Source organism: Passer montanus, unplaced genomic scaffold, assembly GCF_014805655.1.
Source record: "Passer montanus isolate IOZ18808 unplaced genomic scaffold, ASM1480565v1 scaffold10, whole genome shotgun sequence".
NCBI lineage: Eukaryota > Metazoa > Chordata > Aves > Passeriformes > Passeridae > Passer > Passer montanus.
The window spans coordinates 22,510,161-22,798,518 of NW_024356505.1; the positions used below are offsets into that span (position 1 = coordinate 22,510,161).

The window sequence follows — 288,358 nt, forward strand, 5'->3', positions numbered from 1 at the left end:
AGCCAGAAAAAAGTGCACGTTTAAAATGTCTATCTTAGCTGAGAATGGACACTAGGTAGCTGACAAGTACTAACCTAAACATAAGTTTGTCTAGTCTGCAATTTCTTTTGTGGTTTTACACATAATCATTGAAGATAATATCAAATACTAATTAGCCATTGATCAGATTTGGGGTTAATTTTATTCACCTTGCAAGTATTTAAAGAGCTCAACTGACTAAAATAGTACATTAATTCATATGAGTTGATTGTCTGGCAGTTTCTCTTTGTATTTGCTGTTACTGCCAATAATGTGTTTTGGAGTCTTAAAAAAGTGAGGGAGGAACTGAGATAAAGCAATCAGTAAAGAGGAAAGAAAATCTCAAAAGCATGATGGCAACCTGTCACCTCAACCTCAGTCAAAGATCTGGCAGTTGCAGGAACCTGATTAGCACTGCTACAAGACAAATGCAGCTGTCCATTCCTGGTCTGCAGGTGTTGCAGCAGGTATTCCATTGTCTGACAGCCAGTGTTTTCAATCAAAGTAATTATCTCCTATAGGAAAAATAAAGTGTTAGCCATGTTGTTCTAACAGCAATTACCCATCTGTAACAAGATGGGCACTTGGAGAATACCATTAAATCACTGAGTTTCTGACCCTGTGGTCATTAGATTTTCCTTTTTCATTTCCACTTGATGTCAGGCGTCTTCCTCACTATCTGGCTAATTCTGGCTTCCAGTGCTGTGTGCTTTTGAGAGTCCTGGAGATAATGCCTGAGCCTTGAAAGGCTGTTTTGTGCAGAAGTGGGAGAGCTGGCTCTGTTGCTCTGGTGCCAATGACCACTGAAAGGACAGTGCCCAGAACTGAGCATCAGTGCAGTAGGAAAGTGAAAGTATTCACAGAAACCAAACTGATCTAAAAGTGCATGGATGAGGTTTAGTCATACATTAAACATGTTCTACCTAACAACTTCAGAAACAACAGTTTGCAAATCTAGAAGGCAGCAGCATGTAGCAAATATGCACTTGTGTTCATTTCCAGGTAAAGGATTGTATGTATAATTTGTTTAATATCAACCTTGCAGGCAGCCAACCTCTAACCTTTTACTGCAGAAGGGCTTACTGGACCCTTATTTTCTCACCCACTCTTGCAGTTCTCAGTCAAATTAACTAGAGGTGGGAGCAGCCACTGTCCCTAGAAAATCATGTGTATCTTGTATTTGTCATAGCTATAAAAAAATCCACATACTGCATCAAACTGCACACAAAGAGAGCACTTATAATCTTCCCAAAATGCAGCAGGAGTGGGTCCTCAAGGACCTCCCATACACAGTTTGAAGTCCAGAGGAGGTTGGCAAAAAATGTGGGAGCAGGGGATTGCATAGAAATGTGCCTGAGTTCTCAGCCTCTGTGGGGATCATTAAGACACAGAAATTCTGTCAGAGGAAAATTATTTCATATGATGACAGAATTTGCCAGATTTATATTAGATATCAGGAAGAAATTCTTGACTGTGAGGATGGTGATACACTGGAACAGATTTCCCAGAGAAGCCCTATCCCTGGAAGTGTTCAGGATGGATGGGTCTCTGAGTAACCTGGTTTAGTGGAAGGTATCCCTGCCAATGGCAGAGGGGTTTGGAACTAGATGATATTTAAGGTCCATTCCAACCCAAACCATTCTATGGTTTTATCAGGATAGTATCCACCTGTGCTCCTTGGCTGCCTACTTTTCAGGTGTGTGCCAGGGGTCAATGGTTCATGGTGTTCACACACTGAAACCACAGCAGTGCTTAATGGCAGGTGGGACACTTTGCAGAAATATACATTATTTTCTTTTTACGTCATGGAATTCTGCTCTTTTTTCCTAAGCCAAATTCTGGTCCCATTGTATTTTCCACAGTTTTTCTTGTGTTAGATAGGTTTGCACAAAATGTTAATTAAGAAGTAGTACTGACTTTCATTTTGTGTGTTAGAGCTGTGAAATAGTCTTTGTTGTTGTTGCTTCAGTTCTTAGATTTGATTGCTGTAGGAGATGGCTGCTCATATACATAACAAATGGAAAACTCTTAGACAAATTAATTGACTGGCAAGCCAGATTCAGTGTATGCATCCAATTTGTAATGAGTTATAATTTAAAAAAAAGTTACAAGGAAAGTAACTATGATTTGGTCATTGAAGTTTAGACAGACAAGGTGACCTATGTGTGAACAGAAGAGTAATTATTTGAAAACTGTGACATCACCTATGCAAATCCCTCACATATTCTATTAAATTAACCTTTGCCATCACAGACAGGCTGTTGTTTGGTCTATTCAAGCTCAAATAATCATATCTAAACTCTTTACTAGGAGCAGCAATATGGGCTGGCCCAAAGATGTTAGAGGTTTCAGCTAACCTAAGGCAAAAGGGTTCCACCAAGCACCTTGATTCTTCAGAACTATTTAAAAACACTTGTTTCCCTCCTGCCAGGCCTCTCCTGTTAGCATATTTGGTGTAAATGCAGTGAACAGAGAGATCTGTTCTTGATCCAAGGTGGTGCCTCTGCCTTGTGCTGCACTGCAGCAATAAAATTGTTTACTCTCAGAATATGAATGTGACTAGGTGTCCCATTATATTTGCACAGTCCAGAAGCAGCAGAACATTATGGATTATTCACCCCAGGAAGGCCTCTAACCCTGGTTTCCTAAGAGTAAAGTTCAATGATGGACTGATTTATGACCTCAGTTTATAATGTTTAATATTTTAATATAGCAAGTTGTGAGTTTGAAAATAAATAAATATTTGCTCTAATGTACATAGTGGAAATATACTTCTTTCAGCTGGTGTCTCTGGCTTCATGAGTAGCAGTGGGTTTATTCTGTACTGAAATAAAATACATCCCATCTAAAAACATGGTAATACTTTGCTTACCTGCTACTTTCTTTCCTGCTTACACTTCTCCTTCTCTTTTTTTTTTCCCTTAAAGATACATGACCTCGCTCTCAGAGTGTCATAGAAGCCAAAACTGACGACTTTACCTGATGCACTCATTTCCCTGCAAGAAGAATAATAGAGAGAAAAAAGCCAGACTGTGTTTTAAGTTGAACAAAGAATAGTAGCAAGTATAACCTTTTTGATAAAACTGAGAAAAAAGAGCCACAGTTCTGGCCTGTGTATCAGGGCATTATCTCAAAAATTGCATCTTCAGCAAGAATTATGTGGATTCAGTCTATGGTATCTTGTTCTTAATAGGCTACTTTCTAGGAAACTGAAAAACTGTATGCATAACGTAGAAAGCTGTCAAACTGACCATCCAAATTCAAAGAAAACAGATGGTCTTATTGTCTCAATGAAAGTAGTATTTCTCACTTCTTTCTCACTATTTCTCACTAGTTTTAAGGCTGCATTTCGTGTGCATAAAGTTTAAATATTCTGTGATTAGTGCATGCTTGTCTGAGACACTGGCAGTGAGCCTAGGGAAAAATGCCACCTTGAATCATGTTATGTGGTGCCATCCTACAGGTACAGCACATTCCAGTGTGACACAGAGCAGCTCAATGCACTCCTGTTCTAGCTAAATAAGGGAACAGAGATAGTCCATAATTTCATACAAAGTGCCATTTTAAGAAAGAGACTGCAGAACAAAAAAATTATTTTCCATTTTTCAAGAAATAAGGTCTTTGATTCTCTTTGTCTTGTAATCCTTTTATTTAAAGGTGATTTTTAGCCACTCCATTTAGTGATTTTTTTTTTTCCAGGAGAAAGACTGGTGGACAGGATCAGAGTAAACTGAATGCAGAAAGATTATCCTCTCATCTATCATGTCAAGAGTCCAGATACGAGTAAACCAGAAGTCCCAGTTTAGGCTTGGGTTGGCTGCTGATGCAAGAAATGAAAAGGGACTCTTGAGTATCCAAGCACCCCTGCTTGAGGTGTGTTCCTGTGACCTTTTTAATGCCATGCCAGGGATCTTCTTGCTTCTACACATCACTGTTTTTGCAATACCTGGTCACTTGCTCAGTTGCTACAGCCTTCTCTCTAGAGAAGACAAGTAGTCCAGTTCTTGAGAGGCCTTGTGTCTGGAGTCATACTATTTTGGTGGAGATGTAAAGGGAATGAAAATATATAGCAAGATGTCACAGAGTAATAGAATCAGAAATAACAAGGGACAGAAGGTTCAGATCCTAACAGAGGTACTGTTAGGATAGTTAGAAGAGATGGGCACAGATAAAGAAAATGGAATAAAATTAGATTTAAGAGCTGAAATAGTGGAAGGGAAGATATAGTACCTATTCAAGTGAGGAACCTTTTCTGTAAGAGAAACTCTTCACTGCCATGAGGTTTCAGTGCTCTTTCTGACCTGCAGAGTTATTTTCCAGCCTCCTCCTTGTATTTGAGTGGTTAATTTCCATGTTTCAGGAATCCATGTTTCAGCTAGAAGCTTTCAGGTATATTGTTCATCATGTCATCATCATTGGAGCAGGAAGGTTCCTGCTGAAGCAATATATCTTCTGGAAATTAAATAAAAAGACCAAGTTTAGTCATGTCCTTGAGGGAAGAAAATGAAAATTTTTTGATATAATAGTGCACTGTATTTGAAAAAATACCCAAAGAAGAATATGATTTTTGAGCAGCTCATGAAATAACTTGTGTTAAGTAGCCTCTTCTTAAACAGGATTGTTTGCACAACATGCCCCCACCCCATGTTTTCTTAATTTTAACTTCCAGTGTATTCATATGTGTTAGGTTTTAAAAAATGTTTAAAATGCCTTGGGTGAAATTTTGGTTCACATGTGACATCTGGAACAATGAAAAATATCAGAAGTGCCATAAAGACATTACCATTGTGAGGTATTTATTTATATTTCTATCTTTTTCTGCTCCTTGGGAATCATCCTCAGTAGTTCACAGCACGTAGCAAAAATCTTTCTCTGCTGACTAGTTGTGAAAGGAAGCAGGTTTTCATAAGCAATAAAATAATGAGATACCTTTGGAAAATAAGACCTTAGAATTGTTTCATCTGCCCATAAGATATAAGCATTCATAAAGCATTTCAGTAAAACAATAGAAAATTATTTTAGTGCTATTTTTAATTCCTTCTGCTGTGCTGATTTACTTCTGTGAACAAAGCGACCAGAAATCTTAATAAGTTTGGGCCATCAATAATCTGCATGCCAGCAAAACCCAGATGCTCATTGTAAGACTTTGCAGAAGATGATAAAATCTATAATTTCCTTTAAATAAATTACAGTTTTGTTTATTGAGCAGAAATGTTCCACTTAATTATTCATTCTTCTCCAGAAACTAAGGAAGATCCTTTGCCCTGTTTTAGGTAGTAGGTTCTGAGCTCACTTAAAGTGCCTCAACATAGGCAACCTCTTCCAATAATTACCTAGAGTAAAAAGAAAATTAAGATTCCTATGAGAACAAGTTAAGCTTGTTTTTCTACTTTTAAATAAGAATTCTTAATTCAATTGTTTCTTGTATTTATTGTTTAATGTCACTGAACAGCAGATTCATTATAATGCATTAGTACTAGGTCAGTGAGTTTTTCCTGCCAATCTATACTGCTGTCTCTAACACAAATACCTTCAAACACCAGTCTAAAACAACACTTCTACTCCCTGACACAACACAGATGAACTTGATTACTCTGTATTTAATTGAGATCGAAAATGGTATAAAAAAAAAGCAATGGAAAATATTCTTTTCCTCTGACAACTAATATAAAGCAGCATAATTTTAGCTGTCACACATAGTTGATTTATTGTTGATGACATAGAAAAGTGTATATTTGTACTTACCCACAGATATATGATGTGTGCATCACTCTGATCCACGATGTGAACTGATGCAGAAATTCAATAAGATATGTGGAGCTTAGCAGAAGGAAAGGAACTCATCAAAGCCTGCATGTGATCCGTTACCATAATGCAAATTTTATTTTAGCTGTATGCATACATTAGATGTCATCAAATGTACATGTAAATATGCCCAACTTGGAAGCCTGATATAGTGTAGAATATAAAAACAGATTCAATTGCAGCATCTTATTTCTGGCAGTAGCAGTCTGATCCTAAAAACCCTTAGGGCCTCAATGTGACAGAAGCTGGCAATTTATATTTTAAGTATAGATTTAAAATACTGTATATTTTTGCATTATGACAATTTACACTAGAAAGTGAGAGATAGAATCAGTGGATGTCTGTGTTAAAGGATTATTCAGGTGGAAAACATGATCTCCTGAGGGACTCAGCAGGGCGGACAGGGATTTAAAGTGGTCACAGTGAATTAAGATGGTAAAAATAGAACTGCAGCAGAGCTGCAAAATTTGGATCTGCTCTTGGATTTCAAACATCCCTAAATTCTGAGTAAGTCTGTTCTGCACACCTACAGTGGCAGCAACAGCAGGCCCAGCTGCCACCATGCAAGTGGCACAGTGTGGGAGCCTGGAGCATTGCAGGAGTTGCAGAGCACTCATATACCAGAGTTCATGAGTAGTCCCCATCATGTTTGAACAACGACATCCCTAAGATGGCTAAAAGGTCAATTCTCCCTCAGTGTGTGACAAGTTTAGATTTAGTTAGATGACTGAGGATGCACTCTAGGGATTGAGTCATTCAAATTATGAGATCAGGGTGAGGAAATCAGGGTGAAGAAATCTATTTCTTCAGCTGATGCAGAAATATGTCTGTAAAGAGATACAGACATACATGGACATTGACATTTATGATTGTTGAAATTTTCCACCTGGTTTCTGTTGCACACTTGTTGCTTGAACCTTATTTTAGAAATTATCAAGTTTACGTGTTTTTGCATTAGCAGCCTGGAAATTATCCTGCTTACTTATTTAAAAACATATGACTTCATGTGGTGTAATACATGCTCTGAGCACATTCCAATGAATTGTTGGGTTCTAATGGGAACTACCTGAGAAATTTTAATCTTCAGGCACTAACTGTAATGTCTTGGCAGTTTAAGCTTTGAAGATATCTATAGCTAATGCCATATCCAACTGCTGTTTTTATTCTTCCAAGACAGGTATAATGAGTCCCATGTAGTGTATGAAGGTCTTCTCCACCGTGGTATGAGTACCATCTGCTACAGCTGTACTCGGTTTATAAGAAGCTCTGTAGGTTGCTTAAATGGATTTTTATATACTTCAATGTCACAGTTTAAAGATAAAACCTCTAGTTATTTATCTCTGAAAGTAATATTTCCAGGTTAGAAAATGGGGTTGAATGAATTAATGCAGTAGAAATTCTGTATACAAAGAACAAGCATCTACAATAAAGCACAGACATTATGGCAATCAGCCCTGATTACATGCCTCCTCCACCATGAGATTTATGTGGATGTGAGAGCTGTCCTTCTCTTAGATTGTGTCTTCATGCTCATTTAAGCACAGCAGCTCACATTAACTAAAGGGGGTTAACATGAGCCATCTTTCTTTTGAAGGGCAATTTGCTTTTGGAAGCTGCTTGGTGATCTCCATGCTGTGTTTTTCTCAGCTGGGCCAGGCTCAGCCTTTAAAGCCTTTTTCCATGCAAGCTGAGCAGTGCAGCTGCCCCTCTAAGCACATTCCTCACATTATCTACAGCCTGAGAGCTTTCCTCAGCTTCCCCTACTGCATGGAAAACTTGGTTCCAGGATTTCTGCTCCCCTGGGGACTCCTCATGCCTTCACATTTTCTAAAAGCACCAATTCCCCAGTGAAGCTGTCCAGGCATTGCAGCAGGTCTGTCTTTCCCTTTATTTTCTGTGGTCTGAACTACATCAGGAAGAGTACAGGGCTGACCAGTGTGGATTGAGAAATATCCTTTGCAGTGTTGCTTGGGCCCCAGATTTGTGCAATAAAGATTCCTGGAAGAAGACCATGATACATCATCATCTTATGCCTATTTATGACCATCATGCTCTGGCATGTCCTTTGCCCAGGATTTGTAGAAGATGCTTTAATGATTTGTTAGGGAATAAAAGACCATGATCTGAATATTATTTGCTGTAGTAATTGCATGTTTTCAAAAGAAGAGTCTTTGAAGACTCCCGTTTTTTGGCCTGTCATTTTCTTTCTTTAGTTATCATTTTGGCTGCATTGTTACTATGGGTTTTTTTTGGACTCGCATCAAGGATAGTCCTACACATTTTTTTGAGAAAACCTTTCAAAATGTTCCATAGCTGCATCTCTCATTCATTTCCAGCAGATAAAGCTGATGAAAAAAGTATACTGTAGAGAATATTTATGTGGCATACAAAATATAAATGACTGACTTTTTACTACCAAGTAATAGCACTGAAAGCCAACCAATCTGATGATGAAGCAAGTATCTCTATCTGCATGTGAAGAAAGAAGAAAAATGCATAAATTAAAAAATTAAAAGCAAGAAATGAATATGGTATTGTGTACAAATATATATTAATTTAATTTTCATTTCACCTGAAAAAATAATATGAAGCAAATAACCTATTTAAGCTTTTTAATTTTATAATTTGGTTATGAGTTGCTTAAAAATATAATTGTTATCTTATATTTTTCACAAAATATTTTGGTGAATAATTCTAGACCATCTCTTTATAAATAGCTGAAAATAAAATTTTGATATAATTTTTATCTTGCTATCCTCTTCTACTCTTTAGGCAGGAGTAGCATCTCCATCATGATGAACTTTCTTAGCTTTAAAAATTCCAGTTTTCAGTTTCAAAAATTTTCAGATCTCCAAAAAAGGCAATATGTATCTTACACTGGTGACCCATTTTGGACTCTAAAATGTATCTCAAGTTGCCATGCAGCCACCTCTTAGACTCAGAAAGTAGCACCTGCATCATTATGAACTTAGCTTTAAAAATTTCAGTTTTCAGTTTCAAAAATTTTCAGATCTCCAAAAAAGGCAATATGTATCTTACACTGGTGACCCATTTTGGACTCTAAAATGTATCTCAAGTTGCCATGCAGCCACCTCTTAGACTCAGAGGGGAGAGATAATCACCTATCACGGGTGATTCTAGACATCCTGAGGGAAGTGGGATGAGCCCACGTTAAGGGCTTTTCACTTTTTGAGGAATACAGTGAGGAGTAGACAGCCAAATTTTATACAGTCCCATTTAGGTGGGCAGATCCTTGCATGGTAAATGTAATGAGTCAATTGTGTGCAATTTCCACAATGCAGAGAGCTTTCATTGCAGATGTGTTAACACAGAGTGTCAAGGGCGTACTGAGCTACTCCTACTACTCTATCACCTGCAGGAGGCAAGAGTGGCTTTGGCTTCTGATCTGGAAAACTCTAAGCACTGGGTTATGAAGATGGAAGGAACCAGGCACAGATACTGGGGCAGTTTGCAGGCCACTATGCATTTCAGTGCTTGCACAGTGGCCTGGGTGTCCCATAATCAGAGCTCGTATGGCTGAGCCAGTTTTTGACTCAAGTTTCTCCATAAGTACCGAGTGCTTCTATGCTTAGACCTGAAAACTGTTCAGCAGGAGTGCTACATGGTGAGTTCATTCCTGGATTTTTGAAGACCAAAGAAATTCTGAGAGAAAGCTAAAACTTTTCGAGCAAGAGTTGACAGATAGGACTGTGCTATAATTTTCTTGCAATGCTTCCAGTTTTCCAAGCTGCCAAGGAAGTTTCTCAATTTGAATCTCTCTGATGCTGCTGGTCATCATGGTTTATCTACTATTTACAAATTTCCTGAAAACCTTTTAGGGAAAAATGAAGTTCCACATTAACCCATGTATTCCAAATTAAAGGTCACAAAGTCTTTCAAATGTATTGCCTCTAATGGGAATTATGTGGTTAAATCTTTCTGTGGCACTTTGAAAATAGATCATTAGCAAAAGTCTATATCTTTCTCTGCTTCCAAATGCACGAGTGATCTCTGAAAAAAGAACTGAAGAAACACTAGTAGCTAAACAATTTTTAGTGTACATTATGAAATGCTTATAGTTATGCATCATTTTTCATCTTTATCCAATGCTGTTTGTCCTAGGACTTGACTGGGAGCAGACATGGAAAAAAATTTTTTTTTGCAAAAGTTGCAACCTACTATGAGTAAAAAAATTACTGGAAATGTTTGTCTTAATTTTATAGACTTCAGTAATTACAGCTGCTTCTCTGAGGTCTTGTCTGAGCTTGGAAGTCTCTTCAGCTTTATCTATCAGAGTCTGACCTTTCCTGGGAGTTCCCTGGAATTAATATGCCCTTTTCTCCAGGTGTCACAAATCTGACATTGCTTTTCAGACTGCACTCTTTTTTCTTTATTATTTGCAGGCAGCCCTTGTGCTCATTTCCTTCCCTCTGTTGTCCCATTTCAGCACCCTCAGTGGCCCTGAGCATCTTGGGATCTCTCTTGTGAGCAGTTAGTGGAGGCTGGAAACATTGAAATGAACGGCAAAGTTATTTTGAACTCATAAGCTCTGATCATAATCCATAATAAGATTCATTATTAAATGTCACCCTGAGCCATTTAATTTCCAGTAAAAATCATATAGCAACTGTTTATCTAACACATCATTTAGGAGAAATAAAATCAGGGAATGTAGCATTTGAAAATATGTGGTCACAGAGCAGAGCTAATAGAGGGGGACTCATGGTGGGAAAGCTCATTGCTAGGGATTAAATTTATGTCAGCAGTAGATCTCATTACTGTAATTACAAATGATATTAATAAAAGCAGTAAGTGCTTTAAGTCACAAACATCTTTCAAGAAATTACTATTAAACTAAAAAGGATCACCTCATATTATTGTCAGTGTTTTTTTCCACAGCCAGTTTCTCAAGCATCTCAGGAAGAGAGAGCAAGAGAAGTAGTCCTGAAAACACTCCTAGGTAGTTCAGGCGTTACATGCTAAGACAGGAAGAATCCACTCCTGTGAGAACTGGGAACTTTTCTCAGTGAACAACTAAACATGTAGTGTTAATTTGGTTACCAATCCCTGGATCAAATTTGGCTATCTACCCCTGGATCTACATTGTCTTTATTTCGAACCCAAATTAACAGGGTTGACATTTGAGTGGTACAGACTCTGCATCTCCACCTTCAAACCTGTAGTGGCTGCTTCACCTCTCTGAAGAAAGCAAACTCACTAGAAAATGGAGTGCATTATCAAGAATACTGTCAGAGAAATCCTGGTGCAAGCAAGAAGGAAGCATTTATAGTGTTTTGACTTTCTCTGATGCAGATAGGATTTCCAGTTCATAACATTTTAGCTGTGTACAGCTGAAAGACAAGCACTTACTCAGCAACTTATACTTTCTCAGCATGAGGGACAAAAGAAAAAACTCTCCTGTTACAAGAACTCTACCATATTTCACCTGTGAAAATATGTGGCAATTGATTAATATCATCTGCTTGTACATCTTTGATTTACATGCAAAATTCTATGCTTTTTGTAACAGGTCCATGTTCTTCTGCTGAGAACTGCAGAGCTGGGTGCCGTGTTCCAGGTGGGGTCTCTCTCACCAGAGCAGAGCAGAACAGAGCAGAGCATAGGGGCAGAGTCCGTCCCCTGCCCTGCTTCCCACTCTGCTTTGGATGCAGCTCAGGACATATTTGGCTTCCTGGGCTGCAGTGCACATTGCTGGTCATGTCCAGCCTCTCACCTACCAGCACCCCAGAGTCCTTCTCCCCACAGGTGCTCTAGATGCATTCTCCACCCAGCCTGTTGTTGTGCTTGGAGTTACCTCAACCCAGGTGCAAGACCTTCACTTGGCCTTGCTGAAGTTCTTGAGGTTTGCACAGCTCCACCTCTCAGCTGTCAGGGGTACAAGTTTGTATTACATGCAACTGTGCAGCCTTAAGGTGACACACCCACGTCCCCAAGACACACACACACACACGCAACTATTTCTAATAAATTTGGTAGGGTTTTCCACTGGGACTGGAAGAAAATAGTCCATAAGTGACTTGCAAAAAAGATGGAAGTGAATTATAATTCAACCATTTTTGTATAGAACATATTGCTTTACATAGGAATGTTTAGTTTATGGCTGTCTGAAATTAATTATCTCATTCCTTCTCAATGACTTATTTATTAATGGTGCTGATTTTATTCATACACAGCTTGGAGTACACAAAACAGTTTTATATATAAAATTGATAAATATATTTAATATATTGATTTGCAAATGACAAATTTATTTGGTCTAAAAATTTTATTGGTTCATAAGAATGAAATATTGATTTTTTTGCGTAATATAAGTTTCAGATGGGCGCTTGAGTAGAGGAAGCAGAACTGCTTATACCTTTGATGGAAGTCAAACAAGCTTTTCAATCTTATCTTTAATCTGAGGGTTTCATAGCTAGGTCATAAAAAACGAGTTTGGGCTGCATCTTCTTTTAAGACAGTTGTGTATCTAGTGCTTGCCATATTAGCCAAGAGGGTTTTTAAACACTATCACAAAACAGATTGGTCTCTGTTAAGATGTAGATGTTTAAATTAAATGCCCATTAATGTAACTGTAGATTTATTTCTGTCTATAATTTATGTAATTGGCAGTTTGGCATCTCCTGTGTTTTCTGTTAAATAAAATAACGTGTTCATTGAAGAATAATAGAAATATGTTAACATTACCACATGCTCTACAGACAAGCAATGTATGGACTTACAGCTCATCCTGGTGGTCCTGAATGAGAGTATTTTCAAAACCTGAAATATTAATGAGTTAATTCCCCTTAGCCCTGGGGGAGAGAAATATTCAAGCACATCACAACAGTATGCCCCAAACTCAGCACAGCAGCAGTGCAGTTCACTGGCTTGCAGATTCCTGTTATTTCCACACACATTTTGCCTACTGTCTAGAAAGAGAAAGGTAATGAGCTGCATTCACGGTGGTTCTTTATATTTTTGTATAAAATACACATTAAGATGCTTACTTTGCATAATAAGGTTATACACTTCCCACCAGAGTGTAGGAAGAATTTTCTTGGCATTATAGCTAGCTTTACCAGGAAGAGTGAGGTGTGGACACCATCATTTATTCACATGTTATATCCCAGTCAAAGCAAGGTAGGTGATTTCTGTTTTTGTTTCTGTTTTTGTTTTTTCCCCTGCTTGCACCAAGATTTGCTCAGCAGCAAACAGGTGGGATCTGATCTCAACTGGAAGCCTACTAGAGTTAACAATAATGTCATAGATATTAATTTGCAGGAGATTTCCTTCAGACACACGCCCTTTTTATATGTTTTTCTAATTATGAATTTTGTTTTTATTATAAAATAACTAGAAGGAAAAGTGCAGTTGAATGGAATTAGATACACTGTGTCAATTATGTCTCCTTGGATTTGCATTGGTTTCAAGACTTTACAGAATGCCTGAGCCATGACATGTCACTGCACAGTAGATTAGTTTGGTCCCAGAGATTGGCCAAGGTATTTCCAGCTATGCAGATAAGCTGGACAGAATATAACCTCTGTCACATTTCACCTCAAAAGTTAGAGCTTCATCTACTACAGACATGCAGACACTTGTTTTTACTTGTTTTTACCTTCCTTCAGTCTTTGTGCTCACCTGGAGACAGGACACTTATGAGACTATCCACTGAGGGGTATAAGTAGCCTGAAAATAGTACAGCAGCAGTTCTGGGAGCACTGAAGCTGAGTAGCTGCTTGCCAAAAGCCTTGTGTCAGAAACAATTTAAATGAAAGGTAGATGGGAAAGGATGCACTAAACTAACTGGAAAAATACAAGGTAATAGGGAAAACATGGGATAAAGTGATACTCAAGTGTTTGAAGATTTAAAGAATGACTGAAGACTGAATAAATGACACCTTTGTAGATCCCACTGATAGATTCTTTACCAAAGGACCTGCCGTACAATTATTTCAGAAACCTGACAGATGAGTTGTATGTGTAATTATAAATAAACTGATCAGTGCATAAAAACACTCAGGAGGATATTTATTCATTTAAAATCCTTGGAAAAAACACATAGATAGAATAATTTTTGTAAGGAATATTTATTTTCAGTTCCATTTAAACAACCCACTTTTGTTACACATACTAAAATCTTTAGGAAACATTCTATGAAATTTCAGGATTATAACCACAGGAATGAATTAAGTGTATTTCAGTTCTGGAGACTAAAATACAGAATATGTTTGCTTCATTCTGCATTTTATTAGGTTGCTGCCTTTTGGTATGCTTTACATTAAAAATACATGACTGACACTCTTTATACCAGTAAGCCTTTTTATTGAAAAAAAATATTATTGCATTAAACTACATTCCCAGGGATTCCTTGAATAAGCTAAAACAAAAGTCCCATTGCATGTACAATAGTGCAATTCACTTAGCTACTGTATAATATAAAACACTTTATACAGAGAATACAAAACAAAATTACTAGTTTACATATTATACTATTCAGTTTTAAATATAAACTTGACATTTTAAAATCAATCTGATCAAATGGCATTTTTATGCAAATTTGCACAATAAATATACATGTTGAATGTATTCCAGAAATGCATCAGATTAAAAAAAAAGTCCAAACAACAACAACAAAAAAGTTTATTATGGTGTGACTCTGGAAATTTCTTTTATTGGAATTTTAAGGTGTGGATGACCTCTTTCCTTAGATTATATATCAAGAATATACAATCAGGCTAAAATAGATTATTAAATTGGTGTGTATATATCACTGCCATAAGGATACTATAACTCTTTTGAAAATCTCTTTAAATAAAATCAAAATTGTAGCACGGCTCCATACATCAGGCTCAATAATATTTTAATAATTATAATGACACATATTTAAAGTACTTTACTGATGAAAAAAATATGGCAGCAATTAGAGAAAATATATAATTTCAGCTGTGCTGATAGCTTTATTACATTTCTCCAAGAAAATCCCTCCTGTGCACTAAGAATGGTATTGGACATTGCCTGTGTTTGGTAATCAGTGATTACTGTTTTTCTGTTGTGCTCTTTCATTTCTTAATCTCTCTTTTTCTCCCCATTAATACATCTCAAAATTCTAATTCCCATTGTTCCAAGAATTAAAATTAATCTTCATTGCCAATTTGCCCTACTGTGTTGGTATGTACAATGATTCATAGGAATCCTATGGTTTCATTTATTCTGGAGTCCCATTGTATGGTGCATACATTAAGGGAAACAAATACATCTGTTTTCCATAAATGATCTATGTAGTAGGATATGGTCAAGTTTGAATTAGTCAGCTTTCTTGCCACAGAAATTTCTATAGTATTAACATTGTCTGGTAGAAGTGGGAATACAAAATATGTGTACACACATTAAAGATGAGGTTAGCCCATCATTCCTTCAGTTCCATATTTTTCCTTTGATGTTACCTACCTAGGGTACAAATGAACTCTTGCACACAGTGAGAACAGCTGGGTTTACTTCAACAGAGATGAAACTGGGCCCGTAAATTTAAAAGCTTGTGGGGCTGGGAATGCACCTTCTATGCTGATATTATCCCTGGACTGTGGGTGATGGCCACACAGCCCAGTCAGCCCCTCCTGGGGCACAGCTTGCCCTGCTACTTTAGATGTCCAATTCAGAATGTTTCTACAGAGTTATGACTAATGTGTCCAAGTGGTCCATCCAAGCATGTAATAATTTTCAGAGGTGTTAAGTCAGAGTAAGTGAAATATGTTTGATTCTTAGAAAATAAAGTATCAGAAGTACAGAAATTATATGTAAATTGAGATCTTATTTTGGGAAAATTTTCAGCCAAAATTGAAAGGAAGAATTGTTAAACTCTGGAAACTTTTCATTCTACATTTTTCCCAAATAAAATTTTTTACTTACTTAATACTGAAGCAATAATTTTAATTAAAGAATTACTCTACAAATTGAATTAGAAAAATAAATATAATTTATATGCCACTTACACACAGATAAGTAACACCAAAATGACATGAATCCGTTTTGTTAATGAGACTAAAGAGTAAATTGGGAATCAAACCAAAATATGAGGGTGCTGGTGCCACCAACTTTTTTCAACATAAAAATGTTTTGCTTGTGCATAGTCTCCATAATTTTTTTCTGATTTTTTTTTCAATAGCTAGACCATCAAATGTTTAAAGCTACTTTGAAAATACAAAACTAGCAGTCACAACTTGTAAAGTAACTTGAAAAGTTTGGTGTATTACCAGTTTATGCTGAAGAAGCTCCAGAAAGACAGAAATTAAAACAATTCCATTTTATTGCAATGGATTGATGTATTTTGATTAAAACTAAGAAAATTGGTTCTGTTGTATTTTAAAGACATTACTTATTTGCAATTCAATTTTGCAGTTTCTTCAGGTAGCGGAATATAATGGAATAAAATTCCTCCCAAAGATTTTCAATGTGTTTTATATTGATTCTGAAATACACATTTTGTGCATTACCTTATTGCAAATGAATTGAAATTATTTCAAATGCTTTTAATCCAAACAAACAGGTACTGTGTGTTGGATACTTCATGGTCCAATTTTTTCGGGGAAGCATGCCTGCATTCTAGCCATAATTATGAACTAATTTCATGCTAAATATCTTGTGTTCAGTTAGAAGCATTATAAAAAATGTCAAACTATGGCATTCAAAGAGATGCTGAAGCCTTCACCTATTTCCAGATACAAGTTATTACAAACAATTTCAGCCACACATTACTCTGAAGGTTGGATACATGCATTCAAACATTGTGGATTCATAATTTCAATTTAGTTGTTGAGAGTTTGGGAAGCCATGCGAGAATCTTGACATATTTGTTTAGATTCAATAAACTTTTAAATGCTGAATACTTGAACAAGTTTTTCTCCGAGTCTCAACCAGTAGAGCCAGTTTTTGATCAGAATTTTACTTCTACATCTTTATGAATATCTGCATGATTTTATAGGACCTGCCAATTTTTTCTGTTGTTTGTGAAAGGGATGAAATATATTTACACATTCTTTGGGAAAGACTCTTCCACACATCAGAGCTCTGTTTGGTGGGAAAAAGGTGTTGCAGTTTTGGCCAAGTACCTCTGAGGTTCAGAGCCAGCACTGGCTGCTTGGCAGTTCTGGGCTGGTGCGGCTCTCTCTGACATGCCCTGTGACCCAGCAGTGCCAAAGAACTTGGCTTCTCAGTGAGCCTTCTTGGATACTTGGCTCAGGGAGAAAAGAGGCAGCCTGCTTCTGCCAGCACAGAGCTCCTGGTGCTAAGGGAATGCTTTGTTATGTACCTGTGGCCTGACTGCAGTCCCTTTACACTGTCCAAGCAACACATGCAGGGATGAAATCACTAAAGTATCTTCAAGATATTGTTGTGATCCTCATCGTCTAGTGTCAACTCATCACCCCTCCCTCTGAGCCTCCCCAGTTTACTTTGGCCAGGAGACAGCCCCGGGGTCTGCTGATCCCAGATACCTTAATTTTTCCTCAGTCTAAAATTCCTTAACCAAACCAGGCACTGTTTCATATACAAACTCAGAAAATCAAATCTTTGAGGTGTGTCAAGTTTGCTCAACCTTAAACTGTGCTACTTTGGATCCCCCATCAGTGTCAATATTGATCCCATTTTGTCTGGGTGTTGTGGTTCCTTTCCTACTGACAGTCATAGACTTCACTTTAAGCTATTCTTTTAAAACATTCTGTAGAATGACACTGGCCACCCATCCTTCTTGTGATAGCATCACGAAATGCTTGAAAACAGCTTTTCCTCAGTGATAAAAGAATGAAATCGACATTCATATGCTGTCAGCCAGATTGTGGACTTTAAAATCTTTACTGTTGTGCTCTAAGCAAAACAGTCGATTTCCCCTCAGACGTGATTGAATGCTGAATGTTTTATTTTATTTTAATTTGGGGTTGGAGCCATGATGAAATTATTTGGGCTAGTTTAAGTAGCTAGAAACACTGAAAATGTCTTTTGCTGTAGGTAACTGTTGGGTCTGGATAGAACAAGAATAGTGATGTGGCTCTTGTCCTTGGAATAAGGGATGCACTAAGTGATTTGGGTGTATAGCAGAAGGTGTGGCTGTGTTCAGGTGTGGTGTAAATAGGGCTGGGATATATGCAGCATGTGGCAGTGCAGGGAAGGTCAGGGGGGAAGGGTGGAGGGGAGTGGCAGAAACCAAGTGCAGTGGGTGTCCTGTCAGCAAGGCAGGGTGGGAGGGAATAAGGGCTGGCGCTAATGGGGAAAGTGATATGGGGGCAAAATGTGCCTGAGAGAGGGGGTGGAGGGGTGCCAGGGAGAGATGGCTGCCGTGGGGGTGCACAGATGCTGAGACAGCAAAGTGTTGCAGCAGTGTGTGGTGGATGGTGGTGACAGTAGCCTGCTGCTGAACAGGGAGGGCAGGAACTGCTGGTGTTGCAGAGAAGGCAGCTGGTCCTGGGGCAGGCAAAACTTTCAGATGTTTTGCCAGAAGTTGTTTCTGCATGTGCTGCTGGGCTTGCAGCTGCAGCAGCCTGTATTTGTCCACTTCTTCTGGTGTAAATGTGATAGGCTGCTGTGTTACAGGAGGGGAGGTGGATTTACTGTACACTTCCAGGTCATGTAGTGTATCACCATACTTCTGCATAGCATTGTCACAAAAAGAGTCTGAACTGCCTTCTGCCTGGTTAAAGTCCATGTTTACGTCATGTAGTTCTTCTTTGGTCTCTGTTGAATTAGCAACAGAATATCTATTAGAGGGAAAAGCACCAGGGAAATCATTTGGTACTGGATCACAGCTTTGTAGAAAGGGCTGCACTTCACTAATGAAGAAATTGGTTTGTTCCTTTATTGCTGTGTTCCTTTGTATGCTTGGACTCTGATAGCCTGTTTCAATTTGAATTATGTCTTTAAGAGCACAATGATCATAATCAGTTCCAGGTGAAAGAGTAACATTTGTTATCTCTGATGCTCCAGTATTGTTTTTCTTCACACTGTTTTTCAACAAACTGATTTCATTATGTCTCATATAATTTTTACCTTTGCTTAGCACTTTGTCTGGCAAAGGTAACATTGCAGTGTCATCTCCTGATGATGAAAACTGAAGAGCAAAGTGACTTTGTGAGTGATCCTTTAATTCTATCCCAGTACTGACTGAAAATCTCTCTGGATCATGCATTTGTTCCTGGGTTTTCTTAGACTGCACTCTTTCTAAAAGCAACTTGGCTGTCATTGACTTTCTTTTTCCACAGATGTATTTTGCCAGGTTTTTGGAAGAGCAGGTGGCAAAGTTTTTACGCTGACTGCTCACATTCAGAGAGTTGGAATGTGTAGTTTCAGCTTTTCCTGGTTCAGCATTAGAACCTCTCTCACCATCCTCTTTTGTTTTGTTGTCACAGTTGTCAGTCTCTTTTGAGACAGATCCTGAACTGCTGCATCTTGATATTCTGCTGCTAGATGATCTTTCACTGCTTCTTGAATCACTAGTGGAACCACTTTTGTGTTTGTGGCAGCTTCTACTCCTGCTAAACATTTTGCCAAAATGCTGATGTCTACATCTGCTGTGTTTAGACCTGTCACTGATTTGTAAAAGTTTATGTCTTGAACATCTTCGATATTTAATTGTGCCACTCTGAATACAGCTTCTAGTTCTGTGACTTCTGCTATGACAAAGATAATCCTCATCTGTATCATCTGAAGTGAAAATACACTTGTGCTTTCTGTGTTTGTGCCTTTCATCTCTCTTGCTTTTTCTTTTACAACAACAAAGCAAATTATTTCTTCTGTGATTGTTTGATGTGGGATTCATGTAGCTCATGTAGCTACTCATACTGCTAACTGAAGTGTCAGAATAGCTGGAATGTCTGCCAGATGAGGACTTTTGAGGAGATGGGAGCCTCCAACATCTTGTGTAACTTCCACATCCTTCATTATCTGAATACCTGATGTTTGAACTGGATTTACAACTAAAGAAACTTCCATTAGAATCTTTTCCACTGTCACTTATGTCACTGCTGCAGCGGACCACATCTTGAAGGGATCTGGAGTAATTTTTGTTCTCATATTTTTCTTCAGAATAAATTAAATGACATTTTTCAGAGTTAGAGTTTTTAATCCGAGACATAAAAGCAGAAAAGGAAATGCTTTCGTTTCTAATATTCTGAGTTTTTCTTTCACAGTCATGGAAATGATTCTTTAAAGGTCTCCTCAGTGATGTTGTATAAAGACTTTTTTCTGTCACATAATCCTTTTGTGAGACATCAAGGTAAGCAGGCACTTTGGGTATATTTTCATTCAAATAGTCTGCAATGCATTTCTGACCATTTTCATTCATTTCTTTCCCTATGTCTGACTCAGCTTTTTGCTTGGCCTTTCTTGGATTTAGGGAACCTTTCATCTTCTTTGGTTTCAACAACTGATTATCTTGTTCATTTGACATTTGCTTGTGTTTTATTAAACCTGAGGGTTCATATTCATCTGCAGTCTTATTTTTAGAGAGCTCTTTACAGCTTGCTTTGTTTATTTCATTCTGTTTACCCTCCCTGTGATTTAAAGAGAGTCTGAAGTCAAAATACAATGGATTACAGCCATATGAAATACAGGGCTCAGTTTTTGTAAACAAAAGTAATTCTGTGGGCCACTGCAGAGCAGTGGTGCCATCTTTGCTCACTACATGGAGGAAAGGCAATGCCTGGGGCTTAACTTCTTTAACCATGGTCTCCTTTTCAAGTGTTTCCGTATTTCCATCTGTGGTTTTGGTAATCTCCAAAGATCTTTCTCTTTTTATCACTCCAGGACTCTCATTAATGTTGCTTGAACAGGTCAGCTCAGGTGCTGGCTGTCGTGGGAGCTCAGACAACTGGGCAGGCAGGTGGGCATTACTGGGCTTGTAGGTGTTCAGCTGTGTACAAAAATTGCTAGCTTGGCATGGAGATGAGATGGGAGTTTCTGAGAATTGCTGAGATTCATTCAGTTTGCTCTCTTTCTCTGTTTCTCTCAGTGAAGCAGAAGAATTTGGAAGTGGTATTTTGACTTGAGAAAATGAAGGATTATCTCTGAATTTTTCTTCTGATTCCTTATCATTACTTTTATCATTTTCCTTTAGCATTTTAGGTTTTGTAGCTACATGACTTGATGCACTGTTATCCAAATCCATTTGGTCTTGTGTAATAGGTGACTCTTTATCCAAACTTGCTTTCAGTTGCTCCTCCAAAAGTGTGACAGAATGACAGCCCTCAATAGTTTGCTTTTTTTTATGTTTGGGGGACTCACTATAATCATTTCCTTCCTCACAGTTTTCACTGAAGACAGATGCTGAGGACTCAAGCTTCAAAGGGACCTTTTTAGAGAACGAAAATGACACTCCTGCCCTTTGAGAGGTATTGTTGCTGTATGGGAACATTTGTGAGACGTGATTTCCAAGTGCATGGTGTCTTTCAGCTGGGGGGTGGTGCCTGCTTATAATAAGTTGCTGTTTCTCTAGTATGCTTTTGGAGAAGCCTTGTCCTTCACTTGTGATGGTTCTTTGAGAATTAGCTGTGAACTTGCTGCCCTTGTACAGGAAAATACCATCTGGTGATTGCTGCTTTTCCAGGACTAATCGGGGGGCTTTAAGCAATGGTCCACTCCCAGTGATGCTTTAAGGTAAAAAAATAAAGGAAAAAAGAAATCTGCATTAAGTAACCAAGTTATGACAGAGCTTGGATTTGACAATGTCTGTCTGGTGAAGGAGGGTGTCACTCAATTTTTTACAAGGCAAAGCTAAGTTTCAACAAAGTTCAGTTTATCATCAGTTTGGAATTTTGTATGGGCAAGACAATCTTTACACATAGACAATTACATGTTTTTATGTCAGCACATGGATGTTCTTTTTTAGTTATGCCCATGTACAAGCAGAACAAATATTGGTTTTACTCCAAATTTATATTTAGGAGAACCTAGTCTGTGGTAAGTCTTGCTTTTCTGAAAGGCCTCTGCAAAGGAAATTGTGCTATGTTCAAAAAGAGATGCTTCCACCTGGAACATCTGCAAAATCAAACTCTAGAAGAAAAAGAAAAACATTCTGCTTGCTTAGGGAAGAATGTATTTGTCTGACTTTTTAAAGAGTAGATTCTTATTTTATTCCACAATAAATGATTTTGCAAAATATTCAAAGAGATATTAATACTAAAACTGTCAGCAAACATTAAGGGTGAAGAAAATCACAACTTCACTGGTTTCATTATCAACCATGATTTGACTTTGCCACATTTTCTTTGTCTTATTTCCATTGATTACATTATTTCTCTTTTCAAAATGTCTCAGATTTCAAATATTATTTAGTTTTCTTGTAATTAAAGAAAAAAATTACCTATTCTAGGGCCTTAGTAAAAATGGCAAACCACTGATTTTTGAAACAGATAACTGAGACTGAAATGACTGTAGCCATTTTCCATTAAAAATGTGACATATATGGCCACCATAAAAGTGTTTTTCCAATATATATTTTAAACACACATTTCATTAGACTAATTATCTACATTTGCTATCAGTGTCTAGTTTATTTTTGTGTTGTTAGTGTGCTGTGGTACTCTAACAAGAAAAAAATAAACTAGAACCAGATTAAATAGAGAGTTTGATAAAAATTATAAAACATTTTAATTAAATGTAAATAAATTAAAACTTTCAGATCTACATATAAGCTGTCTATAATTGGTAGTCATGTTTTATAAATGCTGTAAAAATACCTTGATCTTCAGCAACAGGAAAAACAGAAAGATTCCCTGGAGTAGGGTCAACCCATAATGTGAGAATATGCATGCATTTCAGAGAATATATTTGCCTTTGCCAGAAATTTGGCATCAGGAGATACAAATTAACCCAAATTTGTACATCAGGAATAATTATCTCTTGGAGAAGGCATATAAAGAAAACCTTTTTAAAGTCTTGGAATAGCAAAATAAAAATTTTCTGTCCCCAAGATTAACAATAATTTTCTTCTCAAATTGAATTAGCTTGTTGTAAGGAACTGTGTTGGAACCTGAGAGACAGTACTCGGGGATGGTAACAATTATATGAGTGTGGACTTCTGCTTACAAAGGCTGACATTCTGTCTTTCCTGAGCAATTGGGGGTGCTACCCCTCCACCAAAATCCCGGCACTCAGCCTCCCCTGAGCCTGTTAGTGGTTGCAGGGAGGAATAGCAAGCTCTTTCCTTCCACACTCTGTGCAAAATGTTATGGACTCCTGGCTCTTTCTAAAAGAAAACCTGCTCTTTCCCTCCCAGATTTCTTCTGGCTTTCCTATTATCACTGATGTTATTGCTCTATCTGAGGCTACATCTTCAAGTGCGTGGGCATAAAGGAAGCTTCCCACAGGCAGTTACATTTGTTTCAGCAGATTTGTATGAAAATGGAGTCGCACTCATAAAAGTGATATATTAGCACTAAACTGTTATATTTCAGCAGATTGCTCAAAAGCAATTACATAGGCCAAAATGAGTTTGTAATAAACTCTGAATGCTATTATTTCCAGGGTACAGTAGTCTTCAGATGAATTTAAAACAATGCCAGTTTATTTATCTGATTAGCTCACCTTTGGTCATACATTAATATAAACAATTGGTCTGATGGCAATCTATTCTACTGAACCATTCAGTCTCATTAAGCAAAGGAGATTTCTCAAATTTAAAGGTTTGCTACTACAATCTTTGTCCTCTGTCTTCATAATAATTAGCAGATCTGACAGTATTAGACAAACTTAATTCAGTTAATTACTTATTTTTCATTCAAATCATTCTACAGAGAAACTGAAAAGTAGTAAACCTTAAAAGTAGTAAAAATTATTCACAACGGGTTTATCCTCTCCCATTAACTTATGATAAAATGTTAAGACAGTCATACTAATCTGTTCAGATCAGTTTGGATAGGGTAAAATGGTGATATTATAAAAGCGTCTTCAAAGCGCTCCATTTAGAAGACATGAGAATAACTATCTACAGGAGAGAAAATGACAAACTTTCAAACAGCACGTAATTAAGGTAGAAGTTTTCAATGTATGGTTTGCAGAACAGGATCATTTGGAGTTGAAGACAGCTGAAAACAAGTTACAGTACACACAATCTCTGTACGTTACTTGTGTAGGAGTAAAAGCATTATAATTTCTTCTGGAAGGGAGGAAAGAGGGCATTAAAACCTCATGTATTTTTTTAAAACTTGCCATTCTGACTGCTTCCGTAACTCTGCAAGCTGGTGGAGTCGCTTGAGTGCTTTTTCCTGTTTCTTCTCATCTTTCCATGACTTTGAAGCCACATTTCGAGCAAATTCCCTTTGTTTTAAATCTTTCAATCTCTGTGTGAAAAGAATATAAACAGAAGGGATTAGAGATGTACACACCAGATACAGTGCCTCTTACTCCATTTATTAACTTTTCATGAAGTTGGTATGTAAATGGAGAATAAAAGTATACTTAAAATAGTGTAATAGTGATAAGAGATTGAAAATGTTATTTTTGCTTACCAAAACAGCATAATTTGCCCTCTGCTATTTATCAGATAGATACCTACTTATGAATGACAGCCTTTTTGGTTTCTGATTAATACAAAAATGTTCTGTTGTGTACAAATACAGACACAAAACTAGAATCCATTTAGTGAGGTCAACATTTTCCTATTTGATTCATCCTGTTGCAATGTAATCCACAGACATGTACTGGAATAGCTCTGAGCTATAAAATATATGTATAATATATTTTATAGTTCTCTACTTGGACATGTATACACAGATGTGTGGGGGCTGATCTGTTTGTTTTGTACCTTTTAATGGCTGTATTATTTTCTCAAATGAGAGAACCAGTCTCTGAAATATTTGATGAGGAAACTGTTTTATATTTATTTTCACAATTTTTTTAATCACTTCACATATCTATAAACCAGGTAATTGCTGTTGGAGAAAGAAAAATTCTTTGCCTTTATTATATTTTTTTATTGCCTGATTTTACACTAAACATAAGGAAAATGAAGGAGAAGACATAAACTAGGAAGTGTCAACAGCATCCTCTGCAAAAACAGTTGTCTCTGAGTCCACTGTGCTCTCTAGGAGCCAGCAGGTCACATCTAACCTTACAACTCCCCAGTTTAGATTGATGCTTCTGTACTCTATGGCAGAAATGCTTTCCCTCTTCCCCACTGGGGGAAAAAATGTTTGCTAGCAGGGAAGGGGCTCTGGGGTATTCAGCCAGATGCCCAAACTGGAAGCTTTGAGAACCAGAACTGAAATCAAACTGCTGCATTCATTTGCCCCTTGGTCCAGAGGTGGCTGCATCCATCTGTGCAATTTAGAACTACTGTATCAACACCATGCAACGCTAAATTTTACATGGTGCTGTTTTTGCAAAGTAGATTTGAAGAAAGGTTTTGATATCTCCATCATTTTTAAACTGCTGCTTCTCTTTCAGCATCTAAGCCTACCTGACTGTCCACCAGCACCTAAAGATCAACATCCCAATCACTGCCATCATCTCATGCTGTTGTTTCACTCACTATAGCAGGGCCAGAAGATCAATATGCATCAGTAGGATGAACTGAAGGCTGACCAAGCATTGTAAAATCAAATACTGCTTTCTGCAGCTCAGGTATGGGGAGCAGTCTAGCCACTGCACAGAGCTGTACACTGGCCAACATGCATCTGCTTCTGAGAAAACAGACCTGGAGGCAAAGAATCCTCAACTTGCAGAGGTCAAGAAAATTATAAATGCATGACAGAACTGCTTTCTGGAGAGAGGTGTAGCTTTTGCCAATAGATTATGACAAAGCAAATGGGTGAAAACTACCATCTAAAGAGATGACAGGTTCTTTTTTGTCCAATAAAATGGAAGAATCCAGTTAGTGGCAAAGATATGATAGAGAGGCATGGAAAAACACTTGGTGGAAACAGACCATACAAGGTTTGTGATTTCTTTCTGGATAAAATGAAAGAATCCAGTTAGTGGTGAAGATATGATAGAGAGGCATGGAAAAACACTTGGTGGAAACAGACCATACAAGGTTTGTGATTTCTTTCTGTGAAGAATGCTGGAAAGCTGTAGTGAGCATCTCTCACCACCGTCACATCAGCTGTTCTTCAAGTATGGGATTTTTAAAAAAAATCAGATAACACCTGTAAAAGAAAAATAAGTGCTGGAAGACTAAGAGCAGAAGTTTTGTCACACCAGCTGTTCTTCAAGTATGGGATTTTTTTAAAAAAGTCAGATAACACCTGTAAAAGAAAAATAAGTGCTGGAAGACTAAGAGCAGAAGTTTTTGTTTGCTCTCAGCCTTTTGGACCCCAAGATATATGCCTTTCAGCACTGATCTGGAGACAAGGAGAGCTGGGCTGTCCACAAATAATCTGCTCAGGGAGCTTAAGATGGGTCTCTGGCTCTCAGTCATCCTTATAATTTTGCACAGACTCTCTCAGATGGGGATTAGAATGCCAGGAAGTTGCCTGAAGAACTGGTGCACCACCAACCAGCAAGATTCATCATGCTGCCTAGTGCCTGATGAAAGCTTAACCATTTCATTGGAACTATCTATAGTCTGTCAAATCTGTATATTTCTCCATAAAGTCTGTATCAGCCCAAACATTCAGTACTTCATGGAACTAGACTCTAAAACAGGACAGCTGTAAAGTCCTCTTTAAAGCTTTTAGGCTTCACCTTCTTGAAAAGCAGTGGTTGCTCCCTATATGTTTAGCTCTTAACTCTCCCTTCATGTGCCCTCTGTCATTATTCATTTGTCCCTTGCTAGGCCAGTCACATTGCACTCCATTCCCTCAACCTCACTGTCTGCAATTTACAGTCAAATGGATGAATATGTAAGATAATGTTACTTTTGGTTCAAGAAAAAACTTTTCAAATAATATATTAAAGCCCAAAGCTGAAAAAAGATATCAAAAAATCTTCCTAGAACAAATCCAAATGTTCTGTCACCTAGGTAATATTTACACAAGTGTAGAGATATTTAAGCTGTAAAGATCCTATTCTCCACAGAAAAACATAGGTAGTCTTGAGCCTTATTAACATGTCCAATGTGAAGAAAGGGCAAAGGAACACATTTGAGAAATGCACTTTAGGGCAGCTTGCTATGTTTTAGCTGTCACCGTGAGGTGTTCAGCATCACACATAAAGCATTCATGAGGAAAAACAGAAACAGTTTCTACCTGTCAAGGAAACAAAGAACAATGTGAAACCAAGAACTATGGAGCACACTACTGCAAAGCAATGCCATTTAATTTCTTTGACAGTTAGGATGATAATCAAAAAAGCAAATGGACCAACACTAAGAATAGGAGTATTTTTTGCTCCCTAATGGCATGCAGCATGTGTCAGAGAAGTAGAGAAAAGAAAAAGTAATGTGGGTAGGCATAGCAGAGAACCCATCAACTGGAGCTGAAATCCAAGAAATCAAAAGCTCTACAGTGTGAGGAGAGAAAGGGCTCTCCCTGCACATCCCCTCAGCAAAACAAAACAAAGCTGCACTGCCAGAGCTCTGGTTAGGAGTCATAATGAAATTTGTCAGCTATGTCGGATACATCATGCGACTGCCTGCTGAACCTGCAAAGCCCTGGTTTTCTTCACTAATAACCTGTGCCAGACTTCTGACAAGCACACAGATATTTTCCACAGGTGGGGTACAAGAGCAAGCAACTGAGCAGATATCTGAATGACAACCCCAAACTCAGTAGGTGTGCTTGAAATTTAACATTGCTTTACACAGCAGTCGCATTTTTCACGTAATTAGGTACTTAATTGGGCATCCAAATACAGGCACGTATAATAAAATATGATTTATTTAATAGCTTTCTTGTGTTCTGTCCTTCACCTGCTACAAATATAGTTGTCATGCAGTTATATTTCTTTTTTAGTCTAATTTTCTATTGTTTCTAAGTTTTTGTACATGTGTGCGGACATTTCCATATCTAAAAGTAAACCATCCCTTTTTTTATAAACACCCACAGAGAGTAATAGAAGACTACAAAATAATGTTCATTGTCATGGAAAAATTTACTCATAAAACTGCTCTGAGTCCCATTGTTTCTTCTGCCTAAGACTCAGTCAAAAACTGCTGAATCTATGCTTTTCCTCCTGGAACTCTGATATGAATCACCAGGAGATTTAAATGAGTTAATGGACCTGCATCTTCATCACCTACTTTTGCTAGACATCAAATAACAGTAATTTAGGTCAAATAACCTAGATCAAATACCTGTAATTTAACAATTTCTTCCCATTCTTCTTAATGTCTGGGGGGTTGTGGTTTGTTCTTTTTTAAATTGTCACTTTATTTGGGCCAGTACTTGCTTTGCACTGACCTATGAGCACCTGAATACTCACTGCTGGCTGCATTTGCAGTATTGAGTTTACTTTCTATCCAGAATTATGATCCTGGTTTCTATTTTTCCCTGTGCAGGTAAATGTTTACCTGGATTGCTATTCTTCTGATCAACTTCAGATGCCTTTCTTCATAACCATTGAAAAGAAATAAGCACTTTAGGGACCTAATCACCTGTTTTTAAAGCAGCTGTCTCAAACAAGAGGGATAAAGTGAAATGTAAAAGTACCTCCTTCTTTTCATTGTGTACAGAGGTTATTAAAGGTGTCTATCCTAATTTCTACAGGCTGTTCCTTTATGAAGGAGGCACAGCTGACCTCCCAGCTAAGGTGCCTTTACACCAATACACACAGCGTGGGCAGCAGACAAGGGGAGCTGGTTCCCACTGCTCTGCTAGAAAGCTAGGAGCAAATTGCCATCACTGCAACATGGTGAGAGGAACCGAGGGTTTTGGGTCAACAGGCCTGAGAAACTGCCCTCTGGGACAAGGAAGCAGAACCAAGCTAGCAGATCATGGAGGAAGTTACACAAATCCTTTGGTGTAAGAGGAAAGGAGAATGGCATGGCTGAATCAAGACCTGCTGGTCAAAATAAGAGGCAGGAAGGAAATGGAAAGGTAGTGAAAGCAGGGACAGATGTCCTGGGAAGAGTATAATGATGCTGCTCAACTGTGTAAGGACTGGTCAGGAAGGCCATGGTGCAGCTGGAACTGATCTTGGCAAAGGATGGAAAGAATAATAGGGAAAACAGGAATGCCAGCCAGAAAATTAAGGTTAAAAAAAGCATACTGACAAATAAAGAAAGTAAACTAGAGTGGTGAACGTGTAACAACAAATGAGGAGGAATTTGAGCTACTCATGTTTTGCCTCATTCTTAACTGGCAAGTGTCTCAATTTGAGGACCATAGCAGTATGGTACTGGGAGACAGTATAACTTCTCTTGAGTATTCTGCCAGGGGCTATGTCATTATATAGGTTTTACAGGGGTTCTCAGTGTTAACTGCTTCAGAATCTGAGAAGAACTGTTGTTGCAACTATCCTGAGCAGCAAATCCTCTTCTTCTTCAAGCAGTTTAACTGCATAGATGTGAATAGAAGGTATCTTTGAGAAAAAAAGTAATTTTCTATGTATTAAGCTAGAAAATGTAATTTTAGTATAAATTAAATTATTTTTTCCCATTACATTTAGAATTTTTTTGTTCTGGAATATCATTCACAATGCACCCTCCCAACTACTTATTATGCATTCCAGCCCTAGGTAAAAATGTATATACCATATTAGGTATATGTCTTCTGTTATATTTAGAGAGCCTTCCTTGAACTGAAGTCCTTGAACTGATGTGTTTGAGTTCCTGATTTGCTTTAAAGATTTATTCCCACTCAGCAAAAAGGCTCCTTAATTAGGTTCTAGCCAAATTCACCATAGAAGGGTTAATTGCGGAAAAAAGGAATGTTAATTTCAGTAATTATTCTCTTGCCTGTAACCCTAACATTGGAATATTTGTAAAATTATTTCACACTGCAAACCATCAAATAAGAATGATAGTCACTAGAGAACATAATTAAACTTCATATGTAAAGCTTACAGTGTTAGCTTGCTAAGTGAAAGTGAGGAAACAGCAATGAAGGAATTTGCCTTTACTATGGTAAGTAAAATCGTAAAAATAAATTGGAAAAGCTGTTATATACAGGAATTAACAATACGAGATGGAGTTCAAAAACTAGATGATAAATTTTTATTTGTTTTACCCATAAATAGCTACAGATCTCTTTGAAGTGTGTGCAAGTAATTATTTGTTAGAGTACATTCTATTATAGCCAGCTGTAATAGATTTAATATTGGTAGTTGAAGTGAATGAGAAGACAAAAAAGAAAATATCCTTGTCTGATTGGATTAGGGAATGATTAGGGTGGGAGGAAAACTCAGTCCTCAGACATGTTCTAGAGAATCCATCTATCAGTGAATGAGATGCTGATCACGGATCTAACCTGAAAGATAAATTACAGATGGCCCTTAGGAGGGCTTGTTTTTCATGTCTTCAGAGAAACTCTTACTGTTTAACCAGACCTGCAAATATTCCTGCTAATTAAACTGATTTCATCTGTTGCTGGATGAAAGAATCCATTTGTGGATGCTTTCCATTTTCAAAGATCCAATTGTGTTTCTCGTAAGAATCCCCCAGATAAAGATGAAACAGATGCATTTGGAGGCTGTTTCCACAGGGAAGAGAACAGAACATGCACTGTGTGCCAGCAACTCACTCCTGTGGAAGCCTGAGCTATTGCCCACTCATGTTTCTATCAGCTCCAGCAAACATATTATCATAGGCTCCACCAAGCTGGCTGCACACTGTGTACTTTGGTTAGATGTATTTAGTGTCACTTTGGAATACAGAGCAATTTATCCAAAAAAAATCAACACATTACAGTGGTAAAAACCTTGGGGCAGGGTCTGTATCTTCCCTTCAAGTTCACATATTATCTCACTTGCCAGGGTGTTTGGACCCTTCTTAGATCAAAACCATCATCTTAAATATTTTATTTCTTTTTCTTTCTCCTTTAAGCAGCTAAAAACAAAGAAACTGGCATTACAGATCCTGTGTAAGACTAGTGCTTTTCAAAAATTTCAGTACTTATTGTAATCTTATTTTAAAAATATTTGAGACTTTCCACATGTTTTAAACCCTGTCTCACCACTTGTTTGTTTTTGTTTTTTTTTTTTTAACTGTAGCAGGCAGAATACAAAATCACTTATATTTTAATGAAAAGAGAGTCTAAATTATCCCAGAATTCTACAGTGAGTCAAAAACCTGGCCTCAAACTTTCTTCAATGCTGTCAGAATGCTTTCAGAGTAACAAAAATGACAGTAGAAATGTCCATACATGGATTTTAAATAACTTTTCATAGACACATCTCAGATTTCTTATGAAACTTCATCTGATACCCTGATATCATTTTACAAACAAATAAATTAAGGCATAGAGAGATGGAGTGAATTTTGGAAAGAGCAGAAAGGAGACTGAATCAACATTTACAGGTGTATATATTTAATTATCCTCTCTAACTCTTTGTACATCCATTTAAAAAAAAAATCACCTGAATTAAACCTAATTTTGATTTAGTTGTATAATAGGTTGATTCTTGGTAACTATGATAATGCTGAGGGAACAACAACAGAGCATAAAGGATAAACCTCTTCCAAATTATTGTGCTATGGTCACAGTTTACACAGAGGAAACTTTACTTAACCACTCCACATTGACTTTGAAGTACTCTGCAAGAGAACAAGGCCGTCACTAAAAATAAATATTTTAATATGTACTTGAGACAAATTTAACCTTCCTTATAGTCACCAGCCACTGAACTTTAGATGAAAAGTTACAAACTGGGCAAATATGTGGGAAGGATACTGAGGGACTTAAAGCAGAAACCTCATCAAATATATGAAGTAAAAAATTGCTTTTTTAAGAGGATGTAGTAGATAGATATAAAAATTTTTTTAGGTTATGGCTTTCTTTTTTTTTTTTTTTTTTTCCTTTCTTTCTTTTAATCAGTCTAAACCAAAATATTCTTTCTCTTATATTTCCTCAAAGTAGACTGAGCTCTTCTGGAGCAGGATATTTAAAGGTAATCAGGAATCTAGCAGCAATTCTTCAATAAAAAATGCCTGCTCCAAGTAAAGGAACTTCAATACATGACATTCCCTTGCAGTTTTGCTCAATCAGAAAAGACCACAAAGGAATTTTGTAATCTTCCAATCAAGTCTTTTCAATAACACAAGATAAGGGACATCCAGATAAATTGATGAATTTAAGTTACTTTGATGGAGCTATTTTATATAGGCTAAAATAAATTAAATGAATTATATTAAAATTTTCCAAAATTTTATAGAGAACTGGGTCAGTCATACCAGTATTCTTCCTGGCATTAGTGTCAGAATGACAGATTTTCTTATTTATTCTTTTTTAATCCTATCATGGCATCATCTAGCTTGATACTTTTTCATCTAGTACTCTGAGACTCATTAAAAATCAACATTAAATATTAGAAGAGTTTATGGCCTGAACCAGATGAGACAAAAATATTTATTTCTGACATGTTAAGGTCCTTTTTAAGTATTGATATAGTGGTACCTCACAATCATCCTAAACATCATGGATGTGGCTCAGTCATCTGGTTTTGTTCCAAGTATAGAACAGAAATCTGTATTGAATAGTCTTTTTTATATCACTGCTAACAAGTAAATATTTTCAGTTTGGACCAGAAGAAACTTTATGTTCTCAATACACAACTTTCTTGCCCCCACCTCTGATGACTACAGATTTTTCTTTTGCCCTTTTCACTTTCTCCATCACTTCTTTTCCAATTTCTACACTTGTGATTTATAGTATTTACCATCCATTTTTCCTTTCTCTCCTTTATTATAAATTTAAGACAGAGAGAATTGACTTTCCTTCTAAATGAGATTAGCTGTTTATAACCTATTTGGTCTTTTTCTGTTCTGGGATTTGGGTTCTTAAACCATCTGCCAAGTGCTCTTTGAAATTTCTTAGTTCTCTCTCACATCTTTCTGTTTGATTTTTCTCGTCCCAGCCCATTTTACAAGCTCATTCACCTCTATGAAACTAAGTTCCTAAAATAATTTATGCTATACTTTGTTGTTTATACAGATATATGCAAATATTTTATTTGCATTGGCTATATATAATTTTTTTATATCCCATATGTCTGTGTTGATCATCATAATGCTAATATAGACATACAGATTAAAGATTATAGATTAAAAATAAGATATATTAAAGATCAGCTTTAATGCATATACTATTTTTAGAGACCCATAACATGGATGAAGTGTATTTGTGCTATTCTTGTCATAAGGGAGGCCCACAGAGGCAGCACATTCAAATGGAAGATCTGTTAATTTTAATTTCTTCATGCATGGGATTGGAGTAGCAGTTTATGTTCCAGTTTCAGGTTTATTTGCAGAAAAAGATGAACATATGTTGGGGTTTTTGGGGGGTATTTGGGGGTGTTGGTTTTGTTTGGGTTTTTTTTTCAGGGAGAATAATTCAAGAGCTTGGTTTAGTCTCTGGATATCAGAGACAGTCTTCTGAGAACATATCCCCAGTACATTGTACTTCTATTTAAAAAGGTTATTTTCATTATATTTTATAGTTTATTTAATTGTTTTCCAAATTTTGCTTCACATTGTTATTGTGTGTTCTCTCCTTTGATGTTAGTCTCCTTTCTTCCATCTACTTGGTTTATCCATCTCTCTTCTTAATTAAACAGAATTTTCTTCTGAAATGACAAGAGCAATAAAGTACTTCTTAAACAAATTCAGTGTGTCATAGAAAAAGATGACCAAACGGTGAAGAGTGAATGCCCTAATTTTCCAATTTATCAAGGCAAAGATATTTTGGTCCTATCTAGCTCCCTTTTTATTACCATGTTGTTAAAATATTATTTATTTGCAGCTTGTGATTTGTATTTTGTCCCCTTGAACTTACTGGTGTGCTATATATCACTGAGATGAAACTTGACCCACTTCAATTGTGATGCCATAATTTAAAATTTTTAACAGTATTCTAGAAACTGCTCCCTGAAAAGAGAGTAGAAATGAACATGATGATAAGAGAAGAGCAATTCTGTACTACTTTTCCTACCCAGTTACATGTTCTGGAGTTGTGGGAGGTAACATTTCATGTTATCTTCTTAGCCATGCTCCAGATAATGTCTATTTACTCTTGCATCAAATGGTGCTATAAACACATCTAGTTTTTCATGTAGACATGAGCATGTTTAATAGTCAAAAGATGATCTATCACTCTCTGTTTCTGAAATACTATGTTGCTTTTCAAATTCTTTCCTATCACTTGACACAAAGAACCTTTTAAGCAAGCTTTACTACTCCCTCCCATGAAATTTCCATTCCTGTAAAATTCAAAGTTACTCTTTTATTTATCCCAGTAATCCATAGTATTCTACACCCCTGAATTTTAATTATTTATTGCAAAAAAAGATAAATACTCTGAGTATGAAATGAGAAAGTAGCCTCTTAAAATATGCACCAATGCAGATACAACATGGTGATAGTGGTTTTACATTCTTTAGACTAGGTGAGTTAAAACAATACTGGAAACTATCCTGGAGACAAGGAGAAGTAGAACATCTGGATTAAATGTTATAATTTTAATTTATAAAAAAAACCAAACTTGATTGCTTTTCCATATATTGTAGGTTTAGCTTTTAGAAAGAGCTTCTGCAATAATAAAAATAATTATGTAAGAAAAAAATATTTCCCTGAAATAACAAAATTTCTATAACAATTTCTGTATACTTGCACTCCATGTTTAGATGTGTTAGGCTATGACTTCTTGTTTGACATGTGTACTGTTCCAATTTCTTATTATTTTCAAACTGAAAGCCAGAATCTCAATTTTTTCCCCCCATTATTTTTAACCAAGAAAATCAACATTATGGTGTGCTAAATTTCAAAATGGGAAGGAAATCAGAATCTGGCACGGGTTCTTGACAGCCAAGCTTATGTCAATGAATTGAATGTTTGGTGTAAGTCAGAATCAAATTGTATAAAAGCAACACAGAACTCAGAAAAGATGGTCATTATGAGCCAATGAGAAGAATTAATGTTGCTTTGAAGGAAGAATGGGACTAGCCTGAATATTCTGGATTCCTTTTGAATGGTGACAATGACATTGCACCTTTTAGGAATTTTTTTTGTATGCAAATATTGGTACCTATCACAGAATCACAGAATATTCTGGGCCGGATGATTGGGTCCAGCTCTTGGCCCTGCACAGGACACCCCAAGACCCACTCTGTGTGCCTGAGAGCATTGTCCAAACACTTCTTGAACTCTCAGGCTTGGTGCTGTGACCACCTGCCTGGGGAGATGATGTTCCTTAATAAACTGCATTGGTTTGCCCCCAAAGATGGCATTACTTTACCCTGTAGTTGGTCAATTAATCATGATTTGCTATTCACACAATCTGGGCTGAGACGGGAGATCGGGGCAGGTCCAGAACACAAGCCATACTCTGTTTTTCTTCTGCCAGAAATTATTTAGTACCCTGTTGAATACCACAGATCCTAAATGGAAAGTGTAGACGCACATCAATGCAATGTGGATTTCAACACCAGTGTTTAGTGTTCTTTTGAAGGAAGCAGTACTTGGAATCCATCAACATGCTAAGAGCTGAAAACAAGCCAAGAAATGCTAACTATAAGCATAAAGCATGTCACAGAGTTCCAGAGGGTGTCTGTCAATTACTTACACACTTGTTAAAAGACTGGAATTTCTGCTATGCCGAAAACTTTGATATCTAGGATTTCTTTATTTTTTAGTCTTAGTGGGGGAATAAAATTTGGAAAACTCATACAAAAAATAAAATTATCAAGTGTCTTGATGTTAATGCATCTAAACAACAATGCAACATAATGTCTCAAAGTTGCAGTTTTCATAATTTCTGTATCTCAAGAGTGACAAACAAAAGGCGTGGTTATGTTATAATTAATATTATGGAAGTATTATTACATTCCTCACAAGAAATTTTGAAATGTATTTTTCTAAATTAACACTGCTGAAGCAAAGTATGTCAATCTTTATGAACCATTTCAAATTGTTTGATACTAAATGGTGCAAACCTTCTGTATGAAATATAGTTTGATCTTATCACATTTGTGAGTAACTATTCTACTCTAAAAACATTTCCTGAAAATTTAGAGTTTAGGTTTTTTCAACTTGGTTTGGTTTAGTTAGGTTTGATTTGGGTTTGGTTTATTTTCAAGAAATATATATTTTTTACTGTCACATCACCTGCATTAGTACATTTGTTTGGTATTCACATGCATGTCACCTACATTTTTCTATTTATTCTCTGAAATTTAATCTGAGAGGATGCTAAAGAGCCTTCATCTTTTAAATGACTTCTCATAAAGCCTAATTATTATAAAATTGTAAAAAATATGAAATGATAATCAGTCTGGGTTATCTCCTTTATTTTTCCCTTAGAGACACATTAAAATATGTTAATTAATGCATTTAACTAAGTAAGGATGATAAATTACCAATCTCACCCTTTTTACTGCTGTCTTGGTGATGCACAGATACATTTCTATTTTGCTTTAAAATATTTGTTTCTGCTAGGAAAGCCCCTTAAAGATGTACAAAGCACATTGTAAGGTTCCTTGAACACAAACCTAGCTGATAAGCATCACTTAGAGCTCCACAGGAATAAATTGTGCAGCTACATTCTTGCATATTAATTACTGCTTGGAAGGTACAGGCATTTAAAAATGAACAGAACTAGAATAGATACAAAGTCTAGACAGATGTTTATAGTGCCAGATATACTTTGTGCATGTCAATGGGATTAAAAGTATTATCATTTTTTCAGGTGAGGGAAAGTTATCAGCAAGTTCAAAAGTTATGCAGAAGCCAAGAGAAATGTAATTTTTCTGTGAACATTTAACATTTTGCTGTGACAGCTAATTGCTGTATTTCCAAAAAGCTGATTATGGCACAGGACTGCCTCAGGTAAGATATGAGCAGACGTGGCATATCCTGTGGAACAGGTTCCTTAATCTGTTTGAATAATACCTTATTCTAAAAGTCATTCCAAAAATATGATTTCAAGTACTTGTAAGCAGACAGTCACCAAAGACAATCATAGCATCTGGCAGTGCTTTCCCTCTCTCACCTCACTATTTGTAGATACCATAGACCCTGACCTTAAAATGACACCAGGTATTCCAGATCTACTGATTTAACACAAAAAAACCAACCAACTGTGCAAAATATGTGTCTTATGCACAGTATTATGTAATATTTGCCAGTGCTCTGAAGCTGGCACAGGAAATTGAATGTATATCTGTAGTCAGTCTTGCCCAACTCTTGCTAGCTCATCATGAACACCTTTTACATGAATGGTAACATTTTGCATAGAAGTAGATAGAAAACATTCTGCTTATTCTGCTTCTTCTGTCTTTATATCTGGTATCTAAAAAGTACAAAAATTCTGCATCCTTGAATACAGAAATGTCTAAAATGACAACACCCAACATAATTTATTTATTAAATAACACAGGAATGATTTCAGTCTGGCTGCTCTAAAGGTTAGCAGGGAATAATAATCTAAACATAAATATTTAGGTTCTACATGCCTAGCTAATTTAAATAAATCATATTCTATGTTCTGTGTGTATTAGCATTTCAGAACTCAGAACCAAAGATGACTCTGTTTATTTTGAAAACTCTGTTTATGCACTGGGATAAAGAAGTATGACTTGGTCAAAAGCATTTTAAAAAAATTGAATGGAATGTTTCAGGAAGTCCTTTGTTTCAATTTTTTGTTTTTCATTTCAGTTTCAGTGCCATGTTAAACAGTCAGAATGTTTTAATTAATTTAATTTTGAGATCTTTGTCTGTATTTTAAACAGGAGCAGAGTTTGAAGCTATGGGAAATTATTTGAACCAGAGATTCTAAGTTTCCACCAGGTTAACTGCACCTTTAGTTTGAATATAATTGAAGAAGAATATATTCCTTCATCCTCTGAATGAAGATTTATTGTACAAAATTACTATCTAAAATTATAGTTTGAGGGGTAATTTTGTATTTTTCTGTGGTTTGGCATCATCATTTTGGTTTTGTTATAAACATAATCCTTACAATTCCTTGCTTATTTTAATAAGCCATCCCTTACACTGCATCAACCATTCCTTCTGCTAGGAAAATTAGTTTTAAAACTTTAGTAATTAAAAAGTATAGCATCTGAGAAGAACAGAAAGAACAATAACAGAGGCATTAATGAAAAGCACTTCCTCTAGCTGACATTCTGGTTATTGCTATGTCTTTAATGCCAAAACCAGATAGTACACTTTTGTAATTCCTTATATAATGAAATGCTTAAGAAAAATTCTACAGTCATTGGACCATCATTAACAACTATGAAATTAGGTGTCCCATGGGTTTTTTTCCAATTTAAAGAGGGTTAAATTGCTAATTTACATGTTAATTAGCATTTATTCTAAAGAACACCAAATGTAATTCCATAGCATCTAGCATTTAACAATTTAGCTTATCAAGACATTAAATTTAAAAGAAGCTCTGCATTATTTGCAAGATTTTTTGAGGGCTAATGATGAAAAGAATCTCATTATTCTAAGTAACTTCCAATTTAAAAAGGATGAATACTGCCAATTTATTTACTTTATCACTGAGTAATAAGAAAGCAGCAGAGCATTGGCAGGGCAGCAGGTTTAACAGTTCTTTAAAGCTCACTGATCTGCACAGACTGGTAAGTTTAAAATAAAGGATTGTTTCTGGTGACATTTCTTTGGAATGTGTTGCCTCGAGTCACTCCTAATCACCAGAGTGTGCTCAGTGGTATTTGATAATGCTGCTTCTGCTGCTCTGGAGCTACTCTGGTACATGCACTTGCTCTGGTGTGCAGTTGAAGCATTTCTGTGTAGCAGACCTATAAATACAAGCCTCCCTTCATACCATTTAAGAAAATATTGCATGATATTATAAAGCAAGCATTAATTTTAAGAAAATTTCAAACTGGGAAAATAAATGTTCTCTAGTTCAGTGAAACCACAGAATTATCACGTTGTTTATGAACTGCTTTTGTGAATATGTTGTACACTATTCCTTTACTTAAATGCTGATGTCATTCTGTTTTGCTTTATGTTACCCTTATTTGCATTAGTTTCTGTTATGTGACACAACCTGATTGTCTGTTCCCCTGAACTGCTACTTCAGCATTTCAAAATTGCTGTATTGCAGGTGCTCAGAAGCACAGCAGCTGTGATGCAAACATGGTTTTAGAAAGGCAGGATTTCTCTGTGTCTAAACAACAGAAAAAAGCATTCAGGACAAGGAAATTTTGGTCTTATATTATCTAGCAGTGATAAAAGATGAAAATGTATATGAAAACAGTATTATGCATTCCATTCTTTGCTTTTTTCCCCATTTTTTATGTTGTGTAAGTACTTTGTATTATTTTCAACGCAACACTGTGTGCCAATACAATATCTATGGTACTCTCTTTAACAGAATTAGTCATGAGATGTGGCCTATTCACTCAATTCCTCATCTCTAAGTGTAATGATTCAGACATTGGTGGTGATAAGTGGCTGACACTGAGAGATTCCTGCTGTGCTTTATCCTGACATTTCTCCTCATTTACTGATTATTTCTCATGGTCCTTCTCTCTTGTGTTCTAATTTCTGAGTGACACTTGCATGTCTTGCTATTCTAGCAGTTTCTGTCCACACCTATTTCCATAATTGCTTCCCAAACCCACTTGTTCTTCTGTTTCCCTCTCATTTCACATCATCAGTTCTTTTGCAGGTAGCAGTTGCATCCCTTGCACAGAAGGGATTAAATTCTAAAGTACAAAGGTGGTAGAATCACCATCTCTGGATGTGTTTAAAAAAAGACTGAACATGGCAATTGGTGCTATAGTGTAGTTGAGGTGTTAGGGCATAGGTTGGACTCTGTGATCTTTGAGGTCTCTTCCAACCTCATTATTCTGTGATACAGACCATCTTCAGTACTGAGTCATGGATGTTTCCTCACTGAAGACAACATGAAACCTCAGATTAAAGATTTCATTAAAGGGCAGGTCCATAAAAGTATCACTTTCAGATGCCCCAACAGTATTGGTTCTGAAGCCTTCTCACTTCTTTATTCTTGACTTTGCAAATGCTATATATTTTTACTGTTAATTTGCTAGAGCTTGTGATCCATAGACAAAATTTCAGCCCAATAACCAAGATCAAGCTTGTTCTTAAAACACAAAGCTTATAATTATAAGCACACAATCAGTTCTGTATCTAACAATGCAGTACCATTGGGATAACCTAGTTTGTAAGCAAAACTAATTTGGATACAAGAATAATGGATGGAAGGGGTTAATTCACATGAAAAAAATCTGAAAGTGTGAGAAAAACTTTTAAATTTAGTTATGGAAAAGGCAGTTTGAGAAAAGCATAACCATTCAGGAAGAAACTATCAAAAACTTGTTCTTCAGGAAGACTTACAGTCAGAGTGGCAGTAATTTTTGGAAGAAGAACAAGAATATACACTGAAAAATCAGTGTATGATGAACAGCTAAGAAAGTGTGAAGCTATAACAGAAATTAGAGAATGTAATAAATGGCATAGGAAAAAGTAGCAACAAGAAAATCCCTAGTTTCACAATGAGCAAGAAAAAAGTGTGTCTTTAAGGCAAAAAGACACTGAAATGATAGGATAGACTACAGAAATTATTCTTTGCTTTTAACTTTGGTCTTTATATAAAAAGATACTAGACTAGACTAGAAACATCAAGAGTATGCTGTGTCCAAGGGAAGAGAAAGATATGCTTAAAAGGACAGAGCAGAGAAATTTGTTATTTCTATTGTGGATTAATGAATAAATAAAACAAAAGTTGAGAATTCCACAGCATCCATACCCCCAAATTCAAGAGAAAAAAAAAATGTTGCAAAGAAGCAGAAGTGTCTGGCAATTGTTATACTGGAAGAGGTGACAATTCTAAATAATTGTATAGCAGAGATAGTTAAAATATAAACTGATAATTGATTTGTCTAAAGTTAGAAATAAGCAGGCATTTTACTGAAATTAAAGAATATTTTGTAGAAAAATAATCTTTGAAACTGTTGACTGCATTGAACCATAATGTCAATATTCTGATGTAATTTCATTTCTAACACCCCTCTCTTGTAAAACATATGAGCTTCCTTCATTTTATGCACTTAAATAATTTGGTTTTGAGCGGGCTGGTTATAGGGCTACCTCTTTGTCCCGGGTTGCCAAGTAAATTTTATTCTATTTGCCATCTGTATGACAGTTGTCTTCTGTTAAGTGGACAGTTTTCCTTTTCTCTTCCACAACCACTCCTCCCTCCAGGGGGAACATCTGCTGATAAGAGGCTATTGAATGTCACTGCATGACTGATAAGAACTACAGCATCCCATTGTGAGATGCTCCGCCCAGAGGAGAGGGAAGAGCAGAGCATTCCTACCCAGATATAATCTGGAGTTTCTGGAGCACCAGCAGGGCTTCTCCACTGGATTTCCCAGAGGAACAGCAGCTGCCTCTTCTTCCACTGGATCTTCAGAGGAAGACTACACCTTTCTACAGGATCCCTGCTCCAGCAGAACCAGACCTGACACTCCAGAAGAACTACAGCCACAATTTCAATTGGACTGCTACCAACATGCTGACCAACAAGGTGTCAGGTGGTGTTCTCACTCTGACAGTGTTGTTTTGGTTTAGTGCATTGTTTATTTTCTTTCCTAATAAAGAATTGTCATTCCTGCTCCCATATTTTTGCCTGAGAGCCCCTTAATTTAAAATTTATTGCAATTCGGAGGGGAGGGTTTACATTTTCCATTTCAGAGGAGGCTCCTGCCTTCCTTAGCAGACACCTGTCTTTCAAAACCAAGACATTCTTAGAAAGTTCAAAGTTTTCAGGACAGGACCTAATTTTAAACTCCCTAAATTGCAAACATATAGCAATTTGTGTGTGTAATAATTGCTTTGGAGCATAGAAATTCATTGGTCGTTAAAGAGGACTTACTACTACACATACAGAATTCTTGCATCACTTCAAGTCTGCTTATAAACCAGCTGTTTGAGGGAATCTTACACCATATTACTGTTTCTCTTGTTTGGCTTCTTTTCTTTAATCTTACTAGGGATGTGAGGAATGTGAAAGTTTTGTTACAAGTATGCATGTATTTCTTGACAAGCATCAAACCAAGGTGATTTTTTTTGTGAGTTACAGGAGCAAAATCCTGGTGACAACACCACTTGCTAACTGAAAAAGAAATTACAAGGTCTCTTACCACTCAGGTTGTTTCCTGAGGAGGCCACAGAGTACAGAACCCCTGAGCAAAACTTGGCCCAAAAAGTCAGGGCCAGTGTCCTGCTTTTAAAGGGTCATCTCTTTAAAGGCCAGTGTCCTGATGCAGAGGTACAGGAGCAGCAAGTATCAAACCAAGGTGATTTTTTTGTGAGTTACAGGAGCAGAATCCTGGTGACAGCACCACTTGCTAACTGAAAAATAAATTACAAGGTCTCTTACCACTCAGGTTGTTTCCTGAGGAGGCCACAGAGTACAGAACCCCTGAGCAAAACTTGGCCCAAAAAGTCAGGGCCAGTGTCCTGCTTTTAAAGGGTCATCTCTTTAAAGGCCAGTGTCCTGATGCAGAGGTACAGGAGCAGGGACTACAGGGAAGGACTTTGTCCCCAAGGGAGCACCAGGGGAACAGTGGGTCCACCTATTTTCCAAGGGAAAAAAGCAGAGACTACACAAGCACACACGGTAGGGGACCTTCATGCTGGTGTAGTCCTGTCTGGGATTAGTGTGTTCTTACAGCTGAATATGCATTCCTTTGTTCACAAGAAGGTTTCTTAACATGTTTGCCTAATTTCCCAGATCCTAAGGTGAAATTCCTCAGATATTGCCAAACCATTTATTTTTCCTCCAAATGAAAATTGTTTGGATAATACAGGTTTACCTTGGCACCTAAAGATATGGCTTACTTTTCCTCCAATAAACATAGAGATGCTGGAAAAACACCCTCAAGATGAACTAACAAGATCTCAGCACTTACACTCATTCCTGGAGCTTTCTCTGTGTTAACTTATCAGTGCATTTTCTGGGTGGTAGCAGCAATGCTAGCTAAAATGTAAGCATATTTGCTGGCTTTGAAGTTTAACAGGAGCTAAATCTCTGCCTGAATTAGAGTTTAAATCCACAAGCACCATAAAGGCTTAACAGTAAGTGCCAACAGCTGTACACACTAAATCAGTCTCTCATGCCAAAAATATAACCAAATGCTAGTATGCATGGATGTAAATACTGAAATACAGGTATGTACATGTAAACAGTAGACTGAAACTTCTGTTCATTTACTTAGTACTGTCTGCTTCAAGGACACTGCATGTAAACTAGAGTAGACTGAAACTTCTGTTCATTTACTTAGTACTGTCTGCTTCAAGGACACTAAAATGTATGTTGTGGGGTGCTTTTTATAGGTTTTTGTTAATTTGTGTATTTTTTTCACAGGAGAGAATGTGACGCACTTAACTGTATGGTTAAATTTTGACAACAAAACTAAAGGCTTGCTTTGTCATCAGAAACCCCAAGATGGCAATACAGTCTTGTTTTTCTTTGCTGCTTATATCTATTATTATTATTATTATCATCACAATTATTCTATTGCAGTACACGGAACAGATTTGTGATTTTCTCATTTGCTGACATCTAAAAGCCTTGCTCATTGCGAAGGATTATTTATACAAAAAATTGAAAGCTCCAACTACTTTGATGTTAACGGAATGAATGAATACTGTGCATGACCAGGAGCTATTAAAAGATTCCATTTAATAATGTCAACCAAATAGACATCTCTGCTCAAGTTTGGCATCATTTTAAAGATGCACACAGCATGGTTAAAAAGAACTATGCCTATACATTATTTTCAGCTTAACCTACTCCCACAGATATTACCTTTTCAGGTGGCAGCCTATCTTGGTTCTCTACATCCTGATCACTTTTAAATGAACTCTCACCAAGACCCTTGTGCTTTTCAGTGTTCAGACAGCTTTGGCAGAGCTCAGGTACCACGTTTTGATGCAGTTAACTTTTGCTGCAGAGATACAGTGAGCAAGCCAGAGCGAGCATCCTTCACCTTGATGCTTGAGGAGAGAAACTGCAGATTTATCAAACAGGCTACTCCCTGTGACTGCTGCCCCTGACTTCATAAAGTCTTAGGAAAAAAAAACACAAAGGGAAAAAGCTGTGATTTCAAGTGGGTTAGCTGATGTGGTGGGACAATGAGAGATGTATGCACAGGGCTTTATGGTGATGAAAGATTAGGTTCTCCCAGGAAAGTCACTCCCACTCCTGCCCCAGCCTTGTTAAGTATCAGATTTAACAGCACAGGACTCAGGTAAAGCTGGGTGGGAGTGCAAACTTCAAATCAGACAGATTTTCTGAGCTCACTTTTTTCCATCAGTGCCCTGGAAGAAATGAATTTTCAATAGCAGGTATTATCAATGAAAAATTCTTGTAGTGTGTTAGGAAATATGTTGAGACTAATGCTGACAAGAAAACCAAAGGAATAAGAATTGCTTAATAGCGGGAAAATGTTACTAATGTTACTCAAAAATAGATAAATAATATTAGAACTCTCCAGTGTCATTATAGTGTTAGAAGATAATGAAGATATAGGCATTGATCTTTGATGGTCTGTCAAAATTTTATGCTTATATATATACATGTACACCATGTTTTTATGCCTATAAATTTGAAGGTGTGTAGCAAGCAGAGAGAGAGACAAAGTATGTCTGAGTACACTGTTTTAGAATAATCTAACACAGAAAGACAGCAGAAAGACCATTTATGCAAACAAGGCCAGAGTCCATCGTAACATTTTGCAGCCTCTGAGGACAGGGAGGGCAATGGCTGCTATAACAGCTGCTAGGTCCAGGACTCAGCACTTCCTGCTATAACAACTGGTTCAAATAATCTATAAGAAAATGGATCACAAAATTAATTTTATGAAACCATAATATTTGGAGATTAAAGCCACAATTCTCTGAATAAAATCTGTTTCCTCTGGAAGACAAACAAAAGACTTATGATTAAGCACTCAGTGCAATATCCTTTTTTCTATCTTCTCTAAACCTCATTTCCACTTTAATACAAATTGTGAAGTAGTAGTATTAAAATGGGAAATCACATGGGAGGACTGTACTGTATTGTGACTGAGATGCAAGGAGTGTTTCATTATAATTTGCTCTCCATTAGAAGAATGAATAGAACATATCCATGCAGATTACTAAAGCTACCTCAAATTACTTCTGGGAAACAGAAAACACCTTCAGAGGAAGAAGCTCATGTGGTGGATAATGTCCCTCCCAGAATAAATATTTTGAAACTAAGCTAACTAAACCCACAGGAAACCAGGAAACCATAAATTAACTTTTTTTTTCTTTTCTTTTCTTTTTCTTTTTTTCAGGATTACATGGATAAAATCATGAAGAGAGGCTTTTCTGTGACTTACTACAAAAGTCAGAGTAAACACCTACACTGTTCCTAGAGGCAAACTAATTATATTTTCCCAGAATTGGCTGACCAGGTAAGAAGTGAGAGGGGAGAAGAGACTGAATTACCCTGTCACATCAGGAGGGTAGCTAGCTAATCCTGCACTAACTGAGCTTCTGAACTACATCTGAAAGGGCAGGATGAGGTGAGTTTGCACTGCCAGTTGATATTCTCTATGTGTCGTGCATTTCTGTGCAGACTCCTGGTTTCCAGCACTATATGTCTGGCAGCCTTTAAAGCAGTAAATTTATCTGAAAATTAAGAAGAGCTTTATTGCTTAAACAAGCCCTTTTATAACCGAAACTTGCCAAAACCTCCCCTGCCCAACAATCCAGTCATAGCTGGTGCATGAAGCAGGCTGTTTGATTTAGCATAAACTGCTTTTTGCAGGGGGAGTGTGTAAAGAGGAAAGAGCACAAATGGCTCCATTTGAGTTCAGATGCATTTCTGATGGCTTAAAAAAACAGCTGAAGGGTGAAAAAATCTTCTGTGCAGCAAATGGGGATTTATAGAGATTAGAGTCACAGGTTTGGGATCCAGAAAAGCATTTGTTTTGTATTATTCTAAAAAAATGTATGGATTAATTAATGAAATGGTGAAGAGGGGAATTGCTTTTGATTTAATACATAAATGCATAACTCTGGTTGGGAGTGATGGGACAAAAGAGCCCCATTATTACCCATGGATAGCTGCCTGGGGTGCTTGAATTCAGCAGGATGGTTCAGCATTTGATGTGTGGGCAGACCTAAGGCAGTTTTTTAATGAAGTGCTGTGATAGATGCACACAGAAAATTCCTGGGTGATTTACATCCTCTGTGATACTGCAGAAGACAATAAGATTGCTTTCAGGGAGAGCGAGGAGTTTTGCCTTTAGCATTGCTCATTTTATTCAACATTATTATTTCTAATACTCTGTTCAGGAATACACGCAACTTCTAATGGTTTCACACATTTTTGAGGTTGCTCCTGACCCTCACGAACCCACAAGTGTGATCACACAGAGGACACTAATTCCCTGGCAACTTGGATGCATGCAATGTGTGCGCACTTAAATGCAAGCACTAGCAGAAATACAGGAGAAAAAGATCCATCTGAGAATCCAGTAACATGTCCTTAGCATGCCAGGTCAGCAGATGTGATCTCTAGCTTCAGAGGTTCAGAAACTTTCACTCCTGGACTTCACAAACAATTTTATTTAAATTCTGAAGTGTAAATATGAATTATTTGCATTTTCCTTTCATATTGCCAATTGAAATATGGATTTTGCTAAAACTGGAGGAAAATTGGGATGCAGGAAATAAAGTTAATAGGCACATATGGGTAAAATATACCTACTACATACAAATGTGATAAAATTGATACCAAAAAAAGTGATAAAAAAATTAGTATTTATTATCTTTATCCAGGAATCCAACATCTCATAAGGGATTATTTTATATCATTGTGTATGCAAGGCAAAATGTATTTCACCTGAGAAACACTATGAGACATAAATTTTAAATCCAGAAACAGATGCTTTTAAAAAAAAAAAAGTTGTCAAAATTCTTTTCTTCCCTTGAAAAAGCACAACCAGTTTGAAAAAACATGGTCATAGGCCTTCTGATAAAAGCATGAAGAATAGAGTCTTTTCTGTGGCTGGAAGTGTCAAAGAGGGACCTGGTCATTTGAGGAAGTCGTCTTTCCCCCTGCCTGCAGTTTTTAAGTAATACCACATTTAAATATATCAAATTAAGTCCAGACATCAGTATTTAGCATGTGTCTAAAGCTACAGTGGAAGGTCTTTCAGTCAGAGTAGCTTAAAAGAAATTGTGATATAAGTGAATATTTTCCATTTTATTTTAATGGAAAGTAGCATGTTAAAGTTGAAAACATCAAATGATGAATTGTCTTCTACTTGGGTGAATTTAGAAACCTCCCACTATCAATGAGGAGGGAAGAGAGACCGTTGTGGCATGCAAGACATTTATCAGGTTTACCTGCTTGTGAGCGTGGTCATAAGAATTGATGTGGTTGTCAAATTCCTGGTGTTTGTGGTACTGCTTGTCGCACAGTTCACAGTAGAAGTTAGCCTTCACATCCTCCAGGGCCTTGGCTGCAGCTTTCTCCTTCTCAGCGTAGTCCTGCAAAGGCAGAAGGAAAGGGAGGCTCTTCACCCGAGACCGTGAACTCCTGTTCAACAGCTCTTTTCATCACACACATTGCAAGACCTGCACAGCTGGAACGCCAGACTCCATCCCAAACATGCTAAGCAGGTTCTGATCATAAGTGGGGTTCAATAAAAGAGTTGTGTTTCTTGGGGAATTGTTCTTCCTACTCATTGTAAGTTCTGCTGTAAGGTGAGAGGAACGGGGTGCAGGGGATCCATTAGGATACTGCCTAGCCCCTGGGCAGGAAAGCTGAGCAGTGGAAAATAAGTAAGCTCCCAGTGTTAGTCTGTTAACTCAGCCCCAGATTGTCCCAATATCTGCTCTTTCAGGTACTATTGCTCACAAGAAATAAACTGGTTTAATCTGATATTATGGAAGATTTTCTTTTGTGTTCCCTTTTCTGGCTTCCATGAAATATTCACTGGGGCCAGGCAGCAGATTGCTATGGCTGGCTGAGATTTCCCTGGAGCAGAGCCACCTCTGCAAGAGGCTTTTCTGTTCTTCCTTGTCCTTCCCAACATCTGCATGAAGGGACACACCATCCAGCCTGAGCAAAGTGAAAGTAACTCTCGCTTGCCTGACAAAGGCCACAACCACTAGGAGAGCACTAGCTCATGTCCAGGCTCATGCAAACACAGCTGCAAACAGGGAAAACACAATTAGTTCCTACATAGTTGCCTTCCATATCTCCCCAGTGACACAAGTGAGTGTTTTGGAGAGTCAAATACTTCAATACATAATATTAGGTAAAAAGAGAAAATTTCAAACATAGGAGCTAAAAGTTATTGCACTCAAATTAATGCACTTAAATAAAGGCCCTGATATGCAAAATTGGCAGCAGCCTTTGTCAATCTTATTTCTTTTAAAAGTCCTTCTTTATACTGTTGTTATTATTTTTATGATACTTCCTCAAACATTTTGCATTAAAGTGCAAACTTCTGATATGGAAAACAGGAACAAAAAAAAGTTGGTAGAAGTTATTCATTTTGTATTCATATTGACAAGTTGATATTTCTTGAGTGTATGTAATATATTGCCAGGGATTGCAGTAATTCATCATTTGCTCTCCTGTTTTACTCTCCTAAAGAAATGAGCACTTTCTGCTGCCAGGCTTTCCACGCTCTGCAGTCAGTGTTGTCTGCTGTCCACATGCTTTCACCACTCTTTGCGTGACAAACTCAGAGTGCATGAACGCCAGGACATGCTGCACATCTGGGACAGCCTGCTCTTAGCACATCACACTGCCCAGCACAGCTCCAGGGAGCAGAGCAGGGTGGAGGCTGGTGTTTGGGTATGGCAGATTAATATGAATGTATATTTTGAGCCCTTCAGAGAGGGAGGGACTTTCTTAAAGAGTGACACGATTCAAATCTGAGACTTGGCCAAGCAACTGATGGTGGCTGTTAGTGTGACTCACTGAACTTTGCACAGCTCTGTGCTGTGAGCCCTTCTGTTTTGCCTCTTTTTCTCTTTACACCCCCAGATTGGTGTGAGTAGGTCTTTTTTACACCATAGTTTTAGAGGTTACCTTTGCTGGTGAGATTAACTTCATCTAAACTTGGCTGTCTAGAACTTAGGTGTATGGGTAAGACAGAATCCTAAGTTTCTTCTGTAAGAAAGAGAAAAATGCTAGACACTGCCAAACGGTTATTAATCCCATCTATTTCAAAAACCCATTTTAGGATGAGATTAAATTCTCCAGAGGTTCTATCTCTCTCCGGCCACTGCAAGGCTCTAAATTACTAACCTGGCCTACATCCTTAATTCTTGGATTGCTGAACTCAAAGATAATAAATTCTATATTGTATTTCTTTAGATTCAATTCCAAATCTCCCCATGAAAGTTACATGAACTGACCTACTTAAGACAGGAGGTCAAAGGGGAATGCTGTGCCCAGAATTTTGATTTTACATCTTATTGATGATTCCAATGGCATACCAGTTTCTCCCAGAGGGGAAACATGCAAATAAATCTCTTTCCTGCAAGCACATAGTTCAGGTGGGTCAATATACTATAGTACACTAAGAAAAAAACTAACCTGAGCTAACATTTCTCCACTTGAGAAGCTGCTCAATTATGGTAGTTAATCCTTGATTGTATCAGGGAGAAATATACTCACAATCAAATAGTTAAATAGCTTTCATTAGTTATTTAAATTTACAGAGCCCATTAAAAAGTGATACTTTTCAGCTTATTCTTCAAACCCATTGTTTTGCTAGCATTAATTATTCACCAGGCCTTTGATATAATTAAAATGCATAAATTAGAATGTGGATGCAATAGTATTAATTATGCAGAGATGTCTTCCCTGAAAATCAAGTGTTGGAGGCAACATATTTTTATTCTAAACTGGTAAAAATGTAAGTTTTGTGCTCTCTGGAAGCCAGCCAAAGCATAATTGTTTTGAGGGAGGGGTTGTGGGTTAGGGTTTTTTGGTGTTTTTTTTTTTCGTTGTTGTTCTTTTGTAGGATTTTTTGTGTTTTGTTTTTATTTTTGTTTTTTTTTTCTTGGTCTGAACTGTCAATTAAATGTTTACAGCCTGCTCCATCTTTCCTTCTGCTCAAGGAGAAGCCTAACTGTTTGGGGTGAACACACCACATCACTGTCTGTAAAGCACAGCTGAAACTGCTGCTCATGAGCATTCCAAACTGCCAACTTTATCTTTCTCAGCAGAAATTAATACAGTTCCCTGCACATAAAGATGTTTTAAAATAGCAACAAGGCAGCTCCCAGGTGCATCCTAAGATAATCACAACTACCTCCATTGCCTTATTGCTTAATTATGCTTGTCTACCATGGCAGAAGATATAACTTCCTGCTTACTTATCGATCAGACACAGGGAAATTGAATGCCACATCACATACTTTAGAAAGGTCATGGATTTTTCCTTTCTCTGCAAAGACAAAAGAACTTCTAGCACTACTGTACATTGTGCATAGTCAAATGAATTTTCACATTCAGACTTCTAATATCATCTCACTAGGATTGTACAGACTGATGGTAAGTTCTGCTTGGTAAATGTGATCACATGAAAGAAAATCTATGGAACTGCACCTGTAGAAAGCACACATGATCATGAAGGCCTGATCACACAAATGCAGACACAGGCAGGCAGCAAAGATGCACCAACATATTTTGAACTCTGAATCTTCACTGGTAAGGAATATATGTGTCACAGTCTCATAAACTTTCTTCTGGATCATATCCTCATTAATGGCACATAGCCTGGGTAGACATGTGTATACTTATAAGACAAAATAAGTTAGCAGCTCTGTCTTCGAGTCATGGACAGCAGTGGTGCAAGCTCATGTCAGGGATGATGTCATCCTTGCGGGTGAAAACTCCTAGAAACTGTGGATTAACCAGCTTCTGTGGTGCTGGATGCAGACAGTGAAGTGGATAACGACAAACAAGTGCAGAATATGTCTCTAAATGCATTTTCTCTAGAAGCCTGCAAAATGCTTCCATATTATAGATTTTAATTGCATTTACATCAATTTTACCCACAGAGGCACATAACTGTAGTAATTGTTTATATATTGCATTAATTAAAAAAAAATACTTCATTTGCATGTTAGGCTAGAAGTGCTTGCACTTAGCACCTACTTTTGCAGTATGCTTTGTATTGTGAAAACGCAATTAATGGTAGCTGACATTTCATTTTCTAATATTGGGAAAATCAATGAAAAATCCCATGTAACTGAGTTTTCTTGAATGTTGCCACTGACATCTAGTCAATTAGAAATAATTTATAAAATCTAGAGTCTGTAATAGATATTTAATAGACTGCGTGGCTGTTACAGGATGCTGATCTAGACAAAACAATACCACATTTCTTGTCTCAGTAACTGATAGTAAATATATCTGCTATGTTCAAATGGACTAAGGTGAAAAGTAGGTCACTTGATAACAATAAATCTTGAGGAGGCAATTTGCTACAAACCCATGGATTTCTATAAATATAGTGGAGTAAATGCATGGTGCTTGTAATAGAGTATGAGAAAAATATAGCATCATTAGCCCACTTTTGATTACCTATTTCTAAATTGGAATGCAAAATTAGTGACAGAGCAGCTAACTCATATTAATGCAGAGCTCAGTAAGTGACAGACTGCTTCCTCTTCGGGGATATAAGCAATCAGTTTGGTAACTTAAATATAATTTTGTGAACAAGATTAGATATGAATGCAAGTTTTAAATACTTCTGCAACTACAGAGGTGCCTCTTGGGGATTCTCAGGTTAGAGGTTAAAGGAGAAATAGGATGCATATAAGCACATGAATTAGCTACAGATTAGAGACTACATCTAAGACTTTTAAACGTATTTTCATTAGTGATTTAGATGACAAAATTAATTGTGATTATCTATGAAATCTATGAATGATACTAATTAACAGCATAGGGCATATAAATGCTTTAGGGACTAGGATTAAGATTCAAAATTACTGTAATAATCTTCAGATATGATCTTAAATCATCAAGATAAAATTCAGTAAGTTGTTTGTCAAGTGCTGCACTTTGGAGGGGGAAATCACGTTCATCAATACTAGATTAGGAATTGCTGCATAAAAAATTGCAAAGGCAAGAAAAAAGGTCCAAGAGTTAGAGTGGAAAAGAAACCAAATGAAAGTCAACAATGAAAGTCAAGGCAAATCACATTCTGACATGTTAATAGTGATGTTATAAGTAAGATGCTGAGGGTAATTATTCCACTTGACTCAGTATTGGCGAAATGCCAGCTGTAAAATACTATTTGCTACATCTACACTAGCAAATAACTTGGCTTTTAGAATCTGACCCTCTGCCATTCCCACTCCATGTGTAATAGTTAATTCCTGGACTTCTTCATTTCAGAGTTCCCTTTGAGATAAAAACTATTGCAGTTCCAGAGTAACATTTGGTGCAGGACCACACTCTAGAATCTGACCCTCTATCATTCCCACTCCATGTGTAATAGTTCATTCCTAGACTTTTTCATTTCAGAGTTCCCTTTGAGATAAAAATTATTGCAGTTCCAGAGTAACATTTGGTGCAGGGACCACACTCTACAGGCAGCAAGGATGAGAAACCACAAACCTCTCCATGCCCTATATAGCCTTATCATAACCCAAAAGATTTTGTCAAAGAAAACAACATTTTCATGCCATAAGAAAACATGCAGCATCATGTCACAAAACAACTATCCCAGCTGTGGTTTAACATAGCCCTTACACTTCATCACACAGACTGAAATAAAAACCCAATATAATAATTACACCTTACAGTACCAGACAGAGGAGACTTCAGGCAAAATGGACATAGGGTCAGTTTGTCCTGGGGTGTCTGTACTTTTTTTGGGAAGACCAAAATGTAGATGAAGCCTTTGAGACAGTTTGTTTCCCACAGTTTGAGAAAACATAGATGTACTTGAGAGATCTTCAAGCAGAAGTGTAGGGAACAGGGGTTTAAAAGTAAATTACATGCCTAAATTAGGCCAACTAGATCCAATCTGTAATTCATATTTTCATTGGATCATAAGTATGAGCAGCTGTAAATAATATTTTTGAGGGAAATATATAGAACTGCCTAGGCTGATAAAAAACATCTCTGGGTGGTCAGGACATGTGCATAGATGTGTAGAAATAGCAGTCGTAGAAGCTTCATTTTGAGTGCTCGTTCACCACATCTTACAAATTCACCAGTTTTAGGGATATCTGCACATAATTTTAATGTCCTTATATATTTTCTTCTGCAGCTAGAGTGAGATAGATTTTAAACAATCTTAAAAACTCAGCAGGCAGATGACAGAATGCAGGAAGTAATCAAAGTACTTGTGTGCAGTGGGAAACTTGAGTACCACAAAAATGCCCTGATATTAAGATATGTAACTGAACATCAGGCTGTTTGAAATTAATGAACTTTTCCCTGAAAGCTCTTTTTTTTTTTTTTTTTCTCCCTGGAGAAGACTGTTCACTGACCTAAAGACTTTCCTAGGGAAGTTTAGCTGTGGAGCTAGAATAAAAAGCAAGTGATTTGTTCAGCCATAATAGCTGGCAGTACAGAACATTTTCATTTATCTCACATATGTTCTGCCATTCTCCATCTTGAAAACTCAATGCATAGTTTCTGCCACTGTGGGATCTACAGTGAGGATTTACAGAGCTATCTATTGCAAAGGATTTTTTCTTCAAAGGCAGTAAATGCTGCCATTCTCAGCTGACTCATAGAGGGCAACACCTAACTTCTGCAAATAAATACATCTTCATATTTTTCACACTCAGCCAATTACTGTAACATTTTCAATTATGTGCACATCCATTTGCTACTAGAATGCTGAGACGTGCAATGCTTTTAGCAGGTCCTACAGGACTCCCAGAGTACAACCCTGCTGGGACTAATAGAATATGTAAACCAATTCCTAACCCATTTACTATCAAAATCATCAGTGCTGATTGGAACAAACCTTATAGGACATAAGAATTCAGAGAACGTGAACAGATCCATTAGAACTTCAGAAAATTTATTATTTTCTAAGACAAATGGTTGCTTCTGGTAACTTTATAAAGGAATTGAAGTTTGAGATTTGCTATACTCATTTTCAACATTACAAATGGAGCATACAACCACTAAAATTCTTTGGTGTGGATATAGAGGGCATTTTTCAAACATCCCAACATTTTTCTCCCCATTTTCAGAAACTGGTGGAATTGAGTTCACATTCTGAAAATGTGATCAAGAGTTGACATCTAAAGGTAATTAGGTACTTAACTGTAAGTTGCATACAAAATTGTATGTATTCTGTTTAATTTTAGAAAAAATTACAATTAATCAAATTTGAGCATTAGCATAATTTTATATTGCAAAGGGATATAACTAAAGGGAATGATGTACTGGTTTTGGCTGGGATAATGTTAACTTTCTTCATAGTAGATTAGTTTTCAGCTGGAGTTAAAACATGGCAGAATAATTATCAAAATATAATTTTTTTAACTGAGAATAAACTGCCTGGAATTGCATGCAGTGCAGAAACATGAGTTCTAAAATAAATCCAGATTAAAGAGGATATTAAAAATAGAGGGGAAATAACATAAATTGAAAGAAAGTTCAATTTGAGAAAATCTCAAGGGATAAAATGGAGATCAGTGTTGAGCAGTGTCCCCACAGTGCCATTCTGGGCCCAGTGCTGTTCAATAACCTCATGGATGACATAGTGGGATCAAGTGCACCTACAGAAAGTTTGCAGATGACAAGAAGCTGAGTGGTGAGGTTGACATGCCTGAGGGATGGGATGCCATCCAGAGAGAGCTGGACAAGCTCTGAACAGGTGGATGCATGTGAACAGCATGAGGTTCAACAATGCCAAATGTAAAGTCCTCCACCTGAGTGAGGACAACCCCCAGCTGTAAAAGAAAGTGATAAAGGATCTGCTCCCATGCATTAAGCAACTATTGAGATTCAGATTAAAAAAGAAATTAAATTGAATACAGCAAATAAACAATTTCCGTACAGACTGGGAAATACACTCAGGCATAAAGACCAAATGATAGATATAAATGCATATGTAATTCATATACAATAGAAATAGAAATTATTATATTCACTTATATTTCAATATATTCATCTATTTAGACTGGAATATATAAGGTTTCTCATCATCAGTGGAAAAGATGTAAGGACAACTTTCACATTGAAGTTGAAGGTGGCATTTTAAGACGAAGCATGATATATTTATGAGGGGGAATATATGATGTGATTTGGTTGACTAAATTTGATTTGAAAATTTGGGAAAATCTTAAGTTACTCTAAATCTGCTTAATGATTAATGTCTTGCTGCTTGATTTTTTATCTCTGGGCCTCTTTGTTAATCTATCCCCTATATTAATGCTAGCATTAGCATTTGACTTATTGCTTTGAAAGGGCTTCCAAGCATAAAGTCATTAAAGAACAATTTCAAAATACAAACACTGCCATTAAAGAACAACAAAAAATGTTGCAATTCAGTAAGTAGAGCAACAGCCCTAAGAAGATGAAGAACTATGACTCAAGGACAGCCTGTGAACACAAAGAACTGTCAAAATTAGTGGTGGTAGAGGCTGAAATGATTTCTGGGGTAAGTGGAAACAGGTGTGGGTTTCTTACAGTTAGGATTATATTCTAGGCATTTAAAAAAATTCTAACATCTTTTTGGGTAAGATTAAAAAGATAAAAAATTATAGAGAATCTCACTATATTTCCAGCTACTCTGCAGATATGGTTCACTGATCTTACATGTCAATATGACTGACTGTGAAAAAATGTAGATAGAATATAAATGGTTTTTTTAAGCTGGACAGAATAACTGTTCCTGTTATGAAGAAGAAGCAAAAAACCCATCATCCACTTCTTTTTCCTTATAGTCCTGCTTTTCTGCACAAATGTGAGTCCTTCAGTGAATCTGATTGTGACATTTTTGTCTGCCTTCCATTCAAAGTCAATTCCTTCAATTTGTTCACTGATTCATACTACTTTCTCTCTCCTCCTCTCAGGTGATCATTTCTTTTACTCCTTTTCAGATGAGTGAGGTATTATCAATTAATCTGAAGAGTTAGTCCTCCATTTGTGTCTTGCTATTCTCACTTTTCCACTTGTGATTTTTAGAGTACAATGCATGTTCTAGCACTGCATTTAATGGGCTGATGTGATGTATTTCTTTGTCTGTCACCACTTTTCAGATTAAAAGTACTTGACGTTTTTTAGGATCTTTGTACATTTTGACCTAAAGGCTTCTTCTATAAAACACACACACACACACACACACACACACATATATATATATATATCTTATATGTAGTGTCTTTCATGTCTGAGCTGGCTAAAAGCACTTTGCAACAATGATTTTGATCATTGTTTAGGAAATTTTGTAGGAAGTTTTGTAGGATTACAGCATTTGATATGAGTTAATAATAGTTATCACACAACTTATATACAGCTGTTAGAACCATTTTTATTAAGTGGCTTTTTCACAAAACACAGGCTAATCATATCAGATAGCATTTTATAATCTTTAATAACAATAGATTGAAACATTAAATCTCTCTCTTTTAATGTTGTTGGGCTCTTTCTTTGCAGATACTGCAATACTACAACCAGTTCATGTAGACTTATTCAATATCATAAATGATGCAATACTTCTAATGTCAGTGGGTTTCTTTGCTCATAGCAACTGAGAATAATTTTTAATTTTATGATAAAATATTAATAAACTATTAGTAAATCCAGATTGGTCAATTTATCTCTTATGTTATGAATATTTGTAATCTACTTCAGAAAATGTCTTACAGGGTAAGCATTAATCATACACTTGCATCATATTTATACCATTCACCTTCACTTAAAACTCATCTATTGCACTCTACTGCAACACTGTTGCATTGTGCATTTGATGACAAGTTTTTAATCAGAAATCAGGGCATTTCTGCACATTACCTTTACATGTTTGGGGTTTTTTTTTGTTTGGTTTTTTAACAGAAGGCCAGAACACTGATTTATGCAAGCTTTGTTTTTTCTCAGAACCTGAGGTTATCCAAGGGAAAAAGAAAGAATTCCAAATTGCTCTATAAAGTCCAAATGGAAAAACAGTTTATTTGCACACACATATATATCCTTCTTTCTCTGCTCCCCAAATGCATTCATGTGAGTTATAAAATTCTATATACTTTCTGTTGCTAACTCTGCAGTTTTATACGAGCTACAATTCTGTGACCCGACCTAAAGCAAAAAAAAAAAAAAATAGAGAATCTTTTTATTTAGATGAAAGTATAATATTTGCATTCTGATTGGAAAAAATGCATGGGAGGGACAGAGAGAAGGCGATATGAAAGATGTGAGTGTGGCAGGAAGGAAGGAAGGAAGGAAGGAAGGAAGGAAGGAAGGAAGGAAGGAAGGAAGGAAGGAAGAAAGGAATACTTTTTCTACCTCTATTTTATCCCAGTGCTTATGGCTTGAAACTCACCCTGCTGCACATAGGGCAATTAAAATTAGTTGATTTTTAAATACAACTGGACACTCAGCTTGTAGATTAATGGCACCTTTATGGCAATTTCCAAAGTTAAACTCTCTGTCATCCCATATTCTTCAGCCTTGAAGCAGGAAATAACTGCCTAGAAGGAATATTGGTATCCAAGTGCCAAGTGGTTTTCTTGAGTTTTCAAACTCAGTGTACAACCACTCCAAGGGTACACAACAGAATTTTTACATCCCATGGTATCCTGTTCAATTTACAGGTGATCCTGTGTGACTTCGTTTTTTTGTTCCGTGCCTTCTATTTTTTCTAGTCCTTCCTTTACTTCACATTACAACCCAAGAAAGAAACAGAATTCTGCTCCTTCCTGCCAGTTTCTTCTTCTTCTGCCAGGTTGTATAATTGGTAGTGATCTTCATTAATCAGCTGTAAGTCTGCAATATTTTTGATGATTTATTCATAGAAAAAAAAATGTAGCCAGAATATATCTTTAGAGCAAATTCCTGGCCTTCATGAGGATGTGGAGATACCCCCAAGCTCATGATAAATTGTGACACTGTATGCCAGTTACCCACTTCTCCTTCTATGCTATCACCCAGTTTAAAGAAACTGCAAAAGGGCACGAAAGGTATCAGAAAATGTTGACCTGAAATGCTCCAGCCTATCCTCATGTCTTGGTGAAGTCCATTCCCAGAAGCTGGAACAAACATGGCTGCAGCTGCCTCCATCTCCAGCCCAGGATCCAGCATGGCCCAGCAAGGCTGGACTCAATGAAAGCTTTGAAACTGATTCTAATGAGACTGTAAGATCCAGCTATAACAAGCATAATGAATGGGAAAACTAAACAAACAAACAAAATGGAAGATACCATTTAGATCCAGGGGATTTACTGAGATTATTAAGATTAATAGAAGAGAGGATGAGCACATTTTTGCAGAGACAGATTTGAAAAAAAAAAAAACAAAACCAAAACAAATCAAGATGTAGAAGAGGAAAATATCTGTTTAAAAGACTAGGGTTTTTTTTTTTCCTGCCATGGTATTTTGTGAGTAAAATACTAATATGGTACAAAATTGACAGCAAACATCTATTGTGTTCTTGAGTTCATCATGTTAGTATTAGGAACAGAGCTGTATAATGCAACACACAATTTAAAATAAAATGCCAGTGTCTGGGACACAAAAGGTCTTAAACAGATACTTTGTTGAACAAATGAAAGATGATCCATCCTCATCTTCCCTCAAAAGAATAAACTATATAACAGAGAGCTAATTGTGTCACAAGTGCTTGGCTGGGAATATGTTACCTACACATAATGAACACTTCTGGTGCCGCTGTGGAGACCTGAGGCTTCCTGAGACAACAACTCAAGCAGCTGATTGCTGTTTGATGCTGTAAAATGAGGTCTCCTGGGGTGTCCATTAATCCCATGAATTTACTGAGCACAGGGCAATGCAGAGGTGCTTGATTTCAGAAAAATGAGCCAGGCTGACATCTCTCAACTTGAAAGAATATTTCTGGCTTCACCATCACCTATTATAAATACAAATGGGGAGTTCTCAGCTCCAAGATTACCATCATTAAATTTCTTGCCTTTCTGTGTGTCGTATTTCCAAAGAATGAGTCTTAAAGAAATGATTGCATTTATATCCATTACAGACTCTCTGGATTCTTCTTTATTTTTTAACTGTAATTCTGTGCTGAATATTTAACAATTTTAATGCAACATAAGTGAATAGTAGTTCCTAACTTTGATTTTTATAACCTGTTAGTCCAACCATTTGTGTCATGAAAGAAAGCACAATCTTATTAGGTAACAGTGCATTTCCTTAATGAATATGAATACAAGTGTGTGAGCTCTCTAACTCTTGATCTAATTAAAATAGATGACTCAATGAATTAATGATGAGACATTTCCTTCCAGTATTTGAAATCTATGTAGGAAACTCTTCTTAACTAAAATGCAACAAACAAAAAAACACAAATATAATTTCAGTTACCAACACCTTGGCATAGCAATTATATTCATAAGTCTGAGGGAATTATTTTATATGGTGTTTTTATTGTAATTACTTGTCTTTTGCACAAACTTCCTATTGCCACAGTTTTTAAACCTTGTTATCTTGTATCCATCCTATTGACACTTCACTGCTTACATTTTGGTCCAAAGCAACCTGTTCTAGTGCATTTCCATGGCTGGTGGTTTGGGTCTAATGCACTTAACTTTCATCACTGAACAGCTTTTTGCTACGCTGTCAGTGCACTGTCTGGAAGACCCAGCAAAGAATTAGCTGTTATGAGATTTGATGCAGTGCTGTGCAGCTGGATTGTTCTGAGCTGGCTCATACTAATAGCAACAGCTCTCTGATGGGACAGGCTCTCACCAGTGCAAATATAAACAACCATGTCCCACACATATGGAGAATAACACAAATGCACTGTAGAAATGTACAGGAAATAATGTTTTTGTCAGGTCTCATTGGCTGTATTTAGAGGTAGTCTCCACCCTTTTTAATGTAAGTACTATGCCACAGGAAATTTCTAAAAGCAGAAGTTGTGATTTGATTTGTTAGGGCTTTTACTAGTTTATTCAGGAAGTTTCGTCTGTAGTAATTTAAAAGCAATCAGGACTTCGTTTGCATTATGACAGGTGTGATGAAATGATATTCAAACTTTATAATAGAAGTTACTGCTAGCCTAAACATTTTCTTTTTCCCCATTTGAGAGGGACACAACTCTTAAATGCTGGACACTTAGCCATATTCAGTGACCCCTCTTCTAGATATCTTTGACTTATGAATTCAGTACAAGTTATTTTCGTATATTCAAAATACTTATCCTGTTCTAGAAGAATAATTCTGACAAATTTTACCTTAACTGCTGTATATGTTTAACAGAGAGAAATAAAAAACCAACTCTACCCATATGTGAAGTATATGGTTACCTCTGGCTTCATCTTTAAGACAATTTGTCTTATGGTTGCATAAACTTATATTTATTATTCAAAACATCATTCTGAAGATTGGCTGCATTTCATGATGAGTACAGTGCCAGGACTTTGTCCTCATCATGCTCAGTTTTACAGCACTGGACTTGTCTGCTCCTCCCTGGAACCTGTAGGGCTGCATTGGCCATCACAGCTGCCTCTTGTGCGCCCAGTGTCAATCCAGCATGTTGAATGAGATATCATTTGGAAATAACAAGAAGAGAAGAAATGAGCCTTTATGTATCCTTCCTCAGGGATTGAGACACATTCCTAAAGCTAAATGTCTGAGCAGTTCCTTGCAAACTTGGCCTCCCTTTCATGTCTTGCCCACTAAAAGGTGAATTTTCTGTTCAGTTTGGGAATGTGGTACTACATTTATTCATGTCCCTTTTTTAATCACCAGGAGGACAAAGGAGTTCAGTACAACACTATATGCTTCCAGCACTGTGGAGAAAGTGAAAGCAAGCACTGAATGCCAGGAATAAGATTTGCCTGTAGGTTTGGGCTGTGCCAGAAATAGCACCCCATGTTCCAGCCTTCACCCAGTGAACTGCATGACTACATCCTCAATAATTTTAGTGAGTGAAGATACCTAGAAAGCATGGAAAAATGTGACTAAGAAGCTGATTGGAAAATAAAGGAACAAATGACAAAACACCCAAGGAAATGCACAAGGAAAAATATAGCCATGGAAGATGATGGAAAGAAAATCTTCATGCTAATTACCTAACTGAAAATAAACCTCAGCATGTTGATATACATTCTTCAACATTTTTCTGTTGAGTGTCTGTTGTATAGTATGTATAAGATAACTACAAAACTATTTTATGATTCCATCTAATTTATATAGTACATACTTCATATTATTACACTATTACAACAGTAGTAAAATAGTGATGCAAATATGTTCTATATAATATCAAATCAATGCTAATAATGTACTGGTAGATTTTTTACTATGTTATTAATATTTTAAATTTATATAATATAATTTATAAATTTATATATAATATTATTCTATATAAGAGATAAGAACTTGGCATCACTAAATCTAAATAATGCTTCAACATTATACTCTGCTATAAAGAGAAACTATGTTACTACTATCCCTGCTACCAATTTGGCTCTCCTAATAACCTGTATTTTCATAACCTGATTTAAATCACTTCAAGTAAACATATCTGCCATCGCTTCTTGTGTAGTTTCAATATCTTGAAACTTACAGCAGCCTGCAAAGCTAACAAGAATGAGTATTTGAGATTATTTAAAATATAAAAAAAATCTTCTCATCATTTTTATTTTATGGTTAATTTTTAAAAATGTCTTTTTTCAGTTTGTTTCATTTTTGCTGAAGATCCCATAAAAGAGAGGATACTTAAAATAATGAGAGTTTATGGCAAGTTATCCTTTTAATAATACATTTGTCCCTAGTTTCTCTGTTTCAGATTTTAACTAATAATGATTAACTCATAATAAATTAACTAATAATAAATGTAACAATTTTGGCTGGTACTCCAGATAAACATGCAGAGGTCCATGAACTAAAGTATTTTCTTCTGTAGATACTTCTTAAAAATTTTTATTCATAAAAGTTGTAGTTAAATCCTGGCAATCCTTATCACAACTGTTCAAGATGTACTGTTCTAAAACAAGCACTTGCTTGATTATGCATGCATAATAAACCCTCTTACTGAATTTGCTTCTCCTTACCACTTCTTCATTTGCAAATGTAATACATGCTTGCATGCAGAATAGGATAATGAAATTAATGTCATGCTTATATTTTCAATAAACAAAAAAGTAGTCAGCATACAATAAAATAATGGAAAATTAAAGTGACAAAGCAAACAAGATAGTCATACAACAGGCACAAACCCAGCCCATTTCAGGCATTATTTGATTCAGAAATTATACTCCTGCCCAGAAAATTTATCACATATCAAACAAAAAATCTGGGCTTTTTTAAACACAAATTGCCCACCAAGACATTTTCTGAAGTGATTTAATTTCTGCTCAGATCCTGTATTTCGTAATTAGTTGTATTGCCCTGAAATGTAATGATGTGACACTGGCATCTAATTTTGGAATAAATTCAACCCTGCAGAGAAAACCTATTTACTATTCTATGCCCCGCCTTGAGCAAAATTTAGGAACTTGACTAGTGCCCTGCACTGTGTTGAATTCCATTTACAATGAGTGTCAGTGTGCAGATTTAAAAAAAATTACAAAGTTACTGAAGGAAAGACAAAGGCTGGACCTTGTTTGAATTAAGCAGATTCATGTGGAGTTTAAGCTTATTTCCCCCTTTGTTTGCAAACTCATGCTAAACAACCAGAAGGAAATTCTGAAATTCTCATTCACAACAGGGCTTTCCATATTTGCATTCATTGAAATAAGGCTCCTTCTTGTCCCTTGAGTTGTTGAGGACATTTGGGGTTGGTTGGACTCTAGGATCACAAAAGCTGCTCACGTGCTCTTAACAGATTCTGGAACCTTGTGTTTAAGTACAGCCATAATCGTTGCTCTGGTATAACACCATCTGTAGTTCAGCCAGGGCACCTCATACAAGAGATTTGAGATTCTGAAGGCAAAAGGAAATGAATTGCAGTGCAGGCTTGAAAAACTTAAAATATCTATATTTGAGGATATGTGTTTTATTTACTTTTAAAATATATTTATGCTAAAAATAAAAAAACAGGTACCAGGCAGGGGTACTTCAGGGAATGTGGCCATCTCTGCCTTAGTATTTTGGAGCTGAGCAGTAGCAAGCCTCTGAAACAAACTCAAAAGCCTTCTCCTTTTGGCTCAGTTCATGAAGCAGTTTTGATGTGTGCAGCTGGCTTTCTTTCAAAGAAAACTGCAGCAAAAGAACTGCTCAGGGTACAGCCTAAATGTCCCTCAACCACAATGGAAACATACAACTTCAGACTAACTTATCCTGCAAACATCTTTGAGCCACGTGTGTAGCGGGGACCACTGCTCCTAGTGAGCAGCCTAAATCTTGTCCAAAGCAAAATGTCTGAACAGGGTTGATGTAGCTATCTCTCAAAACTAACCCTTTCAATTCACAGATCCACTCCTACTAAATGGAATTACTGTCCATGTAGACAAGGCCTGGCTCCATGGCAGTCGGAACAGCTTATGATCCCCTTTTGTAACTTCCCCTACTAGACTCTACCACATTTGGCCCTGACTCGGTCAAACTCAGTAAAGCACAAAGGTTTAGCTACAATACCAGTGGGGAATTTGTAAACATATTGTATTTTACACCTCTTCCTTGGGTGATAGCTAGCTGGGTTTTTAGACTCCTCTCTTTATGTTAAAAATAAGAACAATGGCTTGCTGAGTTATGTTAAAAAAACTCACTCCATATTCCGCCATGCATTCAGCCTGTCAGCAAGAAGATGGGGTCAATCACTAGGACTACTCTGTGTAGAGGTGAAGGACAGATTGTAGTTTTAAAATAGCAGTGGAAAGAATGTGAGCTCCCAAAGAGAATTTTGCGCTTAAGAAAAGAGTCATCTCTAACTTACACAATAAGGTCACTGTGTTTAGGGACTGATTTTTCTTTTCCATCAAGGAGACACAAGTATGGCTTAGGTTCTATAAACTGAACATTTTGATAACACTGCAGTCAGGTCAATTGAAGTGGAACTGGTACAGAAACATTATCAAGCATCATTTCAATAGTGTGTGGCTGTCTTCCAGGGGTGCAAATATCATTACAGCATAGCAAAGCAGTCTACGAACCGGATTAGCTGAGCAGCCATTATCAGCACTCAGGAAAATAATATCAGTGACTGACTTCACCTGCTTGAGTGGTTTAAATGTCCTGCCTTTCCATACTGATAACATTTGGCACTGCTTGCAGCCTGAAGAAAGCATAATTTTGTTTGATGTAATTACAGAACCATAGCAATGTTTGATAGAGAAGAAAAGACATATAGTCTAGGTCATCTTGTCCATCTCCCTGTAACTACATGAAAGTTGCCTGGCCATGTGCCTGAAGTGTATTGGAATAACACCTGATTTTTTTTCTCCTCTGTGGTTTCATTTATTGGATTTATTGGTTGGATTTTCAGATTCAGAGCAGCAGAGTACCCAATAGCAATGCTATTGGAGTCTTTCCATAGGGAAAATACTAGTAATTTGTTTTGGCAGAGAAGAACAAGAAGCGAAATGTTATTTTTAGAAATGTTCAAAATATTTTCCTTGGGGTTTAATCTCTCCAGCACAGGATGTCTGTATTCAGGAGGACACTTTGGCTTGGTATAGGCAAGTGCTTTTCTGTAGTCCAAAGCTGGCAACCTGGCTTGGAGGCTGTCAGGAAATTTGTACTGCCAGGTGAATTTTGAAGTGATTCAGGTGGATTTTGAATACAATGTGTTTCAATACAAAGAACCATTTAGAGGCAGAATCCTCATTAACCAAATTATGTTTCCTGTCCTTAATTTGCTTAACAGTGTGCAAAGTTAGTATATGCTAGATATGCTATATGAATGACTCATATCACAGAATGTTTTGGGTTGGAAATGACCTTAGAGATCATAATGTTCCAACTCCTTGCTGTGGGCAGGAACACCTTTCACTAGACCCGACCCACTAGGCCAAAGTTCCATCCAGCCTTGGTACTTTCAGGGATAAGGCATCCACAACTTCCCAAGACAACCTGTTTCAGTGTCTCAACACCCTCACTGGAAAGAATTTCTCTCTATTATCTAAATCTAATTTAAACCTATTCTCTCTCAGTTTAAAGACCTTTCCTAACATTACATGTATTTTTGTAGCCACCTTTAAGTACTGGAAGGTGCTATAAAGTGTCCCTGGAGCCTTCTCCAAGCTGAATGATCCCAACTCCTCACTGTTTTCACAGAAATGCCCAGTGCCCGGACCATCCCTGTGTCCCTCCCTTGGACTCACTCTAACAGTCCATGTCCTTCTCATATACCCTATATACAACGTCAAACTATTGTCAATGACAAAAAAATTTAAGTTTCCTATTCTTCCCTGTAATGTTTTCTTGCATGGAGCAGTGCTGTAGTAGACATTTGATTGGTAGTATAAGGATAGTATTATCCTAGTTATAGGAATGAATGTTCACTAGCTGTAGTGTTGCCTGGGGTGAATTCTGATGTAAATAATGATGTACCACACATACCATGGGTAGGTGATACAGCACAGACTTGATTTAGAGCACCAACCTATTTATAAAAAAAATCTACCAATAAAATGCCATCATCAGCTTTGATTTGTATCCTTAGATTTTTCTGAGGCCACAGAGTAGCATGCTACAGTATATTATCAGTCTGTAGTCGCCTGCTATTTGCACAGCAGTAAGCTTGCATGGTTCCATTAGCTTGCTCAGTTTAGGCACAAAAAGATCCAGCTACAGATTCAATACCAGGGCAAGAAAATCTAGAAAAACAGATGCTGACCTCTGGCCCCCATGGAACATTTCCACACTCAGTTTTCCATTATCCTGGAGGGTGTTCTCATTACCAGCTCCAAGAAAAGTTTTCCAAAGAGCAGTGACGGAGAGAGCACTGTAAGAATGATTGCTCCCATGAACTGCCAAAACATTACTTGCAGCTGAGTAACAGAAGATTACTTTAACAAGGTAGTCCTACTGAGCACAAACTTGTGTAGTCATAAGTGCAGGCCCTTAGAATGATATTAACCTCATGGCTATGACACCCAAGGAGAGGTATTGAAACGAGCACTGCCCAGACTCTCCTATTACAGAGTCGAGTGCTGGGGTTTGGTTCTGCTGCCCACAAGTGTTCACCACTACCTGATGTGTGTTTAGTCCTGGTCTGTCTTCTGTCAGAGCAGCAGTCTGCTTTAGATCTTCTCTCCCACCTGTGCAGCAGTTTTACTTTAGATGCTCTCAAGAGTGCATCTAATATCTAGTCAGCAGAGCATGGACTGTGAGAAGTCCTGCCCTCGGGATCCACTTCAGAACAACGTGAGCTGTTCTCTAGACGACATGGCCTGTGATGGCCAAAGGCTTAGTGGGAGATTTTGAGTTCCTTTTGAGATTCCTGTGATATCAGTGCATCCACACAGGGTTGTTGGATGCACTGGACTCCACCCAAGACTCAAACTGTTATAGAAGAGCTACCTGAGAAGCAGATGGAATATCCTTGGGCACTGGAAATTGTTACCAGATGAGGAAGCCCAGGCAAGTTAATCCTGTCAATAGCCCATTTCTAGGGAACAGATATTTCTAGATGTTTCAGTCTGGGGATGAATATAATTTCAGAAAGTAGATCCAGTGCTTACAGCAAAGGGAAAAACTGAAACTTTTTCATACCTTTTCCACTGGCACTTGTAGCTGACAAGGGAAAGAGGTCAACCCCGTCAGATTAGGGCATGAATTTAGAGACCTTTTCATTTTTTGACTCCCAAACTTTAATAACTTCAAACCCTTTTCTGTGTTAGGTTGCAGGTGCCTGTATTCCTAGTAAAGCATATTAGCAAAAACTTGTTCTTGCACTGTCCTTTTAACTTCTCTGACTACCCAATGAATAGAAAAAAAAATTCTTTATTTTTGTTAGTCCTAATTTTTAGGTCATTTATTACATTGAATTTTTTAACATCAGTAGAGACCAAGCATCTCTTTCTGGGTGGGATGACCCTTGACAGTCCTTTTCCCTAGGGACAATGGAATTGTCAACCAAACAATGGGTGAGGGATGACACTTATTCTGCAGCTGGTTCACCACATGTAATTCTCTTTTATATTAGATTAAAAAGAAAGTGACCAGTGTGACCTCATCAGTGTTCAAATAATGTGGAAACCTGGTTCTGCAAGTTATTTTTTCACCAAAAAGTCTAGATCTCCTCCTGTTTATACAGGGGGTAGGTGTTTGTAATGTGCTATCAATATTACAGTAAAGTAAATGATAATAAAAAGGAACTCTTCAGATTTTTTTTTTCTGTAAGGATAAATTTGTGTGTGGCTATATTCTAGCCACAGGGTATTTTGGTTAAAAGAAGATAATGGACTTTCAATGAATTACAGGCTTTGCTGATATTTCATGAAGGTCTGTTGGACTGTTTGAGGGATGCCAGAGTTCAGTGTGTGCTATATAATCACACAGCATACCTGCAATTTTTCCCTGTGAATACTTGCAAGCAGTGCAGAAATGAAGAGAGTGATTATACTTTGACAGGTAATTTTGAGTTACTATGTACAATAATCTAGATAAAATCAATTTCATATACATTACTCTGTAAGGAGTCTGCATGGACTGCTAAAGTCTTAGCCACCTCGACTGCTCAAAACTACATTGTCAAATTTCCTTTTATAACAGCAAGCAAGAAGCACGACAGTTCGAATTTTTAAAATCCTGTTCTCACTCAGTGTGTAATATTTTGTTCAAATACATTCTAAAAAGGTTTCTCTCTTTTCATGAAGACTGACATACAACAAAAATACTAGTCTACTTTTGAAAATGCAAAATGTTAAGAAAATAGATAGATAGATAGATAGATAGATAGATAGATAGATAGATAGATAGATAGATAGATTTAACACTGTAGAGATTTATAATAGACATGCTATGTCTAGTGTTCTATAACTTCATGGAACTGTGTTCTGAATGAAAAATAACCTCTCTTTCCTAGAACCTCTGCCCAAAACCAAATATTCTGTTATGTGGAGTTGAAAACAGTCTGAGAAGCTGAAGAGTTCTACATCCCCTGCTTCAATAGAGGCATACATACAGAATTCAGGCTTCCAAGCTGTTAAACAACACTGGCTTCAGCATTTTCAAAACTGGTTCTCCAAAAGGCTTTGAGCAATCACAGATCTTTTGTCTGAGCTCTTTGGTGGTCTATGGCAAATAGAGTTCCACCTAACTTTTAATAATTGATTAGTGGTGTTAATTTGCTTGGCCCTACCCATTTATCATATCTTCAGAAACACTACAAATACATATTTGTAGTACATTAGAAAGATCATGTAAACCACCACAAATTAATACCAAGAGGTAGGAACAAAATTTCACTTGCCTCACTATCTCCTTTATATCACTGGATTGATCATTACTGTGGTGGGAGTTAGAGGGAGAGAAAAAACTCACTGGTCTTGCTGGTAAAAAACTCTTTTAACTTGTAGAATATACTGCTGAAATGAAGACCATTTTAATACAAAGACTGCGATCAAAAAATCTGCATTTCAGAACATAAAAAGGTTATAGCCAAAAAAAACCAAAAACCAACCCCACTGGCAATATCTCTTGTTTTCAATGGGATTTGGTCTCAGAGTTACTATGAATGTTTCTGACACTGTCTTTATCTGCTTCATTCCTTATGAAGAAAGAGGGACTGATGAGAAAGGATAATAGAGAGACAGGCTCAATTAACTGAATGCTTCCTTTTTGCTATATTTTTCAAAATGGGACTTCCCATTCTACACACCATCTGATTTCTAATGGTTTTAATATAAAAAACATGATAACATGCAGTGATTGCTACTGTTTCTTTCCCTAGTACCTTAGAAAATACTGAAAGTGCTCAAATCAGCACATACAGAGACACAGAAGTACTTCTCCCCTCACAGAGATTAGACAGAGTTTGAGGTGATAAAGTTTACAAAACTCACAGCATTTTATAACTCCATCTTCTTTTTTTCTATGTAGAAATATTTACCTTCTAAAAAGTACATTGCCAAAGCAGATTTTTCCTGTCTGTTTCACAAAGCTCACCAAATTTACAAGGGATAGGTCTGAACTTCGATGAATGACCAAGCATGAGAGCTCTAAGAATAAAATAATTTCCAAAGCCAAAATGTGACTTACAGTGCTCTATGCAGCATTTACCAGTGTGCTAGAGGAATCAGCTCTTAATTCTCCTGGAGAAGAGCAAGGAGTGGGTGCACGCACCCATTCAGAGTGGTCCTGTCATGCTTTGTGTCCCCTGCATTTTTTGGGCTGCAAAAAGTGAGCCCTATTTTAACATTTTTCTCTAGCATCAGGAAACTATCAAGCCTACCATAATACTTCACTGCTAATATGCACATAAACAATGCAATTATAGATTGTCAGAAAGTTTTGGAGATTTAAGGAACCTCAGATGAGTCAATACTAGGAAAATGCTCATTAATAAATATCACTCCATTAGCACTTCTAGTCTGCTCTAGGTGCACATCAGACACTTCAATACAATCAAAATGGCACCATGGAAATTCCTACATGTGAAAACACTGGACAGTGCCGTGTGATGCTGCTGCTGTGTAAGTACAAAGTCAAACCATCAGCAGTCCAAAGTCTTTTTCCAGCCAGTTAACAGATACAGGGCACAAGGCTGCATTCAGAAATGGATGAAGCCTGGTAATGATATGGCCATGTAGGCTCTTTGAGCCTTTTCGTTTTTTACCAGTTCCATACTTACCCACTCAGGTGTGACTGCTGTACCCAGTACAGCAAATTATACAGATCTTGTAATTCATATACCTGTTGTTACTTCAGAGCCAAATCTTGTTCAAGTATCTACCAGCAGCAAAAAAATGCTGCCATAGAAACCATCTATTTTGCTGCTTTCGCAATCCACCACCTAGTAATTTTCCATACTAATATAACAAAGAATATGTAGAAGTATATACTTTTGCCACAGTGTGTGTTAATTTATAATCAGATGAATGTTAAGAACTGCCTATGAAGACAATTATGTCAAATCAATAAGTGATACTAAATGGCAAGTAAGACATTGATCTATATGACTATATAATCAAATTGATTGTGCCAGCATTTGTTGTTTGTGTACTTCAATAATTTTAATGAACCAAAATGTGAGATTTTAGTGTAGTATAGTCTTCTGTTATTTGGCTTACATTTCATGACTTCTTTTTACTCCTGGAGATTTAGCATCAAACCTATAAATTCAAGATAAAAGAAAAAGTAAATTTTAAATAATAATAGTTGATTTTCCATTCCACTCTTCATGCCCACTTCTTGTCTCCTCGGTACCAGAGCCATTGTTACTTCCCAGGGCCCACAGCACCACGACATCCAGATGATGGCAGGGCACCGAGGGTGGCTCCCTGTGCAGCTCTTCTGGACTCCACAGTCTCTACCAAGAGCTCAGCAGGGACAATCTGATCATGCCACTAAGTACAGTGTCCTCTTGAAATACATCCAGTCCCGAATGTGACCTTTATGTGCAGCAATTCCCTCCTGCCAGTCAGTAATTTTGGCTCTTCTAGCAGATGCAAACCACAGTGACACTTGAGATGGGCTGGAGCATGTCTGGTGCTCCATCTGTGTTGGCAGGCAGAAGTTCCTTCCCTTGACTAACACAGCTGCTTGCTATTGTGAGCATTCAGTGAACTACACCAGGTCTTCAAAAGGCATGTTTTATTCTGCTCTATGATGAACAGCAAGTCCACAGACCTCACCTGCTTTTTCTAGAACCTCAGATACAGCAAACCAAGGTCAAGCTGCGTATTCTGTTCATGCCAGAACCAAGCATGTCTTCATCACCTTTGTTGAATTCCTTATTTCACCTTCCTTTCTCACTCAGATGTGAAAAATAATTATACTGCACAAGATAATATTAATTTAATTTGCTTTTCATTTTAAAATGAGGACAAATACTACCTAAAACAAGTTCCAGTGCTTTCACTGTTTGAACTACTGTTGATAATGCCAGTGAAAGGTAAGTCACTTATTAATCTTAAATAACTTGACATTTCAGTTTTATTATTCAAAGTCTTGTAAAAAAAATCATATTTAATAATACTTTACATATTTCAGCAGCACACAGTACTCTTGAAAGACCCATGGAAGTTCAGACTGAGAGAATGGCAATCTGCAAAATGGACAGTGCTATTTTTCAGCCACTGCTGCTGCTTAATTCACGTTTGTTCAATTGTACATTGTTTGTATAATTTTATCAGAGAAGAATTTTAACAAAGAAATAAAATAAATATTTACTCTGTTTCAACATTTTGCAGACATCTAATCTTATACTTCTATTTTCCCTCTGTCATTATTAAAGGCTAAAGAATTCAGAAAAAAGTGAAAAAAAGAAAGGCAACTGAATGGCTTCTGTTTATGATTTTATTAGAGTATAATGGTCTGTCTCTGTTGTACTAAAGCCATTATTAGTAAAGCAGGTAATTCCTTATATTAAATTTGATATCAGACATTCCATGCTAATCTACTGCTTTACTTACAGAGACAAAATCAGAAGATCACCCTGCAGGAGCAATGCCTATAATTTTCTGAAGAGCCTCCATTTTATTCCCTTTTTTCAGATGTTCATGGCTTTGTGTGTCAAAATTGTCCAAAACATAGGAGAGGCGTGTTTTAAATATTCAGCCCTGAGCTTTTACTGCCCCTTATTTAACAGCTTTGAATTACCTTGTGTCATTTGTGTTGCAGGATGTTCTTGAGGGTATAACTGATTAAATGGCACAAAATCTAGCACTTTTGGAGCAGCTTCCAATTCAAGGCCATTAAATGGATTCTCATGCTGTCAGGTTTTCTATAAAGAAACTCTGAAGACCAGAACAGACATTCAGTAAGTTTTAAAAACCTTTAATGTTTTCACTCTTGGTTTATAATGAAGCTATTGGAGCTGGCCCAGTTAATCCTCCTTCAATTGTGTAACTATTTCTTTATTTCCCAAAACAAATTTCAGAGCATGATAACTAACTAGTGATTATACAAGTCACAAACAAGCTGAAAATGTTTCCAAGGTATCAGTTTGCTATATTTCCTCCTTCAGTAATTGAAAGACAATAAATAATTATAACTATGTGGCAATAAACACATTTGTTTGAATGTGTTTGAACACAGTATCTGTCCAGTTGAACAATCCTCATGAAATACCCATTGCTACTGTCAAAGCTCAGCACAGATTATGCTTGTGTTAGGTATTACCTCTCAGATCTCATTCTTCCTTGCTTTAAGCCACACTCTGAACTCATCAATGTGTATGTATTAGTTCCTTGGATTTCAAAATACCTTCACACTTCCTTTCAGGATCTCCCATATGTTGGGAGATGGTTACCTATGAGCATCCAGAGCATCCAGAATCCTTGCCTCAGGAAGCCTCTCCTTTGCTGTAATGTAAAAATAGATATTTTTGCCTACCAATGCCATAATACCTCACTGTCCTCTCCCTGCCCCCCTTTTTTTAAGTTGTTTTCCTTTTTCTGTCTGTCTGTCTCTCTCTACAAATATATATGCTGTCCTTTTTATTTTAATTTAAATTACAACAAATGCAGGGCAGACACCTTCTGGCTGTTTGCATGTTACTTGCCACAGATGGCTCCAGCTCCAAGCCTAGTAGTCCCAGATGGTACTGTAATAAAAACAATAAAGATAATCTCATAATTCCCCAGGGCATCAGCCACAAATTCTAATGTACTCTTGTACTCTCTTCCTTAGAATTGATCAGACTTTTCTGTGTGCTCTCAGGAGACCAGGAATTTTCAACATTTTTATTCCTTTTCCTGACTCTGTGCGTGATAAGTGACAGACAAAGGTGGCTATCCACAAATGTATGTATCCAGACACACACAAAGATAAACACATTTCCTGAGCCTTGGGTGTGACGAGAATTTACTGCTCCAGATGAGGTGTTCAGCTTCTGCACCACTTCAGACATTCCCCCGTATGAATCCCTACAAAGGTCTACCTGTTACCTGCATATCTGATAAGAAACTGCTGAGTGCTGAAACTACCCCTCAACAGTACATCTACAGATCCACAGTGAAAATCAATTCAAATATTGCTCTACTGGAAGTGAATTGTAATTAATGGATAGATTTACTCAGCCTGATCCAACCATCCAAAAATACATTTGGCTGTAGACTGGACTACTCACTGTAGACTGCCTTTACAGTCAATGGAGAAATACTCCCCTGAACAAGGGTCCTTGTGAAATAGGGGTCCTAAAGTAGATGAGATAAACTATTCTTAATGGTTGGGGCCTGCATTGAAAAAATTAGACACCTGATTTTAGATAACTAAAGTTAAATGAGATTGCCCATTTCTGGGATTGTTTGTCTGGATTGGTCGCTTCCCTGAAGATGTGTAAGACTTTGTGCCACTATTTCAGTATTGTTCCTGAATGTCAAGCTGTGAGGGTGGCCTGTGGGGAGACTATGACTTTTTGTTTACCATGCTCTATAGGGAAATTGTGACTTTTTGTTTACCACTGCGTGGCTAGGTTTTATAGATGGTTATCAAACCTGCCTTCCTCAGTTTATTTTATTTTTTTATCCTGGCAGAGTCTTTTAATTATATTTTATCCCTAGAGCTCAGTAAACCTTCAAATTACTAATACTCTTACAACCAGTTTTGCAATCTAACAAGTATTTAATTTTGATCCTGTGGAAGGAATTATATCTGCTTCTTCCTATGTGAGAAGATATTTCATTTTTCCCCCCAAATTTTCTACCTCTCTTTCAGGATGGTTGTGTTGTAAAACATAGGTCATCTCAGCATTTCTGTCCACACCTTGAGGTCCATAAATATTGAATATCAAGCCTGGAAAAATTTTAATAATGGACAAAAATTTAAGACTTCATGGATAACATGTTGAAACACATCATTTGGAAACTTAATGGTCTTTGTAGGTCAAGACTGAGACAAAGCACACTGAACATCTCCATTTATTCTGGTACATTGCCAGCACCTTCATAGATGTGTTCACAGGAAGGAGGACCAAATCATTCAGGAAAATATGGCTTTGTACTGGATATTAAGCTCGGTGTACAAGCACCCTCCCGAATGAGAGAATTCAACTTTCTGTGAATTAATTTGTTTTTAAATTAATCAGAAGGAAGGAGAAATTTTTTGGAAGATAGGTGTAGCAGGCCCATGGCCTGCAATGGCTCCTTGGAGGCCAGAAGCCTATGATAGGAAATGCCAAGTCATGATGACTGGACCTTAGGACCTCTTCTGCCTTCGGATCTTTGATTATCTCTCTGTAAGCCTATGGGTCACTTTCCTTTGACCCTTACTATTGCACAATTTCCAAAACCCCTGTATTCTATATAAACCGCTACTTCTGCCCAGTTTGGCGGAAGAGCTGTCACTGAGAACCTTTGTGGAAGACCCCAAAAAAAATTCTTCGGAACCTCACACGGCCTTCTCCTCTCTCTCTGCACCTAGCAAGCTAAAGAGCTGAAATCACAAAGAGTTGATAATCACTAAGGGCTGATATCACTTGAGCTTGCTAAGGTTGCCTGCAGCTGGGAGCTGCTTGGGAACTTGGACAGGCTGTGCTGAGCAGGACTGAGCTATCCAGACCACTGCACCCACAGGGTATAGCCCGGATGAAGCGGCCATTAGATAGGTATATGAGTTCTGGTCCTTCAATTAAATGGTAAACAAAACATTGATAGATGCTATTAAACCGTGGTTGTATAGCAAAGATATTTCTTTAAATGGCCTGTATGATATGAAGATTATTAATAATGAGATAAATATAGGTTTTGTTGTTGTTGTTGAAGTTGTTAAAAATAAGCATTTTATCATCCCTTTTTTTGGAGCAAACAGAAGATGGTTGCAATGACAAACTTATTTGTGACCTCTAAAATTCCAGGAATATTTATTTCTACCAATAATGAACTTGTCATCTGGATAATCTGCAGCAATTACATGTGAATGCCCTTTTTCTGTTGAAAATTCTAATCAATATTTGCATACTTAAGAAAAAGGTGTATGAAAGCTTAGAAATTACTGAGCAAGCTGGCCAGAAACATAACTCCAATATGTCAGCAAAGCATTAAGTTCTCTAGCAGAATAAATACCTTCTCTGAAATCAACTAAAACCCACTGTAACAATTTTTAATAGCACAGTATACCCAGTGGTTTTAGGAAAATTTGAAAAGAGACTAATTCCAGTATACAGATTTAAATGAATATTTAATTTGTGACAATAACTGCAGATTTTTTTCTCAGTAGAAATTCTCAAAGGAGAAAAATGCTACATTGATTCTCTTAATTATTACATAATGTAGTTTGTCAATTGCCATAGCCTAAAGTTTCAATTTCATGTTTTTGGATTTAGAAGTCTTTTGTGTTTCTGACATTATTAATTTATTAGGTTTTTGAAACTTCTCATGAAAAGTGTTTACCAAACTGGCAATACTCTAACTTTCTATTTCCTTACATAATCTGTACTGTCTGCAACTGCCAAATCAAATTAGATGTGCAAATATTTTGGTTCTAAGCCCTACATGACACATTGAAGCGCAAAACAAATAGTAAATAAAAATAGACCTTTTTCACCAGTTTGTGGTGCCAGACTTACATGACATCATAAACCTATTGCTCATCCTGCATGCAGCTGTCATATCAGAATAAAATGCAACTTTAAAAGAAATAAGTATTTTGGGAGGTTTTTTCCCCAAGTAAGGGCAGAAATTATGAAAAAAATCACACTCTTTTGTCAAAAGAATGGTATTGATTATACTTTTCATTTTAACAGTTTTTTTCCAGAAGGCATGACTGCTAATCATATTGACAGTAAATCAAATATCAGTGTTCTCGTCCCTGTACATTCCAAGCTTTACTATTAGCATAATTAAAATTATTAGTTGTTTAATTTTTTATAGTGCAGTAGTACTCAAGAGTCTTTATTAAAATCTGGTGTAAATACAGTTGAGTAGAGTGTTCTTGCCTAAGAAAGGGTAAGTTTTGTGAAGAAAGAATACTCACTATGGAAACTTGTTCCTCGAATCTGAGAAACTCAATGACTTTCCGGGTTTTTCTCTAGACTTGAACTTGTGTCCAAGTGCACCCAGCTAAAGTTCAGTCCAGCTTATCATTCTTCCTTATTTGTCTTGCAAAGACTACCTCTGGCATGTCTAGAACTAAAATGATAACAGCAAACATCGAAGTTAAACTGAAAGATCTCTAAAAATTTGGATCCCCTGGCAGATGAAAAAAATTCCGCCTTCTGTTCATTCAGGCAAATAATATTTTTCAGTATAACAAAGGGAAGATAAATTTGATCGATGCAAAGAATAAATTTCACAAATGTGACATAACAGAAATATTATATGATAATGATTACAATCTTCACTGAATAATTCTAGAAGACACTGACCACTGAAGTGCATTCTTTTGTGAGATGAATGGGATGATTTTTTCTCACATATCAAACTAAGAAATTGATTTTACTCTTAGTCAAGGAGTGATGATCTTAATTGATTATCATTTTAGTATAAGGTACAGCTTAATCTTAAAGTACTTAGCAAAGTTTTATTTTTCATTGAAATAAAACTTTTTGAGTGTATCCAATACTAAGTTTATAACTGGCTGAAAAAGCCATTCACCTGTGAAAATGGATCAGTAGACAGAATACACTAAGCAACTCAGTATTATTTATACATTTCTCTTGTCATAAAAATCTACATCATTTATAACACCCCTTGTGATTTCTTTAGCCCAAAATGTGAACCAAAGATCTCTTCATTTCTTTTCCAGCTATTGCTGAAACCAGTTCTAATCTCTTTTTCAGATTTTTAAGGTGAAAAATAAGATCACAAATAGAGCCGTCAGCCAATGGAGAGGGACTGGAAGTAAAAGGAAGAACTGCTAATATTCTCAAAATGACCTTCTGTAATAAAGCTAAAGTACCCTAGCGAGGTGGCAAGGTACTCTACCAGGGAAATTTCAGATTTGCACTACCTAATTACCATTTCTGTGTTGGGTGAGGGCATCCAGGATGGTCAAGATGGGCCTCTTTCCCTGTAAGGAGAGCTGAAGGAATTGGCTTTGTCACCCTGGAGGTACCTGACACAGTACTCTACAAAGCCTTTATCAAAAGATGGATTTGGTTGCTTACAGAAGTGTGTGGTGGGAGGCTGAAAGGCAGTGGGCACAAGCTGAAAGATGGGAAGTTCAAGCTGAAGGTAATGAAAAACTTTCTCCCAATAAAAAAAATTATATAGCAGCACAGGCTGCCCAGAGAGGTTGAATGTTCTATATCTTTGATATTTTCAATACCAGAATGGACAAGCCTTAAACAACCTGGTCTGAACTCATAGCTGACCCTGCTTGAGCAGGAGATTGCACCAGAGACCTCCTGAGGTCTCTGCCAGACTGAATTATCTTGTGGTTGTATGATTCTGTGATGTCAGCCTTCACATGCAGATATTAGAAACAATAAGATATTTATCAAGCACCTTAAAACTGTGATAAATACTTCAGTCCTACATATCATGCACAGACTTGTTTAACAACCACTTCAGGGCATCTTGGGTTAGTTTCTCTGCCTCACATGGCTGTGGCACTGTGCAGATATATTATGTAGACTTAACTATTATATGACATTTTTATACATTCAATGAGACATTGTTATAAACAGAAACGGCAATTAAACTTCAAGGAAAATTATTTATAAAAGAGAAACAAATACAGTTAGCTAGATATATGGATTAGTGAAAGAAAGTCTATATCACTTACAAGTACAGGCTGTATATAATATGGATGTTTGTGTTCTTTATGGCCTACATAAAGTTGAGTTTGTTTGGGTATCTCTGCTAAGTATTTGCATATACTGACATTTCAGATTTTTGACAGTGCTGGTTTTATACAATAATTTCTTTTTATGTATTTTAAACTACATCTCTACACCACTCTTTTTTTTAGATTTAAAATATGAATTTTGGCTGTTCCATTTAAATTATTCTAAGAGCTAAGGAAGACATTATTGCAGTATTGCTTTAAGCACTTGCTTGCTAACAGAAGGCACTAAGAGGCCAATATGCATTTGGTACAATTGTGAAATTCTTATAGAACGCATCTGTCTCAGCTATTAACCATATGAGATTGGTTCAGCAGAGATTGCTGAAAAGGAGTGTATTGATTGCTTAGTTCTGTTGTCAAAGGAGTACAAGGCACAGTATTATAATAGATGCAGATTATAGTGATTGTTGTTGAACAAGAAACTTTTGAGAGGTTCTATTTATTTCAAATGCTTTAACAAAAGCAATTTGAATGAAGCAAAACACAGGTATTTTCCCTAAATTACTTTCAGTGTTCCTGTTTTAAATAGATTTTTATTTCAGAAAGTTCTGATAAGTAGGGTGGTGATGACTTCTGTACCGAATGGTAACTATGTTTTTGTGTGATAAAGCCACAATTTATTCAACTTAATTGACAATAAAATTCAGTATTCTTTCAATAATTCTTCCTTCAACAACCCACATTCCAACAAGATTATTTTGATAGCATCGTTAAACATATGAATTTATTTAAGGTAGCACTAAACCACATATTTTTGTAATGTAATTAAACTGCAAATCTTAATGTAAAACTAGTTATAACATGCCCAACTTTTTATCAAGCAGTGGGAAAGTGACAGTTCTAAATATATCTAACATTTGGGTTTGTATTCTGAACACCTAAATTATCAGAATATAATATGTAACATGACTTTATGTATCTCAGCCTCACTACTCTGGGGATTCAGAACTGACAACTATCTCCACATGAATTTCCAAGCCTATGTAGTAGAAAAAAAGAAGGTATTTTATTGGAATTAAAATGAGGAAACTATCAAGATAAAATAATATTTTTTCCTTTGTATGTTTTCTGTGTCCACACATGCAAAAATCTGCCTTATCTAAGAAATGTTTGGTTGACTTTGATGTGTTTCCCTAAAAATCTTGATTAAAAAAATTATTAACCAAGCTACCATGTTAAATTCCTTGTCTTCTCTAATCAGAGCTGTGGAAATGAAGCAGAAACATCCTATGGATAGGAGAACCAAGAAAAAAAATGTTCCACCAGTCCCCCTTCCTTTGCACTGGCAACCACAAAGAAGGAATGCTGACATGTAGTGATAGCATAAGCCGGACAAAGTGATGTTTGCTCTTGGAAAGAAACCAAAGAAAAATAGGAGGAGATTAAATTCTTTGCACACTGGATTTTACATTATGTTCCTAAGAAGTGAAGTTGGCTTATGTTTTTTTTGGCACAATGTATCAGCTTTTTTGAATTCTGACACAGCACCAGTACTCCTCCAGCTTTCTGGAATGTCCCTCATCGCCTAATATTTACTTAAACATTTCACAGGTTCAGCAAGACTGAAGACTTTTAGCAATGGCTGGGCTAGGGGTGGTTTAAAAAATACTTTTTTTTTTTTTTTAGATTACATCTTATTGTTTATATTAATGACTGCTGTCTAAAAACCAGATAGACTTTTTTACCTCACTTCACTAGCTTCATACTCAACTTATTTGTTTTATTCAAGTACATGTTGATTATATTTGGTTTCTTAGCATCATTTTTTAATATATAAATTTAAAGTATATTAAAATGTGATTTTTGTATACTTATATGGTATAAAACATTGACAAAAGGCATTTTACTTATAATGTATTTTTTGAATCTCATAGGCCTTAGATCAACAGACTGCTTTTTATTTTGCTTCTTTTATCTTCCTTTAAATACTCTGTGATTTATACTCCCATGTTTATTTGTTAATTTTTATGTTCTCTCTTTCCCATTTTCTCCCTATTGCTTTCCATTGTAAATTGCTGTCCTTTTTACAGCCATTGGGCTGCAAAGGACTTTTAGAAAAATATAGCTCAGTAAGGAAATGAAGTTTTCTTTCTATTAGACAAACCCTTCTTCATATCACTTGTACTCAAAATTTTCCATGTATAATTTCATTGGTATTCACAATTTTTTCTTTATTTTCTTTGGGAGTTGAAAGCTTTTCTGAAGCACCAAATATACCTTTATCTGGTTGGAATTATCTTTATTTTCCTCTTCTTACCATATCATATAATTATCATCAATGTCTAGGCTGCAACTAAGTTCCATGCAGGGATCAGTTAATTTTTGCCCATTAGAATACTGAAATGAACTTAAAATTTTAACAGCAAAGTGCACTAATATAACATATCTTGTGAGGCTAGAAATAAAAAATTTTTTTCTTGCTTGTCTCCTCTAAAAAAGAAACAAATCAATTTCATTATACCTGTTATGATAAAATGCAGGCCAAGGACCAGCTCTGAATCTGCACAGAATACTGTGCATATTGCACCTATTTTCAGTAGAATATTATTCATTGAATACATTATTTAGAAAATGTTGCTGGTTTTCAATGAATAATTTATTCAGTTTTGTTGCTATCTTAGACCAGCTTTAATTATAACCCATAGTGCTGTGCTGAAGCAGTGAGAGATGAAAAAAGATAAGCCCATCTATTGCTAGGATGTCTAGAGACTTAGGGCAATAAATACCATCCATCTAAGCTCAAATCAAAATCCTGATATTTTCAACTTGCATGTATTCTCTATTGTCACTTTTAAGTATTTTTGATTTAGCCCCTCTCCTTTTTTTCCCCTTTTCCCCTGCTTTCTGTCAATTTTTGCCTCCAATTTTCCCTAAATGTCTATTCTGTCTTTCCTGTCTCTTTTGTATTTCACCACTCACCTACCCCTGTCAACAAGCCCTCATTTTAGATATAGATTAAGGGTAGTCCAGCAGTCCTCTTGAGAGTAAGTGGGTCCTCCATAAAGCACTTCTAAATTTATTAATTTTTCTCTACTGATTCAGCTCAGTGAAGTAAGTCTACAGGAAAACATTTCTGGGAGACATTTTATTTCCTTGTACATTTCTGGTAAATGAAAACAGTTCTATGACCAGTGCATTTTAATAGTTCCCTTATGAAATCATCATCTGCTCTTGTCCATCATTTAACTCCGACTAGAAAAATAGGAAATTTACTGAGTTAGTCTGGCAACATCCATGAATACAAATTCATAGCAGAGAGAAAGAAATGCAAATACATACAGATCTGTGTGCCAATCTTTAGGCAAGCTAGAAAGACAACTCTTCTGAAGCAAGTAGGTACAGAAAACAGGACAGGCTGATTCCATCCAAGTCAAGCAGTAATCTATGTAACTGATGACATATTGGCATTGGAAAATAGCTTAGGTAGTTGGTGCAATATAAAAATAATTAAAAATTAGAAGAGAATGGCTGTGAACCAGAAGAATGTCTTGATTCATCAGAGTGCTCTTATATGAACTCTTATGCAATATCCCAATGCTGATGTGAGCCATTCTACTGCAGTTACCCAATAAGCCAAAGCCGAAGAAAAGACCCAGCATGCCAAGCACAGTGTTTTGAAAATATTTATATTTTAAAAGTTTTCAAATGTGGACAGCTGGCTACTATAAAAAAGCTCTGCATATCTTGCTCTTGGACTCAATGGCACATAATTTGTAAAGTGTACTGGAAATATTTCATACTGGATTGTTCTTACGCAGGAATAATATAGGAGAACTCAAAAGCAATGCCTGCCTAGCTCAGGTTTCTGGGCAATATAAGAATGCAAATAATAATAATGATAGAAATTAGATAAAAATTAGACAGCCACAATGGTGTTTTCTGGTGGTTTCGAGAGAAAACAGATTCTTCTGGAGACTCTGTCACTGGTTAGAACAGATAAATATAGTTGCATCTGAAACTTGCAAAGTACCAGCAGCAGCACATGATTTGCCAAGCTCAGAACATCTGCATCTTAATGCATTGGAAAGCAAAAGAACAAAGGTCACAGTCCCATATCTGTTATATGTTTAAAGTCTGCAAATAATGTAGCATGTGAAAGTGTGCCTTAAAGAAAAACTCAACTGATTAAAATATAATAAATGTTTAATTCCCCCCTCTGATTAAACAGTTAATTGCAAGAGCAGTGAGCATAAAAAATATATCAGTATATAGATATGAATATATACATATTTAGAGACATAGCTCTTATACAACACTTAGAAATAGATTTGAGAAACTCAAGATATATAAGAAGCCCTCTCTAAAAAAATGCTCTTTAACACTACAGACTCTGACTACCTCAAATATAATATACTTTTTTTTTTTTTCTGGAAGGCGGTTTTTAAAAAGTCATCTGCATTTCTATCTCTTGTCCTGAAAACCTGACCTACTGATGCAGCATATTGCTAGCATATGTCTGATTCTTCATCAACCTTATTTGGACAATAAATATAGCTACTAATGTTCTTGGTGAACCTCACCCCATTTTAGAAAGTCTCTACAGAGATGGGAAAATTTAAATGGTTACATAGAAATAGACATAAAAGTATATGAGTTTAGGCAGCTATTTTCTACATATCTTCCTTATTTCCTAGCTTGTTGGCAAGGTTGTCATATAAGCAATGCTCTAGTAACTTTACAAAGATAAATCATAAAATGTTGCCTATTTTAATTATGACGTCTGTTCTGCAGCACTGTATTATATGGGTCAATAACAACAGCATGGCTTGGTGTCACAGCTGGATTTGTATCACAAATATAATCATCAATAATTTATTAATGGATTGTCTACAATAATTTGCTGATATTGCTTCTCCCAACCTAAAAACATGAAAGATACTCTTGTCCATCCAAACGTTATTCTATATGCAACCAACATACTTTTTATAGTTTATAATTAAAAAAAGTTATCATGAGCTCCCCAATCCACATTCCCCAATTATTAAATAGTATTATCTTTAAAATTATTAGCAGTTTATCAGGCTCCTCAACATCACAGAAAAAATACAGTACCTTGAACACTAGTTTTCTCTAAGAAAGTAAATTAAGCATAAAGGCCTAAATATCACACATCCTACAGCTGTACAGTTGTAGTTGAGAAGACAAGACAGTAATAAATCTATTTTAATAGATATGTTATGAGAATGCAGGTAATTTTTAAATAATATTTGAGTACCTGTATCATCTGTTAGGAAAACTGCAGTGCAGGCATGTAGCTTTTAAACAGAAAGCCAAAATCGCAGCTGAAGAGCAGGACAGAAAACGATAACAGTCCTTTTCCAGCTGCCTCACCAACTGGCTGTGGAATTTTATAGGTAGATTAAGTCATGCAAGATTAAGACAGAAGCTTTGCTCAGAGTACCTACCAGGCAAGAGAAAGCAAAATACAGCACTCCATTTACAATAATGTACTATGTAAAACCAGAAAAGCTGATTGGCAAAGCAATCATGTTTAAAATGTCCCTGAAGACTATAAATAAAACAGTATTATATTTTATACTGGAGCTCTGTGGTAGGACGACAACCCATTAACTCAATCAGAATAACGACAGGAGGGCCATCAGAATGATAAAGCCATCCTAATGAAATGCAGACTAAGATTAAAAAGAATTAAAAGTGACAAGTAAAATCCATTAAAGGACAGCCTTTAGCTACTGTAATCAAAGGATTATTACTTTTCTTGTCAATTAACAGCTGTGTGTCTATTTTTTTAGGCAAAACTAAAGACTGTGCCAAGTGTCAAAAAATCATTATTAATAGGAGGCCTTTATTTTTATTTGTTTGGCTTGTGCAAGTACATTGTAAGATTTCCAAATGAATCATGTACACAATTTTAGAATCCATAACACACAATTAACTACAGCATTCTGAGTCTGTGTTATTATTGCCCTTAAAACTGAGTCTTACTGAAGAAAGAAAGCAATTGCAAATGGAATCCACTGCAAATGTATTAATCAATGCCTTTAATTTACATAAAATACTAGAAGCATACACATGCAGAAATACCCCGTTTTTCATTCCTTCACATTTTTTTATCTACACTTTGTCACAATATTTCACATGGCAGGACATTCCACCAATGCTGGATTCTGTAAATTGCATAGGCAAATTAATTTCCTGTTCATTAACCTTGAAAATAATTAACAGTAAAAAATAAAACTTAGAAGCATTTAAGAGGAAATTAAATTCTTGAACACAAAAGACCAATTTGCACCTTTGTTTGGAAAAGGAAAATGTCATCCGCAATTCAGCACAGATTTTTATGTTTATAAACACAAAAAATTTCATTACAAAGTCTTTTACAATTAATGTAAGGCAATTAATACAATTAATAACACTAATAATTTTAGCAGATGAAGCCAAAGAAGAGGTCACAGTAAAAATGCTTTTCTTTTTTATGTATTTATAATATGTGGCCATCAGCTGTGTTGTTTCCATCATCTTCAGCAAATTGCCTTTATGCTGCTTCCAAATTGCTTAAGTACTTTCAGAATGGGAAAATTTATGTTTTAGTTCCATACTTAAACACATATGTCCTTTCCTCAGACAAATTATGGCAGTATTTTGTCATTTATCCAGATTTTTCCAGTACTAAAACTTTAAATAGATGAATGAATGGCCAAACTGATTAATCTTCTACTAATTCTGCATTTCTGAAATCAGCAAAATAGTTTGTAATATTCTGTAGGAACTAAGAGAGAAAATTGAGACACCATAATATTTCAATTACATCCACTTCAATCTACCCTAATGAAACAAGAGTAATCATGAACAAAACATCACCCCAGTCCCCATCTGCACTCTCTAAATAAATGTCAGGATACTTTGTTCTCCCAGTACTTATCAAAGAACACAAGTTTCTTGAGGGCTGATAAACTGCATTCAGAATTATGCATAATCACATCAGTTGCAAGATTGATAGTTGCTCCTGTGAGAAGCGTCTGAAAAAGCAAATATTTTCATTTGATGCAAATTGGCTTACTACAGGGAAGTTAGCAATGGCATTTACACCACTCAGGGAAATTTTTTTGGTCAAAGAGCTTTACCTAAGGGATACGACGTTTTCTGCATTAAAAATTGAGTTTCTGAGACCCAGTACAAGAATCCTAAACTTTCTTGTAAGATCCTATCAATATGTTGCTGAGTTATCACTGAGTCACAAGATTCAATTTTAGGTAAATCCACTGTTCATATGTTTTATTTGTCTTATATATTGTCAATTTTAAGAACTATTGAAAGGAACTGTGTATTGCATTGAAACAGGTGATGTATTTCTGCTTCTTTACATAGTATTTCAACCCAGGATGGCAATTTCTCAGTTCAGAATTATAGGAAAAAATATCTCCATGATACTAGAAATAATAAATTTATTTTTGCTGAAACACTTAATAAAATATGTGCTTTTACACCATATTAACAAAAAGAAAGCTTTTTTAACCCTTATCATCTCCCAGCAAAAAAAAAGAAAAAAAAAATGGCATTTCTATGAATTATTTTTTCTCCCACTTCACCTAAGAAGCAAAAGGAATGAAGGAATGATATAAATTCAAGTAAGATTTCTGAGGGAGTTCTGTCTTTTATTCTGACTTTAATCACATCATCTGTGTCTAATACTGTCAGTAGGCAATGTTATATTTTTTCCTGTTTTCCTATACATTATCTTCCAAATTCTCCTTTCCTCTGTTGTTTAAAGTGCTCTGCTTGCTCTGTTCTTGGATAGGAGCTGTTTTCTGTGGCTCACTGATTTCACCATAAAATGCCATGACCTTTGGAAAGCTTTTTTCCCTCTTTGAGTCTATTCTCACAGCTGCTTTAGAGAGGTCTGCTCATAGTCTTTTCAGACTGCCTAGAGGAGCTTGTTCATCAGCATTCAAATCTCTGGAGACAAACAGAGTCAGCACAGTTCTGGTAAGGAACACATCTCTCAGCTGTGTGACATGGTTCACAGACAAATGCTACACAGAGTTTTCCAGACTCTACACAGAGGAAATAGATAGGACAGGATCAAAGCTGTGTGTTCCAGCAGCTTCTGGAGATTCTTTTGTAGAGTGAAACACTTTGTAGCTTCTCTTTGTCCTGTCTAGGTATGTCAGCTTTCCCTAGCGTGTCACACTCCCTTTCGAAACCATGGCAAGGATAAGTGGTCTCTGACGATTATAAAAGAATGTGTAACTGTTCTAAAGTGTGGGATGTAATGTGAGAATATGAATAACATGGATATGAATAAAGTCTAGCTATGCCTAGTTGCTACAAAATATTGATATTATTTTCCACTTTGTAGGACCAGCCTTGCTACCTGGACCAGGACAGCCAAAGTTATTAATATCAGAATATTTTGCACTACTCCATCTGTAATTTCTCATTCCTAATCCTTTAAGAAATGGTTTGAATAGCATCTGGACAACAGGAATATCTAAGAACTGAGGGCAAAGAGGATTTATAGTTCCAGTTTTTCAGTGATGTCTTTTGCAGCAATTACAATGGCAGTAAGATCAGATCACAGTTGTAAATTATTTTTTATGAATCCTGAGGAATTGGAAATTATTTTGAATGACCCTAGGAAGGGTTCAGTCTCTCAAGGAGCACAATTTGGTTTGCAAATGTCTAGAAAAGTCCTGGGTGTTTTTATTTAATTTTCTCCATTATTTCATTTACAATTTTTTTCCTTTTATTTTTCTGTAATTCTCTTAATAACCATCACCTAATCTTTCATCACATCAGTTTTCATACAATAAAACATACTTTATTGTTTTAATAGCGAGTTGCTTGACTTATTTCCCCCTACCAGAAATCTGACTAATGTCGGTGACAGATCTTTTTTAGACTTACTGTGCCAGATTTTTTCTTTTTTTTTGACAGACAGTTTGCTCCCTGTATTTGTTTTACCTTAGAAGGATTAAAGTTTCTATTTATACAGGCGCTTTTATAGATTATGTTTTTTCTTACTGATTAAGTTTGTGTGCCATTTTGTAGGTCAGATGCCTACTCAGTCCTAACTGAACTCTTTGAGAAACCTGGTCTCTTAAGGGCATATTCAGGCCAATGCAACACAAAATGTCTTCAGACACTACCACATAATATTTACTGGGTGTTCTTTCTTTGTGTGCTTCAACACATTTTCCCTTTCTCTAACAGAAAAATATAAGGATATACAATAACAGAGTTTAAAATCTCAACACTTAACTGATGGTTTATAAATATAATGAAAGATTTAAATTTACACTGAAAATCTGGATCAATAATTTTTTAACTATGTATCATTGTCCACTCAAATTGCCCTTCTTAGGCACTTCCAGCATATCTTAAATACAAAGACAAAAATTCTTATTCTGCTCAGCAAGGCAATCTACGGAACAATGTACATGTAAAGTGCTGTAGGGTGTTCATCATCACTAACAGCAATAGGATTGCACCCGGTCTACATGTACACTTATGCAAGAAGTGATTTGAATTATAAAGTTGAACTTCTGTGAAAGGGACTTGCTCTTACTTGCTCCTGTTTGGAAAGAGTTGGGGACACCACTAGCAATCAGGCTTCCTCACACTAGACAAGTTTGCTGAATGCTGCAGAATCTGTGTTCTTCCAAGCAGTGAGGACCCTGCAGACAGCAGTCCCTTATGCAGATGAAATTGTTGGTTGATGACTACACTATATGGAGGTCAGAATGAGATATTTTATCTGGAGAACCTTTGCTACATCCTGCCAAATCACTTGACAATAATAATTGTCATCTGCTGCTCAGACTCTTCTGAAGTGTCATAGTTTTTCTGGAGGTCAGAAGGAGATATTTTATCTGGAGAACCTTTGCTATATCCTGCCAAATCACTTGACAATAATTGTCATCTGCTGCTCAGACTCTTCTGAAGTGTCATAGTTTTTACACAGAAGGTGAGAAATTAAACTTCCACCCATCTTTCACAAATTTTAAGTGTCCAACTTTGCTTGAGAAGATTTTTTTCCTGCTGTTTCACTGCAACTCGAAGTGAAACAGGTGTCTGAGGTTCACACACAGTTGACACAGAAGCAAATCTAAGGCCTTCAGACCCACTCAAAATCTAGCTAGGTGACTGAAGTATGCCCATAATGTTTGTAAAGGTTTTCATCTTCACTTTGAAAAAAATGTGAGTGAGAACAGTCCCAACTCTTTTTTAAGAAATTGAAGTGTGATCGGCATTTCCTTCCTCTTCTATTCTTTAATTTTTATATTCCTACCTTGCTTGTGACTTCCTGTGATGTGCCAAGAACACACTGCAAGGCAATGCTGAAATGCAGCTGCCGTATCCCAAATACAAGACAGAAACTAAGAGAGATACAGGCAAGAAGAGCTATTTTATGTTGTCCTGACAGTCAGAAATAGTCCGTCTAAAAGTCTCAATGCAGCACATATGTTTATCACACAACTTCACAGAAAAAAATAGTTCAGTCCATTCAAGTTCCTTGCTGAATGACCTTGGGCAGCAGCCTGGTGAGGCTGAGATGGCTGAGGTCCCAAACACAGTAACGTGTTCATTGTGCATGGTCCATAACACTGTAATAGATGAACCTTTTCAGGTTTGGGGTTGTGATTTGTCTCCCTTACAATGCAATTTTTTGGAAAGATGAGTCATTCTCAAGCAAATGAAGTGCTTTGCACACCATTTCACTTCTGTCATGCATTATTAAAGGCCGGCATATCTTTATCCATACATTTTGTGCAATTCAGCCATTCCTTATGTTCCTTTCCATAAAACACACTTGTGCTGTTGTCACCATCATAGTCCCATAAACCGTGATACTGATGAAAGGGTGAGCACATAATAAGCAATGAGGATAAGCTTCATGTTCAGCAAGATGCATGGTTTTTCTGACCTAACTGACTCCACAAAAGTGTAAATACTGAGCCTATTAGTGTTCCCTTTACAGTTAACCAAAAACATTCACTTGAGTGCTAAGACTGATTTTTAATGATTAGTAAGAAGACTCCCTTGAATGCTCGCTCACCATTATAGTCATGGCAGGAGAGATGCCTAAAGAAAATTTCTAGATGGCTAAATCCAGATTAAATAAATCCTCCCCTACATGCATACATGGACATCTAAGACATGTACTTTGCACTGGAAGGACTTTCACATCACATTTGAAAGTTATCAATAAAATTATGTTGCCTAACACTTTCTGATGGCTCATTAATTATTTTAGGTATACTGATCAGTTAACTTACTGGAAAGACTTGAGTTTTAAGCTGGCAGAAACCATGTTCATATTATTTCAACTCAAATTTGCTGGCCTTCCATAGGCAATTTTTCTACTTAGTTTCACCATGCTTACTGAACTGTGTTCTCTGAACTTTCTGATAATGATTTTAACAACTTTTGAAACACTGAATATTTTCTGGCTGGAATAGCCACTATAGCGTGCAAACACTCCAACACTGACTTTTACATCTTGTCTTGCATTTTTTACTTTGTGCCCATAGAATTTCTGCCCATTTCCCAAAATGCACAAACCCCAAATATTCTTGCTGGATATCTGCCATCAAATCATATTTCAGAATAAGAAGGTTAGCTTTCTCAGCTCCCATCAGTCAGTGATATAGTACAGAAGAGAAAGGTGACAGGAAATAACAAAAGGTTCAGCAATGGCCTGTCAAATGCCAATCACTTCAGCAATTTTGGACTGTGCTTCAAAAGAGGCTCAGAAGCTAAATGCATCAAGAGCATATTTTTGACTAACATAATGTTGCCTTTTTGTTTTGTTGACAGGAAAAGTTATTGGCAGCTCTTTGGCATAAAAAGCTTTACTCCTTATGTCTCTCTGAAGGTTCACTTGCAGCAGCTCCTCCTCCTCTGTGGTTCACAGCCATCCAAGGTAAAAGTGGTGACTAGGATTTATTCCCAGAGGAGAGAAATGCAGCACACTATTTTATACCAAGGTAAACTTCAAATTAAACTGCATTATAAAGCTCATAGCTTTGTAGATGGTTATAGAAATGTTTAGCCAAAACAGCCATGAGTGGGAAGGAAGCTGGTCATTATGGTTGTACTGAAAAGATTCATGTGGCTGGAGAGAGGGTGTTAGGGAAATCTCAGGGTGCACATGGGCTGGGAGTGGTGGGGATCAGCAGCCATGAGGGTTTTTCTGAAGGAGCAAAGCAGGGCCCCACATCTTGGGCCCATCACCAGGCAACAGCAGGGCAGTGGGGGCAGCCCCAGCGCCAGGCATTGGGCACTGAGCTGGGCATGGGCTGAGCTGGGATGTGGGCTCACAGACAGAGCTGTGGAGGAGCCCAGAGCTGCTGCAGGGTGTCTCTGGCAGGAACTGATGTGTCTGGGAGTGAAATGAGCCCCAGCAGAAGATGGGCAGGAACATCAGGCCTATTGATGCCCTCTAGACTGGGACAGGATGGACCAGTTGGAAACTTGATCTTGTTAGATATTTTCAGGGAAAGTTTTAGCACAACAGGTAACCAAGTGAGAAACAGGTAACCAAGATAAGAAAATTTGGAACTTTATCATTCCTATATTATAGGTAAAAAACCACATGTGCATGTAATATGAAATATATATCCAAATGGCACAGTTGAAGTATTCTGAGGATACAAAAGCTGGAAACAGGATGAAAAACAAAAGTTGCTATGCTACACAAAACATTTTAGCAGAAGAAAAAAGCCAGAATTTAATAATAACCATAAATTACATTTGTCATCAGTTTGGCTATTATAGCATAAAAGTGGAACAGGAAAAAAATTTCAAATTTCCAGCTGACCTAGTCAAGTATTATATGACTGTACAATGATTAGCCCACCTGGACCCAAAGCCAGGCTCTACTTGCCTCAAGGCACCTCACTGGAATGAAAGGTTTGCCATTTCAGTTGCCACAATGAAGAAAATGAGAGTCATTATGACTTCTTTCTGTTTTATATCCTTAAGGGAAGGTAAGAACTGAAGGGCAGTGACAGAAGACTTCAACATGTGTGGACTAATAAAGGCTTAATGCCTAATAAAATTTTTGTGGGGAAAAAAGAAGTTAGATATTGATGCTAAAATACATACTTTAGAATAAAAAATTGAGGGAAAAATTAACTAGCAGCAGTGGCAGAACAAAATTCAAATTTTTGAAGTTATAAACTCCATTCCAAACACAATGATGTCCAATAACTAAAATTTAAAGTGAGGAAATTCAAAACATACCTTTATTTAAGAGGCACTTGAAAAGATGAAGTTCAAGCTGTTAATTTGTGCAGGAGTACATTCAATTGCCAATTGTAAGACAAAAGAAAACATTTATGTGCATTTTTCAGAAAGAAGTATATTGACCTTAAGAAAAGATTAACAGACTGGTAGATCAGTCATTCAGTTCTAGTACCAATGAAACTGTAAATCATAAGATGATATATGGCATTTAAGGACCAAATCACAACAAAATAAAATTTTCATATCTTGAAGTCTTTGTCTATTTTTTTAAAGGAAACATTAGAACCTTTTCAGAATGTTATACATTTTCTACTCTTTGCCCAAAGGTTTTGAGTGGCCTAATTTAAAATTGATGTTATAGAAACCAATACCAGAACACAGTTTTTCTACATGTTTGCTTTCTGAGAAGGTTAAGTTGTTCTCAAATTGCTTTGGCATCAGTGTTAGCAGAAATACACTTTCAGACACTATCTGAAAAATAAAAAATTAGTAACATTGTTGAAGATATTGTGCCTGACATGAGAAGGTTCATTAGTATATTAAATTACCGTGGAACTTTGTCATGTATTAGATGATTTATAAAGAAGGAATAAGATATGTAAGAGAACAGAAAATAATAATTTATCTTGTCCACATCTGTTTTTCAAAGACAAGGGCAGCTATGCTTGAAATGTTTTTTTTCTATTGCAATGACAAAAACTGTCAATATCGCTCATTGCATCTCTTTCAGCAAGCTTATTCCAAATGGTTACTCATTTTAGAACACTTTTCCCTTGCATTTTATTTTGTGGTAATTTAAGCTTATCTTCTTAGATACAAACATAAACAAATAAATTTATCACTTTTCTCTCCACTGGAGAAGGAAAATGTTGTCACAGTATTAAAGAAATATATTTGTCTTCTAATGAAAAAAAAAAGAGAATAAAACCAAAGTGTTGACCCTATGTAGACTCCCACAACTCTTATTCTTACATGTGTCCTACCATATTGTTGCAAATGGTCCTACAATTTATCATAGACTGAAAACAACTTACTTGATTTTGATTTAAATATTCAGCTGAAGAGCTTGATAACAGCATTGACCAAAGTAACAAAGGAAAATATTTCCTCAGCTGTGGGCTCCAGTGTAATTTTGTCACATCTTAGTACAATACTCTGAGCTCTGTCATATCACCAGCAGGACCAGGGCAGCGATTGACCCCCTGTACTGGGCACTGGTGAGGCTGCACCTCGAGTCATGTTCGGTTTTGGGCTCCTCTCTACAAGAAAGACAATGAGGGGCTGAAGCGTGTCCAAAGAGCAATGAAGATGGGCAGCATCAGTCTGGTGAGGAGCTGCTGATGGAGCTGGGGCTGTTCAGCCTGGAGGAGTCTGTGGACAGACCTTATTGCTCTCTACAGCTACCTGAGAGGAGACAGGTGGGGATCAGTCCAGCTAACAAGGGACAAGCAAACAGGAACTGGCCTCAGGTTGCACCAGGAAAGGCTTAGATTGGATATGAGGAGAAATCTCTTCACTGAAGGGGTTGTCAAGAACTGGTGCAGTCTTCCCTGGGAAGTGGTTGAGCCGCCATCCCTGGAGATGTTTAAAAGTTGTGTAGATGCAGCACTGAGGGACAAGGTTTCGTGGTGGATATGGAAGGTTAATGGTTGGACTAGATGATCTCTAAGGACTTTTTCCAACCTAAATGATTCTGCAATTCTCTCATTCAATATTTGAATACTACCATGAGATTTCCTCTTTCAAGAAACATTTAAGAAATCTTAATTTATTGTTTCAGAGATGCTATATTGAGTTAATGAGGCATATATTTTTACTAGCTATGGTCTATGGTCCTGTGTATCATCCTCTGCATGTAATTTTGTTACTGAACTTAAAATAAAAAGCTGAAATCATTTAACATTGCTTATTATTTTACTAAGAAATTTAAATTGTTATGATTGCTTAAAAGTAAATATTTCTCTATTAAAATAGAATCACTATAGGATCTTGACATCAACTGGAAAAATAATTATTAATATTTCAATTTTCAGTAGATAATTTCCATAATTTTGATTTACATTCATTTTAGGAATACTGTAATTCTAGAGTACAATAAAAGATTTTCATTATTATAAAGAGATGATTTTTCATAATAGAATCCTAAAAAAGTGAAAGAACATCTAAAAGGCAGTCTTAAAACTCATGCTTTTATCTTGATTTATTATCTTGACATGAGCTGAGCACAAAAATGGATGGTATGATATGAGCAGGGTGAGGGTTTGATCTGACCAGGGCAGGCTGTAGTTCTACTTTTCTTCCTTTCTGAATCTTCTCCAAGACTAAATTATCCTTTATTTTGTTAAAAGTAGCCCCATCCCTCTGATTTTAGATGTCTGACAATTTCTACTTCTTGTCCTGCCTTGTGCTATTGTGGTGCTGCTGGTGTCTCTTACCATTTGAATTTCAGGAGATAGACTAGATTGCTTACAACAGTGTAACATACGTCAGTTTTGTATTTAATATAAGATGTAAACCTCAGATTTTCTTTTGTCTTGACCCTATTTAACAATATCTATCTATCTATCTACCTATCTATCTATCTATCTATCTATCTATCTATGCTTCCGTGATTCTGCTGCCCACAGAACATCTTTACTAAACTAATATACTTCTATACCTGTTCCAGTAATTTGCATATTAAGGTTCACATCTTTGGTTTTGTCTAAAATAAACTATTGAAAAATAACCGAAAAACTGCCATTCTAAAGCTTTAGTCTTTCATGCATAAATTAATTATGTCTCTTGATCATAATCAGCTCTTTCTGTTTAATTTTTGTTTATTATATTAGAGCAGAGAATAAACAATGCTCTCACCAGAAAATCTGAGATAAATATAATCAGAGTAATAGCAAGATTATGAGTTTTGACGTCTCAGGTGTATTCCTGACCATATAAATATATGTAACAATTTATATTAAACGATTTATATTAAACCAATTCTAAGATCCTAAGTCAAATTTTTCTGGGACTTTGACATTTCTCTTGTTATTTCCAATTTGGAATGGATTTTCTTCTTTTGTTACTTTTAGCAGGCTTATTTTAACCCAAGCAGTTTTGAAATACTGATAAAATATGCAATTGCAGCTTCCTTCTGCTTAAGCTGATAAGTTTTAGCAAGCAATTTGGGATAAAGTTTCTTTCTTGTTTTTCATTAGTAATGACTCATCAATTGGTCAAACATTACTATTTTAATTCATTAAAATTCACAGGAATTTCACACTTGATTAAGTAAATCTTCATAGGTGTAACAGCAGAATGAAAATACCTCAAAGTCATTAATTACCTGTTTAAAGGAATATAAATAATTTGTTGTAACGAAAAAAGAATGAGAACATATTCTCCCCAAGAATAACTGAACCACTGCCACTTCACAGGACAGTGAAGCCAAAAAAGGTTTTGGTGTAGTAAGTTGCTGATGGAGGTGGGCTCATTGTGCCTAGGCCATCTCCAGGAGATCACCTTGGCACTTTAATGGTGACTTTGCAATGTACTCCCTTCATGAAGTGCTTGCAGAGCCCCGCACTCCCCCAGACTTGCAGAACTAAAGTCTTGTTTAAATTTCTCTCTTGGGCTCATAGCAAACTGCAGAGAAGTTTGAGAATGAACAGTACTAGATTTTTTGTTGTAATATTAGGGGAAAGGAAAAGTAGACAGAGATTTTCATGCAGGAGAAGGATTTAACTTCTTCACACTCTTTCAGAGACATGTGGCTCTTCATCTTCTTATAAACTTTGAGTTACACAGGCTGCATTTATTAGCATATAAGACTCCTCTATGCATATCTTTAAAATGACCCTCATTTTACTTCAAGACATTCAATTGTTCCTTGTTTTCCCTATTAGTATGCCCTAGTGAACACTAGCATTCATCACGAGAAATGTCAGACATAACCGAGAATTTCTTCAAAAGCCATTTTTTATTACATACATACAAAGAGAAAAGAAACAAGAAAGAAATTGATATTTTATATACCTTCCGTTTTCTTCAATGTGTCCTTGATTTATGGTACAGTTGTCCTTGATTCCTTTGTTTGAGTTATAAATGAATATCTGCTATGTAAAGAGTGCACAATATTATGTACATGTAGATAGCTACATATGCTGCTTAAAAGAGAATTATAAAACGATGACAAAATGCACTGTCCTTTCACTCCAAAAATCTCACTGTATAATCAAAACTGACTTACTTCATGTATGCAGTGTGCATTTTGTTAATTAGCTTCCTTCTGGCACCTCTGAAGCAAAAATCAATTTTTCACAGAATCATTTTCCCTCCTTGTAATAAGTAACACTTAATATTTGCTGGTGCTGTGATAAAATGTATTTCAAGGTATTTTTATGGAGTACTAAATTAAATGTTTCAATTAGAGCTTCAGCGGGCTGTTCATCAATGATTTGAATGAATCTCTGTAGGCAAACCTTAAAAAAAATCCCCAGGCCTATATTTTCATGCACTCTATAAAGATGTGTCAGGCTCGCAATTAAAATAATTCATTTTTCTAAATGAGCTGAGAGAGATCACATCTCTTTTGCTCAATTACTCCTATTTCTACCACTTTTTCTTCTATGTTATTTTACTCATTTGACTGGGAAGCAAAAAAATAATGTGAAAGTTTGGAGAGCGAGATTGGAACTTAGATCTGTGAGCTCCAACTTTGGAATATGAAACAGAAAGGATAATTTTGATTGTTTTGTTGAGTTTTCCCAACAGGCAAAGCCCTTCAACATCTATCAGCTGAACATCTCTTTAGACTTTCTCGATTAGCATCCTCAGGGTCCTGCCATAAGATACTTATCCTAAGACTGTTGCTTCTTACCCTGTCTCTTTTCTTTGGTCTTTAGGCTTGTCATCACCCCCTTGAAACTGTTTTAATCTGCTGTCATTAGGAATCTTCCACATCTGTCAAATTAGAGCTTTGAACACTGCAAGTCCCATGAGAGAGTGTTTCTTAATCTTTGTTTAGCAGTGTAGACTGGGAATATTTCTGACATCTTTTTTAGTTCCTTTATTCTCTAGGTTTTTTCTTCCTGGTGGCTAAGGATTGTGATAAAACAGATGGTTCCTGCGAAAGTCCTAATCAATGTGATAGGAACACAGACACAATTTTTTTTTTATTACACAAGGTATGCAACATATATTATGCAACTCATAATAAAACTGAAAGTAGTACAAAACATTTTCACTTCTCCCAATCATGCCTTTCATGATTCAATCTCATAAGTCTTCAGAAACACAAAGCAGAAACATTTTTTTCAAGCAACTTTTCCTTTATAAAATTTGTTCCCAAATGAGAAACATTAACAATGCAAGAAGCAGAAGAAAAAAAGGGGCAGAATTTTTGTGTAAAATATTATGTAATTTTACTAATTTTATATTAGTACTTGGGCAAAATAGAGCCCTTATATGTAAGATTAATTTCTGAGATGATTCAGTACAACAAGTTCAGATCTCTTAGACAGCTATGAGCATCAAATTCATCATTCATTGGTAGTATGTGCATTTAAAGGATGCAAATATTTATAATTTATCAATAATTTTGTGGGGCATCTTTTGTAGGATCAGATTTGGGTGGGGTTTTTTAATCTGTTTTACATTAATTGTGCTTTAGACAAGCACTCAGACCCACACCGTTAATGGATTCCACAGGATCCTGGCATATATTTATGCTTAATTAGGTGCTTTATCACTGTTCTAAAAAGTAAGAATCGAAGAACAAAACAAAGGAAGCACAAGAGAGAAAGAAAAATATTACTGTATATTTCCTCTCCCCTTAAAAGAGCACTTTCTAAAGCTAGTATGAAAAAAATCAAAAGTATACACAAGTATACACATGGATAATCATGAGGTCAATAAAAATTCAGCAACTTTTAGAAGATACTCAAGAGACACTGTACAATAAGACATTTTTATGAATGTAATTATATAGAACTTAATCAGTAGCTTCCATAATGATCTGAGAAAATTCTTATCTGAACTGATTCTAAAGGAAAACAGTCATAAGGACAAAGTCTCCTAATAAACACAAAACGCAAGCTAAAGACAAACAAAACACCCAGAATAAACACCACCGTATTCTTTAGACAAATAACATTCTACCATGTAATATTTTTTTGACATTGACTAATGTTTTCTTTTTGCATGGGTAGCTCATAGGCACTCTCTAAGAAATTATTCAGTTCAGAGAGACTCAAGCAGCAAATAAACTTCAGTTGAGTGCACTTAGCTCTCAAGAACTGCACTAGAAATAAAAACAAACATTATTTAAATATCTAATCAGATAGATATCTAGTATATGTGTGCTGCACTGTTAAATTGGCTACATCATACATATAATATATATCCTGTTTACCTTGTATGCAAATGTTAATGCGTTATTTTAGTGCACTCATTTAATCTACAGAGTAGAAAATACACAGAAGAAACAATTTTCCACTTTGATGAAATATTGGGTTCAATTCAATTTTTTTTGTGGTCTAGGCAATTATACCAACACTGAGAATGTCTTAGTCGTTCTCTCTCTCAACCTTAGCATTTAATTTTGAAAAATAATTACATTTATATTATTTCAGTATCTATGCTGATAAAAGAGCTGTTGTATTTTACAATAAAACACCATTTTCATTGGATAGTTTCTAAAAAAAATTCTGCTAGCAATATGGTTGAAATCAAATTAATTATGAGTGTAACTAAAAGGGTGTCACAAGGTTAGAAACACCAGTAAACCATATGTCACAGCAAACATCACATTAAACAGGTTTTCAGGATTTAATTCTGAAGATTTATATGTCACTTGACTTATCTCCTCCATTTCAATGTCTGCATAGATCTCCCAAGACATAAGCATTATAAAACCTGACTATTGCTGCTAAAAACAATAGAGGATTTTGTTTTGCTAATAGCACGATTGGTTTCCCAAACAGGAAATTAGAAACAGCACCCTTAGGAGTATTTTTGAACTACAGTGAAATGAAATAAAACTCTCTTCATTGCTATTGACAGAACCTAATAAAATGTTTCACACTAAATTGCCTTTGATGCATCTTTACATAAAATTAATTATGCAAATAGTATAGTATCTTATCTCTATGGATAATTACAACAGAAATCATACTTATGCTGTTTTTTTTTTTTCTTGTCACAGGTGAGTCTATCTGAAAGTGGTGTGAAACAAAATTCTCTGATTTTACCTACATTGTAACTGCCTGGTGTAGCACAGAGGGGCTGAAGCCAGAGACCCCAGTTTAGTGCTCTGCTCTGGGCAGGATCAGCTGGGGCAGGACACTCTCTGATTTTACCAACATTGTAACTGCCTGGTATAGCACAGAGGGGCTGAAGCCAGGAGACCCCAGTTTAGTGCTCTGCTCTGGGCAGGATCAGCTGGGGCAGGACACTCAGGGCACTGTTCAGTCAGGTTTTTAGTATGTCCAGGGATGGACATCACTGTGCCAGTACTCAGTTACCCACACAAAAGAAAAATATTCTCCTAATGTTCAGACAGAATTTCCTGTGTTTAAGTTTGCGCCCATTGCCTTTTGTTCTGTCACTGAGCACAAGCTGAGAAGACCCTGGCTTCATCATGTTTGCTCTCTCTCTTCAGGTATTTATATACATTGACCAGATTGCCTCTGAGCCTTTTCTTCTCCAGGCTGGCCAGTTCCAGCCCTCTCAGCCTATCCTCTTGAGAGAGATGCTCCAGTCCCTTCAACATTTTTGTGTCCCTTTGTTGGACACTCCAATATGTCCACGTCTCTTTTGTACTGAGGAATCCAGAACTGGACACTGGACTTCCAGTGTGGCTTCACCAGTGCTGAGGTAAAGGAGAACAGTGAGGACCTCATCATTTTGCATGACCTCTCTCTTGAGGACCCATGCCCACTCACAGAAAGCCTCTATTTTCCTGCCTTCCTTTTCCTGCCAGTGTACCTGGATCGTGTCTGCAACAACTCTTGCCAAGATTCAGCTCCAGGTGGGCTTTGCCTTTCCTACCTCCATTCCTGCATGCTCAGACAGTGTCTCTGTCTTCCTTCTGACTGCTCTGATCCTATTGCCACCTTTGTATGATTCCTTTTTTGTGTTTCAGTTTAGTCAGGAGTTCCTTATTGAAACCTGCAGACTCTTTGCACCAATGCTAGACTTTCTTCTTGATTGTTCTTGAGTTCAGATGGTCTCTTCCTGTCCCTGAGCACCAAAGCAATTCCCAAGCATGTGACACAAAGGTGTAGGAGGTGTTGCAAACACATGATCTCAAGAAGAACACAACTCCCCACTGCACTGAGAGATCAGGTCATCCAGGGCAGAAATTGTCTGCCCTTTGTTACTGCAAAGACCATCCCTTATCTCTCCTTCCAGAATTCTTCAACTCAAACACAAATGGTTTCAATATGCTGCCATTCCAGACACTGTTCACACATTTTCCTGGGTCTTATGCACTCATTTTAAATGACAGCAAAGAAGAAATAGGAACAAACAAGATATGTATCTTATGAAATGCATGTCTCACTGTTGTGGAAGTTTTGCCTTCTGCATTCCCCCACCTGCTGTCTTTGTTTATTGCCATCCCTTACTGTGTTATGTGCAATTTAGACTGCATGCTCCTTGAGGTTAGGATCTGTCAGATTTTATTTGTCTGTACAATGCCATACACACCTATGGCACCATAGAAATAATTAATAATAACAATTTATGACAGAGTACTTTGTTACCAATCATCACATATTGTGTTCACTCTGGTAAGACACAAAAAGCTTTTCTAATGGAAGTGGAATAACATGCACTATTTCTTGATAGTTCACTTCTTAATACATCATCTGTATAAGCATGAAGGATTCCTGAAGAAGGACTCATTCTTCCTAAGCTTATCTGTATTTCCAACTTTTATACTTTAAAATGAGATTGTATTCAAAATTTTCTTTTTGCTTCATGTCCTGAGACTGACAAACCTATTCTAGCAATGCAAAGATTCTACTATTATCATTGTGGCACATAACAGGGATTTTCCACACAAAATTCTTTGCATAGCAGGACAGGAGAAATGCAGTAATTATTTGATATATGCTGACATAACCAAAACACAGGAGTCTCTTCTCTTCTCTAGATTAAATTAATTTGCTACAAAAAATTAACCAAGTGTCTGGTGTACTTCAGCAAAAGAAAAAAATCACCTCAGAGGAATTTATAGTTTATTATCTTTTTCCAATATGAACAGAAGATACGGAGTTACTCTTCCAGGTAGGAAAACTTATATCTACACATTAAAATTTTGGTTTACCTGAAGTCACTACTCCGGAAAACAGCTATATGGCACAATGTATCTGAATCTCCTTTTGCAGTCAATAATTATGTTTGTCCACTAGTCTAGAAAAAGAACTGTGTTTAGAATTTGTAATAACACATATATTAAAGAAACTACTACGCAAAGGAAGACCTGGTTTACCAATTCTTAGGGAGGAGTTTGTGGAATGGAAATTTCCAGAACAAAAACAAAGCTGAGATGTTTCTTTCAGAAACACTGTGCAACTATTTAAACAGGAAAAACTGATCTAAAGAGCTCCACATTTTTCTAGGTGTGCAATTAGCTGTTTAGAAGAAGACTGTGTTTTCCCAGAGAACCTGATCAAAAAATCAAATTGCTAAGAATGGCCTGCAAGTACACCTGGAGTTTGTTTTCCCAGAGAACCTGATCAAAAAATCAAATTGCTAAGAATGGCCTGCAAGTACACCTGGAGTTTGTTTTCCCAGAGAACCTGATCAAAAAATCAAATTGCTAAGAATGGCCTGCAAGTACACCTGGAGTTTATTTCCTGTGGACCTACATATTGTGCTTTCATGCTAAAAAAAAGAAAAGAAGTAGTATTTTCAGAATCACTACACCTGCTATTCTGTATGTATACATCTTACAATTATTTTTCATCCCTCCAGAATTAAAAATATAAAATGTATCACAGGTTTATAACACTGCAGAGGAAACTATCTTTGAGAAAAACAGGTGAAGTATAAACTGTAAACATTTTTAGAAAAAAAAAAAGTGCTTTATTTGTGGTTTTATTATTTGTTTTTACACATTTCCTATGTATGGAATTCTATAGTTCAGTTTGTACTGATATGTTTTAAGCCCTAGATTCACTGTTTACTGATAGTTTACTCTTGATAGCACAGGGTGTTGTTTCCTTGGTTGGACCTCTCAGGACAATGTCTTCATATATTTCAGCACTCTTTATAATCTTTTGTAACATAAATAAAAATGAATTATACTGACCTTTATGAAGTACTTTGACTTCTGCCAAGGCATGAAGGTTGCTGTCTGCAGAAGTCCCATGTACTGCTTGTACACCACTAACAGAGATTTATTTTAGGTCCTTTACACGGACTGAATTTCACACCAAATTAATTTTATTAACTCATTACACTAATTTTATCTTATTTAAATGATATTTAATGTCTCTCCTTTCTGTGGCATAGATTATAACTACTTAAGTCACACAAACTGCCCTCTATTATGTTTTGGTTTGGGCATGAACATATTTGCATTTCAGCTACCTCTTGCTAACTGCTAAACAACATATGTAATATAATTCATGTCAATCTTTGAGAAAACCCCATCAAAAATATGAAAGGAAACAGTCTTATTTATTCCTTGTTAAGTTGATCATTATGCGTGTCTGTAACTTCAAGTGAGGAAGGGAAATGGCAGGAGACCTTTGTGCAAGCTGCAGTCTTGACGGACAACCTTTGTAGGCACGCAGTTTGTAATTGGGAGTGGGGCTGCAGTGGAGCCTCACCCCCAGTGGGCACAGCTGTGAGCAGCAGGTGAGCAGCAGTGACAGCAATGAGCCATGGAGTGCCCAGGGGCACTGACCAACACCAAAGGGAGCAGAGGGCACACAGGTGCAATGCATGGACATGAGGGAATAAAAGGCTGGACTGAAAAACAAGAAGGGCAGATGCTTGCAGCCTTCTGAAGTGGTGTTGTTTTGTGTCGGCTGATGTTTGAAACCTTCTGATGAGGTGTGATGTTACTCTGTATGGGTGAATGCTTAAAGTCTTCTGGAATTTTATGGGGCTACTCTGTGTATCATGGCTGTCTCAGCTGCAACATGTGCTGTGACAAACCTTAGGAGAAGCAGCTATCCTGTTATGCAGGACAAAGAACTCCCTTCCTCTACCCTTTCTTTCCCTCTTCTCCCTGCTCAAAAGTCTACTCCTGCTCCCACTTTTCTCCCTGTGTGGCCTTTCAGGAACTACAATTTCTTGCCACTGCAATTTTTCAAATTATGATTTACAGCCTTCATTATCAAAATTTGGTATGCTATTTTCAAACTGATTTTTATATTAGAAGTATTTTAAAAGATGGTTTGTCTTCCCAACTAAAGTAGCAACGTGTGACATCTTTCAAATAGGGATTGCATTATTTATTGGGGACACAAGCTGGTGTTTCCTTGATGTTTTGCAAAGGCAAAACAGCTCAGAAGTGAGGGGTAATGTACAGGTATCTTTAAGACCTGAGCACAAATTGCATGAATACTGAAGATAGACAACATGCAAGCACTGTAAGAATGTCTGCTTATAAATTGAAATTTATTTATGACTCAGTTCAGAAAGAATAGGAAATCTGAGTGTCCTCAGAAGAAAAATCTGGACCAAAATAACATATGCAATATAAATATCAGATTTGACCCAGGCCAGCAAGATCTTTTTGCTGAAGGAGGTAGAAACTTAAAAAACATCTATGACATTTACATCTCTTTCCTAACTGTAATCTTTGCTGCTATTTGGAGAGAGCCACCTCAGGGCAAAAACCAGAAAGGTGTTCAATCATACACACAAGCACTCATAAATAAGAGAGGATGGGAACTGGATACTTTAGTCAAATTGGAGCAAAGTAAGATAACTACAAAAAGACTACCTGTGTTTGACTTTCAGTGTAGTAGGAACATTCTCTGTCACTGAAACTGGCTAGCTTGAATCCACTCATACCCATATTAGCAAATACTTTTTTTTCCAAGACAGAAACAATGTGATCTCTTCCTTTTAGTAACTCTCAAAATGTGCTCAGGAACTGTACAGGAAAATGCAAGCTGGCCTGGGCCCAACTGTGTTCCAGGAATAACTAAAATTTAATAGCAGAGATAATTGTGATCCAATGCCTATGGCTGTTTCCTGACACTACCTTCTGTATGTGTACAAACAGTCAAAATGTCTGGTTTGTGTTTCTCAGAGCTTCTGTGCAAATCAGCATAAGGTCTCTTAGATTTGGCAGTGCACATGGATCAAGTGACTGGCCGCTGGCCTTCCAAAAAAAATTACATACATTTCCAAGAATATTATAATAAACAAATAGGCTGCTAAATAGATAACATAAGTTTAACAATAATAGGTCTGTTTCTTATTTTCTAGATATAGTATTTAGAAATAGTCCTTAGACCTGACAATCTGCATGTCAGAAGCTGAAAAACACTTTTTCAAAATAATCTGACATTCATATACAGACTGGCATGAAGAAAATTATGTGTTTCCTTTACAGTAAATGATTAACTGGAAAACTCTTATATGTGTTTGGTCTTTAAGTTTGGTCACATGAACTAGGATTTGATATCAAAACCATAATTTGGTGCTGCTTTGCACATGTTGTGTCATACTTAGAAAATGGCTGGTGGTCAAAACAAATGAGAGGAGACATGAAAAATGAATATAGGTGCTTGGCAGAAAAAGTTTCTCATTTAAAAACTTAGGAAGACATGATTTGCTTACTGTAACCATAGCTATTATCTTCTTCTAAATAGAATATTTGCATGTAGTGGTAGAATTTATTTGCTTTTTTTGAAACCATGTTTCAGATCTTCAGCAGAAGGTAAGTTTAATCTTTTTCAAACACTGCTATCAAAATGCTTCAGAGCTCTCTGTCTGAAAGGAAAGGAGAGCTTAATCCAATTTTTTTGTGAGGGCAGAAGAAGATCCTCATTGAGCTACAGGTGGGGGGGTTTTATTGGCATTTGTGTACTTAGACCAGAATCAGTGCTAATTGCATGTTTTCCAGTAATATGAAGCCTGAACTTAATATCTTTGTTCCCTGAGCCTGTTAAAGAGTCAAAGATTCACAAAGACCTTATTTTCAAAATTCAGTACTTGGATGCAGTGTAATTAATAGCCCTAAATGAAACACACTGCTCCCTCTTTACACCCTCAGCAGAGCATCTGTGGAAAAGGGAAACATTTACACAAACCAATGAGAGGTACACAGTAGAAAGCCCAGCCTCAGACAGAGTGCAAATGTTTCCACCATTTTTGAGTTTTGCATTTGCAATGTAGAATAAGTGAGGCGTGTCCTGAAATAATGGAGGCAAAGGCAGCAGAGTGAGAGAGTGATCAAAGGAAAATGAGACATCTGGGGTGAAAGCCATTCTCTAAATCAGACTAAGCAAGGACCTGATCCTATGACTCCTCTTCAAGTAGAGGTGCTAATCAAGTTAATGGGATAAAAATCTGCTTGTTTAGGTTTGTTTTAAAAAGAAATTACTTTGGTACCTAACTCAAGTTAGAGGGCAGAACAGCGATCTTAGATGGAGGAGATTTTACCCCATGAATATCACTCAGGTACAATCTTACCACCCTAAAGAGGCTACATGGGTCACATGTGGTATGGCTCTATTCATTTCACTGGAATTTCAATAATTTTTAATCTTCCCTGGACTTTTCTCTTTAAAAAACAGGAAATATTAGGAAAAAAAAATGGATTCTATCAATAAGAGAGCAATGGAATGAATTGATTGAAAATAATGCAGGCTGTTGATTTCTAGGGAAAGAACTGTCGTATTTCTATATTTAATTTAGCTCTCCAAAGCTAAAGGGGAACGTATGAAAAGGGCAAATTCAACTACACAAGCTGATATTTATTACATGTAGTAGTGTACTGAAATTGATGTTTTTTAAACAAACTGCAGTACACCAAAAATTGTTAAATAGTTGATGAATTATGAAAAAAAAAGATGGTTGCTACTGAGAAATATCTTGAGCTTAGGTAGTCTACTGACAAACATTGCAGGAGTGGTTTGTACAGGTGGTGGCTCTCACACTGTGAGCCCAATGCTCATGAGGCTGTTTTCTGCAGAAGCCTTTTCCCCTCAAGCTTCCACCACCTTTCATGAGAGGAAAACCTGCCACAATGGCCTTGCTCTACAATTTATTGTCTGGTCACCTTGTCCCTGCTGTCCTGCCCTCACCTTGGCCATGCTCTGGTGGGAATGGCAGACTAAGACTTGTGACCTGCCAGTGTCACTAAAGCTTAGAACCTGACCCCTCCTCACAGTTTACCAAAGGGTATTTCTACCTCCTGAAAGGTTTCTGTACATCTTTGAGGTAGAGGAGCAGCCTGAACTGGGTAAATATTGTCTCCTTTTGCAGCAGTTGGTAGTCTGGACAGAACCAACGCTTAGCCTGACAGCTTAGGAAATCACTTGTTGTGTCTGGGAAGGGTGGCAGGGGAAAAGACTGAGAAGCAAATGCACTCTTAAATAAATCATAAAGACATATTTATTTATGCAGCTGGCAAGTGTCCAAATCCACCTGGGCTCTGAATGAGTTATGCTCTCCAAAGCTTTTGCACAGACCTATAGATTAGTCATGCTCTAAATGAATTGCCCATTCAGCACTGCAAGCTCTACCTGGCTACTTTCTAGTTATAAAATGTGTGTGTGGTGGCACGAATGGACAGAGTCAGACACTGAGTTGTTCAGTCCGTGGCAAGGAAGCCTTTGGCACTATCTCAGGGCCAGCAAAGGTTAACTGTGATGTGTTTCTGATTCCTGTGACTGTTTCTGCACTGGACCAGCAAGCACAGAGCCACGTTCAAAAGGCTGCTGTACCTTGAGATGGTGATCACAGCTTCAGCAGGCCTGCCTTAACACTTTTCTACCTTAGTGTCCCTGCATCTTCATAAATGGTAATTTATCATGCCATGAACTAACTTTGGCATGGTTTCTCCCAACAATTCTTCCATATATCTGGGCAGAAACATTTTGCACTTGTACTTAAAGAAACTGAGCAATTTGGTGCTTATTCATATATGTGTTTACTTTCCTATCCACTCAGAGTGGGCTCACGAAATGCATCTGCCTCAAGAGTTATATTACAATCCACCTTCTGATATCACAACATTTACTACTCTTCCCTTGGATCATACAGTCTAGTCAGCCTCAGATGGGGAAAAAAAAATAACTTTGGGAGAAAAATATTAGACAGAGTTTCTGTAGTGGAAGAGAAAGATGAAAGAAAAGTTTATGGTGGTAAAAATACTGAGAAATACCCTGGGAAGGAGGAAGTCTTGAGTGCCTGAAAAGTCAAAAATTTGTTCTGAGAAGGAGGGAGAGAAAGATATTTGGGAAAAAAAATGGAATGCAAGAAGAGCCAATTATGGGATACTCACTAAGACATAAGAAAAGGAGAGATTAGAACTGAAAGAAACACATTTAGGGATGAATTTGTATGGAAAGTGGGATTAGAACAAGGCTCCCCAACAGCATGAATAAAAAACTAGGTAAAATAGCATATCGAGTGGTACACCATTCTGGGCCTGATATTGTGCATAAAATGAAGGATTGTTCTGGAAGAGAGACACAGACCTACAGTTAAAAGATTGCTTGGCTCTATCCACACCACTGCCAAAGAGCAGTCTATAGATGAGATAAGGCACAGTGTTCCTTCACCTGCATCCCCACAGCTGCTTCACAGGCTGCCTTCAACAGCCCCTGAGGCTGTGATGTGGTGGGGTGTGTGTGTGCACAATGTGTGGGAATGTGTGTGCACAAGGGATACCAACCACACTGGGACATTGCCCATCAGGGCCAGACTACTGTGCTGCCCGAGGTACAACTGGGGAACCAAATCTCAGAGCAGGTCTCAAGGGACAGCAGAAGCAAATTCACCATGACTCTAGGGTCAGGATGTTTGAATGTTAGCTTCAACTAACTAGCAGTTTCCCTTGCACTTTTTCTGAGCATTGATTAAAATAATAATGAGGGTAGGATGAACTGTGAGAAAACAGACTGTGTGAAAAGCAAATATGACTTGAGAAGAGTGCATCAAAGCAAAAAGCTTCACTGATAACCAATCACTCAGACAGCAATACTGTCTCCATAAAGTGTGAGCTGAATAAGAAATTCTAAATGTAAAGTTAATTCTGGCTTCATGTCATATCACAAACATGCCTGTTGTCAGTAGTCATAAGTAGTGATAAGGAGAGCTTAAATGGCTCTAGCATTTTAATGTCTCACTCTTGTATTTACCCGAAGAGTGAAGTTTTATGCCAGTTACTAATCACTTCCTAGCCAGAAGCAGCAGACTTCTTATTCCCTGAAGTCTGTTCTCAGTTAATTGCACTCATGAGTATGGCAAATTTAGAATTATTATTCTTCAACAAATCCTTCCAACTCCCTGGCCAGGAAGCTGGTATGATAGCCAGGCAATAAAAGCTACATCACCTCATACTGGTCTAATATTTTAATGTTGTTTTCTTTAACTATCGGTAACTGACATCTGTCCACTCAAAAGGGGGCATCAATAAACATACATATGTATAAATAAAGTAAGAAGTAGTCCTCTATAAAAGCAGAATGAAAATTGGTGCTACAATCTATTTAGCACTTCAGTTTATAGGGTAGGCTTTATGAATCCACACTGACAGCACATTCCAGGAGAAGCTGTGCCTAAGCAGGGCACCTAATGGCAATAACTGATTAACTTCATTTCTTTTGAGGGAAATACATTAGCTCTACACTTTGGAACTGGCTATTTCCATGAGCCATTGTCATGGATTGTTCTTAACAGCCAGCCTGAAAAAAATTAGTCATCAGTTTCAAAGTGTGCCTTTGGGGCCAGATTCACAGTTGGAAGAGCTCTGCTGATTTTTTGTAGGCTTATACAGCTTTGCTCTGATGTTTACATGAAGTCTCATTCTGATTTAAATGATCTGAAGGAAACAGTGGCTTTCATTAAACCATTTTCTTTAGTGCTTTCAGTATTTTTCTGTCAGAGGTTAGATAGCTTTGCTGCTTGACTGAGTTGTAAGGACTGGTTTTGCTTAAATTCTTTATTTTTTTTTCTTTTTTCTTTTTTCTTTTTTTGTGTTTTTTTCGTGGTTTTTTTTTGGTTTTTTTTGGTTTTTTTTGTTGTTTTTTTTTTGTGAAGATAAGTGACAGTGTCTTTTACATCTAAGGCAGAAAAAACAGGTTTTAGGAGACCAATTCTAACTCTTAGCTAGGGTCTCCCAAGTGACATTCCTTCTGAATGTACTGACAGACCTCACAGCACTGCTCTGTACTCCTGTACTTCTGCATTACCACAGCTCAGATCCACCTGCTTGCTGCTTAACAGTGGGAAAGACTCACTTACTGTGGGGCTTGAACAATAACACTGAAGTAGATGAAAAGATTTCACTGATGTTGGCAGACTTTGGCTCAGGACCTGCTCCCACTGCACACTGTGATAAAAGGGGTGAAGGTGGCTTTGCTGGGCTTTATCTCGAGGAAGGATGCTTTTCCTGAAGGGTGTCACGAACAGCAGCTCTCAGTGTCAGTAGCAGATGTGAGCTTGGAGACTTGCCTAGAAGTGATCAACTGTTAAAAGGTTCAGTCGAGTTGTAAATAATTCAATTCTAACCCCTTTTCACAAAGTCAGGAAGACAGGAGTTAGTGGAAAACTCTGTATCACAGAAGACTTCCATTTCAAAGGCTCCTGTTCAGAAATGAACAACATTAAGCCAAATAATGTAACCCCAAAAGTAGACTGCAGTGATGTAAAAGAAAAAAATGGTCTGAAAAATGGAAGTAGCCATGGTTACAAACACATACACACCCCATCACAACACAATGGTCTTGTCATTCACTGTCCTGAAAAGCTGTTATATCCTCACATAATGCAAGTCTTGGAACAAAAAACAAGAAGAGGCAGAACACTGAGGCCCAGTGCCACTTGAAATCTCAAGAGTTTCAATTCTCCGCAGGAGGAGGTTGACTGTTCTGCAGGTACACCCTCAATTTTAGAAACACATCTTGGGAAACACAATGAGTTAATTGCTTACTTAAGCAACAATTTTGCAAGATATCATAGGTGAGCAAACTGAGGAAGAAACCTTGGGACTGCCTTTTTCATATCAGGTAACTCCAGTAATGAGCAGTGCTAAACATTTCTATTTGGACTGTATAATGTCTAAAAGCTTTGACACATGTCTGGTATTGCTGGCATTTTATAGCTTTATGTAATTAACCAGGGCATCTACAGAATATTTCAGAAATGCATGTTGCAACAGCTCTGAGGGCCTGTAAAGTTGCTGAGTACTTTCTAAAATAATTTTTCCTAGACTTTCAGTGAGCACAGATGGGCGTACTGCTGCCTTCCAAAGCACAAATTTTGCCAACAAAAGTTGGGCCAGATCCTCCATAGACTGCATGGGTGGTTGGGAAATCCCAGATGGGCATGCTGCTGACCCAAGGGTAGCCAGTGCAGCTTTTCTGTCCATATTTCATCCCTGAGGGCCATGGCACAGCTGCAGTCTGGCCATCAGGAAACCAAGCTTTTACCAGACACATCCTCTTCTCAGCTGGGCCCTGCTGATGGCTCCCAGCCACAGGAATGCAGCTGTACAGATTTGGGACTGTGCCTGGCTCAGGGCTTGGAGCATCTGTATATCTGCTTTTGCTGTATAGGGATTCTTTAACCTTTTCTGTATTTCAGTTAACATTGGTGAAAACATAGATAAAAGAATTTTCCTTCTCTCCCCAGGTGTTCTCAGTCAAATTACATGAAATATTGGATGTACTTTTCTCATGAAGCACAAACTGCTGATGGCATGGCTGAATCAAAAAGAATATTTTAGTGGCATCCTGAAGTAAATGTTCAAAATCCTGTGACCTACAGAGCTGTGAGGTTTTGCTTATATGAAAAAGGCGGAATGCACTGTTTTCCATGGACTGAATTGCTGTCACTACCAGGAATCTTTTATTTAATTCAGCAGAGCTCAGATCACTCAAGAGTCTTAACTGAGAAAGGAAATAATTGGCAAAACCCCCAAGTTTTGCTGTCCTAGGCTGACAATAGCACTGCATAATGCGGTCTGTATGCAGAACAGTAAAAATCACAAGTTTAGCTCTTGATGCAATTCTCTGGAGTACAATGTGGCATCAGGGGTCCCAATTACACTCAGAGAGACCAGTTTTCTGAATGGAATTAGAGAGGAAGCTGTAGAACAAGGCTAAAGGTATTTAGATTCTGCAGTTCAAGAAAAATTACATCTATCATATAGGACTCCTGGGAAAAGAGTAATTGATCAGAAAACGTGTTTTTCTAAAGCTTACTCTCCCCATGACTTTGTTTATTTTTAAATCATAATCCACTCTTAAAGAACATCCAGAAAGAGCCAACGTCCTCACCAGCTAATCAGGATTCTTAATTCTGTGTTTACTGCAGGACTGGCAATTGCTTGGATTTAGGTAATTAGTTGATTTATGTGCCTAAGACATTAGGACAAAATCAGAAGTGGTGCAAACACAGATTCAGGGGAACCAATGTTTCAGATTTTTTAAAAATATAAGTTCACAAGAGGAATGCAATGGAAGGAACATAGAAAGGAAATTTTTAAAAGAAACCCTTCTGGGGAACTCTAAAATAATGTAAATTAAAGTAATGTTCCCTTCCCACCATCTACTCAAATCTAAACAATCGCATATACAGTTTTTTTACTGTAGCTACTTAGAGTCACTTACTTGCAGTAGTAATAAATAAATAAATGAATAAATAATCCCTGAATCTGGACCCATTTTGGATGAGACTTCAGACAACTAAATGTTCTGTCAAAGTCTGAACTAATTGCTGTAACACATTTCCCAATCAGTGCAGGAGAATTATCATCTCTGGCTGATGATTTATCACAACAGTGTGAAAAACGTATTTTAGAAACATTTTCTGGAGGTGTCTGCTTCTTCTAAGTCATGGCTAGCTGCCTCCCCATAGCATCAGTCACAACAGGGTCCAATCCATAAATGGAGTTTCCTTTAGATGAAAAAATTTTGCAAATAAAAATATGGGGTTTTTTTCTAAATCAGATAGGAAGGTCAAAGTATCATCAGTTTTCACAGTGTGGGAGCTACAAGAAATATAGAATCAGAAGTACTGAGCTGTTTGTTTTGATAATGGTCTAATTGTCACACTTTGCTAATGTTAAAATATCTCAGAAAGTTAAAAGCATTTAAATTGCACCAGAAAAATAAAAATTAATATAAATTATAATGGAGATGAACAATGTAGTCTGTCAATGTGAAAGCATCTCTAAATATGTGATATAACATTCCTAATATAGCAAATAGAATAAAACTACATTAAGTTGAAGAGTCATAGCAAATTTTTTTTCTCTAATACACATTCTGAAGCACAAAGAACATTGGTTTCAACACTTGTTTGAAAATTTTATCAAAATAAGAAATAAAAAAATGCAAAACCTCTGTTTTCAAGCTCAAAGTTTCCTCATTTCCATGTAAAAGTTTTGGTTATAGCTCATAGAAGGCCCTTTGCTCTATGGATGGCAGCTGCCTGCACTGGATGATGCTGCCTCAGAAAAACTCCACTTTTGGTGCATGTTTCAGCTCTACTTCCACAAGCAGTGGCAATATTTCTGCATCTGCCATCCCTGTAAGCAGGAAATCACACCCTGTTATGAAATATTATTATTTTGAGAAGTGAATGGGACAAATCTTCCAGTGGTCTAAGTGTTTCCAACTCTAGAGGCTGTTAAGTGCCAGCCAACAGGTTCTTCCTTTACAGCTGCCTTGTAGCAGCAGTGAGAGGGGTCTGTGGAAAATCTTGACTTGTTAATGACACCACAATGCCAAGCAGAAATGCATTCTTTGCTTCCTTGGACATTGTACAAACATACATTATCTGGACTTTTGACCAATCCATGGAGTTTTAATTCTAATTTTAATGCTTACCATTAATGACATATATTTGTGTAATAAAGAGTATTGCAACAAGAAAATTGAGACGTCCAAAGCTAACTATTTTTCAAACTACTTTTAAGCCTTGATATGATTGTATTTTATGCTTTCTGTTATTATTAAAGGTCTACAGCTAGAATTTCCAGCCAAAGATTCCCTACATGACCTTATTTTTAACCAGACTTTTGTAGTAATTAACCAAGAATGTGGATTACTAATTTTGATTTTGGTCCCAATCTGTATTTTATTCCACTCACCCCATGTTTTTTTGTATAATATAACTGTTTCTGTCAATAACAGGAAAAATGGGACAGGTCAGGAAGGAATTGTATAATTCAAATATAACTCAATTTCACCAGTTAAAAGTGAGGCTAAAGTATAAAAGAATCCTAGAGAAAATCTATTTCAAAAAAATTGACAAATTCACTCTGATTTTATGAGTTGCCCAAAAATTTAAGGGCAATAGCTGTCAGTACTCAATTTTTCAAGATAAAGGAGAGTAAAATGTTAATTTTTTTAGCAATAATGACAAGGTTGTTACCAGCATATGAGGGATTGGCAGTCTGGACAACATTTCAGCTGTACTTGCAGACCTTGGGATGTTATCCTGGCTGTGGGACACTGTTTAACTGGCATTCTCCGTGCAATTCTGAAAAACAGTAAGAATGTAGCCTCCAAATTTCAGCTAATATCTCCAGAATTATTCCCTCATGGAGACCACACATGGCCTCTGACTTCACAGGAGAGCTTTTTAAATTTTCCAGTGAAAATTAATAATGTAGAAAAAAAGGAGAGATGAAGGCAACAGCTGCCACTTTGAACTGACATCAGAACAACTGAGCTGGGAGACAGGGCTGTGAGCATCACCCACTGTCCTTGCAGACACAGTGGTGGGCTCCATGTGTGCCCAGTCTGGATGCTTCCCAAGCAGAGCCCTGCAGGTGTCCACCATGGAGCTGAGTACCTGGAAAGGCAGATCCCAGAGCACCCAGCCCAGAATGGAAAACCGTTTTCAAACATCTCTGGTGAAAAACAGGTGTTTGCTGGAAGAAGCCACTTGGTGAGAGAAATTTCATGAAAGAAATTTCATGAAAGAAATTTCAGTGTTCCACATAAAATAAAGGTGAGACAATCTGAAATAACTCACTGAAACACCTTTGACAAACCTGACATATTGCCTTTGATGAGAACATCTTTCCCAAGCTACCAGGACATAAAGCTATGTGTGCTGACAGGGATGAAGAGTATTTAATAGTTGTGCTAGTAAAAAAAAAGTAATAGCTTACAGCTTCCACCTGTATGTCCTGTTTTATCCATTTTTATACAGTGAAAGGATAGAACAACAGTGGAGTTAGAGCCATCTAACTCAGCTATCTAAATGCCAAGTCCTCATCCCATGAATAAGAAATGGCTGTTAAGTACTTTTCTGAGTAGGGACAAAGTCCACATTTCCAGGTGCTATAATAATTCTCTCTTTAGCCTTATATCTTTTTCATTAAATGTATTATTTTGAAATTAAATTTCTACTGTAGATCTGAGGAATGTCTTAAATGACCCTGAGCATGTCCTTTTCTTGCAGCTACATTGGATGGTCTTATAGGAGATATTACCTTTCCCCACCAAGCTTTTCTTCCATTATTATTCTTAGAACACTTCAGCTGCAAAAGCAGTAGCACTAGTTTCAATTATTTCAGACAGCATGAAACAGCTTTCATGGGACTTAGAAAGCCTTTACACAGAATAGCCTACAGTGTGGCCATTATGATGTTCTTTTGGGACATGGGGGAGTCGGTTGAATCCTATTTAGTAGAGGAGACAATTGAATCTGCATTTTCTGAAACCTGGGTGAGTACTTTAATCATGACTTATTGGATAAAAGGTTAGGGGAGGATCACCATTGGCTCCTCCAGTTACATTTTATGAGAAATGAATAATAGCTCCCTACGCAGTAGAGTTTCAGTTTTGTGAGTCCCACTGGCACTAAAGTTGTAAGTACTGGAGGACAGCTTAAGCCCACCTTTGTTCCTAGCAGTTCCTGCTGCTGGCTAGCTTAAGTAGCTCAGCACAGTTTGCAAATCCCATTATTTGGCAGTTATGTCTCCTAAAGCACTGTACTGAAATCAGGCACCAAACTCAGGGCAGCAATCTAAAAATTTAGTCACTGAACAACTAACTAGGAAACCTGAGACGAAATTCTCCAAAAATGTTAAATTATGCATAATTTTCTGATAAGCTGGTAGCTTCAATATCCTACTTCAGTAGTATAACTGATGTTCTGAAATAAAATATGTAACACATGTCTTTGGGATCTAATGCTACTCTGCATTCTGTACATTTTTCTGAGTACTGCTAGTGGATGTGATTCAGACAATTGAAAACATAGATTTTCCATTTCCATTACAACAAAAGACAACACTTTTGTTCTCAATTCTCTTTAGCTATCAATTTTCAGGTATATCAAAATCCTCTTCTTGACACAGATTTTTACTTCAGAGATTCTGTGATAGTAACTTAGAATACAATTTAATTTAATTAACCTGATCTTCCTAACTTAAACAATTGGAGATGGATTTATGGGTCATGGGTACATAATGTATCATTACATATTGCATAACTCGTAACCAAGTAAATAAGCACAAAAATGCAAAACCAATAATACCAGACATATGTATGCTTTTTCCTACCTCACCATATATTTTCACATGCTATAGCCATGCAAATAGGCAGACATTGCATCCAATGTCACACAATTAAACATACTGTATGCTCCAGTAATAGGACCAAATGCTTACAATGGTTCAGTTATCAATAAATTATTTAAAATATTTTGCTCCCAGTTTTGCTCAGAATTGTAGAGAAAACTCTGCAGATGCCTGGGTGTAACCATGGAATTCAGCCTTCTGTTCCTTAAAAGGTAGCAAAGACACATTTCCAAAGCTGCTCTTGCTCGATGTTTCAAATGCAATTGAATACATTGAGACATACGTTTTTTAAAAATCTCATGCTTTCATCCAGCCCTAAAATGTCTTTGACATGCACTGAAGTGTCAGTAGCATTATATGAGATGACTTGATATCACAAGCCATGGTGCCATAATAGTAAACAACCTTGGGAATGGGAACTGGAGCAGCATACATATCTGAAAATGCAGAATGTCCTTTAGCTGCTCACAGCTAGTTATTTTCTTTGCTGTCATAAAGATATGCAGCCTAGATACAACCTCAGCTTTTGAATTTACCAATTCTTTTATCTCTTCTACATTTTTCTATATCAAATTTCTTTATAAATTTAAGTTGCATGCAGTTATATTTGTTCCACTGGGAGTAGAGACAAAGGAGGTTGTAGTTAGACCATTGGTGTGAAGGTAGACTCAAGTGCTCAGCTCCACTCTGTCACAGAACTCTTTGATGAGTGTGGGAAACTCAGGAGCTTTCTCTTCACAACTTATTTGCAAATGAAGATACTGTGAGGTTTGTGAGGTGTTTAGCTAGTACACTAAAAGGGCCTTCTTAATATCATAAATCAAATTTTATTTCTAAAGTGAGTCAGGATTTAATTTAGTTAACAATTTCATTGATGGATTATATGGTCCAGAGCTGTCTATACTGGAAGCTAAGAAAGTGTTTTGTAATAACCTCACTGGAGACATTGCACTGCCACTTTACATCTGTTTCCAATCCTATTGTCAATTACTCATTGTCACACTGAAACAGCTCAACTAGCAATGGTAAATTAGTGTACATCTTGTCCCATAATGTCATAGCCACACTGTGAGAATGAAAAATATGCATTGCATTTAAATGTTTTTCTTCTATGCATGTGCAGTCTTTCAATGAAAAGTATCTGAATATAATCAGCAAGGTATGACTCTTGAAAAGACTATTTTTTAACATTGAAAAAACAGTGTTGTTTTTCTGTCAAAACTGCAGGAATACTCTGAATTTCATGCTGTATTTTCCCTGAAACTCTCTTAAAATGTTACCTCATTCACATCTGTGGTTAGCAGACTTCAGATTCCAAAGCAAAATATTTGTTTTACACAGAATTCTATGAAAACTGTAACTGTCACTTGCAAGAAATTGAGATTTCAAAACTATATCCTTTAAAAAAAAGGAAAATCAATGACAAAAACCTCTTGCAAAACTTGAATTAATGTCTCTGTATATATCTTTGCATGTGCTTATATATGTATACGTACCCAACCGTAACAATAAATATATATATATATATATGTCTTCAAATGTCATTTTGAGAAGAATTCTTCTGTCCCAACTGTCACATGTAAAAGTTTTATATTGAAATATAATTTAGGCTTTCTAAAGAAGAGAAGGGCGCAGTCATTCCCAAAGGATGATCCCATTCTGCTGAGGAAAAGTACCCTAAAAAACAACTGTTTAAATCATTCTCTGATGTGCCTATTTTCTGCAAAAACTACAGACTGCTATACATAACTTTAAGTCAACTTTCTTTAGACAAGCAAAATAATCAAAAATAATCTTATTCTTTGACTTTCTCTAATTTCACCTCAGGGTCCAAATTTCAGAGCCTTATGTGCTTAAAAGTAGGGTTCTAGGCAGCATCAAAGTGGTTGAGGTTGGAACAGGGGTGCCCAGTGGTGACCAAGCTGGGCTTCCCCCAGGTGTCACATTCCATAGGAACATTTCTTCCTGATAGATCAGGGGCTTTGGAGGGCAAAACATTCCAGCAGAAAATTTCTGATCAGTTCTAGTCTTCAACAGCACTGATTCTTTTTTTTTTCATTAATTGCAACATATTCTAGATGGTGTAGATGTTTTGACTTAAAGGTGCCCTAAAGACAATAAAGCAGCAGACCACAATCCTGACATCTTCTCTTGCACCACAGTTATTCGAATTTCAGTATAAGTGAGAACCTGTTTGACCAATGTTTGCAACAAAAGTGATTCCCCAGCTTAAGATGCCTGTATGTAAACTGTTCATTGCTTTTCTAGCTGTGTTCAGACAGGTAAGAAAACACCTCACATCAGCAGGGTGGGATGGAGTGGTGATACTGACAAAGGCAAAACTAAATGCAAAGCTAAGTAGCAAATTTGGGAAGGAGCAAGTGTTACAGTTTTTTCTAGCTCTGTTCAGACAGGTAAGGAAAGACCTCACATCAGCAGGGGTGGGATGGAGGGGTGATACTGACAAAGGCAAAACTAAATGCAAAGCTAAGTAGCAAATTTGGGAAGGAGCAAGTGTTACAGTTAGACATTATATGAGCAAAGGAAGAAAGAAGGGATGATGAATGTACACAGAAATTAACCTAGATAATCTATCCAAAAGAGACATCAAGATGATTGTTTTAAGGCAAAGGAAAAATTGAGTCTCTAAAGAAAGACTGTAATGGACAGAAATTTCCTCTGAATCAGCAGTTGTTTACATGGTGATGACAGCTGCATTTATTGCTAATCACTATTTGTTCCAAGTTTAATATTTCTTAGTCTCCTTGACTACCCTCTGTTTTCCTTTATAACTGTGCAAAAAACTAGAGTTCTCAGATTTAAAAAAAAAAAAAAAAAAGTGAGCTGAAATATTGATTTTTCTGTTTCTTTTTCTTCTAGTAAAAGATAATGAGCAAAATTCATCACAGGAATAATTAGTAGAAATTATTCCTATTGTGTTGTGAAATCAAGTGGCATTTTATTGTTTATCTGGAGGCTTAATGATGATTTCTGGTGATAATTACTAAGCTTTCAAAGTTGTTAATATGCACCAGATTTCTCTGTTTATCCAAACTCAGAATATATGTGACTATATAAAAATATTTTAAATAGGTCTCAACTGTTGAGCTGTCTTGAATGGAAAAACAGTTTTCATTTTTATATATATTTTTATATATATATATATATAAAATATATATTTTTATATGATTCCATCCCTCAAACTTTTCTCTTGGAATCTGTGCATAAGAATTAAAGCTGAGAGTTTAAAAATGTGGGCCTTGATGTTTTAAATCATGAATGAACAACCACAAGAAAAGCAATAGCTAAAGAAAAAAAAAAAGAAAATATTTAAATTCTCTCCCACTTCTAAACTTTTTCTGATTTAATCATACACATCTACAGTACCAAAGCTGTAACAGGTAAATCTTGTTTCTTGAGTACCTGTAGTACAGATGGTGCAGAAATCCTTGAGACAGGACTGATGAAGCCAACTGTAAAACTCCCACAGCATCTTTAGTTCAGATGCAATGCAGCTTCCACGTGAGTCTGAATGCTGTCAGGGCAGCACTGCAAGGCGTTCTGCAGATGTACTGGGTTACAGACCACTACATATTTGAGGCACTTCTAAGGTCAAATGGTGAGAACTTTAATTATCTAAATGTTGGAATCATGCTCCTAGAGGGACAGTTATGGAGGTGAAATAGAGACCGTTAAAAATTAAATTGAAGAAAAATGTGTAAAACTGTGTAGTAATACTCTTACACATTTCCTCAATTATTTTTTAACTATTTTTTTTTTGACCTATTGGAGATTTTAAGGTCAGATAGGTTCATCATCCAATGTGATCTGCTGCTTAACTCATGCCAGAGAAACTTTCAAAGGATATTTCTTAAAGCAGTATCTTGATGCTATCATTTTCCTTTGGGAACTGAACTAAAACTTTATTGGTTTTGGAAAAATTTATCAACATCAGTAGGATTCCATTATACTTGTCAGCAACTCCAAGTCAGCTTCTATCTTTGTCCTGTGTTATTGTGATTTTCATTTTGATTTTTCTACTTAGTATGCTATTTCTGTGTGTGCTTTCTTATATTTCTTAAAGCGGTATCTTGATGCTATAGTTTTCCTTTGGGAACTGAAATAAAACTTTATTGGTTTTGGAAAAATTTAACATCAGTAGGATCCCATTATACCTGTCACCAACTCCAAGTCAGCTTCTGGCTTTGTCCTGTGTTATTGTCATTTTCATTTTGATTTTTCTACTTAGTATGCTATTTCTGTGTGTGCTTTCAAGATTGACAGGTATACTACTTTTTCCTTTTTCTCATTTGCATTCCTCCAGATTTTTTCAAGGTCTTAATTAATGGCTGAATAGTCTGGTCTTAGATTTTAAGGCTACTCTGTTTACAAATTTGGTTATCACAGTAAGAATAAAATGGTTTTCAAAATCTCAAAAAAAAATGTCAGTGGCTCATCACATCAGTTATGGAACACTTCAAATTTAAAAAAGTGATGTCCTTGTCCAGGAGTTCCATACTTTATATATGTCAAATTAAAACACAGAATCATAGTTTAGGTTAGGAGGGACCTTAAAAATTCTCTATTCCTAGCTGCCCTTCCATGATCAGGGACTTTCCACTAGACTAGGTTTCTTAAAGCCCCATCCGACCTGACACTGAACACTACAAGGGATGGGGCATCCATAACTTCTCTGGGTAACTTGTTCCAAAGAGTTTGGGTTAGGAGGGACTTCAAAAATTCTCTATTCCTAGCTGCCTTCCATGACCAGGGACACTTTCAACTAGACTAGGTTTCTTAAAGCCCCATCCAACCCAACATTGAACACTACAAGGGATGGGGCATCCATAACCTCTCTGGGTAACTTGTTCCAGGGTCTTACCACCCTCACAGTAGAACATTTCTTCCTAATAGTCAATCTAAATCTACTCTTTTTCTGCTTAAAGACATTCTCCCCTGTCCTGTTCCTAAAGGCCCTGGTAAAAAGTCCCTCTCCATCATTCTTGTGGGGACCCTTTAGGTACTGAAAAGTGGCAGTAAGATCACTCAGAGCTTTACACTCAGAGCTCTCTTCTTATCGCTCAGAGCTATCTTCTAAGCATGCTGAACATCCCTAACTCTCTCATCCTCACACCTCATACCAGAGGTGTTCCAGCCTTCCGAACATCTTTATGACTCTCCTCTGGACTTGGTCCAGCATGTTCTTATGTTGGGACACCAGAGCCAGATGCAGCACTCCAGGTGGGATCTCACCAGAGCAGAGCACAGCAGAGCAGAGCACAGCAGAGCACAGCAGAGCACAGCAGAGCAGAGCAGATCCACCTCTCTCACCTTGCTGGCCATGCTGCTTTGGATGCAGCCCAGGATACAGTTGGTTTTCTGTGTTGCAAGATCTTACATTGCTGGGTCATGCCAAGCTTCTTATCCAACACCCCAAAATCCTTCTCTGCAAGGCTGCTCTCAGTTTATTCTCCACTCAGCATGTATTTGTGTTTGGGATTGACCCGACCCAGGTGTGGCACCTTGCACTTGTACTTGTTGAACCTCATGAAATTCCCAGAAACTCACTTCTCCAGCCTGTCACATTCCCTCTGGATGCACCCCTTGCTCAAGCACGTCAACTGCACTGCATAGCTTGGTGTCATTGGCAAAAGTGGTAAGGGTGCACTTGATCCCACTGTCCAAGCTGCCAACAAATATGTTAAACAGCACTGGTTCCAGTAGTAACCCCTGAGGAAACACTTGTCACTGGTCTCCAGTTGAACATTGATCTCTTGACTGTAGCCCTTTGAATTCCTTACCCACCAAGTGGTCCTTCCATCACATACATCCTTTTCCAATTTAGAGACAAGGATATTCAGGACAGTGTCAAACACTTTGCCCAAGTCACAGAATCATAGAATGGATCATCTGGTCCATCCTGCCTGCTCAAGCAGGATCACCCTAGACCACATGGCACAGGCTTGTATTCAGGTGATTCTTGAATATCTCCAGTGAGGGAGATTGCACAACCTCTCTGGACAATCTGTTCCAGTGCTCGGTCACCTGTCTGTCTTGCTTGCCTGTCTCCTGTTGCATGGAAACACTGAGAAAAACCTGGTCCATCCTCTTGGTCCTCTTCCTTCAGATACTGACAGACATGGATGAAGTCCCCTCTCTATTGTCTCTTCTCAAGGCTGAACACTCAGTTCCCCCAGCCTTTCCTTGTAAGAGAGATGCTCCTGTCCCTTAATCAGCTTTTTCTCCTCTGCTGGACCCACCCCAGGACCTTCAGGTCTCTCTTGTACTGATGATCCCAAAACTGGACACAGCACTCCAGATGTGGCCTCACCAGGGCTGAGTAGAGGGGCAGGATCAGCTCCAGGGCTGAGTAGAGGGGCAGGATCACCTCCCTTGCCCTGCTGGCAATTCCCTTCCTAATGCACCTCAGGATACCATTGGCCTGCAAGGCCACAAGGGCACTGCTGGCTCATGGACAGCTTGTTGTCCACCAGAACCCCCAGGTCCTTCTCCTCAGAGCTACCTCCCAGCAGGTCAGCTCCTGGCCTGTACTGGTGTGTGGGGTTTTTCTTCCCCATGTAAGTACAGGACCCTGCATTTGTCTTTGTTGAATTTCAAAAGTTCTGCTCTGCCAATCCCTCCAGCCTGTCAAGGTCCCTCTGAAGGGCTGCACAGAACTCCAGGCCATCGGCCGCTCCTCTCAGCTTTGAGTCATCAGTGAACTTGCTGAGCAGGCATCTGGCCCTTCATCCAAGCAACTGATGAACAAGTTAAACAATTCTGGGCCCATTATTGAACCTTGGGGGACATCACCAGTGACAAGGCCTCCAACTAGACTCTGTACCACTTATTACAACACTCTGGGATCTGCCATTCAGCCAGTTCTCAATCCACCTCACCATCAACTCACCCAGTCCACGCTTCCTGAGCTTGCCTGTGGAAGACAATGAGTTTGCCTGTGGAGGGCAGTGAGTTTGCCTATGGAAGGATGTTGTGAGAGACAGTGCTGAAAAGCCTGAAGAAGTTGAGGTAAACAATATCCACTGCTCTTCCCTCATCCATCCAGGCAGTTGTTTCATTTTAGAGGATGATTAGGTTGGTCAGGTATGATTTATCATTAGTGGTACTGTGCTGACTTCTGATCACCTTTTTGTCACCCATGTGGATAGAGATGGTCTATCTCTATGAGGCACTCCTTCATTTTTCAGGGGTTTGAGGTGAGGCTGACTGGATGCTAGTTCCATGAGTCATCCTTTTTTGCCCCTTTTTGAAGACTGAGGTGACTTTTGCTTTCTGCCAGTCCTCAGACACTCATTGTGACTGGCCTCACCAAGCTGTCTACCAGCTCTCTCAGTACTCATGACTGTATCCCATCAGGGCCCATGGTATGGGCAAATCACATCAGTTAAATTTATTGCAAGAACATCACAGTCTTCATTAGTGCCAGTAAAAGCATATGTTCTAGGGATAGCGCTGTACAAACTATCCATCCAAATACTGGGATCAAGGACACAGCATACAAGTAGTCAACAAACTGAGGCCAGGCTTTGAACTTCAGAATAAAATTTTTGAATTATTTTACTTTGAATTTAGGAATTTAAGACAGCACAAGGACATTTTGATGCGCCTAACTTCACAGACACAGCTAGATGCTTAGCATTAGAGGGAAGGCACGCCAGTTTGGGAGATCCTGAAATAGCTCTGTTTCTGTTCCTGTTTATGCATTATTCAGATCCCAAAACCCATTTTAGCAGAAAATTAACACCAAGTTGAAAAATTATTAAAGAGAACACCTAGCACTAGGAACTTGGACTGTCACCTGTCTGTCTGAAGAGACACAAGTCCCTGGTTAAAATCAATACCTCTTACACACTCATCTGTTCATTTCTGAAATAATTAATATTCTCTGCATCCATGGATTGGTGACCATGCTCATCAGGAGGAAGCAGTGGCAAATTTCTCGATGAAGCCAAAAATGGGATATCCTTATACCTCATTTTATACAAGCTTCTTGCTTTGAGTCTCCATTTAAGAACACATGAGCTGTCAGCTATGGTTGTAGGAAAAACAGTCAAACAAGTACAAAGAAATTCTCTCACACAGAGATCCATCAGCATTCTTGCTCTAAACAATCATCTGAATTCCAATAAACTGTAATTAATAAAAAACAGTGCAATAAGGGCAGGTACTAGCTCTTACATTTTATTGACCTCTCAAGCCATTCAAGCATATTGAACTTGACTCAAATGCTTAGGAGTTTACTGTGAACTATAACATCATCTCTCTTACTTCTAATCTTCATTTGATGTGTCTTAAAATAAGACATAAAAACAAGAGCTGCTTTCAAGCCAGTAATTGTTTCTTGATGTTAGGCCGATTATCAAATTAGCCTCAAACAGAAAAAATTGATGAGATTTAGCCAACTATTAAGGTTATTAGTTGAAACATTAAATTGATTTATTTTTCTCTATTACATTAACCTTCTCCTTACATTCAGTGGTTTCTTACACAGGGCAAAGTAAAAGCAACTTGATATTTAAACATGGCAAAAATGAATATAAGACATCTTGTTATAAGCCACATGTTACTGTAAAAACAAGCTGACAATGACTTCTTAAGGATGTTCAGTGCTAGCAACAAAATGAAATATTTGTGACAGTGTCATAGTGGAAAATGAATTTGATGGCACTGAAAGAGGGAATGTAATTAGTAATAAGCAGGATTTATTTGAAAAGTTTATGAGATATATGACTTGCAATGCAAAGATATTTGAACAGAAATGTTCTTGCAAATGTAAGGGCAGAATTAAATTAATTTGTTCTGCCCATTTATCTAAGGCTTTTATAATTAGATTGATGTATTTATATTAATGAGAAAAGCTTCTATCTTGAATGTGGAAGAATTTCTGTAACTAGAGAAGGCAGCAGGTAACCCTGTCATTATTAACAGGGAATTATTTCATTAAAATAAAATGCTAATTTAAATACATACTGCTTTTGCAAAAAAAACCCAAACCAAACAACCAAAAAAAAAACCAACAAAAACCCCCAACAATGACAACTAAAAAAACCAAAAGCAAAAACACAAAAAAAACCAAAAAAAAAAAACCAACAAAAACCCACAACAAAGACAACTAAAAATACCAAAAGCAAAAACACAAAAAACCAAAAAACAACAACAAAAAAAAAAAACCCCAAACCTAAGAGCAGGATATGAACAATAATTTCATAGATACTAAAGCTGTAGGTGTTTTGACAGGATAAAGCACCTACTCTTTACCAGCAGAAACTGTATTTTGAATCCCAGCACAGGATCCATACAGCTGCTCTCCTCCTCGTATTTCTATTAGAGTGATATTTTCATAAAAATATGTAAATTCATTAATCCAAAATGATTGTACAAAAGACATCCTTGAAATGTCAGCTCCTCCACCTTCTATTTCTGTTTCCACAAACAACCTCTCAAAAACTCCACTGATCTAATAACATAAGTCAAAACATAAAAATGCAGGTTAGTTTCATTTTTCTAAGTACCTAGAGAGACCTTTTTTTCTCCTTAAGAAAAGTATTTAAGGGGAAATTCTGCTTGTGAGAAAATGTTCTATAACTTTTCCCTCTAGAGAGAGGACGCTCCAATTTTGGCTGGACTGACGCAGGGGAGATAGCTGCCCTAGTGATTCCAGGTGGACATGTGTGAACACGTGTGTCCCCTGAAAAGCTCCTCTGTCCCCTGCACCACCCACATGCACACACCCAGCCACAGAGGCACCAGCTCATGCTCTGAGCACCATCTGCAGGTGAGAAGCAGGGTCAGCTGTTAAACCAGATGAAGTGCTGGTCTCCAGGTGCCCTGGTGAGAAGGAAGACTTGCAGAGCTCAGACAGAGCCCTGAAGCTGAAAGCTGGACCACGTTGCTCCACGATGTCAGCAACACAGGAGCTAAAATACATTTACAAAGGCATCTTCTACTCCACCATCAGCCTATTCCTGCAGAAGCTGAGTACCAAGAGGGAAAAGCACTCTATTTTGTGGGAAAAGTGTTTTTTCTCATTTTCTCAAGCATCACTCAGAGACAGTGTTTCTAAGGTTTCTCAGTATGATGAAGGTTATTGGTACTCACTGTACCATTTGCAATTACCAAATGTCACTACTCAGAATTTTTCCCAGGTTCCCTTTTCCTTGCTGCAGTCTATGATTAACACATGGTGTTTTCAGAGAATACCCAGCCTACACTTACTGTTTTGCTTTCATATTTTTCTCCTTGTTTATTTTGTTGTATTCCTGAAATTGCTTTGCTATTTGGGGACTTAGAAAATTTTGGGTTTATGGAGGTATTTTAAAAACAGCTTATCTGGGCTTCCTGGGCCGCTGAGAGACAGAGTGAACTCAGTCATAATGTGTTTTCCAGTGACTCATTGCTGGTATTCCAGTGGTTATCTTAAAATACCAATAAGGTTGTGGGATCGTGTCCACTTCCAACTGGGAAGTTGACCAGCCTACAGGCTTGTGCTGGGAACGTGGGGCAGCAAGTTTGCCATCAGGGATGTCATGCCATTCCTTAAAATAAGCTCCAAGGGATCTAAACTAATGCTGTAGTGTTTTGGGTGCCCTTAGCACACACCTTACACTATCAGTGCTAATAGGTGGAGTCAACCATTTGTAAACCCATGCTAGCATTCACATATAAGAACCATACATTAAAGTGAGGAAAGACAAAAAAGATCTCTTAGAACTTAGAATTTTGTCAGAGCTCTGAAACTAAGAAAAACAGCATGAATGTTCAGTCACATTTTCAAGCAATCTGCTTTTGACCTTGTTTAACTTTGCATGAACATTTTGAAAATCCATAACACCATATTTTACTATTATCAATATTCATGTAAAGCAAGTACTAAGTTTTTATGCTCAAATATTTATAGAAAGAGGATTTTATGTTTGTTTTCTGTAAACATTAGTATCAGAGTCCTGGTTGTTAACATCAGTGCTTCACTATCAAGAATGAGAAACAGCACTATGTGTCTTACACAACCATCACAGTTAAACAATACAGACAATACTCCAAAAGAGATCTATAGAGCAAATTAATCATAGAATAACAGAACAAATCTGCAGAAATAGTCAACTTATATAGGCTTCCTGTCAATGGAGAGAAAAACAAAATGTATCTGATTCAATTTAAGTATTAATTATTCAGCCAACTCTTTTTGCAGACTTGCCTTTCAGCATTATTTTTCACATTAGACTATACTAACTCACTTTGTGCACGTTAGGAAGCAACTGATCTATTATTTTTATAAATTATTTGAACACAGTGATAGTGCTGAGGGCTTCTGTTCTTGTGCTCCTAGAAATTAGTCAAGAAAAATACTTCTCCTACTGAGGCAGTAAAGAAAACCAAATAAATATGAGGTGACAGGAACATTATTGTCTCCCTTTTACAGAAGATTAAAAAACACACCTTTTAAAAATAAACTATTACCATGTTTTTAGATAGCATGGTGGTAGATCTAAAGATCCAACCAAGCCCCCTACTCCTAATTACTCATAAGGTGCATGTAGACAGATCCCATTTCCCTATATGTTTTATAGTAATTTTTAAGATCCATTTAATCTTTTCCACAGAAGTTTCTTGAAATCACAGGCATTGAATAAAATTGCTCAAAATTATGTTGCTTCCTCTAGAGGTCACATTTTTTAAAACAATTGCCTTCATTTCTTTCCAGTATCTATGAGGAATATTCACCCTCACCTCTGCACCAGGCTGATTGCTGTATACCCTGATGGGGTTTCAGAGCTCCTTTCCAAAGCCAGGAGCGTGCACAGGCAGGATGTATTTCTGGCTGGGGCCACACAGCTTTTTGAGCCCTGCTCATTAGACTTGCACTGTCACAAGCACTCATGTAACCAGCTCCAGATGACACAGCTCCAAGAGACGCACCGGGGAACTGCAGAGGCTTCAGAAGAGCGATACAGAACAGCAGAAGCAGTACTAAACAGGGAGAAGGAAGCTGGAATTAGAGTAGCCCAATCTGTATCCTCATTCAGAATTGTCCTTCAAAAGCCAGTTTTGGAGTAACTTCCATATTGCCTCATCAGAAACTTCATTGAGATTCTTTTAAAAATTTCCTTTTGCACAGTGTTGTCATGGTTAAAAACCATCATCATATGATGTGTTGGCACAGTCACTTTATCTCAGCTAGATGGTTATGATTTTGGACAGTATCTCCCACAAGATGTTTCTTGTTCCATTTTTACACTATCCCCAAATCATGTTCAATTTCAACTTTTTTAAAAAGGTTTTTTTTTAAATCTTAACTTCATACTGATCTCCAAGCCTACACACAATGAAGGATCTTAAAATCTCACTATACAGCCTTGTAGACCCTTTATTGCTAAGACCATTCTTGTTAAGATTGAGGAAGAGGCAGTGCCTGGCCACCTGGATCTATTTGACTTTAACAGTATGGGACAGCCTTTCTAACCGGAGAGGGGAGTTATTTTGGTAGCAGAGCAGGATCCCAATTTACAGGGACCGTGCTGCACTCAAATGCCTTCTCACACAGGTGAATTCCACTGTGTTTGCATAGTGCTTATTTTTAGCTACTGTCATTGAAGTTATTGCTAGAGACAACATAGGTTCAAAATGTCCCTTGCACTTAAGCAAAAATAAAGGTTTCCTGGGATTCCCTGCACTAGGAGTTTAGCACTTAATTTTTTTCCAGGTATTAATTCATTCTCAAGCAGTCATCCCCAATTAGTCCTGCTGATATCATATGCTTCTAAAAGTCACACTTCTCATATCAAATTTCCACAGTCCCTATATCTTTCTAAATTCTGACTTTTAAAGAAAAGGTATCTTTTATGTATAAGCCAGTTCTTATTTAGGAATTAATTTTATTTTAATGACCTTCACATTTTTCAAATAAGCTTCCTAATTTTCACTCATAATTAGTATATTATCCAAGAAACAGATCACTCTGTTTAAGACTGTTATTATGCAGGCTGCTGAAATGCAGAAGGATTGCTAGCCATTGCTGAAAGCTGCCTGACAAGAACAAAAATAGGGGGTAGAGAATAATATGGAGATTCAATCAAATAGAAAGCATTAAACATTCACTGAGCAAATTGACCACTATTCAACCAATACTTTATTTATCTGCAATTAAATAAAGTGAGAATTAATCATTTTTCCATTGTGTCTGAACATATTTGGAGAGCCATAGCTGCTGCACCAGCTGCTCAGCTAACAGGGTGGGAAGGTGAAATGAAATTTCTGGGCATGGCTGGAGGCAGCCCTGACCTATAGACAAGGCTGTGCTCTCCCCCAGGTGTGCTGTACAGGGTTAGGTACATGGCATTTTCACCCAGGCTTATCAGGAAAGCATGAATTAAACTTCTCAGTATCCCTTCTCCTCCCTGGGCACGATACTGCAACTCTCATGTATGTCCCTGAGGAACAGTGGCTGCTGTGACCATCAGGGCACAGCAGCCCCTGGCCCTGCACTGTGACCTTCATGGCTGCTGCCAGCCCTGCCAGCTCAGGGGAAAGTTTGCCCTCCAATTCCAACCCCTTCATTGTGTCTTTGCTTGTGGACACATGGTGCCCTTTTTCTCCTGTTTGTTTTTCCTCTGCAATCTTTTCAGGATTTCAGTGCTAAGCAGTGGCTGCTTTTAGTCACAAAATGCATTAGTGGCTCTGTACAGATCATAGTGGAAATGATTTTGTAGCAAATGACAGTCATGAGGGAGGCATAAGGAATTATTTTGGGGAAATAACTCTTGTAAGGGAGTCACTTGTGGTATCACTCAAGTGTTTTTAGTACTCAGGAACAGGCTATGTGAGGTAAAAGCTTTTTTTGCATTGGATGCAATACTATAAGGGACAAAACAGCTACTGAATATATTAAGGCAGCTTATCTATCCTCTCACAATGTACTAACTACTGTACATGTCAATTAATGTAATCTGTTCAAAGAAAGGCTGATCTACACCACTGAAGTCTTTGAGAAGAACATGTATAACATGTAAGGTTACCTGCTGTCTACTCTAGGTAGAAGATGAAGAAAGCATTGGGTGGGCAGGGAAAGGGGCTTTGGGGCAGGGGGCTGGGTGGGTGAGGCGTGCCAGGGAGAAGCACTTCCCACTGTCAAAGAATGCTGCTGCTAAAATACTCCAAATGCAAGCCCAGTATTGAATATACCTCGTACATAGGGATTTCCCAGACCTTAGAAGTACACACATCTGCTCCCCAGTTGTTTTAAAGGAAGGCTGAGATAGGCTGTGGTGTTTGCATGGAGGAACTGCTTCACAGGAACACGGAGCTTCAGAACTCCCTGTAAAGGCAGAGCCCAGAGCCACCCATGTCTGAGTGAGGCGCATGGAGTGCTGGGGTCTGAGCTCACAGCTGGGCTGAGATGGCAAGGGGCATTTCCACCTTTCTGGCACAGGACCAGCCTTCAGATAACTCGCTGCTGTGGCACTCAAGCCCTGCAGGGAGAACCTTTTATCAAAGGGTACAGGTGTTGCTTCGAAGATAAATGGCTTTGAGAAGCAGGACTCTCCTTTGCAGTCAGCAGACATTAAGTGCTACTCTATACGATGCTACTTCTTTCCATGGGTTGCATTTTAAAACCAAATGTAAAAAACAGTTTCCTCCTGAAATGGGTACCTGTTTGGTATTCCCTAAGCGACTGTGAAGTCCTTTTCACAGGAGATATTGCTCAGAAAAGATTTATGAAATGTGGCAGGGCAACATCAAGGCCTTAGAACCATTAATTTAAAATGCCTTTTCCCTTCATCCTCCCATGTAAATTGCTGAGCAATCATGATTTCTTCTTACCTTCTGCTCTCAGTGATACAGCTCGTGTCATGCCAGGATCACAGTTCCATGACATTAATTATACACAGCCAAGATACACTTTTTATTTTGTGCCCCAAATGGAAAATAGTGCAAAGGAGAACAGAAGACCCTGGCTCTGCTTAGGGAATTTCATTTCAGCGCTGTACCTTAAAAAAAAAAGAAAGAAAAAATCTATGGCTTGAGAAATCTTTCATTGTGAAAGTAGTAAAGGGGTCACTGCTACATTCAGAGCAGCTTACAGTGGAATGGTTTGAAATATAGAATAATAATATCAGCAGAAAATTTCTTGGGCCTGCTTACTTTTGTGTAAGTGAAGGTAGATGACACGGCCAAGATAACAATCTGACCCTAACCTACCCCCCTCAGTGCAATAAAATAGAACCATGTAAGTCAGATGTAACAGAGCCAGAACATCAGGTCAGTGAGTCTGCCTCTTCCTAAGGCAGGACTGTGGCATCTGGTACATCCTGCAGAGTGAACAACTTGCAACATTTTGACTACAAATTTATATTATCAGGTTTTACCTGTACAGCTGCAAAAATTATCACAATGCATTTGTCTAAATTAAATATGTTGTATAGAAAGAGACTTTTACAGGGCCAAATTCAGACACTCACCCAGAGCAGGATGGATGCAGCATGGAGAGCAACTGACTACGCACACAGGCATAGGATTATGTACACACTTTCTCACTCCTGCAATGATCTCCTCAGCCCAAGGGCCACACCTCCTGAGAAGTCTTCACTGGATCACCACGGGAGCAGTTTTCCAGTTTTTCTGTCGTCCCTGAGACAGCTCTGCCTAGGATACAGCTTACAATGAGGTATTGGTACTCATCCAAATGCCCTGAGGATGCTAGGTGGGGGAAAGCCCCCAGCAAAGCTGAGAAAAGCAACTTTAACATCAGATATCACAAAGCATCTTCACCTCATCTGCAGCCCCATGGGCTCACAGAAAGGCCAGCACCAGCGAGGTTCCTCTGCTCTCACAGAGCCAACAAGAGCTGGCAAAAAGAAAAAGCAACCTGAAATGATCCCAGATACAGGCTAGAAGCTCACACAGCTTGGCAGATCACCAAGCACAACCTTGTCTCTGATGGTGATTTTTCAGTGCTGGGGAGTTACACAGAGCTGTGTACCAATCTGTACCTCCTTCCCTTTGCGAGTGGTACAAATAGAGAATGAAATATTTTTACTTCAGCAGTAAACTTCAGCAGGTTACTCCATGACAATCTAGATAACACCAACTACTTTCTTCCTAAACTCCTTTTTCAGCTCTGCCAACAACTATCCCAGGCTCCTCTGACAAATGAAGAGTGCTACTGCAGACAGAACTAGATGCTTTCTAGATGAGGCTTTAAAAAATAGAAAGAAATTATGGACTTCTCAGGTTTCTAAAAATCTATTTGGAGTGTTTTGAAGAAATATTGGTGACTTTTAATCACTTTTCATACAAACATTTTCCAATTTGTTTTTCATTATTCTGGATCTTAAGCTGTTGCCTTCCTTTAACGCTGTTAGATTAATGAAACTCTTTTGTGATTGATCTATGAAAGCAAGTTTATCACAGTGTTTTATGAATCTGACATTTCCACACACATGAAATCCCAGGCACTGAAAATGCAGTGATTTATTGGTAATCTACATTGTATAAAAGAATAACAGGGAGGAATATAATGGCATAGGAAGGAATCACACACAGCCAAGACCTGATCCATTGAAATACCTACTGAAATTTCTTAAAACATGTAAGTAGCCCATTCTAATAGATCACCAGAACCAGTCACAGATTTCACATTTTAGAGGGTTTTTTCTACCTTGCTATTATACGTGCCTTTAAAGTTTGCTCCTAGAAGAAAGGAATTCTTTTTTTTTCTTTCCAGAAAAAATTGAGATAATTTTCCCTATAAATACTGTTTTGAGACTCCTAGGTGTGCCAAGAAGTCACACCCACAGACTTTTGTCAAAGAGACAAAATTTTAGAAAATGAGGCTGCCCCTGGCTCTGGCTGTGACCAGCATCTCTGTAACCCCAAAGAGCCTGGACAGGAGCTGAGGGAGGGACATGAGGGACACCAGCACAGGAGCACAGGAGGAGGAGACAAAATCCTGCAGGCCTGGGCCTGGGACAAGCCAAGCAATGCGACCTTACCCCATCCTCAGGAGAGGCTGCAAATCCCAGGCACAATTCAGGCCTGGAGGCAGCAACTGCTATAGGGAAGGGCTATAATTTATGGTAGAGAAAAGATTCAACTGCAGAGTAATTAACCTTATCTTTTTAACCTGTGCCTATGTACTTTATTTCTCAATGTGGAGATTCAAAATTCTTCAACTTTCAAGAGCAATCAGTTATCCTCTGCAATAACACAAGAACAACCAAATTTGGTGCATTATAAAAACAACAAATGCTACAGTGGTGTTATGCCAGTTTAGCTATGTTCAGCTTTTACTGCATCCTTTATTTCTAAATTATATTAGGGGTTATATATTGGTGGTTCATATTATTTCTTGTTATGATGCACATGATAAAATTGTCCATGTATGGGAAAAAATTAGTATTCTGAACACTATTTATCTCACGTACAACTTTAGACCCTGAGATGTGTAATGAACAGAAGGATGTCAAACAAGATAGTAGATTTCCCAGCTGCTCAACTAGCACTTTATTTTTCTGATTTGCTTTTATTTTCCAAGCTCAAAGTAGCCATGATCAGCTCCCTTGCCTTGCTGTGTGTGCTTGGGCACCCCTAATGTAACAAGTCACAGACATTCAGACTGTCACTGATCACACTAGAGAATGGCATTTAGACTGCTTTGAAGAAAAAGTACCAACTGTTCTTCAACTTTGAGTAGACCTATTCCTGTAGAATATAAAACAGGAGCATAAAGTCATAAACCAAATAGAAGAACCACTGACTACTGAACAACAGCTGCCTTACAAAAATCCCCAGGCTGACTCTGCTGGGGATACTGTCTAGTCTACTGCATCCTGAAAATTTCAGAAAGAAATATCAACTAACAACTTTAGAGAGCTCATAGGAAAGAATAATGGAGAGCAGAACCAGCAACTACAAGGATTTTGTGGTATTTTGAGAACTCAGAATAAATTAATAGATTTGAGTGCAAAAGCAATAACCACAGTAATTTGTCATCTGCTCTCTTCACTTAACTGTAGGCAAAACACTGTGATCATAGGGAACCTATGCAGTCCTACCTACAGTCCAACACCTGGAATTACATTTCTTTGTATTGGGAGCATATTTTCAGTTAAAAATCTAGCATTTTTTTGAGGAACCAGTACTTATCTTGCTTCTTTAAAATGCTAAAAATACTTATTTAAAGTTTGAATTCCACAAGCCACAGCTTCCGGGTATTGGCTTACTCTGTGCAGCTTGCGAGATTAAAAAGCCTCCCATTTTCCTCTGGAAAGATTAATCTACCTGTGTTCTTATGTTTGTGTGGCAGAAAAGGAGTTTTATCTTCAGACCAAGATAATAGTGCTATTTAAAAAAATATAAATAGCATAGAAAACCAGAAAAGTATATTCAGAGCATTTGTCCAAGACTCCCGTCATAAAGAATTGGTAACATAGCACAAATGTTTTTCATGGACTGAGCATGATACTATCATGAAAACTTCTCTTTTTTTTTTTTTCATATATTCTCTAAGAGATTTCCCCTGAAAATGCAGAACAAAGAAAGGCACTCTTAACTCTGGTAGGACTTGTGGAAATGATCTCCACTCATCAGCTATTTAAAAAAATATAAATAGCATAGAAAACCAGAAAAGTATATTCAGAGCATTTGTCCAAGACTCCCGTCATAAAGAATTGGTAACATAGCACAAATGTTTTTCATGGACTGAGCATGACACTATCATGAAAACTTCTCTTTTTTTTTCATATATTCTCTAAGAGAGGTAAAAACCACACAGTATTTCCCCTGAAAATGCAGAACAAAGAAAGGCACTCTTAACTCTGGTAGGACTTGTGGAAATGATCTCCACTCATCATCCTAAGATAAAACACAAATTTATTGTAATTAAAAAGCATATTCGCATAAATAAACTTATTGCAATGCCAATGCTATTAACTCACAGATTTCATTACTGCAAATATGTGAAATGTTGATTAATACATAATGCTGACAATTTTTGCTTTTGTGTCAAGGTTCAGTATCAAACACAAATTTCAAAAAAGAAGCATGCAAATCACAGCCATTAGTGTATTAATCTTTTGCAGCCATGTTTTGCAAAAAAATAAATCTCATTAATGTGTTGAGGCAATAGGAAGCCATGTTATACATGCTGTCTCCAAAACATAATAGTTACTGAAAAAAGTGAGAAAATAACCAGAAGTGCATGATACCTATTGCCATCTAAAAATGTTCTATAGAGACTCAATTTCCTTTTTTTGTACACCTGTTGAATTCTTTTTTATGTTATTTATCTCTTTCAAAATCTAACTTATTGTACTGGATTTTTAACCTCCTCAGTGATTAAATGCAAGGTTGTGATTGCTAACTGTCTTTGCCAGGTCTAAGTAAAGCAAATGCCTAAATCTGCTGTCTTTTTTGTGAAACATGTCACTGTTCTCAAAATCAGCCTTAGGCCAGTGGTGGCTGCTCACACCATAGGGGACAGCAGATGAAGGCTGTGCATGTCCCCACAGCCAGTGTGGCTGAGGGCAGGTGGCACTGGGCTGCTTTGGTGGCTGGGGTCCCCAGGGTTAGCACATCACTCAGGAGAGCATGTCAGGTTTCTTCTGCCGCTGCCTGTGAGTGAGAAAAGAGCAATTTTCCCTGCTCCCTGGCTCCAAGAACACCTGCATGTTTTAGCAAGGTCTGTCTTGTCAATATTGCAAAGTCAGATGCAGCTTCCCATTTCTGAGATTCCTTACAGGTCTAGGATGAGAGTAACTTCAGCTGCAAGTCAGGGAAATCAACAAGGAAAACACAACTTCAAGGCAATGTTTTTTTCTTTGATCTTGCACATCCTCTCCTCAGACTCCGGGTAAAACAATTGAATTTGCTTTTATCCTGCGGTGAGTCTGGGAGCTCTCCCAGGTTCAGGCACAGAGGGGGTTGCTCCCTAGTACACACCAAAAGGATCTGGCTCTGCACCATGTCACCAAAGCCCACCTGGCTGAGGGTTAGCAGCAGCACAGCACGCTCTGGTGACAATACACTGCTGTCCCTGGAGCTACCTCCCAAACAGCTGCCAAGAGAGGGAGACAACCTGTCTGTGTCTGTCATTGCAGCCTCCTCCTGCAACAGCAATTTGCATTCACTTCTGTGATGCACTTAGGTTGTAATTAAAACCGTATCTCTAAATGGTTACATTTAACTATAGGCTCTGATGTTTTTGGAGTAAATAAGCTGAAACAATTTCGACAGTATATGCACTACACAGGTGACCACAGTCCTCAAAAGACAAGAAAAAAGAACAAGTAGCCCTTCTTTTAGGTATATCTGCTTCTTTTCCTTCTTCCATCTGAAACTAGAGGCCTGGTTTCATGCCACATTTGACAGCATGAAGGGAATGCTACAGGACAGGCCAAAAAAATACTTCCAATGCTTCAAATCTGCTCCATCATGAGTGATGCATGTGAGTGAGACAGAGCAACTTAGTAGTTAAAAGCAAAAAAAAGGTGCCTATCTGCTTACTCTGTACTAGGAGCTCATTAACAATTGGTTGTTGCACAGGCTGAGATTGATCTCTTAACTTTAGCATGTAAAATTTAAATGGACATGATTACAGAAGACATGGGAGATACCCATGACTGATGCTCTACTTCAGACTTCTTATTGGAAGAGTGAAAGTTTTTAATCAGAGGAGTTTCCTTCTAAGAAGAATGGCTTCATGATCAAAAAAGAAACCAGAAGTGAAAAGCTTCTGGTTTGGTTTTAGTTTTTAGTTTTGTTTGTTTGTTTGTTTGTTTTCAATAAAGCTTAGCTGTGACAATATACCTATATGGCCTAAACAAATTAATTCAATAAACTCATTTTTCTTTTTAGTAATCTAAATTACCTGTCCTTCCTGTGTATGTGAGACAAAGCCATATACTCAGAGCTTCTAGATTAAACAAAAAAGATATTTGAGAGCACAGAGGACAATATCCAGATTTTTCATTTGCTGTTTTTTCAAACTGGCCACTATACCAAAGTGGAATGTACCCAGCAGCAGCCACACTGCTGCAGAGACAGATCTCTCAGCTCCCTTTCTATGGCAGCAGCTCTGATTTGGGAGAGCCCCTGCTGACATGAGCAGGAAGTGCTGAACCATGTAGGTACTTCTGTTACACACAGTATAGATATTTTTCAAAGGGAGTTTGCAGCAGCTCCAGATATTCTGAATCATTCTCAGGCTACTGCATCAGGAGTGCTCTCTGTAGGGAAAGCACTGGGAGAAGGCTGTGAGTAAAATTATTGCAGAGAGCTAGCCAGAAAGACTGTGACCTCCTACTACAAAAATTGAATCTGGGGCAGCACATCCATTCTCCCCTTGACCCCAGCCATGTATTTTCAGGTGTCCTGTATCCCAAGAGACAGCAAAGAGGAGTAAGTGGGAAAATACCCACCAATACCTTCCACCTGTGAGATTTCCAGACTTGATAGCTCCTGTTGTTCCTTCACAACCACCTCTTCTCAATGCAGCTGCAAAGCCCTCTGAACCATAACCTGGAGGACAGCCAGGCTGTTGAAGGAAAGTCCCTCTGTGCAAGCAATGAATTATGTCTTACATAAAAAGTAGTTTTAATGCGGTTCCATCTGACTTTTTTGGGTTATTGTTCAGATAGGTATTAAGATCTAACAAATTGTCATCATTTGCATTAATTGGCATTTATATTACAGTTAAATGCAGATGGCAAGCGCCTGCAGGCTGGTTTCCTTATCTACATTTGCCATTCCACTATGACTTTGTAAATAATGGCTTTCAAACAGTTGGAGAAACAAAGCATTGAGGAAGTGTCTTCTGAAGATGGTGTACTTACTTTCCTAAAAGAGTTGACTTTTACAAGGATGAAAAAAGTACATTTTTTAAAGAATCCTGCACAATTTCACCCAAGAAGAGCCAGAGAGAGGATACTCAGCCAAAGCAAAATCTGTAAAGTGAATAAGCTGTATGTACTGGTGTAGATTCTGTTGACAATTTTCCATACAGAACAAACCCCATTAGCCCAGATGGCACAAAACTGGGAGCAGCAGAATTCCCCAAGTGAGCAGCATAAGGGAAACTGGATAACCCCGGGTGAGCCTGAAGTCTGAATCTGGAGCAATGCTCCATACCCCATGGGAAACTGTGGGCTTGCTGAAAGAACAAAATGTGAAATTCAGAAGCCTGGAGTGGGCAGAAAGGGAGAGGAGATGATCAAAATAACAACTCCTTGTTGTCTTGTCACAGAGGGAGTCTGGGCAGTCCTGAGCTGCATCTGCAGCTGAAGAGCAGCAACTGCCACACATTCCCACTCCACACATCCCCAACTTTTCACCCTTTATCTGTTTCAAATATGTGATGATACTAAATTTCAGCCAGATGAAAGTTTACCTTTACTAGTAGAACAGATGTTATATGCTCATCAATTTAAATTAATAGATACCTAAGGAAGAAATATAGTCTCCTACAGTATTTAAAAGCAGATGAGTTATTCACCATTTTGCTAGGTGAAACATGTTACTGTCCTCCCTATCTCTTTATTACCTGTGCAAAAGTATCTGATAAATTAGTTGTGGTACAATGGCAGAACATAAATATTTCAGCTAGGAACTCTTGAACAGGAAAAACCTGTCTGTAAATTCCCCCACATGTGGGAGCTACTCCCTAAAAAATTGTTAAACCTCAGCACGTAGATAGTACAGGTCAAACAGCTAGCTGGATGTAAATATTCTCAAGAGCCAGAACATTGCTGATGACCACCAAATGCTCCTAATGCTTTTAATCCCCTTTGCTACTCACAGGGGTGCTGCCTCTGTGATCCTCACCTTCCTCAGTGATTTATTACCCTGAAATCTTCTCTCAGGTTTGAGTCAAAGTCTGCAGTCTTCCAAAGCTTGGTTTGGTAATAAATTTATCACATTTTTGGAAAGGTAAGTCATATAGTAAAAAATTGTATTCTTCAGGGTTGGTTTGGGGAGCATTTTTGTTAGAAATTTTTAAAAAATTAAACACTTCTTTCAACAAGACTGAGACTGGTTCCCCATTTTTTATTTCTAAGCTCATTCTCACCTACTATTTTGGAATTACTGTTATTAGAAGAGTGCCTGCTATTGGTCTCTGAACTCAGAGCCTCATTTATTGCTATTAGCCCAGCAAAAGTGTATTGAAAAGTGTGGCATTCATCAAATGCAATTTGACCATCTTAGTTCTTTATTCTTTCCCTACAAATGCTCTGAGTAACTCTGATTTTTCCCACAATTTTCTCTGAATCACTAATTATTACATTTGATTTCTATTAATAATGCTATTTGAAACAGTCTGTCAATAGGGCAGATGATCTTAATTTATATATATCTCACATTTGTGTGTTTTCCAAATACAGGTGTGCATAATTGTAGCTAATTAGTGTTTAGTGCCTGGTACCAGCACTCCAGCTCTATAATATGTATATATATGTGTATATATTATATATATATATATTTGCACTTTGCTGCAAGGACCCAGTTCTGCAAAGCATTTAAACTCCTGCTTTGGACCTTTGGTGCTTTCCTAGCTAAAGCCTAATTCTGTGTGCTTTTCTCCAGATATGTTTTCTTTCCAGCTCTATAATATGTACATATATGTGTATATATTATACATATATATATATATATATTTGCACTTTGCTGCAAGGACCCAGTTCTGCAAAGCATTTAAACTCCTGCTTTGGACCTTTGGTGCTTTCCTAGCTAAAGCCTAATTCTGTGTGCTTTTCTCCAGATATGTTTTCTAGATGCTAAGGCAACGAGAATAATGTCAAATTGGGATGCTGAGAAACTGATAACAAACCCACTCTTTCTGAATGAAAATTTAATCTGAGCTAAGTAGAAACCCTCCTGCAAGAAGGTTTTCTCTGTTCCCAGTGCCTCAGATTCCACTGCACCAACACTTCATTCAAAGCTCTATTTTCCCATTGTACGAAACATCCATCAGGAAGTGGAATAGTGTACAAAGAAGCAACTTCCATTAATTCTTGCAGTATCAAGCCAAGATTTAGGTGACATTAAAAGTGAAAAAATGCTCTATTTTTTTTTGTACTTTTGTGAGCATAGAGGCATGCAAACAGTGTCCTTGGGAACACCAGCTTCACAATAATGGGTTCTGTAGATCAGTGCAACTTATCCTCATCATTCTGAGCTGATGAAAAATTACAGGTGTATTTCAATCAACCAAGTTTTTCATTAAACATATCAGAACAAAGCCACAAAAGTTTCAAATTGGAAATGCTTCCTAAAGTAATGAAGATGTGAAGTTTCGCTGCCTGGTGATTCCAGTTGTAGCATAGCACTGTGACTTCTGTGAAGACCAGACACAGCACCTGCACAAGTTAGAGGCAACTCACATGGGATAAGATGGGCGGGTCTGGAATCCCATCTGCAGGTAAGACTAAAAATGGGATGCAGCTGAAAAATAGCTCAGTGTTTCTCAGGATAATAATTTCTAAACTGAGCAATCTCACGTGATTATTTAGAGTTTGAGTATTAAAAGGTCAGTCATTGTATTTCTGTTACTAAATACTGATACAAATTTTGTTCTCCTTAGGCGGGTGAGGTATATCATAAAGATATTTAAATTAAAATAAGTTCTCCATTATGGACTGCATAAAAAGTGTGGAATGTAATAAATGGTACAATAAAAAAAAAACCTTACTAGAAGTGTAAAGCATAGTAAGAAAGTGTGTCATTAGAGAAAAAATATTGCAATTTAACTGGTAATTTTTTTCTTGAATTCTTCTTTTAAAGAAAGCAAGACACAATCATTGACTAAATTCAGGTTAATAAAATAATTGTTTGCTCATTCTTTACAGAAAAAGTTTGATTGATGTTCTGAGAGGCACAATTCACCATCTGAATTTTCTGCCCAGGATTATATTGCCAATAGGTCCCTCTAGCAGGAGACATAGGTTTTGTTTGTTTTCTCCCAAGCTGTTTAAAATTATAAACATATGGTGAAAACATATAACAATATTATGTCAACCGAAACTTCAATGTGAGTTTGTAACAGAATCTTCTCTAAAATAATCTAAACAATCTCTGTGACTTCAGTCTGACTTAATTAGCTTTTAGACTTGCCTTTCCCTTTTATAAATGAGATCCAGTGAATAAAGAGGTAATATATGCCAAGTTCCCCATACAGACACTGACATGCTGCCAAGTGCTGCCCAAAGCAAAGTAAGCTGCCTTCCATGGAAATTCACCCACACAAAATAGAATCATGTTTTTCTACTCTCCCTGAAACTGCCATACAATCCTTCTGTTTAATTGGAGAAGACAGGAATAATTTTGTAGCATAACCCATGTAATAAAGGAAACAACTTCTGTTGGGAGTCCTTCATATTGTAGATGTAGTTTACAGAATAGAGACAGCTGACATCCTTAAAAAAATAATAAAAATTTTAAAAAAAATTTAAAAAGCAAGTAGCAAGCTAAATCTGACTGATGTAGTGGCTTAGCAGAGGGGAGCACAGACTCCACTGAATTGAAAGTGTCACGGTTGATTTACCAAGCCACTGTCTAGATCTGGGGAGTAAAGCAGTGGCTAGCACTAGCAGAGCTGCATTATCTATTGATGCATCTGCTGTGCTCCATCAGATCTGGAGATTGAGCGCCATCCATGGCCACGAGTATCTCTGAGGAACAGTGACTTCCATGTAAGCCCTATCGGCTTCCCCCAGGATGGTAAATATTAGGCTTTTCATTTTAGATTAACAACAGGCCATTAGGGCCTTGGGGGAAAAATCCCCAACCTTAGCAGAAAAATAAACAAAACTTTAATGCAGAAACCATAGTATGTGACGTAGGAGTCTGCAGGCAATGTGTTTGTTCAAAAGGAGCAAAAAAACCAGAAATCCCCTGTTCTCTGTCCTCCAGTCAATCTACAAACAGGGGTGAAAAACAAAGGAAATTTTCTAAGATTTGGCTCTTCTAATAAATGTTTTGCAAAACAAATTGTGGAGATTCTTCTGCTGTCTTTGCAAGTGAACTTTGCAAGGCCTTTACAATTTTGCTGGGTTTTTATCATTATTCCTTTCTTCAGTTGTAGCTGCACACAAAAGCATTAGTGAAAATGATGCTGGTCTAGCAGCAGAAATGTTGCTGCTTAACCTCTGCCTGCCCTGTCTCCACACAGGGAGGCATTCTGAAGAGACTGATAACTGAACTGCCTGCCTCTTGGCCTCCCCATCCCACAGCACCATGGAGACCAGGTGCATGGAGGTTACTGAACAGTAGGAAAGATATTTTTGTCATCTAACTTGAAGCATTTTGTCACCTTCCTCTTCACACAGAAATAGCAGCAGGTAGAAGAAAAGCATTGTCAAAATGAGGGCAAAACTTGTTAAGGACTTGAGTGCCTTTTATATGGCAAAATTTGATACCCTATGACAGATATAAAACACTACAGATTAGCATTTTAAATCTAGGAGTCACTTTCTACACAACTTAGCTACACCACACAGTATCTTGAAAGCTCTCAGGCAATCTGTAGCTACTTGGTTTGTTCAAAATGTGGTGCAGAAGGGCCACATTCTGCAGAAGGGCCCAGCTGTTGTGGTTTATTAACCTGCAAATGAGCATCAAACTGTGAAAGAAAATCTTCAAGATATGCCCTCTATTAATTCAACAAGAATTTTTGCACCATTTGAATGATAGTTTGCCCAGTTTTATTTATTGTGTCGAACCTAACCTAGTGGCCATGTTTATCTTTTTTTATTATTTTACCATCATATTTTTCAAAGATGGTTTGGAATATACAAAAGATTACAGGAATAAACGTTTTTGTGTTTTAGTGCACAGATGTGAGACAATATTCTTCAAACCCACTTTCCTAAAATTTGGGTTGTGGTTTTTATGTACCTTTTATGTACCTTTTCTTTACAGGGTTTCACAACCCCTATAATGAATGGGTTTGCAAAGACTTGGAAAAGTCAAGCCAGTTTTGTTTCATTTTCTTAACAGTTAGTTCTGAATCTAACCTTAGGTATAAGCTGTAAATATAATGTCTGAGATTTTCAAAGATGTTCAGGGTTAGCCTAAATCTACACCACTGTTTTGTGAAAACTTTAAATGTAGATTGATTTCCATAATTATGGATAAACCAATAGCAAGCACTCGTGAGAATCTCATCTTCATTGCTTATAGGTTGTGACTCTGACTTTAACTCCATTATTGAAATGGGAAATAAAGCCCCTCCCAGAAATTTTAAGACTGGGCATGCACAAGTCTCTTTCAAACCAACAGACTGAGTGGCTGAATCAGAGACATAGAGAGCAGCACAAGTGGCAGCATTTGTAGTGCCTGAGGATGCAGGGTGAGTACCTAAAACTCAGTCTCCTGGGGGGCTCAGAGCACCTGGAGCCATAGGAAGGCAGGGGCTTGGGGATCATCAGGCACCCTTTGGTTTGGGGCTCAAAGCCACCCCTTTTCTGCTGCTGCTCTACTGACTGCCAGCTTGCATCCACCTTTCTGGAATAAAGTTTATCAAGTCCATCTTGTGAAGGATGCTTTGATGGTGCCCAATCCATCATTATTTCCATGATTTGTATATGGATGGCGGTGATAGGGGTAGTGTGCTATGAAAAACTCTCTTCCATGGACGGGACCTTGTCAGCGACAGCAATAGCATTCTCCTGATGATTCTTTAATTTAACCTGATTTCCCCACCATCTGCAGCCTAAATTAACCCTCGTTTCCCAAGACTGTTTACTCCACCACACCATAGCTCCTATTGGCTAGGGTATTTTGTTAGTGCAGCTGAAAATAGTAATCAAATAGGAAAAATTCTACCTGTTCAATTTTATAATTTTGCCATTTGATGCCAAACTTTCACACAGTAGAATAAGTTGCAAGAAGTAAAACAACAAAAAAATCAACACAAATTAAGATGCTCACAGTCTCCTTGCTCATTGCAGGGGGTTGTAACTTGCTCACCTCTCAAGGTCCTTCCCAACCCAAACTATTCTATGATTCTATAATATGCTAATTGAAATAAGAGATATTATCAAATTCCTCTTAGTTCATATCAAGTTTTCTTATTATAACATAAAGATTACAGGAGACCAACACACAGTGTAATTTTATTACATTAAATGATTCAACACATTAAGGTAAAAATGTTCTTCTGGATTTGATATTACTTAGCTTGGGTTGTATTTTGGCTGGAATTAAATGAAGGTTTCCTAATGTTTCTGACATAACTATTTTAAGCAATTACTTTGTAAAAAAATCCTTGATGACACAAATTAAGGGGTATCCCATGAAAGTCACAAGTTATATGGCAAAACCACACTGAAATTTATCTAAATGCATGTTTTTTATATGAAAGAGAAATATTAGTGGATTCTACATTCACAGTGAAGGAGAAAACCAAAAGCATCTCATCACAGGTTAACCAAGTTAAATTGGAAGAAGAAACAGCTTTCAAAACACAGGAAAAACTCAATTACTTCCTATTTTTTCCCCCTCAGTGCTGTTACACTATCCCTTCTAACCCATCCTGTGTTTTTTTCTTGTTTGGAATATTTTCAAGCCAGTATGCCATATAGATGGAAAATATTTAATTTGAGAAGTGAAAAATCCAGCCTTGATAGAGTTGAACCTAGCAGCAGAAGTTGATATAATTCCCAGTGAAGACAAATGGTGTAAAATCCCGGGTTTATTTTGGTGCTTTGGGTTCTACTCCTCATCATTTCCAGCAGCACACACAGCCCAGCAGGACCCGTCTCTCCCACAGCCCAGTGCCAACTTCTGCATGCAGACAGCAGTGTCATATTTGCTGACAGAATCTTCCTCCAACCTCGGTGCTGGCCAATGTAACATGAGGTTTTCTAAAATAAATAAGCTCTTCTACTATAATTTTATGTGTATTTTCACACATGAAAATATCATTGCCCTCTTGACCTCTGTAGCATATAATAAATGCATGTTTTGCCCTTTAAGCAACCTTCTACTGTTTTTCTTCTCTTCCCTTTCTGTATTCTCTTGTCAGTTTAGCAGAGACTTGATTTGCTTTCTGTTTTCCATTCAGTATTTGTCTTTCTTCCCACTTCACAAGTGTCACAGCATCTACAGTTCATTGTATTTGATCAAGTTAGATCACATATACATAGTGAAGTCCCTGAAACACACAGGCACTGCAAGATGAATTAAGGAGGTCACACAAGCTCTTAAAATCACATTTTATGAAGCCAGCAGAAAAGCCAGTGATGATAAAAGGCAGTCAAACCACAGATTCTGCAGAATGTGTCTGCTATGAGGCAGCAGGCTGACCACTGCTTATTGCCTGCCAGCTAAACAAAATGGGATGCAACTTATTATTTGCTGGCTTTTCTGCCAGTCTGATAAGATGTAATTCACATTTCAAGTGGTGAGGCTTTGATCTCCTTCAACAGTAACATTTTCATTACAATCACTGAATCTGTCCCTGTGCCTCACTCTAAACACTCATGTGCTAATGGGAAAATGTTGAGGGCCAATTCCCATATGAGTATCTAGAAACTTGCTACTGATGTTCAGAATAGCACAGTTTTCAGCAAATTACCAGATCCTTCCCCTACCCCAGGAAAAAAATGCTGAGTGTTATCCCATCTCTGACTTGTTCTACTTGATGCCTGAAAGTAAAACCTTTTTTCCTTTTCTGAGTTAAGAGAACAGGGAACCAGCAAGTGCCCCAGCTTACAAATATGTCAAAACCAAACCCACATTTCTGGCAGAAAGTGCTGCCCTGGGGGCGGAGGTTGCTTCCCACAGTGATTACAGCACCTGCTATGTCTGGAGCTTGTGAACAGTAAATGTGAACATTTCCTGAAATTTAGTTCAAGCTCCAGACATCAAAAAGTTAACACAAGTCACTGCACTTTGTGCAAGAAAGAAGGATAGGTAGAGTTTATATAGATGTTAAAGCAGATTGTTAAGAGCAATTTGTCCATGGTACAATTATTGTACAGCAGCTGGAAAGAGAGAGAGGTGGTGTCCATTTATGTGCACATGGATGTGTGTTTGCGTTTGCAAAATGAGACAAGTACAGAAAGATGGACTTGCCTCTCCTCAGCCCTTAGCAGGCAAAGGTTTGGAAGTCCAAAAGCTTCAAGTCCTCAAAGTACCAGGGGACCTCAGAGGACAAAGGACCTCTGGGACTGGAAAGCCTTGTTTCCCTGTCCCTACACCACCAAAGCTTTTCTACAGGAGTGGGGCCAGGCAGACTTAGCTTACTGAATTAGTAGTAAAACAGTCATCACAACCAAAAAGTGACAGAGCTTGAACCCAAAAGACCAACATTTCTTTCCACAAAAATGAATACTCAGCAAGAACAAACATTGCACTCACCCTTAATGGGAAGTTTACCCTATATTCAAAGATCAAACTGTATACCAAAACTCCATACACTCAGAAATAGTCGACAAAATGTAACTGTTCTCCCAAGGCACAAATCCCAAATGTAACAAAATGAGCCAAGATGGAATTGACAGCTACTAACAGAGAATGTAATCCTTCTCACAAAATTCAACACAGAGAGGAAATTTAGCTCTTAGGAATAGGTGCTATTTATCATTTGTTTGCAGTTCCCCAGCTGATCAACTCCCAGCTGTCCACCAACTAAACATCAGGGGATTAACTCAGCTTTGAAATGGAGTAATCAGTCTATTTGGTCTTGGAGCTGCTTCTCACATGCCTCTCACATAATCAAAATTCCTTAGAAACACATGGTAAAATTTCGCTATTGCACCAACAAACTCTAAAAATAGTAGTTAAGCCAAAAATTGGATAGACTGTGAAAAAAACCTCTCTTTGAATAACAAACAATATTCTATTTGGTAATGAACTGGCTTAGAACTGATCATTAGCACCCTATTAGAGACCACAAGGGTCTCTAGCATCACTAGTCATAGATATACTAGCTAATGATACCTTAATGGGCTGCTCACAACACAAATCATTTTCTTAGGTTGAATTGCCATAAACTGAAATAGTCAACTACACAATGGACTACTTGTATAATGAAGAATTAGCCTAGCCATGGGAAAATATCCTGATTTCATGGTGTTCATCTGCTTTTACTGAGATACTGGCTGGTATTACAGAAGGCCAAATGCTTCAGCTGGAGTTATACTTGATATACATTTTCTACTGTGATAATGTGATATATTCACAATGATTTAGAGGGATTGAAAACACAGAACTTCAGTTCTCTGCCATTTACAGGTGACACCAACTTGCACAGGATGACAATATCAGTTACATGTCAGCAGTCAGTGCAGGTTTACAAAATTTCAGGCCACTGTCTGTAGGTTGATTCTGGTTGTACATTTATATACATAGAGACCCCAACCAGGCCCCTAATGGTTCTGTCTTCTGACACCATGACAGACATTCAATTTTTCTTCTGACACAGCATAGTAAACCTATGGCCATCTCAGTCATAGTCTCCAATGTCAGTGAAAAAGAAAACAAAAGAGCCACAGAGGCCAAAGGAGAACAATCCCATTTGGATTTCTTCCATGTGTAAGTACTGCAGAAAAATAGCTGCTAAAATGTCTTCTGCTTCCCATTCTGGATTTGCACCTGTAAATACAGGCTTGAGTCTTATTTGTTTGTTTGGTTTTCTTACATGGGCTCCTACACTGTCATGCACTGACAGTCTTGATCAAAAAGTTAATTAAATGTTTAATATGTATTACAGCTTCCTTCCATTAATATTCATTTGTAAAAGCCTGGGTCAACTCACCCATTAAGTCCAGATACGTATAATTTGTTCTTAATGTATGCTCATTATTTGCCATGAAAATATGAAAGAGATTTCTACACAAGCCTTTTATTCAATACAATTTCATGCATAGCCAAATAGGCAGTACAAATAGCACTGGTTCTATTTTTGAATCTTTGCATCATAAGGGTTAGGGTTCCAGGCACATGCATTGCTGCAATGCAATCTGGAAACCCATGCATCAGCAGATCACTCAAAAGCATACATTTAATTGTGAGCTGTCAAATGTGTGTCAAGCTTTGGTTCAAAAATAATTCCTGAGGCAAGATGACTTGTGTCTTTGTATTTCTTACTTCCAACCCAGTAATGTTTAGTTAAACAATGATAAATACTTAATTAAATATTTTAATTAATATTTTGCTATAAAAGTATAGCCAGTTATTTAAAGATTAAAATAATTTAGTAATTATAATAATTTAATAATTTAAAGGATATATAATTGCTATTTTGAGAATCAGACAGAAACATTATTTCAGGGAAGAAAAGTATTTCTTCCCATCTGTCCTATGCTTTATCTGAATTCAATAATTCCCTAGCAGTGAACATTGGCTAACAGTCCTTTGCCAAGAATAAATCAATGAATCTCCTTAATTAACTAGTAATGCCCATGGTAAGTTAAGGCTTCTACGTCTGCATATTTCAGACAGTGACAGCCAAAGATTAATGTTCTTGTCCTTACCAGAAGCCTCATTCAGAAAAAGAGCAAGATGCATGCTAAACTGAATTTCTTCATCTCCTCATTCACTTTTCTACCACTAGGTAGCCAAGGCAGTCCTGCCATAATTTTTCAGACCAAAATTGTAGAATTCACAAGAGTTCTGCTTTCACCGAACAAACATCAACCATATAATATGAATGATGGACCTCAAAGCAGTACTCTTCTTACATGAATACCAAGTTTCCATCCTTGTCAAGCAATTTCAGGACAATCAATGTACAAAGCTTGGTGTGATTTCAGTTATTACTTTGGACAGCAAAGATACCAGAATGTAGAGTGCATTAGCCAGCTTTTTTTTTTTCCAAAAGAAAAAGGGATGTTGATCTTTAATTTTTGATAAGAGCTATTTGATGGTCTGAATATACCAATCCTTCCCTTTGCATCTGTCTTGTTAATTTAAAAATAATCACTTGGCAAATGTAAAAATAACAAGTTTCAAACTGTCAGTTAAAAGGATCATAAGAAACCCTTAGAAATTAGGCAGATAGCTACAAATACTTCTTGGAATTTATTTTTCTCTATAAGTTTCCAGTAAGTTCAGCGGTCATAAAAGTACCACAATTTTGGTACTGTTTTGAATTTTAAACTGATCCTTGTCTGGAAGACAAGAGTGACTGAATTAGGCCTATCCAGCTGAATTTCCCAACCAGAAGAAAACCCAAACAGCTTCTCTAACAGTTTTTTCTGAATTTTTGTGAATTATTTACTAACATTTTTGGGGTTTTTTTTACTCCTGAATGTATAAAAATTCACTAGGTAGGAAAAATTAATTCAGAATAAAAGGACATGTTTCAATTTAAGCAATAAGGAGGTACCACTAATATCTTCTTAGAGGGTGATGCTCCTGGGTTTTTATGGTATGGTCTAGAAGAGGGCCCACAACATGAACAAATGCCCAGAAGCTCTCCCAGAAATACTACAAACTGAGGTGGCAAATGAAAAATTAAATTGGTGAACCAAAACTACTACACGAGGCTAAACTGGGACATACTGATATGTTGACAAGGTTACTGGGAGGCCATGGCTCTTTCAAGCTACACCCAACACAGCATATAGAGTGAGAAGTGGAAGGGTGTTTGTGAGACAAACCAAAGTTGGCTGGAGGGGAGCAGGGTGTTGCACGGTTTCTCTGTGCACTGTAAAAGTCTTGCTTCCTACTGCAGGAGCTTTTTTCCAGCTGCTTTGTTTGCTCTGTGATTACATGTGTGAGCAACCAGAATTTATGAGTCCACACAGGTCAAGTGAAAGGCTAAAATTTTTCATTCTAAGAAAATGAAAGGAGAGGGAGTCAAGTGAAAGTTCAAGTCAAAGGCTATGAGGAGTTAAATACAGATGAGTCAATAGCTCACATGTGGACATATCCCAGCAACAAAATGCTTCTTTACTTCCTCACTAAATTTTTCAGTTCTCTGACTGAAACATTTTAGACCCATTAACATGATTCCTCTAATAGTGCAGACAGGCTTTTTATGCAGGGATGCCTCTGGAGATATGATAACTGGAGGAATATTCCTCTCTATCAGGAGAACTGTCAGAGGAAATTACTCTATTACATGTGCACAGGGCTCCTCCAGAAGAGGAAGGCTGCTCCCTTATGGGGAGATGAATGGAACCTCAAGGATGTTGTAGTCTTTGGTTATTCCCTTTTGTTACTTGCTTGAAGCACTTTTAGATCATGTTAGGAGATTTTAAGCACTAGAAGTAAATGAGAGCTTCCATTTACTTTTCTGGTAATTTAATGTTTGGCAAGCTGGAAAATATACAGATTAATCGATCTGCCAGGCTCATCTAGTTTAGCAAATTAATGAGTCTGTGTGAAAAAGAAGAAAAACTGCAAAAGCTTTCCTTCCCTAACAGGTTATATACACATTAGCTGAGTGTTCTGTCCTTCCTCTCCAGTGGGGGTTTAGGAGATCAGCAATGCAAGTAAGAGGATTTCTATTGACATCAGTGATTTCTGTGGTCTTTGAATAGATGCTAAGTATTGTACCCTGCTCTAGTGAACTGCTTGGGGAACTTTCCACTGCTTTAAAGGACAGTTCAGTCATTCTATAGCTATAAAGGGGGTATAAAAACATATGGAAATCAGAAGTTCTCTGAGACAAGGTGTAAGGCATGAATGAATAACTCTGGATGAATAAATTGTCCTGATGCTGCCCGAAGCAGATCAAAACAGCTTTAGAAAATTCTAATTCTTTTGAAGACAGAAACAGCCCACCAATACCTTTTATATTTCCAGTTTGCAACACATGCCTGGAAAAGGGGAGAGCAAGATCCAGAAAGGCTGTAATTGGTTTCCTGCTGAAGTGTCACAGGTGGACCAATAGGGGCTAGTTGAGAGGGAGCTGGGAGGACCCTGGAAAATACCATAAGCACTGTGAAGAACTGCAGACCTGTTGTGTCCCTTACACAATTGCACTTTCCTCATGCTGGTGGGATGCCCGTTTACATCCCACCTCTGGGTCACTAGCTCCTCAGTCTCACACGTTTTCAGGGCAGCTGGCTCTCAGTCTGCACGCAGGGCAGCAGCTACTGGTTGCACTGAGGCAGGAGCTCCAAGGAGTGCCCAGCCCAGATGTGTGTTCCCACCACAGCCCTGCTGTAGAGGGGTCTCTGCTATCACTTAATCCACTGCTACTGAGTTGTGAACAAAGAGAATAAGAGCAAAAAGTCTAGACCAAACCCAGGACCTTCCCAAGGATGTTCCAAGCACCAGTGTGACAGCTGCAGGCATCCCTAAGAAGGCTGGAAGGAAGGTGCAAGAGGAGCATCACACAGGCCTCAGACTGGCAGAGGGGGACAATTTCCAACCTGTTGCCATCCTATAAAACACTTAATAGGATGCTTTCTTGTATGATACAAACAGTTTTTGCACCACAGACAGCACATCTCTCCAACCATTCTTCAGAATTGTTGGCATGTTTAAATATTTATTATAAGCTAATATGACATTTCAATGAGATAAACACAGCATTTATCTCATCTAACAGACAAGAAGACAGTTACTCAAGCGCCTCCCAGAGCCATTAGAAGTTCAAGGTCTGAAAAGGGATCCTCTTCTCCTACTTATAAACTTCTCAGACTGGCAGAGGGGGACAATTTCCAACCTGTTGCTATCCTCTAAAACACTTCATAGGATGCTTTCTTGTATGATACAAACATTTTTTGCACCACATTTTCTGCACGACAGCACATCTCTCCAACTATTCTTCAGAGTTGTTGGCATGTTTAAATATTTATTATAAGCTAATATGACATTTCAATGAGATAAACACAACATTTATCTCATCTAACAGACAAGAAGACAGTTACTCAAGCGCCTCCCAGAGCCATTAGAAGTTCAAGGTCTGAAAAGGGATCCTCTTCTCCTACTTATAAACTTGCAGGTGGTGCAGAGTCAGCAGTTTGCCTGTCTGGGAGTGGAAGCAGGTTTGCTCTGCTCACATCCCACCACCTCCAGTTAAATTTCCAAACTACCAGAAATATTCTTCTGCTGGGAAAGATTACTCTGCTTATCACCAGTGACCAAAAATTACTTTTAGAAACAGAGAATATCATTAGTGACCTCACAGAAAAAAAAAAAAAAGAAAAATAAAAAAAAGAGAGAGATAAATCTAATGGGTGGGTTAAGCCTGCACTGTGCAGCGATAGCCTAAGGCAGTGTTTTCACTTTATCAGCTTCCACTGACTCAGTATGTTGGGGTTTTTTATCTGTTTGTTTTATAGTAGCTGAGGTCTTTGTTTATAACAGCAGCATTTTTTATCAAAATGTTAATTTCCATACGTAGGATCTGAGCTCTACATTACATAAACACAAAGAAGGGAGAAAGCATCCTGAGAAAGACAAACACAGGGGATACATGGAGGTCAGCAGATTGCAATTGTTCAATGTTTAACCATATCCAAGGTGTCCAGGCAAGCAAAGTAAAACCTCCGTGGCCATACAGGCAAGCAACTACAGGGCAAGGCAAAGGCATGATATCCACACTTTATGATCCAAATGAAAATCAAGCCAGACTGCATTTTAGAGATATAAAGGGAGATGCAGCAACATAATTTAAAACCCAAGAAAAATAAACTTTATTGGATCACATAAATATCAATGCAGATTGATTGCTGGGGAACTAGAATATTAACAAGCCAAGCAAGTTCACTGTCTGCTCTAAACAGACATAACCGCAGGTCAGCATGCAAATTACTTCTATTATTTATACAGTCCCAGACAGTTATAGGATATTGCATACTGCACAGAATATTAGCAAAGTCATGGTCCTGCAAAAAAAAATACCCTCTAGATTTTAACTGGTTGAAACATTCAGAGCAGACCTGACAAGTGACAACAGAGCATTATCAGTCCAACACAATGTCACCACACATGCTCCAGCTCCCCACCCAAGTTAGTTTTGTGTTCAGAGTCTTTACACCAGCTAATTAGCCCATTAGGAACCCCTGGAGGAGAGAATGAGGGAATGATGACTCCAAGATTTGGGCTATGCAGTGGAAGAAAGGGTAACTGAAACACAGGAACCAAAACCTCCAAAAAAATGAACAGAATTATAAGGCTTTTGTTGGGACTTTTTTTCTTTAGCTATTGGTTATTTCTGGTACTGAGCAATTTTCAAAAAACAGTGTGAAGAAAAAGAAAAATTGTAGCAACATTCCTAGAAAGCTCAAAGAGCTCAGAAGAATTAGTAGCAATTTCATGTGAGACTGTGTATCAGCCTTGGACTGAATCAATGAATGCACAACAATCCCATCTGGTTTTTTCTTGTCTCTTATGAAGATAGCTCTGTGTATCTTAATAGTCTGAGACTTCCCAGTGACTAAAAGTCATTTATAAAGGAAGAATAGCATAGGTTTTTTTTGTTGTTGTTGTTGTGGGGTTTTTTGGTTTTTGTTTTGTGGTGTTGTTGTTGTTTGTTTGTTTGTTTTGGTTTGTTTTGTTTGTTGGTTTTGGTTTGTTTTGTTTGTTGGTTTTGTGCTTATCAAATCTGCTACCAGCATTTCCATTCTGGCAGGTGATAAAATGTTGAAAGATAAATAATTAAATTAATCCATTAATTTATGTATTATGTACAGGAGTTGGAATTATAATGGTTTTCACATTTCCCACTAGGATACAGTCTCTGCAGTTTACATTGCAAGTACACATTTTTCCCTTGCAGTCATAATTTATCTCATGACTTCTGCCTTCTGACTAATGGGGACAGAATCCTTATTCCCTTCCCTGCTGTCACCACTCAGCCTTGGAAGGATGGAACTGCTCTGCTATCCTTACTGCCCAAATAATCCAGCTGTTTACCCAGACCTCATGTTCTTATGGCACACATGGGAAAGGCCCAAGACTCAAAGTGCTTTAAACCCTGTTCACTTTGCACAGTGCTGCTGTAGCTCAAGCCAGATCATGGTAACTTTGAAGCAAACCAAAAGCAAATTCCACAGAAGCCTGACAAAAATAAATAAATCCCCTCCTCTTCCCTTTAAATTATTTAGGAAATAAATCTCAAAATCATTTTTCTTTTCTTCATGGAAACTCTGAGGTCTTTTTTACATCTCTTTATTAAAGTGACCTAAAAACCTAGACAATGTGTTATAGGATGATATCACCATCATTCCTTTCAAGTACAGTGCTGCTGCCACATGCCCAGCAACCCTTCTGGACAAGACATCTCTTGTACAGTCACCTGTGATGGACAAGGAATGGACCCAACTCCTCATTTGCTATGTAACCAACTCATAAGAATTCCTCAGTGCTGAGAACTCTATGCCAATTAAAATATAGTGTGTTGAAAGTCTTATTTATATTTTTTTTTTCCAGTAGCTAAGAAAGCCTGAGAATGAAAAAGTAAAAAAGGGAGTGTTTTTCCTGAAAACAAAACCTTCATCTCAAAAATATAAATTTTTTTTATTTAATAAAAGTGGGGCAAAATGAGGGTAGTGGAGACAGAAGAACTTTAAAGATAATGCTTCTTTCAGTGGAAAAAAAACCCAAACTTGTGGGAGAAACTAAAAAAAAATCATAAATATTTTACATTAACAGAATATTTTCCAGAATAAGCTTACAGGTCTAATTAGGAAGGCTCTCCTGCCCTTGATTCCAGGAAGGGCAGTCTCTACCTGCTGGTAGAGAGCTCCTGAAGTCACAAGGACAGCAATAACACCAACAACATGAGGGTCCCACAAAGCAGCAGGAGCCAGAATTCATTGATTTTGGCAGCAATAAGGCTCATTGATTTTACTGCTTGACACAACTAGAAGCAAAAGAAAAATCCTCTTCAAGGAAGATATGCCATGTGTATTCTCTGAATACATTAACAAAACAGGCCCTTTGGAGGCATGTTAATATTCTACAGAAGCCGGAGAAAATCTGACATGTTTTGAGGATGGTGCTGAAGTATCTGAGACATAACCAAAGATGTAGTGGCAGCCTCTCACAATCTCACCACAATCACAACTTCCACTACTTTCTTTCTGAGGTGGTTTCAGTGACTCTTCTTGGTACTGAGAAAAGGACAGAAGAAATGGCAGTGCAGGGATGGCAAAGGGTGAACAGGAGTCACCAGCACACAATCTTCTGGATTATCTGTATCTCATCTAATAAAAAGTAGTTCAAGTAAGAACAATATCAGGCCATGTATTGGCTGTGAAAGAAAGCACTTGAAAATCTGCTCTAGAAGGAAAAGTGTAGGAGCACTTTTACTGACAGTAAAAGAATGTACCCATGCATTACCACCACCTTTCTTCTTTTGGCTTATCAGTCTGCAACTTCATTTCTCCTAGAGGTAATGTAATCTGACTGGAAACCAAATAAGCAAGTACATTTCATTGCTTTCCTTACCCCAATTAGACAGCATAAATTGTAGTTTGCAGAGTAAAGCATTTCTTGGGTATTATATAGTATTGCTTCATTTACTACCTAAGAATCTCAAGAATTAAGAATTTTAAAATGTTAACAGAATTAACAGATTACTGTGTTCAAGACTCTTGGCAGTTACAGATTCTTGATATTTTTCCTCTTAAAAAAGAAAAAAAAAAAGTAATGAAAATAAATTATATGTCCTGTTCAAAGGCACTCAGGTCTACTCTTTAAACAGAAATTTGAATAATAGAGGAAAATAACAAAATGTTGTTTCTGGCTGGCCAATGAATACAATTTTGATTAGCTGATAATTTTGAAACACAACCAATCCAAATGAAATCTTTTTCTCTACCCAAAACAAGCATTTTTTATGTTTCTTCTTTCTGGTGCATGTCAACATCATCCAGCAGCTACTTTTAAAGTATAAATTATTTCTTAATATAGTTCAAGCATTTAATTTAGGAAATATGTTTATTAAATACTTGGGATTTTCAAACCAAAATAATTTGCAAAAGTGTACATTTTGAAAACATTTTGCATTACTCAAATTGAAATACCTGGGAAAAAAAGGGTATAGTTATGTTCACTATACACAGTCCTATTCACTACATTGTCCTTTTCATTTATTTCTGGACTGAATCAGAAAATAATGAAAATCAAATGAGCCAGAATAGGATTGTTTTCTCCATTAAAAAGCTATATTGCAGAATGAAAGGATATAATTAAGGGCCATTAATTATCATTATTATTTCTCCAGAAGAGCGAAAAAAAGACTCTTGCCTTTTAAATACATAATGTGACCACAAAAGAGAAAATTCCAAAATCATTTTCTTAAGAGTTTTCCAAAATTATTTGGTCATATTAGAAGCTGAAAATTATTTCTGGCAGTAACATTGCAAAAGAACCTGGTGCTATCTCAGTAATCACTTTTATCACCAAAGTGGGTTACTCTGTTTTACAGATTTTAGCCTAAGAATTTAGAAGCCTGTTATATTTGTACTTATATCTTACCAAGTCTTAATCTGCTTGACATAGCTAAATAACATAAAAAATTAGTAAACATTATTCAGAGTGTACCAGAAACAAACCAAAAGTCTATTTAGCAAAGGCATGCATGAATTAGAATTATTCAGTCCAATGTCAATCATTCTACTTCTGAAGTGGCTGGAAATACTGGTCAAGACATCCAATCATGCAGAAGACTAAGACACAGGTTGGAAAATAAAATTTTAAAGCTGGAAAAACTTATCAAGCTTGTCTGTGTCTTATTCTATAACAGATCAGCACTGGAAATAAGCAGTCACAGTGGTGAGTGTAGATAAGACTTCCAAAGAGTAACCTGGCATAAGAAACTTGAAAATTAACCATCTTCAGAAAACCTCTTAACAGCAAGACAAATATTCTCAACATCCTTTCAAGCCTCGAGGTCATGGGTGGAAAAAACCCTGCAGCTTTGGAGGTTCAAGGATCTGAATATCTAAAGCAATAAAGTTAGCATTCAGCCGCATCTAAATTTGCACTCATTGGATGGAATTGTGCAACTCTAATATTTGACCGAAAACACTCACATTATTTTTTTAGCTATAAATGGAAAAAGGCAGAATCCATAGAGCAGCACTGGGTAGCAGTGTGAGGAAAGACAGGAATCCCAAGTGTAAGGTAGAAGGCATTTTCAATGATCACAAGGCTGAAATATAAAGGATCATAGCTCACCTTGCAACCCAAATGCAAATGTCCGTAATTGGATATGAAAGTGGAATAGGGTTCAATAAGCCCTCCCCAACTCAAACTTTTCATAGCAGGGCTAAAACTGCTCTGAAGTGAAAGAGCAAATACATCACAATGCTACCAATTCACTGATGAGTGGAGGGAAACATCTCCTAAACTCATCTAAAGCTGGCATTGGTCAGAAGAGAAATCTTAAAATTTACATGGGCTCAAAGACTGCTCATTAGCAAGTCTCACACATCTACCATGAAACTAGCATGTCTGCTCAAAGGATGATTCATATTCTTCATCTTCATCATCATCATGTGCAGTGCAGAACCAGACTGGATCCCTACAAACCTAGACTTACCAGCTTCCCAAAATACCACGATTCATCCCAAATGTTTTAGATGAAATGGGTCCAAGGGAGAACTGCTCTTAATACCTGACACATGTGCCCCCCAGCATTTCTTCCAGGACCCTACACAACTTGTCTTTGGCACAGGGATGCAAGCTAGTATCTGAGCGAGCACTGAACACAGGGCCACAGGAGCAAGCGCTTTCTGTGGCTACTAAATGAGACATATCCCTGTCTGTGTGCCTTACAGGTCTGAAAAACTCTATGCCCTCCCAACCTTGCTCCTGCCTTTAAATTGTGCATTTCACAGACTTTAGCATGACTGAAGTAGATGGCTAACCTTCCACCCTTCTCACTCCTTTAGTAGGAATAAAACAAAATCCAAATACTGCCTGTAAGAGTGGCTGAGGCGCAAGGAAAGAGAGGTAGTTCTCTGCCAGTTTCTTACAGACCGATTTGGAAATGAAAGCCACTTGGTATGAGCCACTGCTGAGAGATCACCTGTAAATACAGCACATTTACACTCCAAACATGACAATACTAGAGCCATAATGATGTTAGTTCCTCTGTGAGAGGAATGAGCTGTTTGCCTTCATCTATCAGAGATGAGGGGGTGAGCACACCTCTGATGTGAATATATGCACAAATGAGCAGCTTTTCAGGTAACCCTTAGTGTTGTGTTTCCTTCTTTCTTCAGTCTGAAGATGCTATATACACTCAACGCAAATTACAGAAAAAATGTATTATTAGGAGTCACAGATTTCCAAACCACTTTGGCAAAGAAAGCAGTTCTCTAAATTATAGAGATAGGCTGTGATCTGTATTTGCATAAAAACATGAAAATGTCTACTGTGTGATTCAAATACTTCTAGCACTTTAGCATAATTACTGTTCCTGCTTAAAAATCACCCATGGAGAAATGGATGAGGCCTTAAAATATAGCACAATACAAAATGCATCTTATGAACTGTACAGCTTCTAAAATGATCTTGAAACTCAAGAGGTGGCATGATTTAAGGTATACTCTCAATTTCTTCTATATTATAGACTACACCTTCCACCCCAAATAGTAGGTTGTCATTAGTCCTCAAACTTTATGAGGCTTATGATCTAGTAGAAGATTTCATACTGTGCATCTGCATTAGAGTTTTTATTCCATTCAGGAATGTGCTTTTGAAACAGATCTCCTGGTCACTGAATGAGCATTAATTCACATGGACTGAAAGAGTCATCTGAAAGCACATGGACTTGAAGGCATACTGCAGGAATGCCTGCATTGTACTCCAGTCTCCAGTGGATGAACATTCCCACTGGACCAGACTACATTTTCTTCCTTTAAAATTCCTGAAATTTTTGTAGTGTGGATATTGTCTGTAATGCCAGTAGCTTTACTCTACTAACCCACTCCCATTTGTTTCACTTCTTGCTGACACAGACATAGTGTATAGCAGTGCAGGTGTTCGATTAGACCTTAAACCTTTATTGGAAAACAGGATTCATCTTCACAGAGAGAAGGTAGCCTTAAGCAAGATCTGACCTCGTGTGTTTTGACTTGGGTCTCAAACCTTCATGGCATAATGTTCTCACTTCCTGTGCTTTTTCTCCAGTAGTGGCTGAGTCCTACCAAAAGAATAAATTGCCGAATGTGAGGTGATTTTGGAAACCAGGACTGGCTGCTCTTGTGGAATTAGAAGCTCTCAGAGATGAAATTGTAAGATTATATATTTTCATCTTCTTTCCCAATATATGGAAACTGGACCACACATTATTATACAAAATATTAAGAAATGTTTTTGCTCCCAAATCCTGATATTCATAGCTTTGACTATATTCATCATTTAAATGTTCTTCTCTTGTCTGTGCTGCAAACTGTAGTGCAGAACCCAAAAGCCGGAAGTGAAGATCACATTTCTTCAAAGCTTTAGGGAAACCCATTGGCAATTGATTTACTCCAGGCTAAGAGAATGTACAGTTAAAAAAGAAATTAATGGAAATGGTTCCAACTTTGGCTGTGGTCATAATACATGCATCTGGAATGCAATTACTGGGAAATAAAAAGTTACAATAGCACAGGCAGCAGATTTTTTCTAACTGTATGTACAGATAGCAAAGATGCTATCAAACACATACATCTGCATTCAGCAACTTTTACTTCTTCAAATAAAAGGAAGGAAGGTATTTGTTGGTTGAACAGTGACTGCAGTGTTCTGACTTGATATTAAAACAAAATCACCCACATACATCATTCTGTAAAAGAACAAGAAGTGATAAAAAAATGACAGTACAGGTACTGGGACTAAGATGGAAAAGCACCAGTCACCGAGCAAAATTGAATGTTGCAAAAAGGATGATACAGAGTGTAGTTGTTTAGTTTACAATCCTAGAAAGAGATCAGCTTCTCACTAGAGGTCAGGCAGTGTAGTTTGGCATTAAGAAGCGTGGAACTAAATCAGATGAAAATATAAGATTAATGTATTCACGGGTGAAAAGGAAAAAAAAAAAAAAGGAATGTTCCCCACAAAGTTTCTCCCATTGCTCTACTACTGAGAGAGAGAACAAGCTCAAATTATAGCCATTGATGGCCATGAACGTTTTTCAATAAGCCAGAGCAGGGAAATGTAATACAATAGAAATAAAATCATGCTTCTCAAGTGGTCCAGCAGTCCTTACTCTGTCCTGTCTACAACAAAAGAAGCAAGGAGGGAAAGTCCAGGCTGGAGCAGGGGCTCTGGAGAAGTGTATAGAGGACAAATGGGTGTTGGGACAAGGCACTGTAAGAAGGTGTTTAAACTGCTGGCTCTGGTCCCACTAGCTGTGATCTGTGGCCAGCAAACCCATGACTCTCTTGAGCAAGTCCCTCAGCCACCTTCTCCACCGCCTGTTTTCTCTCTGGCTAGGCTTCCCTTCCAGCATCCTCAAATATCCCTCTCGTCAGTTTCTGTGTGAGGTCCAGGAGACAAAGGCTGCAATCCATTTCTGCAGTTGCAGGCGGCTGCCCTGCTCCTCCTGCAGACAGTGCCACTGCAGTTTGTGGGATGAGTCAAAGGGAGCCTCCACATCCTCATCCCTCACTGCTCCCTAAGCTCTTCCAGAGGTGGCACCTGGATTAGAAGTTCTGCTCCTTTCACTTCCCATTTCAGACAAAGTGAACTAGCTCAAAGGGATGTTGACAATTGCCACTACCTGGACAAATGGATTACAGAAAAAGGCCAGATTCTGACCACCACCCCTTTTTCTGATATGAAACACATACTACTTTTTTACTCTCTTTCTTAGTGTACTTTACTTAGTTGTTATAAGCCAAAAGAAATACATAAGACTAACAGTTTAAAATAAACTATAACAATTAAAGCGAAAATTTTATGAGCCTTCTTAATAGAAGTGGTCATATATGGCCTATTTTGCAAAGAGCCTTTAATACTAATTCTTTCTCACGAGAGATTATCAAGCAGACATTATCAAACTGGTTGTATTAATCTAAGTAATAACCTCATCTAAGTTTCCATGTTCTCATTTATCCTGTTGCAACAAATTCTTTAACTTTTATCTTGTATCATTGAAATTACAGATTATTTTAATAAATATTTTAATATTTAATAGAACAACAATTTCATTTTCCTTCATAAAACCGGTATTATTCTTTCATCACAAAATAATTGTGATTGTTGTTTATTCAGTAGTTACTTGCTTGTGAACAAAAAATGTGAAGCTCAAATCCAACTACCACATGAATGACAGTTCAATCTACTTAAAAGGTCTGAGCATTCCCAGACTTTTTGATAAATGAATTTGCGTTAAGGTGAATTAAACTATCAAGAAACATTTAAAACTCAGTTCTTACTACTCATTTAAATTCCCATTCTCTATTTGCTACAAGACAGGCAGTGAGAAATTGAATAGAAATCAACAACATGATCCTAAATACAAAGTGAAAACATAAATTGATACTTTGGTATATGGCAATTTTATATGTGAGCATAGCACAATTCTGGACATGAGATGTTAAAGTGCTATTTAAATATTAGGTTTGTCAATAAAGATACTTTGACAAGTGACAAATTCTCAAAGTTGTAATCAGCCAATATCCCAGGAAGAAATTGTTTACTTTAGCACTTTACCTAGATAGTTAAATTTGGTTCAGGAAACAAAAGCTTTTCTTGAGTGATGCCAGCACAGCTGGAATATTAAGCATTTACCCTTAAAAAGATTTCTTTATTTGGGAAAGACTTCATCATCAAAAGACAAAAAATTGTGAATTGTATCAAATGCTTGTTTAAGGATACTGCTAAACAGAATGATACAGTAAATACCAGATGGAAGTTGTGTGCTTCAGGCAAGAGAATAGAGGCCTGTAAATTCTGGAAAAGTGAAGGGGAAAAATGAACACAATAATACTATATGAAATTTTAGCCCCTTTTCAATCCCAAAATTCAGTTTAAAATAGTTTAAACTAGCTAGTGCACAGACCTAGTTCTATAGTTTAAGGTAATATTACAAATCTTTTTCAGGGGGCAGAATCTCAAAGGTACTGCAGGCAGAATAATCAACATTGAAAAATAAGCATTTTTTTTGACAAAACATAATGAAATTCTATCAATCAATGAAAAGACACTTGTACAGAGTACTGAGAATAATCTTGAAATAAAAAACATTAAATAATTCATTATATAAATATCATGATGTTGTTGATTATAGGACAATATTCTAACAGAATATGGGAAGACTTTTGATTTTTAACACATCTAAAAAAGTATTCTTCTCAAATCTTATCCAAGAGAAATATTTCTTCATGTGATACCAGGAATACAAAATCCATATTTGACATATTATCAGAATATAAGTAAGTTCTGGTCCAGTACCAGAAGGATATTGTGCCTACAGGCTCATCTTCAATGTATAGATTATGTTTTAATCTCTGATGTACTCAGTTCACAGACGCATGTAAAAAATATTTGCCCCCTTCATGTCTGCAGAGCAGCTGTTTAGTGAACCTGCTGAGCATCACATCATTCCTGCAAGCATGTCTGATATCTGCATACATGTGAAGGTACACTGGGTTTTACTGAATTTGAATTCTTCAATGGCTTTCTCTAACTGAGGCTGTTAGCTATTTATCTCAGAATTCATGTGAATCAATTGTTCATTAAATGCTGTACGTTAAGCATGTAAATTGGATTTTTGGGAGGGCAATAACAGAAAAAAACTCCTTAGGGGAAAAAGCAGAAAATTATTTCTCTGTATATTCGGTAATTTTAATGAATTTACAGCCAAGGTGCAGGAAATAATAGAAGTTGAAGGAGAACACAAAAAGTAAAACAATATTGCAGTGTGGTATTATTGAGGAAAAATGTTTAACTACAACACATGACATAAAAACAAACAATAAAGAGAGGTTTATGATATCAACCTTTGGTGTTTGAACTTATTATGTGTTTTTCTAGAGAAAAGTGTCTAGAAAAAAGATGAGGATTAAAATTTACTACCCTTTAATTGACTGAGATGTTTTATGAGTGACAGTGGACTAGTAGTAAGTTTTATGAGAAAATGTCAAGTTTGCTTACAATGAAAAATACATGGGGTACCAGAGGAATAGTTGTCCTGGTCCTGAAGGCTTATCGGAGGTAACAGTGGACATCACAACCTAAACTGATCACACTGAAATGAAAAAGAAACATTGCTGGACAGTGCAAGACACTAGCCCATGCCTCAGTTGTGGAAACCAGCTCTGTGTCCCTTGACATCCTCAGCAATATAACTCAATATAGCAAACAAACACATTTTTATGTTCCTATTGCTTTAGTTGGACAAAACATTTTTCAAGCCATGGACCAGCCTCAGATGAGAGATACTGCAGCTGAACAAGCAGAACGGCACATCTGAGCATCTAGTCCTCTAATCCAAAGCATTGCAGTGTGTGGTGGTGGAGCTGAATTGGGAGGCTTGCTGGAACTTCATGGGCACTTCCTGAATCCCTGGAGGAGGCTCAGGAATACCACAGATGGTGCAGGGAAGGCAGCTGGAAGGTGTGAGCACAAGGGCACACTGACACACCGGGAGGCTCACATACCACTGATGGCATGAATTCATGGGACAGAAGAACTTTGAGGGGACCAAGTGGAAACAAAGGCCAGAAGAATATAGTACATTATTGAATGATCAGGAATGAAGTACAATAAATGGTGATACAGCAAGAAAAGAAGAACTCATGGGAACTCATGGATCTGAGATAATGGACAAGGAAGAAGAGCAGACTGAAGTGAGTTGATAGGCAAACCAGAAGACTGATTCAAAACAGCTGCTAGGAAAACTACAGTAATGTGTGCTGTAGTCTCCTGCAGGTTAGAAAAGATTGCTTAGCAATAGCATTAAAAATTAATCAGTTCTTCCTCACCAACCTGCCTGCCACTATCTCTGCTATAATCTGCCATCTCGAGTAGCATGGTGCTGGACAGATTGAAACTGGACATATTGTGTGACATAAAATCTCTGGCTGATACTAGCACATTCAACAGGCATTTTTGTGTGGATATGGTGAATATCTGTATCTGTGTAATGCTAGATAAAGCACCAACCCTTGAATGCAGTTTGCCTGAACTGCATTAATAATTACTCTTCAATTGTGGTTAGTCAGCCATCTGTCTAATTTCAAAAGCATTAGCCACATCACTTTTTTTCTGATGTGGAGTAATGTCAAATGCTCTACTGAAGTCAAGAGATATGTCCTCTTTATTCCTCTTTTCTATGAAGCTTATTATCTCATCAAAGGCAGAATTCAAGTTAGTTTGACATGATTTATTTTTATGAATCCATACTGACTTTCTGCATTAATCTATTTTAAAAACTTGAAGACCATCCACTTCATTGTTTGTTCTAGTACTTTGACTACTTCTTCTGGCCTATGCCTTACAAGATTTGATATTTTATTCATCTTTCCTAAAGATAAATGATGCTTCAACTGCATCATCACAATGGAAGCATTGGATTGTCTACTCTGACATTGGATTGTCTACTACCACTAGAGACAGGTCTGTTCTCTGCTGATTCCTGTACCATGCTGACAGAGGTTATCTTGATATCTAACTAATGATTTTTGACTGTTAAAGGACATGTTTTTCCCAGTGTTGTCACTGACACCATTTAACATTATTGAGTGAAATTCACTATGAAAAGATAAATATAATCCAAACAAGGATGTCCAGCAAAGCTCTATTCTCTGAAAAGAGTCCAGAAGCTGTGGGGCAGCTGTAGCCACACCTCAACATTTCTTTCACCGAGAACAGAACTGTCTTACTGCAATTTTCCCTCACAAAGTGCCTATCTAACCCATGGGAGATCAGGGCTTCTCTTTCCATGCCTTAGGTAAAGCCAGTGCAATTTTGCTATGAAGGTTAGGATTTATCAAAGAGTTGCCAGTAATTCTTGACTTCAGTAACTCTTGGACTTCAGGGACCGAAGCCAGCCAGCTGTGGATATTGAGGAGACAGTAAAACCTGATTTGAATACAGGATAAAATTACTGAAGAATGTTGAAAGATAAGATACAACTACATCATCCAAATCTAATGGGAACCCACATTATCTGTCATCTCTGTCATACTACTTGTCAACATGGACAGGAGCATGGAAGGCATTTCTGGCAAGATTTATTTTTACTTGAATGACAGCTAATTTGTCATATAAATTGATCTCTAGAGCTATATGATGTCCAGTGTATAAAAGTCAGTGACTCATGTTAGCTGAAAGATATGGCACTTTTAGTGAGACCAGTATATTAATACCAATATTTTTATTATTCAAGGAGCACAGGGCAGAAGAATAAACATCTAAGCTAACATTTCAGCATTACAGACATACAAATGTGGAACTGTGGCTGTTTGCCATGGCAAATAATAGCAGAATGCTAAATTTTATGTTAATTTTCTCACTGGTGGTGAATTCAGAGCTTCAAAAATGAAATAATTGTATTATAAAGATAGATAAAACTCTGTCACCGTTTCTGTGTGGCTTTAATTGTGAGATTCACTGCATCATTCTCTAGACCTCACATTAGTGAAAGCAAATGAGGTCACATTAACGAAAACAATCATAATTATTTTTCTTAATTTTTATCACCATTATATTACTGAATCTATTTAATAAATACATTAGCACTAATTACTAGTACAATTAGAGCAATATCTTTTTAACATTTATTACCCAAACCAATTCATTATGACAGATTTGTGCAATGAATTCCAGACAAAAGTTATATGTAATTTGAAGAATGGTGATGCTTTCTCTTTGTAATGCAGTCAAAACTTTAACCTAAACCACATCCTCTGTACCTTAGTTTTCTAAAAGCTGGGCATTCTTTAAGCACACATTTAGATGTATTTACATGTTGGAGAGACATAACTGTCATCAATGCAGTGTAACCAAACCTGTAAGTTTTCAAGAAGTAATAATTTTGAAAAAGCATAGTTCTCTGTATTTTGTCTGAGCCATACCTGCACATATGTAAAAGGGTCACATTAGGTGACCCATAGCTCCGCTCTAACTGCTACATGTAGGGCCATCCAATGCTCTTGAAAAGGAAAAGTTGCATTTAGGGACATGCCCTCTTAAGGTTATGTTCAAAATGCCATAAATTCAGTTTTCCTGTAGCACATGTTATCCCAGAGATTTTAAACATTTCTTGGTGTATAGATACACCACCAAGGTATCTGATGTGACTGCCTAACAAGAGAGCTACTACCTTATCCAAATTTGTTGTGAACCAAAACAATCCCATACAACCACTGTAGTGCAACTCCAAACTCAAGCCAATAAACTGAGATAAACTCTGCTGCCAATATTTATTAGATTTATCTTGGCAGTTGCACAAATTCAGGTCAGCTCAAAGAGAGCTTGCACTTGCCCAGAGTACATTTTATAAACATACCATAAAGATGCAAAATAATTAACAGATACTTTCCAGGGAAAGACATGTGCTTTTCCCCTCATTGCTCCCTGATGAAAATTGTATGATGTTTCATTTTTTCTAGACTAGCCCAATTTAACAAAAAAGCAGTTTGATAGCCCAGTTTATCTAAAAGTATATTACACTGTTAATTTTAGTGCCACAACTTGGTTCATTTCCTCATCCACTAAATATTTAACTTCAAAAATATTCAAGCAGCATCTGTGCTCCCCCATACACTGAGTCTCAGATACTTAGAAGAGATCAAAGGGAAAGCTATAGATTTAAACCTAAAGCAAATTTTCAGGGTAATCTTGTTGCTCTGAAATGGATCTTTAAAACCTATATCTTGTTGATCTGAAGTGCCTTCAGAAATCTCAACATGATGCAATTTAGATCAAGTTTTAGAAAAAAGATTCTCTGATTCCTACATACAGCTCAAAACACAGGAATTTAAGCTAAAGGTCTGTCAAGGAATGTATCTTCTCAATCTTCTACACAGATAATTGAGGATGTCTCACACTGAAGTAAAAACTTCAGTATAAGCTGCATTAATATTTTGTGAGGAGAATCAAAAGCTCACAAAGATAAATAAGTTATTGAGCATGAAAAATTAACATTCATTTATTGATTCGGGGTTACAGTCCCAAAAATGTGCAACCCAATTGAACAGAACATGTGTTTTTGTGAATAAAATAGACAGTTAGTTGAATAATTTACAGTCTGTAATTAGGAATGATGAACAATTACAGGTCTAGAACAGAAAAGGTGACCTTAAAAAATGCAAATCCCTGATCATGCTTCTTTTCCCCCAGTTTGAAACATTTGCAAATAGAGAACATGATTAGAGCATGATTATAGGCTTCCGATACAAAATTAAATTTCTACGTGAATAAAGGGAAAAAATCTGGAATTTTCTGCAGCGTTTGTAAAAGGCAATGGGTAACTGACTGCATAATATCCCACTGGCCTACAAGATACTATTTCCAAGAATATCAATCACTTTTTTATATGTGTGGCAACATACACCCTTTCTCACATCTGGCCTTTAGAATTGTATATCATGGAAAGATATACAAAAGTTCTTTAATCCATCTATCTAAATCAGCAAGGTCCTTATGAAATTTTGGGTGCTGAAAGTGTTAACTTTATATGAGACAGGTCTGTGTCTGTCAGAGATACCAGAGGGGCAGTGCCTGTCTGCCATTGCCCTCTGACTCTCTAGCTGGTAGTCAAAACTTGCAAGGGCTTCCAAGTATTCCCTCCTCGTGTATCTTCTCTCTCCACTATTGTGGGAAAATGTAAGGCTTTTCTTTTTCTTTTTTTTTCTTTTTATTAGGTTTTACATTTTATCTGTTTTCTTGGTATTCTAGATATTTTGTTAAAAAAATAGTTGCCTGTGAGAGAGCTGTATCTTATTTTCATCAGGTGTTTCTCAGATGAGTTTTGCCTGATGAAAGTTCAATAGTTTAGTTTGCCCTTTGTTATGCATGCGTGTTGTACTTCTGTTGAGGTCTTCTCCCCATGCTGCTGTTTCTCATGGTGCTCACCATCCTCTCTTGCCTCCTGGTTCTTCTCATAGATCCTCTTTGCCCCCATCTTCACACGTCAAATACTCAGGCAGGGCTTGCTCAGGGTTTCTGCTGTGCCTCAAGCTTCTGACCTATTAATAATGTTCCAAGTAAAATACCTTATAGAACATTTAAGCTAACTGATCAAAAGTGGTTTAGAATCTCATACATTCTACAAAACTTGACAGGCTGCATTTTTCGTGAGAAATCCTGAAACGTGTTAAGCCCACATGTCCTGAGAGCCATAGATCCCAGTACCATTACTAGGCACAGCCTAATAACACTCAGCTCCTTTGCAGAACTAGACACCTTCTAAGAGACTTTCTGGCTCTAACCAGTTAGCCTGGCCATTTAAGATACATAAAACTCTGGAATTCAAAAATTTGCAATGAAAATACACTGAGAATTCATTAGGAAAAGAGAAATGAATTTGACATTTCTGTCCAATGAAAAGATGTGGCAGTAGCATATCTAAAGAACAAAGGAGATCCTTAATGAACTACAAACTGAGAGCAGACGACATATTGCCTGACACACTTTGAGCTGGCTTTCATACACAAATTAAAGGCAGCAGATTAAATACAGGACTGCAATTTATTGGAATTTCAGTATTTGTGTGAGGTACATGTTAAATGAGATAATCTATCTCTGTGATACAAAGAGGGAAGGCGTGAGGTTGAATAACAAAAAATGGGATTCAGAAAAAGGATATTTAAAGATGAGAGGCCAAATATGACAGGGAAAATAAGAGGCAACACTGAAAAAAAATCCCCATTTTTTAAGAGCAGAGCTTTGAAAAAGCCTACTCTCATGATAGTAAAAATTTAAAGACTTCATAAAGACAAGACAAAAGGGGAGGTATAGGGGACCATGACAATATACAGGCGACCATGCAATACACAGATCAAACAGTATCGAATTGATTCACATTTAAATCTAAAATGTGATGTCACTCCAAGGAAAGCTTTTAAGAAAGCTTTTAAGGCAGGGAAGATGAAGAGACAAGGCAGGAATTGTATATGCCCTTCCAAGAAATTTGTTGACAGTAAGTATCTGGAAGACCTTACAGAGCCAGTAGGATTAATTTATGAAGAAAACTGAATTTTCTAACCTCATAAAGGCTAAATGACAGCACAGTGGGAGGCTGAGGGTAGACATTTTTACACGTTTAACAGAGTGTAAATGCCACAGGGTAGATCCTGTGCAACGCAACGTGAAGTTTCAACCGATGGAAGTGTGAAGAAGTTTTATTAATGGCAAATATTTTTGACTGACCTAACATTTTCACAGGAGAAAATAAAGCAATTTTCACTTATTCTAATGCTTTATTTTTCTTGACAACCCTATTGCTATTACAGAAGAACATGAAATTCTTGCAGTTTCTGTGTTATATGCAAATTTTACAAGCTAACATGCCTCAAGCAGGCCGCAGGGGTGAGCATTTTTCTATATAGCTTTACTCAGTCCTGATCTCATGGCACATTTCAGAGGAAAAGCCTAGCCTTTAGTGCAGTGGATCTTTAGAGGTAAAGCATTTTTAGAAGCATTTGCTGCTGGGAGAGTGAATAGAAAAACTGCTGGAAGTACAAGGCTCTACAGCAAATCAGTTCCTGAAAGCAGACTAGGAAGGCAGCTTGGAAAAAAATGTGAATAGTCTAAATAAAATAAACCAGCTAAGAAGATGTCGTTTGACCTTTTCCTATTCCTTCCTTTGTTTTTAATTTCAACCTCCTTTTCTGCATCATCTATTTCCCAGTTTTTCTTTTCTCATTTTCTTTTATTTTTCTTATTTTCTCCCTTCTCTTGACTTTTTTATGATCTTGTTCTCCATGTCTCTTTAACAGAACTTCAATATTCTTACCCACCTAACTCATTAGCCATATTCCTACATGCCCTGTGCTCTGACAATTTCTCCTCTTGGAGAAATGTTCTTTTATGAACAAGGCCTTACAAACTGGTTCTTTTCTTTTTAATAAGTAATATTCAAAGACTGCATCAAAGTTGTCACTAACTATTTCCAGTTTACAAATTAGCAAATGGAAGCACAAGGAGACTTGGTCTACAGCAAGTAAAACTTGTGTCTTCTAAGTAAAATTTATATGTTTTTAAGTATTAACTGTCTCTTTACCTTTATTCTGTGTTTCAAGTTCCCCTGCTTCATCAGTAGCTCTTCTTTACTCTTCATATTTTCTTTGAGCTTAAAGGTTTTTTCCCTTTCAGTCACCAGAAATATTCTGTTACACATGTACACATAAAAATATATATATAAGTACTCATATGTAATACTGCTATATTCCCACATGTAGCTGAACAACCAGAGAACTGTGATAAAAAGAAAGTATGCAATAAGGCATCAATCACATGGGATAATGATGACTAAGACACACTGGAAGTCAAGAGATATAAATATCTGAGGACTTACACTATTTTAGTTCATTATTTCTTACAGTGTTCATCACTATCTCAAGAACTGAGCATTTAGCAATACCATGACACAAGTAAAAAGTAGCTGTTCCATCTTCTTTTTATGAACCCATCTGGTCCTGGGATATGATTTTTTCCCCTAATTTTCCTTTAACCAATTATTTTCATCCTATGTGCCACAACATTGGTGTCTTGATTGGAATTTAATATGTCCTACATCTGATGCCTCCTCTTTAATTTCTAATTAGCAGAAAAAAAATTCTCATTACACTGAAAAAAGCCATTTTCCATTTGACCTAATTTTTATGGGTTTTCTTCCTACTAGAATTTTTTTCCCCAAAATACTAGGTCTCAGCTTTCTATCACATTTTGAAACATTTTTTTATACACCTTCTGAATTCTAGTTTTTCTCACAAAGAAACTGTGTTACTTAGTGCCTCATTGCACATGTCAGTCACATGTCAGCATCACATATCTTCAAGGGTTGGGATCAGGGAAGTCTGTTAAATATTAATGATTATCCATTCAAATGGGAATAACTTAAGACAATAACATGATCACTTTGTAAGTGAGGTTGGATTTGTCCAATGTTGATCCCAGTGACTGAAACCTACAAGGTTTAAAATCCCCCTCAAAACAGACAGGTGTTTTAGCCTAGCCTTGGAAAAGCAAAGTCCCTGAGATATGGGGAACTTGTACAGAAGGAAAGTACATACAGACCAGAACAGTTAGTGCATTCCTTCATGACAAGAGTAATTTTATTAAAGCAGAAAAAAAGCTGTGACAATGAGCAAGGGTTTTGAACCAAAAGAGGGTAAATTTATGTTAAACATAGAGAAGAAATTCTCTACAGTGAAGAGGATGAGACACTGGATCAGGTTGCCCAGAGAAGTCATTCCTGTAATGTTCAAGGCCAGATAGGATGGGGCTGTGACCAACCTGGTCACCTGAAAAATATCCCTGCCCATGGAAGGGATGCTTTTTAATCATAGAATCAATCACAGAATGGTTTGGGTTTCAAGGAAATTTTAAAGATTAAGTAGCTCCAATTCCTCTTATACAGTGCCTTGCCATGCTCAGTGTAAAGAATTTCTTAATATCTAAATTAAACATATTCTCTTTCAGTTTAAATGCACTCTACCTTGTCCTGTCACTCCCTCTTGCAAAGAGTCTTTCTCCATCTCACTTGTAAGCTCCCTTAGGTCCTGGAATGCCACAGTCAGACCACCCCATAGCCTTCTATTTTGCAGGGTGAGCAATCCCAACTCTCTCAGCCTTTTTTCATATGAGAGGTGCTTAATCCCTGTGACCATCTTGGTGGCCTCCTATGGACTGGCTCTAACAGGTCAATGTCCTTCCTGTGCTGGGCATCCCAGAGCTGGATGCAGTGCTCCAAGTGGGATCCCACAAGAGCACAGTGTTTTCTTGGACCACGAGAGTTGCTGTCTTGGATCATCTCCTTGTCCCATGTGACTGAGCATAGCTTCTGGGAAGATTTGTTACATGATTTTACCAGGCATAAAGGTGAGGTTGACAAGTTAGTAGTTCCCAGGGTCCTCTTTTCTACCATTTTTGAAGATGGCAACGTTTCCCTGTTTCCAGTCACCTGGGACTTCACCTGACTGCTATGACTTTTCAAGTATCATGGAGAGTGGCTTCACAACTCCATCAACCAATTCTCTCAGGACTTTGGGATCCATCTCATGGGTTCCCATAGACATGTTTGCTCAGGTTGTTCAGGTGGTCACAAACCTGATCTTTACTTTGCTCCCCCTGTCCCCATCCTGCCGTCCATCCACTCAACAGGTGTGGGAAGAGAGTTTGCCAGTGAAGACTGAGGCAGACTTCTCATCCATTTTTATCGGTTTGCTAGCATCCATTACCAGAAGGTAAACCTTCTCTGACCTTCCTTTTCTGGTTAACATATTTGTAGAAGTCTTTGCTGTTATTGTTTGTGTCCCTTGCCAGGATTAATTCCAGCTTTGCCTTGGCCTTCCTCACCCCATCCTTACACAACCAAACTTCTCTTCTGTACTTTCCCCAGACCACCTATTCTAGTTTTAACTGCCTGTGCATTTGCTCCTTTCCCTTTATTTTGACCAGCAGGTCTCTACTCAGCCTTGTCTATCGCTTGCCTTCCTTGCCTGATTTCTTATTCATGGGGGTTGCCAGCTCTTATATTCTATGGAAGACTTCCTTAAAGATCTGCCAGCTCTGTTCTGATTCCTTGCCCCTGAAGGAAGTCTCCCAGGGAATCCTATTGATCATCTCCTTGAAGAGCTGAAAGCTTGTTTCCTTGAAGTTCAGGGGTCTAATTTTGCTCCTTACCCGACCCGTATCTCCCATAATCCCCAACTCCATCAGTGCATGATCTTTGTAGGTCCAGTCATGGCAATCATTCCCTAGAAGCTGCACTCGAGAAGAAGTTTTGAGTCTGCACGGAGAAAAATATCGACAAAAACTATCTACAGGCACAATTTAAAGAACATTTATGTTCTCTGCTAAGTAACTATGAAACTATGAACCTTTTCAAGGTAAACCTGCGCCTACAGGATTTTCTTAACTAGATTGTGAGTATGGTTAATTGCAAGTAGTTGCTTATTCCCCTTCTAATGGGGAGCTGTTTAATTCTCCTTACACATGCAGGTTTGAAGGGTTGATTATATTATAAATTACCATGTACACTACCACTTATTTCCTTTTGATAATTCACTAATAGTGTATGCATTTCAGTGTTGGAAAATTTAACTTTAAACTCACAGAATTTCTGTTTATAACCAGGATAAGTGTTCTATACATTTATAGTTTTACAGTATCTTGCTTAATAATCAAGTCAACATGTCCTAAGATGATATATGGCTTAAGATCATTCTTCATTAAATAGATATATTTAAGTCAGTGAAGAAAACATTTATTTAGCAGCAATTTTCATTTCATTAAATCTACCTTCAAATGTTTTAATCATCTGCTTACATAATGTCTTCATTTTCATGGTTTTGGCCCTCATTTCCTGTGTATCACAGCTGCATTCCTGTCAAATCACTGTGTTAGAATACCTAAGATTTTATACCAAAAGTTGATGTATCAGAAAGCACAACCTGAAAGACACATGCTATTTCTACCTTTTAAAAGAGCATTTCTAATGATGGCTATGCTTTCTCATGCAAGAATATATGGCTTCACAGGGAATCTCCTATCCACTCAAGCCACATAAGAAATCCCACTGCAAACTGAAATGATACTTGCTTTTTGCTGTGGCTGGTTGACTTCACCTGTCACTCACTAGTACAATCAGCTACTTCTCAATCTCTAAAAAGAATTTCACACTATTGTTTCAGCCAGATCCTAGACCATGAGAACCACAATATGAATGGAAATTCTTATGTCAGATGTATTGTTATGAAGTATTGTGTTTGCAACAGGACTTACATGTGCTCAGAATTTCAACACACAATAAAAAGCTTTGTTATAAACAGATACTGTTGATAAAATCCCACAGATATCTAAAAACTATATGCAGTAATTCATCTTAAGAACTGTGGCTGAATAGCAAAAGATCTGGAAAAAACTTTCATATTGACTTTTTTTTTCATATCTATTGTACACTTGCATAGACAATTAGAAATGGAAGGATATAAACACAAATTGTCATAATGTTTAATTTTTTTTTTACTTTTTCATGAATAAATAATTGAAAATCTATTGTTTTAAATATATTCCATATTGTCTGCTGTTGGAGACCATACTCAGGAATCAATAACACCAATTTCCTGACAGTATAAGTTCTAATGAAAAATAGCTCATTACAATCAATGCAGTGAATCTACCTTCATTTCCACTCCAGGAAAATGCAAATGGATATTAAAATAGCAACTAATTTGATCCTTTCTCCTGGGTATTTTTCTGTAGTAATGAATCAGACTGTAGCATACCAAGTGTTGTAGAGTATCACACTGCCGCACACATAGTTTAATCCCACAGTCAGAAAATACCCAAACAAAGGAAGAATATAGTCTCACTTCTGTTCTGAGGTATTGGCATTACAATAACAATAATTTTGGTACCATTTGCTTTATCATGTTTATGTTAAATTTAAATTATTCTTGGAGATACTACACATCATAGCTTTTAGGCTGCTCTAGACACCTAGGTGATCCCCAGAGCTTCAGAGCTGGGCAGTGTGAGTTCCCTCATTTAAGGTTATAAAATAAGGTTCTGTGGGACTTCCTGTGGAAGGATGGAAAAGCATTATCCTTTTTGCGAGGAATCTGGGCACGTATATGGCCATATAGGAACAAGCCAGTCCAGTAAAGCATTTTTCCCAGGTGTTTATGGCTTGAGGTTTACATGAGAAGGATGCCTGGAGGTTCCAAGGCCTGCAACACCCCTGCAATGATCCTACATCCTCATTCACATTTCTCCCACCGTTTTGTGCTGGTACAAGCAATTATGAAGCTGTGCTGTGATCAAGGAATGAATCTTAGTAGAATTAGATACGGTCAGAAAAAAATTAGATCTGATCAGAAAAAAAAAGTTAGTTTTAACCTGAATCAAGTTGCTGATTTTTTTGGACACTAACATTAGAATGCTCAATGATCTGGACACATGATCTGAAGGAAAGATGAGGCTGGTGGATTCTCCAGATCACAGTGTCCAGGCTACAGCACTCTGACAAACTCCCAGAACTACTTATTTAAAATGCAGTCATAGGAGAATCAACACTATCCCACTAATCCAATATCTTATCTACCTATCAGAAAGAAAAAGGTAATCTTGAGTTATAACTCCACCCCAAACACACTAGGACTCTGTAAGTAGCCAGTGGATGTTGCTACCACTTAAATCAGCTGACAAGTTTTCTTGCTATTTAGGATCTTTTTTTAAAATACTGAACTTATCTGTTAGAAGAAAATCCTCACAGTAAGACTCAAAAGATTAATCTTGCCACCCAAGCCAGAACTTTACATGAATCTGAGCATTTTATGAAACTTTGTAGTACAACATTTGTTCCATATATATGTATATATATATATATGTATATGTGTGTATATATATATATATATATTCCCCATCGCTGGAAGCATTCCAAGACAGGCTAGATGGGGCATTGAGCATCCTGATCTAGTGATATCCTTACCCATGGTGAGGGGGTTGGAACCAGATGATCTTTAAGATCCTTTCCAACCAAAACCATTCTGTGCTTCTGTGTACATTTGGCAGATCATTATTCAGCACTGTGGGACCATTAGCCTCACTGCTCACTCCCTCACTCAAAGGCAGTGCTCTTCTCTACAGAATGCTTTTCCTCTAAATGGACTGCAGTCCTACAGTAAGCCTGTACTCTTGCTATTTGACTGTTGCTAGACTGCTGAAGCTTAAAGGAACCTGTCTAAATGAACCAAAACTGTGTGTGCTGGGTAGGAAACCAAACTTACAGCCCTTCTCTGCCTGCTCCAATGACTCTCCTCCAGCCACATTAGACATCTCTGCAATCCCAGTTCTCTACAGCTTCCAGCCATGAAATCTAGACACAGTAGGTGAGTAGATAGTAATTTTTTATCTTTTATCTTTTTTTTTATCCTTTTTTATCCTATCAATTTCTTTGTTGCACAGATATTCTGAATACTTATTCAAAGCACTCTTCAGTCTTCCTGATTTGCAAGTCAAATATGAAAACTTTTTACCCCCTTCTGGTTCCAAACTTGACAGTTTACTCATACCTTTAAAATCAGCTAAAGCTGAGCAAGTTTTTAAAAGGCTACAGTAGTTTTGTCCATCAAATTAGTGGGGAAAAAAATGAAAAAATGTATTAGTGTCAGAACTTCTTATTAAATCTGCTGCCCTGTTGATATAAAATGAGCTTTGCTGCAAGGGGTTAGCTTAAAAACCTAACAAGAATTGTATGATTTCTAGAATATCAATTTAACACATGCAGCTCTAAAGCATTAAACATGACAGAGACCATACACAAAGGGTGGTAATTGAATTACAATTGAGTTATAAAGCAATAAATGGGAGGTCAAATGTTGCTCTCTCAAACTACACCAGCATTGTTCACTGCAGTGGCATTAAAGAAGTATGGACCGAAACAGAATGGTTTAAGATGTGTCTAAAGTAAAGTTTTTACATTTTACTAGAGGTTAATCTCTTCTTTTATTTTAAATGCAGAAGGCATTCTTAGATAATCTAGCTTGACATTCTGATTAATAGCGGCCACTGAATGATCCTCTAGCTGCTGTCTTCCATAGTATAAGTCACAGAGTCCAGCCCTGAAATAATTTCTAAACATACCCAAGGGACAGAGTCTAAAATTAGTCTCATCATCCACTCAGTAAGACATTCCCCACTATGACTTGGAGTGATAAATTCCATTTTTTTCAAAACTAGATTTTTGGATTCTAAAAATCCCCAAATCCAAACAAAGGAGACTATAAGTTATGACCAAAGGCTGCACACCCTCATGGCAGCAAGCATGCTGGTTGTGAAGGTTTCTGGAGACCTTCAGGTTAAGTGCCATGTTTTTTAACTACAGAACATCTACCCTCTGTTTTTCTTCAGAGGAAAAAGGAGGAGATCCCTGAGCATCTGGCCTCCTACAAAGGGAGCAATTCTATGACCAGATAATCAAAGCTGGTTGCTCTTGGATGAAAGTAAGAAATCGTCTGTAAAAAGGGACAAGAAAAAAACCTGAGGTCCAACATCAGGAGAGGGATTTGGGAATGCTAAAAAGATGAAGGCATGTTAAAGAGATCAAAGAATCTTCAAAGCCTGGCTAGGACATCAAACTTTCTGACTGCTTATCCATATGAGACCCCCACAATTTAGAGGTTTGCTCACAGGGGCACTAAATTAAAAAGATTAGAACCAGACAAGCAGTTCAACCTCATATCTGAGTCCTTTTGCTTTGGTAAGTCACCAGCCTGAAAGCAGGCTTAATTGAGGAATGCCACTCAGAGGCAGAAGACAGGCAGAGCACAGATTTGGGTTAAAGCAGCCCTGCTGTTTCACCAGAAGTACAAGGTGGATCTGAATCTTTTACAGACACACACACAGAGCTGACAGCAATCCAAATGCCACTGAAGTGTTGTGTGGCCCAGTCTGGCACCAGCAGGGTAAAGTAAACTCAACAGTCTCTTGTATCTTCTGACTGCTGCAGGTGCACAGTGACAACCAAAAGGAACTGGAAGCTTGTATTAAAGGTAGACCAACAAAGGGCAGATTTCAATGTCTTCGACAACAATAAACTCAGAACAGGAACTCAATATTAATATTATTGACAATACCATGCACTGCAAATTATAACATTCACAAGTGGGTAGGACACTTGACAGCTGCTGATGAAATTATCCACCATTACCAAATCACTAGCACGTGGGCCTTGGAACACAGGCAGGAAACCTTCCTGTTTTGTCAAAAAAACTTTCTGTGGTTAGCCAGATTAAAAATTGAAGGAATCAATTAATAAAAATGGCACATTTAATGAATATATTTCAAAATCAACATAATTTTTTTATGGGTCTGAAAGCAGCAGAATCCAAAGGAAGGCATCATTCTGATAGTTCTGAAAAAATCCAATACACTCTTAGGCACCAAGACTTGAACACATGTAAATGGACAAGGGACTCAAGTCAGCTCAAAAGCAACCAATGCATCAGAATACTTTTGGGAAAAGGGTCTTGACTTCTTGTTAAGTAAAATAATAGTAGATTTTAAATTGCAGTATACGGCAATGAAGGCTTTTATGATTTTAAGTAACAAGATGATTAAAGAAAAAAATAAAAGCAGAGGAAAAATAAACCTTGGAAAACCCCAAACCCTGCAGGTGCCACCATCAAAACAGGTATCACAATATTCCAGCCCAACTAAGAGGGGGATTGCTGGACATCTTGATGATCAGTAAGATTCAGTGAGGCCACCTGAGACTCTCCATGTTCCCTCTGAAATTCAACAAATTACTTCAATATAAAAGTTATCTGAAATAAAAATGTAGGTATGGAAACAGCAACTAGGGTCACAGCAAACTAAGTGGCAAGGAAGTTCAATGTTTTGTGAAAACTAAAAAACATGCATCTTCATTGGCATCTGCCAATATGCAGCAAAAAGCAGAGCTCCCTGTCCTAGCTGATAGTTTAATTTAAATGAGCAAAACCAGGCTAAGAAGGAAATGTGTTTTGTAATTCAGAACATAGTTTTCAATTTTCAATGGTAACAAACAGAAAAAGAAGCTAAAGGCAGAGTTTAGAGTGTGAATTAGCAGCTTTTATGCTGAAATACTATGGCTGAATTTATCATATCAACAACATAAGGGTTTCAAGTATGACTAATGTGATTGTCAATCTAGATTCAGTAAAATTACAGTAATAATAATAGAAAACTCCTTTACTTTTGAAGAGAATCCAAAATTGCTATTTTCCTCAAAGACTTCCAAAATAACATCATATCTCCAGCAATGAGAATATAATGCAATCTTTTGCGGCTGAACAAAAGGCATTTCTTGGAATATGGCTACGAGTTGTCTCCAGATAACCTAATGATATCTATGTCCTTCAAACTATAAATCCTGGTATCTTCTTACCAGGATGGGATAGGTAAGCATACTTATTTCCACAGCTGGCCATTAAGATGAGGAAAGTATTTTCTAGTCATAAATTATTAAAACACAGCCAGAAATATCAAAGCTAGTGTCAGCACATCCGATAAATTTAGGATGCAGAGCATAAATAAGGTAGGCAAAGCTGTCACATATCATCAAATGTGTGTCTTTAGACATGGGAAGAAATTTGCTCCATACTTGGACTTGTGCAAGGTCCAAACTCAGCAATATCCCACTGACACATCTTGAGGCAGGGAACATCTTAGAGAAGAGGTTGCTGCAAAGAAAATAACATAAAATCCTTCAATATCCTGCAGAAGGATCACTGAAAATCCAGGTTATACACATACAGTTTCAATACTGTCAAAGTATCCCAGTGTTTCTACTTGCTTGTATTTACCCAAACTGTAAGTATCTAGAAACACTATCCATTTGTCTGTACTTCATCAGATTGTCTACAAGGATGATAAAAGTCTAGCTGAAGTCAAGATAAAAGACATCCCCTACTCCTCCCTCATCCATTACCTCATCATAGAAGAATTATCAGGTTAATCTTGATTTGCCCTTCCTAAATTCATGCTCACTACTTCTAGTCACTTCCCTGTTTTGCATATATTTGGAAATGGTTTCCAGCTTCCATCAGTTTCCCAGAGGTTAAATGAGGCTGACCATGTTGTAGGCCCCAAATCCTCCTTGCTGCCTGTCATTTACATTCTGAGTCCCCAGAAGCCTCCCCCAGTCACCATGACCTGAGATTTTTAGTTCTTTCTTTTCCTAGCAGTCCTTGATCTCCAAAGATGTTCCCATGGTCATATACCCCAAAATATCTGGTGTCAACAGCAGTTGTGCAGCCAGTTGTTAGATTTCTAGATCTCCTGAAGCCCTTGTCATTCAATAACAGGATCAAGGTGAGACCTCCTGTGCCCCCATGCCCTTGAAAATCACCCCAGAGCCCTGTAGTCATGCTTTATACACTCCAGATCTCTTCTGGCAGAGAGTGGTGCCAGAGTCCTAAGACCAGACAAGCCTTGACGCCTCTCCACATCTTGCTTGGAACATCTGAATTCCAATCAAGGAGCAAACTCTCTAAATAGGAGATCAAGCCAGACAACCTGGGCCTCCATCCTGCACAGCAGAGAATTATTCACAGCTATCCGTTGCCACCTTCTGATCCCATCCAGCTCCCAGCCCCTCATCTGCAGCCAGGGCACTGAATCTGCTCTGTAGACATAGATCCACAGGCAGCCAGGAATTGTCCTCCACTGTTGGAAGTCACAGCTCCCTCCTGCACAAACCCCTGCAGGCTTTAGCTGGGTGCTGGCAGCTGTGGCCAAGTCCTGGCTCTTGCACTGGCCACTCCCCAGGACCACTGCAGGGATTCTCCATGCCCCTCTTCAGAAGGCAGCTGAGCAAGAGCCCCAAACCCACTCTGGGGAGGGACAGCTGGCAGAGCTCCTTAGAGCTCACTGAGCTTTTCCTAGAAGTCAAAGCCTCTTGTAGCTACCTTAGGACGAAGGACTCAGTAGACAGTGTTTCATAGCATCCCCAGAAGTCCTTCAGCAATCCTAGAAGTTCTGAAAGAACATATCACATTTTTTCTTGGCCACACATTTAATTTCCCTTAAAACTTCCTCCAGGAAAATTAACTTTCAATGACAGTAAAGAAACTTGCAACAAAGACTAAACACAATATGTGTAACTTTGTACTGCAGGTGCAAAGTTGAATTCCAGTATCTTCTTTCTCTACTTTGTATTTTGCAGTCTTTGGACTCACTGAAACATTAATCAAAGGCAAAGCAAAATGAAGGGATATTTTAGAAGTAGACTATTTTTAAAAGGTAATTTAAATATAAAAGTGCAAACAATTATGCATATTTAAGTTAACACACAGGTGACCTCAAAGACAATGGGACTCCTGTGTGAAATCAGGTATCAGCCAACAGTTTGTGATGCTGGGGATCCAGTCTAATGTTGGGAGAAGTTCTTTGTCAAAATAAAATCAATTTCAGTGTAAATTACAGTTTTACAGTGAAACAGAAAAATGCGTTTTGAAGCTAACAGGTTAATTTTTAGCTGAAGTCTTTCCTAAACCTGTTATAAATGCAATTATTATTTTTTGTGCCATATGTAAAAGACAGAAGGCTGCAGTTAATAAATAGCATTTCTCATTCTATTTTCCAAGCCTCCCAGGGGAAGACTTTGGCATCTTCAAAGCGGGTGAAATCCATGCAAGGCAAAAATTGAAAAGAAAGCAGTATTTTTCCTTTTATGCTTCCCCATTTTTGCCTAACATTTAGCAAAAAATAGAACAATCTATTAAATACAGGCAACTAAATACATGGTCTCTGAATATGCAGTTTCTCGTTTGAGTTTTGCTAAAATGTGCATGGAAATTATACACCAAATAATAAAATAAATTGCCACAAACACATATATTGTTGAGCATATATATTTTTTCCCAAAATATGTGACTTTTAATTAAAATATTGATATTGAAAGGCAAAAATTTCAGGAAAACATAGCCATAATTCACAATCTTTCTACACATTTATGAATTTTAGTTATGGAAAGGTATGATACAGTAATGACAGAATTGTATTTGAAACAGCTCTTATGCTATTATTTCTTTGAAAGGCTTTTGGTAAGGCACCCAATTTTCTTCATGCTATTATTATATTAAGAGGACAGATTTGAATGACTGAAGAAAAAATCCAGCTCCTTCTGCAGATTCCCCAACAACCTTAGTACCACTGTGTCCTTGCTCTGAGGGCATCTTTTTACAGCCTGAATGTATTTTCAATATAGATTTTTACATTGGTTTACTACAGGAGAGAAACTTACACTGTCATATCTAATATCACTTTTTGTCTCTTAACAATGAATTTAAACTCATGGATCAAGCTTAACAAAAATTGGCACCATGGTAAAGGTGCCAAAACTTCCTATGAGTGTCATGAAAAGAGATGTGGAAGTAGATGTCTCAGTAATGTAACAGAGACACTATTATTGTAGCAACACAGTTATAACTGCATATTTGTATTAACTGACATCTAAGAGACACTGTATGAAGACATTAGACCCCAGGTAAATTAGATTATCAAAAATGACCGTATATAGACCTGACGCACTACAGCAGTTCAAGTCAGATGCTTTAAGTACAGCCACAGAGCTCAAGGAAAATCTCATTCATCCTCTTCTACAGACCTGTTCTTCCAGCCACTCTCCCCACTGCACTGTGTGAAGAGTTTGGCCAGGGCGTGTGTTTGCTGTGGGGTGCAAAGGGCAGGGCTTGGCAGGGCACCTCTCCCCCTGCTGCACCAGAACAGCACTGAGGGCACTCAGGGATTGCTGGGCTCAGGGACTGCACTTCTTCCACGAGCTCCCTTCTGAGAAAGTAATGATGCTCAGAGACAGTAACACAGCAATAAATCAAAAAAATATGGTCACCATATACTGGTGTTATTTTGTGGTCTTCTGATGGGGCAAAGGATATCTGAGCAGTGCAACAGGTTGTTGCAGTGTTTTTTCTTGCTGAGGTGCAGACGGGCCTAAAAATTAACATTCCATAAAAACCTCACTGAACATAGATAATTCACATCTTCCAATCACTACAACACTACAAGTATCATTTTGTTTGCAGTTTTAGTATATTACACATGTAATGCAAACATTCCAAACTCCATGTGAATATAGTTTTCTCTCAGGAAATTTTTGCCGTTCAGGGGTGGCAGTAGTACAATCCAATTATCCCAGGCTCAGGTATTTTATACACAGGAAAATCTAATATGGAAACAAAAAAGATTCATATACAGAAACAATCAAAATTCAATCTAGCCTTGAGTAGAAAGTATATGGAAAAACTGTCTTTAACAGTTTGCTTACTATAATCTGGAATTAAAATGTTGTAATTGAAAATATATGAAGAACACATAATTTTCCAATATTATTGGTGATTTTCTGGGAATTGCTGAGGCTGGTTCTCATACAAATGTTAAATGCTAAATCTCACATTCCTGAAACAGATAAGAAATTTCTTCTTATCTTGAGGATTCAGGTGAATTGATCATCCCTTGAATGGGATGTCTTTTTAAGAATGAGAAACAGACTGGTTTACTTTGGAGGCACTGACATTTTGAGCTAGTTTGACTTGGAGGAGGGAAACACAAGGTAAAAGAGTTGCTCTATCCCTTTATAGCTGGCTTTCAGACCCAAGGACTGAGAACATAATTTTTTCACATGGAAGTAAAACTTGAAAGTAAAGAAGGAAAACTGAGCCCTGACAGCTGATAGCTATTCTTTTTCATTCACACTGAAGAAAGAGCACCTAGAATTTCACAGCTTATGAACTGATAAATCTTTTTCCTTAAGTCTGAAAGTATAATTCTCCAATATTGCCTCATGAAGATGAAACAGTTCTTTCATATGTTCCATATTAATAAGAAATTTTAACAGATTTTTAATTATAATACCGGGGGGTGGGTTTACGAACTTCTTCAGAATGGTTTAATTGTTGACTACTGCTTTTTTAGATTTCTTTCCAATTAACTGAAAGATTTGATAGGTAACTTATAAACAGACACGTGGAAAAATGTTATGTACACCCAATGGTCTGTAGATAGAGAGAAAATACACTTGAGTATTTATGTTTGCAACCACTGAAACTACTGAGAATGAAGCAGGCGAGAAACACAGCACAAAAGATCCAAAAATAGCAATGAGGAATGGATAACTATATTATCTTTATTTATTAATTTAATAGACACAATATAAGTAAACAAGGATTGCATGAATGAGTAGCAAGAGGAAATATGCCTTAGAGATAAATATGCTCATGCAAACTGATTTGAAAAATCAAATCAAGGTGCAGCGAGTGGGCAGCACTAAAAGTTTCAAAAGCAAACAAAAGAGAAGAGTATCTGAACAGAGAGCAAACAACAAATTAAAGACAAAGAAGCATCCTGGGAAACTGCATCGAGATTAGATATGTAATTACAGGATTTGCAGCTTGATAAAGCAATTGATTATAGCAGTGGATTAATTTTAAGTCATGAGTGAATACCAGGATCTGAAAAAGAGCCAGTTACTTTCTTTGGCAATCTTCTACTCAGAAGTTGTAAGTTAGAGTTTCACCTACTTGATGATCAGGGTAAAACTAGAAAAGCCCTTGAGATACGTGTTTATCACATAAGAGCATACCTACATACATCAAACAATGAAGAAAATCTTTATTATTGCAATAATTTTTAGACCCAATAAACAAACACTTATAACACTTTAAATTTAAAACTTTAAAGATACCTTTAGCAGCAAAATGCCTAATATTATTTTCAGAAAGAATACTGAAAACTTGAAAATGTCACAAGCCAAAAGCTAAGAAGCTCTGAAGAAAGGAAAGCTGAAATTCTACGCCAACCTTTCATGGCGTCCAATTATATATACACATATACATATATATAACAAATATAAAATATACTCAGTGAATCATGTATTCATACAAGCACAATCATAAGTGCATCCAAAACCTGATTTCTTCACCACCTGTTTCATTTACCACAACCGTGTTCTGTCCTTTTCTTGCATGTTTACACATAAAGATTGGCATCTGTGGACTGATCACACAGTACTTCCTGAAGATCCAGTTTTCCCTCAACAAGACCATCTGCGAGGCCCAGCCCAGTGGGATTTATTGTTCAGAGTGAATCAAGACAGCTGCATACATAATTACCTTTATTACAGAAGAAAAATTTTATTTCTTTTGATCAAAGCTGCAAATACAGATAGCTCAAAGGAACTTGACTTAAATGATACAAACCTTTTCAACATCTGTTATAGAAATCTGAGAACTTCACCATTTCACTCAGGTTAAATTCCTAAGCATACTTCATAAGATTTAAGACACTTAATTGTTTCTAAATGCTTATTATTTCTTCACTTCAAATGCAAGACTCTGTGGTTTATGTGATCTGGTCAACCTCCCCAGTGATGCTCACCATATGCTCCCATCTCTTGATTTTTCAAAACAGCTTCAATTGTTCATAGCTCCACAACCAAAAAATATGAACATGAAGATGAAAGGGAAACTTCCACATTATATCAAACTATCCAAACAATTTTTATTAGTTTATGGAGGATCACCATGAGTCCTGTGTGCAGTTGTGGGCACTGCAATATAAGAAAGATATGAAGCTATTAGAGAGTGTCCAAAGGAGAGCCATGAAGATGGTGAAGGGCCTTGAGGGGAAGCCTTAAGAGGAGCAGCTAAGATCACTTGGTCTGTTCAGCCTGGAGGAGACTGAGGAGAGACCTCCCTGCAGTTACAACTTCATCACAGGGAGAAGAGGAGGGGCTGACACTGATTTCATCACTCTGAGTGACCAGTGATGGTACTTCAGGAAATGGCACCAAGCTGAGTCAGGGAAGGTTTAGCTTGGGTATCAGGAAAAGGTTTGAAAAAACAGAAGGTGCTTAAGCACTGGAACAGGCAACCCAGAGAAATGGTCACAGCACTTCTGTGTTCAAGAAGTGTTTGGAGGACACTCTCAGGCACATGGTGTGATTCTTGGGGGATCCTGTGCAGGGCCAGGATTTGGACTCAATGCTCCTAATGGTGTATTCCAACTCAGCATATTCTATGAAATCTCCCTCACACAGCTGACAAAGGAGTCTTCCTAGGTGGACTGCTAGATGTGCTGTTTATGAACAGAGAAGAGCTGGTGGAAGAGATGGAGGTGGGACGCTGTCTCGGGCATAGCCACCACAAAATGACAATTTTCAGTTCTTGGTGAAGTAAGGAAGAGGATCAACAATACCTCTACCTTGACTTTCAGGACGTTGAAAACAAGGGGACCAGGCTCAGCCATCATGGACTTTGGAAATGCAGGTGCTACTTCACCAACTGATCTCCTTTTATAACCAGGTAACCCACCTAGTGGATGAGGGAAACTGTGCATGCGTCTACCTGGACTATAGTAAAGTCTTCAATACCGCTTCCTTCACCACTTTCCTGGTGAAGATGGCAGCCCATGGATTGCACAGGTGCACTCTTCAATGGGTTACAAATGGTCAATGGTGCTACATCCAGTCAGTGGCTGGTCACTAGTGGGGTTCCCCAAGGCTCAGTATTGGGGCCCGTCCTGTTTAATATCATTATCAATGATTTTGATAAGGGGATCCAGTGTACCCTCAGTGAGATTGCAGACACTCCAAGTTGGGTGAGAATGTCAGTCTATCGGAGGGTAGATCCACCCTCCCTTGCAGAGGGATCTGGACAGGCTGGATTGAGGTACCAAGCCAGTTATATGGGATTCAACAAGGCAAAGTGCCAAGTCCTGCCCTTGGGTCAGAACAATCCCACACAGTGTTACAGGTTTTGGGAAGAGCAGCTGGAAAGTGGCCCAGTGAAGGACCTGGGGGTGCTGGTTGACAGTGGCTGAACATGAGCCAGTGTGTATGCCCAGGGGGCCAAGAAGGCCAGTGGCATCCTGGCCTGGATCAGCCATGGTGTGGCCAGCAGGACCAGGGCAGTGACTGTCCCCCTGTACTTTACACCAGTGAAGCCACACCTAAGTACCAGTTGTGGTCCGTTCACTACAAAAAAGACATATTTCATGTTGTGGACCATTGCTGCTTTCTTTTCTCATACATTTGACTTTTACATATTTATTGAGTCAAATTAGATCTGATCACTTTTGCTATATAAAAATTTTAAAAAGCTAGTAAGGATACATTCAACTATATAGAGTGACACATCTTGGCTAGGCAAAAAAGGTGAAAAAATAGACTCCAGATTATAAAACTTTTTAAAGCATTTTATGAGGGTTTTCTGGTCTGGTTTATCTGCAGTAACTGGAAGAGGAAAAGAAATGTCAAAAAATGGCAATGGTAAACAATATTCATCTCATTCACTTGTGAAAAAAATGGGTAAAATTTAGTTTGTGTTTAATCAAAACATATATCTCTCAAGCTTTTTAAATAAAATTCTCTGTATTCTGCAAAAAATATTTAGGGATAAACCATAAAAGTTTTGTTTGACATGGGTAAAGTGCCTTGCCTCACATTTAGAACAATCTAGGTAATTATGTAACTTCTGCTTGTTTGCATTTCCTCAGCAATGAAAAAATCTCTCCAGTTTTAATCACACTTTTTTTTTAATTATGACATAGGAAAAAAAATAAGGACTTTATCCTCATTTCTTTTTACTGACTTCAGTTTACACAGATGTACTGTATGAAAAATTGTGCCAGATAGCATGACCCAATGTGCTTTGATGAGATGCAAATATATTCAAATATATGTATTATGCAAATAATTCCTATACTTCAGGAAGTCTAGACATATTCCTACAGGATCACTAACTACTGGAAACAATATTTGAGCAAATATGCAAATCTGATTTGTTCTGCAAAATACACTCTGGAACATATACAATGTCTAGAGTGCAGGCCATATTATTCTACAAATTCTCTTATGATCTACATAAGATGTACATGCTATCCAAATGATAAAGAAACATGGAACAAGGAAAGTAAGAAACACTTTTAGTATAATAGAAATGCTATTTCTGAGAGATCAACTTTACTTGATCATGATATTTCATAAAAATAATCCTATTACAAGCTACAGAACATTAAACTTAGCTAATCTCTTAGAATTTGCTTTATTCACTTACCTACATTATTACAAAAGAGGAAATATAGTTCAGAGAAACCTACACACCAATATGTAGTCAGACCTTCTTTTGACAATAAAAAAAGTAAGAATCAGAACATCTTTTCCACTGTTTAAAGATGCATAACAATCTTTGTCCCTTTTTAATGAAAAATTCAAGTAATGCTGTTAATGGTGAAGTAGAAAACATAAGAAAATAGCTTTTTCAATCAATTGTTCTAATTCAATTTCATATCATTCTATTAGGAATTTTATGCTCCTTAAAGTTTTATAGCTTCCTTTATAAGTATCTTGATTTGCAAAGGAGAAACTGCTTCAAGACCAAAAATAGACATCTGAACATGAGAAAAATAGAACTGTGTGGTTTTCTTGAGGTTTGGCAGAAAATGCACAGACAGAAACTGTGTACATATTTACACATTTACTCTGCATACACAATGACCATGATTACAGTCAACCAACCATTAATTTATCAAACTGATCATTGGCACAGGAGTTCCTTAACAAAATATCATTAAGTTACAAAAGCAAATTCACACAATATTTTTGCATGCACGCTTGTGTGCCTGACCTTTTAAATATCAGCCCTATTTTTACTGTGATTTATATATCATGTAGATGATCATTAGGTACTGGGGTAGAATCTTAATGATTGAAGCTTATCCAAGACTAGTTGAAGTACATTTAGTGCTCACCTGGCAGGATTTGGCACACACACAGGTGAATGTTTTTGCTGATATACAAAATGATCAGGGACAAAGGGATTTAAAAGGCTACAAAAGTGCACACAGTCAAACAACCAGTAGGTCAGAGTATGAAAATAAGGTTGAAACATTCCAAAACATACAGCTGACTTGCTCTCTTTGTCTGGGTGGGTAAATTAATACACTGACATCTGACAATGCTGCTCAGGGCTAGGTCCAATACAATCTTAATTTCAGCTCCAGTTCTCTACAAAGGTGTGCAAACCTTCAAAAATCATTTTTCTAGGGATTGTACAACCTTGCCCAGGAAGCAGCAGCACAGAAACCGGGCAGAGTCTGTGGAAGTTAGTCGCCTGTCTTGTAGAAATATAAAAGTGGCTTCAGCAGCAGCAGCAGCAGCAGTGGCAAGAGATTAGGGAGGTCGATCAGTCTTTACAAGAGGGCCATAGCATGGAAGAACTCAATCATAAGAATGCCTGTTCTAGCAAAACAGGTACTCTTTAGAACACAAACAGCACTGCCAAGGGACAACCAGTTTCTTTACCTTTCCCAAGACCTAACCATGATGCTGGCACAAATCACTCACAGGAGTTTTGGAAGGTCAAGCGGGTAAAAGTAAAGTAAAACTTTCAGACAAGAAATATGAAGCTAGTAGCATGGACTGAGTTTAGGATGGACAAGCATCTTAAACCTACAGGGAATGGGGAGGAAAGGGACTAGCTTTTGAAATCACTCTTAAATACCCCAGATGAAATTCCACAGATCTTTCAAGAAAAATATATTTCCTTTCCAGCTTGGAGGAAGAAACATAGGAAGTCCAAATAGAGTTATCAGAATATCCTTGAATTATTTTATAGTAAGGCTACACAAAACAGGATATTGAAATGCAAGGAGGCTATACCAAGAGCTGAGCAGGACATCACCACTATCTGTTCACAGGCTGTAAAAGGGATGCATACTTAGGTATACTACAAATATGTCACATTCAGCCTTAAAAGCTAAAGGCACAGCAGACATTTTGGGAAGACTGATGTATGATGCTAGTGTTAGGCTGGTTAAAGACTCTACTGTTATAAACTGAAACATTTCATTCTAGTGCAAACCTCTACTCCACTGCATCTTTCCACAACCTTATTCCCATTTACTTCTCCTTCTTAGGGCAGTCAAAGTAAATTTAAGGTTTGTTAGCACAGCTAACAAAATAGCAATTATATAGATTATTTATACCTAATTTGCCCCTAACATTTTCATTGGAACTGGTAATTTCATCATGAAACATACTGCTGGTCAGGGTTCCATCTCTGAGGTAAAGCAAGGTAAAAGTAAGTTAACTTGAACAGCTATTTTTATTTCAGAGTATGAAAATATGATGTTTACACTTTACAATCAGCAGCCTATTATTGCAGACAGAAAAGTAGGCTCTTCTGTGACATCTGAACTGTTAAAACTAGTCAGACCATTTATTCCAGCGCATTACCTCTTTAGTGAAAAGTAGTTTTTCTTTTACTAATACATCTGGAAAACAGTATAAGAAATTTTAAGTAGTCAAAAAGAAGAATAGTGAACTTTCTTATTTTTATTTAGCCAATTGATCAACAGTCTCAGGGAAAAAATCTCATAATTAAAAGCATAAATGACAAATGTCTAGCTTTCTTGAAAAATCTTCCTATTTTAGGGAGTACTGTTACTCATTTATGGTGTATTGTTTATAGGGAACTAATAAACCCCTGAATAATATATATTGCCAAATATTCCCAGGACAACAGCATACAGTCCATTTGTGACATTTGAAGTAACTGTATTTTGTACTACACATTAGATAGGGGGAAAGTGGGCTTCACAGAATAGCTATCAATAATCTTGTACAACACAACAACATATATCACTAAACCTCAAATATCAACATGGATTATGACACAGGGCTTAAAAACCCATACAGCTTCTGCAGAAGTAATACAATATTATCTCTCTACAGACCTCAAGAGACCCTCCAAAATCAAAGGACTGCTATACTGCCAGTCCCATGTGCAATAATATTATCAAGTCTCCCCAGCCCCTAAAATACAAGCCTAAAAATCATGAGATTTAAAGATAAGAATCAACACTATCCCTTATCTTCCCATGAAAGAGTTTACAATTCTTCATTTTCCACAATAGCAAAGGTTATTTATTTTCTAGGGAAGCTTGACTTCTCAGAATATAATCTGATTTCATAGCCAGAGCTCTAGGAGAAACACTGAATATTGGTAGGTGATACTGTGAAAGCATGTAACACAAAATGTGGTACACAGCTGATTTTTTACCCATCGCCCACCTACCACAAATCCTCAGAGATGTAAGCAGATGGGCTCTTTCAAGGAAAAACACTGCATCTTCCCATGAACAAATACCACTCCTGTATAATTTCATCATGATATATGACTCAATTGTACACACCTCTACTGGAAGGACTCCTGTGGCAGCACAGCTATTAGGAAATACTCTTGTATGCACTTAGAATGCAGCTCTAGCAGGTATGAGAGATATTAGTTTAGACTGTTCTGTCCCCTACAGGGCAGAATGTTCAATGCCCCATCTGCAGTGCTACCCCCTTTCCCCATGGAATTAGGGCTGCAAGCTCAATATAGACATTACTTGGAGGCAAAGCCAGAGAGCAAAAGCAGTACTGTTCTGCCTTTTCCAGGATCTGTGCATTTCCACACTTCATGGCCAGGGGAAATATAGTTCAGGGTTTTCCATCTGTACTGTCACCTGGGATGCTGTGGGTGAAGAAATGGGTGTTGGGAAGGAGAAGGACCAGACAGAGGATAGGAAAAGAGGAGAATGGAGGGAGAGAGTTCTGTTGAGAAAGAGACCTCAGGAAAATGCACCCAGTCATTAGTCCTCTTAGACTGTCTCAGACTGGGGGACAGAGTAGAAATTTTTACACAGATCTGCTGCCTGCTGTTTTGTACACCTTGGTTTTGCAAAGTGGACACTTGCAATATTGTCTTTACATGTAAAAGACAGGGCTTTCACATAAATTATTTTAGACACAAATATTGTAAGATAGTGAACAAAATTTGTATCAATTACTACTTAAAGTACAGAGTCTTTTCAAATTACATATTTGATCAATCTTCAAATAAAAATATTCTAAATAAATGTTAGTGTTCAAATTTCGTCACTAACTTTAAACCAACCATATTTAGAAAATCAGGATTAACTTCCCCTACCTATATTGATCAAGTGTGTGCTTTCCACAAGCTAACTCATCCAGATGTATTTCACTAAGTCAAGGGGATCAGTACAATTCCCAATCCAAGGAATAATACAGCCAGTTTAACAAGTTAACAGCTCAGCTGGCAATATGCAACAGAGCTCAGTTAGATAAATTAGATGCCATTTAGTCAGTGACCTTATTTATTTTTTACATGGCTTGTTAATAATTAATCAAGTGTGCATCCTCTAGCTAAACTGATAAGAATGCACACACATTTCCATTATATTCTCTCATTTCAGCATATTACAACTTCACCATAAAATCAGGCCTTTGGCAGAAACCTGGTGCTCAAGGACTCAAAAGATGTATATAATGCAGTTTTTAAATTGGGAAATTAATAACCTTTTAAAAAAATAATAGCATATTTAACCAATTTTACACATTTGTGTGTGCAAATCCCAAAACATAAGCATACTAAAATGACAACACTAAAGCCTTTTCCTAAAATTGCAGCACAATAAATCTTCTGCTTACCCAAATTTAGTACAGAAAATGGTTAGGATATCTACAATGCTAATGTGCAACCACAGCTGCAAACAAGTGTCTACTTTTTAATACTAACCTCAGCAGTGTAGCATAAAACACAGGAAAAATACCACTAAGGAAGTTATTGATATTGTCCTTACTCAAAGCACTGGAAACAGTCCTCATATAAGTATTTTTTACTTTATTAGATGTATATTTATTTATTTATTTATTTATTTTAAATCCTATTTGATTTTACCAGTACTCAGAGAAGAAGACTAAGCAACAGATATCTGTTTCATTTGCATATAACTTTAAAAATTCTCTCTGAAATGGCCTCTCTGCTTTCTGTCATTTGTCAACTGCAGACCAAATCACAAGACACAGCACAGGTGCTTGGCTCTTTATTCACCTGTGCATGGCACCTCTGCTTCAAATGTCTGAATTTATCCTTTAGTCCTCATAGGTGCTGACATTGACCTGATGTTTTGTGGGAACAGCCTGGAATACCTCACATAGATCTTAAACAGGTCTCGAAGTATGTTTCACCTACTTTGATCTCTGCTGGTAATCAACACAGGTTGATTCAGACTTAAATGTGAGATAACAGCAACCTGGGAAAATCTGAGGGATTACTGAGGTAACTGTGAACGAGAAGCTGGAAAGTAGAACTATGGAAAAGCACCCAGCATCCTTGTCAGTGGCATGTTGGACACGAGTCAGCCCTGGCAGCCAGGAGAGAGGGACATCACACACAGTGTCACCAACCAGGCAAGGGAGGGGATTGTCCCACTCTGCTCTGCTCTGCGCCAGACTCACCTCGAATATTGTGTGCAGTTTTGGGTGCTGCAATATAAGAATGACACTAAGCTATTAGAGAGCATCCAGAGGAAGGCCACAAATGTGGTAAAGGACCTTGAGGGGAAGCCGAGTGAGGAGTGGTTGAGGTCACTTGGGCTGTTCAGCTTGGAGAAGACTGAGAGGAGACCCTGCTACAGTCTTTAACATCCTCACAAGGGAAAGTGGAGGGGCAGGTACTGATCTCTTCACTCATGACTGTGACAAGACTCAAGGCAACACCCTGAATTTGTGTCAGGGGAGGTTTAGGTTGGATTTCAGAAAAAGATTTTTCATCCAGAGAGTGGTTGGGGACTGGAACAGGCAACCCACAGAAGTGGTCACAGCACCAAGCTGGCAGAGTTCAGGAAGTGTTTGGACAAGCACTCTCAGGTGTGACTCTTGATGGGTCCTGTACAGGGACAGGAGTTGCATTCAATAATCCTGATGGTGTAATCCAACTCAGTGTATTCTCTGATTCTATTCTATGATTTTACAGCACTAGTTATCAGACATTCATATCCAACTAGCATTATTTTTCTAATACCGAGTTTCTTCTTCGCATCCCTCATTTCCCTAGTTAGAGGCCAATTAAGCTAAAGATCTGCTGTCAAGTGCAATGTTTCTCATCTTGCTCTATCTGATTATATGGAAGAAACAATTCCTGCAGGCTGGACACTCCCCACAGGCAACAATAGACTGCCAACCATACCCTGAGGGCTAGGTTGATTACATATGCCCTTTACTCACTTTTTATAAGCAGAGAGATTCAGGTAATACACTGGGTTTTTTTCCCCAGGCTAATCTTCCATGTATAAAGCTTCTGACATAGTTTATTTATTGTTCCATTAAGCTCAGGCCCATTTACAGACTGCACTCAAGAGAGCTCCTTCTTTCTCTGCCTCACTAGCAGAGCCTAACCATAGGCAAAGAACTTCCAGCATCCTCCTTCCACTGCTGCCAGCAACAGTCTGCTCCCTGCAGAGGGAGCATCCTGGACTCCAGACACAATGCTCAGGTTGCCACTGACCTGTCTTTCCTCCAAAGCCTACCCTAAGGTTAATGCTTTCAGCCTGCCACTCACCTTCATACACTTGAAATTCTCTGATTCCCTGTATTTTCCTCTCCTGGCTTGTCAGGCAGACAGCAGCTCTGTGCCAGCCAGGAGACCCCAGCATCCACTGCACCACCTGCATGCAGCACAGAATAGGCTCCCTTGTACAGCTCCAGAATGGGAAAGGGGACCCACTTGTGCATTCTCAGCAGCTCCCAGACCATCTTCTCCTATTTTTCAAAGAGTCATACAGAGAGCAGGTTAAAAACCTCAACACAAGGTTCCATGGCACTTATCTGCCCACTTCAATTCATTAGCAACTAGCAATATATTTCCACACACCTTTGTTTAACTGCAGCTGGCAACCTGAAATGAGCTCTTTTGAAATAAGCTTTTGAGAAAGACATCATCAAATGTTCTATTAAAATGCAAATATATTGTCTCTATTATACACCTTTCCTCCATTAATTTTATAATTTGATCATGGTTTGGGGTTTTTTTGTTTCTTTCTTTAAAAACCTATGCCAGTACTGGCTCAGCTATTCTCTAATTATCTACATAAATGATAGTGCCCTTAAAGATATTAGTACCTGTTTTGATAGTGTATTAGGAACTGAATTAACCATCCACTGAAAACAGCACAGAAAGTTGTATGTAGTACATACACTTGCACTTAAAAACCTGACAGTGAATTGGCCTGAGTTGATACATACTATTTTCCACACCTCTTAAAGCCTTAGTAAGTGTAATAAACATTTTTTCTTACACAACAGTCCCCCAAACTCTTAAAATTAATACGCCTCTCAAACCCTCATAATGTTGTGAAAAGTTTTACAACCAGTATTAGTGATGCCTAGTTACAGTGGTGATATACTAAAACTGCTTTTTATAAAAACAACAATCCAAGAGAAAAAACTCTTCAGCAACAACACAAAAATCTGTTCATGACTAAATTTGGATAGGTTTAAACTTCATAAGTAGATACAAAACAGTGAAACATTACAAGTGCACTTGGCAGGTTGTTTTTTTTTTAAATATTTTGCATTGTATTATTGAAAAATAATAAAAATACATAGTCTGAATTACATTCAACACTTCTCACCATGAAGCTGCAAAGGTTTTTCTATGTAAAGGAGAGGAAAAATACAGGGTTTATGGCAGAATTTTCATTTCTCATCCTTTGCCATCCCTTGAAAGAACCACAGAAACAGAAAAGCAGAAAAATATTCTGCTATACTTTCCCTGTCACTCTTCCTTTTTAGAGGTGTAATATAAAAGTTGTCTACTAGAGATCTTAGCTGAAATAACTGATCAGAGCTTTGTTCATTGCTAGTTATCAGTACATCCTTCCACAGGACTTTGCCTTACAACACACCAGATTTCACAGTCAGAAGAGAACAACAGAAGGTTTTCTCCATGGTTTAGTAAACCCTTGAATTTTAATCTAATATAAAATTGTGAGCTAACAGAGTACTTCTTGACACGGCTCTTATAAAAGCCTATGAAGCAAATATGCAAACCCCAGGCCTGACTTGCATTATCATGAGTTACAAATGTCTTCATTTCTAAATATAATATCAATATTGGCAGATAAGCAATTAAGAGTCATAAAGTTTCAACTCATTTCTTCAATTTGTGCTTTTAATTAGATCGATAATTTATTATCATCTGAAAACCAAACAGAGCTTACTAAAAGTATCTAAACAACATTCTGCCTTTATACTGCCAAACTTAAATAAAATGACAATTAGGAAATCCTGATTTTCTCTAAACATCCTATTTTAGGACAGAATGGACTCTTTAGACCAGGGAAGCCAGATTAACAATTTTGAAGAAAATATCTGCAGCAGATTTCATTAGCATCAAAACAAAAAAACCCCAACCTGTATTACTGAAACAGAAACACATTCACACCCAAAGCAAGCTACAAGGCACCCACACAGAGAGCTTAAGGGAGGACAGAACACAAAGCCTAGGCCAAAGAAAAGAAACACAGAAAACAATAGAAAATTATATATCTTAAATCCATGAAAATAGTGATACATACAGTTAGAAGAAAACATTAGGACATTTAGATGAGAACAAGAAATAAAGGAAAAAGCAAAGGCGAATTGGATTCTACAGGAAGAAACAGTGAATCAGAAAATATGGTAGTGTTACTGCATAAAGTAATAACATAGTATGTCAAGTACACTCTGTTTCTTTGATTACCTAATCAAAGCAAGATTATTACAATGTTTGAAATAATGCTGCACAAACCAGGCAGAACAATATTAGGACTCAAGGTTAAGACTCAGAAATTACAGATAGATTCTTCTTTTACTCTTGAGATAGCAGTAAACTAGATGAAGTCATGAAGTATATGCTAGAAAAAAAACCTACAAAACAAAGACAAAACAACAACCAGAAAAAAAAAAAAATCAAAAAAACCCCCCAAAACCCAAGCATAAAGCAGCGCAATCCAGATTTTTTAACAAAGGCAGGAAGTAAAATGAATAAATTTAATTTCTTAAACCAGCATTTTTCTAAAGCACGTGTTTTAAAATCAGTATATGAACTGGTGACCTCACTCCATTTTTTTTCAGGGCTTTAATAAAAGTTACCAAACTAAACCTAATCTTTTTAAGAATATTTGAAAAAGTATGTATATATATATATATATATATATATATGACTCAGTACCATATAAAGAATTCTTGCATTATTCTGATCATTTGGTCAGGATTTAGGAAAAAAGAAGTGGCACCATGTGTTTTTGAAGAAGAGAACAAAACTCTGTCACCCTTTTCATAGGCTGAAGGGGCTGGACAGGGACTGACAGAAGGGAGACAATTTACTGCAATAACCACTGGTCTAAGAGCAAGAGTAACTGGAGGGAAAAGTTGCTGAGTACATAAACAACTAGAATCCTCTAGTTGGCTGTGAGTGTGGTGTGAGAGTGAGCAGATTGCTGGGGTGTGACACCCAATGCTGGCAGGGAGGCAGGCTGCCCTCCTGATGCTTAGAGTGGTGGAGATATCCCTGGGGTGAATGCAGCCCTTGTTTTCTAAGCTGAAATGGCCCATCCTCAGCTTAAACCTGGCACTGTGGAAGTTTCCAGTGTTTGTAGAAGTCGTAGTACTAACACATTTTCATTTATACTAAAGACATCCTGTCATTAAGCAGCAGTTTGGATGGTGTGCAGGTATCATTAATACAAGAAGGAATTTCTCCAGAGTATGTGGTATCCCTCACTTCATGCTGCCATTGCTTTCCCTCTGTACTTTTCAGTCCTCTACATTCAAGTTCTCTTTATGACTGCTTCTGTTTTTCTTCATGTTTTCTGGAGATTAAAATTATCTCAAAAACAAGGCAACTTGTCACCATTGCATGAAAACACACAAATACCAGACTGTGGATATAAACTTATTAATTTCCTCAAACCTAGTGGAAATAAACAGAAATTATCCCTCCACATACTTCTCCACAGAATCACAGGATCATTTAGGCTGAAAAAACCCTTAAAATCATAGAGTTCAACCATTAACGTAAGTCATAACTGAACATTTCAGCTCTTCCTATTAAAAAGTAGTTCATGCTGATATTTACACACTACTAGTTTACATGTACTAGATTCCTACATATAAAAAGGAAAAACAGAAAAAGGAAAAAGAAGAAAGGAAGATGACTGTTTTTGCTGCCTTTCACAGTGCTTGTAAGTGCAAAACTGATATGCTTACAAAAATACATCTGGCAAAAAAAAATTAAACAACACATTAAGTGAAAATTTTATCAAGAAAATATACTGATAGAAAATTATGAAAACATGGTGTTACAATTTCAAAATAGGGTTCATTTGGGAAGTACTGTCTCAGTGGAGAAAACCCATTATCACTAGACTGTATCACAAAAGTACTCAGGCCACTCAAAAGCCTAACCATATCAGAAAATTATATGAATTACAGACAAAAGTCCCATTAGTCCATCTTGAAGCACCCAGGTATTACAGCAATACTTGCAGGTGCTTTAGAATGAAAGTAGGAGAAACAGACATTGCCTGTCAAAACAGAGTTTTTCCCTGATGTTTCCCACTATAATTTTAAATGTCTTAAAGGATGGAGATTTTAAATTTTTTTTTACTAAAGCTCTTCCACAATTGTACAGATCTCCATGTCAGGTAGTTGTCTTGTTATTGATCTAAACTGTCTCTTCACCAAATTATATCCCATTACATCAAGACACATTTCTTTCGGCACATTTTAGATGCAGTAAGTACAGAGACAATCTTATCCTAACAAATGCAAATAATTTAACCACATTTTTGCTGCCTCCCGCTACTCACATAATTCCTGTTTCTCTTGGTGCCTTTATTCACTATTCAGACAAACCATACAGAATCATAAAATCACAGAATCATCAATTTTGGTAAAAACTTTCAAGATCATCGAATCCAGCTGTCAACCCAGCGCCACCAAAATGACCCCTAAACCAAATCCCCAAGTGTCACACCTCAATGCATCTTAAACACTTCCAGAAATGGTGACTCTACAACCTCTCTGGAGAAGTCATTGAGATGTCTAACCACTCTTTCACTGGAATTTTTTTTCTAATATTTATTTTGAACGTTTCACAAACTTAAAACAAACTTCCTCCCATTCTTTAACTTTGAGACATGGCAGAAGAGACCAAGCCCCACCTCACTACAACCTCTTAAGATCTTTCCTAAGCCTCTTCCAGACTAAACAACCTCAGTTCACTCATCTGTTCCTCATAGGACATATTTCCTAGACCTCACCAGCTTAGTCACACTTCTCTGAACATGCTCCAACCCCTCAAGGTCCTGTGTGAAGTGAGTGGCCCAAAACCAAACCCAGCACTTGAAACACTGCCTCACCAGTGGCAAGCACAGAAGGACAATAATTTTATTCATCCTGCTGACCACACTATTCTTGATACAGGTGAAGATGCCATTGGCCTTGGCCACCTGGGCACACTGTTGGTTCATGTTCAGCTGCTTCCAGCCAGCACCCCCAGTCCCATTTTGCTGAGCTGCTCTCAAGCCTCTCCTCCCCAGCCAGTAGCACTGAGCAGGGTTGTTCTGATCCAGGGCAGGACACTTCACCTTACTGAACCTCTTGCAGTTGTCTTCAGCATATGCAGGTTTTGGTTTTCTCTTTCAGTTCTGTCTGACCAGCCTCTTAATAATACCTGTAGGTGATAAAGAACTGCACATGTATATTCCAGCAGTCTGCTCACCAGTATGCTATAGAATATCACAGCTTTGTTATCTGGTACCTTCTATAAGTGATGATACCACTTCTTATGGGGTGAGAACATCTTTTCAGTTGTTATAGATATTGATTTGCTGATAATGTAGAATACATAAATAAATATAAGTAAATGAGAAAGCAATCGAGTCTCTACTGTGTGTTTGCTTGGTGTTCAAGTAAAAAAAAAGCCCTGTATGTATATATAATGACATTCTTTGGCTCATTCTCCTTGCTTTTCTTATATTAAGTTAAAAACAGTCTAAGCTCAGGATCCTGACACATTTGCAGGATTATCTTAACCCCAAAATTAATTCTGAAGCATACAACAGAAAGCACAAGGCTGTCAAACTCCAGAGCAGATATGGGTGTCTTAGGGACAGTCACTAAGTCAGACACAAAATCTGAGAATCGTCACTGCAGCATGTGTCTAAGCATCACTGAAAGGAGACACAGCCTCACTGGCAGAGGCAGCCATTCCCTCTATCCCAAATGACAAACCTCCCCATGGATTACCAGTGGAGCCTGAATAGGCTAACCAAGGACTAGAAACACCCTCTATGTGACTGACTCTCCACAAGGATACAAATAAAAAAACTTAGTCCTTACTTCTCCAAGCAGGTATAACTCCCCATCTTGCACAGAATTACTTTCATCCATTGAAAATTGGATTTTTGCGCTTTCTGCCTAGTCAACCAGATAAAAATGAAAAAAAAAAAAGATTACACTTCAGAAGAACAAGCCCAAAGCAATATTCCAAGCATGAAATTCTCTGTACCTTAGAGGAATAAAGTTTTTCTGACAACTGGGAATCAGGGGACCCTACTCCTGCAGTTTGTTTCATTTAACTTGACCAGCCACTTTGAAATCTTCCTCTACAATCTCTTCATCACATTCATACTACGTTAGCTGGTTCTCCCTCTAAAGGGTCATCAATTGCTAGATTTTTCTCTAGATATGAAGTTTGAAAACTCTTCAGCCACCAATATAGTGAATAATGGCATATACTACACATGCTTCTGGGTCTTGAAATTGTTAGGTGCTGCAGCTACTTGTTCCATGCAAACACATGTAATAAGTTAAAAGAATGTAAAAAATAAAAAGTTATGGCTCCTTTTATGTCAAAACTGAAAAAACCACCAACAACTGAACAATTTTTATGCAATCATACAGTTAAACATCATCTGTACCAAAAAGCATCAGAGAGGGATGCCAATCACCGATGCTGATGCTGGAGTATAAATACAAACCTCTCTGCAGTCTGCCTCACCACAAAACAATAGTCTGTTTTAAATTTTTTGGTTGATAAAGGAAACAACTTTGGGTTTGTACTGGCTTTAAAAATATTTCACGCAACAATCTCACTTTTCCTATGAGTGTGTTTTTACCATGATCCTTACAAATATACAAGCCTCCCACTAAACCTAATATGATTTGTATGTTTGGTAAATACCAAAGTAAAGGTCTTGGCTTGCTGTAATTTAACATACTGGATTTTTAGGTACAGAAGAAGTCATGTTTACTGTTTATTCAGTTATTGAATATGCAAGAAATAAAAATAACAATAAATAAAACAATTATCTAATAAAAAAATTAAAATGTATATAAATATAAAAATATTTCTTTAACCTCAAATATCTTAATCAACCAGCTGCTACTGCAGTTGCAGTGGCATAGGAAGCTTTTCATAAAGCTGATTAAGATGAGGATTTTACACCTCTTTTAACTATTCAGTTTTTTCTTTGGAAAACAACCCATTCACTACAAACGGTTTCTGAGGCTCCTAGTAAAAACCATGACACAAACATGGCATGGGATTTCAGGAGCATATTGGGTTTGTAGAATGAATGAACTTCATAAAAATGCCTCCCCTCTTGAAGAACAACTAAGAACATTAACTTCTAAGTTTTTCCCCAACAGTTTTTATTACACAGTCCTGCACAAATCCCTGCCTCAGAAATAGGACTGGAAAGGTCAAGGTGTGTGAAAGGAGCAAGAATGAGCTCCTGAGCTCCAGGAATTTAAGAATATAGGACTGGAAAGGTCAAGGTGTGTGTATGGGAGCAAGAATGAGCTCCTGAGCTCCAGGAATTTAAGAACAGTATTATGAAAACATGAGGAGGTTGAATAAAAATATATAGTAAAAGAATCAGTTTTCTGGCTGCCTAATTTGGTTAGTGTTGCCCTTATGAGGAGGAAGAAGTGATTTTGTCATTATTACACACATGGAAGAAAGAAGGATATGTTGTCTACATAAACAAGGCCATGAGAGAAGGATGGAATCTGAAAAACACTCTCATGAGAGTCAGAAAAACCCACTGACTATCCACCATATCAGCAAAGCTGACAAAAATCATGTTAAAGAGGTTATGGTTGATGCCTCTCGTTGGGAATCCTGGGCAATTTTAATTTAAATTCTTGTGATTTTTCTCAAACAAAGGAAGAAGCACAGCAAAATAATGAAGATCAAGATTTAGTGCTGTAGAAAAATGATAGTAATAGATCAGAAAACATTAGAATGAATACTGATTGAATGGGTATCTGCTCCATGGATGTTAATCCATAGAAAAGGTTGAATCAAGATGAAATGTATGATAGTGGGGTTAATGAGATGAGTTTTAAATTAAGGAGTACAGGGGAAAATTAGAAAGAGATCTGCCTTATTTGCATTAGCTTGGTTTTTCAGTGTGGAGGGAAAAAGGAAAATATGTGAAGCTCTAAAAGCAGGTGAAGGTCTGTGTATGGTTGTAGTTTACAGAAAGAGGAAAATGAGTAAGAATATGGCAGTAGAAGAATGATTACCAGGGAAAATTTGAAAGCGCAATAAGGAGAAGGAAACTATTAATGTGGATGAGAACAGTAAATATGCAATCAACAGATAATGAAAGGAATGAGCTGGCCTAGCCTGCACAGTTGAAAAGAAGGTAGATTTGCTGGTTCCTAAAGGAAATAAGTTCAGCAGTTCCTAAAGGAACTGCTGAAAGAGAAAAGCAACAAAATGGAGGTGTTCAAATCACTGATACAGACCTCGAGGCAGCTAGTGCAAGCATAATAAAAATATTAGGGTAACCCTGTCAGGGATAAAAAACATTGTGTAAACGTGTCATTGATGAAAGATTTTTCCTATGAAAGTGAGAAATATTACGCTGTAAGATATCATTGTAGTTTATTGACATGACAGTACATTAGAAGGCATAACATCCAGTTGGCAGCCAGTCACCAGTTATGTACCCCTGGGATCAGTGTTGGGCTCAGTCCTGTTTAATGTGTCTGTTGATGACCTGCATGGGGGCATGGAGCCTGCCGTTAGCAAATTTGCAGATAACACCAAGTGGGATGGGGGTGTTGACCTGCAGGGGGGAAGGAGGGCTCTGCAGAGGGACCCGGACAGGTTGGAAAGATGGGCTGAATCCAACAATATGAGATTCAACAAGACCAAGTGCCAGGTCCTGCACTTGGCCACAACAATCCCCTGCAGCCCTACCGTCTGGGGACAGAGTGGCTGGACAGTGGCCAGGCAGAAAGGGACCAGGGGGTGCTGGCTGACAGACAGATGGCTGAACCTGAGCCACCCTGTGCTCACACGGCCAAGAAGGCCAATGGCATCCTGGCCTGTATCAGCAACAGTGTGGCCAGCAGGAGCACGGAGGTCATTCTTCTCCTGCACTCAACACTGAGGAGGCCACACCTTGAGTTCTGTGCCCAGTTCTGGGCATCTCAGCTTAGGAAGGATGTTGAGCTACTGGAGCATGTCCAGAGAAAGCCAACAAGTGAAGGGGCTGGAACACAAGTCCTACGAGGGGTGGCTGAGGGAGCTGGGAATGTTTAGCCTGGAGAAGAGAAGGCTCCTGGGAGAATTTACCACAAACTACAATAACCTTCAAGAAGGTTGTACCCCATGAGGGTAGGTCTCTTCTCCCAGGCACCTTGCAATAGGACAAGAGGACACAGCCTTAAGCTGTACCAGGGGAGGTTTAGGTTGGACAATAGGAGGAATGTCATAGGAAGGCTGGCTGGAATGGGCTGCTCAGAGAGGTGGTGGAGACACCATCCCTAGAAGAGTTTAGGAAAAGACTGGATGTGGCACTGAGTGCTATGGTCTAGCTGACAAGCTCATAGACTGACTGATGATCTCAAAGGTCTTTTCCAACCTAGCTGATTCTGTGATTCTATGAAGAAAGAATAATTCCACATCTAAATTAATACAACAATTAGATTCAGTATCAGCAATGTTAATGAGCACAGTACCCAAGGATGAGGGCTAATTGTGTAGAAGGTACAAAAAGGTTTTATCTGACCGAAACTGAAAACAAATCTAAAACAGTTTAACTCTAACATATACTTCAAGTAATTCTCAGCCTTGCCTACCATGTCACTGTGAACTTCAGAATGCAATGGAACAAATTGAGTCAGGAGTGACATCTAAGAAATAGGGAGGAAGGAGCAACAAAAGCATCATCCAGAATTTGAACAACAATTTTCAGGTTTTTCTAATGTGGAGAAGAGGTAAAAACCGTTAAAAATCTAAGAAGGTGTTATTTCAGCAGCTTTGAAGAGAACACTACTTTTATGTCTGTGCTAAAATTTGAACTGAAGTACAAATGGTCTTGGTGGCTTAATTAATAAGCTAGAAGAGGAAAATCCTTTAGTATTATGCTCTCACTATATTTTAAAAACCTTGCTTTAATTAAAGTTTTGAGTGCATGATACAGTGCTATCAGCAAGGTAATAAACTACACATGATGACACCCTGCTACCTGCTTGTGAGGAATGACAAACAAAATAAGACTGTTGCAGTTCTGCTGACTCAAGTCAGCAAGAGATCAGATTTTAGGCTGGTACTTCATCTAAAAAGAATACTATCTGCATATCATGAGTTTAATGGATAAGAGCTGATATGGGAAAAAAAAAACCCAAAAAAACAAAACAGAAACATATTAACACCTAACCAATTGAAGGAAAATATTCTGTCAGAGACTTCTTTCAGCATAAATAGACAGTATATGATACGTGTTATAAACAACTGCGGTCAGTACCCCAATATAAAATTACCTGATAATTTCATAATATGAAAAATTGAGTTCTCCTAGTTTTGGCAAAATCTGTAGCACAATTGGTATAATACACACAATATGACCACGTTTCTCGATGCAAAAAAGTTAAAAATGCACCCAGCCAATAAACAGCACCAGATGTCAAGCTTGAACATTTAACAAAATTATAAAATAGCTACACATATCTGAAATATTTATAGGTTTGGGGGGCATTTTTTTCCTTATTTAGTACTAGCTTCCAAACCTGTGAAATATGTTTTTCTTTTTGCATATTCAAAAATTGTCCAAAAAATGTACTGCCAGAAAGTGCTGAGCAAGTTAAAGAAATAAATTTAAATAAATATTTTATAATATAAAAATACAAAAAAATCATGCATAAATTTTAAATATAATTCAACATAGGTATGAGTAACAGGAAATGCTATATCAATTGTTTCTTAATAAACCAATTGAACACAAAGATATTTCACAATAAACAAAACATACTGGGTATGTCAAATACCATCCCTAAAGTAGCCCATAACAATAATCATTTGAGATTCCACTGAAAGCACTTAATTTTGACAAAATTTTGCTAGGTTAAACAGTTTCTTTAGTATCGACTTCAGTATTTTAAAATGCTTCTGCCAGTTTCTAATGTACCTTGAACTCACAGGTTTCTTGTTTTACATGAAAGATTTTGGCTAGTAGGAGGACTCTGACTCACCACTAAGGACTTAAGATTTAGCACATTTTGGCAACACCAAAAATTAGAGCCCTTGTTATGCCACAAAATTCACTAAATAACTCCACATTGCCAGAAGCTTATTTTTAGTTCATTCATTTTAGCCCTTAATATTGAGCCTCTTATATCAACTCTTCCCTTTGTGCTTCTGTAAAAATTTGGCATAAGCTCATGTTATTAAATCAGGAAAATCACTTAGTGAACTGTGTTGAATTTACACAATAGCATGGACAACCTTGCTGACAGAGCTAATAACAGGATTATCATGCATGCGCCACACACAGGGAGGGGCTTTGGGAAAGCAGTCTAGAAGCTACAAATGGAATGACCATGCTTCCAGAGATGTTCAAAAGTGCACGAAAGAGAGGTGAAATGTAAAGGTGGATGTGCCTTGAAGTGTTCTTCAACACAACATATGGAACAACACTGTCCTGAGGGGCACATTCATTTTAGTGCTCATTTTGTCACTAAAAGCCACACTGAGGACGACATAGAGCAGGTATTCCTACAGGCAGAAAATGTAAAAGCAGTAAATCAAGTTACACTAGTTCCTCTATCACACCAGAATTGTCACTTGGACTTCTTGAAATCCATACAATTCATATTTGTAAACATAGGCCCTTTAATATAAACAAATTCTTACTGAAAATTTTTGTTTCATCACTGAACTTTTCTCTTATAATTTCATTACATTACAGTGGCATCAGATAAGTAAAATCACAAACATGACATCTTTCACAGATTGAATGTTTTTACAAATTGGTTTCATGTATGCAGCAAACTTCAAGTACTTTTTACATGAACTATAGCTTCCACTGTATTTACATTTACTCATATTTTTTTAAATTAAGTTTATTCCAACTAATTCAGGTTTCCTTTTAAGCTTTACATTCTAAAAGTTTAAACAGGTCTTCTATTTCTTCTTCGCTCATGCTGGGAAAAAAACCACAACTCTCAGGCAAAATACTTAATTCTAAACACTTGAGTTCATTTCCTTTCCTGAGCTTTAGAGTTCCCTCTAGAAACAGGGTTTCATTACTTTCAATATTAAAGATCCCTATCTAAAGTACCTATGTAGTATTTAAAGAACCATGTGAGAAATCATGGAAAGCACTGAAGAGCAAGCCATCCTCTCTTCACTCTCTTGAGCTGTGGTCCTGCCAGCCAGAAAGGCAGCAGAGCTGTTAGGGGATGGTGATGATATGGTTTCCAGCCCATGGCAAGCCCAATGGGGATGAGGCCCAGATGTGAGTAGAAGGACTAAAGCAGCAATTTTGCTAGCGATTTAGAAATACTTCTGAGGCTGGACTTCTGATTTTCTGCTCCCTCTTCTAGAGGGAGGACCACAGAGAAAGTTACAATTTTGAGATTTCACTGATCCCACGCTGATCTGATTTAAAGCTCTCTCTGGTTCAAAGACGATCCTGATTCCCTCGGTTAGTGGCTCATTTTTGCAGTGAACTAAGGACATTTATCAGAACTCTCCCTGGCTTTTGAAACCTTGACCACAGGTTTTTCCTCAGACATTTTCAGATCTCAGCAGGACACAGAGAGTAGTACTATTGTACCATTTCAGTAGCTTTATCCCTGATGAAGTCGAGATGGTAGTTGAGCTGGCTTAACACAATTAGTCCCACAGTCTGCTCTTGTGGTTTAACTTGTGGCAGAAACCTTTCCAAGGGACGGAAAGGCAAGCACAGCTATGCTGTCCTCAGCTGGCACATCTCTATGACTCTGCCACCACCCAATATGTGCAGAGCTTGACACAAAAAGCATAAGACCTAGTTATGAAGGTTGGGGGAAAGATTAACAGACTAGAGAAAAAGTCATACTCTACGTTTAAATTAAAAGATTTTATGTGTTCAGAAAATTCAGAATATTTTATCCAAAAAATGTGAAAAAAAAAGAAAATAAAGAAATAAAAAATCAACAGAGACACTTCCACATCAGCTTGGTGTTGAATATATAATCTATCATTTATAACATTAAATGGTCTATTTTACTTCTGTCTATATATACATAGTTGTAACATTTCATCCAGTCAGCAAAACCTCAGAATGGAAGGGGGCCCCTAAAATAAAAAAACCAAAAGTGATCTCTCTTTCTTAAGAACATGGTGAGGATCAACACTGTGAAGAAACTTTTGAGCGTTGCTTTTCAACACATTCTCAACCCAAACTAAATTCAATCTCTGTCATTCAGCACTTAATTTTTGAGATTACTGCAGCATTTTATTTATAGGCTCTTATGAACACATTGCATGACGCTATTCAACAGTGCACTACAAAAGATCAACACTCATTTTAAGTCCATTCTACTTCACAGACTTTGAAATCAATACATAAGTAAATAAAATTATGCCACACAGAGTAATTTGCTAAGCAAGTCTGACAGTCAGTGCAAAGTTCATTAAATCCCTTTTTACTAATCCCTTTTCTAAGGTTTTGAAAAAAACAGTTAATATAGGAAAAATTTTCAATAAGTAATTCTCAAAAAACTAATATTTGTCATAATCTTACTTTTTAATTCTAATGCTAATTGCATCATGGGAAAACCTATGAACTAGAAAGTAACTTTAAAAAATGAATAAAAAGTGGATAAAAAGTGAAATCAAATAACAAAAAATTTGTTACTAGAAAAAAATTCTTTAATATTTCTTGTACTGAGAGAGCAATAAAAAGGTTTTCTGGAGACCTTTGTAAATCATATCAAAGAGAGGAGAAAGGATATCCTTGTTTATTTCTTAAGGTATTTCTTATTCATGGTCAATAGGATTTGAAATTACCCTGTGCGTGCCCTTTCGGAGATATTTTAGCTTTACAGCCTCAAATTCTAAATTTAAACCTTTCTTACCACCAATATAAAGATAAAGTCAAAATTAATTTAAAGGAAAATTATTTTGAAACCAAAAACAAGGCTCCAGACCTTTTCAAGACCTAAACAACTGCCTACTGCTGTCATTCAATTCTTTGCCAGAGAAAAAAGGAATAGCACAAATGATTTTATTGGTGCTAATAGTGTTGTATTTTTACTATTTCATCTTTTGTAATAGTTTAGATCAACCCTAAGACAAGATGGATTCAGAATAATGTTCAGACCTTGGAGCTTCTGCTGCCAAATAGTACCATCAGAAAGAATGAGACATATTTAGAAAAAGTTATTTTGTTTAAATACTTTATAAAGGGGGTGAAAAATACATTTTCTTCTTTTTTAGCACAGGCCCACAAATGTAGGTGTTAAAAAGCACCCTAAAAGCAGAAAAAGAACAAGCAAGACTAGACTTTCCATGAGAAAAGCCTTCCTTACAAAATACATCTGGCAATGGCCAAGTAGTCAGTTTAAATTTCCTGAAAAATTAATGGTTTCAACTTCAGTCTGTACTTCTAGGGACTGAAAAGCCTTTGTGTGCAAGTAATTTTTCATAGTTACAGCTGAATAGGTGTCAGACAAAGAAGCTAGGCTGGAAACTGCATAAGTTATTAATGACTCTTATGCAAACTACAAAACTATCACAAGAGTAAGGATCCCTTTAATTTTTTTAAAAAACAAAATACATTGGAAATTTTTAAGTGTACTACAGAAACAAAAAAAAAAGGAAATAAAGAAAAAAGAAACTATTTTTTTTAATGTGTTTTGCCATGTTTGTTTGGGTCTTACTGCTGATTTCAGGATTTCAAGTTCTAAATCAGATTTTGATCCACATCTTGTAAAAGATTTGCATTCACCTTTCAGGGGGCTATTTTGAGCTATTGATCCTCAAAGCTTTATCCATATGAACAGATTAAACTTTCCTTTGCTGCTGTTATTACTTTTAACACCAAGCTCACCAAGCTGTTCAAATGAGAAAAAGGTGTGTACATGTATATGAAGTGAATGTCTTGACTTCCTACAGCAGCCCTGCACCTTCCAAAATCTTTTTTCTTCTATGTTCTTCTACATTCCCACATATTCTTAACATTTTTTTCTTGTTTCTTCCTTATGCTTTGACTTTAATGACTATTTTCCAGTATTTGGCTTATACTTGAAAATACATTTTTATTCCTGTAAATGACCTCTTTGCAAACCAACCTTTTCTGAGAGCACACTACTTGCATGAAGTAGATTTTAGCCCTCTATCTACACCATATTTGTTGAAGCTGACTCATTTGTATTTGATTCCCACAGGTTCCATGGGTCTATTCTGCTGTGTATTTGCAATGGCAGTAATTGTGACTGGAAAATTTAGGGCTGAATCAGCCACCCTCAATAAAGAAAGAGAACAACAAGTCTCTAAACTGAGTTAACTCCACACCTCTGACAAATCCACACTCCTGGTTCTTAGGCTCGATTCAGTTAGGCGTCTGGAAGACACTCCACATGGCAGGGGAAGAAGTAGTTCTTCAACTGAAACATCAACTGCATGGTTTATCATACTCCATAAAGAGTAACAGAAATATGTGTCTACTGCAGATGTGTATGACTACAGGGTAGGGCATTAAGCAAGAAGAAGAATAGTGTTAATTGGAAAAAAGGTAAAGTTATCAGAAAGAAATGTATTTTGCAGGCTGATTGGACATTCACAGCACAGCAGTGAGTTAACTCCCAGCTGTCTCTGTTGCTGTGACCCTTTCATCGTGCCAGCATTAGAACAAACATTTAAATTAAATGCATTTTGTGTGTTTAATACCCTATTTAGTGCATGACAGTATATTTCAACAATCAAAGCTGTTTTCTTCAAGTACTTCCTTGACAGCTGCACCACCTATGAAGCATTAAGATATTTCCATGATCTGCCAACATCTTTTTAACAAAAATCCACCAAAATACCACTATTAATGAGTGTGAGTTATCATCCTCTGAAAGCAAGAGCTTCTTCATATTAGAAAACACTTCTACATCAGCTGCATCCTGAACTTTCAGTCGTCAAAGCTGGATTAGTTCTACTTTACTAGCACCAAGCCAGTGAACACTGAGGCAAAGACAGCAGTGAGCACCTCACTGTATCTCTGTCTGCTGTCACTAATTTTCCCACCCTTTTAGCAACAGGCCCACATTTTCCTCATTTAGTCCTAATTAGTGTTACTAATCTAGTGGTAGAAGCTCTGCTTGATACCTTGACAAGCCTCAAACACTGCTAAGTGCTGCTCTTCTTAAAATCCTTCTGCATATCCGGAGAATCTTTCTAAATTCTTCTTTGAATGCTGCCCTTTTTTCCATCTTCCCCATTCTGTCATTTTGTAGAATACGTTTCAAGTCCATTAACAGAACTTAGGGAAGGAAGAAAAAGAAAAATCGGGGAATGCTTTTGACCGTCTGGGCAGGGGAACATCATTGGTTCATCCAGACATAGTCCCACTTTACAAGACTGAATCTTCCTGTTCAGCCATTGATCCTGCAGGCATCACATTGTGCACTATCAATAACCATTACACCTCAGGAGACTTGACAGGTGGGTTTCTCAATTTTATGTCTCAATCTTCTAAGATAATATTTTTGCCTCAAATGAGGCTCTCCAGTAGTATAAGCAATGATATTTTAAAATCATAGTTTCAAAAGGTAGGATGAATATTCGTTCTTTTTTCTTTATTCAGTGTTAGGCAATCTAAAGAGAGTCCACAATTCATTACTGATAACAGAACACAATTTGCATGTGGAAAAACAGCTGCATCCACCTTATTTAACCTGCCATGTTAGACTTAGCATGAACAAATAAATGTTCTTTAAATGTGTATCTAGAGTCTTGGAGATCCCTAAATGACTCAGTACCATACACATACTCACGTATGTAACCACAGGTCATAAGAAAGGAGCACTTACCATTTGTTGGAGAACTAACACAAGAAGTAATTCCCTGGTGAGTTCACTTGACTGGCCAGATGATGGATATTTTGATTTTTCTAGTTGTCTCATTGGCTAAGCCTACTTTATGTCTTAGGTTTGTTGGCAGCAGACATTCCAGACAGATCTCCCCCCAGAAACATTATCTGTTTTTTTCCAACATAATTAACTGATTAATAGCACCTTTACCAATTTTCTTTAATTCTCCTTAATTTATGTGATCTTTCATGATATTTTTGACTGAATCTTTGTCCTTTTTGACAAGAGAAATCATAGTCTGGTATTTATCTTGCCAGAGAACCTCACAAAAGGTATGAGTTTCTTCCTCTTTTCCTAACCCTGATAGTTTTGCCCTTGCACAGACACTGATGTACCAGTAAATAATTCTCTATGTTTTATTCAGTTGCAATACAGTGGCTCCTTACTGCTGGATAGGACTTTTACCATTGTGCTGTCGTACAGTTTTTCCTTCACACAACATTTGCATTACATTCATTACACATTCTTCACCACAAGCAGAGAATCACAGCCTCATATCTTCGGGTGCACTATGCTCAGTCATATAAACAAGAGCTTCGTATTCACCTCCACTCTATTTCTCTAGAGCTCTGCCCTCTCTACCCTTAGCAAATACACAGTCTATGTTTATATACACAACAATACAGATATCACATACAAAAACATATTAATATATTTCTGGATTCAAGCCTGACAATAAGTATATTATAAACTGAAGGTGTAAAATCACAAGAGTTTTGTTATGGGCTCAAGCAACTGTATCATATAGGGAATGGAGACACTTAGCAGAAGGAGGTGACTGTTACCACTGAAATTATTATTTGAACAGCACCAAACAGTCCCTGATTCCTGGTAGTCCTTTTAGGCCTAATGCCTTGGATACCCTGAAACTCTGTATAGAAGCCATACCAGAAGCACTGTCAGTGCTCATACCAGCACTGGAAATATTCTCAAAAGGGGGTCTGGAAAGGAGCATGCAGAAGAAGAGGGAATTTGGAGAATGAGAAGTGAAAGACTTTCAGTGGCAGAAAGTGCTCGCTTAAAAGAAAGGGAGAGAAAGCAGCTATTACACTGATCATCTAATGGAGAAAGTTGTTTTCTGGACAACATTCAGCCAACAGCAGACTGGCTCTAACCTACATAATACAATATTCCTGTGGACTACTCCAGAATAGGGGCATGTTTACATCATGACATTCAAGTTTCTGTTCCAAAGGCTTTGACATACTTGGGGTGAAAGCCACACTTGGAGTAATCACTCCAAAGCCATTATTTCACATATTGTTCTGAGTAAATCAGAGCCACCAGACAGGGGACTGTAAATGCTACCCTAGAAAAGGTTTCATGTGCAGTCACTGACAATGCAGGCATAAGCAAACCCTAATCTATATCGGAACCCTAATCTATATCAGAAAAATATGCATCACACACATCTTGGGACCTCCATTACTTCTCTCCTTAACAGAAAGCAGAGAGGGCTTATACATATATCACTGCGTGGATGGCACTGACTAGAGCAGGATGCAGAAGTTGTAACTTCTCATTCTTCAGGACAGTTGGAGAACCTGACACCTCCTGGTGCATTTTACACTGTCTGATGAAACAGTTTGATCTCATGAAAATACAGTCTTAGGAAGACTTTATAGGTACAATTATTCATAAAGAATCCCTTTACTCCTTTTTCAAAACAAAAAGACCACATTCCACTAAAAAAAAACCCAACAAAACAAAAACCACCATGGCATATCAAAGGGATCAAATTATGAGAAGGAGTAACAGAAATTCTAATAGTGTAAAGTGTTCTACTAATGCCTTGCAAAAATTTATCGAATTAAGATTCACTTACCCTTTCTTGTCCATGGCCAGTGAGAGGTGAAATCATGCATGCCTACCATGAAATGCTGTTTTGCACATCAAGGTGAAAGACAGAATAGTGTTCACCTGCATGCTGTGGTGGGTTGACTGTGGCTGGACAGCTGGTACCCATCAAGCCCACTCTAGCACTCCCTCTCCTCAACTGGACAGGGGACAAAAATAAAATGAAAGGTTCCTGGGTCAAGATAAGGACAAGGTGAGTTCATCACTGACTACTGTCACAGGCAAAACAGACTTGATTTGGAGAAATTAAGTGAATTTATTAACAATGAGATCAGAGTAGGGTAATGGGAAATAAAACTAAATCTAAAAAACAGCTTTCCCCACCTCCGTTCTTCAAAGGCTCAATTTCACTCCCAGTATTCTTTATCTCCTGCACTCCAGTGGCACTGGAGGATAGGAAATGGGGGTTGTGGTCTTAGCTGCTCCTTCCTCCTCAGGAGGAGGATCCCTCACAGTCTTCCCCTTGTCCAGGGTGGGGTCCCTCCATCAGAGGCAGTCCTCCTTGAATTTCTTTGAGTTCTTCCCACAGGCTGCAGTTCTTCATTAACTGCTCCAGGGTGGGTCCCTTCCAAGGGGTCACAAGCACTGCCAGCAATCCTGCTCCAGAATGGGCTCCTCTAACCATGTGTCTAGCAGCCCCTGCTGGGAGCCTGCTCCAGCATGGGCTTCCTGTGGAGTGACAAACTCCTTCAGACTTCCACCTGCCCTGGCATGGGGTCCACAGTGGGCTGCAGGGCACAGCCTGACTCCCCATGGTCTGTACCACAGACTGCAGGAGGATCCCTGCTCTGGAGCCTGGAGCATGTCCTGCCCCTCCTTCCGCACCAACTTTGGCATCTGAAGAGTTGGGTTTTTTTCACATATTCTCACTCTCTCTCATCTGGCTGCAGTTTCTGTTGTGCAGCAATTTTCCTCCCACTTCTTACATATGTTATACAAAAGGCACCTTCAGCACCCTGATGGGTTTGGCCCTGGCCAGCAGTGGGTCTGGTCTGGAGCTGGCTGGCATTGGCTTTGTTGGACATGGGGGATGCTTCTGGCAGCATCTCACAGAAGCCACCTCAGTAGCCCCCTGGCTACCAAAACCTTGCCTCACAAATCCAGCAGACCCATTTAGGCACACCATGACTTTTCTACAGCTCAGACAGAAGCAAGGCTGGTTTCACATATTTTCTTCTGAAACTTTGGCAGCTCTGCTTAGTTTAGGATTTTATTAAGCTGTAAAGTACTTCCTCTAATCAGAGTGAGGAATACTGTTGACAGTGGACTTAGTTTTATGAGGAAACATTTAAAAAGCCATCCTGACATTCAAAGACATAAATGTTAGTACAAATTGAACTGCAGCACTCTGCTCTTCTGATTCATTTTGTGAGGTACTCTGAGATTATTTGCCTGGGGAAATGAAGCAATAATGTGTGAAGGCTTGATTTTACAGAGATTTTAAGACATACAGCTCCAGATGTTGTCATAGAAATCTATAGTACTCACTGATTCTGAAAATTGGGCTGTGGATGTATAAAGCCTTGCCTTGTGCTTGTCTGAAAGGTATGTAGTAGAGGACAAAAAGTAAATATGGCGTTTTCAAAATAAACCATTTTTTGCTTTTCCTCGGAGTGTAAAATTACAAATGAGTGTTACAGCTGAAATGAAAGCTTGTGGAACTAAATTTGTCTAAGCTTTCTTTTCATTTCTATCTGTTTACAGAACAGGCCTTCACTTATACTTCAGACATAAGGAAAAATTCTTCACTTAGTGTAAGAACTCTAAACTTTATAAGCAGTTGCCCTGGAAATGTAAGACTCTACTGTGGCCATGCAGTTCCTCCAGCCTGAGCTATGTAAGCTCCCTAGTCTGGCAGAGCCTTGTCTTGCTTTGACATACTGCAGTCTTCTACGTGCATTATGTCCTGTATGCACCAAAGAACACACAGCTATAAATCTTTCATTATATACAGTGCAAATAGACTCACAGCCAAAGATATTCTTGCTACTAAAAGGTATGTCTACATATCCACCTTTGCTTTCAAAGTAGCGTTGGTAGGCAAAACACATTCAATCTACATTTTCATCACAAAAACAAAGTTTGCTTCTAAGCACATGAAAAGCTAAGTGGTTTTCATTGTGCAAATGGATCCTTGAGCTGGATACTAAAAGTTTTTCTTCTTTGCATCACTGTAAGTAATAATGCTTTGCAGACTTCTGAGACTCTTTATGTCTTGGTAGGTCCATTCAAGGCTGCTATAGTTAAATCCATCAGCATTTCTATTCAAGTCTCTCTTTTCAAAATCTCAAGTCTGGTGAAAGGGTTCTCATTTTTGCTGTATTTTAAGTAAGTAGATCTTCATAAATAGACCTCTTGTATCTTAATCTCCCTTTAAGTGTACTTGGCCACTGCAATACTAATTTGAATACATCATAATTTTCTGCTCTGCCTCAGTCAACAGCCAATGTTCTCTGTATACACACCAGAACCAGAGCAGGCCAGCCCAGTGTGGGGTGCATTTTGATACCTTTTCTGACATCAAAACTTGCATTTTGCAAGTCTTCTACCTTTTCTGACAGTAGCCTCCAGCATAAGCAAAAGAAATACCACAATGACCAGCTACAGAATGACAGACTTTTAAAGCAGCTTTGCACATTCAGTCACAATTGACCTGCCTTGTTACCAGGATTAAAAAAATTCCATTGTAGATTCTTCCTCTTCCAAAGGGTGGTTTCCTTGGCACATTCTTCTAACAAATGAAATATGTAATCCTTTAATCCATATTCAGTTTTTTTAACAACATCCTTGTATATGTAAAAATCCAGAAGCCAAATTAAAGACACTTACCCCCCCCACTTATTTAGATTTTTCATCAAACTCTAAACAACATATTTTTTCAAATACTTTGCAGATAGAGTAGTTCCACTTATACCTCCACTTACTTCCAAACTCTGGAGAATAGAAGAATGGAATGGAATGGAATGGAATGGAATGGAATGGAATAATAGAATAGAATAGAATAGAATAGAATAGAATAGAATAGAATAGAATAGAATAGAATAGAATAGAATAGAATAGAATAGAATGTTCTTCAGCTGGAAAGGCCCTGCAACAATCATCTAGCCCTGACCACTTAAGGGCTGACCAAGTTGAAGCATGTTGCTAAGGATATTGTCAAAATGCCCCTTAAACACTGACAGGCAGGGAGTATAGACCAGATTTCTAGGATGACAGTCCCAGTGTTTGACAACCCCTCTCAGTAAAGAGATGCTTCCAAATGTCCAGTTAAATCTCCCATGGAAGGTTAAAAATCTGGGGCTGTCAAGTTCTTCAAAACTTTACAGTGTGGCATATCAAAGAGTGGTCAGGATAGGAAGAGGGTGAATACCTATGAGAGCTTCTATAGCTCAAATGCAAAATTCCCTGTAAAATGAGAATTTTTCTGCATACATACTGCATGGCACAGATAAAAAGCTGCTGAAAATATTAAAAGATAAAGCAATGTTTAAAATTTGCCATTTAGGGTTTCTAAATCCTACTATCATTTTTTCTCTAAGTAGCTTTGATTCAAAACAAGAAACAAAGAATACTTGGAAGAAGAAGATTCAAAAAAGAATTCAGCAAAAAAAAATATCTATTTGTTGATTTCAGAATCAACAAAAATAAGATTCCAGTTACAATACTTTTGTTGGCAGGCAATTGCTGTCAGATGTCATCAATACTTAAGAGAAAGAAAATGATGCTTTAAGAGAAAATGTCTGCTTAATTTCCTGCTTTTTGCTTAATGATGAGTCTCCTCTTCCCTTTAGTTTCTTCTAATTACTACATCTGCAGTAGGACACAGTAAATTATCATTTTATTTCATTTGCTCTTATGACATTTGAGGTCATATCCAACAAAACCTCAGGCTCTGTCCTAGAATGAAATTAAAATTTAAATGCTTTGGAGAAACTGTGCCTCAAAGGCAGTTCTCTCTTTAGCATTGCTATTGACTAAATTATTTTGTTCTTAAATTAAACTATATGTATCCAAACTGAAAGAGAAAAAAAAATTGTCCTCCTATTATTCAATCCAATTGGTGAATTCAAACACTAGAAATAACACTCAGATTTTTGTTTGTTGACATGTTGGAAAAAATCAAAACTAAATTTCATTGAACTAAACAGCACAAACAAAAAATATTCTACCTTGAAATGTACCCATAGCTTTTCTTCTCTATTTAAAGATCATAAAACTAATTTTTATTCTGGTGAAAACTGTTAGAAAGTACTAGAATAAAAGTATTAATACAGTTTAATTGCCAACTGAACATACAGAAGTGTTAGTGTATTTTTAAACATTTACAATCTGTGTTCTGCAATATATTTCAGCTCCTACAGTAACAGCTCTTTGGTTTAATCTGTGCTGCATGAATGTAAAAAGGATGGCACATAGCACTAGGATATCAACTGCCTACTTGGAGAATGATTAATTTAAGATAAATAGATGCCTGGCTTCAGCTACACTGATTGTATTTCCTATCCCAAGCTGCAGAATCAGTGTTTCCACTCAGATGTTGTAAAACATATGCAGGAATCATTCTTTTCCACTCACAAACCACACTGCATCACAGATTTAATCTTGCTCTTCTGCACTCTATGGCTGAATTTAATTTTACTCCTGCCATCAGCCTAATAGACAAAAAATGTTTCCTATTTATTTTAATACATAAACTAAACTCATGTTATTCTGGTTTCATCCCACTTCAATTTCTTGGTTTGATGGAAAATAACAAAAAGCTTAACTCTGCCTACAAGTACATAATAGAATCACTTGGAAGAAATACAAAAAAAAAAAAAAAAATCACAACATACCTAACTAGAAAAGTATTTCATTTCATAATGATCATGGGATTTACCAGACGTGAAAAACAGAAAGACACAGGAAAAAGATCTCACTTTTTTTTTCAGTGCTGCAAAACAAGACTATTTGTTTGTTCCATTGTAAAATGCATTTTTTTAAAAAGACTCCTACAAAAATTAATGGCTCTGTCTTATGAGATTGCACATCCCTAAAACCCCTACCCTCTGGGTTTAGAGCAAACAGCATCTCCCACTCCACTCTGTAGTGTCTGTGTCTGTTTTTCTTTTTCTGTAGACACTATCCTACTGACAATAAACAATTACTTCCCTCAGCACGCCAGGGTGGAACACAGCCTTCCTTGGGCACCACCCATTGCCTGTCTGGAGGAATTGGGTTGGATGGAGTGCAGTGACCTACAGTGGGCATAAAGGAATGGGAGTTTACGAAGGGGCAGACTGAGTGTCTGGCTTAAACTGAATTTGGGGGAGAGGAGGTGTTCACTCAGATTACTAATAACGTTCAACATGTCTTAGAGCAGGTTCTTCCAAAGCACTGATTAGTAGCCCTGTTCTCAAGCATATAACTGGAGATAGATTTTCTACAACAAGACATGAATTAAAAAAAAGACAGAATTAAAAAAAAATCAGACTGTCCTTAAATTAGAGCAGCTTTTCATATCAGTCAATATGAAATAAGTCAGATAAGCATCCCTTGAGTTGGATGAAAAGAAAAAAAGAAAAAATATCTATGTGCATTTGAGTATTAAATTTCTTCTGTATTATGCATATGGATTCTAATAACTCACTTCAACATTTTTATTTCCTCTATGTAAACATGTAAAGCACATGTAAATGATTCAAGAGAACAGCATGGAAATTTTTCTACTCCATCACAGAAAAGATAGCAATTAAATATATGAATATTAGGAACTACCTAAGAGATGAAAGATAATTTTACTCCTATTTCCCATTTATTTTCTTCCCAAAAGTATTCCTGTCAGGGGACCAATTAGTGATGCACAATGATCTAGAGTTCTAAGTATTTGTCCACAAGAATAAACCTGCAATTACTATACCATTTTATGTATGCTACCAGCATCTCACAGATGATGACGAACTTAACTGAAACTGCTTCTTTTAATTGCAAAACATATTTAATACACACAGCAGTTTTTAATTATGAGCATGACTTTATTGCTTCTAGTATTTTTTTTTGTACATAGTGGAAGCTTGCATATGGAAAACACCAAAAGGTTGTGTTGTTATCTGTTGTAAATCTAACAGTAAATGGTGTGGGGAGCAGCTCTTACCTTTACCCTGCAAAATTCTCTGTCTGAATCACTTGAAAAGATTCCTGGTATGTTACTCTCTCTTAAAAGGTTGCATATTCTTCACCTATATCACACCTTATTAAGAATCCATAAAAGGACATTGTACAGTTCCCAGTTTATGTCCTCAGGCAGAAGTAGGCTCTTTTCCCAACTCCAGAGTAATCTAAATCCCTTAGAGGATCTCCCTACTGCTCTTGTCCTGCCTGGTACTGGCTAAGAGTTGCAGATTGTACAGGAGATTCACACACATTCAGAGGAAGTTTATTCACAGTGCTGTGGTTTAACCCCAGCCAGCAGCTCAACCCCACACAGCTATTCATTCATGCCCCCATGGCAGAATAGGGGAGAGACTTGTGAGGGTAAAAGGGAAGAAACTCATTGGTAGAAATAAAATCAGGTTAGTAGGGAAAGCAAAACCCACACACACAAGCAAAGAAAAATGAGGAATTCACTCTTCCCATGGGCAGGAAGGTGCTCAGCCATCTCCAGGAAAACAAGGCTCCTTCACATGTAATGGTGACTTGGGTAGACACATGCCATAAATCCTAATTTTGTCCCCTTCTTTCTTCCTCCCCCAGCTTTATATGCTGACCATGGCACCATATGGTATGGGATATCCCTTTGGTCAGTTGGGGTCAGATGTCCTGGCTGTGTTCCCTCCCAGCTTCCCATGAACCCCTACCCCACTCACTGGTGGGTTGGGGTGAGAGACAGAAAAGGCCTTGGAACAGTGCAAGCCCCACTTAACAATAACTAAAACAGCCCCAAATGATCAACTGTTCTCAGCACAAACCCAAAATGCCTCCCCACACTAGCCACTGTAAAGAAAATAAACTTTTCCCCAGCCAAACCAGCACAGTCAGAATATTTTGAATATAGAGATTAGCTGCATGAAAATGCAAAACTGCCCACTATGATGGCACAGCAGCAGCACCCCATATTTTTTCACATGCTACACAGGTGCCAGTATGCCAGATTAAAGGACACGTAATAATACTCTGATGTAAGTTACATCAGTAGCGTACAAAACACACTCTCCAAACTTAACAGATAGTCATATTATTCTTGAAAAACAGCTGTGACTTCCACAGAGCTACAAGGTTATAAAAGTGGAGGAAGGAAGATGAGATTCTGGGCATGTATTTTTTATCTAGACATAAGTTCATTTCTAAGAACCCAATGACTACCAAATATTACAAGTTTAGGTGTCTAGACCATTTGTCACAAAGAACTTTCCATATTCATACCATTAAATATTCTGTATATTCAGCAATTATGCTTTTAAGTGATGAGTGAGTCCCTGTTTTAAGTCTTGATGGAAAGGGAAAAGATATAAAACATCACAACCACATCTGAATCACTCAGACTTCATCAATATTAAGGCAGATACACTGCTGGTTAGGCTATAGAAAAATGATGAACTGAGGAATTGTATTACAAACAAAAGACAAATTATTTTTATGATACAACAAATGAAAGGCTGCCCTAAAACCATATACAAGTTAAAACAAAAAAATGCAAAATTCAACATTCAGATGACTACTGACATATATTAAAGCATGGCCTGTATGAGATTTCCTTCATGGTGTACATTTAAAAAGTAATTATTCAGAAATATATGTGCCTTAATTTTATTTCCTTAGGTTATATGGAGGAGAAATCATATTAAAAAAAACCAAAAATATAAACCCCACAATAGAATACAGCCATAGAAATATCTCCTGGTGCAGCTCTATTTCACCTAACTTCATCATATGGGATCTAATGCACTAAATTGTCCTCAAAAGTTTAAACCTGAAAGAAGGTTGAAGATAATTAAACAAGTTTTAAAACATGTTTCATGGCATCAAGAAAGCATCAAATACAATTTTCTGCAGTTTAATGATACACCTTGACACTGTATGTCCATATACATGGGAGATTTTTAAATCCCTTACTGTACAATCTTGAAAGTGGAATTGCATTTAAGTTATAACACTTGTATGCAATTTTATAACTTGGTTAATTTTAAGCTGTATGCAAAAGAAATGTTTCAGAATTTGTTTTAAAACATATTTGTATAGATCAGATTTAAAAGTAGAAGATAATTAGTCCTTAAAAAGAAATTATGGAAAATGCTGTAAGTAGAAATGAGGATTACATCAAAACTAATGATTTTGTGCATTGACTATGTGCTTCTAAGCAATAATTTAACTTTTATTTGTGCCAGCAAAGATATTGATTCAGGTAATGTTTTCAAGGCTATTCTCATTTTCAAAAACTACAGTAAGATAGTATTGTGAAAACTAGGCATAGGGAGTATGTGACAACCACCTGTTACAGAAACACCTTTTCTGAAGCAAAAAGTCAAATCCTGTGGCAGTGGAAGTGGATGGAGCTGCTCCACTTGTGAGCAGAAGTAAGGAAGCAGGAAGATGCAGAGCCCACATGGTGGGCAGTTTTGCTGGTTTTGTCTATATTATGATTTCTATGCATAATACTTCATTAATTCTTGCACCCTTCTTTCTGATGCATGAGATAGCAGAACCCTGTACCTGCCAGTCTGCAGAAAGCAAAAAGACAGTCTCAGAGACACACAGAACCCAAGCCTGAGTATTGTGCATTTAACCTGCTCTGTGATTAGTAATTTTCCAGTTTTTCACCATCATGAGCAACACAGAGGTCTCTAAACAGCTCACCTCTCAGGCAAGCCTGAAGCATGTGCCTGCACTGAATTTCAAACTCAGTCTGTTTTTTACCCACTACTGTTTCCATGAAAAGTATTCTTGCCATATAAGCTGACTTCAGCAGCCTGCTGCTATTGATAACCTTTATTGTTTAGGACACAAAGAAGAAACATTTACTTCCAGATTTCCAAAGCTCTAATTAGAGATGACCTGGGAGTGCAATACTTAAAAAATGAGATGTTTCTGGGTATCTGCTTTTCATCACAAACTGCTGAGTCCGATTCAGCTCTCATTACAAATGTGCTACATAAATGCAGACAGTCATTGAGACTGTCTGCATATAAATAACTATTGAACTTTCGTTTTCAAAACCCATTTAGCTCTCATTTACAAATGTGCTACATAAATGATTCATTGAGACTGTCTGCATATAAATAACTATTGAACTTTCGTTTTCAAAACCAAGTTCCCCAAATCATGTACATCCCAAATACATGATCCTGAGCTGCAACTGGTCTCCTGGATCACAGCAGCCAACAAGTTCTCTTGATAAATCTGATTTCAGTTTTTGATTGCAAAAAACCCCAAAAAACCCCAAAAGCTATCTGCATTGAAAACTATTTATACCTCATTCTGTTTCAAGTAGAAACTCACTGGAGGACATCTATAGCAGGGACAGTTCAGTGCAGTCCTCAGAGGCAACCAAGGGATAAAGCCATAAGCTGTAGCCTGTGATCCCTGCAGCTCTCCTCCTGTGAAGCCTTAGGAAATGGTTTTTGAAGAGCAGATCACATATCCTGATTCTTTGCTTAAAAGAGTCTCTGCACAGACCAGACTACCTCACACCCTCTATGGTGTGTCAGTATAATCATGCTATATCCACATCAACTGAACAGTGTTTATGTTTGATTATAGTTATAGCTGAAATGCATTAAAACTGTGGCTTGCTGCCTGAGTCCACACCATGCATTCATATCATCTCTGCCTATGTGTGCAGCAACAGATACATCTCAATTCCAGTAAGTGACATTTAGACACCTGCTGAACATGGGAAGAATGCCTGAGCCTCAAAGCCCATTGCTGCTGTGATTCAAAGACCATTTGCCATCTCAGAAATTAGCTGCTTTTGAAGACAGCACGTCCAGATGCAGCGACATCTGTAGCTGTTGAGCCCACACCAAAGGCAACAATGGAACCCAGGGCAAGTACTTTTTACTGTGGTATTTGATCCAGTTTTCTAAGTTATCACAGATTAAAGAAATGTCTACATTAGGAAAAAAAAATCTAAAATCTCAGATGATTACCGAAAGGCAGATTTAGTGAAGTTAAAACAAAACAAAACAAAAATCCCAATCCTTACACAAAGTATTAGGTATCTAAAACACATTTCAGTGGATTTTAAGCCTTTCAAACAGAAGGCAATCCAAAATCTCCCAATCTATCTTAAGCCTGGAGATAGTAAAAATGTGTTTGAAGTTCAAGATTATATAAGAGCATTGCCAAGAGTCCTGAACACTCCCAGGACTCCCTGTTAGCCAGCACTGACCCTCTGGCTGAGCTCCACACATTTGCCAAACCAGGCACCATTTCTTGAAAGTGCCTGGAAACGCAGGCTTGGTGAGAACACGAAAAACACTCAGAAACATAGACTCATAGAATCAGGTCAGCCTGAGTCAGAAGTCACATTAAAGATCATCTAGTTCCAATGCCTCTGCCACAGAAAGCGTCACCTCTCAGTAGAACAGGTTGCTCAGAGTTCCATCCAGCCTGCCCTTGAAACATGACCATGCTTTGGCATTCAGAAATACAGGAAGAGAAGGAAAGCTTTTATGGACTTCAATGGTTAAAAAACTCTCCAGAAATTGTGAACAGTGTGTTTTGTGTCCTTCTAACTGAAAAAATCCCAAACCTAATCTACAGCTTCCCACAAGCTGAATTTCTTCATGTATAAAAGCACACACGTACCTAATCCATAGAGGCACTGCAGGAATGCATTACTTAAAGCATCATGAACAGACAAGAGCAGTATAAATTACAAGTACTGTTACTACTAGTAGTAGCAATAATAATAATACTTGACACTAGTATAGTGCCTTTCATCTGAGAATCCCAAAGCACTTTACAAAAATCAATTATAAAGATGCTGTGAGGTAGGTAAGTATAATCTGCTTTTTATAGATGATGAAACACAGGCTCATGTCGGTTAATTGAATTGCTAAAGTTATCCAGGAGGCAGGCATAGAACCACAATAGATAGTGCACATAAGACCTCCTTTGTCATCTCTAACTACCAGGAATTCTTCTTTCCAATGTGTCACCTATTTGCTCTCACTTATCATTTTTGTGAGCTGTCTTCAACAAGTAGTTTTCATTACCTTTCCTATCACTATAAATGACAGAATTAAGGATATAACACTAGAAAATATACCCCTGTCCTTTCATTTCCAGGATAGGTGTCATGTAGCATTATATGAACAATCCACTTACATGTTGTAATGCCTATTAATATTTACTCTCTTTTTTTTTTACTGTTTTGGTGAAGAAATAAAGTAATGCCTATCACAACAAAAAAAAAATCTGATAGATTTTACAAAACCATTCACTTATTCTTATGCAAACACTACATAATCTAACTACTTTCACTTTTGCCCACTGATTAAGAGGGAGTAGATTTTTTTTTTTTTTATAACATGAAATCATGCCTATATGGTCAGGAACAATCACATGCTCATGCCATATGATCTCACCCAGCAAGCTACTCAAAGACACTCCCTGTTAAATGCACCTTCACAAGTGAATCCCACCTACAACTGCAGCTTCTGAGTTCAGTGACAGCCCCAGGCTGAGGGACCTGTGTTGAAAGGCCCCAGCCTGGAATTGCACCTCATCTTGTAAACTCAAAACTGTTGGTTTTGACTGCTCACAATATAGTTATTCAAATAATTAATGACAGTATCAGAGACCTGCCACTTTTAGATTATCCTGAACTTAATACAGGTGACTAACACCCAAGTTCTGCCAGAATTTTCTCCTTCATTAAGGTTGATTTATCATTATTTTTTTTCAAAAGTCAAGTACCAGCTAGACACTTAGCTGCACAAGAAGTTTCACGGACTGGAAAAGGAAGAAACCTCATTAAAATTTTCCGAGCCAAGATGTGTCAAGTGAAATATAGATACACTACCACTGGACCCAGGCAAAAATTACTGACACTCTTCTCATAATATTAATGTGGTAAATTTTTAGTCTTGTTAATTTTAACATAAAATGAATGTATAGAAATGTAATATACATTTTTAATTTAAACATTAATTTCCCACACACATTTCTTCCCTCTCCAGTAACAGTATCATATTTTATCAGGAGAATATTAGATCACTTCTTCTCTAGCTTTAGTGAAAATGTACTTTACTCTATTTTTATATCTTGTAAAGACATCAGCAGTATTTAGATATTGTGGCTTAGAAACTGAATCATGTTAGGTGCTTACATGCACAGTGTCCCTTTACTTTCTGCAAGCAGCTCATTAACAGGAAGCAAAGAGCCGCCTCCATCTGCCTCTTACTTCCCTTCAAGATTAATGGAGGAGCTTCCCAACTGCTGCTGCTGCTGCATCGTGCAGTGCTGTCTGCACAGGTGCTCTTGGGAAGGAGACATGGTCATCCTTCCCTCCTTGTGCCTTCCTTTCCTGACCTTCTGCTCCTGGCCCTTCTCTGTCACTCACTGGCTGTGGATGTGCACTCTGCACTGACCCAGCACACAGCAAGCACCAAGAGCACATTGGAGCTTCCCAGGGAAACATATGGACACAATTCCTTCATACAACATTCATTGGAACCTTCCTTTTCTTCTGACTTTCCCTTTTACATGCTTGCTGAATGTATTTTTACCATATTACTGCATAAATACAGAGGGAAAGGAAGGTGGCCAAATGTCCACAAGATTTCTCATATTCTGTGAAAACACGACATGTCCTACTCCTATCCTCAGGCTGCATGAAGTAAGGAAAGCTAAAATCAAATTTCATTCAAAGCTCTTTCTGCTATAGAACATTCAGCAACTTGAACTCAAGCTGACTTAGCATGGGAAGCGCACATGTGACAAAGACATTGTTCTCTCTTCATGAGAGAACACAGCAACCCTATTTCAACAATCAGCCAAAAGAAGTTGGCCTAAATTTTGAGCTAAAACTGCCATCATTTTAAACCTTCCTTCTTTTCAGAGAACAAAAAGGGGGGGGGAAAAGTAGTTACAAAAATTTCTTTATTAAGGACAGAGAGAAATAGTCAGTTACTGGTCACAAAAACTCTCAATAAATCAATTAACCAACCTCTGCAGTATGTTAAGCTTGTTCAGTTTTCAAAAGTGACAAAACATTAGCAAAGGTACAGCAGTTTTTAAAAGCACTCATTGGATAGTGTTTGGTGTGCTAACAATACCAAGTGCCCAAACACACTCTTTAATAGCCCAACCATCCAGAGTAAAAACTCACATCACTTACAATATCCTGCATAATCCCAAATGTTCCATATTTTAAATCCAGTACCTTCCAATACCCTCACATTTACATGCATGTAAATCTTTGAAATCAACTTGTATTAAGCTTTATACATTTCTAAATTTAAAAATACACAGTTCTGCTGTTGATTCTGAACATTAGATTACAATTTCTAACCTTTCTGTAGGAGAAATCTAATTATACATCAGATCACATTCAAAACACAAGCCCCATTTAGCTTCCTTTAAAGACATTTCAGCCTTAATATCTCAGCCCAAAAGATCATTTAAAATTAACTCAGCTATACAACCACTTATGTTAACCTTGTTTGCTGTTAAGCCAAACCTGATAGAAACTCAACAATCCCCAATTACCACTTTCTAACACAGATAATATAATGACCCAAAAAAGTAATCTGACTGAATTTCTGTTTCAGAACATAATTATAGGATTGCAAATATATTTTTTTCTCCATGAAAACAAAAAATGCTCTTAAAATTTTGTATTATATTCTTCAGGGAGGAACTTAAAGCATTCCTCCTTTGCCATTGTTTTTTGCTAATATGCAATGGCTATATTTATTTAATAATATGGGGTTTTATACAACTAGAAAAAAATCAAGATCTTTATGTGCCAATCATAAAACAAAATAACACCAATAAATCTTCTCAACTTCAACATATGCAGGATCAAGCCCTGAAGTGACATTATCAATCATTCCGTGTGTATAACATAAAATTACTTTGATATTTTAAGTTTTTACTTGTGATTGTATTTACTCTTGAATCCCCTTGGGAGCACAAAACATTCACAGAATGAGTAAGATGTGCCACTGCATATGGCAGAGTAATTGCATGGGAGCCAGGATTTTCTATAAACATTTTTTTTCAAGAGATTTTGCTGAAAATTGTGAAAGTCAAACTCAGTAAAACTCTTTGACAGAACTCAGGAAAGCACACATTCATCCCTGCACTGGTTATGGGGTAAATAATGTACCTCTCTGACCCCTTGCTGTGTAAAATGCCAGCCCTTAGTGCAGGGATGAAGCAGCGACCTGCTGCTGCCTTCTTGTCCCCAGCCTGCCATCAGCACTTGAGCACCTGTGACACTTTGCCAATATTAACTAATGGCTCAGACATAAATTATTGCACATGCCTGCTTAAAAACCACACTTCCTAGGGACATACCTGCCATGAAAAGGTGTGGTCCTGCAACTAGAAAAGATATTGATTCATTCCTTCCTTTACTCAAAACCATTCTCAGCATCATACCTGAAGAGGGGAACTCTTCTTTATTTCCCTGACAAAAGCTGCATTTTTTCAACTTGTAGTTTGCGATAAACACAGTCACAGTGATAAAAATGCAACAGTTTATAGCTGACACACTAATAAAAACACTGGAATTACAATCATGCAGGGGAGGCAGTTCACCCATCTGCATACTAAAACCAGCCCTACTTCCATCACATTGCTTGTAACCTACACATACACACAATACACACATAAATTAACTAAAATCCTATGTAATCTGTATCTGTGTTTCAGTTGCTTTGGGGGTGGGAATAAACCAGTGCCAGAAGGCTAAATATCACAGTGAAAGAGCTAACTTGATTTCCAGCTGCAGTTGTGGACTAGTTCATTAACCAGCTACAGGGAGAGCAAAAATATCCTCATTCAAAATTGCCAAAATTCTGTTTTCCAAAGCTTTTACTTCTTTGTGTCAATTATTTTAGATCTTCTGTCATGTTACAGATCTTTGGCCATGGATGAATACCTTTTCTCTAGTTTGCTAGCATTATGAAAACTAAACCAATGGGGGGAAAAAATCTGTTTCCTCATATTTTGCTTCCCCCTTTTTTTAATTTCCTTTCCCTTTCACCTTCCCAAGGCAGTTCTTCACATCACCCCTTGGCTGCTGAACCATGATGAACCCCAAATGCATCTCTGGCAGGACGAGTACCCCAGCCCTTCACCATTCCATCTTCATTATTCTCATGCTGGTTTCCTCCTGAACTTTTGGGCAGAGACCACTGCCTTGTTGGTACCACAGTGCACGTGTGTAACTAGAAGATGTACCAAGAGATGGGCCAGCAGAAAGTCATCGTATAAATCCACCCCAGCTGGAGAAACTGAAGCAGTCTCACAAGCCCTCTGGCATACCCACAGATGTCATTTTCCTGGACTTAGAATTGCAATGGAAATATTTACCACCTTCAGGTAGTAGACCAAGACAACTAGCTGGCTGAATGGTGCCATCAATTACATGACAGCAGTAACACCTCCCAAAGGTGAATCTCTTTTGTCCAGCAAAGCACCAAGCTCAAAAGCTTCCTAGCACCCAGTGACTTGCAGTCACAGAGATTCCCACAGCATTCCTCCTGTGCACTTACCTGCAGGACTGAAACAGCACAGTGACTCTCTAGTCCTGCGAAGAAACACATCTTATGTGGAAATAAATGCCAGCCCTCCTGTTTTATCAGAGGACAGGATCCCACTGAAGCCATTAAAGAGCAGGATTCTTCCTCAAGCAGCCTTACAGATAATGACTGTTGGCAGGTTTCTGGTATATATTATGTTAGAGGAAATTAACAGTATTGCAACACTGTAATTAAAGGAAAATAAACAAACAGCAATCCCTAACAGGGCAGCTAAACATACAAATCCAGAAAATCCATTTTATATTAATAAAGGATAATGCATTAGATTTCAAATGAAACCTGAAAATGACACTTGTCCTTCATAAGAAACTAATCACACCACTAAGCCAACAGCTGAGGTTAACTGGTTAACTAGCCTAGTCACTCACTCAGGCACAAAAATTGTAACAGCAGAGAATTGGATATTAGTTTAATATTAAGGTATTAAGATAATATTAGATTAGGATTAATATTAGCTAATGTTGAGACATAAAGTGCGATCACAGATTCACATTTCTAGAATGCACTTCTCTGCATGTGTAATCCAGCAAAAGTTGCAACTGATTTCTGAGGAGCTTTTTTTCTTCTGGAAAGATTAAAAGTGATTTTTATATGTATTTTACTAAGATCTGGTTTATTTAAACCAAAAGTCTGGATCCTAAAATTAAGTGGCCTCAGTGTTACTATGATGACCCTCTAAAATATCTAGTATAACACCATCATCCCACAGTGAATAACTCATAATTGTCCTTCTGAATGAACACCTACCTGCTATGAGGATAAGGAATGTGGCAGCAAGTTCTGAGTCAAACTGTGTTATCTCAGGGAAGTGTACAAATATATGCTCCATAAAGAGAAAGGTGTTATATTAACTGCTTGAATACCTTTCTGTAGCATGGTTTGTATTTAACCAGCATTGTTTGTGTTTCACTAATACAGAAAAGACAGTCATTTTATAGAGTCCAGCAAAGATATACTAGGTTTTATGTTTGGAGCACAGTTGCATTTTCCTTCTAATTGAAATTCTGTGACTGAATCACAGTGATGCTTCCACCCTGGAAGTCCTAGCAACTAGTATTCACTAACTTTAGCCACATTATTTACTAAGCAAAATCCAAATAAAATCTCAGGACCAAATCCTGCTGGCATAAAACAGACTTAGGAAATGTAATCAATTTAACAGATTGATTTACACAAGCTAAAATTCTTCCCTGAATCGTCGCTATGCATGTCTGCTTCCTGTGAATTTTAAGAATTCTTGAAGAAACTACAAAAAGTTTCTTCAAGAAGCTCATTATGATTCACCAATACTCTCTCATCTGCTCTTTGTCTTTGAAGTTTGCTGCCTGAATGGTGAAGCTGAACTTTCTCTCCTCCAGTCAGCATATGCATATCACATTTATTGGGAATCCTCTTGTAAGGAGCACAACACAGATTTGTAAGGGGATTTGTGAGGAAATCCACCCGCTTCATCTGATCCAACCACCAGACTGCTGTCAGGAGATCCAGCCACTACCCTTCAATCTTCAGAAGTCCCAACACCCCAAGACGCAGAGCTTGATGGAGCTGGGGCCCAGGCTGCACTTATTCTGGTAACTGAACAGGGCAAAGACATAGGCTCAAGCACTAGTGGTGCCACCAATTCTGATTTTTTTGTTGTGCTTCCCAACACAATTTTGACTTATGACCCCCACCATTCTCTCAATGCACAGTTAGAGTTTTGGGAACAACAGTGCCTGAGAGGTTTGCCCTGCAGGTAGTTAGCAGTTCCATACATGGGTAGGATTTCAAAGCCCGTTAAAAAAAGGAGGCTTTTTCCTGTCACTGAGCAGCTCATCAGTGCTGTTATACTCTCTCGGAATAGAAACTGCAGCAATGTTAATGTTTCTGCCCTACCCTAGCTCCCAAACTCTCTCTAAGAAATGTTTGGGGCAGTGCTACTTGTTGAACAGCACAAACATACTGGAAACAACACTGACAATTTCACTGTTTAGCTGATTGAGCCCCAGTGCCTGGCACAGTCCCTGGTGCTGTTTACTAATGCACACACACTGCCTTTGAGGATCTGTGCCTCAGTGCTTTCTGTAGGAAACTCATTTACTTTGCAATTAACCTCCCTGTTCACATTTACTATCCCTCTTCCGTTCCTCTCGCCAGTCACTTCAGAGAACAGTCCTCTCCACGCCTGCCAGCTGCGATGCCCACAAGTCTTTGTTCACTGTCCTTCGGAGCAGAGGCAAGGATTCACATTTTTATTGTTTGTTCTCCTCACTGTGAAGTAGTGTGCAGTTGCAGTACTAAATCACTGTACTTGAGGGCTTGTTCTTAATATGCAGATCTTATCAAAATATATTAGTACCATCAAGTAGAAAATTGACACCTTTATGTTTCTTCAGATACCACATATCTTGTTTAACTCTGTGAGAGACTTGAACCCTACAATTTATCCTATAGTATGCTGTAATCAGAAGCATCAATCTTTTTAAGGCTGTCTAATGCCTAATGCCTGCAGTCACCATCCCTATTAGCCAGAGGTTAGAAGAATAAACACAGAGAAGTACTCTTATAATGATAAAAAGGAAAATTTTCTTTCAAATCATATAACTTGAGCAGACATGCCTTTTTCTCTATGAAGAGGCTCAGAAGTCTTTGAGTATGTAAAACACTTCAGCATAAGGTGCTACAATTACTTAATCAGTTATTACTCTTAAAAGGCCATCAGGAAGCTCATTAGGATTTCTGTAATGGTTCCCAGGCAAGCAGAAGGTCAAGATCTGAACTTTACCTGAGCAGACATAGGAAGAAAGGCTGTCAGTGATTCATCAATTCATGCTGATTATTTTGCTATGCTTGGGGGCATGGTTTGGGGTAGCTTGGGTTTGCTGAGTTTGGGACTTTTTCTCTTTTTTTTTAATTGAAATTTATTGTACTGCCTGGTACAATAATAAATCACAGGAGTTAAAATAGTTTTTTGAAATTATATATTTCAAGCACTTTTTAAATGGCAATTTTGTTCTTCAAACAGTGCTAGTCAGAACATCAGAAAAAAATATTACTACAAGATGTGTTTTGGGAAATATTTGGGATAAGGAACTGTACTTCGGTAGAGGGAAAAGGTGTTCAATGTCCTTATTACTGAAATTTACAGATGAACTTCAGATTTAAAAAAAAAGGCCTTGAAAACTGTTTATCTACTGGAATATTTCTAAGTGTACATAATCAGTAATCCTCATTTGCTATAGCTTAAACAGCAAGTGTTCGAGAATATGCAGTGGAAACAAAACATTTTTCTTGTAGATTTTAAGTACATTTTTCTGCCTTTGGTTTTTATTGACTGTGAAGATTATGCAAGCTCTGTTAAGTCATTCTGTAAACTTGTTTAAATCTCTTTCAAAGAAAGGAATTTTCTACCTTCCTCCAATTTGCTGTTTATAATGGTCTTTACCGATGAAAGCTGTCATATATGCAAATCAACATAAATATTTAAAGGCTGATTCCACAACGCACAGAAATCAAATTCAGTCACCTGCAACCTCAGTGATTCTGTAAGGTGAAGAAATAACAATATGAACAGCAGATAGCTGTCAAAAGAAAAAAAAATAACCCAATTAATTTATTTTCTCTATTATCTTTCCCCATTAAAAGCAATAACATGGCATATGGATACAACCTTCTATTTCAAGCCATCATATCTTTTTTATATAATAAAAAGCCCAGTGCACAGATTTATTAACATAGCCAAAATGAAAGGTATACCTTTATCCACCAAGTGTTATCATTTTCAAATAAGCCATGTCCTCTAGGGAATAAATTTGAAGGACATTTTTTGTTTATTTTTTGGGAAGGGTTTACTTTTGAGATAAATAATCACAATATTGAATCTATATTTTTGAAGTTTAACTTGTAAAAGATCCTTATTATAATGCTAAGCAATAAAACATATCTATTGTGCAGTATACATACACAATAAGAATCTCCTGTTGCACATGGTATAGAATACACTGGTTATAAATAAGTCTTCGGAAGAAGATCAACGAAGTATAAAATCAGCAAGTTTACATATTCAATACTTATTTCAACGTCATTTTTGGTTTATAGGATATGAATATAGATAAATAATCACAATATTGGATCTATATTTTTGAAGTTTAACTTGTAAACGATCCTATTATAATGCTAAGCAATAAAACATATCTATTGTGCAGTATACATACACAATAAGAATCTCCTGTTGCACATGGTATAGAATACACTGGTTATAAATAAGTCTTCGGAAGAAGATCAACGAAGTATAAAATCAGCAAGTTTACATATTCAATACTTATTTCAACGTCATTTTTGGTTTATAGGATATGAATACATCTGCATCAAAGAACACAAATCTGTGATTTTTCCATTATTAGTCATCACAAAAATTTATCACTCGCTCCCAGAAAAAGAACATTTTAAAAGTGATGCTTATTTGTGAATAAGCAGTGTCTCCATCATTGCTCCTTATATTGCCTCTTTTCCGTATTTAATAGCCAAGGATGCATTTATCATTCAAATGAAAATTGAAATCTTTGTATGTAGTATCAACCTTATTTTTCTTCATTTGTCTGACTAAACCATTTTTAATATAGGTTTTGCTATCTTCTCTTTAAAGTGAAATATATATTGAAACATTACAAAAGGAAAAAAAAATGCCAGTGTCCATCCTGTAGATGCATACAACAAAGCAGCCTTGGACTTCTATACAGGAAGAGCAGTAGTACAGTTTTGTAAGGACAGCAGTTAAGCATTCAGACAGCTTGGAGGAGCTGCATATGTACTCAGTGACATTTATGGGATGTTTATTTATTACTTGGTACACACAAACTACTTGCATGCACATCACCTTGTGAGTTTGTTCCCTCTGGGGACCTACACAATGATGTTTTTTAGTTTCTTTTCCTGAACCAGTCCTCAATAGCTTTGTGACAGATTCTGATCTGTGTCCATCAGACCAGGCAGCCACTCCCCGTGTTGAGACACCTCTATGCCTCAGCTGCTGTTTGGCACAGACCTGCAGCCACGTGGGTTGTGGGAATCCTGGATATTGTGTTCCTACACCGTAATTCCTCCCGGCACAGAGGAGCCATCAGTGCAGCATCTGGAAGTAAGCAGAGCCTTTCCCAGGCTGAGGAATCCTTGTTATCATCCAGTCCACCAACCACTCACCTTAGCCAGCATTTGGACCACAACATTCACCAAGCAACAATGCAAGGATCCTGCAGAGTCATTCTCTGTCAACCTGCAATGCATCACCAGAAGCTTCTTGCAATCAAAGACAAGGGCTCAAGGGCAAGCTCAATGCATCAAGATCATAACTGGGTTTTTCAGTGTCTAACAAAGGGTGGCATAAATATACACATTCTGCTTCTTCTTAGACCTCCCTATAAAATCCATTATTAGAGTTTACACACCTCACAGAAGTCACACTTAAACTGAAAATGTAATTATTAGCACATAAAAATGAAGACTGGTTTAGATGAACATTTGGTATTGGTTACTTCTGGAACCCACAAAAGCTAATAAAATTAGAGCTATAAATATCTGAATATGAAAACCTTGCTTTGAAAAAAATACTCAGAACATCTCAATAAGTATAAGAATTTGCATTTCTAGCAGACCCTCTGATCATAGTATTCATAGAGATTTAATTTATAATTTTAACTCCAAATTATAATCTAGCAAATATTTGGCTATCAAAGGGTGTTATTTTAGGGAACTCTCTTCTTACACTTTCTAATCTAGTGTCCCAAGCCTTCCTCATGTTGCAGTCTAAGTTGGAAATAAGGGCTGCAGATTTACAGCTGATTACAGCTGAGAATGTTCTCAAAGACACCAAATACAGCTCTTCAGTTTAGTCTGAGCAGAATATTGATAGAATATTTCTGTTGACACAACAGCACTAAATCTGTTTTAAAATGTGTTCCAGGGAAAACATCAATTGAAAAATTGATATTAACTAGAGTTGATTAATGTATGAATTGTTTCAGAGCTGCATGCAATCCCCCAGCAATACTTCTATTTCTTTACTTGAACCAGCTTGCCAATTATCATTGTGCATAACTATGAAACTGGGACAAAATTTTGATGATGTTTACATCTTATCTAGTATGCACATAAATTTAGTCTAGTATTAAAAAAAAAAAAAGAAAAAAGAAAAGCCTGTCATTAAAGTGTCTTATGACTGGGCACAGAACAATACAGTGTTCTGCACAGTGAAGAGCATCTTCAGGTTTGTGTACCTACTCCATGACTAATCTTGATACCTGAGCCCTGCAGTTGATTGTACAAGACAAACAGTGATGTGTGCCCACACAAAATACAGAAATCCAGGACTGAACTTCAGATATCTGGCTCTAATATTGCAGTAGCCATATCACCTCTGCAGATTATCAACACAAATCATTTTAGTACTCTTCATTCAGAGTTTGGAAGGTTCAAAGGCTAAGAGCAGAGCAGGTTGATTCTTTAAAAAACAGTGCTTACAACTGTCAGTGTGCATTGTAAAAAGTTCTTTTAAAGGGTCTTCTTATTGCTATTCAGATATGTTTATATGCATAGACTGCTGCATGCACATGTTTACAAAATTCTCCAGTGAACACTGGTTAATTTTTGGGAGGGTCAAACTGGATTTTAATGGTACTGCATATTATGTTGGAAATTCTGGTTCCTGCAAGTGCATGAATGCATGTGTTCTTCTCTTTAACATTAACTTGATGTTGTAATAAATTTAATTAGACATTTTATGTACGTTATTCCTAATCCATTCTTTTTACCATGGTAGGTGTACAAAACTTAGTGAGATCCTAACTCTTGAACTCTAATAGAGGGTCTACAGCTTCTGCTCTGTTTTGTAACAAATGTGATACACTGTTTTTCGTGGATAGATATATAAGGCAGTAAAACTAAACCTCTCACGGTGCATAGCACATTGACATTTTAAAATAAAAACACTTCAGCAGGCAGATAAAAACATTTTGAATGTCTTTTTTTCCCACAGAAAAGTCAACATATTCCCTAGGACAAGTGAGTAAAATTAAAAATTTGCAGGTAGTGATTGAGTCTTCTGAAGTGATCTGTTGTGACGTAATAAAAAGTCTTGTCAAAGGTTCTTCATGTTAAAAACAAAAGAAAAAAAAAACCCAAACAAACAACAAAAAAAAAACCCAAACAAGCAAAAGAAACCACAAAAAACCAAAAACACAAAAAAACCCAAACCAAAACAAAAAACACACACAAAAAATGCTCAAACTAAAAAGTCCCAAGCCTTGCAACCCAAGGCTATACACAACCCATCAGAAAAACTCAAGTAGAGGAAAATGCCTACACTCTGGCCACCCTTTAAAGCTTTCTTTTCCTTCTCCATTTAGGTGCTTTTTACAGAGGACTTTTGCAAAACTTTGGCAGGGAATAAGTAGATTCAGATGATGAAACTTTGTTTTTTACCACAGTTTTCTTTTCATGAAATCTAATCTCACATACAAACATTTGCATAAATGAAGTTACTCAGTTTATTTAGTTGTAAACTGGTCAAAACAAAGCATTCATTTAGACAGAGGAAGGAACTGGAGCATCCTCCCAGCAAAGCCAGGCAAGTGCACACCATGGACAGCACGCTTGGGCAAGAGTCCAGGAAACAGGGCTGAACAGGCAGAGGAACAGCCTGTAATGCTTAGAGCCTGGGTAGCTCAAACCACCATCCAAGGGAGCACCTGTTTCACAATCACTAGGTCTCTACATTCATTTTCAAATTTGTACACAGTTCAGAATTTAAAAAAGAATAAATAAAACAAGAAAACCCACTAAACTGCTCTGGATGAGTAAAATGCATATGAACTGAAAGTGAGAATGTAAATGGATGTAATGGCAATAATTCTGGAACTAATGGACAAACAAGCATTACCAAATGCAAAATAACAGAGAAATTGATCTGGGTTTACAAACTCAATTGAGGGACCAATAAAAATATTAGACTGCTGGAAAGGTGCTGTCAGACATAAAGCACCTGTTTAACATTACTGCTAATTGTGGGTGAAGGAAATGGCTCCAGCAGAAATTGGTTGAAGATGATTAAATTTAATTGCAATGCTATATACAAAGTGCTACCCACTCACTGAATTAGAATCAAAATTGCTCAAAAGTGATAGATTCCACAAAAACCAGGTTTAATACAAGGCATGACCAGCAAGGCTACCTGTGGCAAAAAGCACATTCCCATTTTCTGAAAGTTCTTTCTGCCTCTCACATGTTGCAGAATTGCACAAAAAGCACCATAATAGGAACCATGAAATCAGGAAATAAGGTCACTGTAAGGTGGAGTGTGGTCTGCAGGAATGCTCATATATTCTCCAGCACAGTGGAGGCAGGAGGATTGGTAGGAAACACACTCAGCCCACTCTGAGACACAAAGTACCAGGAATCAATGAGATCAGAAACAGTTAGCAGGAGTGCCTGCCCTTGGCTTGTGTAAGGCAGACACCTCTGTAAGCCAGCTCCAAGCCTTCAGAAGCGTGCACAGAATCCCCCCTGGCAGGCAGCCACTTTTGCTGGAGGGAGCTGCCAGAGACTTTTGGCACAGGAAAGTGAAAGCACAATTTTCCATCTTCTTTACCATTTTCCCTTTTTTCTTTCCACAAAATTTTGTTAGCACAGTTGGGGGTTTTTCCCCCTTTCCTTTTGTAGAACTATTTATTAGAGTTTCTGGTTTATTATTGGCCCCTTTAGACTCTATTTCCTAACTTAAATTTTACTTTTCATGCATTTTCCTTGTAATGCTCCAGCATACCCTTCCTCTCTGCTTTCAGTGCTGTTGAGAGTGCAGTCACAGTGCTAAAGGATGCACAAGTTATTTGGCATTCCAGTAATCACTCGGATATATGGTGGCTTCTCCTATAACCTGCTGTCACCTAAACCATATTTCACATGGTATGCATGCACCATGTCTAGCCTTTAAATTGCTTTCTGACAACTGTGCTTGGCACATGTTTGCCACTGGCTGGTGGCAAACACAATACTGTCACTCTGTGGCAGACTTGGTTATGCCCGTGTTTCTAGCATTGATCTCAGGCAGACAGAGACAGCTGCCCATGCTCTGTCCCTCCCATTCTCTATTTACAGTCATTCATCCTCAGGCTCACTTAAGTTTTCCAAGTTTTGAAGTGCCTTGTGTTGTTGTCTGCTTCAGAGAGTGCTAAGGTGCTACTAAGTCCTGGCTATATTTGCTTTAGTGCTAAAACAGCTTGCTTATGGCTCAGTATCAACTCAACTGTCATTATTTTCAAGTACCTGCAATGTACTTAATTAGACCTGCTGGAGCAGCCTCTGGACACTGGGTGGGAGCTGTGCTTTTTAAAAGGTAACTCTGTGTAACAGAAAAGCCTTTCCTGCCCCCAACAACCCAAAGAACTCAGGCAAGCACCGAGTGCAACACAGCAGCTGCTTGACAGCTTTATTTGAAAACAGCTTAGAGAAGTACATGAAAAATACTGTATTCAGCTGAAGCTGCAGGGAACAATGGAAGAAAAATAATTAGCCAAGTCAGAAATTGGCTAAGGCACTGGGTCTTCTGAGCCTTCTATTCCCTTCAAAATACAAAGGGATCTTTAAATACTGAGTAGTAAACGAGACTTTGTTTATATCTTATCTTAAAAAGCCACAGGAAGAACAGTGTACCCTAATAACATCCTTGGCTTAGAAATGATTCAGAAGCAAGGGGGCCATCTGCTGAATTCCCAGTACCATTTTCTGCTGCATCCTGGAAGTTTCTTTAAAAGTTTTGCGGGCAAGTCCTTTTCAGTGCCAGCTTTGCCACACTTGTGAAGTAAATCACAAATGGCAGTAAATCTCTGAGCAGGCTGGGCTGCAGGTGAGTATGACAGCATTGTCTATCATGACTTCAAAAAATAAAACCAGTGCACTGATCAATGTAATCTATTCAGGACTCAAAAACCTTTAGACAATATCATCACTCTGAAGTGTAAGTAATATCTCTGTATCATAATGCATTTCCTTAAACAGCAATTTTCAGAAACAGAAAATTTGCTCATAATATGCTCCTGAATATAACTTTTCACATAAAATATAAAAGCTTAAAGCACAGATTCAGCTGTGCTTTAAAATGAGCAGCTTCCTTCATTGGCTTACTGTCCATTATCCTTAGTAATGTTGGCCTCATGTTCAAACTCAGCATTTCCTTCTCCATGTAACTCCATCAGACTCCACTGATAAAGGACTCACTGGTGACTGCTCCTAATTCTGCTCTTTCTGAATTCATCACTACTAATTCCACAATATTCACAGCTAGTCCCTTCTCCAATATGTAAAAGTGAGCAAAGGCAAGGTAAAATTTTTAAAGGATTTTATGACGACAGCATGACAAAATCGTTACATACCCAAAGGGTCTTATCCTTGTAGTTCTACATATCTTGTTCTCATTGGAACTGCTACAGCTAAAGGTCTCTCTGCATACCAGGAAGAAGGACCAGAATTGTTTCTGGTAGAATAATAGCAAAGTATGCTAAATAAATACTACATAAACACCCAGACTGAAAAAATCCTTGTTCATAAAACCATGAAATTTGATAAAGGTGTTTAAAATATTCACCACTGTTCTCATTTCTTAAAGCATAGCCTTAAGTCTACTGACATTTCATGGTCTGTTAATACAGAACACTTTAAATATAGAAAGGTACATATTATCCATTAAAGGCTACGCAGACTCATGCATAAGATCACTTATAGTGTACAAACAGAAGATTGTTTAATGGTACAAATGATAAAATCAAATCTTCAAGGCTGCTTCCAATTCAACATTTTAAAAATGACTGCAAGAAATAACTTGGATCATTCAAAGTTATAATCAGGAGGGATTAAATAACAACACAGCACAGGGAATACTAATAAATGCCACTGGCCTAAGACTTCCTTAAGTATAAGGAGAGGTCCCAAGTTTAACTCAATAGTTGGACAGTTTGTTTGCATTGTGTGGGGCATTTTTTCATGTTTAAAACAATTTTACTATCTCAGTCAATACTAAATCTCAATATGCATGACTCCCACATCTATAATGCAAAATGTGTCCAGGTGGTGTTTTTTGCTGTTCACTGTTACCAACTTTATGCACACTGATAAGGAAGAAGGATATGGTCTGGAAAGTTATAAATTTGTAGGCACATGCAAATTACTCACTGCTTTCAGTATTTAATAGCAAACTATTACCCTCTGTGCCAACTGAGCATTCTTTATTTATCTCCGAAAATCTGAACTTCTGTATCAAAATATGAAAATAGCCGATATAAACCAACAGTAAATTCAAAATATCAAACACATGAAAAAGTTACAAAGCTACAATTACTCAGCATTAACAAAACTTTGTCATGCACCTTTACTCCCATGAGCTGTCCAACACTCCCTCTCCAAAGGGCTTAGCCTATGACCTCAAAAGCCTGACTAGCTTCAGAGTTGTCACTAAAAAAAAGGCAGAAGAAAACAAAGAAAATTTTTTTTAAAAAAAATATAAATATATGTAGAGAAATAATTTTTTTCCCTCAAGAATTCAGAATGAAAGCTAAAGATTGCTAAAATTCAGTCCTTTCTGTATAAATGGCCCCAAAACATATAAAGCAGCAACTCCTGGTAATACAAATTTAGGAAACAAGATGTTCTGTCTTAGTGAAAAGTAATACAAAGTGTCCTTGATACTTTTTTCAAACTCTGGAAAGCTCAGATGAAAGAGCATTTCTACACAGTGAAAGAGACTTGAGATTAATTTTCAGCTTCATAGCTTTTTCCCTTTTCCACTAAACCCTAGATGGCTGCCTTAAGACTAAGAAGGCTCAATTGAAAACAAAATCCTTTTTAAAAAATACACCTTTAAATAATAAGGAACATTAATTTTCATTGGTCTTCTCTGTTACTTACATATTAACAAAAATTGCTCCCACCCACTAGCAGGACTATGACTACTTGTTAGTGAACCTGTGTTTAAAATGATGACTTGTTAGTGGAGTCAGACAAATTTATTCCATTAAGTATTCAGATGGAGGGGAGTGGTGTGCATACTCACTAGGCAGTTAAAAAGGGAAAGAAATTGGAAAGTGAAGGATTTGGAGCACAATATTCAGAGGATAGTATCTTCCCAGGCTTCTGATACTACTCGACTTGAACATTAGTTGTTTAAGTTCTACTAAATCAGAAGTATTTACAATTAAGCTTGTTCCTATTTTAGATCTTTGAGATCTTTTTTCCTTTTGACCTAATTTCAAACAGAGACCTCAGCAAATGTTGCCTGCATTTCAGGAGTGGGAAGTGGAAAGTGGATCAGCTCCATGGGTCAAAGAAGACAAAGGCAGCTCAGCCAATGACTGATGGATGATACCTGTGGTGCAGTTGTGTTACCCTGCACACGACAGACACAGCAGTACAAGGGAAGAACTCGCAAGTGCTCTATCAGAGTGCTAGTGCACAACACAGAAGGGGTTTTGGAAGCATAGTGAGATATGTGTCATTTTTGTTCATTGGAAGTCAAGAAAGAGAAAGCAGACTTTAGCTCCCGTAAGGTATTTTAGGATGCAGGTGTGTGGCGGGGCATTGCCGAAGCTCAGGGAATCCCACCAGCGGGCTCAAGGTGTCCCTGGTACTCGTGCAAGGCAGGCTGGATGGCAGGTCCGTACCCCTCCGTACGGCACACACCGACACCCGGCACGGTGACAGGCAAAGTTCGGTGGCGACTGCGGAGTTACGATGCCACAACCAGGGCGGAGAGGCGGAGGAGAGGCAGCGGGGCATCGTCACCGCCTGGGCACCAGCGCGGTGCTCCCCGGCGCCGCTGTCCCCGGCAGCCCAGGACTGCCGCTGCCCCCACGAAACGCCTTCAGCGACTCACGGACACCGTCTAGGGCAGCTCGACGGGTCTGCAGTCCCCGCAGGACCGCCCCAAACTTCACGCGTGTTCTACCTAGACGTCGGTCTAGACAGGTAGCTCACAACGCGCCTTAGACAAACTCGCAAGTGCATTTTTTTGGCAGACGAATCCACAAGAACGATCGCTTCCCTCCTCCGCCGCGTCAAAACCTTGGACAAGGTACTAAACCGCGACACCTGGAGCCGACACGGCGCCTTCCCCTCTACCAGCCTCCAACTTCTCACCAAAGCATCACAAATTAACCTCTCCCCGGGCACGACTCCGGGACGCGGTCCACGGATGACCCCAGCTAAGCCGCAGCCCCCCCGCCCCACTGCCGAACGCCAGCACCGCCCCCAGCCCCGTCCCCGCGGCCACTCGCAGGCAGCCGCCGACGGAGAAACTTTTCCGAGCCGCCCGGCGAGGCAGCGCCCACACCGGGGCCCCGCAGAGCGGGACCGAGCAGGCGCCCACGCCCCTCGCCCCCCGCAGCCGCGCCGGCCGCCCCCAGCGTGGGCATCCGCCCGCACCGCTCCTACCGTGCGGGGGGCAAGTGAGGGAGGGGGCGAGGAGGTGGCAGTTACCGGCGAGCGAGCGCCCTTCTTGCAGAGCGGTCCCCTGAAGACGCCTTTGATGCCGCGGTAGTGCCCGTTGCTGAGGTGCCGGGAGCTGATGACCAGGTAGCACGCCATGCGGGCCCCGCGGGCCGGCGGGCGCGGGGTGGGAGCGCAGCCCGGCTCCTCCGCGGCGGCGGTGCGACCTCCGCCGGAGCAGGAGCCCGCATGAAGGAGCGGGCGGAACCGCAGCAGCGATCTCCCTGCTCCCGTCTCATCCAGCGCCCGGGTGAGCGCTGCCAGCAGCAGGATGCACTGAAGGCGGCGGCAGCCGGAGCACATCTGAGAAAGCGCGGAGGCCAGTCCGCATGCTGCTCCGCGGGTGGGAGACGGGCCGGGGAGAAGAAGGGCAGAGCGCAACTCGCACAGTCCGCCGCTGCTACGGCCCTTTCTCCTCTCCCTCCTCCCGCTCCTGCTCAGACCAGGCCACCCGCAGCCGACATCCGGAGGGGAGTTTCTCCGCGGCAGCTGGAGCGGCGGCTGCTCCCCATGGCTGTCCCCAGCGCCGGGCTGGGCGGTGGATGCAGCCGCGCACGGTGCCCGCCACCCCGCTCCTCCCGAGCGGCCGCCGCAGTCGGCGCTGCGCCTCGCCTCGCCTCACCTCGCCGGGGGGGGGAGGCGGTGCGAGGGGGGCGGAGGAGGGGTAGGGCCGGAGCGGGGGCGGCGGCGGGCGGGAGGACATTGCCCCTCGCCGCCTCGGGGAGGGGAGCGACGCCGCAGCCCCGGGCGGAGCGGCCGGCAGCATCGCGGTGCTCTGACCGCCCGCCTTCTCTTCGCCCAACTTTCCCGTCCTCGCTGTCGGCAGGTAACGTCCCTTCCCCGCCCGCCTCTGGCTGCGCTTCCACCTGTCCCTGGCATCACCTCGCCCTCCTTCCAGTCCGCTGTCCCGTGGGCTGTCCCGGGCAGGGGACGTGGACGCCGCGAACACTCGGCATCCAGGCGCGGTGCCCGGGCTGGCCCCGGACTGCGGCGGGGCTGTGTGCCGCTACCGGGCTGCCTGCACTTGTCTCCACCGTCCCCTCTGAAAGCGCGTGAGTTGAGGTGCGTGGCGTCATTTACCACCTCAACGATTTACACAGAATCGCAGGTATGAAAATCTTCCCCCAGTAAATAGCTGGAACAGGTTGTTCCTCTCCCCTTGTGCAAGACGGAGGTGCGAGGTACTTCGGACCCACTTGTGCCGACTCAGTTTCTTCTCATCAGGTCACAAGTATCGTGTCTGCTCTGCTGCTTGCTAAGTCGATAGAATAAATCAATAAATCACACAGCCTTAGTAGTCACCTGCAGATCATTCATTTCTTCGAAGTAGATTGCTTTAAACTGTAGATAAGAATTGTTTCAGTTTTTTTTCACTTAATCTCGTAAAAGCATATGCTTTCAGTTATTTAATGAATGAAACTGATAAGCCACAATCATTCTAATTTTAGATTCTCAAGAACTTTTTTCTATGAACCTAATGAAAATAAAAGGAAAATCTCACACAATCCACCAAACTGATAAAGAGACCATGACAAATCAAATGTTATTTTTTGACTGTTTATGTAACTTGGTGTTGTACACTCCTAGTATATAGCATTGTATAGTGTTTCACATATCATAAGTTTTACTACATGTATATATGTATGTATATAAAAATCGTCAAATATATTATTATGTATTTTATCAATAAATATTGATATAAAGAAAACATAATAATTCTGAATTTTACCAAAGATGGAAGTAATATATTATGAACATCCATGTGTTAACCATCACACAGTGTTTTGCAATGTAAAAAAACATTTAGATGGGGGTCAAATTAAGCTGGTAAAATTGAGGTGCAAAATAAATGAAAGGACTTGGCTCTTTGCATTATGTGTGGTTGAGCTGTGGGACTCCTTGCCAAAGGGTGTTGTGGATCACAGATTAAACAGTCTCATGAATCAGTACAGATCAGGCTTTGAAGCCTGGTAGTAATACAGTGCCTATAAAAGACCTCTGGAGGACTTTTCTCAAGGAAGAAATTGCATTGTAAAGTGGAGTTTGAGAAATTGTGATACTGTACTGATAAAAAAAAAATAGTAGTCCACTGTTAATTTGGTGGTGAAAAGAAGCTTTTATAATTTCCTCCTACAAGTCACAGAAGTCACAACTATGTAAGTGACTTGAAATTTATTCTTGTTGGCATATATATTTTCAGTTCTTCCTGAAATAATTCCTCTGCAAGCCTGTTAAAGATAAAAGTATTATCTTCACTTTGAATTTTGGTCTGCAGCTTAACTTTCTGACTCTGCACTGAATATGTATCTGGAAGTAAAGACAAGCACCTTTTCTCTTTGGCAATGAAATGAACTTCCAAAAACTTTGCTTCTCTATGATGCAGCTGTTGTTTCTCAGAATAGAAACAGAATGAGAATTTACATCTCATCTCAACAGCTTGCATAGAGATCTTTGCTCCTTTTCTGCTGTGAAGAGACATGAAAAGTCCTTTGCTCCATGAGGCTGCTGATGCTCTGTTACAAGGTGAGGGAGAGGGTGCAAAGGACCCAGGCCATGTGCATAGGGAGATGCATGATGGTGTGTTGCAGCCCTGTGGTCAGACTGGCCATGTCACCTGCAGAGGAGGTTCAGCACAAGCTGAAATGGTGCAGGGGCTTTGCTGTAGATTTAAAGGACACTACTTTCCTCCTTAAACTTACAGAGTCTTCCCCAGCTCATTTACAGTATTGTGAGAAACAGAATTTATTTTCCCCTGAGTAGAGTGCACCGTATTCATTTTATCCTGCTGAGGAGGATGATGTGCTCAATTGACCCTGCTGTGAAAAGTAGAAGTCATTTTGGGCTCCCTTCACTTTGCAAACTCAGGGGAATAGTTACTATGACCACCAATCTAATTTATAAATAATCTGTAGGACGCAAGCCTGAGAAAATGAGATTAAGTGTCATCAAATTGAACAGTTAGTTATTAATTATATCACTTCCCGAACATTCCCCAAAGTCTCTGGAGATGCAGCACCTTCTTGTCTTTCATCACAGGTCATGTAGAAATATGAGCCTTAACTATTAGTACTTTCATCTGGGTCCAATCCTTCACTACCTTAGATCTCATAAAGTAATTTTCAGCTGAGCACAGTGGATGTAAAATACTACCTTTCAGAACATTATGCTTTCTTTGCAGAAGTGTTAGTGACTTTTCAAGATGCAAGGAAGTAAGAGAAGCAGGCCAGCTGTCAGTAGGAGATGATGATTAGAATAATGAAAGGTTCTCCAGTTCATCTATCCTCTCAGTTTACAAACTTTTTTTATTATTAATAAAGATTACTTAGCATTTATTGTGCCCTCCCCAAAAAACTCCCTAAGCATTTTCTAATTATTCTTGGTAGGGATTGTTCTTATTGCACAATGTGGTGTCTAAATTAAATGTCCATCCTAGATATGAGGATGCCAGTTCTGATATAAATATTCTCTGACCATCAAAACTATATTAATGCACTCATATTCATTTTAATGGTTAATTCATATGTTTCTTTGCAGCGTTAGACAGTACTATGTAGAGATACCATAAAACCTTGTCTGCCTTGTGAATTTTATTTAAATTTTAATTCAAGTGTTGCTCCTGATCTGAGTTCCACCTGCACACATAGTCCATTAAGCTGATATTCTCTGCTGTATAGATTAAAAACTACAGTTAGCTTGATTTGCCAGCTGCTAACCTAAGCATTCCTCACTGTGGGTACAGGCTAGATCTGCTTAAGGGCCTGAGTTCTAAAAATGTTTTCCACAATCCTTTTGGTGTGCCTAGAAAGAACAAAGACAACCTTCCCCATGCCTCCAGATATGAGAAAATTCAGAGTGCATGTAAAACGTCTTCTGGCACTACACCTCTAGAAATTTTACTTTCACAAGCAAACAAGGACAGAAGGTGTGTAGACACACAGCTTGAGTACTGTTTCACAGTCTGATTATTCTCACTTAAGTTAACACGTTTTCGAATGTAGAAGAACCCAAATTAACCCTGCAGTAAAAACATACTCTAATACGGATGTGATTTTTACAGGTCTTCCCCACAGTAGAGAGGGAGGGAAGGAAGAGGGGGAAATCAAAATCTTGGCAAGGCAATTCAGGTGTGAAAACACACAATGAGGTTCCTGAGATATAACAGAAAGGTTTTAGTAGTGTTACAGTATATTCGGACATAAGGAGATTTTAAGGCTGTCAATTAAGCCCTGGAAATATATGTCCAGGTCTTTGGATTATAATGGTCTAAACTAAATTTCCCTTTACTCTGTTTCCCTAAACCATACATCCAGCCTCTCACTCCTCTCCATTCTAGTGGTCCATAGCTACAGCTAATTCCTCTGGATTCACATGAAAAATGAACTCCTGCCCCACTGAAACCAGTGACACTTTTTGAGGTTGACAGAATCAGAGTTTCTTCAGAAACTTTCAACTGTTAAGCATGTTGATATATGCTAAATAACCTTAAATGTATGATTACATTAGTTGTCCTGTTATTCTACTTTAACAAATAATTTAATATCCCAAAAGAGTCAATTGTTTGAAAGTTAGAACCATATATTAGAAATAGTCAACATTTCTGTGTATCACATTAATAAATTTTAGTCCGAATATTTCATTTGTTTTTCTTAGTGAACCATATTTTGGGAATGTTTTGTGAAGTTTCATTCTGGTGAATGTAAATAATACAAGGTAAGCTGGTCTGCATAAAGCTTTGTTTTGTTTTCAGTGAAATGGCAGCTTCAAACCTCTGTTCTTTTTTTCCCCAGAACCTTAAAATACAACAATTATATTTTTTCCTGAAATAAGTAATAAAAAATCTTCTCTGTATCTGTCTTTATTTCATCAATTCATTTAGGGTATTTTGGTCCTTTCCTATTTTATTCCATTTGAAGTAATCGTAACACTGCTTATCCAAACATCTTTAATCCCAGACTGATTATTTTAACCTAAATAGTTACATTTGTCCTTCAAATCACTTATGTGAGCAGCATTCTGTTACACAGAAGTTGAATCTGTCAAAGTTTATATGCTTAAAGCATTGATGGTTAAATTATTCTGCTCTCTAGTTTGTGCAGAATCAATGGACACCATTTTACTTTGGATGGAGCTTTTTGGAACATCTTCAGTGCAGAGCAGTCACTTTATAGTCTACAGCTTGCTATTAATTCTGCAGCCAGCAAATACAGCATGGTGGTCAAACCAAAGTGTGTGTGTCTACATCAGTGAAGAGCAGTAAATCATGCCCAACTTTCCCTATAGGCTCATGCACCACTGGTTTTAAGAAAGTCATATAGTTGAACAAGAATCTCATTCTCACTCATGATTCATCCTTACTCTGACTTTACTTAGATACACCTTTTATGTGACATTCAGCAGCCCCTCTATTACTTTCTCTATCATTAAAAAAACAATATATTGTTTCCTTTGGAGTTATTGTGATAATTACTCAATACTGTCACTACAGTCATAAAGAAGAATGTTAAGTATTCCTAGTGCTAGGCTATCAGGAAAACTGCTAATTTCATAATCAGTTAAAATATGCAATAAATCTATTATTTTCTGAAGGTTGCTGGACATGCCATTCACTTAAATCCATAGATCAGTTATGCAGATAGGACTTTACCCTGAATTAACAAAAGCTCAGTATCTCCAAAGTATGTGTCCAGTTATGTAAATATATGTTCCATTGTCTATTCAGAAATAGTATCCATTGGTTTATTCTTATTGTTAGCTATAATCTTCACCTATATTAGGATGGATATGGATGGATATAGAAAGAATAATGACAAGTAGCTACTGTTATGAAAATTATATAGCAGAACACCAATTCTGTTTTGGTAACAAATCCTTTTCTTCAGGCAGATGATATATGGAAGAGATGAAGATGTAGCAGTGTGTTCATACACTTGCCAATTTATTATATTTGTATAAATATTTAATACATCAATCTCTTTCTAAAGGAAAAATATGGTTTGCATTTCCAATCTTGTAGTTTTGTTAGATGTTTCTGCTGAATCCTATCAAAACTTTTAATTAAATGCTAGACATCTACAAGACAGGTCATTTGTGGTTTCTGTTGCTTGTTGATGGTTATCAGACTGATCTCCTGAGGTTAGCACTGTATGTGCTAGTGGCTTTAAAATCTAAAAGGCGAGTAAAGTTACTGCATTTTTGTTATTAGGGATCAGAATTTAATATTAACTGAAAAACAGGTATCTTGAATTGTTTTTCAAATAATGTAAAGTGATAGAAAGTACTGCCTAAACTCTCCATAGGTACCCATGACATCCACAGCCAGTGGGGCTGCTAGCATATGCTTCAGCCATAGACACATTAGTTAATAACTAATATAACCACAGCCATCAATCCCTTTTCCAACTCATTTAAGTCCAAGGGCAACAGTAATGAAGCAGCCTAGAAACAGGAGAGGACACTCATTGCAAAGGAATGATGAAGGCAGCTTCCATCAAGTGGTTATTTCCATTCACATCTCCTTACTCCCAGTACTGTCTGCAAAAGTATTTTTCTTACACTTCCACGAGTAACATTCTTACATGCTTGACCTGCTGTGTACAAATTCACAACACCTCAGTGATATCCACAGACAATTGCAGCTGGGCAGGTTGCTGTCACCCTTTTTGTCTGGTGCTAACATTGCCATAAGTCACCCAGAGACTGTCAACACATAGACATTACTTTTTAATCTGGCTGCATCTTCAGCCTTTGAAATCTATCAATTGGCATAAGATCATGTAGGGTTTACAAAGGACTCTTAAGTCATATTTTTCAAGAGGAAAACTCATATTGCTTTTTACGAAGTTAAAGAGAATTCCCTTTTCCTTGGGAAAAGAGAGTCAAGGAGGAATTGTGAGATGTCAGAGAAGTTGGATAAAGATCAGTGATCTGGGAGCTCTAAACATTCTGATAATAAGAAGTAAGTGGCAAGTAACTACAACTATCTTCTCCACGTAGAGGGCCACTTAATATGGTAGTTCACTAAGCCATTCCAGATACAAAAAAATAAAAGAAGGCAACACTTTTGCATAACTTCATAAAAATTAAAAATATATATAAGTTCTGCTTGCTAAGAAATAAATAGATATAAGTTCTACTGAACTACAGCAATAAAATACATTGTTTTATATATGTATATAAATACATTGGGTGTATATATATATATAAACACACATAAATACATTGGGGTTATATATATATTTATATATACATATATATAAAACTTATATAAATTTTATCTATATTACATATGGATTATTTTGTAGATATATAAATGTGTCTAGTGCCCATATATTAATGGAATAATACAGATATTTAAATGCTTTAAATGTCAACACCTATAACAACTTATTTCCCGTGCTGTTTTTCTTTTTTACCACTTCAGCAAAGTGACAATTTATTCTATTATTTTAGGGAGCTTAGTGACAGGGAAGTGTTTTAACAGTCTTCAGCAAAGCAGTACAGAACTTGAGTCTGAGCTGTTCTCACCCATTAAATCACTGTACTACCTCCTAAGGTATCTCAGATCTTCATGCTTGCATGGAAGTATTTATCATGCACTGCCACACCACTGTACTACCTAAGGTATCTCAGATCTTCATGCTTGCATGGAAGTATTTATCATGCACTGCCACAAGACAGTTAGTATATATCCTGTATATATGCTGTTGCCAGTATTTCATCATCTACCCACATTAATACTTCAGCAGGCAAACTTTAAAAAGGCTCTAAAAAATTATATGAAAGGAGAAATTTCAAACTGACAGCATTTGTCAGCTGGAATCCTCTGGAACTCAGGAGTCCCTCATGTCATTAGGTATCTATGAAGCAACAGTACTTTTTAAGACTGACGCCTACATACTTTCTCTAAAATACACAAATACTAAGAAGTTTTTGAGTGTGTTATGGCCTATTTTTGTTCCTCAATAAGTTTAAATATTTCAAGAATTCTGTAAAATCCATCCAAGTAGTAGCAAAATTTCTCTGTATCTTAAAATTGCTAATATTGATGTAATCACATTCATTTCAGTGATAATTAATAATAGAGAAAGGAAATGTGCAGTAAAATCAAAAGGTTAAGTTCACTCCTTTGTAAAAAGCTAGCAAAAGAATTGCATGTGTCCTTCTTCCCCCATGGTATCTCCTAAACTGTCTCAGGGGCTTGCTGGCACCTGCAGAGGTATGGATGTCATCTGATTTCTCCAAAGTATGGTATCTAGCAACTTGCTTATGGTCAAAAATGTCAGAGTTTTCTGTGCAGAAGTAAAATAGATGTTTGTTTCAAATATAAATTCAGTCTCTATTTTTGCAGTCATTTGGTGTTCTAATTATAACAATCTAATTTGTAAACAACACATGCTGAGGTTTGGCAGTGAATTTCTGATGAAACACAGAGAACAAATTTTAATTACATACAGTTCTAATACAGTGAGCACTGCAGCATTTCTGTCGTCTTTGAAATGGTAACAAAATGTAAAAAAAGTTTTTTGAAATATGAGCATGAAGGTAATGAGATCAATAAATGTCAGCTAGAAAAAATAATCACAACTCTAGAGACTCACTAACCTTTCTACAAATTCCAGAAATAATAGACTAGCCTGGAAGAAGAATCTTTAACAATGGGAAACAGAAACCATTATAAGGGGGAAGCAAGCCAAAGACTGCTGAATAATACCAGAAGCATTGCCTTTTAAGTAAATGAGAGAAAAACAATGAATATTTTTGCTTTTCTTCCTGTGATCCTCACCAATGCACTTTCCTTCGCACCTTCTGTTTTTGAGAGTGAAATACAAACACCTTTGTAATCCCAGAGCAGAAATGTGAAATGTGGCATAAAGTGCAGTAAGTGACCATGGTTTCCAAACTGATGGCCTGATCCTTCTCTTGGGCAGACAGGAATGTAAGAGTGGTCATTGGCATCCATATAAATTCCAGATACTTAACACCAAAGATTTGGTGGTGTATGGTTTCTAGATATAATTTATGCAAACCCAGAGCTTAAGCATGAATTAATTCAAGACAAGAAAATTTGTGTGCTACGTTTTAATGCCCCCTGGTACAATCTAACTTCTGTAAGAGAAAACATAATTCATACGTGAAAGATTAGGTAATATTTGAAAGGATAATGTTAGTATTTTAATTTTTTTTTAAATTAAAAATGCAAAAGACATTGAACCTGAGATGAAAATGGAAGAGAATAAAATACTTAGTCAAATCCATCCAGATGGGGATTTTATTTTTTTTGAATGACGCATACAATTTTCCTGAAAACATATAAACATTTTATGAAGGATATGCAAAATGTACTAAGGATTTATGCATATAAAAAAACTTCTTTTAGGTAAACTGACTTTTAAAAAAGGGACATAGATATAACATGGAAAGCAACTCTTATTTTATTGTGATTTTTTCCCCACAAGCATTGACTAAACATTTTTGGTTGTGGATATCAAAAAATGGTGGGCTGAGACTGGGATCCAGAGTCCACTCAGCAAATGTGTACCATTTTTTAAATGATGATTTTCAAATTGTAACACTGGTGTAAAAGCAGCTGGAGATATTAGCAGTTTACATTTCACCATTCAGGTGCTAATCTGAAGTAATAAATGTAAAAGGCTCCATGTAGAACATACAAAGTATTGCAAAGTCACCATTAACTTTTATGATCAAGTTTCTACTTTCTATCATTCTGTATGTCCTGTTAGAATTAAAAGAACTGAAAGACCAAAGTGCTTTGAAATTCTGTCTCATTACACCACGCACACACATTTTCTTCTTTGTTGTGTTTCAAACTGCTCTTTTGAATCTGATTGTTCATTTGTATATGTGTGCATATAAACTTTTTTACACATAACTTTTTACATATATTCACATGTATGTAGTATTTTGCATATTTAAATGTATTTATGTAACATTTTGCAGGGCTGGAGTTCTTGGAGGTAAATAGCTCTGCTGCTAATGTGTAACACAATATAAAGTAGCAGATACCTGTGATGACTGCCTGGGGTTTTTTTCCTTTCTCAGCACAGAGCTAAAGAAACGTGTATTATGAAAGCTGGTAGTTGAGGGCCACTCCAGGAGCACAAACTGGATTTCAAGTCAGTTTTGTTGAACAGAACTCCGCTTAAGTGTGCAGCAGCACTAGCAATGTAGAAATGCAGGAAGGGGAGGATGGAAGTTTCCCTGCTCCAGCCACCCTTGGCTGTGGGAGCAGCTGTGGGTGACCATCAGATGCCTCACAACTGAAGTTGATGCTAAGAGACCATGCACGTATTTAATGACAAAGGAACAGACCAAAGTCAACAGCAGGTGCTGGAAACAGGTTGAATCCAGGTAAGGAAGAAGGTTTCAGCCTTCAGAAAAACAGGAAAAACAGGCAGGTTATGTTATGTTTCAATTCCATCACCCTACAAAGCCAAAACTCACATAGGAGCTGTGTACAGGGAGGCCATGGAATGCAGCTGTGAGTAAGAAGCTATGGTTCAGGATAAAAATCTTTTCAGATTGTGATTTTAAATGAAATTACTTTCAATCAAACCAATTTTTGCCTCTAAAGGCTTTGCTGTAGCACACCCTTCCCTTGCTCAGAGCGAGCTAAAGTAAAGCAAACTGCAGAGAGATGCAGAAGTATCCTGCATGCAGCAGGGCAGAAGAATGTCAGGCAAAACTCAATGCCAGTAAACACAAAGAGGGGAAAATAAAGTACACACTTATTGGTTGATCACCTATTGTCACACCAGGAAGAAACGTTAAAGTTCCTGGATAGGGCTATACAAAAATGCCAGCTCATTGCACAGCAACAGTCAAAAATGCCAGTCTGATGTTAGAAACTGCAAGGAAAGCATTGAAGAACAAAAGAGAAAACATTTCAACACATTCTGCTCTAAAAGAAAAGGGGAACTAGGCTGGGACTGGAGAAGCACAAATGATGCATGAGCTGAAATGTGGATTAATTTTTCCAATTTCTCTGTACAAAGAAGTATAACAAAAACATTTTGAGGAAGCAAGCTTAAATTAAACAATAAGAAAATTTCTTTGCGCAATCCATCATCATCCACCATTATGAATTAATGAGGTATGTCAGCAAAAAATATAAATTGAGTCAGTTCTGTTCCTGCTATTGAGGAGAAAAGGTTTAAATGCAAGTATCAAATTAAGAGGTTCCTAAACCACTGATTTGCTAGAGACAGTATCTCACAGAAGAGCACAGAGAATTATAAATTTTCTTGGTTTATGGTAGTTTTCTTTCATGACCATGGCCAGAGATAAAATATTGGACATCGCAGCATGGAAATTTTTATGTTCTTAAATTAATATGCAGTTATAATTTTTGGTCCAAATTATGTGCTACTCCTTCTGTGAATACTGGTTAGGATTACCATTTAAGTGACTTTGACAGGCTGAAAACAGAATCTGTCAGAAATCCTATGAAGCTCACCAGTGACAAAAGCAGCCAGTACACAGTAATCCCATCCAACCACACAGAGTGGAAACCAAAAGGCTGAAAAAGACCTCTGCAAAAAAAGACCTGGAGGTCCTGGGGAAGAAAGCTGAATGGAGTCAGCAGTGTGTCCCCGTGGCAATGAAGAGTACCAGCATACTTCTCTCCAAGCAGGACTGTGGGCAACAGGTCAATGGATGTGATTAATTCCATCTACTCTTCTCTTATGAGACCACACTGAGTACTGTGCCTAGTTCTGAACTTCCCAAAATAGGCAAGAATTTAATATACTGGGGTAAATCCAAGGCAGTTATGGTACTGCAGCTCACTGGGCAGAATGAGAGGGTGAGGGCACTGGGTATGGTGACACTAATGATCTGGAGCTGTCCTGTAAAACAGGGCACTGCTGGGATAGCTCAGTACAAAGTGGGAGGAATTTAATTTCTGGCATCCAGCTGACTTGCCTGCTAAATGTCTCACTTTGTGCATTCATAGCACACAGTATCTTAGTGATAGAAAGACAAAAAAAAAACAAAACAATGGAAACAAAACAGAGAACAGACTTTCATCTGATAGCCCAGTGCAGGTATTTTAACTGTGTGCAGTGGCTTCCAAAAGTGCAGACAGGACCAGTGATAAGCTAGGTTTTGGACAGTTGTAAAGTTGTTCCTGAACTTGAAAACAATTTCTCTTTTCAGATTCGATTTTTTTCAAATTACAAAATTTATCTTTAAACCTAAAATACAGACAGTACACACACATCCTCATTCATACTCATAGTCAACTATGGCAGTGGAAAACTGCTTAGATATTATACCTTCAGGAAACAAATCTTTTACAAATGCATCGGAATTATGATAATTGGAAGTTTCCTCTGTATCAGGCATTCATAAAAATTAAATTCCTCAATGCCTAATTACAGCTACTCATTGAAAACATTAGTTCTCCCTTCACAGAGGGACAGTACCTTCCCCATTCCTTAGGGAGGACAACTTCCCCTGCAATTTCCTGTAAGAAACAGGGTTTCTGCATGGACAAGGAGGACTGTCCCACATGGCATGCCACATAGAGGTAAACAGAAATCACACTGAACTCCCTGAAGGACCTGGAGCCTTGAGCCAGTCTGGATAGATCTATATTACCCTAGTGCTGTCAGATGTACTTTCTTGCAGGTAGCATTAAAGATCTGTTTCTCCAGTTCACCACAAGATGGAGGTGCTGTCACTCAGAATCACTCATTAAGGAATTAGGAAGATGGTGGGTATTGTTCAACAGGCACTGTAAAATTTTATGGATGTATTTAAGAAAGTAATAAAAAATAATGGTATGCAACTGTGACATATTATATTATTAATTTATTTTAAACCAACTGTGTAATGACATAGCCAACTATCTTTGAACCAGTTTTATTTAAAAATGCAGCTTCACATTTGCATTTGAATTACTGAAAGCTGCAGATACTGTTTTGAATCACATTATCTGTTGAAGTGGAGATGTCTGATAATTTTCTCCAAAAGCATATGAAGTGATGGCTGTCAGAGTCAGATGGGTGCCACCTTCTTGCATATAATATCCTGATATGATCTTTCCCTATATTAAACCTTCTGGAACTTATTGTCAATAAAAATAAAGTATGTTTTCATTTATAACAAATACAGGTCTGGTTGTTCTCAGAGGCACTCACCCTGACCCCCACCAGAAAACACAGGAGGATATTTGCCACCAAAAGGCTTTAAAATTGCTTATTAAGCCATGTTTATAGTATTATTCACTTTTTTGGTGCTGAAGCAGAGACAAATAAAGGAGACAAATAAAAGCCCTCATTTCACCTTTTTGCATGAGCCTAGCAGACCATGGACATGAGCTCTTCCTCTCAGCCAAAAGCTCAAAAGCTTTATCCCTTGAGTATCCATGGACAGGTTCTTATCCTATGCTTTCTTCTTTTATTTAAAACTTCAAAGGAAAAAGGTTAATTTTTTCCTGCAGCTTCCTTTTTTTTCCCCTCACATCTTTTTTACTGATTATTTTGCTGTTTTGAGGAGAATTTGAAACATAAGTGAAACTAGTGAAATTACATAAGTAAGGTCTACCTTACTTTACAATAACATAGGCATGGAAACAGTCAGAAAGAAGAGACTATGAAGGAAGACCTTGATACTTTTGATGTTCAGTGATGCTATGTTTGCATTGAACAAGTTTGATAACATGGAGAAGTGGAAATCTCTTTAGAGGTACTGTTAAAGCCATGGACAAACCATGTCTAGGACCCACTCTGCAAATACTGACTTAATCTGCACATCACTCCTTTGCTGCTTGGAGCCACCATCTATTGGCTGCATGGTTTGTGTGACTACAGTTTACTTGAGTATATTTGTTCATTTATTTATTTATTTAAACAGATTCCAAGATTTGAGAACACATAGAAAGCTCCCTAATGTAAAAGAGAAGCCAGAGGAACAGTAAGAACCGTAAGGAGGAACTGTTGTAGGCAGTACCTCAAGACAGAGCAACTACTGCGTGTCTTCACTAGTGAGGATTAATTAAATTTGAAATTCTTAATGTACTTCTCACTGTATATGAAATAATGGATGCTGTTTTTCTGTAGAAAACAAGTATACATAGGAAATTGACATCCTATTTCATATATCGTTATAGAGCTGTTGTAGGATCCACATAATCTTTAATTTTCAATTGGTTCTTTAAAATGTGAGATAAATTGCCATATGTATAGCTAACAAAAGTGATACTTAGGGAATAAAAAGAAATAACAATATATCAGATTTCAGCTGTAATACACATAATATTCAAATATCAGATTGTTGGTGAGCAAGTTTATGACTTAACTCATACCATAAATACTTTAATTTAATTCCTCTTAAATCCAAAAAAATCCAGAAAATAAACAAAATCCAGAAAGATTAACTGAGTTTCTAACTAAAATTCTGCATAGTTCATTGCTGTCAGAACAAAATATTTCAAATTAAAATGTGTCCTGCCTGGGCATTGAGGTTGGACTAGAAAATACCCAGAGGTCACTTGCAACCCTAACTATCCTGTGATTCTGTGTTCTGACACATTGAATAATTTTTCAGTCTAGAAATACTTGTAAAATAACTTAGTCAAGCAGAGTCTGTATTTATTAATTTTTAAAATATTTTCAAAAAATAACCAAACTGAGACAGAGAAGTTTATAAGTGCTTCCTGTCTCTAAACTTACAAACCACAGTTAACAGCAAAAGGAGCATATATTGAAAATATTTTATTATAGGCTCTGTGCTGTGTAATTATGAGGACATTCTTCATCATAGCTGATTTTTACACAATACATTTTCAACATTGCTGCTTTTTTTAAGAAAGTAGTTGGCAGAGATCTTTTTATGTTGCTTAGAAGAAAGCACAAAACATAACACTGATTTTTGATGGGCAGATGTTTGCTGTAGTTCCTTATTTGAAACTGCTGGCGTATAAATGTATTTACAGTAGCAAAGAAGGCAAAGATGGCTCTTGTTCAGGTGCTGAATACAGCCACTGTGTCTTCTCAAAATTCTTCTTGATATACGTTGATGTGTTTTACCACTGAAATGTTGAAGAGGCTCAAGAAGACCACTCATGCAGCAGCAAGACCTGAAATAAATGCATCCTTTTGTGTTCTGTAATTGAGTGGTTAACAAAAATACATGTTTGATTACAGATATGGCAAGTAGTTTATTAATCCAGTCATTTGAGAATTATAAATTCCTAGATCATGAGTATGGGCATGGGTATATAGTTGAGAATAAGACTGCTATGGTTTTGATTGTTCCCATTAATTATATACCATGTGTTTTTTACAACAAGATTTTCATTCATTCTAAATTGAGGGTTAGTTCTGAATTGAGGATTTTATTAATTAAATTCTACTGATAAAGATAAAATGCTAGGCAATTAGAGGAAGACAAGATATTCAGATTTATTTATATCCTACCTAATGCAAATGTGAAGGTTCTTCTATTCCACATAAATATGCAATCACTTCCTTGAAACTTGCTAAGCTGTCTGCATCAGCAGTTTCTCATGAGTTATACAACTTGCTCATCTTCGAAAAAAAATGCACAACCTCCCCTTCACTTTCAAAAAACCCCACACTAATATAAATTTGCAGCTCCTGGCAGCCATAGGTGAGCATCAAACAACACAAGGTACATAATTACAGTTTTTAATGCTTGAAGAAGTCAGCTAAATCTTAATGTTCTTTCCGATTTTTATTCAGTTTTCAATAGAAGTTCCTATAAACTTAATCCTAAAAGGGCTTAAGGAATAATGAATCAACACTGGTCCGTTTTTAGGAAAGTGAAAAATACAGTATATGATATTGAAGCAGTGGTCTTTCTATAAATTAATTTTCTTTAATTGTGAATTAAACAAAATATTTCATTTCTTTGGGAAGTTGTATATTTTTAAAATTACCTTTGTCCAAAGCAAAACAAGTCTTTCATTTTGTCTTTTTTTTGGGGGGAAGGAGAGGGCACTGTAGAATGGGAGGGGAGGTCAAATTTCAGTAACATGTATTACACATTTATTACTTTTTTAAATATACATAAACTTTCTGCTGAAAAAAATATTTGTGATGTTCCACAAAAATTTTTGTACTGTGTTGTCCAGCTCAAGTTATTTCACCAGCAGTAATCCAAAATGGAATTATAGATCCTGTGGATTTATTTTATTGATTTCTTTTTTATTACTGCTACACATTTATTGTAACTTGAGACAGTTTAAAATATCATGCCACTAATAATTTTCTTAGTTTTTAAAGGTCAAGAGATTGATGTCTTCATCTGGAGATAGTTTAAAAGTCTTTTCTTTACCACATCTCTAAAAGAATAGGGTTTACGTATCATCCTTTTATTCTGATGCATCTCTGAAAAAGATATGGCATCCCTCTTACATTTTACATAAGTAGGATAAGAAAGATTTGGTACTTTTGTCTGAATTCTGTTTCAGTTACAATAGAAAAATAACGCTTAGAATTAATATGGGAATAGAGTCAACATGAGACCAGCTTTTGATTTTCAGAAAATTGTTAATTCCTATGAAATAAATAAAAGTATCAGTGCAAAGTAAACATGGGAGATAATTCAAGAATGATTTTAACTTAGTAAACTCTTTGAAAGTTTGTTAGATTCTGTGTCTGAAATCCAGAGACTGATATTAAAATTACTTATTGAAGGAGAAGTGTGAGATCTAAAGGGCATAAGGTTATAAGGGAAGAATACAGAACACACCTCAAGACCTTTTTGTCCCAGAGCTACAGCTGAGAGCAGCCAGGAAAGGAGTGCACAGACCTCTGGCACTGCCCCTGTGGAAACCTGGATATGTTGTACACACACTCCAAGGGAAGGTGCCAAGGGCCTCCTGAGCTCACCTACTGCAAATGAAGGAATCACAAGACACTCTTTGAAGACCAATTATTGCAAACTTTAATATAATTAGCATTTACAGAACTCATTTGACAAAAACATGCTACATACCATTCCAAAAACAAAGAGCATTATTGGTTTTGAGGCTTATATATCTTTAGTGTTAGTTAAAGAAATATTTCAGTGCAAAACCAGCTATGTATTGCTACAGTTTTGCTTGGGCACATTCACTGAGCCTTAATACAATTGTCAAGATGACCAAAGCCCTTGTCAAGAACATGATGCCACTGTGTTAGGCAGCTCAACAGCTCTTTGATTGTGCAGGTTAGATCTCTGCTTTACTCACATTGACAGTAAAGTATCATTATGTGGTGGGTACGGATTTATTTACACTTTATAATGAGCTTTTAAAATTAAGTGGTTATTCACAGTATGCAGGAGTATTTTGTATTTTGAGGATTTAAAAGGCAGTGTGCTGATAAAGATGAGAGCTGTAGACAGTGCTGGTGTTTTTTTTTTTCCTGAAATAGAAGTTCTGTTGCAGAAATAGTTCTGTCTTATTGAATTGCAAGATATCATCCTGATTTAAATTAAGCAGCAGTGTCAGGAAGCCTTCTGCCTGAAGAAGTCATGCAATATTAGTAGTGCCACAGGAGGGTTTTTAATTTGTGTGTTACATCATTAGAATATGGTGGTTTCAACTTGGGTAGAGTTAATTTTCTTCATGCTGGCTGTCATGGAGCTGTGTTTTGGATTTGTGCTGAACATGGGGTTGATAATATAGAGATTGTTTTGTTGTTGCTGAGCGGAGCTTACACAGAGCCAAGGCCTTTTCTGCTTTTGGCACTGCCACAAAGGCAATGGAGCTGGGAGTGCAGGGAGGGGACACAGCTGGGACAGGTGACCCAAAGTGACCAGAGGGGTATTCCAGACCATGTGGTGCCATGCTCAGTATGTAAAGTGGGAGGGAAGAAGGAGGAATGGGGGGAAGTTTGGATGATGGTGTTTGTCTTCCCAAGTAACTGCTACACGTGATGGGGCCCTGTTCTCCTGTGGATGGCTGAACCCCTGCCTGCCCAAGGGAAACAGTGACTGAATTTCTTGGTTTGTTTTGCTTATGTAAGCAGTTGCTTTCTCTATTAAACTGTTTTTATGTCAACATATTTCTCTACTGTTTACTCTTCCAAATCTCTCCCCAGTCTCATTGGTGGGGGAGCGAGCCAGTGGCTGCCTGGAGCTTGGCTGCTGGCTGGGGTTAAACCACTGCATCCTGTAACTGTGGTAGGACTTTAGATCACTTTTTTTTTTTTTCCCAAAGTAGTCTATTTGGGTTTCTATGCATAGTCAAGCAATGTTGGAAAATATACATTTTTATAAAATGAAAATTCTCAAAGGTAACCAGTAATTCTTTAGACTCTTTTCTTCAATTCTGTCAGGTAAAAATTATTAATATGAATATTAATGAGATTAAAGTGGCTCTTGTATGTGCTTTGCAAAACCAGAAAATTAAGGGCAGAAGCACTGTCTATGTGATTCCTCCTACAGAAAAGGAATTACATTAAAGAGAGGATCTCCCAAATAAAGAAATAGTAAGAAAATGGCTAACACTGAAGAAGGACTGAATTTCCTGCTAAAACCAGTGTTTGATTTAACCAAAGCCTGTGATAAGTTGCCCTGAAGTGCTCTGTTGAGTAATCATTGGCACCTTTTGTTGGAAGCATGCAGTTATTTAACTGATGCCTTATAGTAAATATAGTCAATTATGAATTTTCATTCATAGTACAATGTCTCATGGGAAAAGCATGAGAGCTGGAAAACTGGCAAGTAAAGGCACAGAGGAGCAAATCACAGTATTCTTCAGTTTTAAAATTGAAATATTGACAGAAATTGGGGAGAAATGCTGTTTTAACTGGAGAACAAGTAGTTTACCTTACTAGTACTTTGCAAACCATGAAAATTTGAGGACTGAAGTAGTTGAATCTTCTGTAACCATGGTAAGAAATAGTATAGATTTGCACATATCTTGGAGAACCAGCTGTGCTTTGGAAATTATTTTTTGCCTTTCTCACTCAAATACCATCTGTATTTGCCTGTTCACTTTCATAAACAGAAATAAGATAAGAAATAAGAGTTTGTAGGCAGTAACTACCTCTCCCCTCACATATGGTAATTTGCAAAGGTACACATTAGACACAACCTTGAGAGAATATATTTAAATGGTTTTTAAGGAGTTTTTTTATTTTTTCCTTTTTCTGTTTTGAGCCTAAAGGAAAAAGGATCAGGAGAAGGAATATGGTATGTAATTACATTTAATAAAATAAGATAATTGTTTGCTAACAGCTTGTTAACAGTTTGCTAACTGCATTAGGCTTCTTTCTGCAGCCTCAGACAGCAGCAAATCTAGGTTAGCTATTGTCTCCAGCCAAAAGGTATGGACAGATACAGATGGCTCCTATAGGACACTGATGGCTTGCACCTGTTCCAGAAAGCTGTTCCAGGCGCTCTGGGGTGAGTGGGATAAATTGGGAAGCAGAGCCACGGCTCCATCAAGGGTGGAGAACTTGTCTTGTGTGTACTCCAGCAACCTAGATGTGGAACATGAGGGTGGTTTGCAGAGACTCCAGACACACCAGCTAGTAGCAAAACAGTGTGTACTTCCAGGGCAGGGCCACTCACAGATTTCTTGGCTCATACAGAGTGGTGCATGCTATTGATACCTACCACAGTTACATTTTAGCTGAAAGATATTTAATTTCCCATGGTAAGTTTTGTATTTTGTCTTGAGGATATTGAGGCAAAATTAACAGCAAAATTAACTGTAAAAATCACAATTCTACCCTGACAAATAATCTTCAGAAAAGGCTGGGACTGGAAATTGCATTTTTCTGAGACTATGTGTTCAAAAACTGTTGATTTGTTAAGAATCTGGGGCAGGAATCATTGCTAAACATTTAACTTAAAGAAGAGGTTGCTTAGATTTTTTGCTTTTACCTCAGAAAGATTTCTTCTGCATCCTAGTAAATATATATTTAGCAACAGCATCTGCCACATTAAGATACATTTTTACATGTTTACAGTATTTTTAACATTGGAATTTTAATGCAATGCTGTCTGATTACATAGTACTGCACCATACTAAAAGCAAACCAAACCAAAACAAACAAAACAACTAATTAAAAAGTCTAAGCATTCCATCTTTAGTAATTATCATATGTGTCAGCAAAAAGATCACCAGCCCCATAATAATTCACCCCACATTTCCCTTTAGTGACTTGAAGTGTTTGGAAAGGGATCATTCTGCAATAAATGTCAAACATGTTTTATCTAAGTATCTCAACATACTCTACTGACAAAATTTAGTTAGGGATAATTTATACTCTTTAGTAGCCAAAGTAATCTATGGGTTATTTTAAATTGCCTTTGTTTCTGAAATAAACTCAGTTGGCTGTGAAGCAGAATTTAAAGCAATATTTCATAAATCTGTTGCTGAAGATTAAAGCAATCTTTAATTTACAAATGCTGCAACCAGCTCTCTATGTTTACTTTGCAGAACTTTGAAAATTCAAGCATCTCTCATGCCTCTAACCAGAGCGTCTCAAAACCTCACAGAAGAACAGCCAGGGCCAGAAAATCTCAGTGTGGCTTCTGTAAGTCACCACTTACTGGTGTTTTTCAGTACAGCTGAATGCAATAACATGCAGCCTGTGAACACAGGAAAGGGAACACAGACATCTTCTTCTCCCTACCTTTAACTGGAAGCTGGAAACTGTCCCATGTTCCATACAGATTGACTGAAGGTAAATATGGACCACTCCCACTATGAATCCTCAGCCCAGCGTTTCTCATTCACCCATTAAACACCCAGCTCACCCAGACTCTCACAATGGCCATGGTCTTCCCTCTACATTTCCTTTTGTCTTGCTCATGTCCTGTGGGAACTTTGGCAGTAAGGCCATTTTTTCTTGCTGAGCTTTACTCTTGGTTTCCCACCACTGCTCCACCTCCTTGCTCTGACAGAAGTTAAATCCTCCTTTCCCATGCCCTCATGGATTATCAATACTTTGTTTATGTATCATATGGATGAGTAGAATTATAATGATGTTGACTTCTAAGAAGAGATGGTTGTTGTTTTCAGTGAAACAGCAGGCAGCTACTTTCAGTTTAGTGTTGATTTAAAGCAATTTAAAGAAAACAAAACATAATCCATGTGTTCAAATGGAAGAAAATAATTTTGACTTGAATGTGCTTCCAAGTAGACATTTTAATAAAGCAAGTGCTAGGCTGACAAGTTGATTTAAACAGTATTTACAAACCCAGGCTCCAGCAGTTCATTGGCTGTGAATCTTTTCCAGCATATAATTACCTACTCTATGCAGACCACCAGTTTCATCATTCTGTATCACATTGCTGGAACAGCCTTTGCCATTAGTCTGTGTAATATTCTCAGATGTCTTTCAGTTTAACCCTTGCATTTTGATAGAAGAGTTAAATAATGTTTCAGACAAAGGAAAAAAGAATAAAAGAGAATGATTCATTCATCATTCACTTACAAGGTGAATTGAAGAAAAAAATCTGTCTGCACAAGGATTGTATGTGTCGTAACTACTGAACACAAAGGTTTCTTTTGCTTGAATGTCTCTTAAATCATCTTCCGAATTTAACCTAAAAAGTCCAAATGAACATTTTCAATATTTTTTCTGCCTCTGTTTTTCTTCCCTTCCCAAAATATTTACTGAAATTTTGTGCTTAACTTTGTAGATCAATAAACTTTGCATCCAAAGAAAAAACACTCTGTCCACCTGCATTTCCAAAACAGACTTTTTTGTTTTATGTTACTACTTACTCCACCATTACAATTCCCTGTATTTTCCAGGGAAATATCTCACAGGATGCATCCCTTAGTCTTTTGTCTAAATTTGGTCACAGTGCATGGGAAAATAACTTTATTTAGATTAAGTTTCTGGTATGCCAAGATCATTGCCATTCAGTGTGATCTCATTGTTTCCTTGCAGTTTCTCCTGTGTGGCTGTGTTAATGGAAATGGAAGGAACTTCAGAGCAAGAACTCTTATTTATTCTGTGCTTGCACATCACCTCACATTATGTGACACACTCAGGAATAGACAATAATAAAATAAACAACTTTACTGAGTTTGATATTAAATCATCATGCACTGCACTTGATTACTGAAAGCCACTGAACAGATTTAACAGTTTTGTGATTTAGGTTATAAGTTTATTAAAGTTCAAACATAATTGCCAATATTTGTTCACAAGAGTCTTGTCTTGTTACGTGGGAGAATAGACCAATCCCCCAATCCCACTACAACCTCCTCTGAGGCAGCTGTGGGGAGAATTAAGGTTTACCTGAGCCTCCTTTTCTCCAGGCTAAACAGCGCCAGTACTCTTGACTGTTCCTCATAGGATTTGTGCTCCAGACCCTTCACCAGCCTTGTTGCCCTTCTCTGGACACACTCCAATACCTCAATGTTCTTCCTGAACTGAGCCCAGAACTGAATGCAGTACTTGAGGTATGGCCTCACCATGCCAAGTACAGGGGGACAGTCACTGCCCTGGTCCTGCTGGCTGCACCATTGCTGACCCAGGCCAGGATGCCACTGGCCTTTTGGCCACCTGGGCACACTCTTGGTCACGTTCAGGTGCTGTCAACCAGCATCCCCAGGTCCTTCTCCTCTGGGCCAATTTCCTGTTGCTCTGCCCCATCCTGTAGCACTGTATGGGATTATTGTAGCCAAAGTGTTAGGACCTGGCATAGGGTCCTGTTGAACCTCATGTCCTCGATCTTGCCACTTTTATCCAGCCTGTTGAGGTCCCTCTGCAGAGCCCTCCTACCCACCAGCAGATCAACACTCACACCCAGCTTGGTGTCAGCTTTATTAAAGTTCAAACATAATTGCCAATATTTGTTCACAAGAGTCTTGTCTTGTTACGTGGGAGAATAGACCAATCCCCCAATCCCACTACAACCTCCTCTGAGGCAGCTGTGGGGAGAATTAAGGTTTACCTGAGTCTCCTTTTCTCCAGGCTAAACAATGCCCATACTCTTGACTGTTCCTCATAGGATTAGTGCTCCAGACCTTTCACCAGCCTTGTTGCCCTTCTCTGGACACACTCCAATACCTCAATGTTCTTCCTGAACTGAGCCCAGAACTGAATGCAGTACTTGAGGTATGGCCTCACCATGCCAAGTACAGGGGGACAGTCACTGCCCTGGTCCTGCTGGCTGCACCATTGCTGACCCAGGCCAGGATGCCACTGGCCTTTTGGCCACCTGGGCACACTCTTGGTCACGTTCAGGTGCTGTCAACCAGCATCCCCAGGTCCTTCTCCTCTGGGCCAATTTCCTGTTGCTCTGCCCCATCCTGTAGCACTGTATGGGATTATTGTAGCCAAAGTGTTAGGACCTGGCATAGGGTCCTGTTGAACCTCATGTCCTCGATCTTGCCACTTTTATCCAGCCTGTTGAGGTCCCTCTGCAGAGCCCTCCTACCCACCAGCAGATCAACACTCACACCCAGCTTGGTGTCAGCTTCACATTGACTGAGCGTACTCTTGATCCCCTCATCTGGATCATTGGTAATGATATAAAATACAAATAGCCCCAGTACTGAGCCCTGAGGAAAGCCACTAGTGACCAGTCATCTACAGGCTGTAGCATCTTTCACCACCAGTCTCTGGGCCCGTGCATCCAGACAGATTTTACCCAGTGAACAAAACTCCCACCCAAGTAATGAGGAGCTAGTTTTTTTTTTCAGGAGAATACTGTGGGAAATGGTGGTAAAGGCTTTACTGAAGTTTAGGTAGAACATCCACAGCCTTCTCCTCATCCACAGGTTTGTTGTCATATAAGGAGATCAGGTTTGTGAAGCAGGATCTGCCTTTCAGAAACCCATGCTGGCTGAGCCGGATTCCCTGGTGTCCTGAATGTGCTAGATGATGGCACTCAAGATGATCCTGTTCCATGAACTTTCCCAGCAGTAAGGTCAAGCAGAGAGGCCTGTAGTTCCCTGGATACTCCTTCTGGTCCTTCCACACACTCCAGGAACCTCCTAGACTGTCCCCTCTCAGCAGTATTGTATTTCCAGCAGACATCCCTAAGTTCCCATCAGAACAAAGGCCAGCAATTGTGAGACTTTTCCCAGCTGCTTAGAGAATGTTTTGTCTGCCTCTTCATTCTTGTTGTGTGGTCCATGCATTACTTGCATAAACACAGATTAGTGATAATAACTGTGCAGTAGTGTCTTAATGGGCAGAATCATCCCTGTGACCTCAATGTTCTTCCTGAACTGAGCCCATAAGCACAGATTAGTGATAATAACTGCACAGTAGTGTCTTAATGGGCAGAATCATCCCTGTGGAAGTGAAGGCTGGGTTTCTAAAATGGCAGCCTATGACTCATAGTATAAAACTTCCTTGTTGATGGCTCCATGGATGTTAATTTCCAACGTTCACATCTTTCAAGGTAATCAATGACCTCATCATTATGGATGTTAGCGAGACGTTGAAATCCTCTCTACAATACCAAACTTTGATGATGTTGAAGAATTTTCATCTTCTGACTTCAAGTTGCACAAATAATGTCAATAACATGGGAAAACTGTTTCTGTTTAGGCTATCCAGCCTTCAGCTTGCATGATTTAACAGTAGCTAAAAAAAAAATAGATTGAGGGGACTAAATCAGGTGAGCCAGGCTCTGCGATTTGCCTTTTGATACTGCCAGTTAAATGGCATGGGGAAGAAGATGTAGATGATAGCAGCTATAATGTAGTTACAGCTTTCTGTCAATCCTTGTTCAATGGAAAAATCTCATGGAACAAAGGAGCTCAGAAAAGAGAGTTCAAAATTATCTTTATCTGGAGGGAAATAGAAATTAACTATCACCACAAGCAATTAAGTAATTGTCTTCCAAAAAGCACTGATGTATGATGTCACATAGCAGAGGTAAGTGGCAGAACCTAACAGCATCTGAAGATGATTTCAGTAATTATACCTACCTTAAAAAAAAATTTGCATTCTCACACTCAAAGATATAGGAAACTTAATTTACAACTTTCTGAAACTGTTTTGTTATAATAGAACTACTAGTGCCACCTTCAATTTGCTTAGCACTCATTGTAATACAAATACGTATCTTTTAAGTAGGTAGTTTTCATAGTATGAAAATTATGTATCAAGCCTTTAAAGTGCCAAATTAAAATTTACATGACAGATATTCCCTAGGGTGGTTTGTTTATTTTTAATTTTCAATTCATACAGAGCTCTGTTGTTTAAAAAGTAAGATTCCAGGGCTGTTTCCTTTGTTATCGGAGGTAGAAAATAGCAATTTAATTTTTAGCAAGTGAAAAAGCCTCATTCTGCTAGTTTGAGGTAGAATAATGGTCCTGTCAGAGAAAGAATATTCAAGCGTGGACAATACACAATGTATTAAAAATACACCTCATCATTATTGTAAGTATCAGAAAACAGATTGTTTTAAAAATGAGCATGAGTTAAACATTGTCTACTTCATTGCTTTAAGCATTTTAGGCAGTACCTTCCCAGATTAAATTCTATGAGATAATTACAGGGCACAAAAAGACCTTTTCACAAATTCGCTGGGGTTTTTTAAAGTAATTTATTCATGAAAACTGCTGCAGATGAAAAAACGAACATCTCAAAGGCAACACTGTTATAAAAGACAGCATTGTGACTCAGCACACTGTGAAACAAGCTGAGTCCTGGCCACATATTCTCTTTCCTTCTCAAAGCAGGTTGCACCTTTACAAATGGCAAGACCAAGAGAAGAAATCTAAGCACAAGAAGATGTCAGAAAATTGCCTTATCACCAGTGGGAAAGTGAAATGAGTCATTGATTAACCCAATTCTAAACCCTTTTATATTATTTTTTCTCAAGTATATATCGATACAGATATATTTAATTCTGAATTGTTAAAAAAACCCTGCTGTTGTCTATTAAAACCAGAGCTATTCCTTAAGCCACAGTGTTCACTTTCTTCATTGACTTTCAATCTGAAAGCAGTGACAGCTAAAAGAAAGGTGATTGTCTTATAGTTTATAATGTAGGACAGTGTGAGTAAAAAAATTGGTTCAGATCTTTATACATATGAGTCATTTCAGATCTTAGGCCTTTTTGGCATTTGATACCTCTAGAGATCTTCATTAATCCCTTGCAAAGTTACAAATCCTATGTACTGATAATGTGTTGCTAAGACTTCACGGCTTCTAGGCACTGGATCCCGGGAGTCAGCTGTGGTCACAGATGTGTTTTTGAGGTCTGCTATATATTTAGAAATCCTGGAGTTTGAAGTTACCTCCTTGACAATAAACAAGTGCCTATTATGTACTAGGTGGGCAGATGAATGGACTAAAGCACAAAAAATAAGCAAAATAAAAATACTTCAAATGCATCAAGATGAAATACTTTGAACAAAGGGTTAAACTGCAAAATGCAAAGAACATTCAAACTATTATTTCATAAATCACCTACGAAGACTGTTAAAAGTTGACTATTATTTGGTGAAATTGTTTAGGTTGAAGTAAATGGCGCAGCACTATTATTAAAAATCTAAAATGATCATTTATGTGTCAAAAGGATGACTAGCAAGAGGAAAGGCAATTTCACAAGAAAAAGATTTTTTGCATGCTGATTCTTTGCAAGCTTATCCAAAGCAATCATTGTACAAAAAACCTGAGAATGTCCAAATGTACACAGAGTATTTTAGGAGCGTTATGCGGTATTTGAAATAAATATGACCTTGGTACATTACAATACAGGTTGATGCACTAAAAATACCACTGTTGCCTAGAACAGTCAAACCACATACAGTAGGAAAAATAGATATACCTGGTGATGTGATGAGTCCAACTATGTATTCAAGCAACATATACAAATTATAATAAAAGACTAAGTTTACTATAATATAGGGAAAGGCAAAGCAAGGTTACCATTCCAAAATCTGCTGAGATGCAGCAGTGTACACTGCTATTAGAGCAATACCCAGAATTTGCTTAGAGATTGAACAAAAATGGCCTTACTTGCTCGGATCAAAGGTTCACCTCAGTACATCCTGTCTCTGACAGTGGCTGATAATGAATGATCAGAGAATAAAGAGAGGAAGAACAAAACAATATTTCCCCCTGTAATCTTCCAGACCTACATATCTGTGATTTCTTAAGGGATTTCTTAGGGATTTCTTAAGGCAGTAGTAGTAGCATCTTAGCACTTCACAGATCCTGAGGTTTCACACTCTCATGGAATTATTTCTTCACCTCTGTTGGCTTGCCTACATGCTTGGAAAACAGAAGCGCGAACAAGAAAATAAGGAGCTGTTTCTCCCCTGAGTTTTCTGTAGGAACATGATCTTGTAAAACATATTGCAAACTGGGAGTTGCCAGCTTAGTGTTTGCATGGATTCCCACACCCCAGGCTTCAGGGATGCATGATGTGGGCCAGGGCTGGTGCTCACACCTGCAGAGGGGTGGTCTCTAAAATACGCTCAGGACATGGTCATATGAGTGGAGGTGAATCAGCCTCTTAAAGAATTTGTGGCTTTTTGGTTTTACCCTTGCAAACTGAGCTTGTAATGAGCTTAAAAAAAAAAAAATCATAGGCCACGAATGTGACATGTTCTATTAAATGTAAAGTCGTATGAGATTTGGGCCAAGGACAACCTATGATAACAGACAAAACTATACAGTGAAAAACTGCAGGACATTAATTAAAACCAGAACAAATATTACCAGAGTAATTAATATTAATATTACCCTAGTATTAATAGGTATTAGCTATACATGTGAGGAGCAATTTCTCTGCTTTTTTAAGTAGCCTAAAATATTGATTTCTCATTCTTATTTTTTCTCACTTTAATGTTGTACTGAGTTTCCTTTCACATGAATTTCAAATAGTATCTTGAATGTCTTAGCTTCAGATTTTAAGTTCTACTACTTCCTCAACTGTTTAGTACACAGCAACATTCTTCTTGTTCTTTTGTACGGTTTGAAGTTTGTAAAACAACCACTTTTTCTGGGGCATGTCAAAAAGAAAAATGAATTAGTCCTGTAATTTCTTCTATATAGTACCAAAATAACATTAAAGTAATAGATAATACAGTATTTATTTCCACTGAGATTCAGCAAAACACGCAAGCTAATCCCCATCCACTTTAAAATAACAAAACAAAGAAAAAAATACAACAACAATACAAAAAGGGAGAAGATCTGAGGTATTCTAATATAATTAACACATACATGGAATCTCAGAAGAATTAATTGATCAAATCACCAGGAATCTAGACAGCTGAATCCAGAGAGGTCTGTCCTGTCAGAGATGCCCTTTGCAGCATGCCCAAGAAGGTCACCAAATTCAGCATGCTTTGGAACAAGCTCGGGAAGAGCTCATTCCAGAGTCTGAAGCCATCTCCAATGGTGCCCTGCCAGTCACCTTTAAAAAAAATAACGGAGGGATCCAGCTACAGAGGTCCTGCTGACTGCAGCTGCTGCTGTCTGGCCTGGAGAAAGAGGTGATTCCTCATTCATTCCCACTGATTTCTGAAAACCACAGAGTCACACAGTGAAATATTTAGAATTTATGTTTCCAAACACAAATTAAAATGCTGACAAACATCAATTGTGCTGCTAAAAATGCTTAGTAAAATTAAATTTAGCAGTTTAAAAGAGACCTCCCTTTTTGATTACTATTTTCATTAACATCATTCAATATACCTGCATGTACTAGAGCAGACAAATTCATTCTGCTCATGCAGAAGTGTGATTAGGCAATGTCTTTTGTCTATTTATAAGTATAAAGGCTCTATAAGATTAATTAAGTTAAATGCATGGGTTTTTATGTTTTTTTCTGGAAGTTTGCATTTACATATCAAGGAGTACTCCAAGTTGAACTAACAACTTGCAACTACAAATGTCTTCAAATTTAATTATGAATCCAAGCCTTGGCTCAGAAAAACACTTGAGCACGTGCCCAAATCCCACTGACACTGAGATAAAAAATCTACTAAGAAAAGCAAACTTTTGGTGTCTAGAAACAGCTTCCACATAAAATGAGCAGTCCTTAACTGTTGGTTTTAAGCTTTGACCTTTGCACGTGGTGATGGAAAAGGGAACTGTAATTGTGCTGATATGCAGAAAGAAAGAGGAGCCTGGAGCCCTGTGGCAGACTGAAGGGAGAATGATGAGGGTGTTGTTGTTTGCCAACATCTGGGCACCATCCAGCTGTTTGCTGCTAAATATTGTGTATAAATGGAGAAAGCAAGACCAGCTGTTATTCACTACAATAAATTACTGCATTGCCCAAAGTGAAGATAAGATTAACCATGTTAGCCTTTGTTGCTCTGCCTTATCTCCTCTTGCCAGTGGAAAGCAAGTGCTGAAGTACAGCACTTAGACCTTTAATTCCAACATTCCTTTTGGTGAGCAATAAAAACTTTCTTTTTCCAAAGGCAGCATTAGAGTGAGGGATCAGTAGAAGCCTTTGCAACAGGAGTTCAGTAACAACCACTGTAACCAGTAACATCTTGCTACATTTTCACACAATTTTATCCAAAGTTAGTTATTTTCTGGGGGAAAAGGATAAGTGAAAGGAGTTCTGAAGAAGAAATAGTTGGAGATATTTCCATCACTATCAGTTACAAAGTTCTTGCAGTGCCTGTGACCTATGTGAAGAGTTTGTGGATGACGGCTGCAGTTTCCTGGTACAAACTACTAGCCAAATATCAAACCAAATATTATTTTAGCCATTAACAAAGCTGTGTCTACAACTACTGGAATTCGGGAGATTAAAAAAGCTTATTTCCAGAAGAGTGAAGCCTCTTAACCAGTTTTTCTGTTAGTATCCTCTCAGGTTTGATGGGGTCTTTTTTCTTTTCTCTTTTTTCATTTTTCCTTTTTTTTTCAGTTGGTTTGGGGTTTTTTTGAGTGGGTGATTTTTTTGTTTTTTGGGCTTTTTTCTTTTTTTCTTTTTTCTTTTTTCCTTTTTTTTTCAGTTGGTTTGGGGTTTTTTTGGGTGGGTGATTTTTTTGTTTTTTGGGCTTTTTTCTTTTTTTCTAACATATTACCTGTTCCATTGTCTTGGATTTACCTGGTAAGATTTTGGTAGCAGAGAGGCTGCAGGAGTAGTTTCTGTGAAAGAACAATAGCATCTGCCCATACACCAGAGAGCCTGCTCCAGCTGGGTCTAAGTTGGACCCACTGCTGACCAAAACTGAGTGCATCATCAATATTGGTAGTGCCTCTGTGACATATATTAGGAACTAACATATTACATGTTCCATTGTCTTGGATTTACCTGGTAAGATTTTGGTAGCAGAGAGGCTGCAGGAGTAGTTTCTGTGAAAGAACAATAGCATCTGCCCATACACCAGAGAGCCTGCTCCAGCTGGGTCTAAGTTGGACCCACTGCTGACCAAAACTGAGTGCATCATCAATATTGGTAGTGCCTCTGTGACATATATTAGGAAATAAGAATATATGAAAATATTAGAATATTTAGGAAAGGGTAAAAAATGCTGCACAAGAGCAGCTGGGAGAGAGGAGTGAGAATATGTGAGAGAAAACACTCTGCAGGCACCAAGGTCGGTGCAGAAGCAGGGGCAGGAGGTGTTCCAGGCACTGGAGCAGAGATTCCCCTGCAGCCCGTGGTGCAGGCTGTGGTGAGCCAAGGCTGTGCTCCTGCAGCCCCTGAAGGTGCACACAGAGCTGAGATCCTCCTGCAGAACATGAAGGACCCAGTGCAGGAGCAGGTGGATGTGCCCCAAAGGAAGATGAGCACCCATGGAGGGACCACACTGGAACAGGGCTGCTGGCTGGATTTGTGGCCCTGTGACTGCCCACACTGCAGCAGTCTGTTCCTGAAGGACTACACCCCATGGAAAGGTCCCAGGCTGGAGCAGTTCTTGGAGAAATGCAGAAACCCATTTTGGAGACATTTGTATATAACTGGAACAGGGAAAGTGTGAGAGGAAAGGAATGGCAGAGACTGCAGCTTCCTTTTCCCATTCCTTTGCATTGCTTGGGAGTAGGAAACAGAAGAACTGGGACTAAAAGTGAGCCTGGAAAGATGGGAGTGATTGCAGATTTTTTTTCTTATTTCTCATTATCCTATTCTGTTTAATTGGCAAGAAATGAAATTAATCTTCCTGAAGCTGAGTCTGTTTTGCCCATGATGGTACTTCCTAAGTGATCTCACTGTCTTTCTTTCTCCATTTTTTTTTATTTTCTCCCCCATCCTGTTGATGGAAGGAGGAGTGAGAGAGTGATTTGGTGGCCAACTGACAGCCAGCCAAGGTCAAACCACCACAACCATTTAAATTAATCTTCCTCAAGCTGAGTCTGTTTTGCCCATGATGGTACTTCCTAAGTGATCTCACTGTCTTTCTTTCTCCATTTTTTTTTATTTTCTCCCCCATCCTGTTGATGGAAGGAGGAGTGAGAGAGTGATTTGGTGGCCAACTGATAGCCAGCCAAGGTCAAACCACCACAACCATTAAGAAAATAAAAGAAGAATAATTATTATGATGAATTTCAGTTACATATTTGAACATCCTGAGAAAAAACAGACCACATGCCAACACTTCAAACTTGAAGCATTTGTTAAGCAGCAGTCACTGACTAAATCAAGGAGGTGGGTTGCTGTCTATTAACCTAGGGCAGCATCCTACTTCTGTACTTCAGTAAGAAACAACATGAGTGATCAGATGAGCCATTTATCATATGCAGCAGAATGAATTATTAAGTTTAAGGGTCATGTTATATGCTAGGCAAATTCTGGTCAACAACATGTCTCAGAAAGAAAATACCCAAAATGCAGAAACCCCAAAATGTATTCTTATTTTATGCTTTGGTAACATCATTAATTGTTTCCAGTTCTCTTCTGTTTTGCTGCTTTGCCTTGTTGTTTTCCTGAGTCCTTAAGACTGTGGAAAAATCAAATCATTCATCAAAACCTTCCTTTTGTTTCTCAGACTGGTGGAGAAAAAGTCAGCTGGGAAGGAAACTCATTTTCAGGCAAGGAACAGACATCAGCATACCCTGATCTCATTTGTGCCACTCCCTGTCAAACTATAATTTGACTTTTTCTATCTTCATTGTCAGCAGGGACTAATTTCTATTCTGCAGGTTTTCCTATTCCTTGTGGAGCTTGATGCTTTTTTCTTCCAGCTTTTGACACATTTGAAATTTGCAAGGGGGACTTCCAAATTAGTTTTTAAATTCTGTCTTGTTGGGAATCCCTGGGAAAGTTCCTCTATTTGCCAAACAAAAGAGTTCTGATACAGCCATCACAAGGAGCACAAGGAAGAAAGGAAATATTTGGACATCCTGGGTGGCTAGATTCTAGCAGTAATCCAACACACTCTGCAAAGGTGGTCCTCAAGCTCCCATTCACTTCTCACACTTCTCAGGTGGCTTTCATGGTTCTGTGGTAAAAAAATCTCTTTGCTAACCTGATCATCGTGTTACATAAATGAAGGTTTTAAATTCCAAGAATAGTTCTAATAAAAATAACGTATCATGTCCAAGTTGGTTCTTGATCCAAAATATTTTCTATCCTTCTGCAGACTTTTAGCATGATGGAGCATCAGCAAGTGTATGATTAACATCTCTCATCCATTATGACAAAAACATGCATGCCCTCTAAAATTCTTTTCTGCATTGGATTTGCTATTCAACAGAACATAGCCCACAAAATACAAGGCCAACTGCAAGTACAATGTCTTGAAAAATACCATGCACTCCTACAGTTTCCCCAAAAGCAGTCCCTCAAAGTATATTAACAATATAATATTATTTGTCAAAGGATGTCAAAACAGGAAAATACTCATTTTCACATAGCTCACATGCAGAAATGTGGTTATTAACTGCATTTATACACATGTATGTCTGAACACACATACTTACATATACAAATTTTGACAAGCTTCATTAGATTGTCTGCAATTAGATAGTAATAACTGATTCTAATAATGCAAATACAAATACTTAGTATTTTATTTAGATGATAAAATACTGTAAAATCGATTATGATTATTGTAAGTTTGAGTAATTTTAATATATGTGCTTGTATATATTATATACATATATTAAAATGCAAACACACATATATGTAAGTATACGGATAGAATTGCAGAGTTTGAAATGAAAGAAACCCATTCACTTGTTCAGTCCAGAACTTCAAAAAAGTAATTACACCATGGAATCTCTTTCAAATTCCTTATAATATTTCTGGGGTATGACAAAATGAAGCAGGGAGGGGGAGAAGTAGAGGAGAGAATCAAAACAGTATCAATAACCTAACAACTTCTGCTCTAATAGCCCAGTTGGAAACTTTTAGGATACCACAGCAGGGAGGGAGGTATTCTGAAAACATTCGACAAACATGGCCTTTGAGAGACACTTAGTTTTTGAAGTTGCAATCTTTCACTTTTAAAAATACCTCACATGTTAATGTTGATGTCTGGATTCAGAGTCAAGTAAAACTTCTAGAAGTTGGGCAAATTTGTAGTTTCACAAGGAAATAAGACACTCACCAGGCACATCAGTTCCAGACTGATTTAGAGACCAAGAGACATTGTTGTAGATGATTTTGGTTCAGAATGAAATATCCATAATAGAAAAAAACCCAACTCTTCTTACACTGAATGGTTTTGAAACAAATCAGTGTTCTTTGTCAAAGTCATTCATTGAATTAAAGATGGAAAAATCCATCAGAAAATACAGAAATCATTACTGGAAATGACAGTAAATAAAAAAGGAACATAATTTTACATGGGAAAGTTTCCTTTAAAATGTCTTCTGAAGAGTTAGGACTCCATGTTTTATTTAGGAAAAATAATAGTTTTGCTGTATGTATATTACTGATGTTTTTTATCTAAGACAATAAAGACTGGAAAAAAATCTTTCCAGGGTACACTCAATTTTCCTGTAATCTTGTAGAGGAAAGTGTCTTCCTCCTTGATTTTTTCCTCTGCTTTTACAGCATCTGTTAGGACCTGTTTGGCATGTTTTCCTCCTTTGCACTGCACCTCATTTCCTCCCAGGCTATTTTCTTGTAGTCACTAAATGTCCCAGTTTTCAGGTGTTTTTGTGGTTTTTTTCAGTTGCATTTTATTTGATCATATCTCCTTTCCAGTGTGTTTGTGGGTCTTTCTTTTCTCTTTTGCAGATTTCCTTTCCTTTTTTGAAATTATATGGACATTTCATTCAGGAAGGGAAAAGAAATCTTGTGACTTCAGTGGGGATCACTTGGGCCAGCTTTGGTCCATGTTCTTGTGGTTTTCCTTGGTCTTTTCTGAGGATCTTTTTGCTTTTAATAGAGATGCAACCAAGCCAACCAACCAACACTGGGAGTGGATGGCTTTTGTGTTTTATTTTCAATAAATCATATCTATAAACACTCAAGATGTCTATCATGTCCATGTATAGCAAAAATTTCCCGGGTGGCGATGTCTGCGCTCCCAAGACAGATCCAGCTCCTCGTGGCTGTGGCTGGGACCAGAACATTGAAAACACAGCTTTGGCTCCACCACGTGGCCTCACACCAACACAGGCTGATCACCAGCAAATCACTCTCAACAGCTGCATAAAGCTCCCTTGTTAAAGCCAAGAGAAACATATTAATTCACTAAAATACTGTAGCATAGTTTCTCTGTTAACCACAACTACAGAGGATGAAGAATATTTTATCAACAGTCATGACAGCTGCATTTTTGGTTTTTTTTGCTGAAGATAAATTTGTTTTCATTATGGCCTCTACAGAGAAAAAATGTGTTGTGCAATGCAACAGTTTTGCCATTTTTAACCAGGTCTTCACAATTTTTGGAGGGATTATTCAGATTATAACATATCTTTATTCCTCCCTGGGTTTCACTTTGATGTTTCAAAATACTGTCCTGGTTGATCATGTAAAATTACCTGACAGTTCAAATACAACCAACAATTCTGCCGCAATCAACAGCTGCTTCTGTCTTCATTGGCAGATGGAGATAAAAGGCTACAGACAACAGAGCAAGACGTGATAGTGGAAAATCTCAGGGGGTGAGGCAGTAAGGGCCACAATCACAAGAAGAAAGCAGGATGATCAGGACCCTATGTCATACACTGGAAATACAAACAATGCAGAAAACCCCCAAACATCTGTATGCAGATGTAGAGCGAGGACAATAGGAAATGCAGAGACCACTGTGAGTCAGCACAAAGCTGGAGTGTTGGTTGGGTAAGGGCTCCTCAGGAAGGTCAGTCAGGGAGGATGAGTGGGACTCATGTATTCTGTGCAAAACAGTGGCTCAGGTGCAGAATTCTCTGCAATGGTAGGCATGACTGTCCATAGACAATGAGTCAGAATCTGATCTGGGAGATCAACAAGCAGAACCTCTTGGTGGGCATCTGCTACAGATCAACCTTATCAAGAACCAGAATGGGATTTTTTTGGGTTTTTTTTTTTTGTTTGTTTGTTTGTTTGTTTTTTTTAATGTTCATGGGAGTCTCTAACCATATGGATATTGTGTTGGTTCCAAATAATATTAGATATTTCTAGTTTGTGCTGGGGACTGCTTTTCAACAAAGGTGGAGACCAGACTAATAAAAGCAGGATGTTTACGAACACATAACAGGTCAAGAATGTAACAATCTGGCAATTTTGGCTGCAATGGTTATCCATGAGATGGTGGAGTAGTCCCAGCTGGAAGATCTCGAGTGTAGTAAGGAAGACAAGTACTAAAATAAATATGTCAGAGTTCAGAGCAGATTTTTCCTCGTTCAGGGGACACAAAGGCAGGAAGGATTGTGTGAGTACCAAATCACCAAAAGATCAGGAGAATTGGTTGATGCTTAGGGATGATATATTTCCTCAAAGCATAAGTAAAAAAAAAAAAAAATAAATACATCCCCTTATTCAGGAAGTCAAGCAGATGAAGCAGAGGATGAGACTGCCTCAGCTGGAAACTCATGTCCAAGTTCAAATTCAAAGGGAGAGAACAGAGGGAACAGCAATGAAAGACACAGAAAGGCTGACAGAGTAACAATCCTCTGCCACAGACTTTTCTGGCAAGGTCTGTTTTTCTAGGGAAGACTGAATAACCACCAGAAGAATTTCTCCAATACCCTTCCCAAGCTAGTTGCTAAGCCCCTAAGATATGCCTGCCTGTCCTACCTAGAAGATTCTTTTAGCTATGGAGAAAGCCTTCGTTAAACCCTGAGTGACCTTTTCTGTCCAGTGAAATGTTCATTGTATCTGTGAACTATTTTATCTGTGAAACATTGTATACATTGTTCATCATACCTATGAAACGCTCAGCAAATCAGGATTAATAAAAAAAGAAAAAACTCAGTTTGCAATTTGCTTTGTTAGTGTTTGTGGAAGTTATGGAATGCTACCTTGAAGGTTTTATAAAACCTGGCTTTATTAAAAAGCCTGGCTTCATAAAAATACTTGTATAACAAATTAAGTTTCTTTTTCTTGGTGAGGTGGTGGGTTGGATATTTTAAAGCAAGGTCCCAATACTAACTCTAAAACCCAGCATGAAAAGAATTATTGTTATGGGCCACAATAAACATTTTTGGTAGCAGGCATGCTGCATTTTTTTATGTGGGAAAACAGTCATAAAACCCAGATGATGTGATAAATAATAAAATCAAAGGGTTTCTGTTTATCTGAGCTTTAACATCATCAATACTACATTGGAAATATTTAGCCATTCTAAAGCAAATAAATTTTGAACTTATACTCCAGTAAAAGAGATTTTTCTTTTAAAATTTTAGCAATATGAAGAGTGCTTTCTTTCTTAATTAAGTAGGAAGGAGAATTCCCTCTACTTCTTTGCCCCTCCATTTGTGCCATATTTGTACTATCAACATACTTACCATCATATGGAGCACATGCCTCAAACTAGACATTTTAAATTTTGAAAGGATTACTTTTAGGAATATCCTAAACCTCTTAGAAAACAAAAGTGGAAGTAATAACTAGAAACTTCTTCTCAGTTTACTCAAATATTTGCTTTTTGACAAAATAGCATATGCAGTAACAAAGGAGAGTACCAAGTAGTAGAGGAGGGTTTTTTTGATTTTTCTATCAGCACATATATAATTTTCTTATTTTCACTTGTGGTTCTAATTTTAAAACGGGCAGATAGGTTAAATATTAAAACTAACTTGTACAAAAGCCAGCTGAAGTCACAACTGGGAAAGAAGTAATAAGCAAATAAGTAATCATAGACATTGAAAAGGAGAACAACATTTTGGTTCCTTATTTAACTGCCCACAGAAAACTCATCATCACTGCTTTCATCAAAGGCCACATGGTGTGAGAGATCCCAAACTGCAAGAATATTGTCCCTCTGCTTTAGTTTTAATTTAGCCACTTACAAAAAAATTATCTCAGCACTTGGGTCTTGGGATGTTTTCCAGACTGTTGCTCAAAGCTCTTTTTTGCCTGGCTAATTAGAGCTTAGTCCAGAGCTGGGGAAAGGAGAGGAGGAGACCAGCATTGCCCTCCAGGACAACTAGCAGCACCAGCTGTCACACAAGCTGCTGGCTCTTGGCTCTCCAATTGCTCATGCAGAAGGAGAGTGCTGTGTTTTCCTTCACTGCTCCTCTCAACAGGGCACTGGGATCAACTCCTTTCCTTCCCTGCCATGATGAATCTTCAGCCTGTGCTGCCACCTGCTCCAGTTCTTAACAATTATCCTGCTCACAGCACATCAGGCCCATTGTGCTTTCACCCCAGGTTGGGCTGACAGCCTGGATTTCAGGCAATTCTGTGCAGAAAACAAGGTTTGCTCTGGAAACCCCGGAAGAGTTGTTTCTGCATTCCTGGACTCCAGTACCCTGAACTCAGCTTAATGCCCCATTTCAACTAACTTCCAAATCACCACCTCCACCACTTCTAACCAAGACTACAAGTAGGCAAAGAAGTGTTCTATTTGCAAAGCAATGAAAGAAAATAAAAGTTCCACCAACCAAGTCTAAGAGGGGAAAAAATATGTTAGAGTAGAAAAAAAACCAAAACAACCTGCTAGTCTTTTTAACCATGCTGTTAATGGAATGGCAATGCAAGCTTATATTTGCTATGTGTGACAAAAAAAGAATAACTTAACAGGGAATTGCTCTTCCATTATAACTTTGAAAAAACAGCTAAGTAGAAATATATTTCCCTGCAAAACGTTATCAAACATTTATGCTTTTACAGCTTTGCTCTTGTCAAACAATACAGAGCAGCATTCCCAAGTTCTGCTTGATGGAGAAAAGCATGCTGTATAGATTGGCCTCAACAGAAAAAATTCATGATATCATTGTAATTAATAAAACATTCACTAAAATAAAAATGTAAAATGGCTGCAATTTAATATAACCATGCTAATGTCCCTGCATTTATTCAATTCCTTTGGTATGAGACTCTGTCAGAATTTTAATGATGTAGACCATAGTAATCAAATAGACAAGCGCAGAAAAATGACACATTTCTCTAATCAGTCACTTTCTCATTCTGTTTCTTTGTAGTAGTCAGGTCTACAGATTAAAAATCTAATGAAAACACTCATTTAGAGTCTCTAATCCTCAATTGAACAAATGTTAGTGTTTATCAAAACAGAAGAAATATACTTATACAGTTTAATATGGAAAATAAAAAAATTTAGAGTAGTAATGCATATACATTGGAGACATCATAAATAAAAGTACGTATTTTCCTCTTTTATCCTGAGTACCATTGACAAAACCACTTGGAGACTTGGGAATTTAACTGGCTTGTGAAAAGCTAAAATTTCCCTCTGGTGCATTCATGAAAAGAGTATTTCTTTCTAAATGGGTAATCATCTTGAGTTTCTGCAAAAGCTACTTTTCTGCATTCCTATCAGTTACCAAGTCTCTAATGCTATTTCAGTGCTCGTCATGTTGGAGATGAGCCCAGCAATAGCTGCCGAGTCATTTCTGGTGCCTAATGCTCACCCCTGGTGCCATAGCATTGGGAATGATGTCAGGCAGGATTTCCAGAAGGAAGAAGTCAGGTCCAGGAGAGGGCAGGGCAGCAGCAAGGCTCAGAGCACCCCAGGTGAACATGCAGCTGGCAGCCAGGACAAGGGAGCAGATCCCAGCAGCCTCCCTGGCCAGCAGGTAGGTTTGTGTCACCCTGAGCTCTCCAGGAGGCCAAGTGAGTGACTGCAGCCTGGATTAGAGGCTCTAAACCTCAATTGCCCTGGGCAGCTGACACAGAGTAGTTCATAGGAGTGAAACTCCAACCTCTCTCTATTACTGTACATATTCCTTTGGCTTCCTGAGGCCTGGCTAGAGCATTCCTTCTTTTACCCTGGCTCTGTGTGTGCACATAGTAGTGCATATTGTCCCTTCTGTTGGATTTTTCCATGAACAAATATGGCTTGGAAGCATGGATTCAAATTTTCACTTCTGTACACTTGTAGCCAAGAAGAGAACATAATCCAGAAGCTGCATATGGGAAGGATAACACTGTTATGGACAGAAAAAATGGGCAAGACCATTTCTCACCTTCATAGAAACAAATAACCGTGATCCGGAGCCTCTTCTTGGGATCCTTTTGTATTTCTGAGACAAAGCCAAGAATCTGAGCCAAAGTTTAAGATACAGAGAATTGCAATTATGTTTAGCTAATGAAGCTTTGTTCCTTTTTATAACTGTTACAGAGAAGGATGTGCCAATGATATAACTCATGAAGAAGGAACAAGAGATGTTGTCAGTTCCCTAGATGTGCTGCATACAGAAGATCACTGCATATAAAGACCTCACTTGGCTACAATCATATTTAAATCATCACAAATAAGGAACTATGAGATCAGAAGGCTTAATCCCTAAACTCTGCTGAAGAAAATCGAGTTGCCAGTATGACCACTAGGAATTACTTAGCTTTAGATCAACAGGCAACTTTGGTACTTATCTGATCACTGGCAATGTTCAGCGAAGCCAACCAAATTCAGGCACAAACATCCAATATACAGGGATTTATTACAGGCACTAATAGTATTTTTTCCTAACAAAATCCTGCTTGATTTTCATTATATCCACTATAGAATAATCCTGTGAACACAGAGCAGTAGTTTGATGGGTTTATATAACTCAGTATATTTAAAATGCTTTAATCTTTCTCCAACCCAACTATATCATTGAGAGGTTGTGATTTCAGTGGGGCAGAGAGACTGTGAAGTGCCTTCAGGCAAGGCCACCAAAGGGTGTTATCACAACAAAGACAAACCACTACCAATAAGACAGCTTGACGGCTAAAAACCATGAAAATATTGGTATAATACTGACAATTATCTGAAGAGTTCTGCATTTCATTGGATTAAAAAAAATTATAAAATAAGGTTGTATCATGTAGTGAGCTAAGGGTGAAAAGCTTTAAACCTCAGGCTTCCTACTAAAAAACACCCAAACATTTGCACACAACATGATCCATCATGTCTGCACAAGTGCAGGAATTATTTTAATGTCTCTAACAGAAGGGCAATTTAAAGGGAATTGGGTTTGAGTACTCCTTCTCCATTAGAGCCCAGCATGAATTTTAACTTTTATCCAATGCCTGATTTGTTTTAATGCTGAATGATTCATGATTTGTTTTAATGCTGAATGATTCATGATGCAGCATAATTTTGTGTCAGGAAAGCAGGACCCTTTTTTATTGCTGTGACTTGATAACTTAGCCAGGATAAGCTAGAATAGTTTGAATGTGTTTGTTGTTTTGGTTTTTTCCCCCTGCTGTTCTAAATGAAAATCTGATATCGATAATTTGAATCTAGGAAGTATTTAATTTTAAATACTGAACATTAATGCATAGTTTTTAAACTAGTTATCCTTCTGCACTACAAGGTGCCCATGCAGTATTGTCTTGCTTTGGGATCATTGATATCTAAAGCTGTCTGTAAGCTGGAACAAAAAACAGACCATATTCTGCAAATTTTTACATATTAAAAAAAAACTTCATCCATTACACTGGTTTCACAGATTAGCACAGTTTAGTAATGCAGGGCAAGAACCATCTTTACAGGAAAACAAGATGTTTCTCACTTGGTAGCTGTCATATCCTAGATCCACAGCTTTACAGTAATGTCAACCAGATCCTATATACCAGTTTGGAATAAAATGTTTTCCATAGGCTTTTTTTCATTGCAGTACATACTTAAATTGCAAAAGTGACTTAGCTCTACAGGCGTCAGTCAACAGCTTTCCAGTTGCAGCATTCACGTTCTCAGAATAAATTGTAGCCAGTAGTTTTAAATTACTTCATTCTTTCAGGGACCTCATCTTGCTGCACATGCACAAATATCTGTTTTGAAAACTTCTAGGTCAAGAGGTTAATTATGCAAGACAGTAATTTGTAAAAATATTAGAGTATAATGCTACTCAATAGCTGGAAAAAATGCCTAAGCTTGCCAATCTTTCCAGTCCAAGGGGCTAGATATGGCAGGGTGAGATTTGTCTTGTGTACACTAGCTGTCTCAACAAAGCCACAAAGACTTCTTAAAATGGAGAGGGATAAATACCCTCAGAAGGTGATTCCTTCTATTTGCATTTTTAGTAGAAACATAGACTTTGAGGGGCTAAAGCTGGATCAGACTAATCTCATTAGAAAGTAGATGATAGGACTGGAATTATGTAGTCACAACTTCAATTTACCTAAAAATTCACTCTCTCCCTCTCCTGTGTCTACAAAAATACCTGTTTGTAATGGAATATCCCTGGGAAAGGGATTATATTCTTTTCTCATTAGGATCTAGGCCATTACAGACACTCTTTCCTTCCCTAAACCGGAAAAGTAAGTCTACAACATATTATTACCTACAGACGGGTTTGTATTCTGGATCATGTGAAGTGTGAGGCAGAACAACTTTTGCTGAAGTAACTTTGTTGTTGTGCAGAGGTCCTTTTTGAAATTAGAGAAAAATCCTGACATTGACTATATCCACACAGAGGTGAAGGCATGACCAAGAGAACAAGTTTTCTAGTCCGTTGTTCAGACAGCAAAAGACACTGGAAGCTGCCAGTGGTGAGTCAGGTTTTTGTAGGACACCAAGTGCAACATGCTCACCAAAATGAGCCCAAAGTCTTCCTCTCCCACTGACTGAGCTGCTACCTGCCCACCCCCCACATGTTTCTGCTGTTGTGGACAACCTTTGAGGATGAAGATATCAACATCTTTCCGAGGAAAACCCTTCCAATGGCTGTACGTGCGATGGCATCACCAAGGCTGATGCATTTACAGAGTGTTCCTGAGACTTCTTAAACAGCTCCCAAGATCAGCCAGCACAGTAAAAACCCACATGAAGAGGTTAAATTACAGTCAGCATTCTTTCATTTCTCATTGCTGACTGAGGAATAGTTAATATGTAACCATTGCTTGAAGAGATAGAGGTAAACTCGGGCAATATTTTCTCTCAGCATCTTACATAAACAGGTCAATCTCCAAGACAGTCTGAATTTATTGGTAGAGCAAAGTAGCATCATTGCTTGCTTATTCACACCAAGATGGACATTTTAATCTAGCATTCTGCAATCCCTGCAGGATGCACTTATTCTATCTGCAGGTTCAAAGCCATCAGCAAGTAGTTGGTTTGCATATACACAAGGGGGTTTTTTTGCTGGAAATGGAAATGCTTTGCTCACCTGCAAATGGATGAAGAAAAATAACAGAGGCTCATTTCCTTTTGCAAAATATTGACAAATATTTTTAATCAAAATTTTTTCTCAGTTAATAAAACCTTTCCAGCTTCTTCTAGTATAAATTCCAGTATCCAAAACCTCTACGGATATTTGCTCCTTCTGTCTAGGGTGCTTCTGTTCATGCAGCAGTTATCCTCAAGATGAATAAACTCCATACAAAACCTTAACAATTGCAGGTTTATTTCTGTACTATACTGGTTCTGATTCTATACAGAAATAATGTCTAGAGTATTGCATGACAAAAATACAGAACTACATGGTCTTCACTATGGTATGGTCAATTGTTATGTGTCAGGAGTTTTCTCAGGGGATATTGCTGGGGATAGAGACCATTGCTTCATGTTTGTCTTGAAGTCACCTATTGTCTTGCTGGGACTGCTGTTGGCCAGATACCAATTTCTCTGGCAGGAGTAATTTGGGAATTGATCTACTAGTAAAAGAGATGTTAAGGGACTGTTGCTAAAGGCTGTTTTATCACTAATAAGGAACACACACTGAAGCCTATCCATCTTCTGGTCGTTAAAATAAGCAATGTGGGATAGACTTTGCTGATATATTTCTCTAAGTCCAATGCATTCACATTTTGCTATTGGAAATTATCTCCAGACTCTATTAATGCACTTGAACTGAGGTTCAGGGTTCAATGGCTGGATGCCTACGGATTGGTCTGGATCAAAACTGGGGTGAGGAGTGTGCCAATGATTAACTGTATAAGCGATTAAGGCTCTCATTTGTCCTTTGGTTTGCGGGTTCACCACTACCAATTTAGCCCAGGGAAACTGGGCAGAACCATGGCCTTTTGAAACCAGTCTAAGAAGCCTGGCAGGCTTATGTCACACATGCAACGTACGGAGTTTCATATCTGGTAGGACATGCAAGCTAAATTAATATTCTTCATGAAGAGTCAAAGTCATTGTTTAGTTCCAGTGTAATAGTTGTCATTCTCATAGTCTGGACTGCTTTTGTCTCCTTGGAAACAGAGATATTCTTCTTCACTTTGGATCTAAAGGCCACACAGCTACCAGAGATGTTACTTAGAGGAGAATTGAAACACATATTTTAATAAGTCATCTCCTAAAGTGATACAACTATCATTCCATTTCTTCAGCACCAGCTTCAAAACTACAGTGCAGGTCCACAGAAGCAGACACAGCCACACATTAGAAAAAAACCCCATCTATTTCACAAAGTCAGAACCCTCTCTGACAATTCTCCAGTTCCTGCAGCTGGTTATCCACTGCTGATAACTTCAGACAGGACTGTGAGCTTTCTACCAGTGTGTAGCAGAAGAAAATAGGAGTGTCCAAGCTGTTCAAGGTCAGAAGTCTACACTGTTTTATACACTTCTCTCACAACTAGTCTTTATACACTCTGTCCTCACAACTTAGCCTGAAACACCTTCTGTGATTGCTGAGAAATTCCCTGAGCAAAAAAACTCTCTTACAGCAGTTTTCCCTTCACTCAGTGTTTGCTAATACATTTGAATGCAAAGTGACTATTCAGTTCAACCATGTTTACAGCTCTTATGATTCTTTATTTATGAGCATTCATACAAACGGGCTTTTTGTTCACACAAATGCTTGCTGAAGGGCTATTTTTCATATGAATACCTGCACTCAGAAAGAAACAAGGGTGTTCTCTCAGAGTAAAAACAATTGCTACCTGTTGCTATTTGTTGGTTCTTACATATTCTAAAAGCTGCCATCATGCATTTTACAAAACAATATCTGGAAATTAGATGGCCAGTCACATGCAAAACCAAAATGTCATGGATTATGGCACTTCTTCTTCGACTGAGTAATATCTCATGACCAGCTCTGTTGACTACAGTGGAACAATTCAAAATGAGGAATTACTCCACCAGGTAAAGGCAGAGAATCTAGCCCAAACCAGAAAATAACTATAGACTCCATGCAAACAGCAACAACTCATGCTCTGTATAAAATACTTAAGGACAGGGAAGTTTGGGGGTTTTTGGTCTGTTGTGTTGGTTTGTTTTATTCCCAGAATAATGAGAATTCCTTCTCATTTTCAAAGCATTTTCTATGCAGCAGCAAAGCTTTGTACATTCACAAAAAAATTTGTCTGCCATAAATAACATCACAAGCTGTTATCCTTCCTTTTTCTTCCCCAAGGGACAACAATCCTTAAAACACCAATGTCACCTTCTGCCATATGAAGTTTGTATGAAACTGAAAGCATGTTGTTGTTAAACAAAGGATGCAAGTAAGTAAATGCCAGAATTTTAAATGTAACCTGTTGAAAAATCTCATTCTATGGTGAAAGAAATCCAGAGTCTGATGCTGTAAAAGAGTAGAGCACCTGCAACCCCTTACTTCAGCATTTGTTCACTACACAACATCCCTACTGCAAAGGCTCCAGACTGCTTTTTCCTACAGATCAAATAGTTTGCATATAAAAAAGATAGGGTTAAGGAAAAGTCAGTTTTGCACTTTGGGAATATTTTTCCCTTTATAACTTGGAGCCAAGTAAATAAAATTTTATCTCCAATCTTGTTTTTCTGGTACTGGAGAAGAAGATTATAAACTCCTTTTCTCATTGTCTACCTTCCTGTCCCATAGCTTTCTGGTCATCTTGCAGCCTCACTTTCCAGTCTTATTCACCTCCAGCTGCTCCTGCTTGCACCCAGTGAGCAGAGTGACTGCACATGAGGAGCTACACCTACTCATCCCTACAGCTCAAGAATCTGCTCTGACGTCTCTTCCCATACAGATTTCCTATTTTTCCTTTCTAGAGGCTTTCTCAGTGCTCAGTGGAGCAAGTCACTTCACAAGACACCTCCTGCTGTTCCTCCCAGTAGAGCATGCCTGTGCTCCCCACTCTGCCTTTGCCTTGGGGTACCCAGGCCTGTCTGTACCTTACAATAGGATATATCATGTCGAGACATACATAAGATTATGACATAATTCCAACACAGTCACAATAGCATGGAAAACTAGGAAGAGTTAGAATTTTGCTGATTCCTCTAAAATTGTAACATATCATCAGTTTTTAAAGCTATGCTTTATCACATTCCCCACATGATCATAATTAAATAGATGGACATGCCTGTGTTTGATACAGAAGATAAAGTTTAATTATTGTTTTGTGTTAAGAAAAACATTGAGGGGTGGGGGACACACGATAGGTGCAAGTATGGTAGTGAATTTCAGCCTTCTAAAAGCATAATTCTAGCCCCCTGCAGTTGCCAGATAACATTTCTGAAATTGTGGAGATATTAAAAGGGTGGCAGTTCATTATGAAGCCATTTATATTTTGTCAGACTGTTAACAAGATTTGTGTTATCTGTAGTATGCAACAGGAAGGCTGCTGCAGAATCCATAATAACTTCTTACTATCCATGCCAAATGTTGGTGCAATTGGCAAAGAGAGGAAAGGAATCAGAAGATTATATTAGTAACAGCCTACATTAGTTGAGAGCCAAGTTACCCATCCCTCTTTGTGCTGCTGCTTGATTAAATTCATACTACATCATTAACCCATTAAATATTCAAATTATCACATCAATATTATACTATATTCTTGGAGTTAACAGAAGTCAAGGTACATGCACTTCTGATTCTAAACATGAAATTGTATTTTTTAGTGCATTTAGCACACTTTGACCTACATATATTTAGCCAACAATTCCTTGCACGACAATGAAAATATATTAAAAATTACAGTCCATTACTAATACTGTCTATACCTACACACGCACTGGTTTATATAGCGTCATCTCAAGAATAACTGTTTTAGCCATTCTTGTCTTGCTCCTTTCTCTCCAATATAGCTTCTGAAAGACATCATTTGTCACCAACTTCCACTGTCTGCAGTCATTATTTGAAGTGTTAAGTGCATCACAGTGAGACCCTTCAGAAGGTGAGAGTATATCAGCAGGGAAGGAATATATTGATAGTAAGAGAAATTGAAACTTAAAGCTAAATAGAGCTGACATACCATTGCTAAAATTATTTAACTCTTTTTGAAACAGGGATCTTGTGAAGCTGATAACCTGACACTGAGCACTATCACCATAAAAGCACTTACAGAAATTTTGTGTTTCTTATACATCTTTTACTTTTAAAGTGTCATCTTTTAGGATTTTAAAAGCCATGCTAAATATGGTTTAGGATACTCAGCACTTTTCAAAATTTGTCTTATAGAAGGGAAGTTAAAAACTTTACATGCTAACTTTCCAATTTAATGGCACAAATTGAGTTAACCAAGAAAGAGAGGCAGGCACAGAACATAACACAAGTACAAGGAAATTTTCCAAAATTAAATGTAACAATTATCAGTCAGATTATGCATGAGGACTTCATTTACAATTCGCAAGACAAAAAATAAGGTGATATGAGTTAAAGGATGAAAGTTACTAACTTAGAGGTAAGTCTACACTTTTGAATGTGGAGGCCATCCATTCCTCCTAGACATCCTGTTCCAGACAAATGAGACAATGCTGAGCTACAGCTAGCTAGAGATTTCCACCTCCAAACCAACAAGAGGTGTGATCTCTCCAAAAGGACTGAAAGCAACGCCAGATCCACAGCACTCATGCCTATGCTAAGCAGATTTAATAGCTTGGAACTGATTCCAGATAGATTGTGTCATTAATGAAAATGTGACTTGTGGCCAAGACAGGAAGACAGATGCACCATGTCACCACTGCACACAGGCTAGAAGAACTCTTAGAGACAGCAACACTTTGTGGTAGGACAGGTGACAGTCAAATGCTATAATCTGAAGAACAGCATCCTGACCACACCAGTCCTTCTGTGCTCTTCTGGCTGTCAGTCATTGCCATCTACAGGTTTGTAGTTAGACAGCTTGTCCACATAGACTCCAAGTTCAGCAAAATCAAGTACTTTACTGCCAGCCTGACTGCCAGTCTCATCAGACCCTCAGTGTTCCTGAGGATCTGATTTTTTATACATTCAGCATGCACAGAATTGACC

At 37.7% G+C, this 288,358-nt stretch overlaps 1 protein-coding gene across 1 annotated transcript; it reads right to left on the bottom strand.

Moving 5' to 3' along the window:
• Positions 1–17,689: 17,689 nt before the first annotated feature.
• Positions 17,690–241,135, bottom strand: ZNF804B (zinc finger protein 804B). The gene is made up of 4 exons (XM_039709796.1): positions 240,805–241,135; positions 47,288–47,431; positions 24,019–24,149; positions 17,690–21,458 (listed from the first exon to the last, which is right to left on the bottom strand). The coding sequence occupies exons 1-4, from the start codon at positions 241,114–241,116 to the stop codon at positions 17,783–17,785; spliced, it is 4,263 nt and encodes a 1,420-aa protein (XP_039565730.1). The 5' UTR covers positions 241,117–241,135; the 3' UTR covers positions 17,690–17,782.
• Between the last annotated feature and the right edge of the window lie 47,223 nt (positions 241,136–288,358).

Bases quoted from the DNA above. Each gene is read 5' to 3' on its own strand.
- ZNF804B (XM_039709796.1), bottom strand. From the start codon at position 241,116: ATGTGCTCCGGCTGCCGCCGCCTTCAGTGCATCCTGCTGCTGGCAGCG. The intron at 47,432-240,804 runs GTAACTGCCACC...CTGCCTTTGCAG, and splicing joins AGAAGGGCGCTCGCTCGCCG to GACTACGCTGAGAAGGAGAA. The intron at 24,150-47,287 runs GTAAACCTGATA...CTTTTCACACAG, and splicing joins ATGACCACGCTCACAAGCAG to AGATTGAAAGATTTAAAACA.